Genomic DNA, 210,575 nt, shown 5'->3' with positions numbered 1-210,575 from the left:
TTTCTTGAAATCCCGTAGTATATATACATACATATATACAAGATGAAAATCCATCTAATGTAATGGGTAAACTGAACCTTCTTCGTTTGGGGTTAAATGCAACTGAATTGTTTCTTATGAATACAAATTTCATTCAACCATTGACAAACATGTGACTCATGGCACAATTCTGAATGTTAATCAAACCTCAAATATGCGGAAAATTGCTTCCTTCTGTGACAAAAATCCAAAATATCCACAAAAAAGAAGAGGTATAATGATCAAATTCAATAGTATTGAGCAATCTTAGGACCATCTTTTGCGCATATGAAACAAATTCCACGCGGCAAATGAAAAAGAAAAAACAAACAGAAGCTGTATTATTTATTAATATTATGATTATTTGCTTATTTATTGTTATTGTTGTTGTTGTTGTTGTTGTTGTCGGTGGCAAAAGTTGTGAATTAAATTTTCACGTTGTATGACCAAAACGCGTGTTTGATTGATTTTCAAATTTACCCACACAATAATTTTTGATGCTACGACATTCCAATACAAAAATCCACTGAGCAAAATTAAAAGTATAAATCAAGACATAATTACAAATTATAATTATGATTTCAAGTGGAATCATACTATAATATTATAAAGATAAACCGTTCTACTTGAGGTGGAGGACACTATGAAAAATCTCTGTGTGAACACAAAAATAAAAAGCAGGAATTGAATTTTTTAATTAACATGTACAATTACACAAATAAATATTTAGGTAAATTCATGTATGCATTCTCAGCTCATATCTGATTATTTTTAGCTACTTTTGTCTTTCTTTTTTTTGTGTTATTTGGTTTCGTTTCGTTTGTTGATCTCAAAACTCCCACGAGTTGCGATTTATTTTTACAACTTTGTTTGTACATATTTTTAGTTTGATGAAGCTAATTGATATATTGCCATTTTTTTTGCCATGTCCATGTATAATTAGGGGCGTAATAAACCTTATAGAGAAACAAAAAACTTGATAGACCCATCATATTTTACGAGGTCTGTTTTAAGAATAAGCGAAAATTTCACAACTCATTGAATTTACGAGGTCTGTTTAGAAAATAAAGTGAATTTCTATGGTTTTTTGTTTCAAATTATTAAAAATAAAAAATAATTATAGGGAACATTTTTATTAGAATTATTATGTAAAGTTTTTTGCGAAAAATATTTGAGAAAAATCTAAATATTAGCTTCATTTATTTTAAATGACATTGCAAATATAAAAATATCATCGAAAAAATATATTTAAAAATTCCAAACAATTTGAGTTATATGTTGGGAAAAAATATAAAAAAAAAAAAAAATAAATATAAAAAATATAAATGTAAATATAACAAATTTTGTAATTTTTTAGTCTTCTTATAAAGCAGTAAATGTTACTTATTTTGAGTCTTTCTTTTTAGACATATTTTGAGGTAGGTTTGCATATCTGTTTATCTATATAGCTCAATATATATACAATTATTCATACTCATATTATAAAAGTCTTTTGCTCTCTCTCTCAACATTTTATTGTTTAATGTCAAATTGTCGATAATTATAACCCAGTCTTATTTATCCAAGTGTTGAATTTGTTTAGGGTGGACAAAAAAAATGCCTGTTCAAAATTTTATAAGACCAAGAATAAGTCTCCGAAAATTATGAATTATGGGTCAACAGAATATTATACGGTGAGTAAATTTAGATCTTCACCAAAAAGAAAACAATAAATTTAATTATTTTTAAGAGTACAGTAGTCCCTTGATTATCTGTTTACATTAATTTCTTAAAATTCTTTTCTAATACGTTCTGAAAATAAATTTTCCATTATTCCCGATGAAACTACCAATCAGTATTGCTTTCTCGAAAGAAAATCGTTTTCAATTCAGAAAGAATTCATCGGAATTCAAATAAAGTATTATGTCATAAGTGTTTAAATACTAAGTTCCTATTGTAAATAAAACCAATTAACGTGAGACTCAGATAAGAGAGTAGGCCTGGTAGCTATGCTATATGTTTTATATCCTACATCGTGAATACTCTTCTCGAATCTTTTTTGAATCCTCTATTTGATTCAATTAGTCATAAATAAACTCCTTCTCGGATTATGAATCAATCCTCTGTGAGAAGAAAATGTTACTTCAGTAATGATTTTCAAAGTCATTCAATTCATTCATTTGGTTTTGAATATTGTTAAGTCGAATTGATTTGTCTATCATTCATGCAGCTTTCTAGTAATGACTCTTCTTAATGAATTGAATATGATCACATCTTTAAGTCAGTTTTGACTCTAGACTTACTTTACAATGTTGCATTATTCCTATAATTTGGGATTTTGAACATATTTTAGGGTAATTTTTGTGTCTTCTTTCAATCAAGTATGAATATAATCTTATTCTAATCAAGAAGATGGCTCAAAATTGAATTATTAAGTTGAATTCTGATACAAGCATTTTCTTAATGCTGGGGGGAGGGATCCACAAGAGTGAAATTTGATTTGTCAGCCTTTTGTTGTATTTCTAGACTAATTAATAACTAGATTAACAATTGTAAATGGCCAAAAACTTTAAAGGTTCAAAATCATCGTAAAATGAAATCAACTGAAATCAAATTTCACCCCTTTTTGGACTACATCTCTGCGATTTTCATGTGTCTCTTGTTGTTGCTGTTGTTGTTGTTGTAGTTTTTGCCTCTAATACAAAAGCAGACAAAAGTGGAGAATTATTGAAAGGGTCGCCGACAAGTGTGCACGATGTTTCTCAGCCTTTTAATTAACAAATATTTACACGCTATACATACTATGTATGTATGTACATGTGTGTGTGTGTGTGCACAGTTAATTTTATTGTCTACTTTGTGATAATAAAAGTTTACCTAATTTGGTTGCATAAATGGAATGTATCACTGTATCCAAAGTTCAAGAATGTTCAAAATTGAATGAAACATTCAAAAATTGTTAAGTGGAGCAAACAAAAAAAACAAATTAATCAAGTTTAATACAGATTTCAATTAGCACCTTATTGTCGACCTCAAAAATCAATAGGCTAATTGTCATGAGGGTCATGACAGGAGTATACAAACAAACATATACTTACAAAGGGAACAAATCTGTTATGTATACAGGGTGTTTAAGTAGGTGGATCATCCTCTAGATAATTAATTTGAGCTTTTCACAACAACAAAAAAGCTCTTATTGTTAGTTAAACCCGCTGACAGCCTCAAACTACATTTAACAAATCGCCACTTCATTTAGTTCATCACTTGTCGCTAATAATGGCAATAATCAGACCAGAGGACACAAATGGAAGCGAGGACATTCAATTCAATTGCCTGGAAGTGGCTGATAACCCAGGCTAAGTGGAATTTTACGCCTAATTGAATTGTCCAACGGAGAGGCGAGATATTCCTATCAATGACATAATCCAGCCCTGCAGCTGTTGGCCATTTTCTCTTAACTATTGAGACCGTGATAGATTAAGCCAAATGACGCAATTGATTCAGCTTAGCCAATGATAAAATGACAGAAATACCTTTTCAAGTGTTATCATTCCATATTTTTTTTTTTTTGATCGACAAATAAATACATCATGACAAAAGGCAGAAAATTAGTTAAGTAAATTATTTATTAGATTTGTTTGCGTGCAAATTATTTGCTCAATTTCGACTTACGTATCTCCATACATTTTTTTTATTTTGCTGAATTAAATAAATACATTTATTTGTTAGTAGTTTGGTGTGATTAGGGCAATTTCGTGATATCTCTTTGAAATTGAATACAAAGAGGCATCTGCTTACTCTGCAATTACCAAGTTGTCAGTGTCAAATGTAATCCCTGCCATGTCCCAATGTCCTTTTCAAAATACATGAGATTAACAAACAAGGCCAAAAAATTTGCATAATTCTATATGAATTATTTATGAGGAAAGGGAGGAGCCTAAATTAAGGAACTATGTACTCAATATATCTCCTACTGCAAAAACTTGTTCCCTTTCAACCACACCCTAATACAACTATGCGGTTCAATTTTTTGTATTTTTTTTTTTTTTTTGTATTTTTGTGTGTTATTTTTAACAAATTAATGTTAATTGCGGTATTAACAAAAAACAAAAACAAGTTAGTGGAGCGCTACCAACAAAAATATTAACTTAATTTTGTGTGCACCGCTGAAAATATAAATGAATAACAAAAATTTATAAAACGAGAAATTTTACTGAGATTTACTGCATAGTTACCTGTAAAATAAATCTCTGTTAGAGACAATTTGGACAGTTTTAAGCTGAGATTTTAAGCCTTTCTGGACTGACTTACCGACATACAAAGTGTCTCTAAAATGTTGCCAAAGGGTAATTCCTAAAAAGGTTTTGCAGAATCTATATGAAACTTAAGCTAAGCCCTATTGTTCACTCTATAGAGAGTAGAATTTCTATTTTTTGTCCCATTTTTCGAAGATGAAATTCTCAATGCTCCTCCCAACTTCTTTATTCTAAAAATTCATAAAAATATGTGAGTGTCGAGTCCGGGGGGTTCCTTTGAAAGCTCAACATAAAGGGGGAAAAGTTTCAGTTTTTCCCTTTCTCTCTCTCTCTCTCTCTCTCTCTCTCTCTGTCTCCCCATCTAATCCCTTCTACAAGGTCTCTATTTCACTAGTGATGTGTACATAAGTTTTCCTTTCCCTTGTATTTATGTGCAATTTCGGAAAAATTTATTTTTAGCTAAGCAAAAGTGAATTGTTTTGGCCAGAGTTTGCTTCGATATGGTTAGAAACGTAGTTTCTTTACGCAACTTTCTCCCAAAAGAAAGTGACCAAACAATGTTTATAACTACAGTTACAAATGCCGCCCAGGACTTTGAGTGTCCTGTATTATCCCTTAGTGTTCTAGTTGCTTAGAGAAACTACATTTCCAATATTATCGAAACAAAATTTGGCCAAAATAATTCTACTCTAGACCTTTTTTTTCAATAATTACCAAAACCTTATAGGGAATAAGAAACACCATAAAATTTGTAATTATTATTGTTTGAGAAAACTCAGCTTAAAGATTTTTAAGACGAGAAAAGAGTTTTATTCCTCAAAGAGTTTTTATCCCGAATGAGTCTGGCTATAATTAAAACAAACAAAATGCAATTCCACATTAGTTAAAGTTACTAAAATCTCACAATGTTCTTAATTTCCACTTTTGCTTAGTGTCTTAAGGCATTAAATTCTGCCCCCTTAAAAGTGCAAATTTAATTAAAGAAACAAACCGAAAACGTTAAGAAATGACACAACTTATTCAAGTTGTTTTCTTAGTCACAATGACTAAGCTGTATTTCCATTAACTTGACAAAAACACACTGTGAAAATAGTTTTCTTTTGGCGGGAAGTTTCCTACCAACTTACAATTGCAACCAAATTTATTTGCCCTCAAATTTGTTTACTTTAACTCTAATCAACAGGCAATTGAAACTCATTTAGGTCCAATCAATCATAAAAACATGTTATACAAATTTCTTTTTATTGTGTTTAAGCACTTCAACTTGAAATTAGTTGCTGTAGCTATGAGTTTTGTATTATATCATTTAATTAAATTGATTAAAAACCCGATTAAATTCCTATTAATGGCTTGATAAACCTTCACAGACAAAAACCAAATCTAGAAACACTCATTTCATTTGGCCATTGGCATTATTACGAAAATATATACAAATTTTGTTGTATATAGAGAAGATTAGGTAAACTTTTTGATTCTCTATTGATTACAAATCACATTTGAAATCTAGACAGTCGGACAGTCGGCCTTACATTATATGTACACAGAGATGAAATAAACACACTATTTCATGATGAATTTATTTGATTGCATTTACGAAATGCTCACCTTTTTCTATATATTTGTATATGTGTGTGTGTGTATTTGATTTGCTCACAATTAATTATTATTTTTTTTTTTTAATTTAAGATCAGCAGATCAGATGATTTTATATTCCATGTGGGTAATAACACATATTTTTATCAATGGTCACGAGGTTGAAAATTTTCTAATAATATCATTATTAATATTCAAACACATTTTCTTCAAAGAGGCAGCTGTTTATTGCCCTAGTCGGAGGGCATAAATTGCTCGATTATGTTTTTTGGGTGTGTGTTTACTTAATAACCACAAAAGCATTTTTTTTTTTTAACAAATTTCACCCGGCAATTCGATCAACTTATTCACATCAGTTGGTCTCGCCATGAAAATTAACAGAATTTGTGTGTTTTTGTGTTCAGGTATTCTGATAAACCGTGCGATGGTATACACCTGTTGACCGCGACTGAACAATGCGGCTTTTTATTTTCATTCAGCTAAAAAAGCGAAAAGTTGCGCCCAATCACAACCGGAAACCGAGCAACCGAATCCAAGCGACCGGCCACGCACAGAGATGTTGACGAAGTGAGCTCGAAAGCTAAGTGGCCATATAGACTCGGCTAACGGACTGTAACGGCGTATTTTAGCTTTGTATATGTGTGCTGTATATGTGTGTTGTATGTGTGTGTGCGTGGGTGCATGTACGTGTAGTGTGTGTGGTTTGTGGTGTGTGTGGTGCTGGGGTGGCATCTTGTTGTATACTTAACTTTTGCTATTCAATGTACGGTAAAGCTTTTTGTTTAAAGGACTCACTTGTTGCCCATATATATCCTGACAGGAGCAAGATAACTCAGTATCTATTGTGCTATGTGTACATGCATAGACACACACATACATATATTCTTCTAATTAATATTTGAGATTTCAAAATACAATCAAACAACGAAAGACCACAGAAACTTAATAATAATTTACTTATATATCTTTTCATAAGCTGATTTCTGGACTTGGGTCCTTGGACATTTGTGTGTATGTATGTAGAGTCTACATAGTAGACTGACTTCTATAGCTTGACTCCTTAAAGACTGAAGGACAAAGCGTCTTCGTCTCTATTATACTACGAATTCGATGATTGGATATATGACATTTTACGCTTCAGATAAGATGAAAGTCTTGATTTGTTTAAATAATATTATATTAAGAACAGGATATGGATTTTAAATAATAAAGGACATGTCCTAACTTGTTCTTAATATAATATTATCAAAATAAATCAAGACCTTCATCATTACTTGCTTATCTAAAAATCGATGAAAACTTTGCAAATTTATAGATCCCCAAAGGTAAGTTTTTTTAGCATTTTTTTAACACATTTATGGTCAATCTGCTTATTTCTTTGGCCAGTATTTTAATCAATTTTTAAACATGATATCTCAATTAAATTGAAATTTAACATATTCCCGAGATTTTAATGCATATACAATGACGTTGTTCTAACTTAAAAAACGATATAAATTTATAAAATACTACAAAAATTGTCTAAATTAGAGCTTTATGAAATTAAGGCTTATTTTTCTGTATAATTGGCCTTTTCTGTCTCACTTAAAAAAGGTAACTTGTTAATTAGTGCCAGTAGCACTTTAATTTTAACTTGAATTTAAAAATATTAAAGTGAGACATTACTTTAAAAAATTAGTTGAAATTTGGCAAAGTTATAATGATTCACAAAATTAAGAGCTTTTGAGAATTTGTCATGTTAAATTTTTCACAAAGTATTCTGGTAATAATGAATCAACCTTTCTATAATCAAAAATCTTTTTATAGCTCTCTGAAAGGGCGCATGGAACGACATTAACAATATGATGAACTAACCTTTAAAATATTTATAAACATATGTATTTTATTGACAATGTCAACCGATTAATATGATTTTCATGCTTCTACAATGCCTACAGCGACCCTTCTCGAGGGGGATGAGGGATGACAATATACCTAATGGAGACCACTGACGAATTTAGCTCATTATTTAGGTAGGAAAAATTTGCTATTGGATGAAAATGGGAAATTTTAGAGGACCAATCGTTCATAGCTATCGAAATTTGACCAGTTTTTTAGGTTAAATCTCGATTTTCAAAAGGAAAATACCTTTATATTTGTTTCCAAAATCCGCCACTGATTTCTAGACAATTTTTTAAATATTGATTAATTATAAGAACCTAATAAAATAACACTTGTACCGCAAAGAATTCAAATAGAATTTACTTGTAGACTAAAGTAACTTTAGTTTGTTGGAACTTTCCATCTTTGTATTAACTGTTTATTATCAAAATCTCTAACAGACGAAATCTGGTTAGATCTAGTTAACTGAGAAAAGAAATTTCACTTCTTGGCAACGCTCTCTTAGCCTTTTCGTTCACTTTACACACAGAGAGAGAGAGAGAGAGTGAGGAAAATTTGGAATTATTTCAAAAGAGTTTTCACAACATTTTCGGAAATTCAGTCTAAGCAAAATCCTAAACCATTAAGATAAAAACAAATTTTAACTGGCTTATTTCAAGCAATTTGCGTTCGTTTTTGTAAAACTCAAGAATCTGGCCAAGATGAATATGCAATTTCAATATAAAAAGGATCACACATTCGATAAACGCCGTAACGAAGGCGACAAGATACGCCGCAAATATCCGGATCGTGTGCCAGTGATTGTGGAGAAGTCACCAAAGACGCGTCATGCTGTGCTCGATAAGAAGAAATATCTGGTGCCCACCGATCTGACAGTGGGACAATTCTATTTTCTCATACGCAAGCGTATAAATCTACGTCCGGATGATGCTCTATTCTTCTTCGTGAATAGCGTTATACCGCCAACATCGGCCACAATGGGTTCGCTATATCAGGAACATCAGGATAAGGACTATTTCCTCTATATAGCCTATTCGGATGAAAATGTTTATGGGCATCAGCAATAGGCAACAAATCTACATAATATCTTTCGTTGTTTTTTTTTTGTTTCTTCTGCAAGTTATACAAGTTTTTTGGGTTATTCCATGGAAAAAAAGGCACAAATCAAGCTAATTACGGGAAGAATCCTCAACTGAAGCCATTGATGACTAACTATTCAGCTAGTAAATGTGTACAAAGAATAATTAATAAAAAATGGACTTCCCCGTCGTTGTGTAGATGCTTTCAGTTCATCATTATGGAATGATTGAGCAAATTTTATTGAACAAAATAAAACCAAAGAAAAAAAAATATTTGGTTTCTGATTTCATTAATAATCTTTATATCAAATTTTGCGAAGGCTTTGTGTGGGTCCATTAAATGTGAACTGGCAACTTAATTATACATAATACTTATATTCAAATCGTTTGAATTTGTTAAAGCGCCAACTAATTAATTAAACAATTTGTTTCATTCGACCCCTGATTGGTACAAGAGATAAACAAAAAATAAAAGAGACATATTTTTATTATATAGAAACCAGTTTAATTAGAACAAAAACGTGCTGTGAAAAATGCATTAGATATTGCGAAAACGATCTTCATTCTGTCTGACTAAACAACAAAGTTGTTCACACTAATATCTAGTACTAATTAAGTGGCCAAAGGGTGCATTACAAATATTATCAGATTACTTCAAAGAACGTTTTAGAACATGGCGTAATTGATTATTACCTGTTATCGGCTTCTATTACAATTTCTTATTTGAACTTGACTGGTGTTTGTCTATTTACAATGTCGGCGATATATTTATATAGACATTTGACTTTAAAAATATTCTGATATACATTTTGATTTGACTTAACATTTGCATATCATGTCGGCTATCCACTAATTGACTAGATAAATACAACTTTATTTGAGACTGTCGTTTCTATACCCTATCCAGGCGATATTTTTCTAGTACATCATACATTACAATGTTCTTACTTCATTAGTTTGGGTAGTCAGAAGGGCGAACACACAAATTTTCTTTTATATTTTGACTTTTTTTGGAATTCTTGCACTCAATTTCAAACAGTCATGACCCTTGTTAGGGTATCTACAACATATATTGATTTATAAGCATCTGTATATATCTGTATATATTCCGTATAATAATAACAGTAAGTAGCTAGCTAACGACAGGTGTAAAATATATTACGTATATATTGACTTATTTAATTGACGCATATCAAAAATTAGGCAAAATTTAAAGGTTAAACTTGTTGTTGTTAAAAACTAAAGGTCTCAATTGCATTTCCAGTAATAAAAATCAGAAGCGAATCGCCCTAAATGTGCTTTTTATATAAGTGTTACAAATTTGATTAACCATTTAAAGTTAACACACTCATTAAGTGGGACACAAAAACCGATGAGAGAACGAGAGAAAGAGAGAGAAATCGCTTAATTCAGTTTCGTTGTTAATTTGCATCGGTGTAAAAACATATATGATACTGAGGGGATATACACAACACTTTTTTTATATTGTTTCTTTTTTTACAAATACAAATTAAAATATTCAATAAAACGATAATTAAATGCGCCAGGCATTCAAATTGATAGCCGGTAAGCTTGGATTATCACAGCCAATCAGTTGATTTCTGCAAAATGGAAGGCCAACATGAGAGACAAAGCATTATATATACATACGTTCGTATGGGAAAACTTACCCGCCAAAGTCGGGACGAACAAAGGCAGCGATCGGCACTGTACGCAAGGTTAGACCATCCGCATTATCACAAATCAAACGGGCTAATGTTGTCTTACGTATCTCCTGCAATTGAGCAGAGCTAAATGCTCCCGGATTAGTCTTGCCATCGTACTCATAGAAATAACGATCACCCTGCTTGAAGCGTGCAAACTGATCAGCTATTATCTCTGCAAAGGTAATGCCCACAATGCCATCTGGTACAGCCTGTTCCAGTAAGCCACCGATCCACAAATCAATATCCTCTGGTCTGCTATAGACGTGAGCCAACTTCTTGCCAATCTAAACAGACACGAAAAATGCGTTATAAAATTGATTTCAAGTCTTTTATATATAGTAACCTCGCTTGGAAATTGATCGAAACTATGCAATTTGGCAGAACCCATAACTTCTAGGTAATCGTTATAGCAGCGTAAGCCTTGATCACGACCACGTTGTATGTTAATAGCTGCCAGATCTAAGCCGAATGGATTATCGCCCCGAAACAGAAATCGGCTAAGCTGTGGAGATTAAGTCAAAGAATTGGTAAGTTAATTGTCCAAGTGTAAGACATTTTCTTAGCACTATCAACTTACGCCATGGGTTATGGAACTGTCCACCTGTTGCATGGGCTGTGTGTATAGAGTGCGCAGCATATCATCATAGAATTCACGTTTACGCATACGGGATGGATTAAACATAACATCCGGAATATTAATCACTTCATCGATTTGGCCTTGTGCCTTCTCTATATGAAACTTGCCATCGACACTGGGACGAAAGTTTAATTAAAAGACGATTAAGCAATAAAATTCACGTTTCACTCACCTGGAATGACCCATGCGGTAGGCAGCACCTGAAAACTCATTTGTAATAGCTGGATTTACATTGACATTATAATCATTTGCATATCCCTGATGCAATGGCACCAAACGGAATCGTTTCATCTGTTGTGGGCCAATCAGAGCCGGTAAAAATTCATTGTAAGTAATATGCTGCAATTCGGCAATAACAATGCGTCGCGCCTCCTGATATAGCCATTCGTCAGTAGCCGAAGGATTGACCTGGGACAGAGCTTCGGCCAAACGATTGTGCTCGCGGGCAAACATAATGTGCAGAGTGATAAGGGAAATGATTTGATTGACCCGTCCATCACCTAGAACAACAATGTAGGAATAAAACAGGAAACTTGGGATAACACTCAAAACGACTTACCCGCCTTAAAGCATGACTTGCCCGGCTCATCGGTATTACAAGCTTTTTTATCGTTCGTCAGAGGCAACAAATCATGACCAAAATCGTCCAGCATACGCAAACGTCCACCCCGGAATGAACGCAATTCCCGGCCAGCCTCCTCGCTGGACCCATAGACAGGCGAGGCATCCAGGCTGTAAGAGTATTGGAATTAATATATGCATTTAATCAATCATATGGATGTCAGAGTGTGTACATACAAATGTGTGACCTTGCTAAGTTGTTTGCCATAGCCTAGCTGACAATTGGGATTGGGTACTAAGGATAAACGTACGAAATTTAAGCAACGAACACCGAAAGCTGCATAGAATTCATCGTCAGGCTCCACGGGAATAGGCATGCAGGCAAAATGAGTTTCCTGAGGACTTAATTTGACTTTGCCACCAGGTGAACAGCATTGAACCAAGTCCCCATTTTCAAGACGGACCGAAGATGTCTGGGATATATCGTGAGCTATCAATTGTCCGAACTGCATTACCAGAAGATTGTACTTTGGATGCGGTCGATTGACATCGTTTAAAAGGATTCGAGAGATCTGACGGGCACTCTTTAGCGGCGAACCATCTATGGAGTGGGCGCGTGGATTCCAAATGCCATCTTCATAGGCGGGGGGCAACAAACGTTCCATTGGCTGGCCAGCGGCTCCCCAAAATGAACGCTCTGGCAAAGGATTGTTGCACGTGCCATCATGACTGCGATAAATTGATTTGACATCCCGGCAAATCGGAGGCTGGCGGCATTGCTGGCCCAGCGGTGTCTTGTCGAACTTTATTGGAACATTATTGGTTAAAAAATCGTCGACCGGTACTTGCTCCTTCTTGCCAAATATCTGAGTGGTGATCACCTGCTCCAGGGCATTGTTTGAGACTGCAAAATTATGTATGTCATCCTTTGTCGTCGAGTGGAAGACAATGCCGTGCGTAAAGTCGGGCAAGCCCCGATGTACTGGAATCTGAGCCACATTATGCATCAGTTTCTGAAAATTGAGACGAGCCTCCTCCAGCACTTGAGGCGGGAGAAATGAGGGTATGTCCACTTGCGCTACACGCGCCTTGTCCTGATTTTTTGTAACTGTGTGATTTTGTCCTGTTTGGCAACAATATCCGAATTTTCCAGCAGGTAAATCACAAATTTGTGGTTTCTGTTTGCTATCCATGCGTACATGGGCGGGGCATTGGATCTGGGGTACACATTTTATTCCATCGGTACATGGACGACATTTTGTAAGGAGCCCACTTGAAGCTGTGAAAAGAACGGTTAATTGAATGCCGTTAGATTTTGCTTCAAGTTTGGTTAAGTTAATAAAAATAAATTATAACACTTCATATACATACATACATATCTACATATGTATTTTCACTATTAACTTTTATATCAGAAATTAAAATAAAAGAGTACTTACGTTGATCAGCGCCAAGTTTTTTAGAAATGTCTGTGGACGTCGATATAAGAGCGGGAGCGGCTGTCGAAGTTTGATCCTCATTTTGGCGCAATGAAAATGCATTTATTTGGCTAATTATTAGCACGAGCCATAAAATGCTTAGTAATCGCATTTTGCCATATAAAAAAAAATAACTAATTGCCAATCTATGAACTTTCGTTACTCAGCAATTTCTTCTGACTTCACCGTTATATTATGTTTTAAGTTCGACGAACTTCGCGCGTCTTACTCACGCGTTTTTAACAGCTCGATATATCGACGACCATCGATAGGTTGCCAGATCATTCAACCCAGCAAACATAAAACCTGAGGCATACGCAACACCGCAAAAATGTGGCAATATTTTAACCAACGTTTTTTTAAATTATATCTACAAATTGCGGTTAGACTTAATACCTGCCAAATCAAAGACCACAGTGCGTGTTGGAATACCAAATAACCTTTAGTTCCGCAAAAGTACATTTTTTGGCCACGCTAGTGATAAATGAAAAACATTTTTATGCCTCTCTAAAAAGCCAGCCCAACAACGAGATTGAGGTGTAGATTTAAATTTCAGATAATTTTTGATAGTGATGAATCATTGTCATATAACTAGCTCTTATATGCATTACATAATGCATCCAATTTAGAAAGTTGGTATTGTTTGTTTTGTTTATTTTATATACTTCACCGTTATATTATGTTTTAAGTTCGACGAACTTCTCAAGTTCGAAGGTAAATTCGAAATTCAAAAATACTGAATTTCGAAATTTTTCGGAATAAATAAATCGATATCGATTTATTTTCCATTTTATGTCTATCGAAAGAAATGTGCTGTTAAGCGCCAACATGGCGCTACTGTTAACTGCAGGACGCTAACAGGGCTCTGTTGAGTAACTATCGTTATCGCATCGATAAACTGCCAATCGAGCCGCCATATTGTCAGTGGCAACGCCAGTGAAAATCATGCGAAAATATTAAGAGAATTAAGTGAAATATTGAACAAATTAATTAAGAAAATTATGTGCAACATGTACAGGGTATATCTGGTGATAAGCCGCGAGTGACTGTGCCACCAAATCTATAGTTATAGCAGCTAAAACGGCTTGGCGAAAAATCTCTTCGGCAGACAGACAGCGACACAGCAAAAGAGACTTGCATACACTTCAAATTCGTTTCGTATACCGAGCTTGCCTGCCACCGCCACCGCCGCCGCTTCTGCCCCGTCCTCTGTCTTCTTCACGCGAGTTCGTTTTAGTATATATAGCCAGAGTCTATGGACGAATGCGTGAATATTCTTCTATATGTGTAAGTGTGTGTGAGTGTGTTTTTGCGATATATTCATATTCTATTTGTTAAGAAAATATTACCAACAAAAAAAGATGAAAACGAAAAACAAAAATGCCCAAAAAGCCAAAAACCCAAAACTAGCTAACACAGTTTCTACTCGCTGAAAAGTGTAAGAAAATAGAATGGCTGCGGCCAAAAGTGCACCAGCAGCTGAGGTTGTGTATATAGAAAATTATCAGAAAACGTCCAACCACATCCTTGCATCATCAGCCTGAAAAAGAAAAAAAAAAAGAAAAACCACAGCAAAACGCAAGAAAAAAGAAATGAAAGAAAAACTCCCAAACGAAGCATAAACGAAATGAGACGAGACGACAAACGTCAGCAGCAGCAGCAGAGCAAACTAATACAATTGCTAGTGTCCAGAGAGAGCAGCAGTAGCAGTAGCAGCAGCGGCTGTGAGCTATAGCCATTATTTATAATAATATCTTAACAATTGCCACCAAAATGGCCAAGCTTAAGTAGTGCTGTAAAAAAACGTGAAAATTTCGGATAGAATTATCTATATAATTACAAAAAAAAAAATACGAGAAAAAAAAGAGAAAAGAAAAAAAACAGAAAGCAAAAAATCATTACTGCGTTTGTCGTTTCATACAAAAACTAATAAAGCCTTCCCAGGCGCATAAGTAAGCGCGAGTGCGAGCGAGAGCGACATATGCATTTGGACCCCTGGCTCTGGGCTCTCTCTCACTAACAAGCAAGTGCAAGTGAGACGGAGATGGCATGTGCGTGTAAATGGTAGCCGCCAAATGTGTTGAGTGAACGAGAGAGAGAGAGCCCGAAAGAGAGCCGACAGGGTTGCCAACGTATGGCGATTTCTCGTATGCGGCGGATAGGATTGTTATTGTTGTTGTATTTGCATTTGTGTTGGTATTGCTGGCAGCGGACTTTTCTCTCATTCAATATCAGCAGCAATTTTTTGCATTTTCCTGCGAGCAAAATTTAAAGAAACAAATACTAAACATATTTATGCAAATGCATTTGTGTGCGTGTGTGTGCCGTAGTTTGTTTAAATGTTTGTCAAATTAAGTCGTGTTCTGTATAATGTTTGCCCAATGTTCTCGTCACTAATGAAAGTCTTTCCGATAACTTGCAGCTAACATAACCTCAAATTTGCCGCTGTTGCAGTCGTCGTCATCAGCGTCAACGTTGTTGTTGTTGTTGGTGGGTTTTCTCTAGGTTCGAGCAGCAGCGATAGCCATGAATGAGAAAATAAAATCGCCCTCAACACAGGGCGGTAGTGCACCCGCACCGACCGCTGCTGCGGCCGCAGGTCCTGCTCCAGCAGCCAGTGGTGCCGCAGTAGGAGTACCAGCAGGAGCAGCAACAGCCGGTGGTGCAGCCACACCACCAACATCTGGGCCACCCACGCCCAACAACGGCAACGATCCAATTATACAACAACAGCAGCAGCAGCAACAACAACAACAGCAGCAACAAGGTGTCGCCGCTGCCCCACATCCTTATGGCGTTCCACCACCAGGACCCGGCGGAGGTCCTCCAGATCCTGCTGCTGTCATGCACTATCATCATTTACAACATCCGCCACCACCACCGCCTCACATGCAACATCATGGCGGTCCTCCGCCCCCGCCTGGAGCCGGACCAGAGCATGCGCCTGGCTCCAAAGATGAATACGGTGCAGCCTCGCCACACCTGCCACCGCCCCACGCGCATCCTGCTTACGCGCGCTACCATACTGGTGATCCCAACATGGATCCATATCGGTATGGTCAACCCCCGCCAGGTGGCAAACCGCCCCAGCAGCAAGGCGGGCCGGGTGGCTCACCAAATCGGCCACCCCAGCAACGATATATACCAGGACAGCCGCCTCAGGGGCCCACACCAACGTTAAATTCGCTGCTGCAATCTTCAAATCCGCCGCCGCCGCCCCAGCATCGTTATGCCAACAGCTACGATCCGCAGCAGGCAGCATCGGCAGCTGCGGCGGCTGCAGCCGCAGCCCAGCAGCAGCAACAACATCAACAGGCCGCTGGCGGTGGGCCACCCCCACCACCTGGACACGGTCCTCCGCCGCCTCAGCATCAACCTTCTCCGTATGGCGCTCAACAGGGTTGGGCACCCCCGCCCAGGCCCTACAGTCCACAATTGGGACCCTCTCAGCAGTATAGGACGCCACCACCGGTAAGTTTTCCTCTTTATTAGATATTGGCGCCTCGCGCTCAAAAGTTGTATAATATTTAGTTTTTATTAATGACATTTTGGTAAAATATTGTAATCATATCATTAAGAATCGATGCAAAAGTGCAAGGTAGGACAATGTTATGGTTTTTTTGACATTGACACTGATTTCACAATTTCATTGACCCCACACACACACAAGCTCTCACATGTGTGTGTGTACGCACACTTTAAGCACAAGTTGACTATATGCTTTAGCTATCTTCACCCACTCATTCTCATGAAGAGGGGCTCGTCACCTTTTTGTTCAAACACACACTCACACACATACACGTATTCATATGGAATGTGGAATGGGTAAAAGTGATAGTGGTAGGGTAAAGATGGTGAGAGATGGGAAGCGTGGAGGCTGGTGCACTGTTATGTTTTTAAGGTTTCGTCTTGGTCGAAAGATTCAGCAACCTTCAGCAGAAGTCCTGCAAACACACTGACACACATAATATATACATACATATATATTACGCCGCGCGACCACCGATTGAAAGAGCCGGCATTTTGCCGCCGCCGGAAAACAATAACAACAAAACATGAAAAGGCTACAAAAAAAAAACGAGAAAAGAAGAAGCAGGCAGAATACAGCAGCGCAGTAACAAAACAAGAAGAAAGGGGCAAAAGAAGAGGAAAAGTTTGTACACAAAATGTGTTGAGGCTTCACTTGCGCCAACAGTCCCACACCAATAGACTCGCCCCCTTTCCGCACTCCCACTCTCCCAAGCAAAACCATCGACATAAAAATGCCTTCCTCAATGGTTCGCCCGCCGGGTCTGACTAAGAGTTGGGGGTTGGGTATATATGGAAAGAATGTGCCGCCGATTTTGGTGTTGCCCTGTCACGATGTTGACTCGATTGAGGACCCCAAATCATTATGGAGTTATTTCATGGTTGTATTAGAAAACATTAGTGGGTCTCCACTAGGGCAACATTAGCAGAAATTTATGGTCATAGGCCATTTCAATCATTAACGTCCCAAACCAACTATACAATCCAATATGCAATAGTAATTTACCCTACAAATTACTCTAGTAAATTATGATATAGAAGGTTTCCCAGAAGTATTTACATTCGTGTAGAAATTTTATTCTATGTAGTTGCAAATATCCAATATATATTACAAACAGGTGTTAACTGATTGACTTATCAGCGCTGAGTGCTGAGGTGCGCAGAGGTTAACAAACTTGTACTCACTCGAAAAAAAAAACACAAAAACAAAACAAACAAAACAATAATTCCTATACAAATTGTAAGAGTTTCCTCATTATATATATTTTGTTATTGCACAAAGACCGCCAAGTAAATTCCTGAATCGACAAAAATCAAAAAATTATTAATCATATGAGATAACAATTGTGTTTATAATAGACACATCATCACTTCGGTCTCCTCGCGGAATACACGTGATGAATGAACTCACGTTTTGGTAGCAAATTTTTATAATAAAAACACAAACACACACACATAATTAAACCGGTTAAATGCAGCCCATATATAATTAATTTTAAAAACAAAAACAATCAAATTTTGCGAGTGGAACATTTAATGATTTATGTGGCGTGTCTAGTATAGATATTTGGTGTTTCTTATGAATGGCAGAATATAAATTTAAGCCAAACAGATACAGATAGGAGGAGCGAGCACAATACGGTGGGGGGGTGGAGCTTTGGATAAAAAGCCAATGAACTTTAATGACGACAACCAAAACAACAACAACAACGACGACGACGACAGTTGTTTAGAAAAATATAAACAAATCTATGTGTACCCCAACCAACCTACACTCAGGGCTAGAGCGCCGCGACCTTCGAAAGCTTTTGTTGATGAGATAAAAACAAAACGAAAAAAATATAATAAAAGACAAAACGACAAGTTGAAGAGACAATACCCTACCCCAAGTCCTTTGGTGAAGCAATTAGATAACAAATTCAATTCAAAAAGTAATGATTTTCTATTGCTCAATTTAAAATGCACTTTTGACTTATGCCCAACCCACAGACCATAGAAAAAAAAATGAGAGTGAAACCGTTCCATATCAGAACAAGAACAAGATGTACGTACAAATGTATGTGTGTGTGTGTGTGTGTGCATAAACAATGTAGTGGAAATGGATGGCGCTAATGGTGGGAGGAGAAGGAGAAAATAACAACAGCAACAACTAAAAAAAATGCCGGCAAGTGTGACTTACGCGTGCATGCAATAAATACATACATACATATATAAGAGAGAGATATACATATGTATGTATGTACTACATAGGTATTTGACGTACACTCATTCGGCTACAACAATACATATACTAAAAAGCAATGTAGTGGAGGCGGAGAGAGAGAAAGAGTGAGGGGTAGGCAAGTAGTAGGCACCGTAATCAAAAAGGTGGCGATACACCGAAACTTGTTGTTGTTGTCGTTGTCACAGCTGACTCTGACTCTGACGGACTCTCTGACTAAAAAAAAAGAGGGGGGTGGGAGACGAAGAAGAGGTCTGAAGAGCAACAACAACAACGGCAGCAGCAGCGAGCACAGGGAAGAGGAAGGTGGTGGAGGAAACAGCAACCAAAACAAAATAAATAAGTGAGAAACCGCTACGAACCGGCAAAGAGGAGGGCTCGTCGTCTTTGCTGCTCATACATGTGACATGCCTTTGGACTAATTTCTTTCCCATATACACCTCTCCCTCGCCCTATCCTCCAACCTCCAATGGCAGCAGCTCCCCATTTTGATGATGATGACGATGACGATGATGATGATGATGTGGTAGTAAAAAGTTCAAATGAATTCAATTTGAAAAGCAAAAATCTTACAATCCATTCAACAGGTGCAGCAACAACAACAGCCACAACAATATCACAAGAATTATTCAGACTTTAAGATGCGATGTCGTTCGTTGTTCTCTTTAAAGGTTTCTCGGCGGGAATGGCCATGGCCTATGGGAGGGGAAGAGGGTGTCTGTCTGTCTGTTGGACGGCCTTCATTGCATTAGCAATTCGGTTGGGTACATCGTGTTGCTACTATCCCTTTCTTGTTGTTGTTTTTGTTGTTGTTGTCTTTGTTATTTCGTTTACCTTCTTCTTTATGTTTTTTTTTTTTTTTTGGTAGTCGGTTATCGGTTGTATTTTGGTTGTGCGGTGGCGGAGTTATATCCCTGTGTATGTGTGTGTGTGTGTGTGTGAGCCGCCTGTATCTTTATGCTCAGTTTTCGTATGTATGTATGTACGGATGGTGCCAGTATTTGTGCCTTTAAAGTTTGACCTACAAAAAGTGGAGCATATAAAATCGTTGCCCTTGCCCCAGCCCCAGCCCCTGTCTCTGTCTCCAGACCGTTGTGCTGCTGTTTCGACCCGTTTGTTGATTGTGCCTCCTCCTCCTTCCTTCCTTCCTTCCTTTCATCCATTCCATTCTTCGCACAATTGTGGCGCGCAAATTGAAGGAGTAACCTCTTCATCGTTCTTTTAAAAGTGTTGTTATTGATGGTCATATTTATCAGTTTTATCGTTCACAATCCTCACGGTGATGTAAAAAGTTTGTTTTTTACTTCAATTACAACTTTGTAATACCCAATCTTCATAGCTTTCATTCAAAGAGGGCACTTTTAAAAGAAAATGTCATTGCTAGTTCATTCTCTTTGAATATAACAACTTTTTCTAAATTAATAATTTCAAATCTATTTATATTTTTGTCATCTTCGTAAACAGATTCCGCGTCTAGCTTTTAATTTGGTGTCATTCATCGTCATTTTTCAATCAATTCAGTTTTTTCCCCCTTTGTTTTTCTGGCGCTGGCCCACCCCCTCGAGCTGCTGCCTGTGCCATGTGCGCTCTGAAAATGCTACATTGTTTGCATTAAAACTTATATATTTACTGCATGTGTCCCCTTTTTTCAAGTTATACGTAATTTTGCACGTTCCGTAATCCCGGCCGTCCTCCCAGTCCAATGCCAACCCTTACAAATGCCGCTGCCGCTGCCTGGCTTTACCTTTTTTCTGTGTGTGCTTCAAAAATCGCATTTACAACGGCGTTTTTCCCTACAATTTATGCACGTGGGTGTGCTTGTGTGTGTGTGTGTGAAAGTCTGTGTTATGAAATTATAAACCCAAGGCAGAACCAGGATCAGGAACCAGGACCACTCCCTGCGCTTTGTCACGGCCATCGCTGTTGTTGCAACGTTTTTGTTTTTTGTGCCGCGGCGTTATTATAAAATACATGTAGCAAGAAGCATAGTAAACTCTAGCGGTGGCAGCAACCCAATCCAATCCCATCCAACCCAAGCTGAACCGAGTCGAGTCGAGTCGAGCCGGCTTTTAACACAGAGAAAACCCACCACCAACCATCTCCTACTACTACTCTACTCCACTCCACTCCAGCCAGCCAGTCAGTCAGTTCACATCACACACTGTAGATTTCTATGTGAGTGAGTGTGTGTGTGTGTGGAGGCAGTTTATTCAATGTTTTTCTCCCCTCTTTCTGTTCGTTGCCTGACTGCCTGAATGACTGACTGACACTCGCTCCTGCTTCTGTTGCTCCGCGCCTGCCACTCTCAAAAACGTAATTTTGCTCGATTCTCGCTCTGCTCGTTTTAACCATCCGACCGTCCGATCTTTATATGTATGTATGTATGTGTATCTCTATCTGTGTGCGTCACCGTACGACCCTTGCTGCATTAATTCAAATTCCACTTCAGCTTCTACCCGCTGCTTTTGCTTCTGCTGTTGCCGTATACATTTCTGCTTTTGATTTTCATCCATGATGAGTTTTCCCTTTTTTACTTTATTTCTCCTTGCTTGCTTGCTTGTTGGCTGGCTGACTGCCTGCCTGCCTGACTGCCAGTGCCGCCTTCGCTTACACACAACTGGGATATACACACACACACACACGCACATTAAATGTACGAAAACCATCCATTCATGTTTCCTGTCACCCTGCAGTGGACCGACCGACCCGATCCAACGGTCGTCGTAGTCGTTTTTGTTGTTGTTATCCTCCTCGACCAGAGAACTCAGAGCTGTGCATGTGTGTGTGTGTGTGTGTGTGTGTGTGTGTGTATGCCGGGTCTGGTGGCGGTGGCTGCTTTTGCCTCTCTGTGCTCTGCATTCGTTTGTACGCTTCGTTGTTCGTTCATTTGCTGTGAGTTTCCATTAGATTTATTGCCACATTTTACTCCGGCAGCAACGTTGCCCTTGCCTTTGCCATTGCTGTTTTGCTCCTTCGTTGCCAACAACATTTCGAGTCTGTGTGTGAGGGGCGCCTGGCATGCCATGCCATGGCAATGTGTTTGTCCCATCCTTCCCGCTCTGCTGCTTCGTCCCTTGTTGCTCTACGTCAAGTTGAAAATCCTTTCATTAATGGCATATAAAGCTCTTCTTCAGCTTTTTTTACTCGTCCTGCTTGTCGCAGAGTCTCTTCTGTCTCTGATTGTGGCATATCCACCACGTAGAAAGGTGTCTCGGAGCTCTCTTCCATGCCACACTCGGCTCTACTTTGTTGCATGTTTTGCTCTTGGTCTCCTTGCTTCTTGTCTGTCTCCTCGTTCATTTTCTTCATATTCTACCTCAAGTGGGATAGCTGCAGTTAACTATCGAGTCAGTCAGCGAACCAACTAGTGGTTCTCGTGTATGAGGTACTATTTGCCTATTCCATTATTCTAGGCTCTTTAAATTTTATAAACAAAAGGTGGCAAACTCTATAGATTTATTGAAACGGCTTTACAATGTGAAAGGCGGCCGCCTCAATACGAAATACAGGAAATTCCTTTGTAGAACTGTAAAAGAACCCTGGTTTGTTATCAGCCCTTTCTGGTTCATAAGGACTTCTTTGCTAATGGGGAACCTTAAAAATTGTTATGGTGGTGGGTCAGGTCAATTTTGAAGCGTTAAAAAAGTCTTGTTAAAGAAAATAAAATGCAGAAAATACCCATTACTCATGGCAACAATTGAAAACAGGTCAAAAGGGTTTATGCTGCAGAAGACTTTAGCCTCAGGTGGGCTTCAGGTGGCTTGTCTAGGAATTTACCTTGCGCTGCGCTGCTGCTGCTGTCCATTCACAATTTCTCTGTGTTTAATGTATTTGCACATTTCCACTTGGCATTTATTCTAAGGTTCAACTTCTCTGGGTCTTCCTTTTATATACATACATATGTATATATTATCCTGTTTACGCTGCAAAACGGTAGAATAACGGTATTGCCTTTTGTTCTCAGACCAAGCAAGCATTTAGTAGTTTGCTCTTCTCTTTTTTTTTTTGATTCACTTTTGGATTGCCTTTTTTTAATCTGCACATTTGTGACTGTCAAGTGAAAATTCGCCACCCAGAGGGTGCGTCGCCTGTCCTGGCTTGTCCTGTATACACACACACACACACACACACGGACATGTATGTGTGTTTGTGCGCGCATTTACGGAATTGGTTGTGGAAAATCGATTAAAATGATATATACAATAAAACGGAATGTGCATTGGCCCACAGATGGTTGGCGGGGGTGGCCATGGCCAGCCGTCCAGCAACAACAATCGCTAGCACAAATAATTGAACTCTGAGCTAAAAACGAGAGCGAGAGAAACTGAGAGAGCGATACATAGAAGAGGAGAGAAAAATGTATGCGTACTCTCTCTCTCTCTCTCTAGCATTGTCTCTCTTTCATTTCGATTATACATAAAATAATAGAAATTACCTGAGAGAAAGAGAGAGAAAGAAAGGAGTGGTGGGGGCGTAGTTACATCTAAATTGCAAATTTGAATTTTATATCTAAACAATTGACTTGATCTCATATCGTTTTGTTTTCCTTCTATTCCCTTCCTAAATAGACAAATACTTCCAGGGGTCAGTCACCCTATCCGCCAGCTCACGGTCAAAATTCAGGTTCCTATCCTAGTTCGCCGCAACAGCAGCAGGCACAGCAGCAACAGCAACAACAACAGCAGCAGCAGCAGCAGCAACAACAACAACAAAGCGGACAGCAGCCCGGTGGAGTTGGAGCACCCAGTGCACCAGCACCACCGCCTGGCTCTGGACAGGCACAACCACAACAAAATACACCGCCATCTCAATATTCGCCGTACCCGCAAAGATATCCAACACCGCCTGGATTACCGGCGACTGGACCCCCAAATCATCGAACTGCCTACTCGACGCACCAGGTAACTTACTTTCCTGCCCACAAAACACTCTCTGTGTGTGTGTGTGTGAGTCCACTATAATATATTAATTTTCTTTAAAATCTAGTATCCCGAACCAAATCGGCCTTGGCCGGGCAGCTCATCACCTAGTCCTGGTCCTGGACATCCTTTGCCGCCCGCCTCACCGCATCATGCACCGCCGCCACCGTTGCAACAACAACAACCGCCACCACCCCACGCCGCTGTGGCTGGCGGACCACCACCTAGCAGCAGTCCGGGGCATGCGCCAAGTCCATCGCCGCAGCCCTCGCAGGCATCGCCATCGCCACATCAGGTAAATTCAATTAAATGCTATTTCTGTACGACAACACAAAAAGAAAAAAGAATGAAGGGATATTTGCAATGTTCGTCGATGGAAACGGGGCCACATGCCCCCTCAATACAGTATTTTTAATTGCATTTATGTTACTTGGTGTGGAGAGTATGGCCAATTTCCCAGCGCCAACTCATCAAATATTGAACCACAAAAAAAAAAGGATGTTTGGCCCACTACTATGTGGGCATACAAATTAAAGACGTATCTTTAAATTTTCACTTTAGTTCAGCTAAAAATGTTGATTTATTTCTCGTCACTCGTAGGTCATTTCGACTTTTGCTAATCTGAATTTCATCCCTCCCCCTTAGCATTTTAGATTAGATAAGAATCTGGTTAAATTGGAGGTGAGGAGGAGGACTACATTAACACGAATGTGAAAAACTATACGCCACCACTTCTGCTTTTATTCACACTGTTCAAATAAGCGATGATGTCTGAGGCAGGGAGGAGGGGGGCAACAGAAAAAACTGGGTCAACAAACTGTGTTTGTTGCTGCACGTGAACTTGAATTCACTCTGACGTCAAACGTACATACTCACATAGAAGAGGAGGAGGAGGAGGAGCAGCAGCAGCAGCTACATACCTTTTCTGGTATCGCCGCAATTCGTTGTTGGTTTTGCCTTTCAACCTCTTCTTTTTTTTTTCAAGTATTTTTTACCCCCATCTCCCTCCTAGTTCGAGTTGTTTTGGTTGTGTCGTTGTTTAGGGTCAAATGTTTACGCCCATTAAGGTTGGATGTTTTGGATTTTTTGGATGTTTTCCCTCACTTACTCCCCTCCCCCACCCTTCCGACTCGCTTTCTTTCCCAACAACCATTTGCTGTTGGTTCTTAAAAAACAAAAATTGCTCAAGTCTTCTTATCGTTGTTGTTGTTATTGTCTGGCTGATGCCGGTGCCGTCGCTGCGCCACGCTTTTGTTTTTATGAATTTTTATTATTTCTCTTTTTTTTTTTTATTTTGTTTTGATTACAATTTTCTTTTCTTTTGCCGCGCCGCGCTATAATATACCAATGGTATTTTCCCTTGTCTTTTGTTTACGTTTCGCATCCATCGCGACGCCATCGGCGGCAGCAGCAGCAATGAGAGCAACATACTACTAGGTATGTGGACAGAAGAGGAGGAGGAGGAGTACCTTCCGTCTGATATTCATCCATCGCTTTGCTTCTTCGTCATTTGCAATCCAATTATAAAAATCAAGTTATATCATCTCATAATCCTTGAGAGATTGATTTTTAGTTTATACATGGATTAACCAGTGGCAACATCAACTAAGTGTGAACCACAGCACCATCATTTGATATTGGGGAGTTCTACCTACCTTCGTCACCAGAGTGATGTGTGTGTGTGTGTGTTTGTTACGTTTGTGTTTTGTTGTTCCCCATTTTATTCATTCAGTATGTCCGCGGCAGAGGCAACATCGAAGGCCTTCGACAATCCTCCTGGCTCTCAAACCAATTTGGTTTGGTATGTTTTTTTTTACTTTACTTCATTCCCTTTATATATTATGGATGTATGTATGTATCTGAATGCACAAACACTGCTACAGATGCTACTACACTCAAGATCGCACACAAAGCGTGTGTTTCCCTATATATGTATATATTTATATATATATATTTGGGTCAATGCCAAGGTCATTGATGTTGTTGTTGCGGGTTGTTTACTCTTTTATTTTCCTTACAAATCATTCCTGTTCTGTTGATTCTTAATTGCAGCCACGATATTCAACCATATCAGCCACCATTTGTATCCTTCCGCAACATTTATTCAAGTGCTAGGGATTTATGTGGCTCCTAAATATGCTTGCTTTGCCCCATTTCAATCATTTGTGTCCATTCCCGGAACTTCAATTGCAGATTAGAACTTCATGGAACACTCTTCAAATAAAGGCAAAAGGCCCAACCCTTTTCAACTCTACCAATTATGTCTCACACAGTTTCTTTTTTACCTTCTTCCGAATTGCATTTCAAGTTTTCTGATTTGAAAATCGAACTGTTATTGAAAAGAAATTCAATTGAAAAAGGTTAGACTCTGAAAGGGTTCCCCTTGCTTGGGTTGGTTGCATTGATTATCCCAAAAGACCCCTCTAAACGTCAAAATTTATGAAAATCAAGAAATGAAATTTCATGTAAAATCGATTTGAATGATCAAAACTGAGAAAGACAAATGGACTGACAGACAGACAGACAGACAGGCAGGCGCAGGCAGGAGAGTTTATCTAACTTCATTGCCCGTGTCCTACTTCATCCTTGCCTCGGCAATCATTTTAGCTGCAGTATCACAAGTTTGCAATTTCAGAGGTCGACGGCGGCGGCGGCGGCAACAACGTACGGTCTCTTTAGGCCCCCAAAAGCCACATGCCTTGCTCCAACTTTGCCCTGTCTCCTCTCCCCCTACCACCTGCCGCCTGTCAATAATCAACGAACGAACAATTTTTGCCGGTTTATCCCCCCCGCCGCCCGCCTGTTCTCCCCTGTTTTGTGTGTGTCGCATTGCTGCTGCTTCTGCTGTTTGTAGTTGCTATTGGGATTTTTTTTTTGTTCCACTGCTGTTGATGTTGTTTTTGTTGTGTCGGCATCATCATCGTTTTTCATTTTAACAGGCGCAACAAAAATAAAATAACGAAAAAAATATGTTTTTACGAACAAAAATTTTATCAGTGCTCCGACATTGTGATACCCTCAATAAGTCTGATACTCAGGACCTTATCTTCTTATCCTTGTAATATCTTTGTATTTTCATGTCTTGTTTTTTTTTTTTTTTTTGTTTGTTTGTTGGAGTTTAAAAGTTTCGCCTTGCTGTTCGTTCATGTTACATGTATCTTGTCAATCTTGATATACCCTTTTAGCCATTCTTATGGGGTATATGTTTGTATGTGTATAAAAAGCAAGAAAATGCGAATGAACAAACGTCGAGTTCGCTCATTTCATTTCAGTTCAGTTCAGAGTTTTTGCCTTGCTTGTTTTTGTACTTACAAACACACTCACACACATACATTTAGTATTTATGTGCCTGTGTATGTGTGTGACTGCGGTGTGCTTGTTTTTCAGTTCAGTCGTTTGGACACATACAGAGAAAGAGAGGAAGAGAGAGAGAGAGAGCCCCAATCAAAAGCCCCATGAACCAAACGAAACGCTGAAACGACGAACCGAGACCGAGAGCCATAAACAGAGTTGGGGGACGAAGAGACGAAGTTGTGCTTTAGCTTTAGCTTTACCGGCTGTCGACTCAATTGTTGTTGTTGTCGTTGCTGTATGGATATGGCTCCCAACTCGATTCATGGGACATTCGCCTGAACACAAAGTGGTTGACTGGCTGCTAGTGCTGCTGCTGCTGTTGTTACTGCTGGCTATGTCGGTCGGTCGGTTTGACTGTCGTTTTGCCTGCCTGCCTGCCTGCCTGCCAGTCGGTCGGTTGGGTCGGTCGGTGCTGTAAGTAGTTGAGAGTCATCAGACGTTTGCTTAACGAACAGACCGACAACGACGACTACGACTCCTCTGCTCTTCTCTGCTGGTGGCTGGCTCTGGCTCTGGTGCTGTTGGTATACACAGAGACTCTATAACGTATATATGTATGTATGGATATATATACATATATTTCTATATGTGCGCTTGTGTGTATTTATTTGCGTGCTGCTGGCGTTCCCTTGTGCCATTTGCGCCAGAGCCACAGCCACACAAACTTTCGTTTCGCTCATAAAATTTCAAGCGAGCACAAACAAAAATTGCATGAGCACACACACACGCAAAGTGAGATACAAATACAGATACATTTATATAGAGACAAACCGACACAGTTGCTCACAGTCGCAGCACACCCACAAATACCTAATGAACGTTTGCCTGTGGCTGCGACTCGACAACTTTGGCTCTGGCTCTGACTCTGAATGTCGAAACCGCTCAGCTGTGTGTGCGCCCATGTTGTTGGATTGTTGGATTGGAGGAGCATAAAGTAAAAGAAGGAAAAGGGGAAGACAAAAAACAACCAGAGGTCTGAACTAACTATTGCCTGCCTGTGTCTTGGTTGGTTATATCCCATCCATACCCTTTTAAGGTTTTTATAATCTTTTCCTATGGGAGCTGCTGATGAATAATCGTTCGACTTAGTACAAATATGAAAGTCTCATTTCAAGGGATATAAAACTAATAGAATTACCATCTAAAATATCATAAAAGGCAACTTATAATAAAACTTAGTCATAAAATTGGAATTGAAATCAACAAATTATACGACCGACCGACCTATTCGTTTAATTAAAAAGGAAAAAACCCCATTTCAATTGGTTTTGGATCTTAGAGATATTATAATCCCCCCTGACTGGTTTTTAGTCTTAAATACTCTGTTTAGTTTCAAAGGTGAGGTGGGCAAACTTATTCAACCAACCGACCGACCGACCGACCTCCACTGTCTCGACCCCTATGCTCTTGCAAGTCAATCTTGCTACGTGCCATGCTTGGCGAAATAAAAACCATTGCACTTCCCTCTCCTCCTTCCATTCCGTTTCATTTGTGTATGGATGGATAATATGCTCGACGTTCAGAGTTGAATGCAACGTTTTCTTTTATCACTTCTTTTCGAGTCCGTTTGTAAATTCCTTCTAGCTTGGCTTTTAATTCTTCTTTTGTCTTTCGTTTTCTTCTTGCCTTTTCGGTTTTGACATAATCGCAGGGGCCACAAAAAGGGCCAACAGCTGACATCTCGTATAACATCTTGACTGGCCACTTTTATTTACATAATTTTTTTTTCCTCCAAACTTTATGTGGTTCTTCGGGCCAAAAGCACTTAATGACAAGGCGAAATGACTTCAAGTGCTCCAACATAACTTGAAGATCTTCCTCATGACGCGATGATGATCATAAATCTGTGTGTTCAAGCGTTTTGGAATATGCGCCATGGGTTTCTTAATGTTTTTTGGCGCGCAAAAAGACCAAAAAATCTGTATCGAATTTGAAGTTCAATTTGAAATGTTTTGCCATTTTCCATTTGCCTTGCCATGCCGCCCCTCCAACTAAATTATGTATAAACCCATTGCCTCTTAAAAATTTGCCAAGTTTGAAACTCGGTTTATAAATGATTTCATTGTTGTTATTATCGTCGTTGTTGCTTGTTTTTCTTTCCAAGTAATTTTTCTACACGACCACAACTACAAAACGTGGGGCCGCCTGGCCTGGCCTGGCTGGCTGGCTGCCTTCATATATTGAGTACAAAACATTCTATCTGGTCGGTCTTAGCTCTTGCCGCTTGCTATTCTCGTCATCAACGCCGTCGCAACTCAAGTGTATGGTAGCCCCCCCTCTCTCGTCTTCCCTCCCCCTTTCCACCTAGTCCCGGCACCATCACCATCATTTATACAACACACTCTCAACGTATTTTTTTTTTGTTTTTGCTGCTCCCCCGACACTCTCTGTGAAACGAACGAGGAGAAACGAATGGACTGACTGGCTGGCTAGCAGCGACGTCGTTGCTTATTTCATTTTATTATATTTCAACGTTGAAAATGTGTGTCTGTGTGTGTATCTGTGTGTGTATGGCTGTTGTTCCTTATCTACGTCTTTGTCATCGTACGTTCGCTGGGTTCGCTTCCAAGCGCGCCATAACTACCACAGCACAAAACACCAGCCACTTGCCTGTAGTCGTCTCCCCCTTCTCTCTTTCTCTCCATCTCTCTCTCTCGGAGCGCTTCAAGTTGCAGCCGTCGTAGTCGTCGTCGTCGTCGTCGTTGTTGTCGTTCCACATAGCTTTTATGCCCCGTGCTCTCCACCCCTCACCGTGTCCGACCGCCTTCTTCCTGCCCATTGCCTGTGCCTGGTTGTGCTGTGCGCTTTGGCTTTGCCGTTGCCGTTGCCGTTGCCGTCAGTTCGTCGTACATTTCATTTCACTTCACTTAATTTCTCAGATACCAAAACGAACAGCGTTGTATTTTTCTTTCGCTGGTTTGGGGCTTTGTGTGTGCGAGTGTTGTATCTGTGTGTGCTTGTGACTCGAATTGCTGTCGACTTAAGTCTTTATATGTATGTATGTATGTATGTATGTATGTCTGTTGCTGTTGTGTTTCCCTTTGGCTGAAATTGTTCTTGATTTTCGTATAGTTATAGGCGGCAAAAAGTTAAAGTCGTGTCGCATCGCACCGAGTTTTGTGCCCCAAAAACCAAAAACAAAAAAGACGAGAGAAGGAGGAGAAACTAGGGAGAAGAGGAGCAGAGAGCTCGTTGTCGTTGAAGTAAGATTTGGCGTTTATGATTTCGCTGTAAGCGGGTTTGTCAATCCAGTTGGCGGTAAAAAAAGAGAAATATATAAAAGAAAAATAATTACGAAACGACGACGACGACAACGTTGACGTTGTCTTTCAAATGGCGATCCTAGGTAGTATTGCTCACGACGGACGACCCCAAATGTCAGTAAAAGGTCGCGCAGTGACTACTTCAGTGGAAATGACAATACGATTAATTGAAAAACATCTCTCAGTTGACGACCTGACCCTAGATCATGATCATGATCATGATCTCCCTTTCTTCTCCCCCTCTCGAAAACCTTATCGACTGCGGCAACACATCATCAAGTCTTCTTAAAGATAAACTAGATAGTCATTCCACGTTTTCAACAAAACAAATTAGTACACACACACACACTCGAAAGTATCTCTATCTTTACATTGCTGAGTGACATACAGGTGCTCTCTATCGTGTTGTTGCCTTTTCGGCTAATTCGCTGTTTTGTTGCTATCACTTTCATTTAAATAATAATAACACACAAAAAAAAAAAAAAAAGAAGGAAAGAAAAAAAAAGAGGAAAAATGCCGGCCGGCATTTGTTTGTTTTTGTCGTCGTCGCGGATAAAGCAAAAAAAAATAAAATACTAAATCAACAACAACAACACACACATTTTCATTGCAGGAGCTAATTGGACAAAATAGCAACGATAGCTCTAGTGGTGGGGGACATAGTGGTATGGGTTCTGGTCCGCCGGGTACACCAAATCCACAGCAAGTCATGAGGCCCACACCATCGCCCACTGGCTCTTCCGGTTCGCGTTCCATGTCACCTGCAGTGGGTAAGTACACATTTATCTCATGCTGTCTTATCCCCAGCATAATTGAAAAACTTTTTCCCATTTCCTGCGGCCAGCACAAAATCATCCAATATCACGTCCGGCGAGCAATCAATCAAGCAGCGGCGGTCCAATGCAACAACCACCAATCGGAGCTGCTGGTCCACCCGGTCCTGGACCAATGCCACCACATGGTCTACCCACGGGTCCGCCGCCTGGGCAGCAACAGCAGCAATCTCAGCAGCAACAGGCCTCGAATTCAGCATCGTCGGCAAGTAATTCGCCCCAGCAGACACCACCACCATCGGGAGCACCGCCGCCAAATCAGAATATGAACAATATGGCAACGCCGCCGCCACCGCAGGGAGCATCCGCTGGTTATCCGATGCCACCGCATATGCATGGCGCTTATAAAATGGGCGGGCCGGGACAAAGTCCGGGTCCAGGTCAAGGATATCCGCCTCAACAGCCGCAACAATATCCGCAAGGCAATTACCAGCCAAGGCCACAATATCCGCCGGGAGCTTATGGCACCGGACCACCAATGCCTCCCACCAGCCAAGCAGGCGGCGCCAATAGCATGCCAACCGGACCACAACCCTATCCAGGCCGGGGTATGCCCAACCACGGTGGCGGCAGTCCGCATGGCCAGTATCCACCATATCAATGGGTGCCACCATCTCCCCAACAGTCGGTTCCTGGCGGTGCTCCGGGCCAACCTATGGGAAATCATGTGCAGGGCAAGGGCACACCACCACCCGTTGGACCAGGCCCACCGCCACCTCAGGGCGGTGGATCACCACGCCCATTAAACTATCTTAAGCAGCATTTACAGCACAAAGGTGGCTACGGCGGCAGTCCTACACCGCCCCAACCGCAAGGCTACGGCAATGGACCGACTGGAATGCATCCCGGCATGCCGATGGGTCCACCTCATCATATGGGCCCGCCTCATGGACCAACAAGCATGGGTCCACCTACGAGCACACCGCCACAATCCATGCTGGGGGCCCAGGGAGGCAGCGGCGCGGAAAGTGGGCCGGAGCATATATCGCAAGATAATGGTATAAGTTCGTCGGGTCCAACGTCAGCATCGGGATTACATGCAGTCACCGCAGTGGTAACCACCGGTCCAGATGGTACGCCCATGGATGAAGTTAGTCAACAGAGTACGCTCTCTAATGCATCGGCGGGTAAGTAGAATTGACGCAGAATCAAGCGAGTCGAAAGTAAAACTGAACCTCTTCGTTTTGCAGCATCCGGTGAAGATCCACAATGCACCACACCAAAGTCGCGCAAAAATGATCCATATAGCCAAAGTCATTTAGCCCCTCCAAGCACATCCCCACATCCCGCTGTGATGCATCCGGGCGGTGGTGGACCCGGCGAAGAATACGATATGAGTTCGCCGCCAAATTGGACGCGCCCAGCGGCAAGTCCGGTAAGTAAAGCAAAACGAAACCCGAGTCTTAGCAATTCAATCATCAACTTTTTCTCTCTTATTGCAGCAGGTGTTCAACAGTCATGTTCCTGTGCAACAAGAACCATTTCGGAGTACGATTACCACCACCAAGAAATCCGATTCACTGTGTAAACTCTATGAGATGGATGAGAATCCAGATAGACGCGGATGGCTGGACAAGCTGCGGACATTTATGGAGGAAAGGCGTACACCGATAACGGCATGCCCGACCATTTCAAAACAGCCACTCGATTTATATAGGTTATACATTTATGTAAAAGAACGTGGCGGATTCGTCGAGGTATGCAAGGTGCCGTAGTAACTCCTTTTACTAACTTCTTTTTAGATTTACTAGCAAACCAAAATCCAAATCCAAATCAAAAAAACAAAATATCTCTCTTAAAATAGACCACAAAAATTAGTGTAAAATCAATCAACCAAACACCACCACCAACGTAGTTAACAACAACAACACCACCAAAAAAAAAAAGAAAAAACTGAATTGAAAAGTAACCAACCATAAAATCTTGTGAAATACCAAAAAGAAAAACAAATATTCGGCTAACGTATAGAACAAAGTCATCTCCAGCCTATACCTTAACTTGCACAAGAGCCACCCGTCCGCCTCTCTTTCTCTCTCTCTCTCTATCTCTTTGTCTCTCTGTATCCTCCAGCCTCCAGCCCGTTCCAAGAGTCCAAAAAAAAATCAAAACTTTTAGCTGCATCATGAGTAACATATAGCCTTAATTGCAGAGATATATCTAATTAAGGCTGTACAGCTTTTTTGTATTTTGATGCATGCATTTTCCTTAACACTCTCTCTCTCTTCTTGTGTGTCAGTGCATGCCATATTGATTCTGATTCTGGTTGAGACATCAGTTACTTAGTTACCTTTTCTTTTGAGTTGATAAAATAAATTTGTCTCAGTTTTTAGTTCGTTACCGGGAAAGCACAAAAGCTATTTTCCTGAATTCTAACTAAATCGTTGAATAGTTTTCGTTCGAAATAAATTGAATTCCTTTTTAAGTTCAAGTAGAATGCCAACAAAACAATGCATTTTTGTTTTTAGACTTATACATTTCGTAAGTAGCTAGATTTTTATTTTATGTCCACAATGATTTCACCCAAAACACAAAAACTACTAACCACTATACCACACATACTAACTAATTAATCTCAACTCACACAAAATGAACTAAAAAACAAAACAAAAAATGTGGCTCACCTAAAAATGCATCCACACACAAAAAAAAACAAAAAAAATTTGTTTGCTCGCAATATTTTTTTCTATATTTTTAACATCCTTTTTAATAAATATGGCCATATGCATAATATTATGCTGAATAATACTTCTCTATGATTAACCCAAACGATTTGCTGATTTCCGTTTATATCATTCAATTAGGTGACAAAGAGCAAAACATGGAAGGATATTGCAGGTCTCTTGGGTATTGGAGCCAGCAGCAGTGCCGCCTACACGCTACGTAAACATTATACAAAGAATCTATTGGCCTTCGAGTGTCATTTCGATCGTGGCGATATCGATCCATTGCCCATCATACAGCAGGTGGAAGCTGGCAGCAAGAAGAAGACCACAAAGGCAGCCTCTGTACCATCGCCAGGTAAGTGTCTAAGCCCAGACGCTTTGGCTTTTGTTTTTGTCATTTTATGTTGGACACATTTGATACTTAATTTTGTATTCTTTTTCTGTTCGTTTTTCCATCTTTTGTTTTTGATTGTGCGTTGTTGTCGTTGAAAATGTTTTTCACCACGTTTTTTCTTCGCATAATTCTCGCAATTGAAATCACTTGGGGAAAAAACGTTAATGAAACAATCAACAAATTGCAACCAATCGGTGGTGGCCATTTGGATGCTGGAACAACAAATTCAACAGGGTCGTCAAACTCGCAGGATTCATTTCCTGCACCACCAGGTGCTCCACCAAATGCAGCGATCGATGGCTATGTAGGATATCCCGGCGGTGCTGCATATCCAGGCGGTAGTGGGCCACAGCCAGATTATGCGGCAGCGGGTCAAATGCAGAGACCCCCCTCACAAAATAATCCGCAGGCACCTCATCCAGGTATGAAAAGTGAAACAAATTCTATTCTAAAATTATATAAGAAAATTCTATATGTGTGTAGGGTCAGATTTTTTTTTTGTTTTTTTTTCCTCTTTTGTATCCATTTGTTTTGTGGTATAATCGTTTGATTTTTTCAAAATTTTAAATACAATTAAATGTCAGTGATTATTATTATTATTATTAGATGATGCTTAATACCATCCCTTATCCATCCATTATCGTTATATTTGTAATCCCATAATCATGTATATAAAGTTTATATGTTTCGAGAGTGTTTTTTATATTAATTACATCTCTGTGTATTTTGTTTTCATTCATTTTTATGTTTTTTAACTATAAATCTCTGTGGGCGCACTACTAAAAATATGTAAACTTCCATCAACCACCACCAACAACCACCACCAACGACAACAACGACAACCACATCACACCAACAACAACAACAACAACGATATTGCACCACCACCATCAACCAATCAATCAACCATCCAATCAACAACATTCATTGATACTTTATCATTCATTCCATTCAATGCATTCATATTCATTCATTTCAATCAATCAATCAATCGATCAACCAATCATCCCATTCAACCAACCATTCATCAATCGCCGCTCCGTTCGCTTGACTTGCCTTGCCATGCCTTGCCGCTTCAGGCACACAATCAAATCAAACAGCCGCCGGAGCTGTTGTCGGTGCCGGTGATAATATAAGCGTTAGCAATCCCTTTGAGGATCCAATTGCTGGCGGTGCTGTGGCCCCTGGTGCTGTTGTTGCTGCTGCTGGGCCCCATAGTGGTCCTGGGCCTGGTCCTGGTCCTGGTCCACACCCACCACCACCACCCCCACATTCACCACACACAGCAGCAACGCAACAATCGGCTGGTGGCCCTCAGCCGCCGCCGCCGCCACAAGCCCAGCAGCAACAGCAACAGCAGGGCATGCCAGCACCACCACAGCAGCAGCCAACGCTGCCACCGCCACCACCGCAGCAACATGGGCACGGGCCTGGGCCGGTGCCGCCATCGCCTCAGCATGCGCGACCCGCTGCCGGAGCACCTTATCCACAAGGTGGCTCCGGCTATCCAACGCCTGTGTCTAGAACGCCAGGTATACTCATCAACTTTTGGTTTTTGGTTACACCTTTTCTTTATCTAATTTAATGACATTTGTTTAACCTTTTTTATTTCACATTTCAATTTCACTATATACTTTTATTTTGTATGGCATCTTTTTTCCTCATCATTTCATTGTGTTTACAAACTGTAACTAACAAAATTCGTTGCTTGAAATATGCATGAATGAAATAGAAAAATGCTACTAATCTATCTATAGCTAAACCATCTACTATGGACATTTCTTTAAACGACAAAAAATTTGAAAATCAGCCGAAACATCTTTATTTGTAGAGAAAAAGTAATGTCAATTGTATTGAATGCTGATTATAAAAAATCTGTAGAGTTATAGTAGATTGAATCTCTAATATTATCCTTACTTTTTTTTTGTTATAATTTATGTTTTCAATTCTCTGTTGTTGTTTTCTCTTAAGCCAAAAAATCTTTCGCGTAGCTCAATTCAATGATTCTCAATGAAGAAAAGTTATTAAACAAATATTTGTATGTATTGGTTACCATTTGCAGGCTCACCGTATCCATCACAGCCCGGAGCATATGGCCAATATGGTGGAAGTGATCAGTATAATGCTGCTGGACCACCCAATCAGCCATTTGGACAGGGTCAAGGACAATATCCGCCACAGAATCGCAATATGTACCCTCCTTATGGGCCGGAGGGGGAAGCGTGAGTGCCAATTCTCTCAATTACTCAAAGACACAGTTACACACACAACAAACACCCATCCACCCACCCACTCACACACTGGGATAAAATTGTACTGTGCTTTTAATTAAGCTTTGAAAATGAAATGAATTTGTAGAGACAAACACTTGAAATGTGTTAAGCTCTATCCAATGAATGTCAATCAATTGATTTTCTTTCTATTTTATTTCTATCCTCCAGTCCTCCTTCTGGTGCTAATCAATATGGTCCGTATGGAAATAGACCCTACAGTCAGGCGCCGCCCGGAGGACCTCAACCTCCTACACAGCCAGTTGCAGGTGGACCACCAACGAGCGGAGCACCAGTCGGAGCACCACCCGCTGGCGCTTATGCACCCGGTACTCCCGGACAACAAGACTATTACAGGCCACCAGATCAAGTAAGATACGAATGAGATAGGATTAAGCCATTAATTAATTGATTAAACCGAACATTTCTAACCATCCTCAGAGTCCGCAACCTCGTCGGCATCCGGACTTCATCAAAGACTCCCCTCAGCCCTATCCAGGGTATAATGCAAGGCCTCAAATTTACGGTAAGTGGTGGAGACGCCATTCCAGAATTCCAGTTCATTTCTGATAATTTCTTTTTAATTCTTTAGGTTCATGGCAAGGCGGTGCGCAACAGTATCGTCCCCAATATCCTGCCTCTCCTGCTCCGCAAACCTGGGGTACTGCTCCGCCAAGAGGAGCCGCTCCGCCTGGCAGTCCCCATGGTCCACCCATACAGCAGCCAGCCGGCGTAGGCCAGTGGGAACAACATCGCTATCCACCGCAACAGGCTCCACCACCGCCGCAGCAACAACAGCCGCCTTACCAACAAGGTGCACCACCTGGGCAACAGCAGCCACCACAGGGACCCCCGCAATGGTCACAAATAACTCCCGGACAACCGCCGCAGGCAGGTGGAATTGCTCCACCGCCGGGATCCCCGCTGCGTCCGCCATCTGGCCCTGGGCAGCAACAACGAATGCCCGGCGGAGTACCGGGAATGCCGCCACAACCTCAACAGCCCGGCCAGCCTGTCCAACAACCGCCACATGGAGCTGTAGGTGTTCCTGGAACACCGGGAATGCCACCCATACCCGGAGGCATGGTTAAGCAACCGTATGCGATGCCACCACCAACTCAAGCTGCGGGTCCGCCAACAAGTGTGGCCATGCCCGGTAATCCACCTGCCGGAATGATTCCTCAGAAACAACCACCCATAATAATTGGTGCACCGGGAATGCAGCCTGGTCAACAAGCACAGCCGCCACATCCACATCCCCACCCACTTCCGCATCAGCATCCACATCAACATCCTCATCCGCATCCACATCCACAACATCCGCATCAAATGCCTAACCAGCAGGCTGCCTACCCTCCCCAGATGCCAGTAGGAGGACAAGGCGGTCAGTTAGCCAAAAAGGAGCTAATTTTCCCACACGATTGTGTGGAATCGACCACGCCGGTGCTTTACCGGCGCAAGCGTCTGACCAAAGCCGATGTTTGCCCCGTCGATCCGTGGCGGATATTCATGGCTATGCGCTCTGGCCTGTTGACCGAGTGCACCTGGGCTCTGGATGTGCTCAATGTGCTGCTCTTTGACGACACAACAGTGCAGTTCTTTGGTATCTCAAACTTGCCCGGTCTGCTAACCCTGCTGCTGGAGCACTTTCAGAAGAATCTCGCCGAGATGTTCGACGAAGGATGTGAGGAAACAGCGACGGCGGCCATTGCTGCTGGCGAAGAGGCTGACGACGATGCTGACAGTGGTACGGTCATGTCCAGCTCTCGCGGCTTGGAGCAGCAAAAGATGCGGGGCGGCCGTTCATCTCGATGCGTGCGTAGCATATGCAGCTATAATCGCAAACGGCATTACGAGAATATGGACAGAAAGTGTACTGAGGACTCAGATGATGCCGATGAGGGCATCGATTTGGGTCAAGTTCGCGTGCAGCCCAATCCAGAGGAACGATCGCTGCTTCTGTCATTCACTCCCAACTACACCATGGTCACCCGTAAGGGAGTTCCAGTTCGAATACAACAGGCCGAGCATGATATATTTGTGGACGAACGCCAAAAGTCATGGGACATTGACACAAATAAATTGTACGAGCAACTCGAACCAGTGGGTAGCAATGCCTGGACATTCGGCTTCACAGAGCCCGATCCGCTCGACGGGATTATTGATGTGTTTAAGTCGGAGATCGTAAACATTCCATTTGCTCGTTACATCCGCTCAGAGAAGAAGGCCAAAACGAGGCAGGAAACGTCAACGGCAGCAGCAACGACGACCACACTTGCCCCCAAAGGGGGTGTCATTAAATCGGAGACTGTGTCAATATCATCCGTTGTGGTTATAAAACAGGAAGACAACATGTCTAACACGGAGGAGTCTAGTAGTAGCATACTCCAACAGACCTATAACAAGAAGAGGCGATTGGTTAGCAGCAGCGGTGCTAGTAGCGGCTCTGTTACCGATCCAAAGAAATCCAAATTGGGTGAAGAGTTTGCTCAGCCCCAAGGCGAGATTAAGAAGGAGCCAGGAACTACTACTTCATCCGCGACCGGTGGCGGCAATTCTGTCGATAGTGATTGTCGAGCTGTTGATATGGATATTGAGTCGCCACGTCTTACCAATGGTGTCGCCGCTTCATCATCCTCATCATCAGCATCAGCATCGGGACCACCACCACAACCAAAGGGCTTTGATCCAAAATCAACGGTACGAGATGCTGCCCACGTTCTACAGCGAAGACGGGATTCCAGCTATGAGGATGAATGCTATACGCGAGACGAGGCCTCATTGTATCTGGTTAACGAAAGTCAAGATTCTCTGGCGCGTCGCTGTATTGCTCTCTCGAACATCTTTAGGAACTTGACCTTTGTTCCGGGCAACGAGACGGTACTGGCCAAGTCAACGAGGTTTTTGGCAGTCCTTGGACGTTTGCTCTTGTTAAATCATGAACACCTACGGCGCACTCCCAAGACGCGCAATTACGACCGCGAAGAGGATACAGACTTTAGTGATTCGTGCAGTTCGCTGCAAGGTGAACGCGAATGGTGGTGGGACTACTTAATAACCATCAGAGAGAACATGCTGGTGGCCATGGCCAATATAGCTGGCCATCTGGAGCTGTCACGATATGATGAATTGATAGCGCGACCCTTGATCGATGGTCTGCTCCATTGGGCTGTCTGTCCCAGCGCCCATGGCCAAGATCCGTTCCCATCGTGCGGCCCCAATACGGTATTGTCGCCGCAACGCTTAGCCTTGGAGGCCTTGTGCAAACTATGTGTGACAGATGCCAATGTTGATCTAGTGATTGCGACACCGCCTTTCTCGCGATTGGAGAAACTTTGTGCTGTGCTCACGCGACATTTGTGCCGCAATGAGGATCAGGTGCTAAGGGAGTTTTCTGTTAATCTGCTGCACTACTTGGCCGCAGCGGACAGTGCCATGGCACGGACAGTGGCCCTTCAGTCGCCATGCATCTCCTATTTGGTGGCGTTTATCGAGCAGGCCGAACAGACGGCATTGGGTGTGGCAAATCAGCATGGCATCAATTACCTGCGCGAAAATCCCGACTCCATGGGAACCAGTCTCGACATGTTACGGCGAGCAGCGGGCACGCTACTCCACCTGGCCAAACATCCCGACAATCGATCTCTGTTTATGCAACAGGAACAGCGTCTATTGGGCCTAGTGATGTCGCATATATTGGACCAGCAGGTGGCATTGATTATATCGCGAGTCCTTTTTCAGGTCTCTCGAGGCGCTGGACCCATGCATTCCGTGGAGTATAGATTACTGCAGCAACGGCAGCAGCAGCAGCAACGTGCACAGCCGACTCCAGCTGTTGAGAAAGTGGCGGCAATCATCCCAGCAGCGACGGTGACCAAAATTGAATCATCCAGTGCAGGACAGCCAGAGCAGTCGACGACTGCTGCCAATCCTGCGGATGCAAAGTCACCGGCAGTTACAGCTGCAGCGTCTGTCACGGCAGCAACAACAACTGCACCGGCAGCAGCAACAACATCAACCCCAACAGCTGCAACAACGACGTTAAGCACATCAGCGTCAGCGTCCTCCTCATCTTCATCATCCACGGCGGTAGTCAACGATGAAAACAGCAATAGCAGCCAACAATTGCCTCCGGCAGCTACCTTCAATGATGTGAGCAACAGTAGCACCAATAGCAACAGCTGCGGCACTGCCAGCAGCAATCAAACCAACAGCAGCAGCAGTGTGGGCAGCAGCCAGTCAACGATGACCAATGCAGTGGCCTCAGCTCCTCCTACTTCACTCCCAGTCCCAACAGGAGAACTGCAGTCACAGACACAGACCCCCCATCCGCAGCAACAGCAACAAGTGAGCAAAGCTGCTGCCGCTGCCAATTTAGTATCGAATAATTTGGCAGCATCAGCGCCAACAGCTGCAGCAGCCACAGCTGTTAACCAGCAGCCGCCAGCTCCACCACCAACGAATACAGGAACAACGACTGCTGTTGCGTAGTATACGACAATGATGCCAGCTTCCTACTATAGGCCAGTTGATTGATTTGACTTGGGCAATCGGGAGTAGTAGGAGCAGGAGCATGACCAGGAGCAGCTGAAGCAGGATTGAGAGATCATTGATAAACTTGAACTAATGTGCGTTGTTGTCTCGCGTGGGCTTTTAATTAGCTACGTACAAATTACAACTCCCCGCCCCTTCAAAAACTTCATATACAAACAACCCTAACAATGTAATCAAACAATGTAAATTTACTTAAACGAAGAACAACAATAACTTTATGATGTAGAAGAAGAGGAAAGCGCCGCTTAGCATAGTCACCAACTACCATGTGTGTGTGATCAATCGAAAGGATGAAAGGAGAGAAAGGCGTGGAAATAGTTAACTCTCGATAATGTTTTATGGGATAGTAACCCAGACAGACACACACACACACAAATACACACCCACACATACCATATACACTGCAATTCGTCGTCATACAATAACACCTGTATATTTTTTCACTCAAATCTATAGTAAATCTAAGAATTATATATATATATAAACACATACAGACACCACCACCACCACACCACACCTCCTTCCCAGACACACACACAAACACACACTCAGCATCATTAAACAAGAATATCCTGTTGAAATTTAGCAGTGAATTTAACCCAGCATTCAAATGAGGTGGCAATAAAAAGGATAGCGGAAGTAGCTACTAAGTGGAAAATAATGATAATGATACTAAAGGATAGAAGGATCATAAGCGTCGTAAAACATTTAAGCACAGAATATACTTATTGTATTAAATTAAATAAATTAAAAGAAAAAAACGAAGAAACAAATTAATGAAGATGAAAAAATGGGAATAACTAACACAAACACACACATATATATATATATATACATATATGGCATACGCACGCTATGGTTTATCATACATATATATTTCTATATATATATATATATATATATATTAACATTAAACAAAAACCACATTAATTCTGTATGTAAACGGATATATATATATATAATATAGAAAATAGATTTTAAATTCTACTACATACTAATTAAATAATATTACCTAAATATTAATAATATGAAGAGAAACTCATATAGTGAACAAAATTAACAAAAAACAAAAAAAGAAAACAACAAATGAAACGAAACCTAATACTGTATGCGCGTATGCAACCATAAAAACAAAAAATATTATTACAAAAACAAAAGAAAACTATGTAATACAATTTAAATTCGTTTCTATGTAAACCAAACATTGAAATGCAGTAAAAAACGATGGAAAATTTAAACAAAAAAAAAACAAAAGAAAATTAATTGATAATAACAAATGCAGAAAGAAAAACACAATAAGAACATAATTATTAAAAAAAAAACAACAAACAATTGTACATACTTAACTATTATGTAAATTTCTCTGTATTTCGTTTACGCAATGTTACAAAGCACATGTAAGTGGCAGCACTGCATTTCGTATTATATATAGTACATGATTATGATAACGATGATCGTAACGATAAAGATGATAATGATGATTATGGAAAATTTCAATTTCTTGGTTACACACACTCTCGTACAATGATATGATTTTCCCTTTAGAAAACCGAAATTAGCAATCCTTACTACTCCTTCTCCTTCCGCCCTTACCCACCACCCCATCTCACCATACACCACTACTACCAATTTCACCATCTCTAGTGTTGTAATTTTTTTATGTTATTTGTATTATTATATATTTTTTGCTAAAGTGCTGCTGCTTCATAATAATAATTTTATATGTATGTCGGACTTACTTAAGGCGTAAATGACAAGATAAATAAATTAGGTTTTTATCGTAATCTTAATTTAAAAAATATATGAAATAAATAATAATAATAAAACGAAAAAGAAAAAAAAACAAAACAGAATACCTACCACATAAAATGCTACAAAACAACCACAACAACAACATGAAGCGTTCTATAGAGAGAAAGAAGCACGCGAAAAATTGACTAAAAGAAAATACATAAAATGCTTTAAAGGACAAAAAGGAGCAAAATTCACCTAAGTAAAAACAGACACACACACACAATTGCAACAGGAATATTTAAATGTATGTATGTAGGAAGAAAAACTTGTGTATGCCCGTCTTACAATTTGTATACTAAACTTTGATATATATATGAAAAAAAAACAAAAATTTAATGCTAATCATCATGGGCCAACCACACACACACACACAGCAGACACAAATATTTGTCCTGAATCTACATTAATATTGCAGAGTTGCCAATCCCCCCCTTATTCATACTCCCCAATGATCCCCATAGATACACACCACAAACACACAGACTTCATTCCGATCAGGATCAAGCAGGATCAGGATCAGTCTTAACGAAAATAAAGAGATAGAGAGAGATTACGTGAAAAGAAGAGGAATGTGTGCTGCCTCTATTGATGTAACATGTATTCGTGTAGTTGTTTGCAAGAATGAAATTGATAATGAAAATAAAAATATATATAAACTCAGCATCTCGATATCGATATATAAACATGTAGTTATTAGTGTATAATTTTAATTTAATTATTTAATTAATATACATATATAATATACAAAAATAGTGGCGTCTTGTTGTTTCCTTAACTTCCAGTTTTTGAAAAAAGTTTGGATTTTTGAATTAAATGAAGTCGATTAAGCAACATGTAACGGGTTTTTTCAGACTTCATTTTGCCATTCACAGTCATACGTAAAAAATCGATAAATCTAAGGTTTCTTTATACAGTGGTGCACATAAGTATTTTGATATATACATACATATTAAATGCACTTAGAGGCCAGATGTTAAGGCAGCTAATAATAACAGAAAAGTAAAAAAAGTGAAATATTTTGAAGGCCCCAACAACTGTGGACTATTGGTCAAGAACCAATAATTGCAAATTAAGTCAATAAACATTCTTGTTAGCGGTTTTCTACTCTTACATATCAGTTAAAAATTGGATAGCCACGGAATAATGTATTTTCTTTTAACCACTAAAAAACTGAAGAACAGTTCGTAATTAACAATTTGTACTGAATAGAACCCTTTTATAGGAAAACCATAAATTATAACATTTAAGCCTAGAAAACCGACAGCGGTCTGTGACTTGGTCACCATCAAAGTAAATTTATTAGTATTAACGCAGCATCACATTTATATTCCAGTTATATTGACGGTTTCAAATTTAAAGTCGATAGTGGCAGCTTTCGATAAGTTGTCAATCGATTGCTTGAGCCATCGTTACTATCGACGGTGCCATCAATGCCCATCGCTAGTTCGTATTAAACTTTTCGTGGGAGTGGACGTGTCTGTGCTTGTATTAAAACGATTTTGATATTGTCGGTCGGAAAATTTGAAACGAATTAAGGGTAATTTTTAAACAAAAAGTAACATAGGAAAAATTATTAAACGAGTTGAAAATTTGTTGTTTAGCTAAAAAAGTTGAAAACAAAAAGTGCTCCATACGTGAGAATCGAGTTTTCTCCTCCCACCAAAGAATTGTTTTTCTTTGCTGCGGTTTTCACTGCGTTTGTGTGTGTGTATTCTGTGTATTCTCTCATTATGTGTATGTGTCTGTGTATACTTATGCGCAATGCGTGGGCTTAATTTTCTGTTCTATTTTCTAATTTTCGTGCATACATTTATATTGTATTTGTATCCAAATATATATGACATATGTATGTATGTATGATTATGCACACACACACAGAGTGTGCTATATAAAAATAACAGTTTCAATTGAAATTTCTCGCTATGTGTGTGGATAATTTTTTAATTGCATTTAACTGCATTTCACAAACCAAATTTGTATCTATCAATGGGCAAACCAAGTGCAATGTACTCAGATTGGGTGGGGACATTATAGTTTATTGGGTATGTGTGTCTGTCTTGTCTTGTCTTGTTTGCCTTTTTCAGTATCATATTGGCATTTTATTGATTTAACAACGATAAGGAGAAAATCGTTAAGCGGTACCGGCAAAGGATGGTACCTGCCAACTGAGTGAAGCCCATTTCAGTTAACAGGTTGTCTATCTGTCTGTTTAGGACACCCCCCCGCAACTCTCGGGGCTAATTGTTGACAGCTTAGCGCTTTGCCAATGACGATTTAGATTCACTCAAAACCGGCTACGAAATGGAAAAGCAAAGGAAAACTCGATGTGCGCAACTTGTGTATACGCTTGACAATTGAAAATAAATTTATTTGTTTTCCTAAATTCGTTAAAAAGTTCAGTGAAATTTTAACTGAACTAAACGATTTCTCCTCGATCAAAAATAACAAATATTTAAACATATAGAAAAAGCAATATCTAACTAACTATGTAGTAAGTGTTAATGTAGATACTAATAGATTTTCGCTAACAAACTTCTAGCCATTGTTAATGTAATCGTTTTTGCCAAGGGTATGCAAAATAAAAGCTAAAGTGCAATTGTGCATCGATGAGCGACCTACAAATGCCTGTAAAATATACACTATATGGCTGCTTTAATTATATTATAGTATGTACTCTTAATACATACAAATGTAGGTAATCTAGTTCATTGCATTTTGCTTGTCTATAAACCTATACATTTACATACTTATGTATGTATGTATGTTTGTGCAAGCTCTATTTATTTTGTTTGTTTCGAGCTTAAATGACAACAAATTGAATGAAAAAATTCATAAATCACAAAAAAACACGTTTCAAAAAGTGTTACCCCAATTGACCAAAACCCGTAACAGAAGCATTAATCTACACACACACATGAGTGTGTGTGTGTGTGTTAATTTATGTACATCTACACCTGGCATATATACATGTATGTATTTATGTACTTCCTGCACATCTTTTCTTTTTTGTTATTTAGTATTTGAACCTTCTTTGGCATAGACCAGACAATGAGGGCGTAGTGCCATTTACTTCCATTTCCATTCGCCAAGTGCCAAAGCCCCTCCCTCCCTCTGTCCCCCACACATTCACACATATAAAAGGTTAATGGCCGATGACGTTTGCGTGCCGTCAAAAAGACGCTTGTATTAGTTTTTCCCCAACATTAATATTCTTCCATGTAGGCTTTTATGCAGTTAGCTTCAGCTTGAGCAAAACGGAACAAAAAAAAAAGAGTTTTGTTGTTTTTGCCGACTAGACAGACAACAACAATTGCAATGACATCTATGCCCATTCGGTAGACAGAAAAAAAGATATATACATATATGTATAAACAAACACAGACAGAATCATAATGCAGCAGCAGCGCACTAGTTGTTGGGCTCCCTGTTGCTCTATGAAGAGGGGGCCCATGGGGGGCTTGGAGATTGCTTGATGCTCATTGATGGCTATAGCATCATCATCATTATCATTAGATTGTTGTACATTGACACCACATGACATGGCAATGGCAAGGCCGATTCACACCCATTTTCTATACAATTAAACATTTTGATAACAGTAATAGGTTAAACATATATTTAAATTTAACACACTTTACCCGATTATTTTGTGGCTATAAAACAAACAGTGAACATCTGTGTCCAAAATAAAAGATAAGGCATAAAGAGTCAGAAGATTATTCATCAGGAAACATTAAAGAAAGCATCAACGACTATATAAAAAAAGTAATAATCTTGAACTGAAACTGGGCCGTATTATGTACCTAGACTTAATCTTAAGCTTAACCAGGTCTGAATTTATGGTAAAAGTGCGTCAGGGGCAACCTTAATTCAGCTTTTTTGCTCTTCTCATTCGACTTCGCTCTAATACTTAAATTAAATTCAATTCAATAACTCAGTACGTTTTTTTTAAGACTTAAAATTTTTAACCAAATTTTGGAGTATTTTGTCGAAGAGTTGCTTACATCATAGCATATCAAATCCTTTTATTTTTACAAGTTATTCATAGAATTCCGTAATAGAAGATAAAATCAAGATAATCATAAATACTTTCCCAACAAAAAACAGAAAGAAAGAATTTTCAAAGCAAACTGAACTTTGTAAGAGTTATAACTCGCTCAATGTTTGCCTGATTTTAAAAGTTCTGGTCTTAATTATAATAAGAAATTATTATCTAAACTTAAAATTGACATTCAAAGCATTAAAAACAAAGACAAATCTTAGATATATAAGAATTGCCGATAAAACAAAGATATAACCTTTTCAAATCGGTCAACAAATAGTTTTAAAAATCAAGAATTTTTATCAAAAATTAAGGAAAACGTTCACAAAATCCGAATTATTAACTTTGTGAGACCATTTTACTTATAGTAAGTCAAAATTAAAACCTTTTTAATAGGTTTTAGTGAGTCAAATTTGAATGGCTTTCTATTTAGTTAGTACTTGTTACTAAAAGCCTTTTTTGCATGGCAAACAAACATAAACTAAGTATTGCATCATTTTTGGGACTATATTTAAATGTCTGCATAATCTGTTGCTGCATTTTGGTTAGTTGAAAGTGATGAAAAGGGTGCTTTTCTTTTTCACACACATTTGCATTTGGTAGAGAGTGTGAGAGTGAGTTAATGTTCTGCACGTGCCTCAGACCACAATTTCTGTTGGCACATCTTTGAATCACTCTCTGAGTGGAGTGGAGTGGCGGCCTATGACTCATCCATTTTGTAAGCAACCACAAAACAAACCACCCAGACAGCGAAAGGGAACCACTTTGAATGGGAGTTTTATGTCCTTTCACACACACACACACACACACACACATACAGAGTGTGCGAGTTTATCGATCCTTTTCAAGTGAAGTAAAATTTCATTTTCAATTTCAGGTTAGAGAGATTCATTAGATTGAAAAGATGTCGACTAGCCCAAAGCCGGTAAAGAAGGTACCCATACACTTGCAGAGTGCTCAGAATCGAGTTTATATCAAAAATGGTAAATACTGTGGACAAAAAGTCAATTGAATGAAGTGCAAAGTATAACAATCAATTTGATTTCAGGTGAAATTGTTAATCACGACAAAACCTTTAAAGCTGATGTTTATATCGAGGATGGCATAATCAAGTAAGGGATGATAAGGCAAACATTAAGAAACAAATCTCTCTAATATATATCTCGTTATCTAAATAGATTTGTGGGTCCAGCATCTGAGATTACGATTCCTGGAGGCGTGAGAACCATCGATGCCAGTGGTTTGCTCATTCTGCCGGGTGGAATCGATCCCCACACTCATTTACAACTGCCCTTTGGCGGAGCGGTGGCCGTTGATGATTTCTATCATGGCACCAAGGCGGCTGTTGCCGGTGGCACAACCATGATAAGTAAGTCTAATCCTTAACTTTGGACTAATGTGCTGGACATGATACAAATCTCTTTCACTACAGTTGATTTCGTTTTGCCCAACAAACACGAATCCATGATTGAGGCATACGACAAATGGCGTAGCTGGGCCGATCCCAAAGTATGCTGTGACTATGGTCTTCATGTGGGCATTACCTGGTGGTCGAAATCGGTATCGGAAGAGATAGGCATTCTCTGCAAAGAGCTGGGAGTTAATTCCTTCAAGACATTTATGGCCTACAAGGGACTATATCAGGTTAACCAACTATATATTCAAATGATATTAAACAATCTTCTAAATATAATATATTTCTATGCGATTAGTTGAACGATTCCGATCTGTTGGACGTATTTGAGCGCATTAGGCAATTGAATGGCGTGGCTATGGTAGGATATATAGGAACAATTGATATAAATTTGTGGAATATTTTGTAACTATTTGTGTTTGGCACAGGTTCATGCCGAGAATGGTGACATTATAGCCAAGAATACCCAACGCCTGTTAGCTGAGGGCATCACTGGACCCGAAGGACACGAGCTCTCACGACCAGAAGAAGTCGAGGCAGAGGCAGTGCATCGTGCTTGCGTTTTGGCCCATCAGGTAGGATTCGTCTCCACATTGGCAGTTGTATAGAAGAAATATATATGGAAGAAAGGGGATAAATATGTTTTGCTAGTTGTGTATACTTACTTACCACAAATTTTGTAATTATATTTTTATTTATTTTGATTTTTATTATTTCCATTATGTATGATGTATGATGCACCCTCCTTGTACATATATATGCGGTATGCGGCACTCGATATACATATGTGTATATATAATTTAGGTCGATTGCCCACTGTATGTGGTCCATGTAATGTCCAAGTCGGCGGGCATTGAATTGGCAAGGGCACGCCATCGGTATCGAGGTCGTTACATTGTTGGCGAGACCCTCGCCGCGGCTCTGGGCACTGATGGGACACATTGCTGTCAGCTCTTTGAGTTTGATCATGCAGCAGCACATGTGCTCAGCCCTCCCCTGAGACCCGACAAGACAACACCAGAATTTATGATGAAGCTACTGGCGAAGTAAGTTTCGTGTCTTCTCTGGTTGCTTCTTTATGTACATATATACAAGGCACAAGGAGTTTCGGTGCGCCAATAAAAGAAAAGAAAACAAAACAAATTATTTGCCTGCCTCCACCATACATGCATAATTTTACACTAACTAACGGTGGCTATGCTTGCTCCTAACTTGCTCCCGTAATCATCTTTACTCCTCACCCCGAAATTTTAATACTAACTCTATATAAGATAACAAAATGAATTGAAGCAGCTCGCTCATTAACCAAATCAATGATGTTAATTGTTTGTATGTTCATGCTTCACTCACTCCCCCGAACACACACACGCCACGCCCCCGCCCTCGCCTTACCTGCCTGAGCAGATGAAGACACCGCTCTTTGTGGCCGGATTGACCAGCAAATCGTCGGCAGAGCTTGTTGGACGTTCACGACGAAGCGGTTATTGTGTATTTGGAGAAACTCTAGCCAGTTCCCTTGGACGCTCGATGAGCGGTGTACCCAAATCGGAGCGTATTTATTATATAACCAGTCCACCGATTCGCGAGTCTGCCGAAACTCCCAGGCAACTAATGAAGTCGTTGGCGTAGTGAGTATATACAACAAATTCGAATGCATCCAATTATTGTGTTCCTTTTTTCGTTTCGTTACGTTAATCCTGGGTTCCATCATTACCACTGACTTTTCGCAATTATTTGCTTTCTCATGATACATTTATTAAATTTGTATACTGAAACCAATTCACAGCGATGATCTGCAGTTGACTGGCAGTGATAATTGTACATTCAATAAGGAGCATAAGGCTTTGGGCGTGGGTGACTTTACAAAGATACCAAATGGTGTCAACGGTCTGGAGGATCGCATGTCTTTGGTTTGGGAGAAGGGCGTACATGCCGGCCTTTTGGATCCATGTCGATTTGTGGCTGTGACCAGCACAAACGCTGCTAAAATTTTCAACATTTATCCACAAAAGGGACGCATCGGTTGGTAATCTTCTGCAGCATTTAATTGTCCACCTTTATGAACTTTCTTCGATTTATTTCAGCTGTCGGCTCTGATGCGGATATTGTTCTATGGAATCCACAGGCAACACGCACCATTTCTAAGGATACTCATCATCATGCATGCGATTTCAACATTTTCGAAGGCATGGTGGTTCATGGTGTGCCCGAATTTGTGCTAGTCCGTGGTCGTATATGTGTGGAAAACGGAATTGTGCGTGTCGCCGAGGGCTTTGGTCGTTTTATACCAACTCCGGTGCGTCCACCTTTTGTCTATGACATTATTGAGGGTAAGGTGCAATCGTTGCCCGAGGAACATCATGATGAGAAGCAAAATGGCAATATGGCCAAGAAATTCGCTGAGCTTGATATCCAAATACCTGTGGTGGAACCAATCGGTGCCATGTTAGCTGGCAATTTACCCATGCCGGCAGAGGGTTCAATCTGTAGCACACCATCGGTGCGTGGTCGTGTCGATGGCAAGCGTGACTTGCAGGAATCATCGTTCTCAATAAGTGGTAAGCTTTAATGCCAATACACATAAATTTCATTTGAATTGATCTAAAATCACATTGAATTGCAGAGGAACTTGACAAATCTGGCGTTCGCGCTTGCATCAAAGTGAAAAATCCACCTGGCGGGAAGTCTTCCGGATTCTGGTAAAATCGCAGTCTCTCTGATCATCGCATTATATAAACAAGAAGAAACATTATACAAATAATATATGTATGTGCAATATGCATTCGCACAAAGTCTGGGCTCATTGGAAAACAAAAAAAAAAGGAAAAGAAGAAAAACTGGCATTTAACATAAAGTCGTTATCAACCAATTATTTAATCAATTCGCAACTTAGATACATTTAGCCACAAACTAATTAAGAACAGATCGTAAAATAACTCCCTGCAGCAACGTAAAAACCAAACAAGCAAACAAAACCGTTTTTGCCTTTAGTTAAATATACTTTGTTTAGAGTCTTGACTTGCATAGTTCACATGCTCTTTTATAAAGATGACAAAGATTAGCTTACTATATTGACGAAACTTGAATATAGCATAAGTGTCTGAAATAACTGATATCTAGAACGAAAAATAACAGTTCTAAATTATGCAAGTCTTATGGCTGTCAGAGTAAGCCACAAATATAATATTAAATATAAGGATCAGAACCAACCCGTAGGTTGCCTTGGCATCGATTTTTTTTTATTTGTTTTGTAATTGGTTTAGCACAATTTGTTGGCTCTCTGGGCATTGAAACTCATGATATCCGTTTTTTCATTCATATTGATGGTACACCAAATTTTTTGCAATTACCTTGGAGTAATTTTGTTTTATTTGTTTCTTATGCCTTCGAGTACTTGCAATTTGTAAATGCAGTAATACTATTTATAAAGCTGAACAAACTAATAAATAAATATATAAAGGAATAAAAGGAGTCTTTTTCTATATAGTGGCAAAGTTGAAAGAAAAATTAAGATCTTTAAAACCAGATGCATCCCGAAATGTCCGAATTATAAGCAAGTTCCTGATTTTGGTAAATTGTACATTCGTAGCTTAACCCTAAAAACAGGCAACAAAAACTGTATTTTCTAGCTGCACAAAAACTTACGGAAAACATAAAATCCTTGATACTTTTGCTCTAAGGACTCGCGAAATATTTGCAATTGTTCCTCAAACAAAACTCTTTTTACCTCTGAGAGTCATTGGAAAGTACAATCTACTAAAAAGGACATTCTAATTGTTCTTGGAATGACTGAGTTATAACGACGTTTATGGATTTTAACGAACAATATTTTTGGATGACAACGAAAAAAAAACATTAAAAACCATTAAATACGGATCAATAGTCCCAGTTCTGAAGAGCGTGTCCTGTTGAAATCGGTCAATGACTTGCGAAAATATGGTATGAAGAAAATAATCCTTTTCTTTTTTACAAATTCTCCCGCAGAACGAAAGGAGTTAGGTTCTAGACGATGTCTATCGATTGGTATAAAAAGGGATTAAGTTATAATAGAAGACATTAAATATTACAAATATATCATTTTTTTTTAGCACTCTAAAGGATTTTTTTGGGCCTGCACATTCGTATAAGAAACCTCTTGTATGGATATTTCAGTTGTATTGGTTAATGATCGCGTTTATTTTTATTTTATATGGATATTTACAAAACGATTTAGCACAATTTGTTGTTAATTTTGTTCTGCAAAGCTTTCAATTCATTTGCATCAATTTGAGTTTATCATCTTTTGTTTGTTTGTCGTATTTCTCTTTATTTAAATCATATTCTGACTTGAAAAACTATGCAAAAACCAAATGTTTTATATATATATATATATAGTCTTAACCATGTAAGTTTAAACTATACATGTATTTTAAATATATATATATATGTATGTATGTATGTATATGAATACACAATTAAGATTTATATGAATACATAATTACAATTGTTTAATAACATTCTCTTGGCGTTTTCGCTTTTTTTTCTCATCTCGTGTTGTTGTTTGCTGTTTAAATCAAAGTGCAAGTTCTCTTGAACCAACAGCTTCGATTTGATTGAACTTGATCTCTGACACACACACACACATGTGTGTGTGTGTATATATAATAAATACATTTATGTGAGTGCACAAGTTTATCAATAAAGTTTTTTGTTAATTTAATTATTTTAAATTATCAGAGGTAAAATACATATATATTGTTTCTGCTTTCTCTCATCTATGTACTTACAAATTGTTTAACTCAAGAAATAATAATGGTACACATAATATGTAATAATAATTATAAATGTCATACAATTAATCAAACTAAAAACTATAATTGGTATAAATAAACGGTGTTATTGTTTACGGGTTTTGTTGTTGTTGTTGTTACATTTCTTTTTGTAGTTGTAGCTGTTTGTTGTGTGTCTGTATGTGTGTATGTGCTTTGTATAAAAAAAAGAAATTGCTGGCAATTGTTGCATCTGCTGCTGCTTATGCTAAACGTTTGCGTTAAACTTTTGCTTAAAATTGTATCTGCACTTCATTAATGAGCTTAAGCACTAAAAATCATTCGTAACATGACCTAAAAATTGACTTAACAATTAAATTCCAATAGTAATGACAATTTATGAGTGTTGCGAATTGCGGCCGGTGATTTATTGTGTTTTGTGTGTGTGTGTGTTTGTATTTGTGAGTGTGTAGGAATGCTGCATCGACCGTTAACCTGTTCATTTGATGCCATCGCTGCAAATTCATAAAGAGAACATAAATCATTTGCAAATATTAACAAAATGTATAACTTACTGCCCGACCAATCCATGCTTTTGCTTATAGCTTTTTCAAATAGGCGGCACATTTGACAGCACTGCTAACTTGCCCCGTGTTCAGGAGATTTAATTTCTTGTGCTTCGCTCGGAACTTTCTTACATAGGCATCGATAAGATTTTTAATTTTATGTGGATTGATTTCGCCGGAACGACTATGACAGATCTGGTAAGTAGAAGTTGATAAAATAATTATAAAAAAATTCATTAAATCGGTTTACAATATATAAGGCTAAATGTTTAATGTAACTCATACTTGACAAGATTCTAAAAAAGTTATATCTGATACCATTTTAAAATTGGTTCTTTGACTATCAAATAATATTGAAACTGAGGTGGAATTCAACTGGGTAAGTGACCAGTTCAGTCAAACTATACGTATTTAAAACTTACTTTTGGTACGGCCCGTCGCATAATATCCTTGTAATCATCCTTGGTAATTACTTTTTTATTAAAATGTGGTTTCAGGACTAATTTCACTTCCTCAACGACTCGTTCCTGGCGATTTAACTTACGCAAAAACTAGCAAAGAAAATAAAGAATAAATTAAATATCCCAAATGCTGCAAACGCTGAGAACTTACTTTATCCTTAACTTGTAATTCCACTGCCGAATTGGGTACATCATCGTAAGCTTTGTGGTCATCACCCAATTTGTTACCTGCAAAAATCACAAAATTAGAATATAGTTGCAAAAAAAACAATAGATATTATTGACCAACCTTTGATTTTCGATTTACGATCATTTTTGTTATTTGCACGTTTATTCTTGGAGTTGGAGTTATACCGTGATGACATTCTAGTTGGCGGCGTACTGCTACCAAATAGATTGTCAAACATTTCCGTTTTGTTGTTACCCTTGGAGCGACGCATGCCCCCGCCACCACTGCTGCCCTCTGGTGGCTCAAAGAGATCCTCATAGTCAGCGGAACCCGGCGAATAGGGGCTCTCTATGTCGAGGTTGAATGAGTCATCAGGAGCATTGGGTCCACTGCCGCCACCACCACCGCCGCCAGCACCACCATTGCGCAATGCCCCGCTTGTGGTTGGCATGCTACTGCTGCTGGCCACACTGCCTCCCGTCTTGGACAGCGGTGTCAGCTTCTTTACCATGGGCGTAGGACTAGATATGATGGGTATGTGCTGGGATGCATTACCACCGGATAAGAGGACATTTGATAGCACGGTTACGGCATTGGCATCTGTTGGCTTGTCTTCGCAACCAGAGCCACTGCTGTTCAGATATTGGGTGGAGGAGGTCACATCACAGGTCATTTCTGGCTGATTGTTGCTGTTGCTGCTGTTGTTGTTGTTATTGTTGCCACTACTACCAGAACCACTAATGTTTGGCTTATTCATCAGGGCCATAACCAAATCAACCGGATTAAGGACAACATTTGTATTAGAATTCGTTTGAGCGGCCGCCGCCGCCGCCGCCGCCACCGCAGCATTCGAGACCGTATTGGCTATGGAGCTGATGGTAGCTGATGGTGTGCCCACATTGTTGCCATCTGGCTGCTCTGTCGCATCACCAACGCTTGCCGATTGATTAGCCGGCTCTTGACTCTGACTGGGTATGGGCGTGGGTGAGCGTGGCGAGAGGGATGGCGATTTAGTGGGCTCGAATGGATCGTAGGCATCCGGCGAGCATGGACCCGACTCGGGCGGTGTGTTAGGTCCAATTTTCTGTTGCTGTGAATCATGAGCTGGCGGCTCCTCGACATCTCCGCCACCAACACTACCAACACCAACGCCACCGCGCATCCCAGAGCAGGCATCTTCCAGCTCATCGGCCGAATTGATGTCATCTGCATCATCGTGCAAGGGATTGGTGCGCACGTTGTGTTGCTTTTTGGCGGGCAGGTTGAACTTGACAAGTGGCGGCTCTGGAGGCGTTTTGGGCCCCGTTGTTGTCTGTGCCGCATGATTCTCGTAAGACGTCTCCATGATGGTCTCCAGCGAAATGGCCTGCGGCGTTTTCTCCCGCTGACCATTCTCCCGCAACAGTTCGTGATGCTCTGTCGCCGAGTTCACACTGTTGCCACGTCGTCGACGCATGCCCAACGGTTGCTGATCATTGGCATCTTCGCTGTCCGTGAGGACAATCACATCTGCCGGCTCCTGATGCACCTGGAAGGGCGAACGCTCTAGATCGATAATCGCCACAGGCTTGGCCTCCAGTTTCTTCCGTTTTCGTGTCTTGTCCTTCTTGATCTTTTTGCTGGCTGCCACGCCACTTGCCGAGTTCGTTAGCCGCGAGTCTATGGAAGTCCGTCGAGCTCCAAGTAAATCATCCCGATTGGATGGCAGTGTTACCACTGTCTGCTGTTGATCTGTTGTTGCCTCCTTATTGAAGCTGACGCTGACAAGGATATTATTGCCAGAGGCAAAGACCTCTTTAGAGGGCAGTGGTTCAGGTGTTTGGGTATGACGCTTGCGCTTCTTCTCCTTGCGGAGTTGCTTATCGAGCAATTTCTTTTTCTTTTTGCTCTTGTCTCGCTTCCGTTTCACTTTCTTGCCCGACATCAAGGGCGACAGACTGCGTCCGCGAGGATCTTCGTTATAATGAAGACCCTCCATTGCTTTGGGGGATCCTAGGGGTGGGGTCCAGGAGGCATTCTTATCCGTCGGTCCCCCGCCTCCACTCTCGTGCAGGAAATCAGATGGGCTGGGCGATGGAGACCAATGGTTGGCACCACCTCCCTTTGGCGAGTGTCGCCGCTTTTTGCTTAGCTGCGGAGCCAGAAAATCATTGGCGTCATCAAAGGGATCACGCTGTCGGGACGAGATCCGACGTGATCGTCCTCCACCCAGTGTAGGACTGCCACCGGGGCTGGCAGCACGTTTTTTGCTCTTTTTCTTTTTGTCGCCCTTCTTTTTCTTTTTCTTAACCAAATTCTTGGGACTCTTGGAACGACTGCGACTGAGGCGCGGTGTGTAACGCGGCGAATAGCCTGGGGATCGCTTTGATCCTGCCATATTGCGTCCGCCGTTCATGCGTGTTGCCGTAGGCGACTGTGCCGAACGAGAACGCAACGAGATTGTGCTGTGACTCCGCTGACGTGAATGGGTTGGAGGTTGTGAGGGGGAACGATTGAAACGACCGACATTGGGCGACATGGAGGATCGCCGACGGATTCCCTGCTGCTGCTGTTGAGACTGTTGCTGTTGATGGGATGGAGGTGACGGGGATATGCTAAAGCTACGATAACGCTTTTGCGATCCCGATCGTGAACGTCGAGACCTTGAGCGTGATCTACTGCGCGAAGAGCTGTGTGAGTGATTCTGTCGGCGATCGTAGCTGCCAGAACGACTTCTCGCCGAACGATTTCTGTTTTCGGCATCCCGACCATAACGATCTCTTTGCTGGTGACGTGCTCCCACCACATTCCGCACATCGTAGCGTGGCAGCTCACGACGCTTGGGACGTTGTCCATAGGGGCCTTGATTATATCCCTGATGGTTATTGTAGTGCTGGTGGTGCTGCTGCTGTTGAAGGTGATAAGGCCTATTTTGGAATGGAGCATTGCGATTATAACTGAAGCGCATTCCCCCACGGGCACGACCAAAGTGGCCACGACCATTATTATCCCTGCCACGAAACGCATAACGATTACGTCCACGTGAATGGGAACGTGATCGTGAGTGGGAATAGGATTTCGAACGACTCCGACTATCACGTCTTCGGCCACGACTGCGTCCTCTACTACCGCTACGGCTGCGGCCACTCTGGCTTGAACTACGGCTCGGGTTGCGACTACGGCTCCGACTTCGCGATGCGGCCGGCGAACGTGGTGATCGGGAACGCCTACGCGATCGACTGCGATCCTTATCGCCACGATAATTCCGATCCTTTTGCCGCTTGCCAGCCTTCTTAAACGTTTCGTTATTGTCCTTGCCGCGTTTCGAACGCTTCGACTTGACCACCGGCTCTGTGGATGAAGTTCGCTTTGTCTTGTCCTCATCGCGATGACGACTACGACTGGGTCGCTTCAATTCATTCTCATGGGTCAAATCGTCTTCGGATATCATTTCGGTGCCCATGTCGCCATGACTCAAATTATTATCGGCATCTGGTCCATCGTCGTCGGCCTCGACATCGCCATCGGCATCGCCGTCGTCTTTTTTGGAACTAGCAGCCGCCGCAGCTTCTTCTTCAATGATTTTCTCATCCAGGCATGGTGTATATGAACGATCCTGATCCTCTGGTTCACTACTGCTGCGTGATGAAGTCTTCCCGGCAGCGGTTTCGGCGTCGTCCTCGACAGTTTCCTCGTCGTGATTGGAACTTGTTGGCTTCGAGGAGCTTACATCTTCCGCACCAACCACCAGGGCCTTTTCATATTCTTTAGGCTTATCGATATCCAATTCCTCCCAATCGCTATCATCGTACAGTTCCAAGACTCCTTTGCCCCTATCCGCTACACGTGAGTCACCACCCCTTGACGTTGGACTGGGCGTACTTCGTGTCTTGGTCTCCTCATCATCCTCTGGCACTTTGCTAACAGTTGCTTCTGATGACGATGGATCCAAATTTGAATTACTATTACTTATATCTTGCAGTTTAGGGTCTGGTCCCGCGGATTCTGATTCACTTCGTGCTCCATCGGCATCATCATCATCCTGTTCCTCAGTGGGATTTTCAGGCTCATAAAGATCACTGCCACCGTGACTGCCGTGATCACTGTCAACCTTTTGAGTTGCTGGTTCTGGCTCTGGTTCCGGTGGCAATGGTATATCATCATCATCGTCCAATTGTACTAAATCTTCATTCATATCATCGTCATCCTAGAAAAAGAAGAATTAAACGGATTAGTGGAAACGATTTAATTTGAATTTGCCCTCCAAATTTGCCCCCCTTTGAAAGTTTCCTTCATTAGGTTACCTTTTCTCCGTCTCCCGATTGTTGTTGTTGTTGCTGCTGCTCAGTGGATTTGGCCACAGCTTGTGATTCTTGGGAATAAATAGAGAAATTTGGACAATTCTCGCTGTCATCATCATCTTGGGCATCGGCCTCGGCACTTTTATTCGCATAATCCGTCGATAATTTGAATAGGGAACTATCAAATAGAGGTGGTGGAGCAGGTGGTGGCGGAACACTTAAAACCGCTGGCAACGAAGGGCGTGAAGCAGCGATGGGCGGTGGTAGGGAATGACTCACATCAATTGGGGATATTGATGAAGAAGAAGGTATACCGCCAAATGTTGGCGGTGGCTGGTTGGTTGGAGGCATAACAACTGATGGATTTCTTTGCTGATTGCGTTGCTGCTGCTGCTGTTGTTGTTGTTGTTGTGGGCGGTTGGGTGAATTGAATCGCAGGTGAAAGGGTGTAAAAGTCATATTGCTTCTGTTGTTACTGTTGTCGCTATTGTTGAAACCAAATCGTTCACCGCCTGGATGTCCACCAGCTGATGGGCCCATGTCACCACTATTATTTGACATGCCACCAGTTGAATGCCTCTGATAGGAACCATTGCCCCCATAGCGATTGCCTCCGCCTCCTCCTGCACCGCCACCATTGTTTCCACCGCCTCTACCTCGGTTGAAATTTGGTCTCGATCCTCCACGCTGATAGAGTGGAACTTGTGTTATTTCCTGAGTCGGAGTAGGAGTAGGAGTAGGAGTAGGAGTGGCAGCATTATTTGGCTTCGTCGTCTTAACAACTTTTGATGGAGGCGGCAGATTGAGACTGCCATCGGCACGAATGTGAACCTCACTTAAATTGCGGGATGCATCATGCCAACGCTCTTGCAAATTCATAATGGTTGACAAAATATCCCCAGATGATGCAGCTGGTGGTGCGGGCTGCGCTATCCGCGCCTTCCCCAGCAACAGAGCTTTGCGACTTTGCGGCGCTCCAATGCTGGCAATACGGACAGAGGTTTGCACAGCGGTTGCATTGCCCGAATCCCGATGTCCAGCAATTAAGGCTGCTTCTGTTTGTCCGTCCTCCTCGCCATCGGAGAAATATTCCAAATCATTGGCATTGCCGAAGAGAGTGAAGGTGGAGGCACTGCCACCGCTCAAGTGCGAACGACCGGCTCCGTCCATTTTCACGCCCAACTGCTCGGCCAAACGTTTGCTGGCACTTAGACGTGCAGTTCCCTCACTAGCTGCTGCTGCTCCTCTCCTGGTCGGACGACGACGCCGTTTTCGACGACGTTTTATAACCTTTTTGCTGGTCTTGACGGCAAACTTTTCATCAAAATTGTTCAGATCGTATTCCACCACATAAGTACGATGACGAGTTCTCCGGCGTCTGCGTCTTTGCTGTTGGGTTCCTCGCGAAGATCTCGACGTTGTCGTTGTGGTTGTTGTCGTTGTTGTGGTTGTCGTAGTTGTTGTGGTTGATCGATTTGCTCGCGTACCCCTTAACACAGCCGCCCGTATCCGTTCGTTCTGCCTAGTACGTAATATGCGCGGCTGTTGAACCTCTCTAACTCTTAAACGAGTTTCTGGCAATCCCATGCCACGTATATCTTCGTACAAGGCATGCAGATCCTCAGCCAACTCCAAGTCCTCATCAGAGTCCACACAGTTGTCGCAATACCAAGAGCCCTCTGGTATTTCATGCAAAGGCGGATCCAGGCAATCCATGTGATAGCCATGATTGCAACTATCGCAGAGCAGCATGACTTCTTCACGCTCTGGATTTTGGCATATTTCGCAATTGGTTACCTCCACGTCCTCACCAACATCCGGATCGTCTTCGTCGTTCAGAACCAATTGGGTTTTCGCGGTGCTCAGATCGATCCTTACCTCGCGTACAAATTGCCGGTGTTCATACGTGTCGCGTACTATAATCCGATCAAATGCCAAACGATCGATCGGGCAGGTTTGAACATTCTTTGACCAGGCCTCAATGCAGGCGGCACAGAATATGTGCTCACATGTCACCGGAGTTCCAATCTCCTGTTGACGGAATGTCAATAGGCAAATTGGGCATTTCTCTAGCAGCTCATTGCTGCTGCTGTCTGAATTGGCAGCATCCTCGTCCAGCTCCTTTGATCTCCTATCGTCTTCTTCGTTTTCCGAAAGGATCACTTTCCTGCGTTTTTTACCATGTACTTGTTGCTGAAGGATCTATGTAGTTGCGATAAAAGTATCATTTATTATAAATATGTCACAAATTGCATTAACATTTAAAATAATCACCTCACTACCGCTAGAGGATAATTTGTCGCTATCGGGATCATCGTGAATCTGTTGATGATGACGGCTCCGGCTTTTCGCTTGCCGCCTAGACATCACCTGGTCCACATCATCCGAATCGGAACTCTCATTGATCATAGTGGTCTGCCTTCTGCGTGGATGCCGCAAACGCAGGGCCAAGGCAGAGTTGGAGCTCGATGGCAATGAATCAAGGTCAATTGTGTTGCTAACGGCATCCGCATCGGCTTCGGAGTTGTCGTCCGTATCACTAAACTCGATTCGCATAATAATGCGTCGCTTCCTCTTTTCCGGTTGCGGAATCTCCGAATCTGAATCAGAATCAGGCATGATTTCTGATCGGTGCTGATGCAACTACGTATGGATCTGTATGTATATCACGTTATGACGTATTTGTGTATATATATATCTGTATATATATATACATACACTTGCTATGCTTATTTGCCGTGTGTTTTACATGTAGAACTTAACGCTTTTCTGTTTTTTTGCCACAGTTTTCCTTGGCTGCATTTTCCCCTTTTTCACCCAAAAAGAGCCAAAAGAACTGTATGTTGTAGTTGTAGTCGTTGCTGCTGCTTGTTGTTGTTGTAGTCTCTAATTGCAACCCGGACTGAAGCTAAAGCTGAAGAGAGAAGAGGCGGAGGCGCATCAATAACACAATTCCGCACAATTTGTTTACCCTCCTACGCCTTTTTTAGTTTATTATCGTCCACATAATCCACATATATACAACGAATTTGGGTAAAAGGATGGCTCTCTGCTTTTCTATTGTACAATTCGATTGTGTTTTAATAGTTGAACTCAACATGGAGGCATCACTTACGAAAAAATTTTCACTAATACAAAGAAAAGTTGTGCCGCTATTTCAGCCATTTTGCCGCTATTATATATATTTTGCCCCTATTTTGGCCATTTTGCCGATAGCTCAGACATATGCCGCTGGCTTAGCCATTTTTCTGCTAAAATTCACAATTACTTTCCCACAAAAAAAATTTACAACAAATATGAACATTGAAATATGGTTCAATATCTTACAATATTATAGGCATGTAATTATCCTTTATGACCGGTATAATATAATTTTAGAAAATAACTACACCGGGCCATGAAGTTTGAAATCTGGCCTTCTTTATATCCCTCACTAAAATCTCTAGTGATGTACGGCTAGGCGCAATTATTGGTGAATCGACAGCCCTGGTCAAGAGTTGAATTTTCCGGCAAACACAATTTAAACATTAATAGCTTAAATAATTAATTGCCACTTTTGTACGCGTACGTTTGCTTCAATTACTGTCGCTTCAAAATGAATATTTGTTCGCATTAGTTGCTAATAACAGAAATATTTTTTTCATAAAATTATTTACCAGAGTTGCCACCAGATTACTTCAAATTGAGTGCACGAAAATTGACAAATTTCCCAAGCCCTTGAATAAAATCGTGTTAGGTTGACTGGTATTGCAGAAAGAATCGCATTTGACTATTTTATTTTAACCCAGTGTGCTTGCCACATCCTAGATCATTCCAGACAAGCTGTGAGTTTTCCTTCAATCAAATTGTGATAAATAATAAAATTTATTTTCATTCAGTCGGCCATCTTTGCTACAGCAAACAAAAGGTAAAAAAAGAAAAGAAAAAAACCTTTAAAAATTAAAAACAAGCTCCTTTTCAAACTTGGTAATCGCCTACCACTAAAGCGGAAACATCCAAGAAAATCTGCAGCATCTATAACAAAAAAAAATCTTCTATCACAACTTTGCCGGCAAACATGTCTTACCGTGGAAATCAGAGCCGAAGCCGGTTTGGTGGTGGTGGCGGTGGGAACAATTATGGCGGACCCATGGGTGCTAATCGTATGGGCGGCATGAATGTGTCTCCTTGGGAATCCCAGAATCCTGGCGGCGGACAATTCGGCAATAATATGCGTCAAACCGGCGGTCACATGAACGCCATCAATTTGGCAAACAATTTGTTGAACAATCTCTTCGGAAATCAGCATCCACCATCTCTATTGGATTTGCCTCGAGGAGGTGGTATGGGAAATCGCAATCAACGCGGAGGACCTATGATTAATCGCGGCGGCGGTGGTGGTGGTGGTGGCGGTGGCGGCGGCGGTAACGGAGGCGGCAATCGTATTAATAACCGGCGTGGCGGTGGAGGGGGCCAAGGAGGTTTCCAAAATCGCGGACCAACTGGACCAAAGCCACCACCAAAACAGGGAGCCGGTGGAATACGCAAGCAGAACGCGTTTGACCGTGCCAAGAAACTCTTGGCTAAAAATGCCAATCAAAACAAGAAAAAGGAACCAACAACTCCTGGAGAAAAGAAGGTCGAAAGCGGCGAAACGAAGGAATCGGTGTATGCTAGCGTGCCCAATGACATGTTCTATTGCCATTTGTGCAAAAAGCACATGTGGGATGCCAACTCCTTTGAGAATCACATCAAGGGTCGCACCCATCTGATGATGCGCGAAGGCATTGAGGAGAGCTATCGTCTGAAGGCCAATATGATACGTCAGGAGGCCAAGATTGCCGAGCAACTCAAGTCGATTGAGTTTGATCGCTTGAAACGCATGGGCAAAAGCAAGCAGCGCCAATTGGACTACTGCACCATGTGTGATCTGAATTTCCATGGTCATATATCGTCGCATCGCAAATCTGATGGACATTTGCGTCTGAAGAGATTCTTGCACCCTAAGTGTATGGAGTGCAACAAGGAGTTTGCCACACGCATTGATTACGACACGCATTTGCTGTCTGCTGATCACTTGAAGAAGGCCGCCGAGAGCAACACCAAGGTGGGCGAACGCAAGCGTCAAACCTTGTATATTAACAATGAGGAGGAGGAAACTCGTGACTTGCGTCCACCCCAGAGGCGCAAGAAGACCGTGAAGAAGGAGGGCGAAGCTGGCGGCGATGAAGCTAAAAAGGAGGGTGCTGACGGTGAAGCTGCCGATGGTGAGGATGGCGAAGGCGATGAGACCAAAGAGGGAGAAGAAGGTGCCGATGACACGACCAAGGAGGGTGAAGATCTTAACGAAAGCCAGGAAGACGAGGAAGTGGCTCTGCCAGTCGATCCAGAGGACTGTATACTCGATTTCAGTGAGGGCGATGAAATCCCGAGCGAGGTGGACACCCGTTTACCGAAATACAATTGGCAGCGTCCGGTGGGAGCCGGTCTCGTTTCCAAACTGGAGTGCTACGAGTGCTCGGTATGCAGTAAATTCTTTGACACCGAGGTAACTGCCGAGATCCACTCGCGCACTGCTACCCATCACCGCAATTTCCTCAAGTTCATTAACGAGAAGTCTAGCGACACCAAGATTGCCCAGAAGCGTGCTGCTGCTGCTCTAGAAGAAAATGAGCGCAAGAAGCGTAAAATTGAGGAGGACGATGCACCCGTTGCTGAGGATGGTGCCGGCGAAGATGCCTCTGCCGAAGCTGCTGATGGCGAACTGTATGATCCGTCTGAAGCCACCGGCGATGATGACGATGCTATGGGTGAGGACACTGCCGAAGGAGATGAAGAAGAGCATGTCGACGAAGAAGCCCAAGATGAAGAAATGGATGCCGTAGAAGACGAGGCTGTTGAACCCGAACCCGAACCGGTGCCAGAGCCAGAACCCGTTGCTGCTCCTGCGACACCAGTGGCACAACCCAAGCCGGAACCCAAGACACCGGCTAAATCTGCTGCTCCTGCAGCCCCGGCCGCGGCTACTCCTTCACCGGCTGCTGCAGCTGCAACTCCGGCCAAACCAGAGGTAGCAAGCCCTTCGCCGGCCAAGAAACCAGTTCCCACTCGTGCTGCAGCCGGTGGCAAGGCTACACCACAACGTGCTCGTGGCCGCTACAATCGCTACTAAGACACAAACGTCCTACAATATATTTTTCATATAATATATATAATTATACCCATAAATCATTATAAACAATACTATAAATTTATATAGGCAAACAAATCATATGAACAAACAAAACGCAAAAAATGTAATGATTTCAATATTTAAATAATAAAGAGGACAAATACAATAATAATAAACATTTTGTTTATTCCTTTAAATTTATTTACATTTGATGGCAGATGGAGGTACCGGCAAAATTTGTTTACCAGAGTTGCCACCTTCAACGGGTTACCGGCAAATGTTGCCCATCGGGCTTCATTTTGGCACTTCAAAGCAAAATGCAAATAGACTCCGAGACGTTAGCTGACATTAATTTGGAAGCAATAGAAATAATTGTAAATCATATACTTTACTTACGCGGTATATACCCGACTCAGATCTTCAAGAAGCGACGCATGTATAATACTCCAGTATTTGTGTCGATTTTCCCGCCACTAAATAGCTACATTGCTGGCATCTTGAAATCAGCACGAGAATTACTGTTAAAAGAGGTTTTGCAATGTTTTGAAATCATTGTATACCGCACTGAGGAGAATGTAGAAACCATTGTGGAGAGCTACAAACTGGACATCAAGCAGGGGAGCTTCGACAAGACCAAAGATCCCCATTTGATGGAGTATGAGCAGCAGTTGAGGGCAGCCCTCTATAAAATGGCCGAGCGACTGAAACCGCTGCCAAAGCTGGACAAGAAGTGTCTGTTTAAAATACAACTCCATACCACTCAAACCGCATTTGTCCAGCTCAGTCATGTCGCCCAACATCAGGAATTTCCGTGGATACAGACAGAAAATTCTGTGGGAAGATCCGATGTGAAATATTCCCTCCTTCCACTGGCCAATGTCGACCAGGTGGTGGGGTTAAAGATGCAGGCATATATCTTAAGTTGATAGTTTTAATTTGTAAAAAGGTTTACAATAAAATGCGTATTTAAAACTAGAATTACAGTAATCCCTGGCGCTTAAGATCTTCAAATGTCTTGCGGTTCACCACATTGCCCAGTGAGTCCTCAAACTCTTCCTCTTGGTCGGCTATCCAGCGCTCGCTCTGCTTTTGTGACTTGAGCTTCTCCCACAACGTAATGGCATCCTCGATTTGAGTGACGTTGGCGAAGTGAGCCGTATTGGGTATGCCAAGGCAGCGCATTCCATGGGCATGTCGCCACTCTGCAAAGTGACGCTGGAAAGCTTTCGGACCCTTATAGGTAAAATTACCGCAGATCTCGCAATTGTAGCTTATATTTAGGCCATGCAGTTTATACAGCCAATACGGAATGGGTTTGCCGTCCCAGCCCAAGGGCAAATTCTTGGGATTATATGGAACGTCATCGGCATCGGGATCGTCATCGTTTTCTGATTCGCTGGCTTCTACATCGCTGTCATCACGTTCGCCTCCCGTGCGAGCTTGTTTGCGTTGAACATTCTCTTTGGTGGCCGCTCTCTGTTCAGACAGAAGTTCGGCATATTTGTAGAGAAGAGCTTCCAGTTGGGCAATCTCCTTATTGCGTTCATTCTCTCGAGTCTGAGCATTGGTGTTCTTGGCGCTTGGCTTCTTGGCCATTAATGCCGGATCCAAGGTGCTTTTCCCCTTGGTTGAAAACAATCTTTGGGCCCGTTCTTCCAAAGTACCACCACACTTAAGACCCAGGGCAACCAAGGCGGACTTTAGACGATCCAAACCAAGGGAGGCCAGTTCCTCCCAGCTAGAGAAGGCCGACAGATCCAAATGTGCTCCAGTATTAGCCAGAGCCGATTCTGTGGTCTCCTTCTGTGACCAGCCCGGAAATGCACCCTGCAACCACTGACGCTGAAAATCCAATTCCACTTTTAGCAATTCTCCCTCCAGATCCAACAGAGGCTGGATGCGCACTATGAAATTGTGCAGATAATCATTCAATGTCTCCAGATATTTTCGATACTCGCGATTCTTACGCTCACGTGGGATGTCAAAAACATGGTCGAAGGACATCAAGTAGCTGATATAGTCAAGTTTCTCCACGGCTCTCAGATTCAAGTAGATTTCATAGCACTCATTCAGATCCAAGTAACGACCACCTCCCTCTTCGTCAGTAAACTCCACCAAGGCGCCCAAGTCATCCGGATTATTGTACACCTTGATCATTTCCTCGAATTCCACAGAGAGGGGAACACTAACCTCTGCTGGATGTGTCTTGTAGAATTGCTTAATTTGTTTCAAGCGAGCATAGAACTCATTAAACTCATTTGGACCGGAAAGCGCCGCAATCTCTGCTTTCCTTTCGTTGTCCTTGTCCTCATAAAGCTCACGCAGCTGCGTTGTGGCATTGTGATGGAGTTCCATTAAATATTTTAGCCGGTGCTCCGAATGGATTCGTTCCTTCTCGCCAGGCTTCTTGGTCGCATGCTCATCTACCATTAATTTAACCAAGCGTTCACGTTCCTCATGGCAGCGACGTTGCTGCTCCAGGAGCGTCTCCATTATGATTTAAGCAATTCAAAATTATTGTATTAAAATCAAAACGTTTATTTATAAAAAACGCTAAAAAGGAAATCCACGAAATTCTGGCAACCCAATAAAATTAGAGATGAGCAACTAACTACTGAGTATGTGCGTAAAGTTAGCCACACTGTTAATGCCGAGTTATCCACAACCCTCTGTTAACCCACTGTTAAGTTTTTTGCATTTTTGATTTTCAATTTTTCAGCTATTTAGTAACTATTTTAAATGAAATAAAGTTTAATATGCTAAAAAATATATCAATCTATTGTTTTTATTCACTTTTGGAGGATTTTGAGCATTCTATATATTTACAATTTGTCCATGAAAATGGGCATTTTACGTATTCGTTCAGCACAGCTCCAAAGGCACAGCTCAATGACAATGAAATGCCAGAATTTTCCCCAATTATTCATTATAATCCCCAAGAAATTTCAATGAAAACGTGTGAACGGTTTTCGAGAAAATTGCATTTTTGTTGACCACCCATGTTTTTCCCCATACAAAATATGCCAGAAATATGCGCCGACTTTGGCGGGAATGCACACTTTTCCAAGAACACAGCTCAATGGACATTGAATGCCAGAATGATCAGTGGACTTTCAGGAATATGTGCATAGAATTTTATTCAGAATGTGTGAAAGGTTTTCAAGAAATATGTAAAAATATATGGGTACCTCAATGAAATAAATATTTTTTGTGCAAAGCCAATTCGCCTCAATTTTCTTCTTCTTCCCCTTTTTATATCCCCATACAAAATATGTCAAAAATTGCGCCGACTTTGGCGAGAATGCACACTTTTCCAAGAACACAGCTCAATGGACATTGAATGCCAGAATGATCAATGGACTTTCAGAAATATGTGCATAGAATTTTATTCAGAACGTGTGAAAGGTTTTCGAGAAATATGCATAAATGTAAGGGTATATATTTGTTCAGCAAAGGCAGGTTGCCGTTCAGTTTTGAATTTCGCCTTTCCATATGGTGGAATAGGGGGTATCAGGCACATATGGTGCCGATGAAATATTGGGTTTTGCACTGTGGTACACGTGTGGTAATAAAAACATTTTGATGTTTTCTTAGTAATTATATTAGATATATATATGTAGGCTTTCCTTAAAAATATGAATAAACTTAATGAAATATGTCATTTTTAAATTTGTCTTTCTCATTTAAAGGAGAATTGACATACATACATGTATGTTCGTGGAACTGCAAACAAATTTGCTGTAAACAAATAAGACTTGAACCATTGTAGCATTCTGGTAGTTTATTCTCGTTGTTTATTTAAATTATTAACAAAATAAATTCATTCGCACTACTACAAAAAAGAAAAAACAACTTTCTTAATTACGAGAAAGAAATTAGAAGCATAGAAAGAAATTTTGAATAATAAAAAAAAAACTCTCCTCCGCTAGGATTCGAACCTCTACCTATTTTATATATGCATATGAAAAAGATGCACGTAAAAATAAAAATTATAAAACCTCCACTAGGATTCGAACCCGTATGTATTTTATATATACGTGTCATATACATGCTCCCCATATACTTTTTTTGGCTTAATTTTAATTTTTTGTTTTGTAAATTTATAAATATATATGTATTGATACTGACACTATTTGATTTTTGTCATATCCTTTAAAATAAACATAAGAAAAAAAAAAAAATAGACAAAAAAAAAAACCCACGTGCGGGTTCCAAACCTAAACCGGGTAAAAAAAATTCCGAAAAAAAATTTCAGCCCGATAGCTCTTAAGACGGGTGAGTCAAACGCATTCGCACAGACGGACGGACGGACGGACAGACGGTTATGGCTATATCAACTCAGCTTCTCATGGTGATCAAGAATATATATACTTTATGGGGTCGGAAACGTCTCCTTCTGTGCGTTACAAACATCTGACCAATTTTATAATACCCTCTGCAAGGGTATAAAAAGTATATGGGGAGCATGTATATGATACGTATATATAAAATACATACGGGTTCGAATCCTAGTGGAGGTTTTATAATTTTAATTTGTAACTTGCATCTTTTTCATATGCATATATAAAATAGGTAGAGGTTCGAATCCTAGCGGAGGAGAGTTTTTTTTTTATTATTCAAAATATCTTTCTATGCTTCTAATTTCTTTCTCGTAATTAAGAAAGTTGTTTTTGCTTTTTTGTAAAAGTGCGAATGAATTTGTTTTATTAATAATTTAAATAAACAACGAGAACAAACTACCAGAATGATACAATGGTTCAAGTCTCATTTGTTTACAACAAATTTGCTTGCAGTTCCACGAACATACATACATATACAGTGAAACCTCGATATAACGAATCTGAGGGGGATCGCAAAATTATTCGTTATATCTATTGATTCGCTATAGGTACTGAAATGTAAAACGAGGTTTTTTCAAGGGACTTAACAAAAAATTCGTTATATTGGGTTTTTCGTTATAACGAAGTTCGTTATATCGAGGTTTCACTGTATGTATGTAAACATCACTACAATTCTCCTTTAAATGAGAAAGACAAATTTAAAAATTACATATTTCATTAAGTTTATTCATATTTTTAAGAAAGCCTACATAAATATATCTAATATTCTTACTAAGAAAACATCAAAATGTTTTTATTACCACACGTGTACCACAGTGCAAAACCCAATATTTCATCGGCACCATATGTGCCTGATCCCCCTATTCCACCATATGGAAAGGCGAAATTCAAAACTGAACGGCAACCTGCCTTTGCTGAACAAATATATACCCTTACATTTATGCATATTTCTCGAAAACCTTTCACACATTCCCAATAAAATTCTATGCACATATTCCTTAAAGTCCATTGATCATTCTGGCATTCAATGTCCATTGAGCTGTGTTCTTGGAAAAGTGTGCATTCTCGCCAAAGTCGGCGCAATTTTTGACATATTTTGTATGGGGATATAAAAAGGGGAAGAAGAAGAAAATTGAGGCGAATTGGCTTTGCACAAAAAATATTTATTTCATTGAGGTACCCATATATTTTTACATATTTCTTGAAAACCTTTCACACATTCTGAATAAAATTCTATGCACATATTCCTGAAAGTCCACTGATCATTCTGGCATTCAATGTCCATTGAGCTGTGTTCTTAGAAAAGTGTGCATTCCCGCCAAAGTCGGCGCATATTTCTGGCATATTTTGTATGGGGAAAAACATGGGTGGTCAACAAAAATGCAATTTTCTCGCAAACCGTTCACACGTTTTCATTGAAATTTCTTGGGGATTATAATGAATAATTGGGGAAAATTCTGGCATTTCATTGTCATTGAGCTGTGCCTTTGGAGCTGTGCTGAACGAATACGTAAAATGCCCATTTTCATGGACAAATTGTAAATATATAGAATGCTCAAAATCCTCCAAAAGTGAATAAAAACAATAGATTGATATATTTTTTAGCATATTAAACTTTATTTCATTTAAAATAGTTACTAAATAGCTGAAAAATTGAAAATCAAAAATGCAAAAAACTTAACAGTGGGTTAACAGAGGGTTGTGGATAACTCGGCATTAACAGTGTGGCTAACTTTACGCACATCTACTGAGTACTTATCGAAAATCTATCGAGTACATAATAGTGTGACCTTAGTTGCCGTTTTTTCGGTATTGGCTGATTGTGGGCTCATCATATGATTTGGCCAGTGAAAATTTTATTTTCAGACGTCGGGCAGAAGGCAAAAGTAACTTATCATTTTTTTCCTCGTGTAGTTTTAGTCACTCTATTTATTTAATTGGAATTGCAAACTCTAATTATAAAGTTATTTTACTTCATTACAGGCACGGTAGCAACGTGATTTCCTTTTGAATCAATTGAATTTCTTTTTCGGTTCGTTTTCGTGTGCAAGTGAAAAAAAAATCCAGTCAAGATGGCATTGAGCGATGCTGATGTACAGAAACAGGTAATTGCAAATGCAACCAAATCCTTAAAGATTTGCCCATTAATGTAAGCAGATTATGAATATGCAAGTTCCAGTTGGCATATTTATGTATTTAACAAAATATTGCCCAATAAGAAAAGATGGGAAAGTCATGGGATTGGATTTCCTTCAAATTGTCAAAGTCATGTGATAATCATTAGCGGGGGGTGTGAGGTGACCACTTAAACTGCAATATCGACAATGGCATTTACAAGAGCTGACTGGAATTATGCTTATAAAAGGGATAGAGTGTAAATTTTTCACATTTTTTCTTATAAGCAAATTTGCTTTTAAATAAAAATATTCGTATTGGGTCATGTGACATGCTCCCCCACATTCAGGCAATGTGTTAAAGCGAGACAACTAGCGGGGGCTACGATGCTGCTGCTCCCCATAACCCTCTCTGTCACACGACCACTGCACACACTAAGGCACTCACACACACACACACACATAGACAGACGACATAACGTTATCATAAGTTTAATGAACAAAAAATACTTACTATTATTTACATTTTGCCAACGTAATGGCGTATAGGAAATTAATATATAACCGTATGAATAATCGTTAATTGATTATTGAGGAATTTCTGTTTAATTCATTTCTCGCTTCTCTTACAGATCAAACATATGATGGCATTCATTGAGCAGGAGGCCAATGAAAAAGCCGAGGAGATCGATGCCAAAGCCGAAGAAGAGTTCAATATCGAGAAGGGCCGCCTTGTCCAACAGCAGCGTCTCAAAATTATGGAGTACTACGAGAAGAAGGAGAAGCAGGTTGAACTCCAAAAGAAGATCCAATCTTCAAATATGCTCAACCAGGCTCGTTTGAAGGTTAGTTACTCAAAGCTTTGATGTCATTCAATTTGACCATTTCAATGTTAATCTGTGTTTAAACAAATATTAATAGGTGCTCAAAGTGCGCGAAGATCATGTGGCCAATGTCTTAGATGATGCCCGCAAACGTCTGGGCGAAGTGACCAAGAACGAGTCCGAATACAAACAGGTTCTCACGAAATTGATTGTCCAGGGTCTCTTCCAGGTGATGGAACCAAAAGTAACACTGCGTTGCCGTGAGGTCGACGTCCCACTGGTGCGAGATGTCCTGCCACAATCTGTGGATCAGTACAAGGCCGGAATTAAGCAAAACGTTGAGCTCACCATTGATGAGAAGGAATTCCTGTCAGCAGATACCTGCGGAGGTGTTGAATTGTTGGCCTTAAACGGACGCATTAAGGTCCCCAACACACTAGAGTCTAGATTAGACTTGATTTCCCAGCAACTTGTCCCAGAGATTCGTAATGCCCTCTTCGGACGCAATGTCAATCGTAAATTCACCGATTAAATTCTTTTAAGTGCAAATAACTAAAACAAACAACACAAAAAAAAAACATAAGAACAGTTCAAGTTACGCCACCCAAAAGAAAAGAAAGTAAATAATGAAACCCTTGATAACATGAACTCACATTCAACCAAAATTGTGTCTATGAAGGATTTATATTCAATTACAAACAAAATATTATTGCCGTTGTCTTTGTATAGAGTGAACATTTTCGGTCTTTATGTATGCAACTATTATACGATACATATATATATATAATACATATATAACAATATTTACTATATATTTTAGAGGACAGACAACAGAATCCTGCAAAAGAAAAAGTGCATACTAGAGAACAACAACAACAACACACACACACAGAATAAGAGTTTGTTAATCATTTTTTTTGTTCATAATTTTTATCCATAATTTTCTTTTGTTAAAAAAAAATTTGCATACATTCCTGTACAAGATTTTTTGCGCACCCCCTTTTGATATAATTTTTCAAATGTTTTTCCGTCTATAGTTTTTCTTTCTTTCGTTTTTCTTATTTGTTATTGTTGATTTTTATATGTTAAAGAAAGAAAAAAAAAAAGAAAACACTAAAGTGCAATGTGAGGCGAGGGACAGCCAATTATAATTAAATGTGCCACTGGCATTTTTTGGGCAAATATACACTCAGCATTGTTATCCTGCGAAACACCGAAATTCATGGAAATTTCGCTGATTCGAGGATTAACGTATACATTTGCCCAATTGCCACTGGCACAAGAATTAAATACCAAAATCAATGTCTAATGTTGAGCGAAGAATACACAGTTACACCGAAGGAAATGCACGCTCTTAACCCGTAACCGTATAATCACAACCGTAATCAAAGCATAGTTGAAGTATTGCCAAGTGGTGGGCCCAAAAGTAGCTAAATTTTGTTTAAATAACTAGAAATTTTGCCCTGCTTCCACTTCACATAAAATATATATATATATAAACGTATACTTAATAATAAACAACATCAAAAAAAAAATATAGAAAAATGGAAATTAGATTAAATCAATTTATTCAGCTGTCCCTCACACAAACACACACACACACACTATTGCACATAAGAAACGCACCTTCATATCAGTCTTCACCATGAAAAGAGATAAACCCCAAAACAATAATTATTTAAATTTTTGTATTTCTAAATGTTTGCCAACAGTTCAGTAAATAAAACGAAATGTTCATAGGTGTATTTCCCCTTCTCCACACAAACAAACAAAACAAAGCTCATTTTTTAACCGTTACAAACGCAAATTGTTCAAATATGAAAAGGAATAACTACAAATTTAGCAAAACAAATATATAATAAAATAGCATATGCGTTATTATATAACATCGAGTACTATATACATACATAAAACGAAATACAAATGCAAGAAAAAAAATTACTTTTAAACAAAATTTATGTTGAATAAAACAGTATTTCCAAAAACAAATCAAATTGTTTTCACTTTTTTTTTGTCAATAAATCTCCTAAGACTTAAGACTTAAAGGTCTCTCAGAAGATGACCACTCAATGTCTGTAGATCTGGATTTAAAAGACTTTAGCTTTTTAATAAAAGATCTAATCAACTGTATCTTATTTATTCCCAATAAATGGAGCTATTTTTCAGGGAAAATTTGTTAAAGATTGTATAAGATTGTTCTCCAAAGAGAAGATCATGTGAGCAAATTATAATTGACTTTGTAACGATCTCTAAGGCAAAGGATTTGAGATTTTTTAGTATATATCTCCGTCGGTCGGGACCAGACTTCAGACTCAATCAAAAGTAAAATTTCAACGTATTTTTTACTTAAAATTTTCCAAGTACCTTAAATCAATTTACAAACAAAAAAAAAAAACCTGTGTAGACGTGTGATTTGTACCGTTTGCTGACCAAACGAGAAATCTTCCAAACCGTTTTGCTTTTGTAAGAAAAAGAAATTCTGTCTGCAATTCCGAATAATGAAGGTAATCACGGTTCATCGATAGGATAATAGATCGGAGTGTTCGGATAACCGGGGTACAACAACACTTAATCCTTTGATTCTATTTGTATTGGCTTAGGCAAGTTACATTAATTTCATGGAGACCGTTTCCCTTTGTATTGTTTTTCCAAAATAGTTGCAATAAAATATCTAAAATGATCTTTTAAGTGGATGATTTAAAAATATACATCCAAAAACGCTTAACTTCACGTTAAAGTGAACTGAGAAAATAAAAAGTTCACTCATTTAAATGGGGTTTCCCCCGCAACAGTGAAACAAAAATCGTTTACAATAAAAACTCAGATTTGCTTGGGTTTTGTGGTGTTTTTTTTTCATTTATTTGTTGTTGTATACATATATGTATTTTCTTTTTTTCTGTTCTTGTTGTTGTTACTTTTCTCTTTATTCAGATATTTTTATATAGACAAAAGCATGCCACAAATTGCATGTATCTTTATTTCATTGAAAAGTTTTTTGTAATTTCAAATATAACTTCTTTTGGAAATTCTCAGCTGAATGTGTTACAGCTAAAAATTCTTTTGCATATGTATGTAGATTTGTTTATACATATACAATATATATATATATGGTATATATGTATGTCTTGTTGTCGCAGGGTTTGATTTTTACTATTTCTTTTTGCTAAAAAATCGCTTGTAGAGTAGTTTTGAAACATCTACTACTTGGATTCTGAATCAATAAATTACATATCATTTATAAGTGATTTAGCCTTAAACATTTCACACAATATGATTTCTATTTGGGGAAACTTAAAACTTTTATTAGCACATTATAATTGAATAGAGTTTGAAAAACTCATCAGATTGTTTTTTGGGTGTGTTTTTTTTTGTTAGGGATTTTGAGCAGCATTTTGAACAGTAAGAAAACATGATTTTTTAACAGAATTCAATTTTGAATGTATATAACTTTTGAATTTGGTTGGAATTTTTGATCTATTGATACGATTGCTCTACTCCCTGTTCCCGCATCATTGTTGTTCTTGTTGTTGTTGATAGCATGTGTTTGGTTTTCAGATATATATATATATAACTACAATATATATTTATATGTGTGGGTGTGTTTTCTTTATATATATGTATATATCCTAGATAGATTTTCCAAATTTTATAGTTCGATTGGCTGTATTGCAGATGAATAAATTAAGGGCGGATAATCCGATTTGTTGTTTAGGTCTTCCATTAAAACTTGTTATTCGCCATTCTTCTGCTCACCATCAGATTCAGATTCTAAAAGATATTGAAAGAGCAAATAAAATTCAAGTTATAGAAATGTTGCAAATTAAATAATGTATATAAATAAGTGAGGGGAGTTTAATTTTTTGTCCAAACGATTATTGGCCAAACATAACTATGTAAAGTTACATGGACACCCAATCATTCTTTTGCTCTGGCATAAATTCGATGAAGTTTCTTGTTAGAAAAACGATAAAAACTTGAAAATTTTAAAGAAAATATGCGGACGTAATATCAAAAGGGCAATTAATTTATACATATGTATATATCCAAACAATTATTGGCCAAATCTAACTATAATCAAGTTATATGGACACCCAATTGTTCTATTGCTCTGGCATGTTTTGTTTTAAACTCTTTTAAAATAAAGTTTAAAATTTTAATATATTACAAAACATGCGCACTTTGGTAATAATAATGTGTAATTGTCCAGGTTTTCATTGGCCTATGTTGTTCAGGAGTTGGAAAACTATAAAACAACAAGGCAAGCAAAAAACCCAAATGCTTTTGCAAATTGGTACAACGATAAAGCTTATGACAATCAGAAGCTAAATCAATCTCAATAAATTTGCATTTCCTTGGATATATGTAAATATAAATACTAACCCTCTTCGGCCGATTGCAACCATTCGACAAATTTACGCATCTGTTCAAGGAAATGCATCTTGCCTTTGTTGGAATGCCCGTCCTTGTACCAACGCAAAATGATCTCCTCGGACAAAACTTCGGTCTTGTAGAATAACAAAATAATTTTTTGGAAGGCCTTCATGAAATTCATATTCTCATAGCAGAATTCTTGCACTTTCAGTATCAAAGCCAATTCGGAGCGATCGGTTGAGGCGAAGGATTGTAGCAAAGTGCAATAACCCTTCAAATGGCGAACGGCTTGATCGGTGACAAGTTCCTCCTTCTTGTTCCATTCGCCCAATGACATGATGGTAGACCAAATCTAGAGAACGAATAAATTAATTTACCACTGAGATCCCCACTTGAATGGGATAAAGAGACTACTTACAATGACAATTATCTCATGATCGGGAATGTTGGTGCGTTGGGCAAACTCTTTGATATCGGCGGTTATTTCATTATGCGCCTTCTCGTCATTAATATCATCGATGAGTGTTTGTTGGAGCTCACGCTTAGCCTCTTGGCTAGCCTGTGCTTTATGCAATTTGATGATCTCATTAAGTTCTTTGTCAAGAAAAACTTGTTTAAAATATTCCTCAGTACGTTTGTTCGGTGGGAAAAAGTCCATAAGTCTAAAAAGAGTTTCAAAAAACAAAGGTAACAAAATATTGGCAAAATAAGCTTAGTTAGAAAATTGAGTGTACGAAATCAAACTGAAACCCAAATAAAGCTATGGTTCATTTGCGACTAGTGTAAAATTCCGAACTATATTCTAGGAACGTCAATTAAAGATGTACAACTGGATTAATAAATGTTGCAACATCTTCCTGATAACTTTCCGACCAAAATCAAGAGAGAGAGAATAAAACCAAACTTACTTGCTTTCCAGTCCACCCTTTTTAAGCGCCTGTATAAGATATGCAATGCCTTTCTCTTGCTTGAACGTTGTAAATAGCTCAAGCAAAAATTCTAGAGCAATACCATCCTTAATCAGATGCTCGTTGTTCAATACCAGTAAAACATTTGGCGGTACAGAGCCATTAACTGCAAACGGAAAAAGCCAAAAGAAAATTAATGAAAAGATTTAATAGAGAGAATTTAACAGTAAAGGAAAACTGATGTAGTAATTGGATTTGTCCTTGGGATCGTGGCTTTTGTACTTGATCGTATTGATTGCGTCCAAAAGTCAGTATACCAAGAGTAAATATTAATTTTAGCCCATTTCTTTTTGATTGTGCTATTGCAGAATTACAATCTTAAATTTAGTATTCTAAATGGGCTCTCTTTTACGACTGATAAAAATGGTAGCAGTTTTATATTAGATATGCTTACCTAACCAGAGCGCAGTCATACGCGCTAGCTTAATACGTTCACTTGGGGAAAAGCCCTTTACGAATAAGAGAACTTTACCCATCTCCTCCTCGAACATTTTCTCAAGGTACTTGTACCGTCTGATGAGCTTGACAAATACCTGTAAATGGGAATGGAAAATGAATTTAAATAAATACTTGCTTATTTAGTGAAATATTATAATTAAAGCAAGCAAAAGTATTTAATGTTGCAACATTAGAAATCTTTAGAATGCTGGAAATTTCTTGACACAATAAAGACAAGTAAAATGTGGCTTTTCATTTGGCATAATTTCGACACCAATTATTTTCTTTAGGTTAAAATAACCGGTTCTAATATTATGCTAATATACCGAGAGATCGTATGCTGAGATTATTTATGTACTTAAATATCATTTTTGTTTTTTTTTTTTTTGGTGTCGCCGCATTAGAAATCTTCAGGTTGTAGTAGACTTTTAAATGTTTCTTTACAACCCAAAGACAAGTAAAACGTGGCGTTTCATTTGGCATATATTGACACCGATAAAATATATGAATTTGTATAACCGGTTCTAATTAATATGCAAAAAACAAACAAAACAAATATCTCAAGTTGAGTTTGGGGTCATTGCAAATTGCGATAAATTGGTGTAAATAGTATATAGAATAATACAAACCTGCTCATGGTTGCGCATTGCCTCCATATCCTCGGCTGCATCGAATATGCAATAATTTGTGCGCGGCTTTTCGCCATCCTGAGATATAGAACCGCCCGGCACTACACATAGAGTATGGATAATAATAAATTCAAATATGTTGAAATGGCAAAGCAATTGCTAAACTTACCCAGTAATCCACCCGCTATCAATATATCAAACAGCACTTCACCGTATCGACGATAATCGAGCTTGTTGCCCGCACTGTCTAGAAATTTAGAGATTTGATCCAAGTCGCCTTCAGTTTTTTCGAGACCAGCAATGACCGCATCACGGAATCCCGTTGGGTCATATTTTTCTCTTTCATCTGGACAGAACAATATGTGGATGGATATATAAACTTTTACTGGCCTTTATTCAAAACTGGATCTTACCTCTTTTTCTGGTCTTGATGCGTTGACCCGATAGCACTGGTCTTTCAGTTTTTTGACTCATACAATAAATTGCTGTAGATTAGAAAGAATTGATACTGATGTTAATCTTTTATTATTATTATTTTTTTATTTATATATATTATATGTAGTGTGTGTTTTTATACAAAGAAACCAAATGACACTAGATGCCTAAACACAAATGTATTGAAGAATATAAATATAAATTTAGGTGTCTATAAATCTAGTCTCTCTATATGGAGATTCCAAATTCTCTTCTCTATATTGGGATCACTTGTTGTTATCGAAAAATGGAAATCCAAAATATGTAAAAGTTGTGTTGGAAAAATAACGGTGAAGCAGCAGCCCAGCTAACTGCTGCCCCGGTGTACTTTGATTTTTCCTTTTCTGTTCTCTTTCGTATAAGTGGCGGAATGTCTAACCTAAAAATGTTCGTTCGTCGTATACATGTGCTTTGCCCCGCACTTACACACACACATGCAGACATATAAATTTGATAATGCCAGAGAAGAATGCGATTGAAAAGCAAAATGAAAAGAACCCGCCTATACAAGAAAACGACAAAGAAAATATACAAAAAGAAAGAGCAGCATAGAGAGAAATAAAGTGAAATTTCGTTTCTTCTTTCTTTTTATAAAAAAAAAAAAATTGCGTTGACGTTGGCGGGGGAAACGAGGTCATTGTGCATCTGTATGCGTGAATGACTTGCCAACGCTGCTGGTAGGGAGGGTGAAGGGAAGATTTTCAAACCCAAGATGGTGAAATATCTCACAGTATATTATAATTAAATCAATTTGTAAAAAACTTACACTTTTACTTAACGGACGTAAGTTGGAAGGTTAGGAGGGGGTAAATTCCGCGTGTCCTTGCTGATAATGTGCTTGTATGAGTTTTGCGGTAGTTTCTATTATTGCCTGTTGCTTTTATTGGCTATTGTTTCTCTATGTAATTGGAAATAATTTAATTTAACCTCGCTTAGCTCTTACTAACACGCACGCACACACTCTCTCGCACACACACACACACACACACACAATCACCGTTGAACGGATTGAAAAGAATTTTTGTGCTTCTAATAAAGCTTTTTTTTTTTGCACTTTAAAGATGACACACACGCACGCACACACACACACACACACAGAGAGATACGCAGTGAGAAAGAGTTAGAAAGCGAGAGAGAGGGAGAAAGCTGCTAAATTTTGAGTTTTTTTCTTTTTTTAATTCTATATTTCTGTAAAAGCAACGTTAACAATTTTGCTCGTTCACGAATAAATTCAATAAATAACAATTATCACAATCGGTTACTAAGGTTATTTCTACAGTTTCCTATATACATATAGTATATCTCTGTATTGCATTACAATTTACACAGGGCCCCCTCCTACGTTTCGGGACCAACACGTATTGCCAATGCGCACACCACTTTGTTCACTTTGAAATTCAGAAAGCAAATGGAATGACATACGAAGCGATTGCCGAACGAAGAACATGAGGGCAAAGGCGGCGAGACGATAACGACTTCGACGACGACGACCATGTGGTTTGTCGCTGGGGCGCCATTTTGAAGTGAGACATACTACATGTCAGGGCAAACGGGTCGCGGGTCGAGGGGGGGAGATGAAATATGCACATTTCTCGTGGCCTTTATTAAATTATGTACAGTCGTCATCACACCGCCAAGTTTAGCAATAAATATTTGATTACCTTATTACTTTTTGTCCACGATAACCCGCCGCTTATAGATATCTAAGTATGTATGCACGATTCGTGCATAACCTTTTTCATTTTTCGCCAAAGACAAAGAGCAGGACAAAAGGCAAATTAATAAACTGCGCATTTTATCCCCCCCTGCTTTGACAATGTGCGTGTGCACTATATACTATGTACATTTATACGTATTTGGAATACTCACGATTAAAACAAAAAAATCTGTTTTGCTTGGAGATTATGCGACGTTTCTTCTATCTGCTATCGTCAAGTTTTTTTTTGTAAATGCTGCAACAACAACCACAAGTCTAATTCGCCCAGACAAATTGAAATTCGCTCAGCCATACTAGTGTTGCAAAACAATCGGTGGTGCGTCCATCGATGGTTTTGCAACACTAAAGCTCTCTTCAATTCGCTCGGGGAACTCTCTCTTAAATTCTCTTCTCCCGAATGCAACAACAACCACAGGGCCAATTCGCCGAGACAATTTGAAAATTCGCTCAGCCATACTAGTGTTGCAAAACAATCGATTGAACTTGTAACTTGCGCGGTCATACAAAAATCGAATCCAACATAGAGCGAAAAAGGCGAACATCGATATGGCCAAAAACTGAATACCCAGCAAACTGAAAGCTGAATCTTTCGCATTTGGTGTTGAATTTTTCGATAAATTGAATTTGAATTTAACTGGAAACTACAAATTTTGAATATAAGCTTATGCAAATTAAGAGAATGTGCATACGCCCGCCATTTTAATATTAAGTAAACTATTCTATTCGATAATAACTATAAACATTTAAAACTAATTTATTTTGTGTGATTCGTTTGAGTTGAACTCATTCCCTCCCTACTTTTCAATCAGATTTTTGCCAGCATTACTAGAAACTATTAGAACTTTTATTCGCTGTGGAAGAGCGAATTTGGAGAAAGAGAGTCGGTTCAATGTTTGTTGGGTATTATTTCAGGGATGGAATGAATGCTGCCATCACTTTTTCGCCGTTTCGCCGTTTGTTTTTATTTTCAAGTCGTGGAAAATGGAAAATGGAAAACTCACTGTTGTTGCTTTTTTCGTAGAGTGCAGAAGTACGGGTCGCGTCAGAAATTGATTGATATGTTTTGTTTTTAGAAATTAAAGAGTTATTAACTAAATATATACATGCAACAACTAAAAATAACCGAAGGGAGTTGATGCGCCATAGTCAGTCGTTTCGCGGTGTCGGGGAAGAGTGGTTTGTTTTTGATCGCTTCGTATGAGGTAAAATTGCAAAATGATCGAGTAGTGGCTCATGCGGGAATTGTAAAACATTTCATCGATTGTAATTATAATTTGCTTGTGACCATATAAGAAGTGATTCAGAAATCGAAAGCCCAGTAAATGTTTTATTTTCGTTTATAATATTGCGAGTCAACAGCAAAATAGCAAAGCACAACGCTTTGCGGACCCAAATAGTGTTTGTAGCGCGAGTTTTATGGTTTTTTGTTCGACGGCCCTGAAAAAGCCAGTTTTCCAATTTGTGTTTAAAATAATTTTAGAATTTTCCAAATCGACGCAATTTCCGCTCACAAGAAATGCAGTTCAAAGTGAATATGTGAGAAAAAAAAATAAAAGAAAAGGCAGCAGCAGGCAAAGCAAATAAAAGTCACGCGTGTTAGTGTGTGTGTGTGTAAGTGTGTGATTGTGATTCGAGTACACAAGCAAGAGGGAAGGAGAGAGAAAAATTAAATAAAACACAGAAAAGTCAAAACGAGTAGCAAAGTGCAAAAAGTAGAATGAGAGACGACGAGGCATTTATACGAAATTTAGTGAAAAAGTAAAATACAAATCCAAAAACAAAAAAAATGTTAAATTCAATAATGTGCATTTAAGAAACGGTGAAATACGGCAACGCAAACACAACATCAGCAGCAGGCTAAAACGCAACAGTCGAAGACCAATAACCACGGCCCCGCCTCTTCCCCCGCTCATCGTAAACAGCGTTGTCGTACGCTGGCGTATTTCTTTGTTTTGTTTGGTTTCTTTATACGCTCACCCACACACGCACGCACGCATCCGTCTTAGAGAATACAAGGACAACGACAACACCAGCACCATCTGTAGGAATAGTAGAAGGACCAGCCGCACAGTGGAGCAGAAATTAGGCTGTCAACAGCTGTGGCGGAGCTGACCAACAACAACAACAATAACAATGGACACATTTCGCAAGTGGCTAAACAAACCAAAGGTACAGTTCACTGATAACCCAAATTATAGTTATAGCTTATCACTCACCACCACCAACCCACCTAAAAGCTAAAAATAATTAATTAAGACGAATAACAACAAAAGAAACGACATGCACACACAGAAGCACATCTATACTTACATCTATATACATATACAATTACATGCTTACACACACACACATGCACAGCCGTAAAATGGTGTCAAAGCAACTCTGTGTTTCTGTTTCGTGTTAACTGTGCCGTTGTGACGTCAGCGCCATTTGCTTATGGCCCTGGTACAAAGCGTTCATTAAAGTGCTCTCACTCTCTGTCTGTCCCTCTCCCACGCTCTCTCTCCCTCTCTCTCTCTCTCTCAGTTGCACTAGTCTCTCGCAGCTGGGTTTTAACCGCAATTTTTATTTTCCTTGTGTGCATGATGATTAATTCGATTCACTGACTACACTACGAAAAAAAACAGTTGCATTAACAAATATGGAAACTGCATACACACACATACAAACTAAAGACAATTCCATGTGGATTAATACCCTATATCTGAGAGTTTGCATATAACGGTTATGAATGAACATTAAAAGTTTTACAGAAGTCGTTTGCCGGTTAACATTGTATGATTTACCTTAATCTTCGACTATATAAGACGAAATTTATTCACATTTTTCGAAAGGTTTCTGTAAGCTCTATTATTGATGTGATGTTCTTTTTCCATTCGTTGAAATGGGGAAGGAAGGGAAGAGCAATGACAAGCACATGCATGCATACACCCACGTGAGCACACACACACACACACACACACACACTATGGCGCCATACTCTATTCGTGCTGCAAATTATAAGCAGAGCTGCTGGCTAATTTATGTATCTACACACATCTGGCAATTGGAACGGGGGGGGAAATTCTCGATTCTCGGTCGGGGAAAAACCCCAAGTCAGTGGAAAATAACTAGAGAAAAAATCAGTGTCAACAGTCGTCTATAATTTATACATACATACATATGTTTGTATGTTTGTATAGAAAATTACAGATTTTCATCTAATTTGTCTAAATTTAGACTCTGGAATCAATAGGAATGTGTGTATGTGTGTGTGTGTGTTTCAAAAACTTTATAAATAACATTTTCTTTATATGCCACACCCACCCGCTTCTCTTATCAATATACATATCTTTGTTTTTTATGTCAGTCATGTCAAATCGTTTGACTATTTGATTTGTGCCACACAAAAATATTGTAGAAACATTATATTAAAAGCAATTTACATGCGATTCCATTTAATTTGAATAACATACAACACATAAATATCATCAAAGTATATGAAATGCAGGTGTGTTTGTGTGAGTGAGTGTGTGTGTCTGAGAGTACTAGTTGCGACCCTGGAATATCTACCTGGAGGTCAGTGTCGGTAATTCAAATTGAAAACAAATAATACAGGCAATAGATGTTTCCATAGGGCTTCAGATTTCGTTGAGTTGGAGAATAGATACATGTATGGGAGTGTGTGTGTGTGTGTGCATATGTATTTGTTTCTACATATAAATGATTGCTTTTCAAGTGCTTCCACTTCTCATTGGAAACTTGATGTTCTTTTTTTTTTGTTTTTCTGTGCTTGGCAATTAGATAAGATTATGAACAAATCACGTTTGATTGCATGTGATATGATTACAATAGGGAAAAGAGAAACAAACGAAGACAAAGAAACTGAATCGTATTGGTTTCCTTACATTTTTGGCAAATACTCTTCACTCATCACTCGTATTCCGGTTGCCTAGTTTAGAAGCACACTTTTCTCTCCAACACACTCATAAATAAACTTGTTACGTTTTCCTCATTTTCTTTTAGCCAGCCAGCCACGTGAAGTGAAATAGAAAATGCATGAATAAAGTAAAGTTTTCTTCGTCTTCGTTTTCGTCTTTGTCTCTTTTTTTCATTCATTGACTGCAGTTTTTTCCCTCTTCCTGGTCTTGTACATATGTATGTGTGTATGTGGGGGCCGGCCTTTGTGTGGCAACTTTCCTTTTGCCAAAACGCAAGTGTCTGGTCTAGAGGCAACAGCGTTGCCAGATTCCAGATGCATCTTTATTGCATCACTCAACCAAAACGCAAAGCTTAAATCCTTTGACCTACTTTTGTACCACCTAAGCAAACTGACTTATGAATTGCTCATAAGATGCACAATTCCTCCACATTCATGATTCATAGACACAAGACTACAAAACTCAACTCCCTTGAGACACAAATAAAACAATGGGATTCGCCAACAACAATAAATAAATAGGCAACTGCAATGGCAAGAGATTTCACCCATACAAACAAAAGGCAACCTAAACTCAAGAGTCAATGGGGCACACGCCACAGGCGTCTTGTAATTGATTATCAGATGCAAAAATAAAGACCTACAAAATATATACATACATACATATGTATATGTATAAGCAAAAGCATTGCATCATTCCCAAGCTTACTTTATATATATTCATATTGAGTCTGTGCTGAAAACAGAAAACAGTTCACATTGTTCCTCTTAGACGATGAAATTGGAGTCACTACTTTTTTTTCGATCTTTCTGCCAATTGTATGCAAATGTCTGGCTATCAGCTCACTATATAAATAAATAAAACATTTTGAACACGTGTAGAGAACTGCGAGGACTGATAAGCAAAAACCCTATTGAGAGAAAGGAAACGATAAATGTAATCTTAAACATAAAAAACATAAGTCATATAAATCCATATACATATGTATACATATATAGCGAACATTTACCAAATAAAGCGATTAAAAATTTTACTTATTTATTATAATTATCCAAAACGTTTGAGTCCCTTAAAGTGAGATTTACATTAAAAACTATTTAAAAACTATATTTAATTCTGTAAATCAGAAAATTAAACTCTACAAAATAATGTCCTTTAAATATAAAAAGGAAAAACAGTTATAAGAATTAACTTTCTTGTGTTTGTAATTTGTTGACATAAGATTCTTAGCCTTTTAGTGAGGTTTAACAACTTTCTTAGGCCTATGTATATCTTTCACCTCTTTACCCATTTGAAGCTGACATAAGAAACAGATTTTGCCCAATGCTAAATAGGGGCCAAATTTTTGATATTCCTGGCAAACAAGATTGATTGTCCTGGGAAGAAAAATGAGGATACATTTTAACATACAATTGGAGTTTGGTTGAGATAGATTAAAAAATATCTAGAAAAGTCTAAAAATGAAGACACAATTTTTAATTTTCCATATACAGTGCCAAAGGATTTTAGGATCGAACCATGTGTTTCAAATTACCCATAATTACAGGGTAACTTCAAGGCGGTGTCTTTTCGAAAAGGAAATACATGTGCCAGATTTTTCTTTTATATAATAAAATGTTTAACGTTCGAAATAAACATATGCAAAGAAAGAAAAAAAATGATTGTGGGTGTGTTTAGAGTAGCCTAAGGCATCTTCTTCTTCTTCGTCACTACACACACACACACACACATGCATGTGGGTGTGTGTTAAAATGTTGTGAAATGGAATGCCAATATTATTGTAGAACATTCGCTGCTGCTGCTGCCTACCTGTTGATGATGATGAAATTGTTTTGTTTAATGTTCTCAGAATGGCAAATTAGAGCTTGAAGTTCAACAACATGTTTTTTTCTATAGTGTATAAACATTCGTTCATATAAAGTTTGCCTTTTGGCATTTGTGTGCGTCATTAACGCAATTGGAGGTGGCATTGAATTGTTTTATAACCAACACACACACATAAAACAAAATTTATAGAAACAAAAGCAAAAAAAAGCACCAAACAAAATTATAAAAAAGTGAAATCTATTTTTCATACTTTTTGGTGGGCCGCAACAGTCTCAATCTCAATTGTTTTTTCTCCATTTTTCTAGTTTTTACAATAATTTGCTCGACTTTTGGTTGTTGTTGTTGTTGTTGCTGCTGCTGCTGCTTGGTGTAATTAAAGTCTGTTGCGTCGAAATCGGCCATTAACACAATAAACTCTGACTGGGCTGTCTGTAAAATGAATGAAAGAAGAAGAAAAAATACCCCATGAGCTGGCAAAATACACTTGAAGAAAAAACAAGAGAGCTTAACAATTGCAAAGAGTCATGATTGAGACTTGTGAGAGAGAGACGGTGGGAGGGATCGAGGAAAAGATTGAGAGAGTTGTGGGCTAGTTTAATGCGGTAGCCTAACATGACAACTGGCGTAAAATTCATTTATTTACGCTTTCTTAACCCACTAAAAAAAAGTTGAGAAAAAAACCGTAAAAAGTTATTGTTGTTATTGTTGTTGTTGATGAGGAAGTCAATAAGTGAAAAAAAGACTTCAAGTTGGTTGGAGCGAGTCCCAGTTAGGAGAAGAGACGGATCTAGGTGGGGGAAATATAGGAAATTTGCTCCCAAAAGTATGCAATAAGCCGCACAAGAATTCGATTTTTGAAGCATATAAAGAAGTTTTAGAATATTCTGTGGATCAAAAAAAAATTCTAAAGTCAAGTATTGATTGTACACAATTTTTAAATTACAATACATACAAAAAGTTGTAAACTTTTTGCAAACTTTGAATATTTTCAGCCTATTGCATACTTAAAGGAGCCTTTTTCCCCCATTTCACAGTTCTAGATCCGCCTATAAGAGTAGAGAAGCTTTAAAATTTTCTGTTAGCCCTTTATCACATGGAATTACATTATGAAAATGATATAAATACACAACGTTCGTCATATAATACAACTAGCTGCACTCTGTGTGAGTGAGTGTGCGTGTGTGTGTGTTGGTGAAGTGAATGTGAATGGCGGCTGGTGGCTGTCTATACCACCTACCACCCGCCCCCTATACCTCTCCCAACCCAACCCCGATGCGGCCTGTTGCGCGTGCCAAAGCCAAACACAAACACAATCAACTAAAGCAACAGCAACAACAACCTGTTTGTTGCACGAATAACTTTTTTTTTTTGGGCAATATTGACATGTGCGATGACGGCGCCGTCTGTGCCGCCACCGCCGCCGCCAACGTGATGATGCCGTCGGCGCTGCCGTTGCCATTGCCGTTAACAACTCTCTCAGCTTCAAAAGCTCTGGCCTCATTTTTCCCTCCAATGTGTGTTCTAGAGTAAAGGCCGTCAAGATACACACACACATATATACATACATACACATGGTGTTGGGTAGCTCATGAATGAGTGAATAAAATCGAGTTGTTCACTAAACTGAGCAACTGAACATGTTCTCTTTCAATTGTTGTCGTTTGCTCACTTGTTCTTCATTGTTAACTAACCAAAAATTATAAATAATTATTTATAATATGTAAAAGAAATCGATATAATTATCTAAAAAAACTGACCAAGTGATCAATGTAGTGAGCAAGTGAACAAAATGTGTGATTCAATATGTGACTCTAGGCTGTTTGGTATGAGTGTGATACCAAAAATAATATTAAAACGAATCAGACACTATTAATTAGTAAAACTAATCGCTTATGATTCAAAGTATGACTCAAAAAAGAAATGAGTCGAATGTTCGATTGAAAGAATGTTCGAATCCAGAGGAGCTAGGAAAGGACAAAGGAGTAATTAGTGATTAGACCATATTCCTAGTCTATTAATCACGTTACGCAAATTAGCAGGAAATTTAACCACACCCTTCCCTCCCCCCTTAACAATTAGACCATTACGACTGTTCAATTAGAAACGGGGATTAGAAAAAGATTCGTTTGGGATCAGAAATTTTAAGAAGTTGTCTTCATATCGACAAAGTTTTTAGTCAATCTTAAGTTTAGTTTCTAATTTCTAATTGATTTCAAAATTAAATTGACATTTTGTGTTCTTTCAATGTTTAATTTACGTATTGTAAATATTGATTATTGCGGTGAAACATAAACCAAACTCTAAGTTTCGTTGGTAAAGTAATTTGTCAAGGTTTTAGGCTAATAAGGTTTTCTGAATAGTTCCAAATTCCCATAATCGATTGAATTTGGTGTAAAATATTTACTTCCGTGTGATCTCATTCTCGTTTCAAAGTGTGTAACAATCAGCTAAACCGTTTTATTTGTATATAGTAACTACTTCACAGTATTTTGTATAAAAATAATTTAATCAAGTTGTTTTCTTGCAACTTTTCCACTTGAAAACTATGCAAATTAATACACCATTAGTTAATAATACAATGGCAGCAGCAATAGCAACAGCAACAATAATAATAATAAACAAATACAAACACAAACAAAGAATCATATATGTATGTATGTATGTATGTAGTTTGCTCGTGCTGGTTTATAATCAGAAACGAAATGAAAACAAGAACACTGATAACATAAAACAGGCGACGATGGCAGATGATAGACGATAGGGCCAACACACGAGCCTCAATAGACGAGACGAATAGAAAACGAAAGAGAGAGATATAGAAAGAGAAACAATTTTTAATACTTATTGAATAAAATGGGAAATATTTCAAAAATATTATTTAATGCTTTTAAATCTAAATACGTTATTCAAGAACATTCCCATTAGACAGTCAAGAAAATTGATTTTGTTATATGGTCTGCTGGATCATTTCCTAAGGGAACCCTCAGGGAAATGTCAGTAAAAAGGTTTCCTTGATCAATTTAAGTAGCTGTATTTTAAATCATTCGCTAAATACATTTTCAATACCATTCTAGGGGAATTTTCCCATTGTATTTTCTTTTTCCTAGATAAAAGAGAGAATTAACTTTTTATAGATGCTCTTCAGGATCGATTCCTGTAGAAATCATCGGGGAACTGCCGGACAAAAGGGTTTCTTGATCAATTCTAATAGTATACTATTTATAAAAAGTGTACTTTAAGGGTTTAAAGATTTAAATTTTAGGTTTTATTCTGTAAAAGTTGAAGTTTTTTAAAATGGTGAAGTTGGGTTTTTTCTTTAACTACGTGACATGCTGCACATATTGGCTGTTATTTTTTCTTTTTTGATATCCATTCACTGGCTACCGGATTATGTGAGATACTGTAAATATATAGACGTGTTTATATATGTATATATGTGTGTGTATATGTAAGTAATTTATATTTTTATCGGCCCCCCTTTTCTCATTGGTAGATAAGATTATGCAACATTTTCATTTTACAGCCCATTTGTTGCACGCTTCGACAGAGTTTTCCCTCCCTTTTTATCTTTCGTTTCTGTTAGTTATGCTTCTTGATTATAATTTTGTGTTCGTTTTGCGGAAGAAACCCAGAAGAGAGCTGAGAAAACAAAATCAAAAATAAAAAATAAAGTATAAAATATTGTTTAAATATTTGTTAGTAACTTAATCCGTTCAATTTCCTGTTACAATGTGGACTTTTATTTTAGGTTAAGTTTATTTCACATATCAAATATGTCAATATTACTAAAAGTTGACGTTGTGTGTGACTGATAAGAGAATGCCCTGCCCTCTGCCCCCATGGCCGCCCCCCCTTGAGGCCTGCCTGCCTGCCTTACTCTTCGGAATGATGAGGCGTATGCATATAAATTTATCAAATAATTTATATATAGGGATCTCTATTTTTGGCACAAAATTATGCAGCCTTAATGCAGACAATATTCGGATTTGTTGTGGTTGGTCTACGTGTTTGGCTTCCATTTTTATATTTTTATTTTTATGTCAAGTATTCGTTACGGTTTTTCACCTAGCCACCACTGCACACAGACACAGACACATCCATAGACATTTTCCAAACCGAAAAAATACCACATTTCATTTGAAAACCGACGGCGCGAGTGGGAAAAAGTAAAAGCGGTGAAATTTTCCACATTCACATCACACAAATCGATCTTGTCTGGGGGAAGAAGAGTGCAACGAACGCCATTGCCATTGCCACTGCTCCATACATTAGTGTGGCACTTTCGAATGGCGGCGATGGCAGCGGCAGCGGCAGCTTTTCAATTGTAGATTACATTACCCGGCTCCATCTATTCCTCCAGCTCCTCCTCTAGCTTAAGCTCAAATACTTATTACCTAATCCCTAAACAGTAGGCGACACCGTCAAAAGCCCTAAAGAGCGACGAGAGCGGTGTCTTTACAGTCAGTTTGTCAGTCTGTGGATGGACGTGCCAGTTGGTGTGCTTATCAGCAAACAGTGCGCCATTGTTGCCACCATCGGCATAATCATCATCATCATTATCATCATCATCGACATCGACAGCAGTTGCATAAGTTGTCTCTGTGTGTGTGTGTGTGTCCAGCATATCAAATGCGAGAGAATTGAGAGTATGAGGTGGCGCGTGTGGCCAACTACAACGCCACCGCCCACGTTTTGTCCAATGTTCATTGTCCGTCCGTCTACGGTTATTCAATTACCAACACTTCCGAGTTGGTGGCACTTTAACCTCCAAGTGAAAGTGAAAGCCACAGCGCGATTTCTACAAAAAGTAGGCCTAGAAATAATGTTAACTTGTAATTACGTCTTAATTAGGCCTACTCTGAAATTTACGAAACTCTAAAACTAGAGGACTAGGGCGTAAATTTGTCTATGACGCAATTTTTGTTGACTTTTTTCAAATGACTGACTCTTGTTGGAAATGTTTTTCATTACTTGACATTTTCATTAATGTTGATTTTTTTCATTTACAATCTCCTCGTTTTTAAAGTAAGCAATTTGGGCCAACTTTTTTAAAGAAAAAGCTAATGTAACACTATCAAGAGAATCTGGAAATAAATCATTAAGGGCATATAAAAGTTTCACCTGTTTTATATCTAGTGATAATGTCAGATAACCCTAACAAAACCAATAATAACAAAAGAAAAGAAAAACACAAAAATTGGTAAAACAATTTCGGCCTTGCCGACCTAGTTAAGTTGGTTGGTTAACTTAGATTGCAACACAGCTGACGAGAAGAAGAAAATGAAGAAGAAGGCGCGGCAAAAGAGGAGAGAGGGGAGGTATTCACTCATGAATATGCAATAGGGTTTAGCCCTTTCTTCTGCTTTTTTCACAATTGATAACCAATTTATTAAATGACGTTTATTCATTGACAGTTGGTATTGTTTTTATGCTTCTCTCTGTCTCTCTCTCTCTCTTCCATCTGTTTTTTTTGGGCTCTTCCGCATTGATTACTTCTCACTCTGCGCTGTTGCTGTCATCTCATCTCATGTTGCTTTCTCTCTCCCACTACTTAGGCATTCATCGTAATCGTCATCATCGATTTGTGGGGGAAAGGAGGGGAACTGTTGGGAAACGTGAATGCAAATTTGTATCGAAATTTGATGTGTTAAGAAATTGTATTCATTATTGGATGACATAATGAAATGTCAACTCGGTCTTTCACTCTGTCTCTCTCTCTCTCTCTCTCTCTCTCTCTCTCTCTGTCTTTCTGATTATACCAATTTAATTTTTTTTTGGGTCGTTCACCCAGCTCAGAGGATCGTTTGAGCTTATTTTTGGGTTAACTTCCTGTTTCCGTAAATTGCAAGTTGAATGCACTATGTCAATTTGCTGGAATTGCAAATAAAAGCCATTTAAGTCTCATATTCTCTTGTCCTTTCTCATTGTATTTCATTCATTGTCCAATAATCTCGTATATATACATATACATATAGTGAAACGACAAAGAGAATTCCAATTTGTTTACAATGCTTGTTGTTTTTGCCTCATTTGACCATGACCTGCTTTTCCTGCTTGGAAAATCTTATTAAAACAAATGCATTCTAAGAAATTTTATATTCACGTGTATCATAAATTGTATATACGATAAGTTTTTGTAGATTTCTACTTATCTCTGTATATATGTATTACTCATGCAACTTTTATTTTTTGATTAAAGAAACAATTTTGTGTTTAAACAATATTTGCGTCGCATTTTCTATGACTCATTCAAACATTTGTTTTCCCTTTCTATCTCCCTTTTTTCTCTGTGCTTATTTCTCTTTATCTATCATACCTTTTGTTTTCGTTAATAATTATAGTGACTAAGTTTTGTAAGTAAAACATTACGTGTTTTTTTTTTAGCTCAAGCTTCTATTCATTTGATATTTCTCAAGATAAAACTAAATTGCAAAAGCAAGCCAGGTGAAAAGTGTCAACTAATACAAAGTAGCAGAAACATATTTCATTTCATTTAATTCATTTCATTTTTTGGTCCTTACAATGGAAATTTGTTCACGCAATTTTAATTTTAAAATGTAGTAAAAAAAAAAGAAAAACTCAAAAAAACCTAAAAAAAAATCATATTAAGGAACACTTCTTGGCGAGGTAGTTTGGCGATTGCTGTTACAAATCCTAAAGAATGATGTATATATAATTTATATAACTTCGAGATTTTTATACGTCAAGGCTGGCGCGATGTCGTTTTGCTGGTGGCTGCTGTGTATCCAGTTCATCGTCTTGATATCGATCCAAGTATTGAAAGAGCAAGCGTCCAAAATCGTTCATATTTGCATCAACCTGATGAATGCCATTTATATTGGTTACTGCTGGCGGTGGACACGAACTGACTCCACAAATGTGTTGAACAAAGTATTCCGAATGGAAAATGGCCACAATTATATCTTGGATAAGAACATCCAAACGTAAGGACAATTTTGCAAATGACTCTGCAAATTGCTTCAACACAATGTATGTTTTACTGGTAAATACACTAGGCCGCTCTTTGCGTGATATAATAAAGTATTTCTTCAATAGGTACTGAGCCTGATCGCTAAAGTTAACCTGACGTTCATGTAGCAAAAGGAACAGCAAACGCATATCATCGTCACTAACATTTAGGGTATCCTAAATTTAACATTCATAGTGTTGCGTTACTTGTTATCAAGTAACGCCATATGGGTGAAAATTTTACGGAATTCTTCAATTAAATTATACATTTAATTTAGAATTCGCCAAACTGTGCAAAATGAAATTCAATTAAACAAACAGATATACAAACATATATATAAAATACTATACTCATTCTGTTGTTGCCGATTCCCATCGCTCAATTAATCGATTGTACTCAGGTGCTGGCATTTATTGGACGAGTGGGGGAGGGAGGGAGGAAACCTGGGGGCTTGGGTAATTTGCTCCTCGTTAGGAGGTCAGACTTTGCGACATTATTAGTGTGGGGTGTAATCAAAGTCTTCAATTGCAGACAATATTTCTCAATTGATGACTGATTGAATTGAAAGAAAAGAAAAGTTTTGTTTTTTTCAGGCACAGACAGTTTATAAGTACTTTAAGTACATACATTCCTATATATATAAATATATATTTTGATGTGTGGGTATGTGCGTGTCCCTCATGACATATTTTCAATGTCAAGTGCGTGAATAGACAACAAACAATGGTTGATCATACGAAAGAGGAGAGCCACACAGCTATTCAAGTGTCTCATGGCTCGCATTTCAATTTCCCAGCGAAGCAACTAACCAACGTCAGCAATTCAGTCCAAAAGCCTTGGGGAGGAGGACGTCCTGCACGAAGCTCACTCTCTGCATATTTATTGACCTTGTCCTGGACACTGTTCAAGGATTTACCCAATGCTTGTTGCTTTACTGGTGGTTGGAGACTCTTTTATTTTTTATATTTTGGGCCCCATTTGACGTCAGTGCAAAAGTAGTTGGCCAAATATTTGGTGACATCAAGAAAAACAAACCATTTAGGCCATTTATCAGCAAATTAAAGCAATAATTATATGAAAAGTACCTACTTTGTTTTTAAAAAGCTTTTTAAGCTCTTGATTCTACATATTAAGGTTCAAGATTTGCTGAATGTCTACCTCATATACGGAATAAACTTGTTTTTCATTAATTGCAAATTTCCATTGAAATGTTTTTATTGGAATTAGTTAATTGGTTATTTTTGTTTTAATTTTTTTTATTGCTTTTTACGTTGAAATGAACTCAGCCACCCACACCCTTCCGTCATGCCAGCAGCACCTCCGCCGCAGTTCATTTCACTTGAAATCCAAAAGAGATTGTGTTTATAAATCATCTCGTAAATGGAACACAAACGACTTACATTTCACTCATCATTACTATGTATTTTTTTGTTTTTTGTTAGCAGAATGAAAAACCAGTTTTTTACCGGAAACTAAATTATCGATGCTCCAAAAGTTATTAATACCAACTAAGCAGACTGTGAAAACTTAACATTTATCTCGAGATTATACAGTGAAAATTGCCTAAATGGGCATATCTTCTAAAATATTTCAATACCATTTCTTGCATAACTACTTCAATTTCTGTAATTTAATGGGATGTCTCAATATAAGATAATGATAAACTAAATTGCATTAGTAATGAACATTTTGCGTATTATAGTTAATTACACAATTCTCAGCCAGTTGTTTGTTGTTGTTTGTTTTTCGTCAATTATGTGTCATTTAGCAGTGTGTTTTTTGTAAAAATTGCAACTCTGTGCGATGTATCCATCATTAATAAGTCACGAATTGTAATTTCCTGTGTGGCACATTAAAATTTTAGCAGCAAAAAGGTCTTTTTGTACAAAGAATTGCCATTAACACACAAAAGTCAGTGGGGGGGCATCCTTGGTGGTGCTGGTGGTGCGGCTGACTTCCGTTTTGTTGCCACTTACATGCGTGCAATGAATGGACGTACATACATAGGTAGGGGGGAGAGGGGCGAGGAACTCAATTTACTTGATTTCGAACAACACACAAGCTTGAAATTCTTAATTAGGCTTTAATTTTTCATTGCTCTTTATTTTGTTGCTGTTGGTGTTGTTGTTTCGTATGAGAAGTTGTAAATAAAATTTGGTATTAATTATAAAAAACTTGTTATTGTTAATTCAACGTCATTCAAGGCTGGTCATTGACTTGGCCATTTATTTCAGAATGTTGTGTGTTTAAAAATCCATTATAAACAAAGAAAGTCTCGAGATTTGGTATTATATCAATCATACGCCATGTTGATTTATCTAAGTGGGAGTTAAAATCTAAATTAAGTTTCATAAAATCTTAAACATAAGAGAAAGGTTCTTGGTCTAGACAGATAGAGAGGTAGTTTTTCATTTACCAAGTGATATAACTCATACGACAAGTAAACCGTTTAGAAACACTTAACAAACTTAAGTTTTTAAGAATCTCTATATCAGAATTAAGCTCACAATACCCATTAAGGACCCTTCTTCTTCAATTAAGAGACAGATTTTTGCCATTTACCAAGAAATTATTGGCATTTTCTGATTATTATTGGACTTGGACCTCTATCGAGCTGTTTAAACTCAAATTCCTAATGCCCAACTGCTTATTATTTATTTTCTAATAAAGGAGGAACGGGAGAAGGTGTGCTGTTTCGTTTCTATTTGCAATTCATTCCGAATCACAGACGAAACTTATGACCAACCTCTTCAGCCATTCACCCACAATTCCTCAAGTCCTTTGAAACGCACAACAATTTGACCACGCGTCAATCTGAAGCGAATAAGAATGAAGAGAATGAGAGACCGACCTGGTCGATGGGAACGGTGTGAGACACGTTGTGTGTGTTGAGGAGTCATTGAACTGTTTACGCACGGCCTTGCTCATTTAATTGTACTTTGTATATTCATCTACATAAATACATATATACATATATACATACATACATAATGCTTAATTGTTCGAATTGTTATTATTATGATTATTCTTGCTATGCGAGAATCATAGACATGGCCTTAAAGGAGCTTTGCCCTTTTATTTATTCTTAGTTAAACAAATGAGAACTCTACACTCTGCTCTATACACAATCTCTAGGTGTGTGTGAGTGTCTCTTTGTGTGTATTTATCGTTTATCAATTCATCGATTTGCTGCGTGATTCAAACACATTTCGATACTCTTTGCACTTACTCCCCCGCCTGTTTTTTAATGGCGTAACTGGAACTGCAATTGGAAATCTAACTGCACAATGTAATTAACCTTTTGTTGTTGCACAAATTTCCCTTGAACAACTTGTAGTACATACATATATGATGGATACTACCTGATGAGGCGACCCCACCCGACCCCAAACCCTCTTTTTGCACTCCCCTTTCGCCCTCTCCCCATCATTAGTCAGAGCGACGCCTCTGCTGGTTGTCGAACTGCGCAGTTTTTAAACGGCAAAGCGCGTAAAGTCAACGCTTTTTGCTTGCTTTTTTTTTTGACGTGTTTAACTTTAAAATAAACACATTTCGCGTACATTTTGTTAACTGCTTTTCTCTGCCCCTTCTACCCAAACCCCCTTTTGACTTGAAATTTTATATTTAAACAGAGCAAAAAGAAGCTCAAAAGATAGAGACAGAGAGAGAGATAGAGAGACAAGAGCAAGGCACAAGGTGAGAAGATTTTGAATTTGCAAATATGCAAAAAAGGTGGAAAACAGCAAAAACAAGTTCAAGTGTCGATAACTTCTCTCTCTCTCTCTCTCTCTCTCGATCTGTTGCTCTCTCCTTAGCCATTTGATTCTACCTTGATCTTGTCATTAGAAAAACGCACGTGACGGCTATATTTTCTGCAATTTTTTGGTTATTACCAGGCTTAAATAGAAGAGATTATTGTTACTAATTGATTAGGTATCAAAAACTTGAAAAATCACTGTAATTTTTATAATTAATTTGATTTAAGTGATGTTAAGTTTAATTTGAGTGATGAAAAAACTTCTTGACAATTCTGAAACTCTTTTAGTTCACATTGAAAACACTTCTAAACACTTTTATGTAAGATCTTAGATCTATTACCCTCATTTCTATACTCATAATCGTCAATGAAATGAATTATTCAATTTCAATTTGTTTTTCAACGCTTGAAAATAATAATTATGTAGAAGAGTTTATAACTGCAAAACAAAATAAATCCAAAAGTTTTTATAGTTAGCTAAGTATATTCCATTTTCCAACTCGTTATATATATTTTAATTTTTCAATAATTTGTTAACAATAAAAACGTAATTTAATCAGTTTTCCAGAACGAATCAAGAGAACTTAATTAAGAAAAAAGGTTTAATTGATTTTAAATGACAGTTTTACGTGATGATTGTGAAATTTAAGAATGATTCAAATTTCAAACACGTCAAGTTCAGTTCTAGCGAAATCAATTAAAAGTTTTTCAAATTAATAATTAAGTGAAATTGTGTTATTGAATCTGAATCCTTTGTAGTGTGAGATCTCCTTGTCCATTTAATGGGGCAGACGCGTCTACGTGTCTAGTAGAGTTAATTGAGTCATCCAGACATGCTCGAGTTCAAGTTTAATATTGTTCCCCTCATTACAATTTGTTGTCATTGAAGCATGATAAGGCATTCCCATTTGGTTGGAACTGGGATTGGGACTGGGACTGAGACAGACATCTTATCTATGTTACTCATTTTGCTTTTTTCCTTGTCTTTTTTTATAGGCTGATGACAAATCTTTGCTGGCTCGCTTCTATCATGCAGATCGCTCACTTACAGCGGTGGCCAGTGAACTGGACAGTTTCGATGGACGCGCCGAGCCGGATCGATGTTCCCGTTTGGTCAGCAGATTGCGACAAAATCAGGTAAGAGGAGAATGCCCCTTTTCACCTGAAAAGCCGCAGAACTAAGACTTGTCATTTCTTTTAGGACAAAGTGCTGGCCATAACAAATTTAATAATGGAAGAACTTCTCGGCGAAGATCGTGATCCGCGTGCATTTCGTGCAAAATTTCCCGAAGAAGTGCTGCAGGAGAATCTGGCCGGTCAATTGTGGTTTGGAGCAGAGTGCCTGGCAGCCGGCTCTTCAATTTTGAATCGTGAGACGGAGAGCAAAGAGATGCGTCCCCTGGCCCAGGCGGTGACCAAAAGTCTGGGCAATGTGCGTGTCCTGTTGCGTGATCAGTGCCTGCGGAACAATGTGCCGAACAGCAAGACATTGCATTTGGATTTCAATGACTGCACGACGGAACAGCTCTACGAGAGTCTCAAGATCTTCGATCGCCTGTTTGCCGAATTCGAGTTGAGCTATGTGAGCGCTATGGTGCAGGTGAAATCGCGTCATGAGTACGAAATGCAACAATGGATCGGTGTGCTGTTCTCGGAAACATTGCAACGGGCCTTGAAGATGGGCCTGCTCGATCAGGAGATGGTCGATGCCTTTGACCCGGGCCTAATGTTCTCTATTCCACGTCTGGCGATTGTAGCTGGTTTGGTGGTCTATAACAAAGGACCACTCAACATGGACATGCCGGGGGATCAGTTGTCGGAAATGTTTCGACCATTTCGCACCATTCTCATCAAGATTCGTGATTTGTTACGCAATCTAAATCAGCAAGAGCTCTATCAACTGGAGAAATTGCTATGCACCAATGAGGATATTAACACAAAGGTAAGAGGGGAAAGTCAAAGAGGGGAGAGTGCGACATTAATTGTGTAATTTTTCTCCAGGCTCCCCTCGGTTCGAGTAGTATTGAAGCGCCCAGTCAACAAGACTATAGCACAGCAAACACACACAGGACTTTGGAGCGATTGACGGTGGATCAGCGCAACAATAATAATAATATTAATAACAATAGTAGTAGCAGTAGCAACAGCAACAGCGGTGCTCCTTCTGTACAGGAGGATGCTAATCACCGTTCTCCGTCCATGTTGTCACTGTCCACCGCTTCGCCAACACCCTCACACTCCATTGGCTCGACTTTTTCGGCGGCAACAAGTTCCACAAATCCACCAGTCAATTGGAGTGACGGAGATGATGCAGACGACGATGATGATGGTGATGATGATGATGAGGACGACGACGACGACGTCGATGATGATCTGGTGGGTAATGATGATAGCGATGATGATGATGATGATACAACGGATGAACATTTACTGGATGATATTGTGGCAGCCGATTGTGCCTCTGGCTATCTTATACCGAATACGAATCTGGGCAATTTGTTACAACCTCAACAAGTTACGCTCACCGATAATTTTGTGGCCAGCGACGATGATGATGGTTATGGACAGGTAGCAGCAGGAGCAGGGAATGATGAGGAGCCCAGCACAAGTGCTGCCACCCGGCATATGCAACGTTTGCATCTGCCAAGCAGTGATAGTTACGGCGATGCCGATGGCAGCCACAACAATACAACGACAATCAAATCTCCTGATTCTGATGGGCAACAGCAGCATCAGCAGCATACCAGCAGTCGGCAGCGTCATAGTCATCACCACCACCGTCATCATCATCATCACCATCGTCATAGTAGTCATAGTAGTCATAGCCATCACCACCAGCATCAGCAGCATCATAGCCAACCACATCCACATCGCACCACTCGCAGTGGCCGCAAACGTTGCAGCCTGGAGTCGCCCACGGATGTGGATGTCACTGTTGTGCAACCAGAGCCAGAGCCAGAGCTGGTCAGTGCCAGTGCTGACAATAGCACAGCCTCCTCGCTATCCGATGACATCTCCTTGGCCATGCGTAATACAACGGCACGCCTCAAATTCAAGTGAGTGGACTCCCAATTGCTATTTCCATTCATACTAATCGATATTTGTTACTTTGCAGGAGCACTGAGAATCTGCTGCATCGCCTGTTTGTTTGCATTGCCGGCGTAGCTGATCAATTGCAAACGAATTTCGCCTCAGATTTACGCCAAATATTGCGAAGTGTGTTCCTCATGAATGTGTCCTCGTCTCAGGAGGAGATTGATGACATACCCGAAAAGACAAAGGAGTCGGAACTGTTTGAGTTTCGTGCCTCCGAGAATGATGTGATACAAGAGAGCGCTGGCTCTAACCAAAGCATTTACTCAGCCGAGGAAGTAAATCCCGAGCTGGACAATGTGTTCAGCGCCAGTGGAGCTCGTCATTCTGCTGGCGCCAGTATGCAACGCAATCACACAACAATCGACAACAACAATAGCACCTCAAGTAGTCCGCCAGATGCAACAATAACAACAACAACAACAACCACGACAACTCGTAGTCATGTGACACGAAGCCGTAGTCTGGGCGATCAGGAGGTTGTTGCCTCCGCTGCGGCAGCCGCTGCTGCTGCAGTAAACGAAGAACGTGAGATGCAGCGTCAACGTAATAATTCCGTGGGTAGCAATACACCATCTAGTGCCTCCTCATCCGCAACAAGCTCAAGCTCGGAGCAGAATTCGCCTGTCAGTATGCGCAGTGGCACTGGACGTCGTCGGCATCAGAGCAACAATGAAACACAAATGCCCACGACGGCGACGACGACGACAACAACAGGAACGGGGACACTGGCGCCTCCTGCTTGGATACCCGATGGCAAGGCTCCACGTTGCATGTCCTGCCAGACGCCATTCACTGCCTTCCGTCGACGTCATCACTGTCGCAATTGCGGTGGGGTTTTCTGTGGTGTCTGCTCCAATGCATCTGCTCCGCTACCCAAATATGGTCTAACCAAGGCGGTGCGTGTCTGTCGTGATTGTTATGCGCGTGAAATTCGCTCCAGCGGGGGAGGAGGAGGAGGTGTAGTCCAAATGCAGAGACAACAGGCCGCCAATAGGCCGCAAACTGCAAGCGCCTCTTAGGATTGGCTCCTGGCGCTGTTAGCAGGCGCTACACATGACCAAAAAGAAAATCAAGAAAAGCAAAACTGTGAATCGCGCAATATCTTTGGAAATAGTTTTCTCTGCTATCCTGCGTTATCCTAGAAATCAACAAGCAACAACAGCAAACAACTAAACCTTGACAAGACCTATACCACGCACAAAATAATCCGAGTGCATTCCCAATATAGATCGCATACATCTTAGCTATGTACTATATACCTACATACATATATATAAATATAATATATTTTTTATTTAGAATCCAATGACCATCTAGATGTACAATAAAGAATTTTTCGATTCGTGTAAACCAACAATAAACCCCATCCCAACCCCTTTGTGTGTGTCCTGTCCTCTCCTCCTCCTCCTTAACTTGTTCATATCAGCGCCAATATGATGTTTGGCTTTGCATTTTCCGTTTTTAACTTTGCAACTTTTGGCTTTTTGGGGGGGATTATTAAAGAATAATAATAGAGCGTGTCGTTGTAGCTTTAATTTTCAAAATCAGTTGACCAAGGCATCGTATATATATATATATATATCTATGCATCTATATTTTTTTAGAATTGACGGAGAGTATCAAGCAAATAGAATTAAATAGCGAAAATTTGCGAACATTTTTGTGATTTATCATAATAATATTTTATGTATTATAATTGTTTTCTATGTTAATGCGTTTTATCCGGACGTATGTATATCTAATTAAAAGTATCTTGGATAAAAACACAAGTCTTTAAATTAAATTTCAAATACAAAAATTATAACAAGCGTACATATATATAACTAAATATATAAATATATATTTTCTGAATCAAACTTGTAAAACAATAAAATGTAAAACAAAAACAATTTTAAAATGAGTTTAAGTTCAATTTTAGTTAAATCATAAATTAATTTTAAAATTTTTTTGCTCAGAGTTGTCACCTCTACTAAAAAATCACTAGCTAAATGCCAAAAGAGACTTGGAAATCTGAAAAGGCTTTAAAAATCAGATACTATAATGCAGCCATATCTTTTAAACTTGGATTTCAAAATACGAAATATTCGATTTAAATATTAAAGTAAAAAAATCACCTTTAGTTATGTGAATAATTCGATGGAATTCGATATACATCGATAACGATAACTATTTAATTGATGGCAAACGAATCGGCATCAATCTGCCATTTTGATTAAAACCAGCTTCCTGCAAAGTCATCACGCTCCCAGTAAAAAATCCCTCATTCCTCATTCGCTTAGCTACAGATTTGTAAAGAAAAGACATAATGCCCGGAATTAATGTCAAGGATGTTGATCAGGCAGTTGTCACCAATGCGGTGGCTGCTTATCTAAAGAAAAAGGGAAAGCTCTGTGTGCCCGACCAAATGGAGTACATCAAGACGGCCAAGTTTAAGGAGATTGCGCCTGAGAATCCGGATTGGTTCTACATTCGTTGCGCCTCGATAATGCGTCATCTTTACCATCGCAGTCCAGTCGGAGTGGCAGCTTTAACAAAAGTGTACGGCGGGCGCAAGCGCAACGGAGTGCAGCCCTCGAAATATTGTCGTGCCTCCGATGGATGCATTCGCAAGGTAAGGAGAGATCCATTACATCGATTCGGTTGTAGGAAAACAATTTTTATTGTAGGCTTTGCAAGCTTTGGAGAAGATACGCTTGGTTGAGCGTCATCCCGATGGCGGACGCAAACTGTCGGCCATAGGACAGCGTGACATGGATCGAATTGCCTATCAGATTGTTACCAAGCAGCGTGAACAGGAGCACGCAGCTGACACCCTAATTATATCCGATTAAAATGACAGAATTTCGTAAATTGCAAATAAATGTAATATTGTCTATAGTTTATTGCTTGATGGATTCTTAACTAGACCAAAGATCAAAGGACTTATGATTAGGCGTCTTGAAGCCACGTACGATGGCCTCTGCTTGCCACCAAGAGAACTCTTGCTCCTCTTTGCTTTTGTCTGTCACCTCTGAGTCTTCCACTTGACTAGTTGATTGCTCTAACCGCATAAGCTCCAGATCCTGGTAAATGGCCAATTCGGGGGCAGGTTGGTGTCCATGGTCGTACAAGAGATGTAAGTGCACATTTTTACAGCTTCTTGGCAATTGACTTAACACATCCTTGGGAAAGATTCCCATCCCATTTGCGGGAACAGCCACGTCCGTCTGCAGCTCTAGTTCAAGGAACATATTGGTGGTGCTCATCTCGCTGCCAAAGATTGCACAGAGTTCATCACATGCCATTAGAGAGATTAGAGATTGGTTGATACGGCTCTCAGTCAGGTCAAATTGCTGCTTCCGGATTATGGTGCTATGTGGGATATGTAAAGTATAAGACTCCGTTGGCATAAAGATCGAATTCCCAAACAAAAAACGACATTTTTTGACTACGCTGATCCTGAAGGCTTGCCGTATTAGCTCTCTTATGGCACTGATGGATTCCTTGGTGGCCGTGGCCTTGGAACGATGCAGCTTCAACTGATGATGGGCAAAGGATTTCTGTGTCTCGTCCTGTTCCTCGCTCCATTTTTCTATAAAATATTTATAAGTTTTGTAGACAAATGGAATCTGCCTTCTCTGATACAGCAAATAGTCGAATATTCCATTCACAAACTCCGCCGCTGTGGCAGCTGTAAGGATTTCCAGATTGAGATCCAGATCAATGTTTCTCTCATTTTGGGACATTGATTTAGGAGGTTTAGTTAATAATTTTAAACAATTAGGCGCGCGACCAAGCCAAAAAAATCCTATCGAACTAAACACAACAATACTCACGAACTTGCGCGTTTTACTCACGAGCTCGAACATTAGAGCTGGAAAAAACAACGATGGTACTATCGATGCATCGATGGTTTTGTATTTTTATAAAACATCGATGTTTGGCCAGCACATAAATAAGAGTTTTCTGTTTTGTATTTTGCAATTTAATTTGGAAAGTAGATTTTACAGTAGATTTTATCTTCTTTACAGTTAATATTATCTTCTTTACAAAAGTTTTAAAAAAATGGCCAACAAATTTCTATTTCTGTTTTTAAACAAAAATCTCAAAAATGATCCCTTACCCTTTTTTTTTTTTTGAATGGCAATAATTTAAAACAAAAGTAAAAGCTTTAAAAGAACGTATTTCTTTTAATTTTAGTTAGTTATAAAAAAATTTACCAAATGAATGAATTGTTATTTGCTAAATTTTAGCTTATAATTAAAATATAACACTAAATCTTGCTTAGTCGCTTCGTTTTTATCGCTTTAACTATTGTTGCTATATCTCTTTATTCCATTACGATTCGCGAAATAAATGAATGATTTTAAAAATACCGCGCAAACATCGAAACATGTTTCAAAAACGATGATTCATCGATGTTTTTCCAGCTCTATCGAACATGTTCGCGCGTTTTACTCACAAAGTGGCGCCCCCTGTTGTAAAGACAACATTTTAGAGTGACCAATTTAAAGTGGCGCCCCCTGCGCAATTCAATTTTCACCGTTTGTGAGAAAAAAGCGCGAACATGTTCGAGTTCGCGTGTAAAACTTCCAACTTGTGTGTGTGTGTCACATGATAACTTTTTTCACAGATAAACGTTCCAATTGGAGAGCTCGTCACTTGCTTTTTTCAACTTGCGCGGAGTACAAGTAAAGTTAATTGATTAGCAACCAAAAAAGAAAAACATGGCCAGCCAAACCCAGGGAATCCAACAATTGTTGGCTGCTGAAAAGAAGGCAGCTGAAAAGGTTGCCGAGGCCAGGAAACGTAAGTATTGAAGATGAAAAAAAAGTAGAAAAAATCCAACTGGAATTGAGCGTATACAGAAAAAGCAACAACAAATGACTGCGTTTTCGTTTCATTCCCCATGTTCCACTACCACCCCCCATCGTGACACGAACGTTACGCGAAAGAGTCACATGATTAATAAATAGTAGTTAACAATTTGTTAATAATGATTTTTTCTCTTCTCGTTTGATGTTTCAACACAGGCAAGGCAAGAAGATTGAAGCAAGCCAAAGATGAGGCCACTGAGGAGATTGAGAAATTCCGTCAGGAGCGTGAGCGCGCCTTCAAAGAATTCGAGGCCAAGGTGAGATTTGATAATTTTCAATTGTTAACATTTAACTTTAATGCTCTTTCTCTCTGTATATGTAGCATATGGGCAGCCGCGAAGGAGTCGCTGCTAAAATCGATGCAGACACCCGTGTGAAACTTGCCGATATGGAGCGTGCCATTCAGACTCGTAAGGAACCCGTCATCCAGGAGATTCTCCAATACGTCTACAATATCTCACCCGAGGTCCACAAAAACTACAATGTCAAGTAAGAAGGGAGCCGAAATGTTTTCTTACTCCTTCTGCTTGTCCGAGTCCGTGGAAAGGGTGGCCGGATTTGGAAAATCATATGTGTAAATTTTGTGTTCTAATCAAGTGTAAATTCAATGTCCAAAAATCCAGCTCCAAGTGCAAACTCTATTGCATCTAATTTAGCCCTGTAATAGTTAGTGGAATGATCGAAATCTAAAACTAAAACACAAAATTACTGCTGTATTATTATTCCATATTAAAGTTATATATTTGTTGTTTGTTCTACTTAGAAAATGGGAAAGTTTTTATTTCATTCTCAATATCCCATTTTGGGTTATGTTTTCTTTTAATGTTATCAATTTGTTTTTCAGAAATGGGAATGTTTTCAATTGTTTCATTTTTCTAAATTATTATAATCGTTATTTATATGTATATATTTTTTATTATTAAGTCAGCTGACTTGCCATATGCATTGGGCGCCACTGAGTACCAAAACGAGCAATTTTAACTGATGAGTACTGTTATAGTTTGCCAACACTGACCATTAGCTATCAGCTGATTTCGGCTTGGCGTTTGTTTACTAGAGCTGGAAAAACATCGATGTTTGGGACCATCGATGTTTTCGATGTTTTCAACGTCAAACATCGATGAAACATCGATGTTTCGATGTTTGCGCGGTATTTTTAAAATCATTCATTTTTTTCGCGGATCTCAATGGAATAGAAAGATATAGCAACAATAGTTAAAGCGATACTAAATAAAAACGAAGTGACTTATTAAGATTTGGGGTTATATTTTAATTATAAGCTAAAATTTAGTAAATAACAATTCATTCATTTGGTAACTTTTTTTATAACTAACTAAAATTAAAAGAAATACGTTCTTTTAAAGATTTACTTTTGTTTTAAATTATTACCATTCAAAAAAAAAAAAAAAAAAAAACAAGGGTAAGGGATCATTTTTGAGATTTTTGTTTAAAAACAAAAGTTTCTTTACGACACAAGATTTCAAAGAGCAACGTCTATCCGATATTATTTGGTCTGCCGTGCTAGATAGTTGTTCCGACTCGCAGGACGATGCAGGCACACATAGAAATTTGTTGGCCATTTTTTTAAAACTTTTGTAAATAAGATAATATTAACTGTAAAGAAGTAAAATCTACTTTCCAAATTAAATTGCAAAATACAAAACAGAAAACTCTTATTTATATGCTTTTCCGTCGAAGAATTGAAAAAGAAAGAAAACATCGATAGTGCTGGCCAAACATCGATGTTTTATAAAAATACAAAACCATCGATGCATCGATAGTACCATCGATGTTTTTTCCAGCTCTATTGTTTACGTTTGAAAACGTTTCTTAATTAAAAATGTCAAAAGTTCCAATTAAACGTTATAGAAGAGAATCAAAGTCATCTGGCGATGAGGAGGCACTGGCTAACGATGATTATGTTCCATATGTGCCGGTCAAGGAGCGAAAGAAACAGCACATGATGAAACTTGGCCGCATCGTTCAACTGGCCTCAGAAACAAATCAGCACAAATCGTCCAGCGAGAACGAGAACGATGACGACTCTCAGGGTGCTCAAGATGCGGAGACCTATGGTCGCAAGTACAACATCAGTTTACTGGATCAACACACGGAGCTGAAGAAAATTGCTGAAGCCAAAAAGCTAAGTGCCGTTGAGAAGCAGCTAAGGGAAGAGGAGAAGATCATGGAGAGTATAGCCCAGCAGAAGGCTTTGATGGGCGTTGCTGAATTGGCCAAAGGAATCCAGTATGAGGAACCAATAAAGACATCTTGGCGGCCGCCACGCTACATTCAGGCTATGCCTGAGAAAGAGCGCCAGGCTATTCGTAAACAGCTCAGAATATTGGTGGAAGGCGAAAATCCGTGTCCACCTATAAGCAGTTTTCGCGAGATGAAGTTTCACAAGGGAATCCTAAATGGATTGGCAGCAAAGGGAATAAAAACGCCCACGCCCATTCAGGTGCAAGGATTACCCACGGTGCTGTCTGGCCGTGATCTGATTGGCATAGCCTTCACGGGATCAGGAAAGACTTTGGTCTTTGTGCTGCCCATTGTAATGTTCGCTCTGGAACAGGAATACAGTTTGCCATTCGAGAGGAATGAGGGTCCCTATGGTCTCATCATTTGCCCCTCTCGAGAGTTGGCCAAACAGACGCACGAGATCATTCAGCATTATAGCAAGCATTTACAGGCCTGCGGTATGCCTGAGGTGCGATCTTGTCTGGCAATGGGTGGATTACCAGTCAGTGAAGCCTTGGACGTGATATCCCGCGGAGTGCACATTGTAGTCGCCACTCCAGGCCGACTAATGGACATGCTGGACAAAAAGATTCTCACCCTTGACATGTGTCGTTATTTGTGCATGGACGAGGCAGATCGTATGATAGACATGGGTTTCGAAGAGGATGTGCGCACAATATTCTCCTTCTTTAAGGGCCAGCGACAGACGCTTCTTTTCTCAGCCACCATGCCGAAGAAGATTCAGAACTTTGCACAAACCGCCCTGGTTAAACCTGTTACCATTAATGTGGGCAGGGCAGGTGCCGCCTCCATGAATGTAACCCAACAAGTGGAATATGTAAAGCAAGAGGCCAAGGTGGTCTACTTGCTAGATTGCCTTCAAAAGACTGCCCCGCCCGTGCTGATATTTGCGGAAAAGAAACAGGATGTCGACTGCATACACGAGTACCTCCTACTCAAGGGAGTCGAAGCGGTGGCCATACACGGCGGCAAGGATCAAGAGGAGCGCTCTCGTGCCGTTGACGCCTATCGTGTGGGCAAAAAAGATGTGCTAGTTGCCACAGATGTTGCCTCTAAAGGTCTCGATTTCCCCAATGTCCAGCATGTCATCAATTACGACATGCCCGATGACATTGAGAACTATGTCCATCGCATTGGTCGTACGGGTCGATCAAACACCAAGGGCTTGGCCACAACACTAATTAATAAGATTACCGAGCAATCGGTGCTGCTCGATCTAAAGCATTTGCTTATCGAAGCCAAACAGCAGGTGCCTGACTTTCTGGACGAACTGGCGCCAGAGGCAGAGCATCAACATCTCGATCTGGGCGACTCACATGGCTGCAGCTATTGTGGCGGTCTGGGCCATCGTATCACTGAGTGCCCCAAACTGGAGGCGGTACAAAGTAAACAGGCCTCAAATATTGGACGACGGGATTATCTATCAAACACAGCCGCCGATTATTAGGTTTACACTTCTGACCATTGCAACTGTCACTTAAAGAACTTAGATAAACTTAAGATGAAAGAAAGAAAATTATATTTAATATTCAGTTTCCAGACAAAACTACGCCTCAAATGTGAAAGTTTTTGTTTATTTTCCGTGATGTGTGTTCGGACTTAAACCTCCCAATCTGATGAATGAATTAAAGCCCGGGAATTCCAATGCAGGCGCAAAGGAAATGTAAATCGTTTGACTTTTAACCTAATTCGCAGAATTGTTCAAAATTTTTGTTTTCACATTCTGCTTCTGTTTACAGATTCGCAATGCTTTGGTTCTTTTTTTTTGCGCTTATCGACAGAGCTTCGCCTTATCAATCACCCATCGATGACATCCCAGAGAGTGTCTGCGACCTGAGCGAACAAAAAAAAAAAACACAAATATAGAGACCCAAGATCGGGTTTTATAAAAGCGAGAGCAAGCTTTAACTTTCCTTCAGTGTCTCGAGCTTCGTTTTCTCGTTCACAACATCCCCAGCACTACCCAAACTCTTGATTCTCACAATCCAGTCGCATTTGAAACCTGGAAGAGACCAGTTCATATTGAATCGAACGTAAGTGATGAGTAGCTTTTCTTTGTGTTTATATTGTTTGTGTACGATCGGTTTTTAGTGATAGCCTCTAAGTAACCCAAAAGTGTGCCTACGTAATTCTAAACAAAACTCAATCTCAAGGCATAGAGAATATTTTATGTATTATACTTGTTTATATTATACGAACTAACATTGAGTACCTTGAACAGGCTTAATTGATAGCTCTTGTATGTATATGTTTGTTATATGAATAACTAGACAATTCCACGACCGACAACTGCTACGACATTGCTCTAGTATTGATAATCTATTGAAGTAATTCAATTTAATTAATTGCCCATTTAGCTTATCAATTTTGAGGCTTGAGAATAGATAATCTCAAAATGAAACCTCTCTCGTTTTTTGAGTTTACTGTACATAAGTATATATATATGTTTTTGATTGACTTTTTAAAGGGTATTTACCTGAACAGTTTCTGTGTTTAAAATAAACAATTATTTGTAGATTTTGTTGTCATACAACATAAATGTCTACCGCATAAAAAAGCCTGTTTAAGTGTTTTAAACAAATATGAGTAGCATTACTAACTATTGGTGAAATATTTATTTATGTATTAACGATTTTTAAAGAGCTGTCATTAATGATTTACCTACTGCTATTTGTGTGTGTATACCTTTTGTGAACTGTCGTTCAACTAGTTATTAATTGTGATGGATGAGTCGGCTGACGTCTTGCCATGATCATCCTTATGTGCATACAAATTGATTCAGTAAACACATTTGTATACTCAAATGGATGTAGTTATTTAGGTATATATCGCCTTTTTGTTTCTAAACTTATTCTTTTGTATTTTTTTTCTGGATGAATACAAAATTAACAAACATTAAGTGACAAGCTTTTAGAATTATAACAATACTTTTTTCCATTGAACGGAAAGTTAAACAATACTAAGCTACAGTTGGGGATCTAGTTTAAAATTCCGGTGAAGCAAATCTCCAATAGGAGAATTAGGCATTTTTTAGATAAAATTAACCAGTTTTAAATCTACAACCCTAGTTTTAAGGAGGAAACTTAATCTAATTTGTCTTCAACTATCAAGTAAAGCTATGTTTTTTGGATTGCGAATGCTTCCTCTATTTATAAATGGGTTTAATTTCTTATATCAAAGAGTTAAAAGCTTCGATATGTCTGTATTGCTAAATAATACCTTAATCCTGAACAAATTCTGAACAAATTTTTGTATAATGTTTAGTTATAAGTCACAGTAAAGTAATAATGGCCATGGTACAGTAATACATTTTTTATTAAAAAATTTATTCGTTAATCTACAACTCTTTTCATTATTCATCTAATTGCTCTTTCAGTAGTATTTGCTTTATCGAAAAGAAAATGACGCCTAGTCGGTGTTCGAATTCGGAAACAACCGAAATATAGATTTAATAGGTCTTGCGGAGATCTAAGAAATAATTATATAGGCTTAGGAGTCTTTTACACTGGAGTCTTTTATCACTTACATAATACCTTTTCGGGAAAATTACCAAAAAAAAGTAGTTCTGTGTTTACCATTCTACCTATTATTTCTCCCAAGTCACAGTTTTGTTAAGATCATCTTTCTATAAAATGTGCTTAAGAAGACTCTCCAATTATTATTATAATATAGATTTACAGAGTCTACATATATTGAAACAGAAACAAAGACCACAAGTTATTGGGATTATTTTCTACTTCAACAATTATATGGGATTAATTAGAATACAAAATAAAACTCTCATGTTTATAATGATGTCTTTTAAATATTTTTTACTTCCCAGACTTTCATTTATGTATATTTTTTAAGCCTTAACAAAAAAAGAACATCCCAATTTGCGTATATTCATTATTAAAATCCAAAACACGCTCTCAATATGTATATGTTATTCAGTCTTTTTCTTTTGCCTGGCTAAAGTTTATTATTAACACAAAACTCGAACTTGAAAATGGCACAGTAAGGGCTTGGGAAGGGATGGGGGCAAGGGAAGGTGAAGTAAATTGTATGAATGCGTAAAATATAGTTTTTATTTGAAAGTGCTGGTATGTCACATACTTATATGACCCAATTGCAGAGAAAAAGGCTTGTTTGCCCCACCGTTTTTTTGTTTTCTTTACCAACCCATGATATCACGATAACCACAACCCATCACAGCCAGCCCAAATGTTATTTTCAGTGTCGTCATACACGAAAACTAATTACTTGACGAAAAATAATTTGCAAAAAACATGCGTGCCTCATTTCAATTCACAGCTTCATTAGACGATCGTATCGTGAGTTCCCGTACAGACAACGCCATTTATATGATATCACCCAAGGAAACTAAACTGTTAAACTATATTATCTTTTGCATAATCTACCAGTTGGGGGAGTTTTACTAAGTGGCAGGCTAAAACTAGAATTAGTTTAGTGAACAACATTTTTAGTACTTTTTTAGCCATCATAAAAACTTTTTTTAGAACGACCTATGACACAAAAGTAATGAAATTTTAGAGGATAGAGAGATAGTAATTTTTTAATTTTCTTAATTGTAGAATTTTATGTAACTATCATAATACATATGTATCTGATAAAAAAAAATGGTGTAAGTCACTTAAGACAACAGTTTTGACCAGTCTAAAATTAGTTTTTGGTAAGTGAAATCTGTTTTTTTAGTGGGAGAAATCAATCTTGGATATTGAAATAGCAAAAATATTAAAGAAAGAATATTTATTTTGGTGGAGGAAATTTTCTTTATTTCCCCCTTTTATGAAATTGAGTTTTATGAATAATAATATTTTAATACAGAATAATATTACTATTGTTACTACTAATAAGTTATAAAAATTGAGTAGCACTTTCTCAGTTTTTAATGGCTTATGGTAATCATTTAGTTATTTTCTTGTCAATTATTTAAAAATATTTCTCGGACCACACTCAAACAAGTTTAACTTCATTGTGCAAGCTGAGCAAGTAGTTTTAATTGAAATAAAGTTTTACTAAAACTTTTAAAATGAAAGTATTTATGAGCAATAGTTTAAAAAATTTACAATTATTATTATTACAGTTTTATTCACAACCTAAACCACTAAAGAGTGTCCATAGATCGGTTTATACGATTTTATTACCATGGATTGTGTCTATATATTTTAATATCCCAATTCAACTTTTTAATCTACAGTTTTATGCCATGTTTTCAGCTTTATATTTTAAATTTTATGACTGTTGCGCCAAATTAAATCATTTCATTTCGAAAAATTATGAAGGTATTTCAAAGTACAGTTCTTTAATACGTCTTCAAATCTGCATTTTAAAGGAATTCCTATTAGTTTCACATGATATGATATACAAGTTTATGTAAAATGTGTTCTCAAATCGTTTATAAGCTTATTTTCCCAGTAAACAATGCAACTTTCACATTAAAATGTCTTCCGGGAAAGGCAAAACCCTTTTAAAAAATATTGTAGACAAGTTCCATATATTATTGTTTTTATTGCGCTTTCATTTCGAAATAAAAGTAACTAAAATATTATGAAATCACATGCTCATCTATGCTCTCTAAACGTGAGTTATTAAATAATATTAGAGACAACTAGTTTTGCTTCTTTAGAGAGGGTAAAGACACACACTTTTGGGATCTGCGACAGCTGCTAATACTAATGACGTCACTCTGCTGCCGGCAATGGAAAAGCTCGCACAGAGAAACAGCTGATTTATGTATATATATATGCTAATATCCTCTAACATGTCTCTTAAACTCTTTACAAAAAGCAAAAAACTTATTTATTTATTTCTCTCTCTTTTATGTCGTTCTCTTAGTGGATGTTAAAGCGGACAATCATCTCTGTTTGAGTGCGGATAAAAACAAAGGCAAAGCAGATAATAATAACAACAATTAACAACGAATAATCACCTCACAGATATATAGAGACCACCAGTTGATATATATATATTCACAACAATAAACAAAAAGTCGTTTGGGGGTTCTCAGCTCCCGCTGCTCCAGCTCTGCCGCTGCCTCTGCTTCTGCTTTTGCCTCTGTCGACGATACGAGCAACGAAATGGCAATATCTAGCGGCCTAAACATGGCAGTCATCTCCAGGTAATGCAAGCGAACAGTTCGTCAGAGAACTCTCATTCAAAAAACATCATCTACAAGTAGATTAAATACTGTTTTTAATTAGTGCAAACATCTGTGCAATTAGACAAACAATAACTAAGCAAATTTAGTCATACTCGGAAGTCAATATTTATTTAGTTATACGAGTAAGTAAAGACTCCCAAAGGCATCAAGAAATATACCGACTCCATTGCCAAAAAACCATATCAGTGAAACGAAAATAACTTATTTTATCGTCAAAAACATTTTAAAGAAATATCAAGAAGAAAAATGAAGTAATTTTTGCCATATCAACATAGTTTCCGTCCGCAGGGACCCCAAGTGAAATATTTCTAGACTCCCGCGAGGTCTCAAGTGACATTTATGCACATGAATAGGTTTTATTGTGGAAAAGTTTTACAACCTTTTATGGACATGAGTCACACACACACACACACATAAGAATGCGTCACAAAGCGAGTGAACATTTTGGTCTCCTTTTTTGGGGAAACAGATTTCAAGTGAATCTACTATAATCCGTCTGACATTTTAATTGTGTATTTATCTTTGCAGTTTGCTTGTGTTTATTGCTTTATCGGCCAGTTTCTGTTCAGCCGGCACTTTTAATACACGACCAGCGTTTCCTGCCCAAAGCGGTCAGATACAGCCATCCGGAGGTAATAGTAAACAACCAGCCAGACGCATCATGAATCCAGCTTTTGCCAATGCCGGCCGTACACCCGGCGTCGAGATCTGGCGCATTGAGGTAAAGTCCAAAAAATACTTTCAATTTCACTTTCAATTTCACAGATTTCCAAAGAGAGTTTATAAATAGGCAGTGAGAAATGAGAGAAGAAACATCGCTTGATGGGGGAAAGTTCGCCCGGAGTGAGCACTCCCACGCACGAATGCGTTGCTTACTCTCTCATGTGATGATGTGCATCGAAGACCCATGCAAAAAGCCCCAACAAAAGTGTTGAGGGAGATGCCAACCATCGGTCCATCTGTGTAGCTCAGAATTGGATGGCTCGTGCCGTATGGCTCGACTAAAATTTCCTTTCTATTCGCTGAACTCACGCAATGTGGGCGCCACATGTGTCTTATGTCTATTCGGAGAGTGCATATACATATATGTACATATATAGCGCCTTCTTTTCTGTTAATTAACGTAGACACATTAACAGAATTTATGAGCTCCCAGATGACCGCCAAGTTTTTCGTTTTTTCATTTGTTTATAAAGTGAAGCATTTGGGATAATGTTTTGACTCTGCAGCAAAGTAAAAAAAAATTTAAATATTTATGGATATTTCTCTTTCTGTTCGTTTTTTTTTTATTTTTAACTTTCTCTAGAATTTTGAACCTGTACCTTATCCCAAAAATAATTATGGCAAGTTCTATACTGGAGACTCATTTATTATATTGAATGTAAGTATAAATTTAACAAAATAGAAATAAGTTGATATATGTATATTTGATCTGTTTATTTACTTTGATGAGTAATCAGAAGGGGTGAAAAATTGTGCATGATGTGGAAAATTGATGTAGAATTGAAAATACCCATGACTAATGCATTCGTTCTCTATGGACCTTGCCAAATGAAATTACTTACGACTTTCAGTTGACGAAAAAATGTGCTAATTGACAAGCAATTTAAGTTAAAATTTTAAATTTGCTTTGGCTACTTTAGAGTATTAAGCTTAAATAGATAAAGTCTTTCTTCTTGCTGTTTGTCAGCCAATCTCAAGTTATGACACTTATGTGTCAACACTGCGAATACGTAATTTAATGGGGAATACTTAAGTTTAGAGACAGTTAAATATCAATTGAAAATAAATAGACTTAGTATGGATTTATTAACTTATTTATGTGAAAATTTACTGACTTGAGTTAACTAGTTAATAAGATATTAACCCCAAAAATGTTTTAAGTATGAAAAGGTTTTATTTTTTTTAAAATATTTTCTTATCAGTCTTCTTACTGCTCAGATTTAGACTATTTTGTCGGTTTATCATATTATCTATACTTAAAACACTTAAATATTATGAAGATGTATTCGTCTGATTGAAATGGAATGGTGATTCCAAAAAAGTTTTCAATATTCTATTCTATATACCAATTCTATGTCTTATCTAGATCTTTACCTAATCCAATGACATCAGAGTAATTATTGTGATTTTTTTTTGTCAGAGACGTATTAGAAAGGTTTTCATTTATTTTTTAACAGCCAACTATTTAAAAATAATTTGTTCTATAGATAAAGAAGCTTTTATAGGTTTAATTCAACTTTTGTTTATGCCCTTACAAGTGCACTAAAAGTCATATATGAGTCCTATCTATAGCTTATCATTTATGGTTGTATATTTACAAATGATATCTTGTTTTGCAGACAATTGAGAACCCGAAAGATAAGAAACTTTCTTGGGATGTGCACTTTTGGTTGGGATCGGAAACATCGACCGATGAGGCTGGTGCTGCAGCTATTCTCACTGTCCAACTGGACGACCAGCTAGGTGGTGCACCTGTGCAGCATCGCGAAGTACAGGATCACGAGTCCCAGTTGTTCCTTGGCTACTTCAAGAATGGTAAGTTGGCTAGATTGTGATTTAGGAGTAGTGATTAAATAATTAATTGAATTGACTACCCGCAGGAGTTCGTTATGAACAGGGAGGTGTTGGCACTGGATTCAAGCATGTGGAGACCAATGCCCAGGGTGAGAAGCGCCTATTCCAGGTCAAGGGCAAGCGGAATGTACGTGTGCGTCAAGTGAATCTGTCCGTGTCGTCAATGAACAAGGGCGATTGCTTCATTCTGGATGCTGGCAATGATATCTACGTTTATGTTGGTGCCCAGGCCAAGCGAGTGGAGAAACTGAAGGCTATTAGTGCCGCCAACCAGATTCGTGATCAGGATCACAATGGTCGTGCTCGTGTCCAAATCATTGATGAGTTTAGCACGGATGCCGACAAACAACAGTTCTTCGATGTCCTTGGATCTGGTACTCCCGACCAGGTGCCCGAGGAGTCCACAGCCGATGAGGATGCCGCCTTTGAGAGGACAGATGCTGCAGCTGTGACTTTGTACAAGGTTTCCGATGCCAGTGGCAAGCTGCAGGTAGACACCGTTGCCCAGAAACCATTGCGTCAGGCTATGTTGGATACCAAAGATTGCTTCATCTTGGACACTGGCTCTGGAATTTATGTGTGGGTTGGACGTGGTGCCACCCAAAAGGAGAAGACCGATGCCATGGCCAAGGCTCAGGAGTTCTTGTCCACAAAGAAATATCCCGCCTGGACCCAGATTCATCGCATTGTGGAGGGAGCTGAGTCGGCACCATTCAAGCAATACTTTGACACCTGGCGCGATGCTGGCATGGCTCATACCCGTCTCATACGCTCAGCTTTGAACATGGGATCGGATGATTCCTTCGATGTGGATGAAATTGACGCTGTGGTCGAGAAATTGAAGAAGAGCGGTGGACGTGCTATTGGCTTTATGCCCGATCATGGACAGAATAGCATTAAGCAGATAACTCAGTATGTTAGCAAAGCGGACAATGGCGAAGTCCTACGCAATACAGTTGACTTTGAGGAGAACTTGCCTCTGCTTGGCTTTGGTTCCTATGTTCTTACCTACGACTATGAGGCCAACAATGGCGAGACTGGCTCCATTGTCTACGTTTGGCAGGGTGCTAAGGCTAGTGCTGCGGTGAAGGTGCGTGCCTTTGAGGATGCTCTGGCCTTGGCTGTGGAACAGAATGCTCTGCTGGTGCGCACCACCCAGGGACATGAGCCACGTCATTTCTACAAGATCTTCAAGGGCAAATTGCTTGCTTCCTATACAGCTTTGCCGGTCACAGCTCAGCTCTTCCGCATTCGCGGCACAGTTGAAAGTGATATTCATGCCAGTGAAGTGCCCGCTGACAGTTCATCTTTGGCTTCTGGTGATGCTTTTGCTCTGGTGTCGGCCAAATCTCACAAGATTTACATTTGGCATGGTCTTGGTGCATCCAATTTCGAGAAGCAGGCCGCTCAGGAGCGTTTCGCCCACTATTGGGACGATGCCGAGATCGAAGTGATCGATGAGGGAGCCGAACCCGATGAGTTCTGGGATGAATTGAACGGTGAGGGTCAATACAATCGCAGCCTGGTGGACGATAGTGCTCCATTGTTGGAGCCACGTCTCTTCCATTGCCGACTGACACGGGCTGGACGTGCTAAGGTTGAAGAGGTTGCCCAATATGATCAAGAGGATCTGGATACGGATGATGTTATGCTATTGGATGCTGGAGATGAGATTTATTTGTGGGTTGGTTCCGGTGCCACAGCTGAGGAGAATAGCAAGATTTTGGACATGGCCAAGGTGAGTTTCAGTTGCAATCGTAAAGGAAATACCTTATTTAAACCCATATCTTTCTATAGCGCTATATCAAATTGGAGCCCACCTCTCGCACCATTGACACTGTGAGCATTGTACGTGTTGCCCAAGGACAGGAGCCACGCGTCTTCAAGCGTATGTTCCCCGCCTGGAATGATGACTACTGGCAGGTTGGTTGAGCCACATAACTAACTCTATATATAACAAAATTGCATGCGTTTTATTTTTCCTTCAACACTGTTTTTTTTGTGTATTGTTTGCCCATTTACTAACAACAATCATCTACTCGATCAATGTGCATTGCGTAAGTATATTTCAAGGCATGTCTCATGTATTATTCATAATCCAACATTAATAGTTGTTTGAATTGTTTTAAACTACTCTAATAATTGTTTCTCTCTTTTGCTTCAATCAACAGAGTCTACCATCGTACGAGGACATTAAGCGACAGGTGCTTGATGCCAACAATGAAGTCTAGGAATAAGAATCATCAACAAAATACTCAGCAAAATTGACCAAAAAACAACACAAAAAAAAAAATATTAATAATATGTTCGTTTTTGCCACAATTATAATTCTATTGTAGAAGTGGAACAATTAAGTAATAAACTTAAATATATATTAAATTTATGTAGTTTAAAAGATCAATTCTTGAGATTTTTGCGACTTGTTTCAAAGTGATTTCGAAATTGATATTTCTAGACTAAATCTAATTCCGCACTCCAAGTGATTTGTTCAATCCAATCTAAATAGGATGAAATGCGTGTATATACAGATGGATAACTACTGCGACAGAATACACCATATGAAGTCAATCCAATTAGATGATAATGTATATTTTGTTGACGACGTCGACCCGGCAGATTCAATTGCAATGGACCACCCGAATCGCCCTGACACGTATCACGATTTAGTATATAGTCTTGACCACAAATCTGACTGGCCAATACACCGTCTGGTGTCTCTGAGAGAGCTGGCAACTCTCTATTGCATTCATCGTTGGGTACAATAGTTAGATTCAGATTTGTTAGACGATTGGTCATTGCCTTGGCAAAACTTGTGGCCCCATAGCCCATGGCAAAGGCAATTGTGGTTGGCAGCTCCGAGAAGACCCAAAGGCGTATGGGACGCACATATTTGGTTAGGCTGCAAGAAGATGGAAAACATTTAGTATATTTAAAGTATTCAATTGATTTTATCTTACTGGACATTCTGACTAAGCTTAAGCAGAGCTATATCATTGTAGTATAGATCCTTATTGTAATCTGGATGTTTGTAAATTGTATCTATTTCAAGAACTTGTGGTTCAACTGTTTGCTCATCGATCATAAGATTCAAGTCACCAATGCGCACCCATTTTGGTATCAAACTAGAAAAGTTCTTAGATAAATGGCCATGCCTTTTGTTATAATTTCAATGTCAACTCACTCTGAAATGGCTGTGCAATGGGCGGCAGTTACAACAAAGTTCTCGCTTATCAAACTGCCGCCGCACTTGTATTCAATTTGTTGGGTTTCCGTCTCAAAGCCGACCGCTGCCTAAAAGAATAAACAACAATATGTTAAGATGATTTTAAGTGAACAATTTCACTGTGTTTACCATGTGCGGGTATTGCCCGGGTTTGGCGAGTATGCGACCATCAAAGTTGGCATCATTGGCATCATCGACAACTGCTGTGTCATTGGGAAAGATGCGTTCCACGTACTCAGAGTATTCTTAAAGACCCAGATCGGAATGAATGAGTGACTGAGTCACTCAGGGAATTCACTTTACTTACTCTGCTCGCACAGACGACGTCGACCATTGCGATTTCCTGGTTTTTTATAACCACTTGGTGGCGGCGGAAAGGGTTGGCCCGGCCTTGGCGGTGGCCTATGATGTCTATGCATGGGTTCGGGTAAATTTTCATATTGATTGAACCGAAATTCACGTATGCGATACCAAGTTTTCTCCTCCTCTGACTCATCTGGTCCGGGAAACAGAATGTCCCGTTCAACGGGAAATCTAATTGAAGAGTCTTTTTCAAAGGGTAGTGAAGGATGACGAGGAGGAGGCGGTGGTGGTGGTGGTTGGGCGTAACAACACACTATAGAAGATAACAATGCCAATGCCAGCAACATCCACACTGAGCGACACATTTCGAGGGTCTTGTGAACGCGACGAATGCTTAAAGAAGACTAAGCATCCGGCGAATCTTTCTCCCTCTCGAAAGCCAAGTGATTCCCAGCTTAATTCTCGATTAACAAAACACCTTATCGTCGCTTTCTTAAAAAAAATTGAATAATAATCTGCAACTTTTATTTTTGTTTTTTGTTTTGTGTTTTGTTTAAATGTTGATTCTTATGTTGTAGGGATTAGCAATGCTGGCTTTTTGGGGAGCATGGATTTGGGTTGTGCCTCCGATTTGTTGGTTGTATTGAGCAATTATGGCACGCTGTATATCCTCCAATTCCTGATCGTTTCTATAGCGAAGGGTCTGAACAATGGGATCATTGCCAGCGGGCACAGGCGAAGCCAAAGCCACAACAGCCAAGATGGCAAACAACAAAAGCAACTATAAAGATTGATTAGAAACACTTGAAGTTTGGTCTAAGTTCTTAACTTGATGGACTTACGCAAATAGTTTTCATTCTGGCCAATGTCTTGTATACGACTAAACAACGCGGCCGACTTTGTATCCGCTTTTATAGCAAAAATTGGTTTTATTTTTTGGGGGGATCAAAACCTATCATTGTGATAATTTGCAATAATGAACTTGAACAACTTTTAAAATATATATATAAACATGTTTTTTGATTTGATTTAATTAAGCTATATATTTACATAGACAAAATGATATTCATAGTGATAGCTGATTGTCTGATTTTCCGATTAATGTACACACACACATATCTCTCTATATATATATTGACTTGTTTGGTTCAGTTTAAAATGATATGAAGACGATCATCATCTTCATCATCGTCACTTTAATTATGCATCAATTCGCGTGATTTAATTAAACTGGATTCGTATTTGGGTGAGCTGAAAGTTGGTTATTTTATTTTTTTTTGTCTTTATTGGGGAACTTGTTTCACATTTCTGTAAAGTAGAACAATATAAGGGCAGTTAATGGGAGGAAATTCAGGTTCAGTTACTGAATTTCAATGGGAATTTCGGAATGTAAATAATGTACAGAGTCAAAATATTCTTTTATAATTTTAAAAATTGGATATTTGATGAACTTAAGTCACACAAACTATTAATATCTTTCATCTTTAATGATAAAAAGTAATTCAGATATCATAATTGAAAAGGTTTTAAGTTTTCATAACCGAGAATGGTTTTTTATGATCAAAATCAAATTGATGGGACTTGGAATACATGATGGGATCTGGAATAATAATGTCCTCATAATAAAGGACATATTTTGGCTGTTAGATTCGTGTAAAAGAGCTACCGGTCAAAAAGAATTTCAATTAAAGTTAAATAAATTAGTTAATTATGTTTTTAAAAAAAACAAAAGAAGATATAAGAAAGAAATAAGATTCGCCATTCGGAGTCAACAAAAGTGCCTGCACGAAATAAACTGTGACATTTAAAAGAAAATATTGTTAGCATATTTTTAAATCAGAAAAATAATGCAACATATTTATTATTAATTAAAGATTTCTGTTTTCTGATATATTTAATAGTTTATAGCGTAGACTGTCTTAAAGTTGTTCAGTATTAGGAAACAGGCTACGGGCAACTGTATAAAGAAAAGAATAATAAATCAAATTGAAATAGAAGCATATTGTTTGTTAATTATGACAGTGAAAATGGATGTTTTAAAAACGTGAAATGAATTTGGCAGACGTCCAGCAGCAAACATTCTGATCAACAGATACATATATAAACAAATAAAACATAAAGAAACATAAGGTGTCCAAATAGAATTAATTTACCTAGAACAGCGGGACAACTAAAAGGAATTTAACTTCTTAGCAGAGACAAATCTGAGTAATGAATTTTTGGAATTTTTTTCGGATCTGTTCCTCTCTCTCCAACACAAGTTAACTCACTTGAAGCTGCTTACTTCATCTTCATTTTAGCTCGTCTCCAGATAAGTAAAGAAGAATAACTAAAGTTGTTATTAGACTAAGCCTAGTAGCAACTAAATTTGAATGTATCATATAATTTGCCTATTAGAAGAAAGTGACAGAATTAGCACTCCATATATTCGCCCCCAATCTAATGTTGTTTGCATTCGTTCTCTTGCATTTTGCATGTTTCCTTCTTCAGTTTATAATCCCTTTTTGGAGGATAAACTTTTATCTCTTAGCAGCAAAATTTGTATTATTTGAAACCCTGAAACTGAAATTAAATTGGTTGAAAAGGCCAGAATGAAAAGTTGTCTTTCCAAAAAGAGAGAAGTAAAATTATGTCCAAATTATCACAGTGAAATAAAGATAAGGAGAATTTTCCACTTACCTCATTGAAATTTTTATTTAAATTTGCGAAGTAATAAATATGAAGATAATAAAGTCAGTGACTAGTCATCTTTGAGGTTTCCCTGCCTAAAAAAGATGAATTTTAGGCAATCGACAGAATGGCAAAGAGGTTTAATCTTAATCTTAACTTGCTTATTAGATTTACACTTTAATTTAGTCTGTTATTCGGTATTTTAGTCAATTAAAAATATATTTATGAGTTTTCTAAAAATTTTGAAACAGAATATTCCAATATCCCATTGTTATGTATTCACTTTGCTTCTAAAATAGCTTCTTAAGTTTTTTTTTGAAATAAGTTCCAAACCTTAAAAAGTTAAAAATGGCAGTTTAAATTTATATTAAAGACTTGTTTTAAGTAAATCATGAAATTTTGAAATTTCTATATTAATTGATATTTATTGGGTTATCCCAAAAATTGAGGTTGTTGTTTTGGTTATGCAATCCCAGAAAAAAATGTAAATAATTATGTAATCTTGCATTTCTGATAAATTTCGATATTTGGGCATTCAACTCGAAATGCATTTCGAGGGTATTTAAGGTGGGGTAATCTCTGACTTAATTACATACTAAATATACATATACGTCGCCGATTCCCTGATTTGAATAGATTTACACATTTTCCGCCCAAGCGGAGAAGTGTAAACGATATGATCCAATTAAAAGGCAGTCGAACATTTTAACTGGAACACGGTCGAAAGATGAAATGCTATCGATCGAATTTCCAAATCGTCTCGACGGCAAGACAATGAAATGGAATGGAATGTGCATTTGCATGATGCATTTGGGATGCAACCACCTACCACCAGCATCTGCCTCACATATAAATAGACTGAATCTCTGCAATTGGAAGACAATAGAAATCCAACAGCTGACCAGCTAACACATACAAATCTTACATAGCCTTTCGGTGTGGAAAAAACAAATCTAAGTCAAATATGCGCGCTTTTCTGGTAAGTTTCAAGTCTTTTGCCTGCAACTTAAAGGTAACTTTTCTTCTTCTTTTGCAGATGCTCTGCTTGGTGGCCGTTGCCCGCGGTCAATATGATTATACGCCAGGATCTCATGCCGGAGATGGGCATGGTGGTCTGATTGGTGGCGGTGCCGTTGATAGGGGATCAGCTCAACTATCCGAACCCATTCTGATTGCCAACGAATTCAACAAGGAGTTCTTTTCGTATAGCGCCCCAGAGCAGGAATTTGATAACTCGCAAGCCAATGAACAGATTGCCAACTCATTGAAGAAGAATCTTCGTGTGCTGTTCATTAAGGGACCCGAGAACTCTGGCCTGGAGAAGGCCGCTCTGCAATTGGCCACATCCGCATCCGATGATCGCACTGCCATCTATGTCCTCAACAAGCAGGCTGACATTGGAGAGCTCACCAATCGTTTGAACCAGATCAAACTCCAGACGAACAACAAGCCCGAAGTGCACTTTGTCAAGTATCGCACTCAGAGTGATGCGGAGAATGCTCAGCGCACTATTCAGGCTCAGTATGACACTTTGCCAGGACCATCGAGCAATCACAATGCTGGCTCATCGGCTCCCGTTTTGGACTTTGCTTCGCGGGGTGCTTCTTCTGGTGGTTCTGTGGGTGGTTCTGTGGGAGATATTGATCTAAATGCACCATCGACTAGCGCGTATTTGCCACCACCTAACCGAAAGTTTTAATATCATTTTCTAGAATTAGCTAAGTTTACTATATATAAATATAAAATATTAAACAATTATGTCTTTAATTCTTTTGCTGTGCTAACAAAAAAGAGGGTGTAAGAATCATATCCCCAAAAGATGCAATACAATATTTGAATGCCTATTTTCTAGGGCAGCATGGAAAGAAATTTGTGAGAAATTTATAGCATGCTTTTAGGTTAAAATACTAAAAGCTATATAAAGAGAGAGCGAGTATTAGCTTAAGGTCCAGTCAAATTGAAAGAGTCCTGCGGATTGACTTCACTTGCAATAAATTGATGAAATCAATTAAATTTGATTCGAATTACTTAAATTAATCAAGTTTACTAAAATTACTAAAAGAGAATATTTAGATCCTTATAGATGTTATAATTTTATTCTTTAAAACTTTGTCTAGAATCTGTCTCCTCCTATATACATATATATGTATTTTTTAAATATTTTAGTTCGACAAAGTCATTTAGAAGTGCTGGAATCGATTGAAAGTGAATGAAATACTAGTAGAACTCTATTTTTCCATTTCTTTCATTGGCTTTTAAAAAATCTCTTTGTGTTAAAATATTACCAGATTTCTTTTCGATTGAATAAATAACACAGGACAACTTATTCGAAATTTTACCTTGCAAGGAGTTTTTCCACTTTTGTATATTAATTTAAGTGTGTTAACCCGAATCTTCAATGAGAGTAAGTGCTATTTCTGGTGTGTATAGAGGAAAGATAGTCTTATCTTAGCATTTACTTAAACAACTTAAATATCCTTTTTTTTGTATAAAATTTGTTCGACTTTGATGCCTTTTTTCAACTCTAATTTATATGGAAAACCTAACTAGGTAAATTTACCATTGCAAGAAAATTATTAACAATAGAACATCTTGATATATTTTGAAATTACATTTGTTGTTAAGCTTAAAACAATTACAATATATTGTGAGAGATCTTTATTTGTCAAAAAAGTATGTAACTGAAGGCTCTAAATTGTGCAGAATCCTTCAAGAAAACCCTGCATTGCGAGCTTTGGAAAAATAGAATATGTAGATGTGACAATCCCTGTGATCAGGTCCTACATAATATATTTACATACATTTGTTATATATTGTGACCTGGTGAATTTTTTTATGGGTTGAAATAGGTGCCAAGCCAACGATCGGGTCGTCTAATATGCAAATATTTTAGAATTTCTACAAGATATATACATATATGTATATAAACTTAAAAATTGCATACGAAAGGTGGCCAAAACAAAATAAAACACAAATGGATTGTGCAAACAAACTCGGTGGATTGAAACATACAATAGATGGATCATAGTATGGACCCATAAAAATGCTTTCTTTGGCAACAAACAACAAATGTTTACATGCTGGTTTTGTATTTTTAGTATATATTTTTTAATTTTTCCTTTCGTTCGCTTTTGTGGTTGGTTGTTGGTGATTTTGTACATTAAATAAATTAACTAAATTTTAATTTATGCGCACAACATTCAGTCAGCAGTGCCAGACGACTAAAGCTGCTGTTGTTAATGAATACGGATGGAATTCACCTGCGTCTCCCACGAATTTCGTCGCACCTGCATAAAAAATGACTTTCTTTCTTACTCGCTTTATCAATCGATCGATCGATCGATCCATTGGACAGTTGGTGAAGAGGGTCGGGGGGTCTGGGGTATTAACAAATAATATTTTGCATTTATTTAGATTCGGCGATGACAATAGAAAATATTACACGATTATACAAAATTTGAATACGATATTGGTCACATTGACTTTGCGGTGGGCTCCAGTTAGATAACAGACCCAGGTCAAAACGACGACTAAACGATGCATCGTTAATGGTGAATTTCCGAATATGGTTCCGTGATTTGCCAACGCTTTGGACTGAGCCAAACTCTTAACGAGTCTGGTTATATCTGTGTCGTTTTCTTGCCAGAGAGGTGACAATAGATTTGATAATTTTATTGCAATGCCTAATATTATTAATTTTCTTTTGGGATTGGCATTTCTAATGTGGCTGTGGCCATTTGATTGTGGACTCTTATAAAAACTTTGATCTCACCCAGACTAGGCATCAGTTGAGTTAAAGAGTTTAAGCGTAGCTCAAGGTAGTTCCAACGGGTTCAAACGAAAAAAAAACGTAAAAATGAAACAATTTGTGATTCTAGTGGTAGGTTTGAACATCTTTAAGCGGCATTATCAACGAAATCGCTACAAATTTCTTCCATTCGCAGTGCTTTGCGGCTCTCTGTGCGGCCGCTCCGCAAGGCTACAAGTATCAGCAGCAGCAGCCATCAGGAGTGCTGCCCATTGGAAATCTACGTCCCCAGACACCAATCTCATCAAGTGGAATATACACAGCACCTGGCCAAATCAGTGTCCAAGCACAGTCCATTCAGACTCAACCTATTCAGAACATCCAGAATGTGATTGCCCCAGCTCCTGTGCCCATCTCTGTGCCTCAGCCAATTGTTAATACTGTGGCCCAGCAGATTGTGCAGCAGCCTCAGCAGATTGTGCAGCAGCCTCAGCAGATTGTGCAGCAGCCACAGTATGTGCAACAACCACAACAAGTGGTGCAGCCACAACAGGTGGTGCAGACCCAATATGTCCAGCGTCCTGCCATTATTACCAAGGATATTTACATTCACTCTGCCCCCGATGACACTGAAGAGATCCGTCAGGCTGATACCCCATTGGACAATCTTCCCATTCGCAAGAACTATCGCATTGTGTTCATCAAAGCCCCAACTCAGAATCTGAAGCACACCGCCGCCGCTCTGAAGCGTGCCCAGGCCACCAATGAGGAGAAGACCGTCATCTATGTGCTGTCCAAGAAGCCCGACATCACTGAGATTCAGCAACAGTTGCAGGTCACCCAATCCGAGGCCAAGGTCCACAAGCCCGAAGTCTACTTCATCAAGTACAAGACCCAGGAGGAGGCTCAGCGTGCCCAGCAAGAAATTCAGGCTCAATACGATGCTTTGGGTGGTGCCACCCACATCTCGGATGAGGGTGTTGCCCCCATTACAACTGTCTCGGGTGGTTCCCTCAATCTCGGCAACATTGGTCTTCAATCCCAAAGCTATGTCCAGCCTCAGATTCAGACAATTGTTCAACAGCAGCCACAGACTCAGACAATTGTTCAGCCATTGCCTGTTTTTAACCAACAGCAGCAACATAACTCATTTGTCCAGACCTCTTCCTCATCCGTGTCTGGCTTGAATCTTGGTGTCAGTGTGCCAGCCAAGAAATATGTACCAGCCAGGACATTGTAAACGATTTAGTAGCCAATTATTTTCCATTCTCTCCTCACTAATCTTTCCATCATAGTTAATTATAATTTATTTTCAATCTGGTAATCAATAATAAAGCATTTTGTTATACAATTTCCAATGTTTTGATCGCTTAGAAATCTTCCGAGAAAAAGTCAATGACAAAGTGGTATAAAAAAGGAATATTTGAATGAACCTGGTAAGAAATAGGATTTTGATGAGTTATAACTTTGATTAATTATAGCTAAAGTATATAGTTTGTCTAAGACATTTGTGACATCAACTGGCAAAACCAAAAAACGAGAGAGAATACCCTTAATACCCTTTCAAGATCGTTTCTAACTTTCTGTCTATCAACAGGAAAGAAAGTAATAAGTCTTGGCATATAAATTAACTTCTGTATACCAAGAAAAGTTACAAAAGTTCATATAGTTAAAACGTTCATATGTCTTAATAATAAGTTTTACTTATGACGAGTTTTTTTTTTCAACTCTTTAATTTTCCAATACATTTGGCACCTTTCTTTGAAAATCATTGAATAGGTTTATATAACATTCAGTCATATCGATCTGTCAAAACTTTACAACATCACTTAGTAGCAGCATTAATTATCGAGATGCCATTCGAGTTTCGGTTTAATCACTGTGTTATGTAAGACAAATCGTATGCTAATCGCTCCGACCGGTTTTCAAGCGCATTTCGTGGTCATCGAGATAATAGATATGCCAATGCAAAGATATCAATATTTTTTATTTTTATTGAAGCTTTTGACAAATTTTTTTGTGTGGAGAGGCCTTTTAAAGGCCATAAATTTTGGTCTATATGATGGTTTACTTATCGATGGGGAAGGGGAAAAATTGTGAAACACATATGTATGTACAATAACAATAACAATAACTTGTTTTTATTAAACTATTTACATAAATAAACACTTTCACTCTCAGTTCACACGTTCTCGATATCGTTTTGCTTAAGAACGATAATTGGCTGGCAAATATTTGCTAGGCACTAATCCTTGCAATCCTTGTCCAGGATTTGCAATATTGACTCCACCGGAAACGGAACGTTGATTATCCAAGACTCCAATGACTGAAGTGACTGGTGCAATGCCTTCGTCAGAGACCTGTGAAGTGCCGCCAAGTTGATCGTATTGAGCTAAAAATGGGCAAGACAATAGAAGAAACAACAGAAAAAACCAATGAGTTATGCGTCGACCTTTAAATAACGGCCAAGATCTAATAGAAGCGTTGACAAATCCACTCTGGCAAGGTCTGAGCCATAGGTATGCAAAATCAACGTAATAAAAAGTTCCATAATGAACTTCGATCTATGTATGTATATTCATGAGTGATTCAGCCGTGTGTGGGTGCTAATGTGCCGCCTACCTTGAATGGTGCGTTGGGCATGAGCCGCTTCCTCCTGAGTCTTGTATTTGATGAAGAAGACCTCTGGTTTGCTTGGTGGCTTGGGTGCTGCCTCTTCGATGGCAGCCTGCAATTCCAGAGGATCTGGCTTCTTGGTCAGCACATAGATGATGGTCTTCTCCTCCACGGGAGCCTGTTTAACGCGAAGAGCCGCCTTACTAACACTTGGGCTGGGTGCCTTGATGAACACAATGCGATAATGCTTGCGTGGTGGTGCAACTGGCAATGGTGGTTGTGGATAACGTTCTTCTGCATCATCTACAGGCGGTACATGCACATAGATGTCCTTGGAGACGAGATGTTGTTGTTGCTGTTGTTGATGTTGCTGGAACTGTTGCTGCTGTGGCAAATTGTAGGCAAAGTTGCCATTCAATTGTGTTGGCTGTTGCTGATAGACAGTATTCTGGATCTGCTGCTGTGGTTGAGCAGAGTAAGTGGAACCAATATTCAACACTTGTTGCACTTTGGGTGCCTGCAATGCCTGCTGCACAATAGATTGCTCTGCAGGACTGGCAAATTGAGGAATTGCTGGCAATTGCAATTGACCAAACGGTTGTTGCTGCTGCTGCTGCTGCTGTTGCTGGGCCTGGTAGTTATATCCTTGTGGTGCTGCCACAGCCAGGCCTAGCAGGCAGGAAACCTAAACAAAAGACATTTAAGTATTACACAATGGACTTGGAATTGGTCATCTAACGTTTGCGGTTTCCTTACAATAAAGATGCGCATTTCCGCTTTTATTTAATTTTTTGTTGGGTTAGATGAAATAAGTCTTAGGTACAGGTAGCTACCACCTGGGCGCTTGGCAATCACAATCCAACTAAATGCTAATCACTGCCCGTCTAGGCTTATATCTTTCTCGTATTGAAAATGTCGCTCACGACAAAAATTTGACTTGAATTCGTGGTGATGAGGCGAAAAGTTCAAGTGAAACTGAAACTAAAACCACAAAAACGCACTAAAGTCACACACACCACCAGTTGATGCTGAGCGATGGTCAACTGAACAAAAAAAAACTTGCTTTTTCCAAGCAACCTTGAGACAGCGATGGCTCATACTCTTCAACTTCAACTTCAGCCCGGCGTCATCTCTTCTTTGTAGGAGAGACAGATAGATAGATGGATAGATGAAGAGATAGAAAGAGACAATTCGCCGGAAGTCATCTGTATGAGCTATACATAATATTGACGCTGGCGCTTCATTGTGCGGGACATCAATTCTTCTGTCCATCATAATTGACAGGGCGATTTAAGGTTTACATTTATCAATACTTAAACTAAATTGGGAACGAAAATCGCAAAGTAATCCCATTAGCAATGGCGCCAAATTGCACAGATTTGTTCATGTATATTTCTTGATAAATCGCTTTAATTTCTCGATGACCCAGTTATTGTATAGATTTCAGTTCAATTTAGTAGACTGGCAAATTTAATTGGGACCCCATTGCATAATCTATATATACATACATATGGCAATTTTTGATTATCATACAGACATATGAACATGATATCGTCGATTTTCAAAATCGAACAATTAGCGTAATTTTTTGGCCAGTCAAACTTCAATCAATGCCCATCAGCATCAAAGATTTGGGTCAGATGGTTGGCTGGGGAGAGATGGATGAGATGAATGATGATGATGTTTTGATGTACGACTGTAGATTAATCAAATCACAAATTGTATGGGGGAGATCTCTGTTTCTTTTAACACTGAAAAGGTCTTAAGCCTAACTCTCAAATGACTTTGTGGCGTGCGCTTTTGCCACTTTTTTCCCCCGCTTTGTTTTTGTTTTGGTTTTTGTTATCTCTCTGCTATTTTCAGATATTACAATTCATGTTTAGTCTGATTATATAATATATATTATTTTTTTTGTAGAGATGTTTTTGTCTGCTGTTTGAGGGGCTGGACTGGGGGGGCGTATACCAATCGACAGCATTTAAAGAGGTTTCAATGCCTGTTCTTTTTGATTGTAAACCAATAAATAAACATCTTTGCATTGTCTTTAGTATTATGCAATGGCATTAACATTGTATTAGCGAATTTTGGTTTTTGATTGCATAAATCTGATGTGAGTTGGGTAGCTAAATGGGCCGACAAAAGTCGGATATACTCATTGTTTATATCGTCGATTTTCACATATCAAATGGAATTTCTCTTTCAACGCGTTTGCGTGTGTGGGAAATTAACATGGTCAAGGCTTATGGCGCTAATATTAAACAATTACTGACACCATCAAGGGATGCTGCAAAACATTCGTATAAAAGACAAATTAAATAATTAAAATATTATCAAGAAATCGACATGGCATCCATAATAAAGAAAAATGCGAAAATGTTTGGCAAACTGTGCGATGATGGGGCCATCCAGTCGAGTGGATTATTAAACAATTTATTAAACAATATATATATATATTTTTTTATAAATTTATTTTATTTCTCAACATAAACAAAAGTAAAAAGAAAAAGAAAAACAGAGTAACGCCCATTTTCGATTGGGCTGATATTTATTATAAAAATATTCGCACATGATTTTCATTTTTTCTAAGTTATGCAAGTTTAATTTAGTTTTTAACATTAAAACTCGTCATGACAATAGGTGATCAATAACTTAGTTGGTGTTCACTATTAAAACTCTTAAGTAGTCGGTATAAACTTCAAAATTACTAAAATCCATATTTAAAAATTACTAAATACAAAATACATACTTTAAATTAATATAACCATGATTTTGTATAGCCTTTGTCAGTTCAGTTGTATTTGGCCATATAAGGATCATAAACTGTTGAATCTATTATCTATTATTAATCAAAAAAAATAAAACTATAAACCATAAAATTGAAGCTATAATAGTTTCGTAGGTTCATTAGCGATCGATTCAATGTTTGAGTGTAGTAAATAAGTATTTCAAGCCATGATAAAGCTTTGAGTCTTCGATCGAAGTCAAAGAGCTATAAAAGTTTGGTTTGAGCATTGGATAAGTATTGCAGATCGAGCTTTTAACAGATCCGAAAAGCTTAGTTTAAATGTTTGCCCCCTTTTTTTTAACTATATACACTTTTTGAATGTATGTTTCTCATAATTTTGGCAATTTTTATAAGATTGACCTTTTATTATTTATTGTATTAAATGCAATGCGATCTTAAAGTCTTAAAATATACAAATGTGTATCAAATTCCCATGAAACGATTCAAATGATCTTGGTATTGAAAATTTCTTCGCATAAGCCTTTTTTGTAGGAATGTGGCTCCTTTAAGTATCTTTGATGGCCTTAATTAAGTGGGTCAAAGTCCAAAGGTTGTATACCAGCAAATGCAGTGACACAGAAACCTGAGGTCTGATTTGAATACAGGCTGTCATATTGAAGGTAACTGAAATTATCAATTTAGTTAGCCCAAATTCATCATGACGTGTCCAAAAAATGTTGCTTTATTTCTAATAACGGTCGCTTTTTCTTGGTATCGTGGGTGATAATGAATCTCAAGTTAGTTTTTTTATATTTACCAGTGACGACCTAAAAAAAAAAGAAGAACTATGCACGATAACTATATTTTTGCTTTATTTGGTATTAGTGGGCTTTAAGACCTACTCACAAGGATTTATAGCAAGTTTTATAAATAAAATATCGCTCATACGACATGTTGTTTGGAAGATTAGGTCAAAATGGGGTAAAACTTCACGAAATTAAAAAGTATGATTTTCTTTTGATTCTAAATTTTTCTAAATACCAAGATAAACATGGCTTTATGTTCTCTAAAAACATTTTTGAATACTTCATATGGATGCCAAAAGTCTATAGAGTAAATTTAATTTAAATATGTATTTTTTTGGACATAGAATTTTAAAATAAAACACAAAACACAAATTTGATGCAGACAAATTAACACATTTGAAGGATTGGATTCAGACAAAGTTATTAAGTCTCTACTTGAAACGTAAAGAAAACTTCTATAAGTTATTTAACTACTCTCCAGGAGGTCAATAACTTATAGAAGGTTTCTTTACATTCCTTTGATAGCTGCTTGCATATAATATTTCTATTTTATTTGACGAATACGATAAAAATCACCGAATATTTAAAGAGAAGTTAGCGATTCCTGATGTTGACTTTATTTATCTGACTGTTTGCCTGGTTAATAAGATACAATAAAGTTAATAAGAAATAATAGCCGAGAAGCAAAACCTATGAACTTCTATGACTCTTTACACAAATCTTTAAAATAAAAACAAATATAATAATGGATAACCCGGCTTTTTGGCCCTTTAGTTTTTTAGGCCAGGCTAACCAACCTTCATTTGGCTTAAATGAAAAGTGTGTACATGTCATGTTCATTAGGCAGCAGATTCAATCCGATGCGATGCGATCCCAAATCATTGATGTAAACGACTCATTACACAGACCGCAAATTGCTCTGTGGGCATTGCATTTTGGAGAAATAATTAAATGTGTATTTATCTCAGAAAGTTTTTTTTTTTTTTGGGAAACCGTTGAACATGATAAATGAGCTAGAGTGCAGTAGAGGAAAAAAAAACACAAAAAATGAAATATAGCGAGGAAGACGAAGAAACTATCAGTTCGAACAACACATGCAAATTGGGAACTCGACGGGTCATTAATTAAGCCTGACAGTCTGCATGAATGAAGAGTTAGACATCGTGGCTGAACTTGGCCACGACGACATTGGCCCGTGTAGGCCGATAATGGCTAAAACCTAAGTAGATCGAATAGAAGACTCATCGTTCCTAGAAATGCAAAATGAACTGAAATTGATTAAATGTTTATGTAATTTCACTTTTAATAATACTTAATCGAATTGCGCGGTGTTGCCATTGCCAGAGGCCAATTCCAGACCGAAAACCAAATAATGACTAGAGCAACAGAAAGAGCCACATCGGGGCTGGCAATTAAGCAGCAGCAGCAGCAACAAAGACTCAAAAGCTTTGAAATTCGGGGGGAACCACGCTAATTGGCCATGTATTTCCAGCAACTACAAGCAAGACGCGTCATTTAATGAGAGATTTGGAAGAGCCAAAATAGAAGAAGATGGCACAAAAGCGAACTAAGGGAAAAACAATGAACATGCAACAAAAATATTGAAACTGTGTGTGCGCAGTTTTTTCTTCTTTTTTTGGCATCATCTCTTCGTCTGCGTCTTGAAACATTGTTGAACTTCACCTATTAAGGTGGTCGAGTGTTTTGATATAGCCATTGGTGTCGGCGTCGCTGTCGGTCTGTACTTCACTGTATATAAAAGACACGTGAGCGCCACAAGAGTCAAACAGTTCACAGCGAACAGTCAAGGAAAACATTTCCTAGTAACCAAAAAACCAATCAGCTCAACCAAGCCTAGAAATGCGTGGATTCATTGTATGTGAACACAGCAAACGCCAAAAAAGGAAGGAACTAACTAATCAAACAACTATTTTTTCCCTCCCCCTCAGGTATTGTGCCTTAGCGCCGTTGCCCTGGCAGCACCTCAGGGTTACAACTATAATCCTGGACCATCGGGTTTTGGTGGTCTTACCACAGCCGGCGGTAGTGGAGGCAGCAGTTTCTTCCAGAGTGGCTCGCAGGTGGCACCAGCCCAGCAGGCTCATCATCAACAGACCTTCTTCCAGCAGCCCTCTGCCCAGATTCAGCATCACCATCAGCAGCAGCAGCAGCAGCAACAACATTCCGTGCAACAGCAGCAGGCTATTGTCTCGAAACGCTTCTACATCCATTCCGCTCCTGAAGATACTGAGGAGGATTACAAGGAGCGTCACATTACCGTCGGTGTGCCCAAGCGTAATTACAATGTCGTCTTCATCAAGTCGCCACAGCGCAACAACAAGAAGACCCTCAAGATTAGCCCCGCCGTCAATGAGGACAAGACTGTGATCTATGTGCTGTCCAAGAAGGGCGAAAGCGATGTCCAGGCTGAGGTTGTCGAACAGGCCAGCTCCACCAGCAAGCCCGAGGTCTTCTTCATCAAGTACAAGACCAACGAAGAGGCTGCCCATGCCCAGCAACAGATCCAGGCCCAATACGATGCCTTGGGAGGCAGCAGCCAGCTGACCGATGAGGGTGTTGCTCCCGTCACCTCTGTGATTGGTGCTCTCGGCGGCGGAGAGGCCGGCCATGCTGTGGAATCCTCTGGCCTTGTGGGCAGCACTGGTGCTGGCCATGTTGTTGCCACCGGATCGGCGCATACTGGCAATGCATACCTGCCACCCAATTTCTAAATAGTTGAGCTGAGAATGGAGGCCCAAAAAACAAAACAAAAAATTCCATGTTGTTAATAAAATTCAAATTGTTGTTAAATTTATTTCTCACTCTTTTTGCTTTCGTTTCGTTGCGTTTCGTTGTATTTCGCAATTCACAATGCCATCTAATCACTGGCAAGGCAACAACAAAACCACATAATTGCTTTCTTCAATTAAAATTAATATCATCTTTTCGTTTGCTTGCCCCAACGAACCAAATGACAAGCGCGTCTTGACCATAGATTACCTTTACCTTTAGCTTTACCTTTTCGTATCCATCTGTGCGAAATTCATTAAGTCATTATCGTCTTTGAGGTCATGGATAGATAATGGAATGGACTCCACTGGAATTCCGGTGAATGTCTACGGGAACAACAACAATAGCACAAAACTATACATAAAACCCAATTGAAAATTTCAATTTTTTGTAATTCGAACCGACCAATGAAATCATCGACTAAAAATTGCTATATACATAGATTAAACAAAGGGTAAAACAATTAGTTTAATATAGTTTCATTTTCAATAGTTTTAGAAATAGATTTAACATTAATTAATACTTATCTTTAAACATCTTATCAGTCATAAAAAATATAGTCCACATGTGAAAAGGCAAAATCGATTTAAGAAACCATTCGTTATTTGTAAATTTATTAATTATTATTCGTTGATACCCTTTCTTTTTCGTTATCTTTGAAGTAACTACTTTTTAGTAATATTTCTCTAGAGGTGAAAACGCATCTCAGTATCCTAAGCATTCATAACAAATTGTTTTGCTTTTGAAAAGGTCCTGTTGGTCATGTTAACTAGAAAAATTGAATGGCCAAGAAGCCTTAGAACTTACCTAAGTTGTTTAGTAAGGCTCCAAAAATATTTGTCTTGTCTTACCTGCTAATTAAACCCTTTGCCATCACAACATTTATTGTGTCAACATTTCGTTAAAATATAGTGACAATCATAGTTATTATAAGGGCCTTTCCTAGGGCTTGTAAAATTGAATATATAATTTACTACTCAAGCTAACAATTAACAAATGCCCGGCTGATTAGACGTATATAAGGCGCCATTATTAAGTGTGTGGCCTGTCAAGAGTCAATTCAGTCATGGCCCGTCTATTTTTGCTGCAGGAAATCTGTCTTAGAGTGATGGGTCATAGCCCCAATACCGGGAAAGACACTCGTTCCGGCAAAGGTGTTTTCAGCTTCAGTCACATAATCTCATTGCTGTTTGTAATATCCGCAGAGTATCCAATGATATCGTATATAATGTATCATAACGATGATATGGAACTAATTACGGCCACTTTGAGTGTTGTGTTCACCAATCTATTGACGGCCATTAAAATAATAACATTTCTGGTCTACAAACAAGACTTTTGGCAAATGATGCAGACCTTCAGGCAAATGCATCAGCAATGTAAATTAGTTGTTGTATATGAAAAATGAGCTATAAATTAATTTGATTCCAATCTACCTTTTTTTTCAGCTGTTCAGACAATGGGAAAACAAGATGGCTATGTGACGGAAGCCAACAATTTGGCGGCCCGTCTGGGCAAAGCGTATTGCATTTCATGTGCATTTACGGGATTGTATTTCTTTTTGGGTCCCATTGTTAAGATTATAATAAGCAAAATGCGTGGTACGATATACATACGTGAGTTGCCCATGAATATGAAGTGAGTAATTATGATTAATAATTGGAAAACAAAATGATTCCATTTCATTTATAGATTTCCCTTTAATGATGTCGATAGCCCTGGCTATGAGATGGCCTTTGTCTATACTGTATTTGTGACCATTGTGGTCGTGACTTATGCATCGGCTGTGGACGGTTTGTTCATATCCTTTGCCATTAATCTTCGTGCCCACTTTCAGGCTCTGCAGCAGGACATTCGCAATGTGGACTTTATGAAAGCTGAGAAGAAAGTACAGTCAGAGTTAATTTCAGCGGTGGATTATCATGTCCATCTTCTTAACTTATCGACAATACTTCGTTTCATCTATATGCCCATTGTGTTTGCACAGTTTCTTATAACATCATTGCAAGTTGGTGTTATAATCTATCAGATTGTCACGGTATTGTTCCCCAACTCTTTGATGTCTTTTAAAAGTTAAACTTTTTCTTTGGATTTTCCAGCATATGAGCTCGATTATGGCCCTATTGGTATACTTTTCATTTTTTGGTTCCATAATGCTGCAATTGTTCATCTATTGCTACGGCGGAGAGATCATTAAAGTTGAGGTAGGTTCTTCCGAGCATTAAAGCCATTGGAATAAGGCTTTAATCGAGTCATTTCCTTACAGAGCCTTCAGGTTAGTGTTGCTGTTCAGATATCCAAATGGCATTTGGCCAATCCGAAGCAACGTCGTTTCTTGGCCTTCATCATGTTACGTTCCCAGAAAGAAATGCTTATCAAAGCCGGCTTTTATGAGGCTTCTTTAGCCAATTTTCTATCGGTATAGTTATTTTTCTTCTTGCATTTTAGTATAGTTTTTAATTTTTGCTCTATTATTCTTATAGATTTGTCGGACTGCTTTATCTTTTATAACACTGATTCAATCTATTGAATGAAGAATAATATAATTTGGAGTAATTTTAACTAAATATTTAAGAATTGGCAAAAGACATTTTAGATACTTTTTTATTGCCTTTCTTTTTCATTAGAGTTGAAATATCCTACTATTAACTTATATTCAATAAAGTTCACATTTATAATTTTAATAAGGTAAATAATTTTCTAGAACTCATAAATTTTTGGAATTATAATAATACTATTAATACCTTTTTTTTGCCTCCATTGTATGAATTTCCTCATTGTACAGATTTATACTGTCTAAGAAATCCTCATAATTAGTTTAAAGTATGTCTAGTTGCAGATATTTATATTAAGTATTCAAAAATTTTTCTTTTAATTATGCAGAGGAAAAGATTCAAATTTAATGCTGTGTACTAAATTGTGCTGCTGCTTAAATACAACTCATATGAACTAACAAAGAGCATATTAAACACAGTGGGAGAGCATTTAACTGATACGACTTGACATTCTTATCGATGCATGGACGGAATCCGAGCTTTCCGAGCATTAGCTTGAGCAATGGCAAGAGAACGGAAGGGACGTTCGTATACATAAATATGTACAATTTATAAGTAGAAGAATATATACATTGATATGCCTGAGGTCAGAAATCTTGGCTCTCAGTATTTGGACAAACGTGATTGTGTCACGACGCGACAAAGCAGAAATCATAATGTTGAAAGCTTTGGTGGGCTTGTTTCTGTGTGTCTGCCTGGGCGCAGGACAGGCACAAGTGGCCTATGTAGGTCATCTGTCTGAGCTGCGGATCAAGGAACTCCAGGATATGGCCATACGCTTAAATAATTCCATCAATTCGCAAAAGTATGCTTGCGAAAGTTATTTTGATTATGTTTGCAGTGAGAATCGTCCATTGTTCTCTGTCATGGGTATGTAGCACCTAACCAGTTGATCTGCCCCAGCTCTAGTTCCGAAATTCAAATTTTTATAGGTCATATGCCTCCGATAAGTGCGCTCATCGAGCTGCTCACCGAGCTTCAAAACGATCCACAGAAATTTGAGGCCAAGCAGAAGCTGATGGATTTTTTCATCTCTTGTAATGCGCATCGAGCTCTAGAAGACTGCTATCGCGAGACTTTCGAGTACTTTAAGCCCTTGTTTGGATACGTTATAACCAAGGATCTGGTGAAGGAAAGCGCTGAAATTAAGGACTTTTTGAAAGTCTTGGAGCTATTTGTGAATAGGACTAGGATCAACTTTGGAGCCCATTCGCATCCTCTGATCAACAAACTGTCAACATATACGGAAAAGTTTAAGACACCGCGTGTCTATTTTCATGCTGGAGACTTAAATCGCGAATATGCGGCTTTACGCATTTATAGAGAGAGCTACGAGCACAATGTACGTAATTTGGAGGCGCATCGCAAACGAAACTCCACTTATGAATTGGGTGTCCAAAGAACAATGCTAGACTGGAGCCTTTATATATACCAGAGTCGCTACAAACCAATGTCCTACTATCATTCCACTTTCACAGTTCATCTCTATATGACGCTTTTCAATAGCACGGAAAGACATCGCGATTTCACACGGTTCCGGGAGGAAATCGAATGCCTGAAATTACCACAGTTTGTGCACGTATTGGACGAGGCCAGGATGTTGGCAGTAATATATTTGAAGAGCTTTAGATTCGCTTGGCAGGACTATAGCGACTGGATAGTTTCAGAGACAGAAAATCGCGAAATTTACGATCATGAGAATAATATACTAAAGGATTATCATTTGAGCAATAAGCGAATCTTCTTTACCCTCTACGCGCAGAACTTTTGTGAGTTCGGTAAGGATTTGGCCGAAAGCGTTTTCTATCTTGGCCTTAAGCAGAATGTGGATTTCTTTAATATATATTCCTGTGGCTATCAATCGGAGATTATGAATTGCATATAAAGTACATTGACAAACTGTTTAAACATATTCATTAAAATAACAAATATAAGTTTTTCAGACACCAGACATCCGTCTGATATAATAAATCTAAATTACTTAATTTCAATTCTTATTGGAAAATACGTCTAATTCCATTTTGGCTTTCATTTTTGGCGTAACGACATTGTACGTTTAACGAAAAAGACGAATTGCGCCAAAAATGTAAAATTTGAAAAGAACTCAAAATGAGCTATGAGAGCGAGTGAGCAACAATGAGCTAGAAAGCCAAAATCAGCCATATTGAAGTTCAGTGGCTCAGTTCAGTGAGCCATTAATTTTGGCCGTCTCACTTATGAGCGACCCAAGTTTATTTCAAAATAATACAATTAGTACAGTGTTTTTGTTATTATACCCTTGCAAAAAGGGTATATTAATTTTGGTGAAAAGTGTGCAACGCATAGAAGGAAGCATCTCCGACCATATAAAGTATATATATTCTTGATCAGCACGACGAGACGAGTTCATATAGCCATGTCCGTCCGTCCGTCCGTCCGTCCGTCCGTCTGTCCGTCTGTCCGTCCGTCTGGATCAACGCAAACTCCTCCTAGACCATAAGAGCTACAGAGCTGAAATTTTGCATATAGGCTTGTATATACTGCAGGCGTTGTATATCTCGGATTCAGCCGGATCGGATCACTATATCATATAGCTCCCATACAAACCGCAAAGTCACGAACAGTGACTTTTCTCAATAACTTCGTTATTTTCTGAGCTGTTGTCATGAAATTTAATATTGGTGAGTTAATTACACATATAAACGACTGTGCCAAATTTGATCAAGATCGGGTGACTATATCATATAGCTCCCATAGGAACGATCTTTCGAAAACAGTGACTTTTGTCAATAACTTCGTCACTTTTGACGCGATTGCTTTCAAATTAAACATTTGTTAGTTTAATATATCTGTTAATGACTCTGCCGAATTTGATAAAGATCGGGTTACTATATCATATAGCTCCCATAGGAACGATCGGTGGAAAACAGTGACTTTGATCAATATCTTAGTTTATTCCTATGCTAAGATTGTTTTCGCAAACATAAGCCTTTTTAGCTTGAACGTTTTTTCACTTTGATGGCTATAGGTAAGGAAAGAGTTACCATAAAAGTTGCAAGGGTATTCAAACTTTGACGCGGTCGAAGTTAGCCCCGGCCCTCTGGTTTTAATTTCATCTCTACCGATAAGCAAACGAAAATCCATGTTATCGATATGTTACGTTTTCTATCGACAATCGAAGCTATCGTTATCGCTGGCTCTTTTCCTTCTTTTCGACCGCGGCGAGAGGGCAAAAATTTACGGCGAGAGGGCAAAAATTTACGGCGAGAGGGCAAGAATTTACAGCGAGAGGGCAAAAATTTACGGCGAGAGGGCAAGAATTTACAGCGAGAGGGCAAAAATTTACGGCGAGAGGGCAAGAATTTACGGCGAGAGGGCACGAATTTACGGCAAAAAGCTACCGCGAAAAACATATGTTTTTGAAACCCCACGAAATGATATAAAGTTAAAATTAATTTGTTTTTCTAATTTAATCACATGGAAGTGGAAGCCACCAATAGATTCTATAGATTCTGCAAACTATCCCTGCTATAATCTCGATCGACGCCTTACTTATCCAATAATGCGTAGGAATCTCGATGCTACTAAATCTGAAGATTTGGTCAGCGAAAATCAGGAAAATGGACATGGGAATGGGTCCACCACCCATAGTAAGCTTTATTAACTCACATTATAATCAAATTTTGTAAAAAAAATTCATCTATTTTAGACCAATGAATTGGAAACCTATATGGCTCTTAAGAAAACCATGCAAAATCGTATCAAGAACGAGTGTCACCTGTAGAGAGGCTATGTCAGGGCCTGTCCAAAAATCTGAGAATCAAAATCGCCATAAAAGGCGATCGAAATCCATATACTTCAAATACTTCCAATACTTCAAAACAGAACTAGTGATGCTAGTGAAGCAGTTCCTCCTCCACCACACTCCAATAATGACAAGTCAACATGATCAAAACAAAGTCTATCTAAGTCATCACGAAACGAGGATCCGGAAATAGAGATTTACCTGACAGCGAACAGGAAAATGAAACTCCAAAACGAAAACAAATAAGGAGAAAACGAAGGAGTCGGCGTCGAATTCATTGACATTGCATAAGGAATTGGTGTCGAAAGATCAGGATGCATCTATTGATATCGAGAAGAAAGAAATTCCATTCATTTTATAATATCTTATAGACAATATGGTATTGTTTATTTATTTACAACTTATAAATACTCTTAACTTAAAACTACACTTATTATCTTATCTTATTATTTATTTATTTATTTACAACTTATAATTACTTAAACTACTTAAAACTACAAAATAGACTATTTTTTATTATTTATATATTTACAATTTATAACTACCTAAAACTACACATAGACTATTTCTTATTATTAACATATTTACAACTTATAACTACTTAAAACTACACATATATTTACAACTTATAACTTACAACTTATAACTACTTAAAACTACGCATATATTCTACAAGATCCTGCGGATCCATTCTAACTATATACAACCACGAATCTTTAACGCAGAAGCGTGTCCCAATGCTGGGTATAAAATAATTGTAGTATATCTTATACAGCGTGTTCTCCACTGTACAAACATCATATGGCTTTCGTCTGTGTGGGACTGGCTGGTATGTCTTAGAGACATACTCACCGTAGTCCCACCAGAACGGTATATTGCTATTTTTGAGGTCCCGCAATCGCTTTCTTTCCTGGTCCTCGTATGCCAGGAGGTATTTTTCATACACTCCTGGCAGCATTTTCCAGGAGGCCATTTGGTTGCACCTCCGGGCCACGTATTTCCAATTGGGTGGGCTATCAAACCCACCCCGACCCTCTACGGACATATACAAACTAAAAAGAGATACCCATTAGATGAATTCAAACTCATTCAATTCATACGAATTACACATACCTGAATAGATCCACACCAGTATCATTCTCGACTGGCGGTATGGACTTAAAGAAATATTTCTTTTGCCCGGCCACGCTCATCCATTTGAGCCCACATTGGAGCTCCAATTCTTCTTGGGACTCTGGCGCAGACTCCATGGAGGGTAGGGGATGAAAGTCCTCCTCCTCTTCCATTATCGGCACTGGGACTGGAGCGGGGGCGTCGGGCTTCTCAGGCGTTCGTGCCGGGTGCTTCCTTGCCACATGGTTAGGCAGATACCGCTTGGTAAATGTCCTAAAGTTGCATTTTTCGAAGGAGCATTTGTATGGCCCTTCATATACCTTGGTGTGGGTCAACATGTGCCTCTTGAAACATTTTTGCACATTTGTTTCGAAATTTTCACACTTTTGGCATTTAAACATTTTGGCGGCTCAAACAAAATTAAAAACAAACATGGCGACGGCATCTCTAGAGCTTTTAAAGAAGCTTTTAAAATTAACCGTTTGAAAGGAAACTTTTTTAACTCTTATTAAAAAGAAGAAGAATCACTGAGCGTCACTTTGGCTATAAAATATTAAATATATAAAGATATATAAATATATATATATAAAGATGTCTTTCGCATACAAAAACAGGATATTTTATTTGGACGCCCTTCCTGGACTGGGGAATTTGGAGGAAAATGTGAAAAAGAATTTCGTGGCCACCATGGAGGGCCATATAAAAAGGTTGATCAATGGGGCCTATTTTGATCCTGATGTGCTTTGCGAAATGGAGGAATCGGTGCCATACAGCCTCAATATTGATGAGTTCTGGCACCACACCCTCCCCTTTGTCCATAAGGTAAGACCAAACATTATCCAAGGATGCAAGGCTCCAAACTAATCAATTGTGTCTCACATACATTTGCAGATATTTGTAGTGCTCCTCACAAATTTGAACACGGGCCACATGAAGCTGGTATACGCTGCTAACTGCTGCCCAAGCGCTAGGACGGAGACAAAGAGATTTGTAAGTACAATTGACAAGATGTGTATATGTGCATACATAGATAATATTAATTTTAATAAATTTTTTTTTCTTGCTGCAGCTCACTGATTCGGAAGAGGTCGCCATGACTTTGGTTAAGGTCATGTATCAGGTCCCACCATGTAGCCTGAAAAATATTGTGGCGCTGGTGTCGGACCGGAATAAGATGAACGTGCGGGCTCTGGAGGACGCAGAGAAAATGTTGGGGCGAAAGCTACCTCCTGTCGTATTTGATTCGACACACATTGCCAGTAAATTCAACATGGAGAAGGACCCGTTCACTACGGCCAGTATGGAGGAAATACTGGCGACTCTTTTTAAGAGGGAGTCTTATAAGAGACAACTGGACGATATAGAGACGATGTGCAAAGGTTCAAATTACAAAACCCTACAATTATTATGGGGGTTTTGTACTTCATTGGAAAAGATTTTGAAAAAGGTGTTCGACATTGATGCCAGCATCACCACCTTCAATGTCAAGCATCTTTCAAACGACAAGCTGGAGGCGTATGGAAGAAGTGCTGTCAGCCAGATGCCATTTGTAGAAAAGGAGCTATGTGCCGAAGTGGGCATAGTGCACTTTCTGGTGTATGAGGTGGCAATTGGTCTGAGTTGTAAATAGTATATTCATAAAATATTATGAGTATTTGTGAGTATATACTTTTAATTCATTTTTGTATTTTATATCAATGAAAACTAAGTTGATTTTTATGGAAATTTCAATTATTAATGATAATTTGGTTTAACAATATTTGTAATATTCTAATATATGTAAATGTATACTTATATGTAAATTGATTATAATTAACAATTTTAACAGGAAAAAACTATTACATTTAATTTAAATACATACATAAGTTAATATCAAAAAGGAAAATGCCTGGAAAATGGTTGTTTTGATGTATTTTTCTTTCCCTTTTTTTATTTACTTTTTATTTTTTATAAAATTAATTCTAATGATTTTCCATTTGCGTTTAGTGAATCTTCAGAGATTGGATATACATATTTAAATAGTTAATAGTTAATTTAAATATTCAAATAGTTTTGACGCATTCAAAAATTTACAGCGAGAGGGCAAAAATTTACGGCGAGAGGGCACGAATTTACGGCAAAAATTTTAGTCGCCGTAGTTTTCGGTCGGTTCGGCGCCGTTTTTTTCTAGACAGGAACACAAATTAAATAGAGGAAAAAATAATACAAAAACTGCTCAGTTTTTGTAGCTTTTCGTTTAATTATTTAAACTATTTCGGTTATTTGTGCACATTGACAGAGAGAGAACAAAAGAAAACCAAAAAAAGTAACACCACATGTCTGGCTAACCTTCTTTTCGACCGCGGCGTAAAACCACATGTCTGGCTAACCATTATATTTTCGTTTTCGGGCGATATAATGCTGCAGAGTGCTGTGAAAACATAGAAGAAGCCTCCACTGACTGCACGGCAATAACGAACAATTGAAATAATATTGCAATTTGTGACCATATCAATTGCATTCGATTCGCGTATAAAAAAAAGAATCGTAACCAAAACGTTCTATCCTACTATCCAAACCAGTGCGCGAGTGAGCGAGAGCGAAAGAGTCAGTGCTAGTGTGGTGTGTGCGGGACGAGTACGCCAGACCGTCAAAAGCAAATACGAAATACAAACCACAACAACATTCGAAGAATAGTGCGTAGTGAAAACGTGAATAAGGCAACATAACAAGAAGTGAACGACAAAACATTTTGTGTATCAAATTCTTGTTTTTAGCCTCTTCGTTCGTTCGTTTGTGTTGTTAACTCAACTTTTCAATTTGTTGGTGTGTATTTTGATAATATTTTTAAGTCTGCATGTGTGCGTATGTGTGTGTGTGTGTTAATGTGGGTGGGTGGGGGTCCAGTTTTGACTATTTCTTTTCCTGAAATTTGAAGCTGCAACGATCAGCTGTTATACTTCAGGGCTGCAGCAAATGCATGTGCCTGCCCTAATGTTGCATAATCTTTAACATGGCCAAAAAGAAATGACCAGTAGCAACATTGGCAACAACAAGAATTGATTTCTCTAAACAACAAAAAAATTCCCATTCCCTTTTAAAAGTCATTCTTATGGATGTAATGTTTTCCCTAGCAATTGCGTTTAATGTAGAAACATCATTTGCGAGCCACTTTAAATTTAACAGCATCATTTGCGAGCTCTGTTAACGGCATTGTTGTGTGTTCTTCTTCTGCTAAAGTGTGTGAGAGCGTGTGTAATGGGGCAGGGGGAGCAGGGCAGGGCTGGCATTTTGGTTTAACCTCACTTCGTACTGACACTGCTGCTGGTGGAATATTGCTGCATAATATTTAAATAAATCCACAATTACTTTCAAATTTGTTGTGCTTCACTGTTGGCAATTTGTTGATTTGGTGTTATAACTGTTGCCGGTATAAGCGTGAAATTGGCTATGCTTGAATTAAGATCGAATTCTAATGAAATGGCCAGTTTATAAATTGTTAGTCAAGCCGCAAAGGCAGCAAAACTTGTGTGGGTGTCCTCCTCCTCCCTTTGTAAAGGTCAAAGTGCATGTGCGTAGTTGGTGGATGGGAGTCGGGTGCGGGTATTTAACTAAAGAATAAACTAATTAAATTAATGTTTTTTTATTTCAGAAAAACCAACTCAAAACAAAGTCGCGTGCTTTAGGGAGCCGCTTCAGGGAAACAGCAACAATCTGGAGTAGTGCTTAGTGCAGAAGCCTACTCTGGAGTCTAGACTCGTTGACGCCATGTCCAGCAAGGAGGAAACTACCACCACTGCTGGCCCAGCAGCCAGCAGCAGCGCCGCCACCACGTCATATGCCAATGTTGTTCAGAATCTGGACACCAAAAAGCCACGGGTAGCCGACGCTGCCGCTTCCGCAGCTGTGGACAATAAGGAGAATCAACCGAACTTGAAGAGCCTTAAGTCTTGGAGTGAGGAAACCGCTGCCGCTGAGGCTGCAGCCGCTGGTGATACCCCAACAATTGTCAATCAAACGCTGGCCGGCGAGAAACGCTCTGCCGCCTCCGGTGGTGACAACACGGCCGAAAATTCCTCTGAACTGGATGATAACAATGATTTCGTTCCGGTAATTTCGCATCATCGACGTGACCGTAAGAAAGCACGCAAAGATAAACCTGCAACTCGTGAGCAACAGCAACCAGGTAGTGGCCCTGGTCAGAAATCTGTGGGCGGTGGAGGGGGCGGCAGACGATCTGGTCAGGAAGGACGTTCTCGTGCGCCTCGCGGCGGTAGCCCACGTAAAGCGGCTGGCGGTGCAGCTGGTGCTGTTGGTGCTGGTGGCAATGGCAATGGCGGAGGAGGAGGAGGCAAGTCCTCCAAAAAAGAACGTAAAGCGGATACCTCACCCAGTGCTAGTTTGGAAGCAACTAGCAGCGGCAACGAGGGTAAATCTGCTGATGGGGACTCTCAGTCTGCTGCTGCAACAGCTCCAGGAGCTGCAGGAGCAACGGCGGGAGCCGCAGGACAACAAACTAAAAGATTTGTAGCAGCTCCACCACCAAAAGTGAATGCTTGGAAGGTGAGTTCACCCTTAACTTTTCACACTCTGTTAGATGATGACATTAGTCATGCAGAATGTCAAAGGGTAGGCAAACCCCCAGAGCAATAGGGAATATAAAAATAATAGGAACATAATAGTTTCTCATAATTTAAGGACACCTGTGCTAACCTATTCTTTCTGTTTGTTTAAAAGTCGTGCCAGTTCAGGATTTATATTGTAGATACTATAAAATTGCATAATATGAGATCTAAAGAAACATTTTGTCAAAACAAAAGCCATCGAAAAGTAGGAGGAGAGGAAAAGCAGAAACGAACTGTTGATTTTTACTTTTTTTCATTTTTGTTTATTATGCAATCAAACGCCGACAATAACAACAACAGCAGCAACAACATAAACAAATTATATTTGTTGTCGTTTTTATTTATTTCTGTCTTCTATCAGTCTCTCTCTCTCTCTCTGTCTGTGTCTCTGTGTATTTGTATCTATCTAATTCAGCCTTCGTTTTTCGTTTTTGGTTCTACAATTGGATTTTCTCGTTCGTTCGTCTTTTTTTTTTTTTTTTTGCTGATGCGAGAGAATTGGTAGAAAAGACTCTGACAGTTAAAAATAAATGTCAAGGTCAACAGCGAAATCATCACACTACACAGAAAGCTATACAGTATACAAATTTGACATCACACATAAATACAAAGTTAGTATGATAAACAAAAGCGAGATAGAGAAAAAAACGATACAAAATAAAAGGAAAACTCAGTGCAAGCGAACAAGGTGTGGCTAATTTTCTTTTGTCACAGTGTTTACTTTTTTTTCTTCTCTTCTTTCAATTGCAAGAAATCCAGAAATTAAACCGAAGTAATATGTAATTTTCAATATACTCTATTGTTGAATTCGTTGTAGTAAACTGACTCGAATTGATTTTCTTCAAATCAGCTGTTAAAGCAGCTGTTTTATTTTCCGAGAATTTTTGTGTAATTAAGCTTGAATTAGGAAAGAAGTTCTCTTAAAGTAATAGGCCCTTTTTAACTTATAAAGCCTCTATAAAAGTTGAGTTTAGTAATGTTTTTTGTACAGTACAGAAAATATATCATATTCGGGCCAAGTTAAGTAAAGATAAAATAGGAGAGCGAAATGGAAATGAAGCTAACTTAATTATCGATGGATATGCAAATGAGGCAATTAGGAAGCATTTGAAAAAGACTTGACTTCGTTTCAATTGTGGTTCGAAGCGAACAAGATTCTCTGTTCGGTAAATGTGGCTTCCGTTAGATGCTTCTGCCAGGTGTTCGTGTCGACCTACTGCCTAGTGCAATGATCTAACAACACTTTAGTACGAGTTGACGTGTTGCCCCTTCGGAACTGGGCGTCAGCTGCTAATTGTGAAAAATATCTATGGACATATAAACGTGAAACACGTCGGCTGAAATAATTACTAAGACAGGTGTAATCGACGCGTCAAAATACAAATAAACTAACAGCAGCAGCAGCACGTGTTACAAACTCACCACACTCATAAAATCTTGTGGTGAATAACGAAAGAACTACTGTTGCGAACTGATTAAGTGAAAAAATATACAAATCAAAATACAATACAATACTCTGTTTACACATACAGACGCAAACAAAAAGCCACAAAAAACCGTAGACGTGGAAGTTATAACTTGATACCGACATCATACGTATATGGTCTATTCCTGTTTCATATAAATATTACGTATACGTCACCGTCATCGTCACTGTCGCCTCTGGTCGGGAACAAGAATAACAACAATCATGAAACCGAAAGTAAATATACGTCGTCAACTTGACAATTTCAATGAAAGTAATATTATTACTTTCAATTAAGTCATAACAATACAATTATCAAATAATGTAAACACACTTAATCTCACATTTCTGAGAACTCTTCAAAATAATTGCTTTTTGTGTTGTTCTCAATTCAAAATGCGACATGATTCCATCTTTGTGACTGATCACCTTATAATATTATAATTATTTTCGCTTTTTAATTCTTCTATCTAATTCTTATTCTTAATTCTTATCCTGCGGTTTTTGCTTACTCTTAGTGGTTGTGGTAAATGTTTGTTTTGTGGCAAATTTTCGTCACAAAAAGGTTTAGAATTAGTTTGCTTTATAAATTCTATGTTCATTTGCATTAGGGGTACTATTTTAAACCAGTCGAAATATTAGCTTAGATAGTATTCAACTTTCCAAAATGTTTTTGCAATTAAAATATCGACACAAAACAGAATATAAAAGCTTAATGTTTAAACTCTAATCTAATAATATAGTAAATTGATAGATTGTATTAACTAACAAGCCGTTCTATTTACTAAGAACTAAAATATAGAAATGTAGAAACATTTTATGAGATCGATAGTCTTTGAAATATTACATGCCAAGTGTAGTTTACCTTGAGCTTTGTTTGTTTTATGGTCGGCGAAAGGTTTTTAGTCGTAAACAAACTGGAATCTAGCGCCTATGTTGACCACGCATAGATAGTACAATATATTTCGTACGACTAATCGCATATTTACGTTCTATTTTTGTACCCGGCGAGCATTAACCTACCACTTGAAGATTAATCATATTAATTTTCATTTTATAGCGAGTCGCTCGTAATATTTTTGCCATTTTATTATTGTTCAATTGTCGATTGTTTCAACAATACGACGACTATCACGTTTCTATTTTGACGCGTTCTCTTGCCACAGGTTGATGACTACCAAACCGCATTGCTTATTAAGGGCAGACTATATATGTACGTATGTAAAACCGAAATGAAATGTAATATGGAGACCCGTCCCTCTTTGTGTGGGTACGAAAATTAAAATTTGTATTTAGTTGGAAAATTTTCCATTTGCATACACATATTCCCTTGTTATTTACTTGTTCGTTGCCTTTTGTGTATGTTCTTTCTTTCGTTTTGCTTTCTTCGACGAGTGATATGGGACTTTAAAATATGCATCCTGGTTTTCTTGTCTACCTTTGTTGTGATTACGTTCACAAATTATCAATAAGTTCAAAGTCATTTATCTCTTAATGTTTTTAAGATCAGTTAATCTATAAAACGTATAGAAAAATTATTAGATTTGAACTTTGATTATGACAAAATGACCCCAAGATTTCATTATTACCCCCCACCTAGAAATAATTAGAAATTTCTAATTATATGGCGATAATGGAGCATTCAATGTGCTTGCCTTTGTCATATTTAATGCAATGTTTACCAATTCCAGTGTATAATGTTTGCCGATATCGGTCAATAGATAAACACTTAAAGGTGTGATCGATACCAACATCAAAGACCTGTCATTGAATGCTTTGTTTATATAGATTGAGTCCCCTTTTGTTATCAGTTTACTGTGACTAATAAACAATACTATCAATAAAATACGATTATTGTTTTTCAAAAACATAATTATGCAAGAATCATAGAGGCTTTTAATTTACTGATAGCTCTAATCAGCTTATACAACTATCGGACGATCGTATATATATATACATTCTGGATTAGTATGAAATATAGCTGTATATAGCTCATGCAAGCAGACAAAAAAACAAGTTCTAAAACTGATGGCTATATATAAATTAAATTCTTCCAAAAAATATATATATAAAATTAATCTATTATGATTTTTAAGAAACTGCTCTTAAAAAACGGCAACTACTAAAATACTTACAGATTAATAGTTGATTTCCTTAAGAAATTAAACATCTGTTGTGTTAATTTAAAAATATAAAAGATAATTTTTGTTTAATACTTTATGTTGACCAAAAGATAAAGGAAGGTTTCTCCATCCGGCAGATTTCTTTGTTTTAAAGAAAAGAAAGACATTTTGTCGGTCAAAAGAAATGACCAACCAACCAAACATACATATACATATATTATGTATATTTATATTTACATATATACGTTATAAACTTTCATTGCACTTTTTCTCTTTTGGTAAATACGTAATTTTCTGCGTTGCAGACTTACGCTAAAAATTAAATGTACATTTACTAGGAAGAGTATATTGACGACTTAATCACCAGCCTAAATTGAATTCTATCGAGTTTTTTTCTTGCACCTATCTATGAATGTATTTAATTATTTTAGAATGTTTTCGCCTTGAAAATTCTAATATATAGTATAACTTATAAAGATCCATATATTTGTACAACTGGTGCTTGTTGTGATAAGGGTTACGCCCCTGATTCCCAGCAACGCATTAAGTAAAAAAAAATTGCTGCATAACGAAAACAACATTTGACCCCCCCGCGATGATTCCTCCACCACTTCAAATTGATGGAGTTCGTCGCTCTACACACAAACACACACACACACACGCACACACTTCTCCTTTCCTCTTTCTTCACTGTAGCTAATAAAATATAAAGACTATAAATAGGAAAAAAAAGGAAAATAAGTAAAATAAATAAAATACTCATAAACTCGTTTGCATTCAAGTGGTGACCTTTTTTTCTGTTGCCTTTACATATCGGGTATAGCAGGTTTGTTATAATGTTTGTCTGATCTAATGATCAATTTGGTTCGTTAGCAAAGGATCAAACGACTAGATAGACCAAATGATTTCAAATCATATAAACCATTTTTAAAATTCGAAAAATTTGTATAGTTGTATGCATTTAATATAGGATAGTGTATGGAAAATGTTGTTTAGTTTGTGATTTCTTTTCTTTCTACTGATAAGTGACTCGGGTTGCTCTCTGTCTCTGTCTCTCTCTCTCTTTCTCTCTATGTACCTCTTTCATTTTGTATCTCTATCTTTTACGAAACCCGCTCGACCGGCCACTCCTCGTAGTTGTTGTTGTTGTTGTTGTCTCCTGGCTCAAGTTTAGTTGTTATTATCGTTTACATAACGACTTCTCGCGGCCGGCATTCTATTTCAATTGGCTAAAACGTAGAAACACTTCTAAGTTAATACCCCCCGGCCTCAGATAGCCCCTATCTCCTCCCCATATCATGTTTGGGAGAATGTGGGCCTTTTTGCACGTTTCAGTGCTTGAAATTGTAAAAATTTTTGCATTCAACTGGCCTCAGTAGTCTTCGGACAATCGTGCAATACGGTTTTGTTAGAATTCATCATCATAATAGTCTATATAAAGTCTATATTAATAAATGTGTGCTATTTTTTTATATTGAATATGACCTTGAATTCAAACAATATACATATGTACCTCTAATCTCTGTTTTAAACTTTATGACACACTCAATTTGGAAATTATTTTAAAATCAAAGACGTAAGTGCTCAGTCTTGATTTTCGCTGGACTCGAAATGTCAAGCTCGATAAGAAAACAACTTTGACGCCATTAAGTTCAACAAAATATTTAAACAAATTGCAAATTGACATTGAAATTATCGAACTATGAAAACGAATTTAAGTCTGTTTGAAGGACATCGATTCACAATGAGGAATATTTAGCTTACGACACGAGAACGTTTTGTTTAGTATACAGTCAGCAAAAAAAGTTTAAGTAAAAGAAGATTTTTTGACAAATTTTGATGAAATAGGGCTAAAACAAAAGTAATTGAAATGAAATGAAAATGAATGTGCTAAGATATAATTTATTCAATATTTGGCAACATAAAAGTCTTGAGGTTAATCCATTTTAACATACAGAACAAAAAAAAAAAAGCAAATTCATAAAAATAAACAAAAAAATCGAACCAAAAAAGTTTAAGTAAACTTAAAAAAACGTAGCTTAATATATCTTAATACTTAGTTGGGCCTCCTTTTGCAGCAATTACTGCTAGCAGACGTCGATGCATACTCCGTACTAACGGTTTGGTGTCATTTTCGACAATTTTCTCCCACTCGGAACGCAAAACCGACGAAAGGGTAGCTTTGGAGGATATTTGGTGCTTTCGTATCCTCTTATCCAACAAATTCCAGATATGCTCAATAGGATTGAGGTCTGGTGATTGTGGGGGAGTGTGCAATTGCTTGGTATTGTAAAGCAACCATTCCTTTACAAGATACGACGTATGTTTGGGGTCATTATCTTGCTGAAAATAATATGCACCCTCACTTAAATGGAGCTGAGTCGCGCTCTCCTTGAGATTGGCCTTCAAAATTCCTAGATAATGATGTTTGTCCATTTTAGTATCTATAAATACTAATTTTCCAGCACCACTCGTGGCGACACATCCCCAAACCATGACATTTCCGCCGCCATGCTTCACAGTTGGAGTCAAATTTTTCAGCTGTAAAGCAGTATTTGGCTTTCGCCACACTTTTTGAGCTCCATCCGACCCAAAAATGTTAAATTTGGACTCATCACTCCAAATAACAGAGTCCCAAAAAGAATCCGGCTCATTTACATACTTTTCAGCGAATTCTAGTCGTTTTTTCTTATTGACCTCAGAAATTAACGGCTTCCTACGAGGAGTTCGTGCGTTGTACCCTTCCTTGTGGAGCACATTTCGCACAGTTTGCGGATGAACGCTAACTCCAGAGGTGAGAAATAGGTCCTCCTGTATTTTTGGTGCCGACTTTTTTGGATCACTCTTTATAGTACTCAGAATTTGTCGCTTATCTCTGGCACTTAATTTTGAAGGTCGGCCTGATCTGGGCTGAACCTCAAGGCTAGCTGTTTGCCCATAAGATTTTAGAATTGATTGAACACTAGTGGGTGGTCGGCCAATCACTCTGCCAATTTCGGATACACCTTTACCCTCTAAGTACAGTTTTATTATCATTTGTCGCGTTTCTAAAGGTATTTGCTTGCCACGACCCATTATGACCCATTTACGCACACAAAACTGACACAAATGAAATTCCATTGCATAATAACTCAAGAATTTGAAGTAAAGTAAAGGAAAAAAGCAGTTTACCGTTGCAATTTCCGAGAAACACCCAACGGTAAACGGGACAGACGAAACATACTTAAACTTTTTTGGCGTGCTTTTCGTCATTTGGTTTGGTTTTTGGTGCGTAGAAAGAAAATAAAAAAAGGAACTCGGTTCTTTTTCACTCCATTCGTTAATAAATAAATGTCCTAATGTAAAATAATCATAATTTAATAATTTTCCCATTATGGAACGGGTACTAATAGAAATAAAATTAATTTAAGCAGTTTACTTAAACTTTTTTTGCTGACTGTATGTATTTACTTATGTTTACGTGATCTGCCGCATGAAAGTGTTATTCAATAGATTTAAGATGCAGTAGGAACCAAAATTTAGATCATTAAGTCTCTCAACGTTTTAGAATACACTTTCTTTTATGGTTTGTTTAATATGATAGATACATTATTAGTGAAGAAGAAATTCTAAATAGGCTGGTTATTTTTTAAACTTATGAAGTTAGTTTCCTATTGCTATAGATGGGTTTGAATGTTAAAGAAGTGTTTTATGCCTCATGTTACAAACATTATTTCATAATCATAAAACCCTTTATCATTGTAGAGAAATGTCTCTGTGTATGTGTACATTGTTTGTCAAGTTGTAAAGTATTTCCAAGATCCACTTTAATCCAAAGAGAGCTGTATCTTTCTCCCTCTTTCTTTTTCTGATGCTGTTTGTCACACTCTCTTTTTCTCCCCTCCCCCTGCTCTTACTCTTGGAGTTTTTCCACCACTTTTACATGGCTTGGCTTCGTTTTTGGGCCTACGTGCCGAAAATCACATGTTGTTTGTTTTGCTGTTTTTCCTACCGTGTTACACGTCGCCGCATGGTGGAAATGAGAGAGCACTACATAAACAATATGAACTAAATGGATACTGATGCTAATTCAACTATCAAATATTTGCTATTGATTTACTAGTGTTAATTTAAATAGAATTTAAAATGATTATGTGGGGCATTTGTTTAAATGTTTTTTTTTTAGGAATTTACGCATAAAAGCTAAGAAAATGCTTATAAAAACAAAAAATAAAGAAAATGAAATCGTACGATAAATAATACGCACGTCCTCACTCTCATACACACACACACACGCCCTCTTATAGAGTAAAACCTGTATCTATTGGATACAGGGTGCCCTGCGCGCCGGCTATCTGTTCTCTCTCTCTCTCTCCCTCACGCATTGAATAACCGGCGCAATGGCAATTGTTGTTGTTTTTCTTTTTATTTTTGTTTTGAATCACATTTACTTTGTTTTGTTTCTGTGTGCATGTGTGTGTGTGTGTGTGTGTATCTTGCCGTTTTTGCTCACGTAGTCAACGCATGCACAGGCAGGCCATGGCAGCGGCAGCGGCTGCGGCGTCCAAATGGAGGCACCCGAGTCGTCCAAGCTGTAGTCATCATTGGCTTTGTTTTGCTTGTCGCGCACAGAACTCATCGAGCAGTTTAAGAGAACAGACGCAAACGTTCCCCCAGATACTTACAAAAAACAAAAAAATAACACAAAAATACTTGATTATTGAAAGACATTTGTTTAAACAAGATTGTGTTAAATATAGTAAAAGCGAAGCAAACAACGTATTTATTTTGCGATAAGATACGACGCAGTGCCGCAACTTAGTTAGCCCAAAAATTGGCATATAAACTAAGGTAATTTTCCACAGTGACCCCGACAATTATCTGTCAAGTGAATATATATATTATCCAAAAAATGAAACAATTGTGAATCGAAACTGGGTTAGGGACACTCCCATACAATATATGTGTACATGGTATTGTAGGAGCAACATTGTGAGCAAACTGCGCGTAGAGTAGCCGCAACCGCCACGTGATTGGGTGAAGTTGAGAGTTGTTTTTAACGAAGTTAAATTGATTTTCCTCCTTCAAGAAAAGAACAACGCATTCTCCCCCATGCCCCTACATACATGTGTTGTGGAAAATTTTTCTAAAACACCCAATCCAATTTTGGTTTTGGTCTTGCAGATATCAGCAACAGCAACTAAACAGACGGGAGGCAGTCCAAAGACAGGAACCTCACCATTGGATAAACGTGTTTTGCAGCCAAAGCCACAGCAGCAGCAGCAGCAGCAATCCAAGCAACAGACTATCATCAGTAGCAACAATACTAATAATAATAGTAATCAAGGCGCACAGCAGCAACAGAGCAGCAATAAAAAGACACAAAGAGAGGGAGCTGCAGCAGCAACAACAACACCCACACAGACGGCAACAACAGCAGCAACAACAACAGCAACAACGACAACCACATTGACAGCAGCACCACCCGCAACAATAAAGAAATCTGAAACAACAGCAGCAGCAACAACAACAACAACAACTGGTGAGAACACCCTTTTAGTAAAACATTTTTATTTAGAATTTTTCGTGAACCGTTGTCGAATCGAGTGTTTACTGTAGGTGCACGCTCTTCTCTCTACGCTGATTCACAGTCTCTCTCAGCGCAATTGCGTCTCATTCGAGCTGTGCTGCTGCGGCCTAATTCTTTATTTTTAAAAAAACACGTTGTTTTATTTTTCTGTTCTCTTCTTCTTTTTTTTTCATTTGTAGTTGATGCCAGCAAAGCAGATGCTTTTGCCAGATCTGTTGTAAAGGACAAAAAGAAGGTCAATCAGAAGGTAAGTCGTCTCTGCTCTGCTTTTCTTCTTTGATCTCCATCTCTATAAATCCTTGTCTATAATTTTTTAGGCCAGCGATTTTAGCAACGTTGGTGATTGGCCAACACTAATTGGAGGAGTTTCTGGCAGTGGCAAAGCCCCCAGCAACGAACCCAAACGCAACGCATCAGTTAAGAAACAAACAGCCAAAGTAGCCGCAACAGCAAACGTAGCCAACCAGCCCTCAGCAGCCATTGTTACTCCAAGTCAAATTGCCACAGAGTCTAAAGTCACTACCACAACCACCGCCACTAGCAGCAGCCAAAGCCAAGCAACAGCTGCCACAGTAGCAACATCATCATCAACAGCAGCAGCAGCAGCAGCCGCCACTACCGCAACAGAAGCAACCAGCACAAGCACCAGGCAAGATGTCGCCAAAGTTCAACGAGAAGCTATCATCGAACCAAGCACTGGCAGCAACACAATTGCACCAGTTGCTGGCTCCATTGCCGGCCCTGCCATCAATAAGAAGATACCCAAGCACAAGTGGCGTCCGCTGCAAATCGATCTGGCAAAATCTAGCCGTCCCAAGCCAATTGGCGGTCGGCCAAATCGACGTTTCAGCGACGATCCAGCCGAACAACGGCGTCCGCCGCGTGCCTATCACGAGCGTGGAGCGCCTACAGCAGCACGCGGTGGAGAGTCAGCAGCAGTATCTTCAACTGCAGCAGCAACATCAACCTCAACGGAGTCAACACGCCCACACGGCGGGGGTGGTCGGCATTCGTACGTCTCACGCACGTCTGCTCCATCCGAGCGCGTGGATTCCTGGCGTAGCAGCGGCAGCGCCGTCGCCAACGATGAGCAGCGCTCGGGCCCAGGGTCAACAGGTGGTGCCGGGGCAGCTGCCAGCGGGAGGGCACCGCGTCGGTTCCGCACGCCATACAGGGGCGGTCGGCAAGGCCGGGGTGGATTCTCAAGACAGGGACCAGGTCGTCCGACTAATCGCATACCACGCCATTTGCTAGCTTCGGCCGACTATGCTAACTTTTTGCCAGCGGATGCAGCTGGCGCCGATTCATCGCAATCCTCTTATGTCCTTATGGGCACTCACTACTTTGGCAATGTGCCGGCTGCCTACATTGAAATGGACGCCAACAGTGTCAAAGAGGCCATTAAGAAACAAGTGTAAGTGCATCTGCTTAAATAGTTTAGTTTTCTATCCAACTAACACGTCTCCTACCTACCCCACTTTTCCACAGTGAATACTATTTCAGCGCCGAAAATCTTACCGGTGATTTCTTTTTGCGCCGCAAAATGGATCCAGAAGGCTTTATACCGGTCACTTTAATAGCCTCGTTCCATCGCGTCCTAGCCTTGACCACAGATGTTGCTTTGATTGTCAGTGCCATTAAAGACTCGGACAAATTGGAGCTACTAGAGGGTTACAAGGTACGGACCAAAACTACTCCAACCATTTGGCCCATAAGCGATGTGCCCGACTTGAAGGAGCAATCGCTGCCAGCGGGTGGAGAACAGACTTCAACCCAGCAGCAAACCGACTCTGAACCTGGATCAGAAGAGTCGGGGGCACCGGTGACGGTTGAACCAGTGGAACCAGAGGTGGTGACACCAGCCATACTGACATCAGTGATGGCAACCCAGCCATTGACTAGCATACCGCCACCGCCAGTGCCGCGCAATTCGCAGAATCTTGTGCCCAAGATGCTGCAGGAGAAACAACAGCGGACAACAATTGCCTCACTTAATTCGGTGAACGCTATCAGCGCCCTCACGCAACATGTTGAAGGTGGGGCTGCTGAGCTGGCCGGACATTTGAGTGGACTGGCAGAGAGTGTGAAGCCGCAGTCGTCGTCGACGCCGGACAAGAGGGGTGGAACATCATCTAAGGCTGGTTCGGGGGCAGTTGCTTTGGTGGCGGAGCCGGAGGGCATGTGGAAAGAGGTAAAGAGACGCTCGAAAACAAATGCTTTAAAAGAAAATGCTACTAAATCTACCAACAACAACACGTCCACGTCAACACAACAACAACAACAACCGCTTTCACAAACGCTCAACAACAACAACAACAATAATAATAACAATAACAAAAATGTCAAAATTGTCAAATCCACCGCAAAAACCACCTCGTCCTCGTCCTCCTCGTCTACATCCAACGCCACATCCTCCAATGCCACCTCATCCACGTTATCCACTGCTGTGTCCGTCGCCACTTCCACTACATCCACCAACAATGCTTCCTCCACAACAACCACAAACACCGCTGTCACCAACACCACCACAACCAACACCACCACCACCACCATCAACAACAACAACAACAACAAAAAACCATCTGCCAACGCTGCTTACTCCACCAACTCCAAATCCTCCTCCTCCAAAACAGCTGCTGCGCCATCCGCTCAGTGCCATGCCGAAAAGGAAGAACTAGATTTTCAATTTGACGAGGAACTGATGGATCCCATACCTGCCACTGGACGCATTAATAACTTCACCGAAAATTTCTCCGACGATGACGAATCCGATTATGAGTTTGCCGATCGCGACATCAACAAGCTGCTGATTGTCGCCCAGGTGGGGCGTGCACCCAAGCACGAGGGTTACGATCGCACTGCCGATTTCACTTCACGCACGAAAATCACCCAGGATCTGGAGAATATTATCAACGATGGTCTTGCCAATTACGAGGAAGATCTATGGACTACACCGGCCGATTATCGCACTGTGAATGTCATCTCGCAAGCTGATTTCGAGAAGTTGGCCGGCAATCGTGGTCGTTTGGGTCCACAGCAACAACAACAACAACAACCTCCTCCACCGCCGCCTGCCTATGTGGATCAATACCACGATCCAGATGAAACTCTTGTGGGTGACACTACGCTGAATTCGACACTAAACTCCACACTAAAATCAAGACGTGCTCGCTTTTATGCCGCACCCAATTCTCACTCGATTGATCCACGTACCCCGAGAAAACGCAAATTACGCCACACGGCCAATCCTCCGGTAGAAGCTCACGTCGGCTGGCTGCTTGACACCGTCGAGCATCGGCCACGCACCACATCGATGGGCTCGTCGGCGGGCACTTCACCAACCACCTCTTCATATGGATCGTTTGGATCTTCGGTACCGCAATCATTGCCAGTATTCCAGCATCCATCGCATGCACTGCTTAAGGAGAATAACTTCACCCAGCAGGCTTATCACAAATATCATTCACGTTGCCTGAAGGAGCGACGTCGCCTGGGCTATGGCCAGTCGCAGGAGATGAACACTCTATATCGGTTTTGGTCGTTCTTCCTGCGCGAAAACTTCAACAAGAGCATGTACAATGAATTCCGTACCCTGGCCCTAGAGGATGCCGGCAATGGCTTCCGTTATGGGCTCGAATGCCTTTTCCGTTTCTTCTCATATGGCCTGGAGAAGAAGTTCAGACCGAATATCTATCAGGATTTCCAGGACGAAACCATTTCCGACTATGAAACAGGTAAGCACTCAATTGAATATTTTCTTTTATACTCTAAACATTTCAATGATTTCATTCGATTAGGACAACTTTACGGTCTCGAAAAGTTCTGGGCCTTCCTTAAGTACTACAAGAATGGAGAGAAGTTGGAAGTGCAGCCGAAATTGGCCGAATATTTACAGAGTTTCAAGACTATTGAAGATTTCCGTGTTGTGGAACCCGAGATCAATGAGATGCTTCAGGGTGTTGGCAGTCTTAATCCAGGACGACAGCTTAATCGGCATCGTAGTGTATCGGAGAGTGATGGCACAGCTGTGGCCACAGCTGGTGGACGACGTCTCAATACAACCATTACCAATCGCAGTGACTATGTGGGACGTCTGCTACAGCAGCAGCAACAACATCAGCAGCAGCAACACCACCAACAGCAGGGCTATGGCGGCTATAATCAGCAGCAACAAAATCGCAGACGCACCGGCTCCTTCGGTAGCAGCACTGTGCGCATACGCAGTGGTTCCTTGGGTAACAAACCACAGATTGCGAATCGTAATCATCGTGATCGAGATCAGGGATCTCAGCATGAACTACGTCGCGGTGGTAGCAATTCGGGTCTGGGTCCCAAGCGTCAGCAGCAGCAGCAACAGCAACAACAAAAATCTAAGCCCCAGTCAACAGTAACAGTTCCAACAGCAGCAGCAGCAGGCACACAAGCGAATGTAGTGCGAGCCTCCACCTCGGCGGCAGCAGCAGCAGTAGCAACGGCGACCTCATCGTCCTCGTCATCGTCGCAGAAATAACTCGACATACACACATATATACATAAATTTTTCGATTAGTTATTAAGTTCATTTACGACTTAGATGGAAGCAAACATTTTGTTTGAATATTTGCTTCCTTCTCTCTCTTTTGTTTATTTTTCTTATTATTTGGTAGTATTCGAGTCAAGCGTAATATGGGAAAAGTTGTCGTTAGAGTTTAGCCTAAATTAAGTTTAAAGAAAAAAACATTTGAAATTTGTTTATTGCAATTTGCTTAGTAGTTGGTTTAGTAGTTATGATACATTATTTTTCTGTTTGTTTCTCACATCTAATTAAAAAGAAAAGAAAACAAAACAAAAAGAAAACGAAACACGGTTGCTTATATGAAATGCTCAATGTTATTAGCACACAACCAAATTCACCTACAAACAACAGTAGCTACTAGCGGGTACTGTTCTCTTTCTATGTACCAGTGCCAGCCAGCTAGATTATTATTATTATTATTCTTATTTACTTTTTGTTTGTTCAATTATCTCGTATTTCCTACTACAATTACCACTGAAATCAGCTTCAATTGTGTTGTAGCGTATGATGATAATAATTAATGTTTTTTTTCACAACATTAACTTAATCTATCTGAACTGGAAATTATATAAACAGCAACAAGATTCCCAATGATCTTTATTCAACGTGCATACGTTTCATTTGCTTATTGTAAATTAAATTGTTCTACTATTTTGTGCGCAAAAAACTTAGTTTAGTTTAGAGCAACAACGTTGCTCCACTGCGATTCATTAATTCATTAGTTTTGATGGCCAAACCGCAGATGTAGCATAATCTTTAAGAGTCACGCCGACATACATACTAGTAATCCGTAATCATGAGGCAAACGATTGTAAACCTCACTTGCACTTTATCCTCACGCCTCCAGACATTGATTCGAAACTCTGTAAACCCGCCAAGCATTTAGAAAGAAAAACCGCCTTGTTTTATTTTTCTGTTGAATTTAGATTTTGCAATTGTTATTTTAATTCGATACAAAAAACATTTCAAAACAAAACAAAACAAAAAAAAACTAAAAAGTCAAGCAAAAAATGTCAAGTCCAAAAAAAGTTTAAAACTTATAAAAAAAAAATGAAAGCGAATTAAGCAAACGAAAAAAAAAAGATACAAAATCAATAAGAAATGTGTTTTGCATAGTTAATAAAATAATATACATATATTTAAATAATGAAAAACAAAAGAGAATATGTGAGAAATCAAACTTAAGCTTAATACTGATAATTAATAACTTTATATATAAACATATATCTATATCGATATCCTATATCTACATATAGAAAGCGTATGATTGATCCTAAAACGTAATCACAATATGAAAATCGAAATGAAGTTTTTTTATTTGATGCGCCTGCAGGTAGCCAATACTGTCGATCAGTTGAAATTCCTCAGAAGACCCCACCACCCAAAAAAAAAACCATTTCATACCCAGCGTTAACCAATCCATCAGTTTAATTGGTTCTCCCTTCCAATCCCTCATCTTAACATAAGCAATTGAAAAGTGCAAAGTAATGAAAAGAAAGAGTATAAGAAGGATTAAATTAAAAGTGTTTTTTTTTTTGGCATTAGATATCTGTAAATATTCTTTCCTGATTTTAAATTGTCGCCTTAATATAATCACAACCACAAGTACACACACATACACAGTTACAACACACACACACACACACGTTTAAACACACCACAAATCTCTCGCATATAGCCGCATGCTTCTGAGCTTACCATAATATAAAGATTGACCATTATACACATATATATAGAAATCACAAACACACACACACACACAAACATTAATATATACAAAAAAGTGTAATAGACATTTGTAACCAAAATTTGTAATGGGTATTATTAACCTTTCTACTTGGACACACATTGAAGTGTTTGCCCTCTTGAATTCATATATGTTTTCTCTTTTCCATTATTATTTCTATTCTAAATTAACTACACACTTATACACATTTATATATATATAAATATATATACTTGATTATTGACCTTCTATGTGCTCTTTAAGTTTTTAATTTTTATACAAAATATAATTGAAGTTTAACTATAATAAAATACCTTTATAACGAATTGAACGTGAAACAACAAATGTAAGGGGAGAAATACATCTCTAAAACAGAAACTAAATTTTTAAGCTACTTAATGAAAATGAAAACTGAGAAAATAAAAGAATGAGAGATAATTGTGAAAAACGTGATAGTTTAAACCATAAAGAGTAATATTTACTACTATTATTATATTAATAATTGATTATAATGATGCATATATAAAACAAAACAACAAAAAAAAATACACAAAAACCCAATACAAAACGACAAAAAAAAAAACAAAAAATTTCTAAACTAACGTAACAAAAAAAAGTAAAAATTTTTTTTAAAAAATTACCAACACACAAAAAAATGTTAAAAACAAGAGTAGAAAAACTAAAAAAAAAATGAATAAAAAAACTTGAAAAAAGTAAAGCAACACGATTTCTTTGTTTTCATAGTTGTCAGCAACAAAATGTTGCAGCAACATTTTACTAGCAACATACTTAACATACTTTGATGCGAAAACTCATAGATTTATTTGTGATGTGAATTAATAGTGCTTAAACTGACTATTATCCTTTGTATTCTTTAATTAGTATAGATAAAAATGTAAGTAGATCTAGGACTTTTACTTTGGCTTCTTCTTACTATGGCCTAATTGTGTCTTGTATCCAATTTGTGTAGTGTGCCACGCGTGTGTAGATACCAGGCCATCCCCTGAGACCGCAACCCTTGCCAAATGAGACAACACCCTCCTGATACCAGACTCCCTGATAGCCCTGCCGCATTAGGGGTCCACCCGAATCACCCTTGCAACTGTCGTGTAAGAATTCCCCGCCAGCACATATCTGTGATGGGATCAGTGTGTTTCCTGCACTGGCGAATCTTTCGACACAAGTCTGATGATCGTTGGCGCCAACGGATAGACGCTGTTTGATGTTACTTGGTTGGTCTGTTAGACAAATATTAGCAAAATATCAACAAAATGGTAATTGTGATTTCTTACTTTGTAGAGTGCAACCCCAGCCGGAGACCACAAGGAATTCTCCCGGCAAAATCGGTGGACTAGCTTTAGTGATGGGCAAACAAACTGGTTGGACGTACTGATTCAGTTCAATTGATTGATTTAGACGCAACAAGGCAATGTCATGATGAAGATTCTCATTGTCATCATCATATTGTGGATGCAAAATTGACTCTTTGACCTGCACCTCAACAATTGCTGGATTGCACACTCCTCTGACGCAATCAATAGGCTTACTCATGTCATATTCACCCACGCGAACATTAACTCTAATGCAAAACAAGTAAACATTTTAGATGTCAAGATGGTTAAGATCTGATACCTACAGCCGACGTTCTTCAGTCTCAATAACGCAATGGGCAGCGGTTAGAACATATAGATTGTTAATCAAACTTCCGCCACAGTCAAAGTGTCGATTACCTCTAGCTAAAATACAGAAATCAACTGATAAGTCAAAATTTCTGTATACATATATAGTCCATACATGTGCTTACGATCCACATAAACTAATATAACCATCCAGCTAAATTCATCAATGGCCGTATCATTGCCATTGTAAATCTTATCGCTGGTAGAATCTGCTCCACAATTTGGTGGAAATGGCAACAAATTGTGTAGAATCCTTTTCCTAGCACTGTAACGATCTGGCCAAACTGTGCAAAAGCAATGAAAAATATGAAAAATCAAAGTAAATCATTCAATCTAAACTAAAAACTACATTACGCCTAACACTTTGCGGTCTATTATTTATATATCCAGTGTTTACCTCGCTGGGGATAAGCCAAAACGTATAAGTTCCTCAACAAATCGAGACAAATGAAACACAATAACAATAATTTCATATTTCTAAATGTGAAAGCACATTTTAAATACCCGGAATCAATGCTTTTCAACTGACTATGGCGACGACACAATGCGAGAGATCTTATATACTCGAGTAGAAATCAAAATTTAATCTGAGGGCAAAAGGCACGCCGAGGTGCGAGATTCTACAATTACCGAAGAAAATGATCACTGTGCGAGAAGATTTTTAGCAGATCTTTAGCAATATATATTTTATAAACAGATCAATTAGAAAGATCAAATCAAATCGGTTGACATTATTTTTTTGAAGCGCGACTCTTCCTCTTTATCCAGTTTGAAAAAATTCTTCGTAGTCAAATGCAATTCTTTAGAAGTATGAAGCGGTGGCCAAAGTGTTAAATAACTCATCATTCTGGTTAAAAGAAACAAAGCCAAGTGAACAAAATTTTCAAGAGAAGACACTAAAGGATATATACCTCACAAATTGACACGCCTCCAGGGCAGATGTTTGATAGTCAACAAGATTCGTTATCTCCTTTTGGAATTGCTCCTCATACTTGCGCTTGGCTCGCTTATAGTTGGCCAAGCAACGTATGCGACTGCAATAAAATCATAAATATTTATTTCACCAATATCGGTCGGTCATTATCTAAACTTACAGTGGTATATGAAAATTCGAATAACTGACAGTACGCGAGAGACTAACTGTTGAATCGTTGCATATATGTCTATTTGCAATAAAATGATGAGTAACGCTCGGAATGAAGTCCTTTTGCACAAATGCTCTGTCCATTGAATGCCGTCGATTCATGTCCGGAAATTGTGACGCAATTGGTCCGGCTATATCATATTTTTCAGTAAGCCGACTTCTTCGTGATATATTCTTAAGTGAGAAGATAGAATCAGGATTACGCTGAACACTGGATCCTTTTGCTATAGGTAAGACAAAACTGATTTGCGATTTATGAAATTCCATATTGGTCATGTTTAGCCGTTCAGTTTCTTCTGCTATATATATGTATTTTTTATTTCATTTACTTTTTTTTTTGGTTTTTTTTTTTATTTCATTTATTTTTTTTTTGTTTTTTTTTTATTTTTTTATTTATATATTTTACATATTTTTGTGTATATATGTCTGTATGTATTGTGTGTACAAGTATTGGACTAGTTCTGGCTATCAACATTTTCATATTTGATATGTTTGCTATGATGATCATATAAGTATGTATATAGTATATATATTCCATTTGCATTACTTTGGAATGAAGAGTCGGAAAGCTCTTAAATCTTGCTCTTGCCATCGAATTGTTATAGAAATTGTTGCGCTTGATGATTTATTTCGTTTAAAAATATTTCTATCTTTCTATACTTTGAATCTACCAAGTTATTGTAAAATAAAGTTGGCTCTGAAAATACATTCTATAACATATCTGCCTTGAACATACATTCTAAAAATATAAATGTATATTAAAAGATAAAAAGAGTAGCTATAACTGAATAAGAAAAATGCTGCCAATTCCCAGTCGATATTCCACTCTAGACACAAAACGATCCACAATTCATTCACGGAATGATGAAGTCACGGAAACACGCCTGATCCAGCAAGCATATTCCGCCTTAAAATCAAAAGAATATGTAAAGGCACAAGAACTATTATTGATATCATCTGTCGAAAATTTCAAAAGGAAGCCCAAGGACCCAAAATATAGAAAGATTCAGAATCCAAGTTATACAAAGTTTAAAGTTAGTTAGTAAGTATAAAATGGTCTACCTCATTTGCTAATACTATATATTTTTAACTGATTCCTTAGCAATATTGTATGCGATGCTCGCTATAAAAAAGCTCGACATGATTATAATGCACAATTTAAGCATGAAATGAAAATGCTAATAGATCATTCGGCTAGGGCCATTGATGCAGCTGCTTTTGTTAAGTATGTCCATATCCAAATATCTATGTATGTATGTGTATTTTAATGCTTTTTAATTTCCAGATGGACTTCATATACAAGTTTTTGGCCACCTTATCATAACATGGCCGAGTTGCGACAAACGGATAGAACTTTTTTTAAACTTTCTAAGAAAGAGCAGCGACGTTTTGCAACGATTATGAATACAAATTTTTTATAAGCCCTCAAGGAAAAGAGAAATTCCAATTATATATTTTAACATATTATTTTTTGTTAAGGAAATTTGGATTTCACCTTTCAAGAGAAAATACAGTAAAGTTTTGGAATTTTAGAAATCAGCAATCAATGAGAAAAAAGCAGAATGTTAGAATCTCACTTCTATTCCATTCAATGTTTAAAGGACAAATAACATGTGCAATTTACTACTATCAACGTTCCAGGCTCCAATGTTATGAGAACAGAATTACAAAATTAAAAGCGTTAAGGAATCATGTTTAAAAAAATAAAACCCAAAGAACCCAAGAACACGCATATTTTTTATACAGTCACACATGTATGTATGTATGTATGTAGCTACATAGGTTTAAGAGGCACACGCAAGTTCTAGCCGGAGCCTTACAAACAGCCCCCATATAGGAGGGTAGCTGGTAAAATTCTTGGGGCAGGACAAATGCATAATAAAAGGTTTTCCTCTTAGTCAACTGTTTTTCCAAACCGGGCAAGAGTTTTGTGTATGTGCTCTGACAAGAAATACGTTTTAAAAATGTCCTTTATTCCCAAGATTTATTAAGAAAGGATAGTCAAGTCCACTTCAGAGTTTTTAAGTTACTAATGTACGTATCAATAACTTATAAATTTGCCCTCGGCATGAGAGTCTTAAAAATTGAACACCAATTTCGTAACGATTTAAAACAACGCGGATGTGAGTGTTTTTGTGTGCTACTAGCGTGTATGAGTGTGTGTGACTTTTCGCACCTAGCACACCCTAACTAACGTGCTCCTTCTCTTTCCTGTTGGCCTTTCTGGCCCACTGTTTAGATTGTGTTACCAATATTTATGGCTCAATGGGGATACATGGCAAAGGCCAGCAGAGGAAAGGCGCGACTTTTGCTTGGCGTGACCGCAACCGGAGCCAGGGCAAGTCTAATCACACGACCCCTTGACACCGCACTCGAACTCGACCAGACAAAGTAGGAGATGTGGGAGTCATGCATATCTAAGCCAAATTTAATGGGCGTTTAACGTATGACTTTCCTTTGAACTTTAGACGCACTTGTTTCTCACACACACACACACAGACTCAGACTGTGTGTTTGTTGTTCATACACATGTCAAGCATCAGCTTTCTGGGGCTGATTCGTATAAATTTGTAAGGATATAGGTGAGTAGAAGTAAAATATAGCATTAAGAAATTATTAATCCATCATCAATTAATCAATAATGAATCATTTACATTTTCTTCTGCATTTTGTTGACTTTTTGCATTCTTTTTTTCTAGATTTTCTTGGAATTCCTGATATTAATCTACAGACAAGTTGCCTCAATCCTTTTTCTGCAATCCATTTCATGTCAAACTGTACTCCGAGATGATGCACTTCAGGGTTCTAGCTTATCTAGGCCCACCTTGGTCAGCTAAGCAAGAGTAAGAGCCATCATTGAGACACCTTTTGGCCTTTATGTTTTGCCAATGTTAATAGAAATTCCTTTTCATATTTGTCATTTTACTGCTTTTAGCCACAATGCAAATAAATTTGTAAATTGGCTTAGTGAAATTATTTGCCATGATCCGCAAATATTATTCGACTTTGCAAAATTTTAATATTCATACATTTTCGCTTTGCTGCGCCATGTAATTAGTTTATGGGGCCTAAAATTCGGACAAATTTTATTACCACAACATACACACAAATTTGTGTGTGTGTGGAGGCTCACTCACTCCTCCCACTCCACCCCGAAAACATTTGCTCGACTGGAGTGGAGTATCGCATCGAAAAATGTACCAATATTCGAAATAATTAAATTAAATATTTTATTATGAAATGCTTACCCTCAGATGCATTGTATCTGGAAGTCATGTCTATGCTGTGTCAGTGTGTGTGTGTGTCTCTGTGTGTGTGTTTGTTGCTCGTCCAAAAAACTAATTATATTTTTGGGGTTTTTCATTGCTTGTCGGATTTTGTTTAGGTAAATAACCATTGCAGCCAATAAATAAATTTTTAGGCGTTTTGTTTTGCTGCTTTTTGCTTTCGACTACGTAAAATTTATTGGATAACATGGATAAAATCGTGTTCATAAATAAATATATATATTTTCCATAGACATATCTACAAACATGCATCATATGTTTATTCATACATACATACAGATATCAACATATTAGATATGATATGCGATTTGTATTCAAAATATTTATTTTTGGCATTTTTTTTTTGATTTGTAATTAAATAAACATTTATGTACATTCAACAATTTAAGAACAAATATATTTTTTACATGAGATTTATTCAAATTAAAGCAAACATATTTCAAATCAAAAACATATTTATCTTTTACAAAAATAAAAATTGTGAGCTAAGAAGAAAAAGTGTTTGAAATAATCATCATCATTGAAATCAAATCATCAAAAAATAAAAAAATAGTCTTAACTGAAATAAATATTAACAAAACGAAATGCCAATTGAATTAAAAATTATATTATAGTTTTATAATTCAACCTTTAGTAGAGAGTTTTAAAGCATTGTTACATAATCTCAAGTTTCATATTTTGAACTATTTATATTAAGAGTAGGTACTAATTAAAAATATTTATAATGTATTGTAGAATCTAGACAGTAGATAAAGATGAAGACATCACTTTGCTTGATTTGAGCTTCAAGAAACCTTTGAAAGATATTCGATACTTTTATAGTGAAATTCCCATTTAATACCTGTATTTAATCGACTCTTAAAAATCTTCTATTATTATATCAGTGGAAACAAAACGAAGTACTCCATATGAGAAAGATTTATGAGGTTATTAAAAGATAAATCTCTTAGATCTCTTGAAAATCTTTTGGCATATTGTCCATATGAATCTTTCTCGATCGATTGTCAAGAAAACAAGGCAAACTGTTCATTGTATGGGTTATAAAATTTGTGGCAGTTGAATGTTACAATTAATGAGAGGCCTTTAACCAATTTGCATGGCCATCATGGAAATGTGCAATGTTACTTACTTACCTAATATATATGTAAGTATGTATGGTGTGCTTACCGCATTCCAACAACCATTCGGACATTCGGATTATAGAGCAATTACAATTCATTTGAAATGCAATACACCAGACTCAAACAGAACTCGACTCGACAAATTGCCACTGAGAGTACCACTACCACTACTACTACGCATGAGTGTAGGCCAAAATCAAATTAATGATATGAATTTCTTATTTGGTAACATTAACGCAACGACTGTAATGCTGATAAGGCTCTGTGCACAGAGAGAGTGAGAGATAGATTCAGATATCGCAGCAGGACAACATGGATACCGTAATTTACGTATGTATACACACACATAGATATGTATGTCGCTTTGGACTTTTGGTCAACGACAAACAGGAAACGGAAGTGCGTCAGCGTTTGCCTTTAGCGTTTGTCTGCTCTTGCTGGCTCTCACTCTTCCGTCTCTCTGCATTGTTGGGGATTTATTAAACTGTCAGGATGGCCCGGGATCAATTGCTCTTACACAGAGAAAGAGAGAGAGCTAGAGAAGGAGTCATCCATACATACGCACTTGCAATTACACATACACAAATGCCGCATTAGTTTCACATTTTTTTTTTCTCCCCACTATCAGCATTCCCTACAAATTGCCTTTACCCACACATGGACATACATACAACTTGGTTTATGCAGTATTCCTTCTACGCATTTGTGTGTGTGTGTGTGTGTGTTAGGACGACAATTAGATAAATACCAAGACACGCATAGTCACTGGCTCCATCTTTTTCTTGTGTGTGTGTGTGTTTTTGTTGCTATTCTCCCTCGGTCTGTTTTTTTTTGCCTCGTTGGCATTTTTCTACACTTTGGCCTTAGTAAGGACCTCCCGCCCTCACTTCACTTCTCCTACCGCTTCTATCTCTGAGTGACTGGGCAGCCAGTTAAGCTGCCATTGTGGTCATCCTTTGTGTGTGTCCTGTCAAGTTGCTGCTGCTTCTTCTCATTGTTGTTGTTGTCTGATAGTTGTAATTGGCCAACTAAAATCATGTGACAAATTAACAGCGCAAAATTTATTGCCTGACCGCCGCCTTAAGCTGTTGATGAAGAAATATTGTGTGTGTTCTCTCCATTTTCTCCTCCAAACCGAACCCATCTTAACCCCCGCCCCCTTGCATCCTAACAAATTGTCACATGTGGCATGAGACAGCATTTTGTGATTGCTATCAAGTCAGCAAGAACTTCGACTTTTTCCAAATAACTTCAATTGGTTTGGCTTACCTGAGGCAATTATAATGATATACTCAGTTGAAGGTGATCAAAATGAAATACATATGTATCTATGAAGGAAATGCTCTTTGAATAATGCTAAGTTAAAGTTTCATCTACCCGAAGGCACTTGAAATTGCAGCAAGTATAAAATTAATAACTAAATAATCTAAAGAGGGGAATTTGTGAAAAGTTTTTGCTCAAACTTTAACTAATCTGCGGAAATTCTATTAAGATAAAGAAGAACTTTTAAAAGAGGTAGGAGATGAAGTCTATCTAACTTTTAGCTGATCCTAATAGTATATACCTCATTCGAAAAGGAATTTAATTCCCTAACGTTCATAGTTCATAGCAAGAAGGATCATAATTTCGATTGGCCCAAAAACGAAAACTAAAAATAAATAGAATATTTCTGGTATTTAAGTTGTTTTTAAGGATTCACAGGTGTATCGACAAAATTGGCGGAAGAGGACAAACACTGGAATGGCAAGATTTGTAGACTGTTTTTTTTTCATCAAGATAGAAATTGAAAATCAAAGTTGAAAAATAAATAATGTGGTAAATTCGAGTTCATTGGTTTAATGTGGAGAGAGACCTACTGAATCATGGAAATAATTAATAAATAAATCATTTGTTATAGTTTTTTTTGTTCCTTCTCTGTTCTTTTGTTTATGCAACACGTTGCAAATTGTTGGTTTTAATTCATCAAATATTTCATTTATGTAGAAATTTGCCTGAGGCTTTTCATGAATTACGTACACCTTCTATATACATACATATATAAATACATACATCGATTTGTATTTGTGTGTGTGTGTGTATTGTTTGGGTCTCTCCTGCTTGATTGTTGTCGTTGATGCTGCGGTTGGTGTTGTTCTTGTTGTTGTTGTTGGTGTTGTTTCTGCTGCGGCTCAAAACATTAATTAATGCGCCTGCAGCCAAATGACGCCATTTTGTATGAGTCGCTGTGTGTGCACAGCTGAGTTGCAGATGGGTTACTGGACAGAGAGAGAGAGAGCGAGAGAGAGCAGACCGGAATACAGGAAAAGTATGAGCAGAGTCCGTGCCGAGCTATGTTGTGCCGTGTGGCAGGTGGCGGGGCACCTGCAGGCGAAACGGGAATTCATTGGACCATGCAAAATGCGTTCATGTCTTATGAACAATGAATTTTAGATGCCAATGTGTGTGTGTGTGTGTGTGTCTATGTGGGCATGTTTTTTGGCCTCACTCACATACACGCATGCACGCACACACATACAGATACACAAACACACACCTGTGCAAGCAAACATGTTTTGCAGGAATGCCAACTGCCGCCAGGCAGAGCAAAAGACCGACGACGATGACGACGACGACGACGACGACCAGTGGGCAGTGTGCAAGAGCAAACAACAAGGACACGGGGACTAAAACTAAAAGCGACATGTTTTTGCACGCTCGAATGCGAATTGGCAAAACAACCACAGCATCAGCATCAGAATCAGCAGCAGCAGAGTCCACCAGCTGGACCAAAGGTATGGACGCGTGCCATTATAAAGGATCACGAATATTTTACCCAACTAATTGCTAATAAACTTTAAAATTAAACTCCATTTATTATATAATCCAGAGATGGATCTAGGGCTGTGAAATGGCAAACTCTGCCCCTTAAAATATGAAGTAGACTAGGAAAATTGTATTGTTTTCAATAAGTTTATAAATTTTCGTAACTTAAAAATTGCCTTTATCTAATGTTTGCTTCAAGAACTATTTCTTATTTCTTTGGAGGTTTAAAACTTTCTTAGTATGTTTCGAAAAGCGACTTTTTGTATTGCTTATTGCATATTTAAGGGAGCAAAGTTTCCTTTTTTCATAGCTCTACATCCTGTACTCTATAATCTTGTCATTATCTAAACTATGACAAAAAAAGGAAGGTAATTCTGTTGTCCTCCTCTTTGATGTTCTTGCTCATATATTGTGCCACGTCTATCGCTTGCATTATTTACACACTTCTTTTTGATGTTTGCTTAGATAATAGCACACCCTCAATCCTTAATCACGACTTGGGTCCATCTCTGGTTGAGAATGGCAACAGCCGCCGCAATTAACCACACAAAACCTGCAATGCTTCGAGCATTTCCGCTCGACCCTAGAATGTATTCCTTCTTCTTCTACCCTCAAACTTCCGTTGCCGGTGCGCAATTAAATTAAAATTGCCGCCAGCCAAATGGCGTCTGTGGACAAAAATTAAAAAAAAAAAGAAGAAATATGCCCGACGTTTGCACCAGTCGCATAATAACTGGTCATATGGTTCACGACTTAATATTCCATATAATTAATTCCTCAAATCAAATTGGAAATGGCTCCCCAGTTTCACTTGTTTCTAAGTGTTTGGCTTGGATGTTAAGAGATTGGATTAAAACTAGGACAAGATGCTAAATATCCTGTGATCGTCATAAAGAGAAGTACTATCAGTATGATGACTATATAAGAACTGCCATATCTTGCAACACACTGAACTGGACTTTTAAAGCCTAAGTTTAAACTTGGCTTAATTATCTCAGGATTGATATTGTAGCGATTCCACTTTACTTCTATCCTATAAAATATTTTGAAATTTAACTTTAAGTGCATATGTTTATTCCCATTTCCATTTGAATGAGCTGTGATTTTTGCCTAGCTCATTTCAATTAGCTCTTGGCCTTGACTTGACTCTATCTTTGCTGTCAAGCCAGCGTAATGGAGCTCGGGATGAGGCCAAACTGATTTACAAACAGTTCCGCAAAATATTCTTCAGTGCCAACTCCGTTAACCACGTTGCATTTGTAATGAAAGTGGTGCTTGAAGAAAATGGAAAATTTATTGCGCTGACAGTTATAGGGTCCCATAACAATAATAAAGAAGAGACAGGAGAGGGAGAAAAAAAACAGCAACTGCAGCTGCAGCACGGCACAACAGCACAAGGATAGGAATAGGATCGTCATGGCGTTGATGATGATGGCAATGATGGCGCGTTGATAGCTCAACGAGATGCTACTTCAAAGTCAACTTCAATTGCTGTTTCACTCAGCAAAGGACATTCATTGGTTTGCCTCCTGCCTCCACGTTGTCCCTTTTGCCTTTACGGCCATGTCCTGCTGGCACTAAGTGCACTGCCAATGCAGCCTTTTTGTTTTTTTCTCGTGGCTCCGTCTCTGGCCTCAGCCATGGACCCCACGCTCATCAGTGTCGCATTTGGTTAATGGCAAAAAAAGAAGAGCCGCCTGTCATAAATGTGTTTTGACTGGCAAACGATGGCGTCTATATTGACAGCCTGTCCGCCATTTTGCCCTATGCAAAACAGATGCCTGGATTTCCTCTGTCCTGCTCCTGAGTGTTAAGTACGCCCTATGTATCCTTTGTGTACGGCTAGTTAAAGCCATGCGAACGGTGTTTTAAGCCAAATTCTAACTTACTCCCTAAGGTGGACATAAAGAAAAGGCAAAGGTGTCTCTGATGAGACCTAATAATCAACACTTTGAAATCATTATTACCAATCAAACAAATTAACAAATTCAAATTAGCTTAAGTTCGTATTTAAGGCATATATTAATATTTTCGCTTATTTTTCCTTGCCATATTATATTATCACCCATCAAACTGTATAACTATGTATATAAAAATTTCTCAGCTGAAAAGCAATCGCTATAACTCTGTAAAATCTTCCTATCACATATAGCTTTAAGAACATTGTACTATCAAAGAGCAATAAAGCAAATAATGAATTGAAATTGAATTGATTTCAAACTTGAAGTGGGCTAAATTCTTTCAAAATTGAATATTATTACCAGTTTGGATTTTCAAGAAATGATAGGTTTCATTTTCTATTTTCTACTGACTTACTGATTACATTTACACTGATTGATCTGTCTGTCTATATCCATGTTCATAGATATAATCATATCCCGTTTGGCTAAATTAAGAAGTACGTACCTTTGACATACTACGATAATTTTAAAAATTTCTACGAGTCATGTGCAGTTTTTTATGTCTCTTACAAATTAGAATCTTACATTGTCAATACTTTCACTAAATTATGGACAATTCTTACACAAAAAGGACTTTCCTAAAACAACTTGGGCCTAATTGACAAAAGATGACCTAATTTTTATTTTCCTCAGCTTCAGCTTTAGTCTTCAGCTTCTTAGTTCCATCTTTTCTCTCATCAAATAAATATTTTGTGAAAGTTGTTTAATCGCTTTGGCATCAAAGAAAAGTTTATAAATAGTTTACAATCGAAAATTTTCCATCTTTTTGTAAAAGGTTAGACAATGTATCGGTTTATGCTTAATGCTAATGCTTCAAAAGTTTTTTCTCGTTTTTTTTTCGAACGTATATGTATATAAATATTTTTTAAAGACTTTTATTGTGCAGCTTAATGGGCGTTTTGTTGTTCGTTTTAGACTTTTTGTATACATTCACACATATGTACGTACTATCTGTATGTGTGTTTATAGCATTGAGGGTGTCGATACCCTTTCACCCCACTGTGGCTCGTAGAGGGTTTTCTTTATGGCACAAACATGTACTGCTAATGCATGACTCTCGTGTTTTGTTGTTGCCATTTGAGGGAGCTCAAAAAAAGGTGAAATAGCCACAGAGTCATACAAACAAACTCAAATTGAATTCTTAAGTGTTGCACACACACACACACACACTTAGACATACTCACAAACTCTGACTTGATTTCCCCCTTTCCTCGTCTGCCATCGTCTTATATCAAGTGGCTCTAAAATGGCATACTTTAGGATTTTCCAACATGTTTTGGCTTACAATGCAGCAGCAGCAGCTTCTTAGCCATCATTTAGACCATTTACTTTCCATTTAATATCGAGGTCCATGCCATGCGCTAAGTTTATGGCCAGCTGATCTGTGAGAATCCTTTCAGGATTCTTGGCCACGTACAATCTCAGTCTTTTTTCGCTCATTCCCTCGTAAATACAGCCAACACAGCAAATTATGAATTATAGTTTTCTTTAAATAAATTTCCTTGCGTTTCGTTTTTCACAATTCTCTGTGCTTTTCCTTTTAATTTTATTTATTTTCCTGGGCGTTGTCTCAGCGACAGTCTCAAAATTTACGATTTCGACTAATTGCAAGAGGCCATAAATTTTCCAACTGCTAAAAATTATGTGTATAATTTGTTGTTTAATTTTTTTTTTGTCTCTTTTTTGGCTTGACATCTTGCAGTTATTTTATTTTATTTATGCTTCATAGGGCGGAAGTGAAAATCACGGGAAATCGAAGCTCGAATATCAATGAAAAGTCAACATTTGCGAATATGAAAAAATATATAAAATAATTTCATGAAAAATATGAATGTCTCTTTGTCTAACTAATTAAAGTTTTAAACATCAAAAGGCTGGAATAAAATTAACTAGGAACTTATGTTAAGAAATGGATAATAGGTAATTCAATTCTTAACTAATAGTTAAATATATAAATTAATCAGCTGTAATAAGACGGTTAACTTAATTGAAAGAATTGTTCTATATATTGCCAACCAAGTCGAGAAATTGTGTTACTTATGTATAAAACATTTTTAAAAATTAGTGTTTACAATAAGTTTCATTTTATAATGCTGAAAATTCTATATTCCAATTAAAAACTTGTTGAATGTTAGTCATTTACATTGTCTACTTAGTCATCAATTTTGATGTGGCCTACAAAGAAAGCTTTGCTTCTTTTTAATCTTGCGTTAAAGGGGATTTAGCCATATTACATTGTGGCAAACATCATTTGGTTCTGCTCCATTCATCTGGTTGAACCATGCTCCGATGCATCCTGAAACTGTCACTCGTTATTTGCATTTACAAATACATCCTTCGCGAAAATTGTCTTGGCATGTTTTGTTACACGTTTAAATGTCAAATACGCAACGCTAAACACAATTTCTAAGCAATTCGCACAACATGCTGTATGCCACACGGAATCGCATAAAAATGTCAAAGTTTTGTGACACCAAGCAGCATCCCATTCCATCCCATTCCCTTGCCATCCACATTGGCCTGGTTGTTGCCATTGTCTGTGTGAGAAATGTAAATTTTATCTTTGGGTAAAACTAACTTTTACAATTTCATTATGTTTCATTTGCATCAAATGCAAGTGCAGCGTTGTTGCATGCAAATTGTGTCACGCCTCCACCCATCGGTGGGGAAGGGTAGTGGGCGTGGCTGTGGTCGTGGCATTGATAATGTCACCTCGACGCAGTGTAAAATTCAGAATGGTGAAAGAAAATTCAAAAGGATTTTGACAGAGGAACTTTTCTGATTGCCTAGCTTGCAACAATTGTTAACGCTTGTTTGTCACCCGTTGTTGCAACAGGACATATGTGTGTGTGTATCTCTGTGTGTGTGTGTTAACCTTGTCGAACTTGTGATAATGTCTGTTGTCCTCTTTTAACTCGCTGGCAACATTTGCATTATTGCACAAAACCTGCGGGTCGAGTCTCATTTTGTGTGTGTGTGAGTCAAAAGTTTGCCCTTTTGTTTCTCAGATTCTCAGGACTGAAGGAGCCATTTTGTCATTTACGAAAGCATTCCAAAAAGGGGCTCAAAGAATCATTCTTTTCATGTGTGTGTGAGAGAGGAAAATTTAATATAATTAACATTAACAGTTGTTGCGATTTGTTGAAGCGGCAATGCACATTTACCTAATGGCAAAGTTTGTATGTATTTCCGTCCCTCATATATACATATACTTGAATTAAAAATTCCCTTTTAAGGTCTCTTTTTCTTCCTCCTCGTGCTCTCGCAATCGTAATGAGGACCTTGCTTGCTTGCTCCTTTCCCATTGCTCGCAACGTCCTATTAACATATGCTTTTTGCGTACGCCTCTTGACAGAAAAGAAGATTTCTTATTCTATTAGTCGAGGGTCCTGGCTTATAATTTAATTGGACCATGCGCACACTGCTTTGCTATATTGGATGATGACAAAACTAACGCATTTCTGGTTGGTCTTTTTTTTTGCTATTTTCCTTTCTCATTTTCATTTTCTTGCTTTCATCTCGTGTCTAATGAGAATGTAGTGCCCTGGACATGGCAAAACGTGAAAAACCAAATGGGATGATGGCAAAAACGACACGGAAAAACGCATAAACTACAAACTTTTTTGGAGTTTTCACGAAAGGTTTCCTTTCAAATTTTTTTTTCATTTATTCTCCTCTGCTGGGGGGATAATTAAAACGCAAAAATTTATGGCAGATAGTGGCTTGTGTGTGTGTGTGTAGATTCTGGGAGGTTTTCAAAGTCTTAGATAGAGCCAGAGCTCACCCCAATTCGCATAATGCACATGAATAAGAATTTCCATTAGGGTCGCCTCAAAGCTGAGGTGCGTTACTTGAGAAGAGCAAAAGAAGAAGAAGGACGACAACTTGAGCTTAATTTGTGCCCCATCCGCTATTTTGGTTCTCAAGCACTATCTCGCCATTGTAAATTCCGTCTTTCACACCTGTTACATGCAATTATCCTTGCCACACGCTAAGAAGTAGAAACTTTGTGCTTACTGCACTTTGGGCCAATCTTTGACAGAGCTTCATTTCCGTACCAAGCTAGAAAAGCTGCCACGGAAGGAAATGAGTTTCGGATTAGGACACGAATCGTGTGCAGATGCAGGTGCAGGGGCAGGAACTTGTGGACTGGCTGGCTGGCTGGCAGCCAAGGAAAGTGACGGGACGAGGTGCAGCAGCATTGCGGGTGACCAGCCAACCAGTCAAAGTGTAGTGTAAGTAGCCTGGGCTAAGTGCCACCGCCAGTAGAGTGAAGCACGCACTGATTGCAAGTGAAATGCATGTGAAATTAACCTCGTGCGCTGCTCGGTTTAATTTGCACTCGATGCTCTGCCAGTGGAAAAAGTTGTGCACACTCTCTCGTAATGCATGCCAATGGCAACACTCACACACACACACACACAAACAGAGAGTGTCGGTTGGTATCTCAAATGTAATTTTCTTTTTTACTCATTTGCTGCCTGACTGGCGGCACTGATGGCTGATGGCATGGACTTGCTTTCCCCCCCCCACCCATCTTCCGACTGTCCTTTTCCATGCACCTTTCAATATCCTCAATTCCCACAATTCCCACTCTTACTTAACACTTTCCTCTGTCAGAGTCAAGTTGCGTTTGGAAAAACTAAAATTGTTCAGGAAGTTGTCAAATGATCTCTGATGTGTTTGTCGAGGGTGAAAAAATGATGATTGAGTTAAATGAATAATGAAAATAAGTATTCCTTGATAGCACATTCCATTGACAATAAGGGAATAATGTATTAGTTTCTTTTATAATGAAAGCCTGAACTTCTAGTCATAACTTAGCTAAGCTTTCTATATTCCTTTTCGAAAACCTTTCGAATTACTTAAAAGATATTAAGCAAAGCTTTATTTGTTTTAGGAGCATATCAAATTCAAGACTTTTTTATTAAGAGTTACTAAGATTTAATCATGGAATGGTTGTGGTTCAGAAAGGAAATTCGGATCAAAACTAAAGTGTTAGCCGTTTTCAATAATTTTACCTTAATTTTAAATTTAATCTGTATTTCGTTAATTTATATCAAATATGCTTATAATCTTAGCAGATTTGTTAGTTCATCTAGAAGCTTTGTTTAGTAAAAGTAAAAATAGAAAATTTTGAATATTCTTTGAAATCTTTTTTGACTCTTTATCATTTAATTATCAATTGAAAATGATTTGCTTAAAATAAGTAAAAGAAAACTTAATCGGAAAAGGAATTTAGTAAGGATTATCTTAAATTTTAACCGCAAGAATAGAGTAAAAATTGGAAATGTATATTTTTGATGGCTTTGAGCCTTGTAAATTTGATGATGGCCAATGGCGAACTTAATTTGCCTTCCACTTAATTTGCATACTACACAAATACATAATACATATATGTATGTCTGTGTATGTGTGTGAGTGTGTGTGGGTATGTATTTATGTATGCATATAAGCTGCTTAACTGTCAATACTTTTCTCATTATATATCGCACATAAGTATATTTCGGTTTTAATGCATGCTTAATAAGTATTTGGGTGGTATACATAAGCAATGAGCATTAAAATTTATTTCATTTGCTATGCAATTCACAATTCATCTTCGTCATAAAATGCAGCGAAAAAGGGCAAAGTGTCGGAATGGATAGGGGGATGAATGAGGAGTGAATTGAGGAGTGAACTGAACTGGACTGGGAATTCGCGGCGTTTGTCCAAATGCACAAACATAAACTATTCATTTCAGTTCAATAACAAAGCGGGCAAAAGCCTGAAACAACTGTCCATATGCAAGCCACATATGTACACTCACTCACACAGAGAGAGAGGGGGTTTGTGTGTGTGTGTGTGTGTGTGTGCGAATGCCATTTGGTTATTCGCCGCATTAACGAAATCAACATTTAAATTGCAAATTGTGTGTATTTTGATTGAAAAATGCCTCGTTGACGACGATGGAGAATCCACACAGACAGAGAATATCCGATATAACAATGCCTGATTCTGTGTGTGTGTGTGTGTGGGAGTTGGGTCCAGGTTGTGCTTGGTGGTGGGGTGGAGGGGAGAGGTGGGTCTGGAGTTTTGCTGTTGGCAGCTGCTGTCTTCACACTTGCCCGCATGCAATTTGCTGCTCTTTTGTCCAATAAAAACAACAACAATTTCATGCGCATTAATGTGCGACATTTTGAGAAAGGGTTGGAGAGTTTGCGTTAAGTATATCTACACATATACATACATACGTACATACATACATATATGCTTGTGTGTGTGCGTGTTTGTGTGTGTTTCACTCAATGCGCAAAAGTGCAATAAAAATGCAAAAGCGAATTCGAATTGATTGAAACGAACAGAACAAAACGACAAACAAACATACACACAACAAACGCAAAGAAAAACGAAATAAAACAACAACCAAAATTTATAAAAAAAAGAAAGAGCGAGAAAAAAATAAACCCAAAAAAGACAAAAAATTATTCATTAACACATGCGAAAAATACAAAAGGAACATGGCTATAAATAAATAATTGATAAATTGCAGATGAATTTTCATATTTAATGATGTTTGAGTGGGCATCCACTCGCTCACCCACAAGAGCCATCCGGTTATGTGTGTGTGTGTGTGTGTGTGTGTGTAATAATGTTATGTTAAAATATACGATTACCATTTGGATTCCTTTTACGACTCAAGTGCGTGTGGCATGCCTCACCACCAACACCACCAAAAGAACACACACACATCGCTACAATGTCGCACCACGGTGCGTATGAAAATTGATTGTTGCTTTATTTATGGCCCCGCACTTGGAAAGTAGACATAAAAAATTAACGCAAACATAAAATGCAATCATGCAGCTTGCCCCGCAACAGCAAACACAAAAATCTAGCGAAACGAATGGGTAGGTCTACATTTGTCCATTTGCTTGATTTGGTTTTACGTGCGCCGAGAGACAACCAACCAACCAACCAACCAACCACCCAGTCGCCCAGCCAGTCGGCCATCCAGACAGTCATTCATTCAGCCTATCCAACATTAAGGTCGCCTTCTGTAATAAAAAGCGTTAAACTTTGCCCCTAACGAGCATTGCTTTTACGATCTCGAATGCCTTGCGAAAATTCTATATTTGGTGTCAAAGAACTTCTTTGGTCCGCGCTCCTTTCCGTATGTCCCAATGCACTCATATGAGTAAGAGGGAATTTTTTGATGTCCTTTTAATACCTTGACACTAAGAGTATCCCATAGCTTGAAAAAAACTTTATTACTATCACTTCTTTGGTTATTTAATTTTTGTTTTGCTAAATTGATTCTTCTTATTAGATCAAATCTTTATTAGGAATAGAAATGATTAAGAACAAGCATTAACCTACACTTACAATCATTTATAACTAAGTTAGTAATGTTTGCACAATTTTAATATGTTTTACTCATTGTCTACCTTTATTAAGTATTTGAAATCCAAGTCTAGAGTCAAATGTATAAATATTTGACTTTGTGTGCAGTTAAACGATGACTTAATGAAGCAATGAACCCAACTAGAAACAATGCAGATTTAAAGCCTTGTGCACTCTCATAATTTCTATCATCCGCAAGCTCAGATAATCTGCCCTGTTGCCCGAATACCAGAAATTGCCTCGGCCCAGTAAAATATGTAATTAAACGTAATGAGTGTAAAATGCTTCTGTCCTTGCTATTTCTATTGCTCTTGATCCTTCTGCTGCTGCTGCTGTTGCTGTTGCATTGAATCAGAAAATTAACCAGACTCTGAGTTGGGTGCAAATGCTGTCAGGCAAATCAGTTCATTCATTTGTCAATTAGATGACAATGGACCAACGACTTGAGTACAATTTCTATTCTACACAAAAACAAAAACCAAATATAATAGCATTTCAAATGTGTCTGTGTGTGTGTGTGTGTGTGTGTGAAGCAAGAATTAAGTTAAATCAGGATTTGTAATTTGGTATCGCTGATGAAATGCATTTCATAAATATTTATTTGAAAAAGAGTTTTAGGATTAGCCTCGAGTAAGGTAGGAAAAAGGGCTTACGAAATTGTCGTTTTTTGATTTAAAATCCAATAATTTTAAAGTGCAAACATTATGTTTCTTTCTGTAATGGATGGTTAAGAAAAGCTGCCAATATTAGCTCCTTAATTTGAAATCCTTCGACTTGTATTCCATCCGCACTTTTGGTTTAATAGTTCTCTGTAATTGGAACGCAATAATTCAGCAGTTTGCTTACCTAAACGCCCATTTCTCACCTGCAAAAATCCTATTGAAATAGACGCATTGCTGAAACAATTTACGCCATAGTCGACGAAATAATGAAGTGTTTAGTTGATTATCTAAACTCAGGGTTCCGGTTCGCACAAACAACTTAAAAAGGGCCTTTTTTCGGGGAGGAGTTTGGTTAAATCGTTTGTTGGCTCTATAGTGAGCAAATAAACAACTTGGCCATAAAGAAAAGTTTTCGTTGAAAATTTAACAAAGTTTTTTTTTGTGAATCGGTCGATGTTACACGCAACAACTACAGGTTCATGATGGGGCGTGGCACGCATTGTCTAAATGGAGCCTTTTTGTGCATACTTTTAGGCGCAACGCATTTGCATTGATAACCGAAATTGTTATAGATATGCACTTTTGTGTTTCGTGCAGAAAGCCCATATTTCAACTGAAAATCAAACAAACATCCTTCCAAATACCTATCGACACACACACACAACTGCATAAGCTAGTATTGTTGGACTGCACTAAGCAGGTGAACGGGTGGTTAGACAGGTATGTGTAGATGTTTGGGAGGGGGAGGGGGCGTGTGCGTAGAATAGGCACCTTGACTTGGTTGCTTACCCCGCCATTTGCTGGGATGTCTTAATTAAATTTGATTAGCTGTGTGGGTAAATTAGTTAGTTTTGCATGGGAATTGATGCGCCTGTTGAGTTTACCGACTAATTGGCTAATTGATTGATTGTTGAAGTTGAATGTTTCACGGTAGCCCAGGCACAAGTAAATACAATTATCCAGACAGATGGCAAGTAACAGATTGTAGTTCCGATTTCCTAATTGCACTTAAACAACAAGCTTATGCTTGAACTAGACTGGTCGCTTATGATTCAAAAGGAGTTGGAACTTATTAAAAGAAGGCGTCATCAGAGGGGGTCGTGGCTAGGATACTACTTTTATTATTAATATCAGTATAGGATATAGTTTTGAACTATATTTTACAAGCACTAGCCATTATGGCCTTCAACTAAGATGTATCCATACAGTACCCTGAAGTTCGAACCCTGATCCTCGTTGTTCAATTGCCTAATTGACTAGGCCTTTAAGATAACTCATCTACCTAGGGCTGCATGTGGCTATAATACCACTTTCTCACGACAAAGAAATCGTTTATGAACACGTCGGTATATCTAAGATCAAAAAATATAGTTAAAATTTAGATTCAATAGTTACCAAAACAGAGAGATCGTTTCTATCTGGTAATCCTTGTTGCCCCATCATTTAGGCAAGCTAAATAATCCAACTAGACGAGTCCAAATTTTCGCCACCATGAAGTTGATAAAAAATGTATTATCAGCCCACTTGAGCGATGCTTCAATTTACTGGCGCAGTTTCAGCGGGTCTCTTGCCCTTTCTCTTTAATCCCCCCCTCCCCCCCCCCTCGTAAAATGCTGTTTTGGTTACTCAGGCACTGTCCAATTTTGTCCAGGTCTGCATAATACATATCGAAATAACCTTGGTCCGAAATTCACCAAAAGAATAACTGTGCATTGTTTGCAAAGAACAACTTTGCTTTTTGCCCCGTTCTTTTGCGAATGGTTAACTCTACGAGAGTAGATTGTGTTTGTGTGTGTGAGTGTGTTTCGTAGGATGGAAAGGGTCGAGGAAAAAGTGCTAAAGTTTGGGCTGCGCGCATGAAATTTCCACTTTAGTTGTGTTTTGCAGTAAATTTACTTTCCTTTCCTTTCCTCTCCTTTCGGTGCACATTTCAGAGTACATGTACTTCACATCCCTTCACATGCCCCCTGCCCTACACCCTTGGCGCGTGCTTATTTCGAGTAGTTGAAATTATTTTATAGTATAAGAAAGGAAAAAACTTTAGTTTTTTAACTTTGCCCGCCCGGTGGAAGTCAGGAGACCGCTGCTGGTCCTGCTGCTGCTGCTGCTGCTACGTTCTATCGTTCTGTTTTTGTTTGGTTTTTCTTTTTCCCTTTTTTCATTGCACTGCTTGTTGTTGTTTTCATACCCCGTTCTCTCTGACAAGTCCTTAGTCCATTTGGCGTCCGCACGCGCTTTTTGTTTTAGCATATTTATATTTTAATAAGCATTCTTGCAGCTGCGCTCTGGCGCCTTCTTTCGATGCTTTGCGTAATTTTACTGCAATTTCTGACAGTTTTAGAAATCTTTGTGAGCAGAACTTATGAACCAAACCCAAATGCGGCTGTCAGTAACAACTGGCTGAAAGGCATTCTGAAGCAGCAGAAGCAAACGAGGAACGGATGCAACCAGTCAGCCAGGCTCCCAGGCAGTCAACGTGGCGTATGATTGTTATTAATTTCATATTATATAGAAGCAGCGAGCAATGGTTTTGCTTCTTTTTTTTTGCAATAAGCAATAAGCGTCGGCTGAAATGATATTTAATGTCAGCGAAACTGAAAAGGGAGCTGAAGACTGCTTGAACTGTAGGAACTTCACTTTGGAATGCATTTGAAGTGCCTTTACGAGAGCCTTATTAAGAATTGTTTAAGAAAGCAATGGCCCATTCAATTCACATGAATATAAATTCAAATAAAGTTGGTAAACATGGATAGAAAATTTCTCTGGTATAGAATTAATTGAAATTGAAATGAAAATCATTATATGTATAATCGTATGCACGGGCCAAAATGAGAAATCCATCAAAAAGCACTCCCTAGGGATTCTAGCCACACAATTGTTAACCAGTTACACTTTAATACAATGTGTCTGGCAGTTGGAGAATGAAAGCGTTTTTGTTTATGGCTCTATCTATCTACCTACCCCGATGTCAATGAGGCGGGGGGGGCCCTTGTGGGTTTCGGGGTGGGGGTTTTGGGTTTGTTCGAGCCATTTTGTTTGTAACAAAATATAATCATAAACGTAATTTAATCGCGCCAAACCGCGTCTGTCACGTACTTGCCAACAACAGAAACACACACACACACACACATACATAGACACATTTACACGTTAGCAACACACACATACACGTAACTAACATTGTTGGCAACGTTGACAGCAGCAATTGTTGTAATAATTCAATAGACAAGCCATTCCACAGTAATGTCGATTGTTGTAGGTACACTATGTGTATGTGTGTGTGTGTGTGTGTGGTAAATTCGCTACGAATCGTTTGCAACCTGCCAAATCTAATGATCGCCCCAACAGTTTGCCCATCTCTCCCCCTCAAGTGTGTGTGTGTGTGAAATGAATTGATTTTGCTGGCCAAGCACGTCATAAAACTATTTCATATTGAATTAAATTATTTTCACTACACATGGCCAGACAATTGTCTGCAACTTATTTGTGCCATCACAATGTGAACAATGCCATGGAACTATATACATATGAAATTCTAATTGATACATACTTGCCCAACGAGATTAAACATTCTGTATGGAATGTGAATTAACCAAAATGGCCAAAAAGGTTAGCAGAGAATTACACATAGTAACATGGGATAATTTTCATACCAATGTGAATATTTATTTTCCTAATGCTCATGTAATGCCCAAATGTAAGTATATAATTGTTATTACAACAGGATAATATATGCTAGTGTAATGTGATATCAATTTTCAAATTTGGAGAATTATTTTCCGTCAGTAATAATAACAAAATTTGCCTAAAGTTAAACAAATATCTAGTTTCCCCAATTGTTAGAGAAAATAACTTACAATTAGTGGAATTTCATTTTGGATTGTTTTCTAAAAATATATTGAGTTCCATTTGCTAGACAATTAATGTTACTTTGCGTAACTTTTGTATGCAATTTAATATTCAACTATTGTTGACTATCATTTGATTTTGCTGAAAAGTTTAGAGGGGATGTTGATGAAAATGGAAATAGGAATGGGGCATGGCCTTCTTCAAAGTCAGCAGACATTTTGTCATACGCGAATCAGTCACGTGTGCTGAGAATCTAAACGATTTGGGGCCTGCCACAGCCACCGCCGGCTGTGTGTCTAAATCTTTTGTTTGTTACCGCGCGTTGGAAGCGTCGTGAATGCGCGTAAATTACGGCTGACAGAAGAGACAGAAACAGGGAGAGAAAGATGCCTGTGGATGCCAGATTCCATGAAAGGTCTGCTCCGACTCCTCCGAACCGTCATGCGCCTACCTCTGCACCAGCAGAACGAGGCTGTCGATTGCCACCCATTGACACAGAAGTCTTTACGGGAGATTATTTAAAATGGCCCACGTTCCGTGACTTGTTTACAGCCATCTACATAAGCGATTCGCGAATTTCCCCTGTTGAAAAGCTGTACCATCTCCTAGCGAAAACGAGGGGTGAAGCCAACCTCATTGTAGCAAAATTCCCGCTTACAAATGATGGTTTTGAAACGGCATGGAATGCACTTAAACAGCGTTTCGAAAATAAGCGACTTATCGTGAACAGCCAATTCCGAGCACTTCTTGACCTGCCTCAAATTTCCCATGAGTCCGGAAAAGCATTACAGGATCATCAGAATGCTCTGCAGGCATCCATTCGCGCTTTTGAGCACTGTGGCCTGCCAGTAACCACTTGGGGAGGCATGTTCGTATTTTTCTGTTCCATCAAATTGCCAAAGAATACCCTTTCATTATGGGAGCAATCTCTGGGAGACAAGACTGCCATTCCAGAGTGGCAAATGATGGACGATTTCCTCACTGAGCGGTTCCGTACGCTCGAAGCGGTGGAAAATACAACTGCAATGGCTATTTCGGTTCCCACATCGAAACCTCCACGAAATCCGATTCCAGCCACCCGAAAGGCTAATACATTTGAAGCCAAGGTGACCACCAAACCAAAATCCTGTGATCTCTGTATGAAGGAGAATCACCCGGTGCGTCGATGTCCCCGCTTCCTTCAGATGACGGTGCCAGAGAGGGTGGCATACATAAAGAAAAAGTCCCTTTGTCTGAACTGTTTCGCAAGAGGACATCAAGTAAAAGATTGTCCGAGTCAGCACAATTGCTTCACGTGCAAGGGGCGTCACAATACGCTCTTGCACAAGGACGCCCGACCGGAGAATAATCCAACGTCGGTCCCAGCTCAGCCCAGTTCGCACAATATTGTCCGGACTTACTTTACCTCTGAGGCAAGGTCCTCACGAGATAAGTTGCTAGGTACAGCGATCGTGGACCTTTGGCACAAGGGCACTACTTATGCTTCACGGGCGCTATTAGACCCGGCTTCTGAAGCCAATTTCATATCCGAAAGAATGTTCCGACTCATGAAGTTACCATTCCAAACTGTCAGGGCCGAAGTGACAGGCATTAACGGAAAGGTCAATAGAACCTTGAAGGTCTGTCACATAAGCATTCGGTCATCGCATGGACCTCCAGTCCAGATCGAGATAGAAGCGTTTGTCTTGTCCCAAGTTGCTGATGATTTGCCGTCATGTACGATAGCCCAAGCCACACTGGAAGGAATGCCCAATATTCCTCTAGCCGACCCCTCCTTCAGATTAAAGGCAAAGATCGATCTACTCCTTGGCATTGATGTAATACCAGCGGTGACTCTTTCCGGCATCCAGACCGAAGTGTGCGGATCTTTAATGGCTCAAGAGACGAGATTCGGTTGGGTCATTTCAGGCCCGTTGCAAGGGGTCCCCGTCAGTTCATGTGCCGCGTTCACCACGAGGGTCGCAGTTAGCAGAGAGGAGGGACTTGAAACTCTTCTCACAAGGTTTTGGGAGGTGGAGGATCTACCGGGCAAACCGGTAGAAGATTCTGACTCTGTTTGCGAGGTCAATTTCCAGAAGACCACAAGAAGAGATGTTGCGGGGAGATATACGGTCTCACTTCCGTTTCGAGATCCAACCAACATCAACCTTGGTCATTCCAGACCAGGGGCATTGGCTCAGTTCCTAAAAAACGAAAGCCGACTCCTTAAAAATATTCCGGCAAAAACTGAGTATGACGCCGTCATCCAAGAATATTTGGACTTGGGCCACATGCGTCAGGTTCCATTTGACGGCACTAATAACAATTTTTATTTGCCACACCATGCGGTTTTCAAGCCCGACAGCACCACAACAAAGGTACGGGTAGTTTTTAACGCCTCTAGCAAGTCCACCAACGGAGTAAGTCTCAACGACATACTTTACCCTGGTCCGGTACTTCAGTCCGATCTCACTACTCAGATTCTCAAGTGGCGTTTTTTCCGAGTAGTTTTCAATGCCGACATCACAAAAATGTACCGCCAAATTATGGTCGATCAAATCCACACGCCATTTCAGAGGATCCTGTTCCGAAATAAAGAGGGGCAACTTGGTGATTACGAGCTGAATACCGTCACGTTTGGCATTAACTGTGCTCCGTTCTTAGCCATCCGAGTACTTCAGCAACTCGCAAGTGATGTACAATCCAAATTTCCTTTGGCTAGCGATATTATCAAGTCCTATATGTATGTCGATGATGTCCTGGCAGGGGCTCATAATGAAACAACGGCAATCGCAATGGTCAATGAACTTCAAGACGCTCTTGGTTCAGCTGGCTTTCCCTTGCGCAAGTGGACATCGAATGTGAAGAGCGTGCTCAGTTGTATTCCAAAGAGTCATTTACTGAATGCTGATTTCCTCGACATCGAAGAGGCCAGCACAGCGAAAACACTGGGAATCCGATGGAAAGCGACTACGGATGAGTTTTATTTTGTCATCTCACCCCAAGATGTCAAGTCAGCTTATACTAAGCGAGAAGTCCTCGGGCAGATCGCCAAGCTATTCGATCCCGCTGGCTGGCTGGCTCCCTTTGTGATTCAAGCCAAGGTGTTTATGCAAGAGCTCTGGTTACAAGAGCTAGGGTGGGATGATCAATTGCCCAGTGAACTCCATCACAGGTGGCAGGATTTTACAAAGAGCTACTCCTTCCTTGACCAGATCCGAATTCCACGATGGGTTCTTCATGACCCAAATTCCGACATCCAATTCCATTGTTTTTGCGATGCGTCACAGCGGGCTTATGGTGCCGCAATTTACGTGCGCGTTAGCAATGACCAAGGCATATCATGCTGCCTTCTTGCAGCGAAATCTAGAGTCGCCCCGGTTAAAACGGTTTCATTGCCCCGCCTTGAATTATGCGGAGCTACACTTTTAGCGGAACTGGCAGCTGCAGTTCTTCCGCAACTTCCAGTTGATAATGCGGAGGCTTTTTATTGGTCAGATTCCACCGTCGTACTGTCGTGGTTAAATAAGCCACCCTGCACATGGACAACGTTTGTCGCAAATCGGGTAGCAAAGATTGTGACGGCAACAAATGACGCCCCATGGAATCACGTTCGTTCAGAGGACAACCCAGCAGATCTCCCTAGCCGCGGCCTGAGTGCGCAGGAATTGGTACACAAGGATTTGTGGTGGCACGGCCCACCATGGCTACGGGAACCACAAGAGTCCTGGCAGCGAGCGACACCACTCCCACTAGACACTGCCTTGGAGAAGCGGGTAGTGAAGGTCCACGTCGCGATCGCTAAGCCAGCCAACGAGATATTATCTCGTTTTTCCAATCTGGCACGTGCCTTACGAGTGATAGCATATGTGATCCGTTTCGGCAGAAGGTGTCGTAAACTGCCAAACGATTACTCCGGGGAGGTGACCTCTAGCGAGATCAATCAAGTACTCCAGGCGTTGATCCGAGTCACTCAGCGTGATTACTTTCCGACGGAACATCGGTGTCTACAGCAGAAGAAATCTCTGCCCACGTCTAGCACCATTCTCAATTTGAATCCTTTCATTGACGCATCAGGTGTGATCCGAGCATGTGGGCGCGTGCAACAAGCAGCGGCCCTTAGTTACGATGAGCGTAACCCCATTCTGTTGCCAGTAGTAAGTCCGTTGTCCCGGCTGTTGGTGCTTTTCACGCATCAGATCTCTCTCCATGGGGGCAGCCAACTGGTAGTCCGTCTCATCCGACAGAGATACTGGATTCCAAGACTGCGGAATCTAGTAAAATCGGTGGTCAATTCATGCAAAGTCTGTGTGATTTATAAAAGAAGGCTGCAATCACAGCTAATGGGCACCCTTCCGGCCCAGCGAACTACTTTCGCACGTCCTTTCACGACCACCGGTATAGATTTTGCAGGTCCTTTCGACATCAAGAGTTTCACCGGCCGCGCTTGCCGCATATCAAAGGGATATGTGTGTGTCTTTGTTTGCTTTTCCACCAAAGCCATTCACCTTGAGGCAACTTCGGATTTGAGTACCGAAGCATTTCTGGCAGCATTCGCTCGCTTTGTATCGAGGCGAGGGTGTCCCCAGCAAGTGCAGTCCGACAACGGGAAAAACTTCGTAGGTGCATCCAGAGTGCTTGAAAAAGATTTCCTAAATTCTACCCAGCAGAAAATATTATCCCACTACAGCCATCAGAATCTGTCCTGGCATTTCATCCCTCCCGGGGCACCACACATGGGAGGGTTGTGGGAGGCTGGAGTTAAGAGTTTTAAAACTCTGTTCTACAAGGCCACTTCCAACCAAAGGTATACTTTTGAAGAGTTCTCTACGCTGCTGGCTAAGGTAGAGGCGTGTTTGAACTCGCGGCCGATTTCTCCTATGTCTGAAGACCCCACCGACTCTTTAGCTTTGACCCCAGGCCATTTCCTAGTTGGCGGTCCATTGCTATCCGTGACGGAACCTGAAATCAAGGATCAGGTACCGTCTATCATTAACCGGTGGCAGCGTCTGAAGGCCGTGAGTCAGCATTTCTGCACCCGATGGAAAGACGAGTATCTGAAGGAGCTACATAAGCGCAATAAGTGGCGATTCCCTTCTAAAAATCTTGAAGTGGGCGATCTGGTGGTACTCAAAGACGACAATCTTCCATTTAATGAATGGCGTCTCGGGCGAATCCACCAGACACACCCTGGCAGTGACGGCAATGTCCGCGTCGTCGAACTGCTTACCGCTCGCGGTATTGTGAAGCGTCCCGTCGCAAAGTTGATCTTTCTTCCTCCAGAAGAAAGAATTCAAACCCATTACGTAAAACTACAGTAGCGTCCAGCACTTGGTCCTTCCTCCCAAGGAAGAAGGGCCGAGCTGCCAGTAGTAATATGTGTTTTATCGTCCTACATTAATCCGCTTTCTTCATTATTTGTCCCGGCAGCTTCCTGATATTCGTCAACCTAGATCCCGTTTCCATGGCTCCGAGACCGCGTTCAGTACAGGCATCGAAAGAGGAGCGCAGATGTTCGCGAGGAACTGAGTCCTTCCGTTGCCGAGTCTGTCGCGGAATCCATCCTCTGAAGCGATGCCGTCGCTTCCTGCGGCTGAACGTGGAGAAGAGGATGAGGGCAGTGCTGGCGAATAAGTACTGCGCCAATTGCCTGGCCCACCAACATTCCGGAGGAAGCTGCTTAAGCGGTGATAAGTGCCGAATCTGTGAGGAGGATCACCACACGCTGCTTCACTTCCATGAACAGCCACGTCGACGCACTCCAAGCTCCGTCGTACGCCGAGTCACCCCCGAGTCCTCCAGACGAAGGGTCGCGCCAACGCCAGCCTCCGATCCGAAACTGACCTTGACCACACTGCTGCAGCACCGCAATCCGCATCTGATGCCCACGGCGATGGTGCGCATTGAGACGGAGGGAAAAACCTTCGACGTGAAGGCCCTGGTGGACCCTTGTTCTGCGGTATCGTCGATGGCGACGTCATTGGCCACGGCCTTCAAGTTGACAGCCGTCAATATAGGGGCAGAGAAAGCGGTGGCAGCAGTGATCCGGTCCCCAATCAGTGAAGGATGGCGATTGGAGGCGATCCTGAAGGTGGTCGATGGCTTGTGCTGCCGCACTCCAAGCGCTCCGGTGGACCCACAGATCGCCAAAAAGTTTGAGGGCATCGTCCTGGCGGATGAGACGTTCTACCGACCGTCGTCAGTGTCTCTGGTCCTGGGCGCGGATGTGATCACGGAGGTCATGCTAGAAGGGAGTCTACCTGGGGTTGGCGGGCGGCCGATTGCGATGCGCACAGTTTTTGGCTGGACCCTGTCCGGAGCGTGCCATTAAACTGCCTGGGTCTTGCACTCCTGCAAGGGGGGGAGCATGTTTATGCCCAACCGGGCAACACAAGGGTTAAAGGAGGCGGAAGCTTTCACCTCGCGCCGCTCTCCCGATGGTGCCCATCGCTCTCCCCACGAAAGAACTCCCCACACTTCGCTCCAAGCGGGGCTTGGTGCCCTGCTCTTAATTAAGCTAGTTTTAGTGTCAAACTTACAAGTGAATAAAAAAGAACATTGAAGTGAGATTGCTGCAGTGCCCAATTTCTTGAAGGAAGACATTTTAAGGAAAAAATTCATTTAGCTGCCTACTTAGGAAATTCAACCCCCCTACGAATACAGTCGGTAAGGCACAGCAGCGAAGATCTAGCCGCGATTCAGGACGACAATACCCTTTGCCTTATCTGCGATAAACCAATTCAGTATAGGGCGCAGCTACGGAGCACTACTTGTGGTCATCACTTCCACATAGCGTGCTTCAACATACGCGTCGGTAGTAGGGAAATTTGCCCCACTTGTGATCAGCCGTTACAGAGTATGGAAGGAGACGGAGCTGAAGCACTTAGTGGGGGACCACAGACCAGCCATCAGGCAAGAGTGCAAACCAGATCAGCAGCGCAAAGGGCCAACTTACTGGCAGAAATGGCACAGAGAGATGTTAGCCAGGAAAGAAGGTTAGATGAGAGTGTAGAGCCAGCCGAATCTGTTAGGAATAGCGACGTGAATTTAGCAAGGTTAATAGCGAATGCCATGGCGACGGCTGCATCTCGGCAAAATGAGCGACTGGAAATTCAAGCAGTCAGACAAACGGAATTGTTGACACAAGCACTTGAAAATGGGTTCCAGAGGTTGTACTCAGTAGTAGCGACACACCAGGCGAACGCTGAGGAAAGTACACAACAGGCAGCGAATTTACGTAGCCAAGTATCAGCAACAGCAGCTAGTGAGCAGGCAAGCAACAGTAATAGCATTTTGGAGCTTAGACCAGACAGAATAAGTCAGGTTATAAGTAGCTGGAAGTTAAGGTTTAATGGCAAGTCCGGTATATCAGTGGACGAGTTCATTTATAGAGCGGAAGCAATGACCCATCAGGCTTTAGAAGGTAATTTCGTAGTTCTGTCGCGGTATGTTAGCAATTTGTTCGAAGGGAATGCTAGTGAGTGGTTTTGGAGATACCACAAGAAGGTATCACACATCAAGTGGCTAGACTTATGTAGAGCCTTGAGGGAACAATTCAAAGACGAGCGTACCGATCAGCATATTAAAGCTGCTATCAGCAAACGCAGACAGGGAGATAAAGAATCGTTCGACGAATTCTACGAGGCGATAGTGGCGCTAGCTGACAAACTGTCTACTCCGTTACCAGAGATTGAGTTACTTGAGCATCTTCGGGCTAATCTCTTGCCCGATATTCAGCATGAGTTATTGTATGAGTCCATAGCTTCGGTCTCTAAGTTAAGGCAGTTAGTGCGTACTAGAGAAACCTTTATGCAGACAGTACGGAAACCATTGGGTGTACCACCAAGACCAATGCCTAGGAGAATGGTAAATGCAGTGAGCATTCAAACAGAAGAAGAGTCTGAGGCAGAAGATGACGTGCCAGTGGTGGAAGCAGTTAATTTGGTTTGTTGGAACTGTGATACGGCGGGACATCCCTATCAAGAGTGTGTAGCAGAACGGCGAGTGTTTTGCTATGGCTGTGGGAAGCCAAATACGTATAAGCCATCTTGTACCCATTGTAATGACCATTCAAAAAACACGGCAGGTCGTGCACTTCGGAGAAGTGCACGCAAACAGATGATCTCGAGGGCCAGCAATACAGATTAGAGGAAACACAAGGGTTAGAAGAATATTTGCCCGAATTTACGCATATCCCCGATGAGAAATCACAAGAAATATCTAAATATTCAGAAACGGAACCAGTAGAGTCACCTAGATTAGGAATCTATTGGTCAAAGACTCGTTCAAGAGAGCGAAGGAAGGTTTTTAATAAAGGTGTTAAGAAAGAGCGAAAGCTAATAGCCTCGGCGGTAGTCGGCAATGTTTTTGATATCCGTCCTTATGCAGAGGTAAAGTTATTCAATAGATTAGTAAGTGGCCTCATGGATACTGGGGCTAGCATAAGTTGCGTTGGTGGCAGTTTTGCCGAAGAATTATTGGCTGTAAAACAGAATATTAGGCCAATGTCAAATAAAGTAAATACTGCAGATGGAACACCCCAGCAGATAGTAGGAAAGATAAGTACTGAAGTTAATTTTAGAGGAAATAGTAAGATATTAAAATTTTATATAGTCCCTGGGCTAACCCAGGATCTTTACTTAGGCATAGATTTTTGGCTCGCTTTTGATTTATTACCATCTGGACTGTCAGTAGGACCGATACAGATAGCTAGTTTAAGCGTTGAGGATACGGCGCAACGAATGCTAGACAGTAATCAGAAGCAACGTTTGTCTGAATGTATGGGTTTGTTTCCATCATTCGCTAAGTTGGGACTGGGGAAAACGCAGCTGCTGTCACATTTAATAGATGTTGCTGGTGCAGCACCAATTAAGCAGCGACACTATCCTATGTCACCGGCAAAAGAACAGTTGATATATGAAGAGTTAGATCGTATGTTAAAATTAGGAGTTATTGAGGAATCTCAAAGTGCTTGGTCTTCGCCTGTTGTGTTGGTGAGTAAGCCAGGAAAACATAGGTTATGCATAGATAGTAGACGGCTGAATGCCGTTACAGTTAAGGATGCTTACCCAATGCCAATCATAGACGGCATCCTTAGCAGATTACCTAAGGCCGAGTATATCACAAGTCTCGACTTGAAGGACGCGTATTGGCAAATTCCTTTACAGCCCGAGTCACGGGATAAGACAGCCTTTTCAGTAGCAGGTAGACCCCTGTACCATTTCAAAGTAATGCCTTTTGGATTATGTAACGCGGCACAAACCATGTCCAAACTCATGGATAAAATAGTGCCACCGCATCGGCGCCATCAGATATTTATCTACTTAGATGATCTGTTGATCGTCTCAGATTCGTTTGACGAGCATATAACTCTACTTACAGAGCTATCCAAATGTATATCCGATGCAGGGTTAACTATAAACGTCGAGAAAAGCCATTTTTGTAGAAAGAATGTCAAGTATCTAGGACATATTGTAGGTGAGGGAACTATTAAGACAGACCCAGATAAAATATCCGCCATAGTCGATTTCCCCACCCCAAAATCGGTTAAACAAGTTCGGCGCTTTTTAGGAATGGCGGGTTGGTATCACAAATTCATTCAAAATTATGCTGCTATTGCGTCTCCAATTACAGATACTTTAAAGCATAAGCGTAAATTCATATGGACGTCAGAGGCTCAGTCAGCATTTGAGGACTTGAAAACACGTTTAAGCCAGGCACCAGTTTTACATAGTCCCGATTTTAGAAAACCTTTCTCCATAAACTGTGACGCCAGTCATACGGGAGTTGGCGCGGTGCTAACCCAGTTAACAGAGGATAAGGACGAAGTACCCATTGCGTTTATGTCGAAAAAACTGAACCAGGCACAAAGAAATTACTCAGTTACAGAGAAAGAGTGTTTGGCAGCCGTGTTAGCAGTTAAGAAATATAGGGCCTACGTGGAGGGTCAAGAATTTTCTATCATAACCGACCATGCTTCGTTAAAGTGGTTAATGAGTCAATCAGACTTGAGTTCTAGGTTGGCCAGATGGTCTTTGAAACTTCAGGGATTTAATTTTACCATTTCACATCGAAAAGGTAGTAAAAACGTGGTGCCAGACGCTTTGTCCAGAGTTTTTACCCCTGATTTAGCGGTATTAGATAGTGATTTAGGAATCGATCTCAATTCGGCGCATTTTCTAAGTCCCGAATATGTGGAGCTAAAGACGAAGGTCGAAAAAAAACCCCCAGTCAGTACCAGACGTGAAAGTAATGGGCAATTTAGTTTACCGGCGTAGTGAGCATTTTCCTGGGGAGAGGTTAGCAGATGATCATTGCTGGAAACTATGGATTCCCAAGGGATTAGTGGAGCAGTTGTTGAAATCGGCTCACGAAAGCCCACTAGCGGCCCACAGCGGTATTAATAAGACATTGGAAAAACTTAGGCGCTACTATTACTGGCCAAATCTAGTGTCAGAAGTTAAAGAGTTTATAAACAGATGTGAAGTTTGTAAAGCCACCAAACACCCGAATTATACGTTAAGGCCACCATTAGGCAAGTCGGGTGAAACGTCAAGGTTCTTCGAGAAACTGTATGTGGATTTCTTGGGTCCTTACCCGCGAAGCAAGTCTGGCAATATTGGAATATTTATTGTAGTGGACCACTTCTCAAAATTTCCGTTTCTAAAGAAGGTAAAAAAGTTTACTGCAGAAGTGGTCACACAGTTTCTAGAAGAGGATCTTTTTCATTGTTTTGGGGTACCTGAGATTATAGTTTCCGATAATGGGCCCCAATTTAGAGCACACCATTTTAATGAGCTATTGCAAAGGTATAAAGTGCGTCACACATATACGGCTGCGTATGCTCCGCAGGCTAACGTGTCAGAGAGAGTAAACCGGTCGGTATTGGCAGCAGTAAAGGCTTACGTAAGTCCAAGCCAGTCTGATTGGGACGAAAAGCTAAGTAGTATCGCTTGTGCCTTGAGGTCTACTATTCATTCGGCGATAAACACAACACCCTATAGGATGGCATTTGGTCAGCATATGGTAACCGACGGGTCCGTTTACCAAGTGCTACGGAACTTAGAATTGTTAGAGGATCGAGCTGTGAGGTTTAGTAGGGACGACTCTTTCGAAATAATGGGAACTAAAGCTAAAGAGGAGTCACGAAAACAGCATGATCGGAATGAGAAGCTGTATAATTTACGTAGTCGCGAGGTGTCTTTTTCAGTTGGACAAGAGGTATTTCGTAGGAACTTCCAGCAAAGTAATTTCTCAAAAGGATTCAATTCCAAGTTAGCGCCACCGTTCGTGAAGGCGAGAGTGAGACGGAAGCTCGGCAACGCGTATTATGAGTTAGAGAATCTACAAGGTCATGTGGTAGGCAAATTCCATGCGAAAGATATTAAGCAATAATTTTTTTTGCCCGGTTTCAAGCGAGTATCACCCTTTCCATTAGGTAAGTGTGATTTTAGTGGGGGGGTTTTGTAGTAGCGCTTGTAACCGTTTGTATTTAGGAAGAAAATAAAAAAAAATGAGAAAGAATGATTTTTTTTGTCTATAACTAAGACGACATATAAACGTTTTATCCCTAAAAGCGAGCAATATAAGTTTCATATAGTAACCGTGTTCACTGCTTTCACTGCTTACACTGCTTGCGCTGCTTGTATTGTTAGTTAGCGTTATACTAACTAACAGAATGTTAGTCTACTAGGTAAAATTTGGGAAAGGTAGGAGCTGCGTTTTCGAGATTCGTTTTTTTTGGTTGTGTTCAGAAAATTTTCTTCGAATTTTTCAATCCGATTACTTTCTCTTGCGTTTTTGTGGCGCCCCCTAGGCTCCTCTAAAGTTGGGATCAGGGAAGTTTAGGGGTAATCGAGGTGAAGAGAGGGGTCCAAAGAGGACTAATGGATAGAGAGTTAACCAAGTATGTCGGCCCCCATGGGAATGACTTTTCTTTTTCAAGTTATCTTCAAGTAGTGCGGTCACAAAAAAGAAAAAAAAATTAAAGTGATAGTGAAAACGAATTTTATTGGAAAAAAAAGTCTGACTGTGAAAAAGTCGGCATAAATTGTGAATTCGAAGCAGTTTTCTGCTAAGGAGTTTAGTAGGTGTCTTAAGAAAGTGAATGTAAGTACGGCGTTATACAAACGCGTAAATTAGTTATGGAAAAATTTTATTTAGGAAAATATAAATTTTCATCTTTTAGGCACATGTCAGCCTGAATTAGATTGCTAAGAGAAAGGCATATATACATATTTTTAATCCGGTGCCAAATCAACTGGTAACTATTAGCAAAAAGCGCCTTTTGAGTGCGTGTGTACTAAGAGTGTTTTTTTTTATAGAATTGGCACCTAGTTTTGGTCTAAACCTAGTCCTGGTTCAAACCTAGTCCACAGACTAGATATAATGGTATAAGTCTAACAGCGAACTTAAGAGAGGCGCAGGAGAGGCACGCCCGTCGAAACGGACTGAAGCCCACGGGAGCAGCAGACTCTCGAGAAGGAGTATTTTGGCGCAGACATTTGGCCAGAAGAGATCTGATGCGACAGGCGTAAAAAGAGAAAAAAAATATAAAGAGTATATGATTCTCTAGGCCCCCCCCACTACCCTTGCTTTGCGTGATAAGCAAAAGCTTTCTTTAGATGATTATCAGCCAGCGAAGCTTTCATGTGTAGCCGCTTGGCTTGCGTTTTGTGTTGTTTTTTTGGTTACTGGTGATTGCCGCATAGCCTCCAACCACAAAAAAAAAAAAAAGAAAAATTAAATATCTTCGCCAGGCCCTAATGATGAATGTAACTCTTTAATTTTGGGCACAAATAATTTATGCCCTTGATTTTTTTTTATTTTTTTTATATATAATGTTATCTTAAAGTTAATCTTTTTAAATCGTAAAATTCTGATGCATTGGCGTTCTCCAAAGCCAATTTTATTTTTTTTTCTTTTATTTCATTTTGCTTTTGTAATTTTTTTTATGTAATTTTTTTTGGTCATGATTGAACTTCGATGAAAATTTTTATTTAACCCCTTTTTCGGCACGCCTCTGGCAAAAGCTTATCATGTGGTTTAATTCTCTCTCAAGCCAGCAACAACAACTCTCCCTATATTTAATGCAATTGCTTACAGCTGTCACCAGAAAGATCTTTCTCCGTGGGATGCTTAAGTGAGTACTCTTTTGTTTTAATATCATTTTTTTTTTTTGCTGTTGGTATATGATGGTAAAGTAAAGAGAGAGTTAAAGCAGTTTTCGTTGCTCTCGTTTAAATAACATAAAAAAAATTAAATTTTGGTAAAGTAAAGAGAGAGTTAAAGCAGTTTTCGTTGCTCTCGTTTAAATAACATAAAAAAAATTAAATTTTGGTAAAGTCATCAGAAGTTTAACTTATGCTCAAAAAAAAAATAATTTTTCTTTCCTTGAATTTCAAAATGCTTTCTATATAAACATTGTCATACCTATATATATATTATCATATCCCCTTTATATCATTATCTATATTTTTGATCTTTAAAATGCCTTATTATATTGCTTATTGTTATTAAATATAAGTTTTTGAAATGAATTTGGTCTGAGACGTTCGTGAGGGGGGGAATCATGCGAAGTAAGTTAGGTTGAAAAATTGGTTTGGCATAGGGATCGCTGTGTAATTTTATATTTTGGCTTTAGTACAGCGATCATGGTAGGGTGGGCGAATTTTTCTTTTGGGCGTCACTGACATCTGACCCCTTTCTTTTTCAGCAGCTGCGCTAAAAACGACGGTCTTTCTGTTCTCTTCTCATCCTTTTCTCTGTTCTTTTCTTTTTTTGTACGAAACGTTAAACCGAGTATAAGTAGTCTTAGTACGCGAATTTATTAATAAAATTTTCTACTAGCAGAGCGGGTAGTCTATCCATTCCCCCATCCCCCATTTCTCACCGACTAATTTGAGCCGAAACCAGCGCGTACACTTGATAGGTACTACCAGTTTCCAACAGCTCGCAGTAAACTTGTAGCAGGTTATATGTTACACTCTAGTGTTGACCTCTTATCATTAGTTTAAACGCATTCCCATGTGGTTGAAATTCACGCAAGGGGAAGAGTGGAATGTGTTGGCCTCGCCGATCAGTTATTAACGTTGTGTTTAACATACATAGAGATGCAACAGAGTGAACTGCATTGTTGGCGGGTCGATTGGTCAGCCACAGACTGCAGCAGAAGCAGCTGAATTTGGCCTTTGTATAACTAAATTATTTAGTTGTGCGGCCGCAAAAACACAGAACCTGAACTGAGACCCGAGACCCCTCCACCTCTCATCCCTTTGAATCCGATTTCGTTTCCAAGCTTGGCCAGTGACCAGTGCCCAGTCCAACCGCCAAACCAAAAACCCAACCATACCAGTCCCAGTCCCAGTCGACCAGACTCACTGACATGGTCAGGCATCAAATGATTGCCCCCAGACACTTTATAATGCATGAGAATGAGTTGAGTGTGTGTGTGTGTGTGTGTGTATGTGTGTGTGTGTCTGTACCATCTCCTGTTCTGGCAGTATGAACAAAGACCGCCACACAATGAGCATGAACACGAAGAGTAACCAAATTATTTATATTTAAATTGTTTTTGTGCCTGCATTTGTTCCTGCTTTTTCCGAGTTTCATCTGTCTATTTGCTGTGCACACACACACACACACACAAAGAGAAAGCACACACACAGAGGTTGAGGGTGCAACATACAAATCCAGACACTGCCACGGCCATGATTATGTGGCGGATGCAGCGTAACAGCGACTCATTTTCGTGCCTTTGACTCTCTACATATAAAGGGAAACTGGCGGGGAGGGGGGAGGTATACCAGAAGGACTCGTGTCCAGACCTTTGCGTGAGGTTTATTTATGCATTTCATCTGGGGCTGCGCTTTGCTGTGGGCAATGTTGGTTCGGTTTCGTTTGGGTTTGAGTTTGGGTTCGGCTTGCCTTTGCCTTTGCCCCGTCGCTTTTGAGTTGATGTATTAAAAATTTTCACACATGGCAGTTGGCTGGGTGTCAGTTGTCGTCGCTGCTGCGGCTTCAGCAGCCCCCTTCCCCCCCGACCCAAATTTTCGAGTTTTGGCAGTGAAATTTGATTTTCTTTCGCCTTCCCCCCCCTAAACCGGGCAACTTAACTTTGACTGTGAATTTTTTAGCGTCTGATTTGCTTCAGCTGGAAGCTTCTCCATGTGCGTTGGATGTGAAAGACTGTTTCACATTTTATATGTATGTACATGAGTTTGTGTGGAGGAGGTTCATTTTGATTAGCGCGATTTCGTTGGAGCTTGTGGGATGTGTGTGCGATTTGCACTTTAAGTTTTTAATAAACAAAATTCAGAATAAAATGTTAAGAGGAGTGGCACTTGGCTTGGGTGGTTTTTGGCATATGCACCTGGACGGGTTTATTGAGCAGAACTCAAACATAAACTTGTGGATAGGCAAAGGGGAATGGAGTAATTGAGTTTCATAATATTTTCATTGCATATGTAAATAACTGAAGCTCTATGTATCTTTTGCCATTAGCTTCAGCATCTTGTGTATATTTCTACGCTGCGCTTCCTTCACACATTTCATTTCTCATAACTTTTCTTTAGCCAAAACTACTGTCATGCTACTTCTCCTATGCGAATCATTGTTTGATGGCTTCCGCTGTTCCGCTGTATATATATTCTTATTCTGAAATTTCATGTTGTCATATGTATGAACATTCCACATCCGGATCCACGCTGAGCACGTCATTTGCTTACTTTTTTGAATACGTTTAACGTTCTCTCTCCAGCTGCTGGAGTAATAGTAATGCATTGTTGTCAGGACTTCAGCTCTTCGGGCATTGTCGTTGTTTTTTCTTTCCCCTTTTTTTTATTTACTATGCAAACATGAAAATTGCATAATCCACGCATTGCGATTTATGACTTTTGTGCTGGACTGAGTGACTGAGCGGGAGAAACAAATGTCAAGGAAATGACGCAAAAGTGCAAGGAAATGCAAAAAAATACTACGTAGTTGTCTGTCACTTCTTCTGGTTGGGTTTCGTCTTTTTCTTTTCTGGAATATATACAAATATGAATACATTTCTCATCTAACACCCATTCGCCATTCACCAGTCACTGTCATGCTTCAGTTTATGGCTTTCAGCTTTCGAGGGCCACTCGAATTCGTTGGTAGTTGCTCCAGACCACAGAACATGGGCAAATCCGTGCGGCATTCAAGGCAATCTCTGAGGTCAATCAGCAAATAACTTGACAAATTGATAGGCAACCTGAGGTTACAAAGACCTCTCCCACCTAATTTAACTAAGTGTGTGTGAGAGGTGAGAGAGGAAAAGCCATCTTAACTGTTCAATTAGTTGGCAAAGTCGTTGTCTCTTGAACAATGGTGACCACAAGTCGGTGGAGTGCATAATTAATTTGCGGAAGTCGCGAGTTCGCCCAAAACTATGAGTGCACCTCGAGTGCAGATCTCTCAAGGGTTGCTCTACTCCATCTTTCGGAAGCTTTGTTTAACATTTTGCGGCCTCTTATCAAATGGGCGTGCATAAATTTTGTGACAAAATGTTCTTTTTTTCGTGGCATTTTACGAGCAAGTCCATTAAAATCGTACCACATGTGACACGGCTGGCTCCCCCTCGAACCCACACAAACACAGGCAAACAGGTCTCGCCTGTCCAATGTGGGAAATAAAATGAAATACATAAATTTTGCAACGATTTGAGAGACCGCATTTTATAATTGAATCACGTACGACATTCTTGCAAGGATCGTTCTTGAGGATGCGAGGAAGCGCGGCTCGCACACTGAAATAGGAAATAAGTTTTTGCCGCTGATATAAATTAGAATCTTAAGGGATTGGTAGGACAGGGTAGCTCTCTAGGTAGAATGAGTGTGAGTTGAGGGCGCGGCATCCGTCTACTTAATCAATACTGCTGAAGCTGGAAGTAGTCTTATATTGGAAGTAGTCGCACTGACTGTGTGCAGTGACTTTAAGTGAGCGTCAGGCCAAGTTGTGAGTTGTGTTTGCAATTTATGTGACTTGTTTTGGTGGCAAACAGAAAAAGTTGCAAACCAAAAGTTGCATGTGCAACCATTTCCGTTTATTAGAGAATGTGTAAGGATGCCGCTTGATTTACTTTGGACGCGCTACGTTTGCAACAAAACCGAAGCAAACAGAACAATTGGCAATTGGCAAAAGATATGTATACAAAAACAAGCCATTGCCAGGAGGCAACAAGGCAAGAAGGACCAAAGTCCTTTCGCATACAAAGCTGAAACTAAAAAGAATTTAGCCCATGCAAACTTTTTGTTTTATGGCCCCGCACAAACACACACACACACACATAGAGAGAGAGAGAGACACACAACATGCCGGCATTTTGTATCAGTGTGTGCACACTCCATTGAGCATCAATGATGCGTACAAAATGCAACAGCAACAATTTTTTGGCATTTTTTTAAATGGTAATTTTTTCACTGTCTCTCTCTGACTCACACACACTCACACTCACACACACACAACCGACCGAATAGTGCTTTTTGACTCCTGTTGCTATATTGTGGGGGACAAGGGGAAAACAGGAAAAACTCTTCGGCCATTTCGGACGCACGCGGCCTTGTCCACATAAAAATGCATTGATTTTATCAAGTGCAAAAATCAAAAATGTTGACAAGGCCGCCATATAGCAATAAAATACGAGTGTGAGAATGTCAGCAGATATCGTTCTGCGATATCTCTGGCAATTTATATAAGCTGTTGTATGCGATTTATGCGCCAAACATATTTTGCATAAAAATCTATGCATATTCATAGCATACTTCTTGGGGCTATGCATAGAAACAGACAAAATCTAATCTAGATTGTAAATATGTAGATTCTTTATTAATTCAAAGTGATTAGAGACTTTTTTTTGGATTTTTTTTAAAATTCTTTTTAAAGACTGATCTTTCTACTCTGAATAGAATTATGGGATTTTCTTCTTCTTATAATTACTATAATACTATTATATATGAGCCGAGGTCTTAAAATAACTCAACAATTATAACAGAATATCTTTTGAGCTAGAAATCTGTCATGATTCAGATAACAAAATCTGGAGCGGTTTTGGTGAGATGGATTATTATAATCCAGAGCTATCCATTGGTCAAACTATCCATCATGAGATGAGGACACAACCCTAATAAATAGTCCAAGTAAGAATTTTCAACTTTAATGAATTTTCAACGATTCATGTTTTGCTTGCTTTTCATTCCCTCGATATAAAAACGACCAGGAAACCATTGAGTCCTTATACAGTACGGCAAAACCCTGTTTAGTCTGCTGAGATAGAGATACATATAAAAAAGTTCAATCTGCTACCAAAGAATTGAATATACTGATCATTACGATGAGGGATCACACAAACAATTTCATTAGCATTGAAAAGAAAAGCTTTCAACCAGCTCGCCTGGAAAAGGGAATACAATACAAAAAAAAATTGTTGTTGCTTTCTTTACAGGAATCAATACTTTATAACCGATTATTACCCATTCGATGGGAATATGGGAGTATTTAGTTCATAATTTTTGGCAAGCTGAAGAAACTGTAGTCAATACAAAGGACTAATATTCAAAACGATATTAAATAAGCTCGATCATTTGTAATTACAAGTACTTAATTGCGACAATTGTTGCTTGAACGATGCAAAAGTTGAATCTTTCTCGCCTGTTTAGCCAAACAAACATGATGCCATGATGTTGGTCGCTTTCTCGAGCAAGTTGAGAAGAAGAAACGACTGACTCAGTCCCCAACACGCAGTGGGCCAGACTCTGAGGTTTGAGGCTGCTTTGCGGCATTTTGTCGAGATTTGTCGAAAATTTATACGCTACCTTAGAGAATTTATGAGTTGCAGTCGAGTGAATTATTTTATCATACGTATGCAGCAACAAACAGGCACACATAAACGCACACATGCACACACTAGGAGAGAAAGAGAAAGAGAGGGAGAGATGGACTGAGTATGTAAAGGCATGCCACAACAAGCTGCAACAGCAGCAAACTTGTCTTCTAGCTTCCTACTCCTTCCTACATTCCTTCATCCTTCTTACTTCTTGTCCTGGCACACATACACACACAGTTTAAGCTACTAATTTCACATGCAAAAGTCTTTACTAAGCTGGCATTTTAATCTTGGCCAAAACCGGTGGTAGTCCCTGGTAGAATGGGCGTGGCCATGGGGATGTGTGTAAGTCATTAAGCGCTCGCACTGCCGAATTGCCTACACACTAAATAATTGCCATTGGTAAGTGCTGGGAGTTGACCAAACGAACCATTTCTTTCTCTCTTTTTTTGTGTCCAGTCGTTTGTGGGGATTTAAGTTGTTCTTGAAGCCTCTGGATGAGGCCTAGCCACATCGATATGCACCATTATAGATCCATACATGTATGCTAAGCTACTCTCTTTGTCTTGTTAAATATCTGACTGGTGCTACCTTTGCTTTTGTACTTAGACCTAATACCTGATTGTTGGCAATGTTGCTACAATCGACTTGCCAAGAGATAATAACCACATCCTGCAAGTGTTCCATTGTGGTGCTGCTATTATCCTGACCGTTACATCTGCCACGTTGCTAGAATCCAGCATGCTCTATGTTTGTTATTTGCCGCTTTGCAGCTAATCAATTTCCATGGTTTCTTCGCAATTCTCTATCCATCCACTTGTTGTTGTTGTTGTTGTTGTTGAGTTTTCATTTAATCAGTGTTGGGGCATCATCATCATCCTCATCACTGGGCGAGTTGGCAAACCAGCAAAAAAGGAGAAGTTTCTGAAACTGTGAGCGCCTCCCTTTTGAATGGCAATTAATGAAATGCTATTAAAGATATTTGAGACTCGTGTTATCAATTAGTTACGGCAATTACTTTGATGTCTATAGATAAAATTCCAAAGATGGATAAGAGTCAAAGGGTTGTTTTTTATTCAATAAAGAGTTTATTTAAATCGAATTATTAAATAGTCACTCAAAAATTTTCTAATCTACGTATAAGCAGTTGATTGCCCGAAATTTTTCTATTCCACTGAATATTGATTAATATTTTTTGATGCCAGTCGCGAGTTTCTCATTCAATCAGTTGAGGACAGACATTTTATTTATGAATTTCAGTGTGATCCAGACCATTTTCAAGGCATTTGCCAGTCATAATTAGCCTCATTACTCATTCATCTTTGCAACCATTCATTAGAAACCAATTGACAGTTTAATTAAGTTGTTCGCTTTTTCGGCTTTGGTTTGTTTCTTCTTTTGCATGCGACTCGTTTGATTTTGTTTGCCCAGAAAGTTATAAAAAGTATAAACAAAACGGTCGACTGCCATAGACCATAGAAATCAACGCTTGTCCAGTGGCTTTTCTAAATTGCTACCCAATTAGGCATAAAGTATTTTTGCTCTACATTGCTTTGAAACACTTTCATATTTGCCAGCAGTTATTCTTTTTTTTTTCCCCCAGTACCACCTTGGAGCCAGTAGAAGGTTCCCGCCCCCTAATATTTTAGTTGGGTCCTGATGGGAAGCCCTAATTGAGCATAGTTCAATTTACCAACTCTTTTTGTGGTCAAAACTTACCAAAGAGGCAAAGCTTAAATTAAAACTTTTCCCAACGCGCTGGAAAATGTAATGAAGTGTGTACATTTTAAATTTTCTATGCTAATAAAAAATCTACTTGCCCCAATTAGTATGCTATGTTTTTTTTTAAATTTAAAAGCAATCGCCTACCATGTATTTCTATTAGTCCTGTCTTTCACCTAAATGTTGTCGCCTTTTAAAATATTATAATCTACTTGCCCCAAATAGTGTGCTATACTTTTTTCAAATTTATAAACCAACCACCAACGCATTGCTTGATGAATGAGTTGACTGGCTCAAACGCTACAATTTTTCAACAATTTAAGGAAAAATTCTCAATTTCTTAGGTTTGAATATATGTGGAATATTTTATAATTTCTAAAAGGTTCTTTAAAAAATTCTTAACTTGACGAATCTGTAATTTTGTCATTTTTTGGCAGCTTTTTAAAGTAATTTAATTGTTTTCTTATTGGAAAATGGAAACCTAGATAACTAAAATATTACACAAATTGCATAAAAATTAACTTTTAAGCGTTTGATACATACTTAAAGTGTGCTAAATTCCGATTAAATTGAGATATAATCTTTAGAAATCGTCAGAAATTGTTCTAATACAGCATAAGGTAAAAATGTGGAATTGTGTGGAATTTTCTTGCAGAAATCATTCCAAAATTGGTAAGATAATTGTAATGCAGATTTTTCTAAAACTTTTGTTAGCATAGGCTTAAGCGGAAAACTGTAAAAATTCATATAATTAAATCCTCTCCCGCTGAAGCCATTGAATACTGGCAAATACTGACTGAGTTTCCATTAAGGTGAACTAACTAGCAGAAAAAGCTTTTGGCGTTTTTGGTTGAAACAGACAAGAAGAGCCTGATAGTTACATACTTTTGGGTTGTTATATTAATGAAATGAGGATGCAGTGCAGCCACAAGCTGGTCCGACTATACATACATACATATAAGTCTGTTTGGGTGTATGTGTGTGTGTGTGTGTGTGTATGTTTGTGGGTGGTTATGTTCTCAGCTAAAGTTGGCAAAAGTTGCCGCGGGACAAGCTGCGTGTGCGTGTTCATACCTACCTACCAACCTATGTACCCAACTACATATATGTAATATGCTGTGCTGTGGCTCTGATGCCAGGAAACTCGAAACGGGCTCAACGTCAATCTGTAGCTTGTTCTGGTTTTGGCCCTGTTTTTCTTGTGTGTTTGGTGTTGCAAGTTTAGCGTGTTTGTAGCTCATTAAATGCGGCTTATTAAGCCAGATCGGACGAAACTTATGTTGTCCTATGATGTGACAAGCTTTTAACGATATCTTTAATGTCATAATGTTGTCCTTTTTGGCCTTTGCAATAACACACACACACACACACACTCATATATTGTCAATCAGTTTCAATATATACAGACATAGATTTGTACTCTCCTAGTTGTGTTTACACGGAGCATATAGAAATCTAAAAGTAGCAATCATATCAAATAATGTGTTTGAGATGAAACAAAAACACACAAACTTTAATATATGTTACATTCATATTAGTCCTGTAGATATAGGATACATACATACATGTGTGTGTACTTATGTATGTGCAATATAAACATATGGAGAATGGCAAATCGAAATGCAAAGTCTAATTGAAACCGACTGTGTTGTTGATCCTGGCTGCAGATAACAGCTACATATGGACATATATATATATGTACAGGGATATAGATACCTATCCATTCAACCTTGCATCTTCCTTCCGCTTGTCGGTTTGATGATTTGATGCAATGTTTAGGCTAGGCCTTTTTATGGCTATATATCCCACAGCAACAACGAACGTCATTCCTCTATGACTGACGAATATGTCTCTCTCGCTCTCTCTCTCTCTCTCTCTTTGAGTGTGTGTGGTTGTGCGTGTATGTTTGCATTTGTTTGTGGCAGACAAACAGCTTAAAACCTTGATGAACATTACGTTCCAGGAAGAAGGATTTGGATTTCACCGTTGCGGCTGTTGCTGCTGCTGCTTCCATCGAATACAAACAAAGCGCTTCGAGGTCTTTCACTCATTCCGAATATTCGAATTGGCCCGGTTAGGTAGCAATTACTGTTTGTTTATGCGTTTGTTATTATTGTTGCTGCTGTTGTTGCTGCTGCCAAAGTAAAATTGAAATTTCAAATTCATAATTCAATTGAAGTTGTACAGCATCCAAGCTCAACTCGTCCACATATACACAAATCGAATTTTCCACTGAGTATAAAGGCGTGGCCGCTTACGGCTGTACTTTGCTATGTATGTATGTATGTATGTATGTGTGTGTTAATTGAAAGCAGCTCAGAAATATGCAATACATTCATTTCTATTGCCAATTGCCGTTTTCCTTCGCTTTGATCCTTCTGCCAAAGCCAAACAAAATATGCATGCATGCAAAAAGAAAAAACGAGAAAAACCGAATCAGAGAAAAAGGAAAATGCTAGGATAAGGCTGGCTAACTGTACGTTGTGTTGTTGGCTTTGTCCATTTGCTGACATTTTATTTTAAATGCATAAATCATCAAATGCTGCAGTGTCATAAACGAAGATATGCACCAACACAGATACAATAAATAGATAGCTCTGTGTTGGTCTGTGTATGTGTGTGGGTGTGTGAGTGTGTGCTTATGAAAATCAAACACAGGATATTATTATTTTGTGAGCACAGCAAAAGGCACGAGCAAAAAATGTTGTAGAAAACGATGAGTTTCTCTGCCCCTCTGTGCCTCTTCTCTTCCCCTCTTCCCCTCTCTCTCTCTTTTTTACCCGGCACCCCCTATTTCGAACCGATTCGGTCCTTTCCATGCTCATTCTTTCTTCTCGTTCCCCGCTGCTACTTGTCCTCTGTGCTAGTTGCAATAAATCTGCTGGGGCGGTCATAAATATTGATTCCAAAACTGTCCACATGTGTGTGCGTGTGTATGTGTGTGTGTGTGTGTTTGTATGTGGTGTGTGTAGGGTGTTGTTGGGGGTTTGCATTCAGTCGTCCAACCCATCCTGTTTGCTTTGATTTGTCGCTTATATTAGCTGCAGAAATGAAAATCGTTTTCAAATCGCATGCTTGCCGTTTACCTTTTGATCTTGTGGTTGTTGTTGTTTCTGTTGCTATATCTGCATCTGTATCTGTTTCTGTTGCTGCTGCTGTTTTCTATCCAAAAGTAATTTGCAATTGCTTGTTCTTACTCTCTTGCTGGACATTCTTTTTTTTCCAACATGCACTTTGTCCTGGGCGGGAATGTCCGTTTTTCCAAGTCTTCTACACTTGTTTGTCACTCAGACAATTAGAACTCATAAGACAGATTTGTATTTTACGATACTGGTTTTGAAGCTAGAAAAAACGTTTTAAGAATATATTATGTATGATTTAAAAACTAAATTAAAAACTAAGTGAGAATCCAAATACTGTGATCTATTGGGGAAGCCTATTTTCCTTTAAAAAGATGCTTAAAATTTCAACACTACGTTGTCCTAAATGAGTGTCATATTCCAATTAAATTTATTATTAGAGAGCAGGCAGAAATTTGTATATAATCTTGAAATATTTGAATCGTTTAAGTAAACTACATTTGATAAAAAAAGTAGATGATTTATATAAGTGGCATTCGAATGAAAAAATATTCTTTTCAAATTCTATT

General features: G+C 39.0%; 29 protein-coding genes and 1 long non-coding RNA gene across 45 annotated transcripts; 20 read left to right on the top strand and 10 right to left on the bottom strand.

The window, feature by feature from the left end:
* The first annotated feature begins 8,216 nt into the window (after positions 1-8,216).
* LOC6649626 (gamma-aminobutyric acid receptor-associated protein) lies at positions 8,217-9,030 on the top strand. Its single transcript, XM_002072052.4, has one exon. It carries the CDS (start codon positions 8,429-8,431, stop codon positions 8,792-8,794), a length of 366 nt encoding a protein of 121 aa, XP_002072088.1. The 5' UTR covers positions 8,217-8,428; the 3' UTR covers positions 8,795-9,030.
* A 1,228-nt stretch (positions 9,031-10,258) lies between these two features.
* LOC6649625 (chorion peroxidase) lies at positions 10,259-13,390 on the bottom strand. The gene is made up of 8 exons (XM_002072051.3): positions 13,150-13,390; positions 11,948-12,989; positions 11,709-11,881; positions 11,322-11,649; positions 11,090-11,264; positions 10,856-11,014; positions 10,477-10,796; positions 10,259-10,407 (listed from the first exon to the last, which is right to left on the bottom strand). Exons 1-8 carry the CDS (start codon positions 13,298-13,300, stop codon positions 10,341-10,343), a joined length of 2,415 nt encoding a protein of 804 aa, XP_002072087.1. The 5' UTR covers positions 13,301-13,390; the 3' UTR covers positions 10,259-10,340.
* Positions 13,391-14,093: 703 nt separating this feature from the next.
* LOC6649624 (trithorax group protein osa) lies at positions 14,094-41,960 on the top strand. 6 transcript variants are annotated; one of them, XM_047009229.1, is made up of 15 exons: positions 14,094-14,475; positions 15,611-16,659; positions 23,506-23,838; positions 23,924-24,151; positions 31,087-31,243; positions 31,318-32,433; positions 32,497-32,681; positions 32,749-33,003; positions 34,108-34,323; positions 34,557-34,785; positions 35,443-35,895; positions 36,426-36,585; positions 36,805-37,003; positions 37,075-37,159; positions 37,226-41,960. In XM_047009229.1, the coding sequence occupies exons 2-15, from the start codon at positions 15,715-15,717 to the stop codon at positions 41,122-41,124; spliced, it is 8,460 nt and encodes a 2,819-aa protein (XP_046865185.1). In that variant the 5' UTR covers positions 14,094-14,475; positions 15,611-15,714; the 3' UTR covers positions 41,125-41,960. The 6 variants fall into 6 exon arrangements, with proteins under 6 accessions (XP_046865185.1, XP_046865187.1, XP_046865184.1 ...); XM_047009231.1 differs by having other exon boundaries at positions 34,108-34,324; positions 34,597-34,785; XM_047009228.1 differs by having other exon boundaries at positions 32,749-33,012.
* A 2,474-nt stretch (positions 41,961-44,434) lies between these two features.
* On the top strand, positions 44,435-51,646 carry LOC6649623 (dihydropyrimidinase). 3 transcript variants are annotated; one of them, XM_023179611.2, is made up of 11 exons: positions 44,435-44,518; positions 47,901-48,006; positions 48,072-48,135; positions 48,202-48,392; positions 48,456-48,667; positions 48,736-48,798; positions 48,866-49,012; positions 49,842-50,065; positions 50,224-50,459; positions 50,522-50,995; positions 51,061-51,646. In XM_023179611.2, exons 2-11 carry the CDS (start codon positions 47,928-47,930, stop codon positions 51,138-51,140), a joined length of 1,770 nt encoding a protein of 589 aa, XP_023035379.1. In that variant the 5' UTR covers positions 44,435-44,518; positions 47,901-47,927; the 3' UTR covers positions 51,141-51,646. The 3 variants fall into 3 exon arrangements, with proteins under 3 accessions (XP_023035379.1, XP_002072085.2, XP_023035380.1); XM_002072049.4 differs by lacking the exon at positions 49,842-50,065 and adding an exon at positions 49,242-49,483; XM_023179612.2 differs by lacking the exons at positions 50,224-50,459; positions 50,522-50,995; positions 51,061-51,646 and adding an exon at positions 49,242-49,483 and having other exon boundaries at positions 49,842-49,898.
* Positions 51,647-53,478: 1,832 nt separating this feature from the next.
* LOC6649622 (serine/arginine repetitive matrix protein 2) lies at positions 53,479-61,789 on the bottom strand. Of its 2 annotated transcripts, XM_002072048.4 has the most exons (8): positions 61,380-61,789; positions 60,936-61,316; positions 58,665-60,863; positions 54,502-58,567; positions 54,364-54,440; positions 54,174-54,302; positions 53,761-53,946; positions 53,479-53,700 (listed from the first exon to the last, which is right to left on the bottom strand). In XM_002072048.4, exons 2-7 carry the CDS (start codon positions 61,278-61,280, stop codon positions 53,785-53,787), a joined length of 6,978 nt encoding a protein of 2,325 aa, XP_002072084.1. In that variant the 5' UTR covers positions 61,281-61,316; positions 61,380-61,789; the 3' UTR covers positions 53,479-53,700; positions 53,761-53,784. The 2 variants fall into 2 exon arrangements, with proteins under 2 accessions (XP_002072084.1, XP_046865182.1); XM_047009226.1 differs by having other exon boundaries at positions 60,936-61,789.
* A 341-nt stretch (positions 61,790-62,130) lies between these two features.
* On the top strand, positions 62,131-64,981 carry LOC6649621 (zinc finger protein on ecdysone puffs). 2 transcript variants are annotated; one of them, XM_047009227.1, is made up of 3 exons: positions 62,131-62,225; positions 62,321-62,485; positions 62,540-64,981. In XM_047009227.1, exon 3 carries the CDS (start codon positions 62,719-62,721, stop codon positions 64,810-64,812), a length of 2,094 nt encoding a protein of 697 aa, XP_046865183.1. In that variant the 5' UTR covers positions 62,131-62,225; positions 62,321-62,485; positions 62,540-62,718; the 3' UTR covers positions 64,813-64,981. The 2 variants fall into 2 exon arrangements, with proteins under 2 accessions (XP_046865183.1, XP_002072083.2); XM_002072047.4 differs by having other exon boundaries at positions 62,131-62,485; positions 62,540-62,568; positions 62,648-64,981.
* A 112-nt stretch (positions 64,982-65,093) lies between these two features.
* Positions 65,094-65,790, top strand: LOC6649620 (DNA polymerase zeta processivity subunit). Its single transcript, XM_002072046.3, has one exon. It carries the CDS (start codon positions 65,130-65,132, stop codon positions 65,736-65,738), a length of 609 nt encoding a protein of 202 aa, XP_002072082.1. The 5' UTR covers positions 65,094-65,129; the 3' UTR covers positions 65,739-65,790.
* LOC6649406 (splicing factor 3A subunit 3) lies at positions 65,730-67,399 on the bottom strand. Its single transcript, XM_002072045.4, has one exon. It carries the CDS (start codon positions 67,303-67,305, stop codon positions 65,791-65,793), a length of 1,515 nt encoding a protein of 504 aa, XP_002072081.1. The 5' UTR covers positions 67,306-67,399; the 3' UTR covers positions 65,730-65,790.
* Positions 67,400-70,967: 3,568 nt separating this feature from the next.
* On the top strand, positions 70,968-72,893 carry LOC6649405 (V-type proton ATPase subunit E). Of its 2 annotated transcripts, XM_002072044.4 has the most exons (4): positions 70,968-71,038; positions 71,136-71,257; positions 71,899-72,111; positions 72,188-72,893. In XM_002072044.4, exons 2-4 carry the CDS (start codon positions 71,225-71,227, stop codon positions 72,620-72,622), a joined length of 681 nt encoding a protein of 226 aa, XP_002072080.1. In that variant the 5' UTR covers positions 70,968-71,038; positions 71,136-71,224; the 3' UTR covers positions 72,623-72,893. The 2 variants fall into 2 exon arrangements, with proteins under 2 accessions (XP_002072080.1, XP_046865181.1); XM_047009225.1 differs by lacking the exon at positions 70,968-71,038 and having other exon boundaries at positions 71,117-71,257.
* A 2,471-nt stretch (positions 72,894-75,364) lies between these two features.
* On the bottom strand, positions 75,365-80,922 carry LOC6649398 (protein krasavietz). Of its 2 annotated transcripts, XM_002072043.4 has the most exons (10): positions 80,289-80,369; positions 79,737-79,868; positions 78,910-78,981; positions 78,666-78,842; positions 78,497-78,597; positions 77,824-77,962; positions 77,370-77,535; positions 76,880-77,123; positions 76,471-76,813; positions 75,365-75,858 (listed from the first exon to the last, which is right to left on the bottom strand). In XM_002072043.4, exons 3-10 carry the CDS (start codon positions 78,968-78,970, stop codon positions 75,821-75,823), a joined length of 1,269 nt encoding a protein of 422 aa, XP_002072079.1. In that variant the 5' UTR covers positions 78,971-78,981; positions 79,737-79,868; positions 80,289-80,369; the 3' UTR covers positions 75,365-75,820. The 2 variants fall into 2 exon arrangements, with proteins under 2 accessions (XP_002072079.1, XP_046865180.1); XM_047009224.1 differs by lacking the exons at positions 79,737-79,868; positions 80,289-80,369 and adding an exon at positions 80,840-80,922.
* Positions 80,923-81,692: 770 nt separating this feature from the next.
* On the top strand, positions 81,693-101,633 carry LOC6649397 (lateral signaling target protein 2 homolog). Its single transcript, XM_002072042.4, has 5 exons — positions 81,693-82,856; positions 98,158-98,298; positions 98,363-99,103; positions 99,163-100,217; positions 100,277-101,633. The coding sequence occupies exons 1-5, from the start codon at positions 82,821-82,823 to the stop codon at positions 101,274-101,276; spliced, it is 2,973 nt and encodes a 990-aa protein (XP_002072078.2). The 5' UTR covers positions 81,693-82,820; the 3' UTR covers positions 101,277-101,633.
* Positions 92,827-93,737, top strand: LOC124459697. 2 transcript variants are annotated; one of them, XR_006953736.1, is made up of 3 exons: positions 93,047-93,061; positions 93,143-93,424; positions 93,491-93,737. It is a non-coding gene; the product is annotated as an uncharacterized LOC124459697 (long non-coding RNA). The 2 variants fall into 2 exon arrangements; XR_006953735.1 differs by having other exon boundaries at positions 92,827-93,424.
* Positions 101,634-102,453: 820 nt separating the features above from the next.
* LOC6649396 (40S ribosomal protein S19a) lies at positions 102,454-103,134 on the top strand. Its single transcript, XM_002072041.4, has 2 exons — positions 102,454-102,868; positions 102,924-103,134. The coding sequence occupies exons 1-2, from the start codon at positions 102,563-102,565 to the stop codon at positions 103,086-103,088; spliced, it is 471 nt and encodes a 156-aa protein (XP_002072077.1). The 5' UTR covers positions 102,454-102,562; the 3' UTR covers positions 103,089-103,134.
* Positions 103,099-104,093, bottom strand: LOC6649395. The gene has a single exon (XM_002072040.3). It carries the CDS (start codon positions 103,980-103,982, stop codon positions 103,155-103,157), a length of 828 nt encoding a protein of 275 aa, XP_002072076.1. The 5' UTR covers positions 103,983-104,093; the 3' UTR covers positions 103,099-103,154.
* Positions 104,094-104,864: 771 nt separating this feature from the next.
* On the top strand, positions 104,865-105,880 carry LOC6649611 (V-type proton ATPase subunit G). Its single transcript, XM_002072039.4, has 3 exons — positions 104,865-105,045; positions 105,270-105,370; positions 105,436-105,880. The coding sequence occupies exons 1-3, from the start codon at positions 104,964-104,966 to the stop codon at positions 105,604-105,606; spliced, it is 354 nt and encodes a 117-aa protein (XP_002072075.1). The 5' UTR covers positions 104,865-104,963; the 3' UTR covers positions 105,607-105,880.
* Positions 105,881-106,894: 1,014 nt separating this feature from the next.
* Positions 106,895-108,933, top strand: LOC26529548 (ATP-dependent RNA helicase abstrakt). The gene has a single exon (XM_015177113.3). It carries the CDS (start codon positions 106,954-106,956, stop codon positions 108,820-108,822), a length of 1,869 nt encoding a protein of 622 aa, XP_015032599.1. The 5' UTR covers positions 106,895-106,953; the 3' UTR covers positions 108,823-108,933.
* A 4,382-nt stretch (positions 108,934-113,315) lies between these two features.
* On the top strand, positions 113,316-118,494 carry LOC6649610 (gelsolin). Its single transcript, XM_002072038.4, has 7 exons — positions 113,316-113,496; positions 114,067-114,259; positions 114,845-114,919; positions 115,881-116,076; positions 116,142-117,853; positions 117,913-118,038; positions 118,287-118,494. Exons 1-7 carry the CDS (start codon positions 113,456-113,458, stop codon positions 118,344-118,346), a joined length of 2,403 nt encoding a protein of 800 aa, XP_002072074.2. The 5' UTR covers positions 113,316-113,455; the 3' UTR covers positions 118,347-118,494.
* A 9-nt stretch (positions 118,495-118,503) lies between these two features.
* On the bottom strand, positions 118,504-120,023 carry LOC6649609 (serine protease snake). The gene is made up of 5 exons (XM_002072037.4): positions 119,646-120,023; positions 119,468-119,583; positions 119,297-119,406; positions 119,073-119,237; positions 118,504-119,014 (listed from the first exon to the last, which is right to left on the bottom strand). The coding sequence occupies exons 1-5, from the start codon at positions 120,004-120,006 to the stop codon at positions 118,567-118,569; spliced, it is 1,200 nt and encodes a 399-aa protein (XP_002072073.4). The 5' UTR covers positions 120,007-120,023; the 3' UTR covers positions 118,504-118,566.
* Positions 120,024-120,193: 170 nt separating this feature from the next.
* On the bottom strand, positions 120,194-120,498 carry LOC111519360. Its single transcript, XM_023179766.2, has 2 exons — positions 120,484-120,498; positions 120,194-120,422 (listed from the first exon to the last, which is right to left on the bottom strand). Exons 1-2 carry the CDS (start codon positions 120,496-120,498, stop codon positions 120,195-120,197), a joined length of 243 nt encoding a protein of 80 aa, XP_023035534.1. The 3' UTR covers position 120,194.
* A 2,777-nt stretch (positions 120,499-123,275) lies between these two features.
* Positions 123,276-124,010, top strand: LOC6649607. The gene is made up of 2 exons (XM_002072035.1): positions 123,276-123,290; positions 123,348-124,010. The coding sequence occupies exons 1-2, from the start codon at positions 123,276-123,278 to the stop codon at positions 124,008-124,010; spliced, it is 678 nt and encodes a 225-aa protein (XP_002072071.1).
* A 2,157-nt stretch (positions 124,011-126,167) lies between these two features.
* LOC6649606 (RNA polymerase II degradation factor 1) lies at positions 126,168-127,299 on the top strand. The gene is made up of 3 exons (XM_047011707.1): positions 126,168-126,191; positions 126,256-127,164; positions 127,195-127,299. Exons 1-3 carry the CDS (start codon positions 126,168-126,170, stop codon positions 127,297-127,299), a joined length of 1,038 nt encoding a protein of 345 aa, XP_046867663.1.
* Positions 127,300-128,182: 883 nt separating this feature from the next.
* Positions 128,183-129,534, bottom strand: LOC6649605 (ataxin-2 homolog). The gene is made up of 3 exons (XM_002072033.4): positions 129,432-129,534; positions 128,682-129,360; positions 128,183-128,451 (listed from the first exon to the last, which is right to left on the bottom strand). Exons 1-3 carry the CDS (start codon positions 129,444-129,446, stop codon positions 128,267-128,269), a joined length of 879 nt encoding a protein of 292 aa, XP_002072069.3. The 5' UTR covers positions 129,447-129,534; the 3' UTR covers positions 128,183-128,266.
* A 4,532-nt stretch (positions 129,535-134,066) lies between these two features.
* On the top strand, positions 134,067-134,938 carry LOC6649604 (myb-like protein AA). The gene is made up of 2 exons (XM_002072032.3): positions 134,067-134,081; positions 134,156-134,938. The coding sequence occupies exons 1-2, from the start codon at positions 134,067-134,069 to the stop codon at positions 134,936-134,938; spliced, it is 798 nt and encodes a 265-aa protein (XP_002072068.1).
* Positions 134,939-136,062: 1,124 nt separating this feature from the next.
* Positions 136,063-137,530, top strand: LOC6649603 (odorant receptor 82a). The gene is made up of 6 exons (XM_002072031.1): positions 136,063-136,375; positions 136,445-136,634; positions 136,689-137,034; positions 137,096-137,200; positions 137,263-137,415; positions 137,480-137,530. The coding sequence occupies exons 1-6, from the start codon at positions 136,063-136,065 to the stop codon at positions 137,528-137,530; spliced, it is 1,158 nt and encodes a 385-aa protein (XP_002072067.1).
* Positions 137,531-138,176: 646 nt separating this feature from the next.
* LOC124459790 lies at positions 138,177-139,486 on the top strand. Its single transcript, XM_047009420.1, has 2 exons — positions 138,177-138,421; positions 138,484-139,486. The coding sequence occupies exons 1-2, from the start codon at positions 138,208-138,210 to the stop codon at positions 139,434-139,436; spliced, it is 1,167 nt and encodes a 388-aa protein (XP_046865376.1). The 5' UTR covers positions 138,177-138,207; the 3' UTR covers positions 139,437-139,486.
* A 5,049-nt stretch (positions 139,487-144,535) lies between these two features.
* Positions 144,536-161,364, top strand: LOC6649454 (la-related protein 1). 4 transcript variants are annotated; one of them, XM_047009223.1, is made up of 7 exons: positions 144,536-145,253; positions 146,080-146,990; positions 155,804-156,161; positions 156,389-156,456; positions 156,527-157,623; positions 157,698-158,400; positions 158,843-158,965. In XM_047009223.1, the coding sequence occupies exons 2-7, from the start codon at positions 146,196-146,198 to the stop codon at positions 158,885-158,887; spliced, it is 3,066 nt and encodes a 1,021-aa protein (XP_046865179.1). In that variant the 5' UTR covers positions 144,536-145,253; positions 146,080-146,195; the 3' UTR covers positions 158,888-158,965. The 4 variants fall into 4 exon arrangements, with proteins under 4 accessions (XP_046865179.1, XP_023035543.2, XP_046865177.1 ...); XM_023179775.2 differs by adding an exon at positions 160,007-161,364 and having other exon boundaries at positions 144,546-145,253; positions 157,698-159,943; XM_047009221.1 differs by lacking the exon at positions 144,536-145,253 and adding exons at positions 145,932-145,998; positions 160,007-161,364 and having other exon boundaries at positions 157,698-159,943.
* A 1,917-nt stretch (positions 161,365-163,281) lies between these two features.
* On the bottom strand, positions 163,282-164,642 carry LOC6649453 (serine protease 7). Its single transcript, XM_047011692.1, has 5 exons — positions 164,567-164,642; positions 164,295-164,453; positions 164,127-164,226; positions 163,783-164,069; positions 163,282-163,728 (listed from the first exon to the last, which is right to left on the bottom strand). The coding sequence occupies exons 1-5, from the start codon at positions 164,640-164,642 to the stop codon at positions 163,424-163,426; spliced, it is 927 nt and encodes a 308-aa protein (XP_046867648.1). The 3' UTR covers positions 163,282-163,423.
* A 181-nt stretch (positions 164,643-164,823) lies between these two features.
* LOC6649452 lies at positions 164,824-165,657 on the bottom strand. Its single transcript, XM_002072026.4, has 3 exons — positions 165,264-165,657; positions 165,081-165,203; positions 164,824-165,016 (listed from the first exon to the last, which is right to left on the bottom strand). The coding sequence occupies exons 1-3, from the start codon at positions 165,587-165,589 to the stop codon at positions 164,881-164,883; spliced, it is 585 nt and encodes a 194-aa protein (XP_002072062.3). The 5' UTR covers positions 165,590-165,657; the 3' UTR covers positions 164,824-164,880.
* A 341-nt stretch (positions 165,658-165,998) lies between these two features.
* On the top strand, positions 165,999-166,852 carry LOC111519694. Its single transcript, XM_047009220.1, has 3 exons — positions 165,999-166,355; positions 166,416-166,538; positions 166,599-166,852. Exons 1-3 carry the CDS (start codon positions 166,111-166,113, stop codon positions 166,732-166,734), a joined length of 504 nt encoding a protein of 167 aa, XP_046865176.1. The 5' UTR covers positions 165,999-166,110; the 3' UTR covers positions 166,735-166,852.
* Positions 166,853-172,268: 5,416 nt separating this feature from the next.
* Positions 172,269-192,688, top strand: LOC124460577. The gene is made up of 5 exons (XM_047011660.1): positions 172,269-172,352; positions 172,445-172,492; positions 187,659-189,237; positions 189,718-191,620; positions 191,788-192,688. Exons 1-5 carry the CDS (start codon positions 172,269-172,271, stop codon positions 192,686-192,688), a joined length of 4,515 nt encoding a protein of 1,504 aa, XP_046867616.1.
* Positions 192,689-210,575: the final 17,887 nt, after the last annotated feature.

The sequence above is a fragment of the Drosophila willistoni genome, chromosome 3R (genome assembly GCF_018902025.1).
Source record: "Drosophila willistoni isolate 14030-0811.24 chromosome 3R, UCI_dwil_1.1, whole genome shotgun sequence".
Classification (NCBI taxonomy): Eukaryota; Metazoa; Arthropoda; class Insecta; order Diptera; family Drosophilidae; genus Drosophila; species Drosophila willistoni.
The sequence above is the reverse complement of the archived record's forward strand: the minus strand, read 5'-3'. Positions and strand labels throughout refer to the sequence as shown.

Coding starts and splice junctions, on each gene's coding strand:
- LOC6649626 (XM_002072052.4), top strand. CDS start 8,429: ATGAATATGCAATTTCAATATAAAAAGGATCACACATTCGATAAACGC.
- LOC6649625 (XM_002072051.3), bottom strand. CDS start 13,300: ATGCGATTACTAAGCATTTTATGGCTCGTGCTAATAATTAGCCAAATA. Junction 11,882..11,947: donor CTTAGCAAGGTCACACATTT/GTATGTACACAC, acceptor ATACTCTTACAG/CCTGGATGCCTCGCCTGTCT. Junction 11,650..11,708: donor CAAGTCATGCTTTAAGGCGG/GTAAGTCGTTTT, acceptor TTGTTGTTCTAG/GTGATGGACGGGTCAATCAA.
- LOC6649624 (XM_047009228.1), top strand. CDS start 15,715: ATGAATGAGAAAATAAAATCGCCCTCAACACAGGGCGGTAGTGCACCC. Junction 33,013..34,107: donor GATTCGTCGAGGTATGCAAG/GTGCCGTAGTAA, acceptor TCATTCAATTAG/GTGACAAAGAGCAAAACATG. Junction 37,160..37,225: donor TGCAAGGCCTCAAATTTACG/GTAAGTGGTGGA, acceptor TTAATTCTTTAG/GTTCATGGCAAGGCGGTGCG.
- LOC6649623 (XM_002072049.4), top strand. CDS start 47,928: ATGTCGACTAGCCCAAAGCCGGTAAAGAAGGTACCCATACACTTGCAG. Junction 48,136..48,201: donor ATCGAGGATGGCATAATCAA/GTAAGGGATGAT, acceptor TTATCTAAATAG/ATTTGTGGGTCCAGCATCTG. Junction 48,393..48,455: donor CGGTGGCACAACCATGATAA/GTAAGTCTAATC, acceptor CTTTCACTACAG/TTGATTTCGTTTTGCCCAAC.
- LOC6649622 (XM_047009226.1), bottom strand. CDS start 61,280: ATGCCTGATTCTGATTCAGATTCGGAGATTCCGCAACCGGAAAAGAGG. Junction 60,864..60,935: donor TATCCTCTAGCGGTAGTGAG/GTGATTATTTTA, acceptor GCAACTACATAG/ATCCTTCAGCAACAAGTACA. Junction 53,947..54,173: donor TGCGACGGGCCGTACCAAAA/GTAAGTTTTAAA, acceptor TCTACTTACCAG/ATCTGTCATAGTCGTTCCGG.
- LOC6649621 (XM_047009227.1), top strand. CDS start 62,719: ATGTCTTACCGTGGAAATCAGAGCCGAAGCCGGTTTGGTGGTGGTGGC.
- LOC6649620 (XM_002072046.3), top strand. CDS start 65,130: ATGCAAATAGACTCCGAGACGTTAGCTGACATTAATTTGGAAGCAATA.
- LOC6649406 (XM_002072045.4), bottom strand. CDS start 67,305: ATGGAGACGCTCCTGGAGCAGCAACGTCGCTGCCATGAGGAACGTGAA.
- LOC6649405 (XM_002072044.4), top strand. CDS start 71,225: ATGGCATTGAGCGATGCTGATGTACAGAAACAG. Junction 71,258..71,898: donor ATGCTGATGTACAGAAACAG/GTAATTGCAAAT, acceptor CTTCTCTTACAG/ATCAAACATATGATGGCATT. Junction 72,112..72,187: donor TCAACCAGGCTCGTTTGAAG/GTTAGTTACTCA, acceptor AAATATTAATAG/GTGCTCAAAGTGCGCGAAGA.
- LOC6649398 (XM_047009224.1), bottom strand. CDS start 78,970: ATGAGTCAAAAAACTGAAAGACCAGTGCTATCGGGTCAACGCATCAAG. Junction 78,598..78,665: donor GATAGCGGGTGGATTACTGG/GTAAGTTTAGCA, acceptor CTCTATGTGTAG/TGCCGGGCGGTTCTATATCT. Junction 75,859..76,470: donor GTTGCAATCGGCCGAAGAGG/GTTAGTATTTAT, acceptor AATATCTTTTAG/AATCTGAATCTGATGGTGAG.
- LOC6649397 (XM_002072042.4), top strand. CDS start 82,821: ATGGACACATTTCGCAAGTGGCTAAACAAACCAAAG. Junction 98,299..98,362: donor GCAGATTGCGACAAAATCAG/GTAAGAGGAGAA, acceptor CATTTCTTTTAG/GACAAAGTGCTGGCCATAAC. Junction 100,218..100,276: donor ACGGCACGCCTCAAATTCAA/GTGAGTGGACTC, acceptor GTTACTTTGCAG/GAGCACTGAGAATCTGCTGC.
- LOC6649396 (XM_002072041.4), top strand. CDS start 102,563: ATGCCCGGAATTAATGTCAAGGATGTTGATCAGGCAGTTGTCACCAAT. Junction 102,869..102,923: donor CCGATGGATGCATTCGCAAG/GTAAGGAGAGAT, acceptor TTTTTATTGTAG/GCTTTGCAAGCTTTGGAGAA.
- LOC6649395 (XM_002072040.3), bottom strand. CDS start 103,982: ATGTCCCAAAATGAGAGAAACATTGATCTGGATCTCAATCTGGAAATC.
- LOC6649611 (XM_002072039.4), top strand. CDS start 104,964: ATGGCCAGCCAAACCCAGGGAATCCAACAATTGTTGGCTGCTGAAAAG. Junction 105,046..105,269: donor GGTTGCCGAGGCCAGGAAAC/GTAAGTATTGAA, acceptor GTTTCAACACAG/GCAAGGCAAGAAGATTGAAG. Junction 105,371..105,435: donor TCAAAGAATTCGAGGCCAAG/GTGAGATTTGAT, acceptor CTGTATATGTAG/CATATGGGCAGCCGCGAAGG.
- LOC26529548 (XM_015177113.3), top strand. CDS start 106,954: ATGTCAAAAGTTCCAATTAAACGTTATAGAAGAGAATCAAAGTCATCT.
- LOC6649610 (XM_002072038.4), top strand. CDS start 113,456: ATGGCAATATCTAGCGGCCTAAACATGGCAGTCATCTCCAG. Junction 114,260..114,844: donor TCGAGATCTGGCGCATTGAG/GTAAAGTCCAAA, acceptor AACTTTCTCTAG/AATTTTGAACCTGTACCTTA. Junction 114,920..115,880: donor ACTCATTTATTATATTGAAT/GTAAGTATAAAT, acceptor CTTGTTTTGCAG/ACAATTGAGAACCCGAAAGA.
- LOC6649609 (XM_002072037.4), bottom strand. CDS start 120,006: ATGTGTCGCTCAGTGTGGATGTTGCTGGCATTGGCATTGTTATCTTCT. Junction 119,584..119,645: donor ACGTCGTCTGTGCGAGCAGA/GTAAGTAAAGTG, acceptor TGGGTCTTTAAG/AATACTCTGAGTACGTGGAA. Junction 119,015..119,072: donor AAGCTTAGTCAGAATGTCCA/GTAAGATAAAAT, acceptor ATCTTCTTGCAG/CCTAACCAAATATGTGCGTC.
- LOC6649606 (XM_047011707.1), top strand. CDS start 126,168: ATGAAACAATTTGTGATTCTAGTG. Junction 126,192..126,255: donor AACAATTTGTGATTCTAGTG/GTAGGTTTGAAC, acceptor TTCCATTCGCAG/TGCTTTGCGGCTCTCTGTGC. Junction 127,165..127,194: donor AGCCACAGACTCAGACAATT/GTTCAGCCATTG, acceptor TTTAACCAACAG/CAGCAACATAACTCATTTGT.
- LOC6649605 (XM_002072033.4), bottom strand. Junction 128,452..128,681: donor TGCCCAACGCACCATTCAAG/GTAGGCGGCACA, acceptor GCCCATTTTTAG/CTCAATACGATCAACTTGGC.
- LOC6649603 (XM_002072031.1), top strand. CDS start 136,063: ATGGCCCGTCTATTTTTGCTGCAGGAAATCTGTCTTAGAGTGATGGGT. Junction 136,376..136,444: donor CAGGCAAATGCATCAGCAAT/GTAAATTAGTTG, acceptor CTTTTTTTTCAG/CTGTTCAGACAATGGGAAAA. Junction 137,035..137,095: donor TAATCTATCAGATTGTCACG/GTATTGTTCCCC, acceptor TGGATTTTCCAG/CATATGAGCTCGATTATGGC.
- LOC124459790 (XM_047009420.1), top strand. CDS start 138,208: ATGTTGAAAGCTTTGGTGGGCTTGTTTCTGTGTGTCTGCCTGGGCGCA. Junction 138,422..138,483: donor TCCATTGTTCTCTGTCATGG/GTATGTAGCACC, acceptor AAATTTTTATAG/GTCATATGCCTCCGATAAGT.
- LOC6649454 (XM_023179775.2), top strand. CDS start 146,196: ATGTCCAGCAAGGAGGAAACTACCACCACTGCTGGCCCAGCAGCCAGC. Junction 146,991..155,803: donor CAAAAGTGAATGCTTGGAAG/GTGAGTTCACCC, acceptor TTGGTCTTGCAG/ATATCAGCAACAGCAACTAA. Junction 157,624..157,697: donor GAGGCCATTAAGAAACAAGT/GTAAGTGCATCT, acceptor ACTTTTCCACAG/TGAATACTATTTCAGCGCCG.
- LOC6649453 (XM_047011692.1), bottom strand. CDS start 164,642: ATGAAATTATTGTTATTGTGTTTCATTTGTCTCGATTTGTTGAGGAAC. Junction 164,227..164,294: donor TATATTAGTTTATGTGGATC/GTAAGCACATGT, acceptor TCTGTATTTTAG/CTAGAGGTAATCGACACTTT. Junction 163,729..163,782: donor CTGGGGTTGCACTCTACAAA/GTAAGAAATCAC, acceptor TTTGTCTAACAG/ACCAACCAAGTAACATCAAA.
- LOC6649452 (XM_002072026.4), bottom strand. CDS start 165,589: ATGACCAATATGGAATTTCATAAATCGCAAATCAGTTTTGTCTTACCT. Junction 165,204..165,263: donor TCGAATTTTCATATACCACT/GTAAGTTTAGAT, acceptor ATTTTATTGCAG/TCGCATACGTTGCTTGGCCA. Junction 165,017..165,080: donor GAGGCGTGTCAATTTGTGAG/GTATATATCCTT, acceptor TCTTTTAACCAG/AATGATGAGTTATTTAACAC.
- LOC111519694 (XM_047009220.1), top strand. CDS start 166,111: ATGCTGCCAATTCCCAGTCGATATTCCACTCTAGACACAAAACGATCC. Junction 166,356..166,415: donor ACAAAGTTTAAAGTTAGTTA/GTAAGTATAAAA, acceptor CTGATTCCTTAG/CAATATTGTATGCGATGCTC. Junction 166,539..166,598: donor GATGCAGCTGCTTTTGTTAA/GTATGTCCATAT, acceptor TTTAATTTCCAG/ATGGACTTCATATACAAGTT.
- LOC124460577 (XM_047011660.1), top strand. CDS start 172,269: ATGTTTTGCAGGAATGCCAACTGCCGCCAGGCAGAGCAAAAGACCGAC. Junction 172,493..187,658: donor GTCCACCAGCTGGACCAAAG/GTATGGACGCGT, acceptor TGTCCGAGTCAG/CACAATTGCTTCACGTGCAA. Junction 191,621..191,787: donor GTGAAGCGTCCCGTCGCAAA/GTTGATCTTTCT, acceptor TTGTCCCGGCAG/CTTCCTGATATTCGTCAACC.